We start from the raw sequence: 288,358 nt of genomic DNA on the forward strand, positions 1-288,358 counted from the left end.
GGTATGGTTGCTCCGAAAGATCAGGAGGAAGATGCAAGTGCAGTGTAATGTTATTCTGGCAGCACCATAACACCAATCACAGCAGGTAGGTGCGTTGGTACTCCACATTTCGAAATTATTGCAGTACTGTTTCTTAGATGGCAGCAAGGAATTCTTTGGTGGAGGCCCTAGTGCTTTCCGCAAGGATGTGCTTTGTTTTGATAACATTTTTTTTATTTCTTTACTATTGTTGTCTGCGCGTCAAGAAATATCGTACGTGCTCAAAGCTTGTCTGTTGCGATGAGGAGCTTCGTTAGCACAGGTTAATGACATCAGGCAGGCGTCATATTCGGTAAATTTAAAAATGCTGAATACTAAAAGCGGGAAGAAATTATGCGCGCTTTTCATAACATTGCCTTAAGGGTATAATGGTGTAAGAAAAGCTAAAAGGACAATGGCTCGACGGTAATGGCTTGTGAAGCACAACAGCAACTCAGGGACATGCGTTTTTATTTTTGTGTTTTTTTTTCGTGAAAAATCCCGCCTTTTAGATGTGTGCAACCACTTAACACCCTTCTGAGCCGGGTTCAGGGGTGCGAGTTATAGACACTTTAAAACGCCAGTAAGAGCTTCTGAAGCTAAAAGATTTTCACTACGCTAGGTATAGCTGTCGTCGCGTAGGCCGGAGAATGGCCTTGAACGACCTTCTGCCCAACTTCGTTAGCCGTGTATCAGCATTCTTGGTACAGTTATGGTATCGAACCCTTGACCTTGACCCATGACCTTTAGTTGACAGTTGACCGGCGACTTTGGACATTGGGTGACCTTTGGGTTTACCTTTGACCTTAAGAGCATCCGATGAGGTGATGTGAAGCCATGCGATGACATCCCATGGGGGTGTCGTAAGACCATGTGATATGACGTCTTGGCTGCGTGGTCGAGTGAGTATATAATGTAGAACGGCTGTCGCGAGCGTGTAGCGTAGCTGCCATGGACGAACCTCAGACGCTTAGCAAGCGTGCTTGCCTTGCGCTAATTCCAGTGTTCACTCATTCAGCATGTGCCTTCCTTCGCGGGTATTACCTAAGGGGGGGGGGGGAGTGTAAAAATATGTACAAGAAATATCGTTAAGAAGCAAACGAACAATAAAAAGGATAGGTACAGCATAGAAAAATAATTATGCGCCAGAAAGTAAATAAAGAAGCAGACGATAAAAAACAATATAAGACAAATCATAGGTTTAAAGAAAACTATTAGGCATTAGAGAAATTAAAAATGCTACAGCGTACGTATAAGGCACGAAGAGAGCAGAAGTAATCGCATAAGTAAAGCAACTGGAAAAAAATTCAAATATTTCGAAGCTTTCAAATGCCATCGTCCCTGCAGATGAAAGCAAGAAATGCGGATGCGTTATAATGAATGGCTATGTGCACTGGTAAATTGTTCCACTCTATGACAGTGTGTGGTATGAATGACTTCGCAAATGCAGGAGAACAACACGCGATGCTTTTAACTTTGTGCGGATATTCGAGCCGCGGAAAGAAGGCTGATGGGGACTGAAAAGCGATGAAGCGATGGATGGTAATACAGTTTATGGCAAAGTGCTACTCGTGATAGTTTACGGCGGCAAGACAAGTCTTCTAATTCGGCGTGACTTTTTAAGGCAGTCACGCTGGTAGTATGTGATAATTCTGAAAAATCAAACGCGCAGCATGGTTCTGCAAGGACTGAATGTTAGCTATGAGATAGGCTTCAACAGGATCCCAGATGGCTGATGCATATTAAATCACTTCGGACGAATGAGCGTGATGAACGCGAGTTTTTTAAGATGCTGGGGAGCCAGTCTGAGGTTACGATTTAGTAGGCTGAGTGAGCGGTCGGCGGAGGCTAAAATTAGATTAAAGTGGTTAAGTCATGTTAAGTGTAATCGCAGGTAAACTCCGAGGTGCTTGTAAGTTCGGCATAATCGTTATTTTGGAAATAAGTTGTGGGCATGTGAGAACTGTGAGTGAAAGACGTAAGCTTAGTTTTAGCAGTATTAAGTGGCATAAGCCAAGATGTGCACAATGCGCGGTTACTGCATCCAGGGCAATTTGCAAACATTTTTGGTCAGTGATATAAACAATATTACGGTAGCCAAGTTCAGTCGCTGCCAATTTTCTTTTGCATTGTCCCGAGCTGAAATCCAACGACAAGAGCGCACTGCTGAAAAACAACTTGGCCACCAGGTAATAAGCGAGCGTAATGGCGGACCTTAGGTCAAGTGTTTGGCACGCATCTGAGAAGAGCTTGTCCAAGATGGGCTGCCGAACAGCGTCTGTGGCCAGAGACAAAGTAGTTCGCGCATAACTGTTCTCTTACAAAATGCAATTGAGCAAACCGCTGAAATAAACTTCCGCGTTAAAAATGCTTAGAAATTCTGTAGCGTTCTTGGTGCCTGCTAGGAATTGTGGAGTTTCTCTAGTTCAGTAAATGAGTACTTGCGCGCTTCTAGGCAGTCTCAGCAGCACTTCAGGTGCGCTCTTTATAACATATTGCCGCATCTGCTGTTCGTTGTGAAAGATTCGTGTCTTCGGTCGGTCTACTGTTATAGCAAGCTCCTATTTATGAGCTTCTCAGTCATTTCTGGCGTCATCGTTTAAGGTGAGTCAACCCACAGTTTAAGAAATCAGACGTTTCGGCCATAAAGTGGTGCCCTGGCATGAGAGCCCTGTGCGCTCCCGGGTGCTTAAGAATCAGGCGCACGGTGTGTGCCACAGGGTAGAATTTGGCAGCACTAGACCAGTTTGCTACGCCGCGAAAAAACACGCTGCTGGATCGATGCATTCTTCGTTTTGTACGGCAATGCAAACACGGCTTAGAGCCACCTAAGCCTAAATCACTGTCAACATGCGCTCCGTGTAGCACGGCTAGGACGAGGTCGCACTAAGCCGAAATGCCTGAATTACAGACAGCCAAAATTACTGGACGAACGGCCGCCTTATGATGCTTCCTTGGAACATTTCGTCTTTCGATAAACATTATTCAACTTCAGTGAAGTGATAACAATAAAAAGATGAAGCTAGGAAAAAACAGGGCAGAGTGAGAGACGGGGCCAAGAAAGCCAAGGAAGTGCTGGAAAAAAGCAAAGTGCTTGGCCTGAAGCGCTAACGGATGGCAGCTCAGTACAGAGAACTGTACCATCTTAGTACCTTCATAGTAGAAACTTCTCTAATCATTGGCTTTGGCACGTCTTCGCTCTTTCAAGCCAATTACTCCAAAACGCCGCCTTAGACAATGATAGTTGCAGTTTTTCAAAGAGCGCAGACGCCTAGTTTTGCTTGCATGTCTTGTTAATTGCAGTGATTCATACGGCATTGCTAAACAAAGGTCAGGAAGTGCTGATCGCCTATGACCCCTAAAAAATGCATAACTGAATTTTGCCCCACACTGTTTCGGTTTCAATCCGGGTATGAGGCAAAAGTGCATGTATGTAACGTAAATTTTAAAAAAGTGCGATATAATCGCTCTTTTTTCATTCACGGTCATTCCGCCTCTTGAGGAAGGCTGTCTTTAGAGGTTTGGTGACTAAATTGGCGAAGCAGTGAATATATCACTTCTTTTAATGTCTCACGTTGTCTATACCCACTTTTGACGTTGCAGGCCTTGTTTAGGCAGTTGAAGCGGAAATAGTGTGCGAGAAAAACTTGAATACAAATTACGTATCAATCGTGGGCGAATACCACTTGGTGATCCATGTATATTAATGTCTTACGCACAATTAGGAAAGTAACACGCACGCAATTAAAAACCACTTGTCTGTGCTCTTTTTAAAAATTCTGCTCTTTTTAAAAATGGCTACAGCGGCTCGCTGCAGGTCTATGGGTGCTGCGTTATGTGTGCCTGGGATGAAAAACTGGTGAGATACAAAGAAAATATGAGCTCATAGGCACCTCTCGTGCCTCGCAATTTTTAACGCATTATTCACCGCCTGCTGCATTTTTACATCTGACACAGCTTCTGCGACTTAAGCACATGCCTATCCAAGAATATTAGGAATATTTTTTGCAGTTGCAGTTTCAGCAGCGCAAATTGGGTACAGTTTGCCTCAGAATTCATAGCAATGGCAAATGCAAGGCCATCTCATATAGTCCTTGCATTCCTGATTGGCGCATCGATTGCTGATTGGGCTGCTGTCACGGATCTCCCCGGAGGACACTCGGACCGAAAGAATGGACTAGGCGACAGGTGTACCCACACAGACGCACATATAATACACCCTACATGACACACATACCTGAACACCAGAGTAACAACCAGAGTAAGCACATATCTATTGCCGTTGGCGGATACTGGAGAGATTGGCTCCAGAATGCCAATAGCCACTCGCTGAAACGGTAGGTCGATGGCTGGCATCTTGCCCAGAAATACGGGACCAACACTTTCCTTCGGAACTGTGCGCTGGCACACGTAACATTGGCGAACAAAGCGTTTAACGTCACTCTGGACACCTGGCCAGAAGAAGTCCTCGGTGATCCTAGACACCGTTTTTTGAACACCCTGGTGTCCGGCCATAATGGCGTCATGTCCTAAGCGTAACACGGTCTCTCTCATATCTTTCGGTAACACCAGCTTTTGGACCCGCCTTTCTGAGCTAAATATACACTTCCTGTATAGAAGACCGTTTACCAATTGATATTGGAATGAAGTACGACTCCTCTTTCTATTCACATTTTCCCCGATTCTTTCAAAGCAGGCCTTGAAGCTCGTGTCTTCTATTTTACCTAATCGCAATTTCGGCCGGTATTACGCTCAGGTACATCATAACAAGAATAGAGAGTGGACGCTGCGTGGCTCAGGCTGTCGCCTGAGCTCTTGTCTCCCCTGCCAACGAGAAACGAACTGCACCCGCCTGAGCTGTCGCGGGTCTTTCCTCTTTTGGATGTGCTTCAACGTCGAGCATCCACCACTCAGGGTCGGGGTCTTCGAAACTTCTTGCAGCCGTAATGTTTCCCAAGATGAATCGTAGATGGGTTGGTCTACGCATTTTGCCGCTACCTGCCCAGTATAATATGAATAATATGGCGTGGACACTAGAATCGTGGCTTCAGGAAGGTACCTTACTGTGCTATCTACAAGAGTGACGGCCGAAGCTTCCCCTGTAAGATCCTCGTCCTTCACCAGGCTTCTCCAAACAAAACTTTGTTGGCTCCGCTGTCTCCAAGCACCAATATAGGACGGTCCTCTACTTGCCCAACCACCACCGGCATTGCTGCTTTCGACTTGGATGTTCCACTCACCACCTTATTTTCCAGCGGCGTTTGCTTCCTTTCAGCTGTGGAACTTCAGGTGGCGTGACAAGTTCTACTCTAGAGTCGACCACGCATGCAGCTCGGCCCTGCGTTCTGTATCGGCACTGATCCAGAGTATGACCACTCCTCTTACAACCTGGACACACAACCTGTGTTTTTTGGGCAGCGCTACTAGTCCGACAGTCAACTGCCCGTTGTCCCACCTTGCCGCAGAGAAAACACCTTACTGGCGCCTTAGATGCACCGCCATATGCTCTTGGCTTTGTCGCATCTGTGGCTAGGACCTTTTGTGTTTCCTCCATTCCCATACTCATATTTCTCAGGCTTTGAGCCTCGAGGAATTGGTCCGCAGTGTCGGCAAACTCTTCTAGTGAAAACAACTTTCTTTTAGGAATAGCGCTGGCTTTGAGCTGCAACACGCTAAAAATTGCTGTGTGACCAGCTTGTCACTCACCCCTTCAAAACTCTTTTCTGTGTTTGACATATCAAGCCACCTATCATAATAGTTGTTCAGCCTGCAGGAAAACTGCTTAGCGGTTTTCGAATCCTCAGGTTTCGCGGTGCGAAATCTCTCACAAAAACCCTCTCCTCTAAGCCTGAATCTTTGGAGGAGCGCTTTTATGACTTTCTCGTAGTCCATGGAATCAGCAGCAGGCATCCTTCCAAACACATTCAGCGCCTCTCCGACTAAGCACATGCTCAATGCTGTGGCCTATTCACTGCGCTCCCAACTTGGCCCCAGAGCTATCCGCTCGAATCGTTGCAGATATACGTCCAGATCATCTCTCCTCATCGAAGGGCGCCACCAGCTTCCTTGGACAAATTCTGGCCTGTCTAGAAGATTATCTACCCGCTAAGGAACGCTGATCACTGCCCGTGATCTCTACATATCCTCTCGTGACATGCGCCTGTTTCCACAAAAGAAACTGCTTCTCCCTTTCTAACCTTCTTTTCTCCTGTTCTTCTGCCTCACGAGCGTCTGCGCGTGCCTGGGCTCTTTCCTCTCTGTGCCTCTTTGCCTCCTCCTCATAGAAACACATCGCCTCTTCCTTGCTTAACCCTAGCTGGAGCCAGTTTTAACGTTTTTGCCAAAATCCCACTTTCTGCCGTCGAGAGTTCGGAAAGATATGAGACAAAGCAAAAATAAAAAAGGTGTCAAGGCGTTTATTTGAAGCACAGGTCGGTTGGTCTTGGTTGACCGGCGACACGACGGGCACACTCACAGGCGTCGTTCGAAAAACCCAGCTGCACTTCGTCTGCTTCTTCGTTGTCCCGCTTGAACTCGTCCGCTTCTTCGCTGCGCTGCGCCTGTCGGTCCCATACTGACGTATGTAGCGGTACATTCCTCGCCAGTAGAATCGCTGACGAAGGCGAGCATATGTTTTCAGTACACCGGCGTGGGCGCATTGTTGAGCGGCGTGAAAAGAGGCACAGATTGTAGCACGGAGGTGTCGAGGGATGACCAAGAGCCACTTCCGGCCGTCGGTGAGGTAATTACGGCGGTATAAGAGGCCATCACGAACGGCGAAGTGGTGGGCTTGGCGGCTAAGGGTCCGGGTCGAATGATGCGGCGAGGGAGTGTTCAGGACGTTTAGCAGCGAGGTGATCCAAGGATCCTTCAGTTGTTCGGAGAGCATATCAGGGATGTTGAAGGAAGAGAATTCGTAGGCACAGACGAGGGCAGAGGTTGACTCGCATGGGAGTAGTGAACGAGAAAGGGCGTCGGCGTCCGAGTGCTTGCGGCCGGAGCGATAAATGACGTGTATATCGAACTCCTGGAGACGTAAAGCCCAGCGGGCGAGTCGGCCAGAAGGATCTTTGAGGGAGGATAGCCAGCACAGGGCGTGGTGGTCTGTGACGACATAGAAGGGCCGGCCGTAAATGTAAGGGCGGAACTTGGCAATTGCCCAAATGATGGCGAGACATTCTTTTTCTGTGACAGAATAGTTTGATTCCGCCTTGGTGAGGACGCGGCTGGCGTAAGCGACGACGTATTCCGGATACCCAGGCTTTCGCTGGGCAAGAACTGCGCCCAAGCCCACACCTCTCGCGTCAGTGTGAACTTCTGTCGGACAGGCGGGATCAAAATGGCGAAGGATGGGGGGAGAGACCAGCAGGCGGCGTAAAGTGCTGAACGTGGTATCGCAGGCGGGGGACCAAGACGAAAGGTTCGGGCTGCCGGCAAGAAGCTGCGTTAAAGGGGCGATGATACTGGCGAAATTTCGGATGAAGCGGCGAAAATATGAGCATAAGCCTATAAAACTGCGAAGTTCATTTAAAGTGGTTGATTTGGGGAAGTCAGTGACGGCGCGAAGTTTGGCAGGGTCAGGAAGAACGCCGTCTTTGGAGATGACATGGCCTAATATTGTGAGCTGCGTTGCACCGAAGTAACATTTTTTCAAGTTTAGTTGGAGGCCGGCGTCAGTAAGGCTAGTGAGTACGCGCTGAAGGCGGTGCAGATGGGAAGGAAAATCTTTGGAAAAAACGACGTCATCTAGGTAACACAGACAAGTTTCCCATTTGAGGCCACTGAGAATAGTGTCCATCATCCTTTCGAATGTGGCTGGAGCATTGCAGAGGCCGAATGACATCACATTGAACTCATACAAGCCGTCTGGGGTGACGAAAGCGGTTTTCGGCCTGTCGTTCGCTGCCATCGGGACCTGCCAGTAGCCGGAGAGTAAGTCGAGGGATGAAAAATACTCCGCTCCCTGCAAGCAATCCGGTGCTTCGTCGATTCGGGGTAGAGGATAAACATCCTTGCGTGTGATCTTGTTGAGACGGCGGTAGTCCACACAGAACCTGATGGAGCCATCTTTTTTCGTCACCAAGACAACAGGAGAGGCCCAAGGGCTGTGAGAAGGCTGTATTATGCCGCGCCGAAGCATGTCGTCAACATTGTCACGGATGACGCGGCGCTCGCTCGGCGAGACTCGGTACGGTCGCTGACGCAAGGGAGCGTGGGTACCAGTGTCAATTGTGTGAGAGACGGCCAATGCGCGCCCCAAGGAGGGCTGGGAAAGGTCGAAAGAGTTGCGGAAACGGCAGAGAAGTTCCAAGATTTGGTCACGGTAAGCGGACGGAAGGTCGGGAGCGATGTTACGACGAAAGACGTCGATGGAAATCGGATCGGGCGCTGTCGCACAACAGGCTAAGGCAGTAACTGGGGAACAGGCACGGGTATCGGAGAACTCGGAAGCAAGAGCAGGGTCCAGTTCTTCAATAGAGCCGAGGCATTCGCCGCGAAGAACAAACGACGGGCAAGAAAATGGGTTGGTGACATAGATGGCGCAGTGGCCATCGGAAATCGAGACAACGGCGAATGCAATGAGGAGGCGCTGATGGCGAGTGGCTGCTGCGGTAGGTGTGAAAAGAACAGGGCCGCTGTGGAAAGAGTCGGGGCGGAGCGGAACGAGGGCTGAAGAGGAGGGAGGTATGTCGGTGTCGGCAGCTACAAGAAGCATAGCGGAGCGCACAGGTAGGTCACAAAACGAAACATCACACAGGGGAGAGAGCTCAAGTTCCGCATGGGCACAATCAATCACTGCACGGTGGGTCGAGAGGAAATCGCAGCAGAGGATGACATCGTGAGAGCAGGCGGTCAGCACAACAAACTCGATGGTATAGGCGACGTCGTTGATAAAAACGCGGACCGTGCAGGCTGCGATGGGGTGGATGCGCTGAGAGGTGGCCGTACGTATTGAAAAGTCAGACAGCGGCGTTGTCACCTTACGAAGTTTGCGGCGAAGAGCATCACTAATTACAGACACTGCAGCACCCGTGTCGACGAGCGCGAGAACGGGGACGCCTTCAACAGACACCTCAATCACGTTAGCAGGAGAACACGGAGGACTTAAAAAGTTGGAAAAACACGCAGTTCTTGCCTCCGGAACTGCGGCAGTCAGTTTTCCTCTGGGAGAGGGTCCGGGCGGTGGAGCATCGGAGAAATGGAACGTCGACGAGGGGAAGGCGAGCGGCTAGTAGGGTACTGGGAGCGATGTGTAGAGGAGGCAGAAGAGACATTAGGCAAGGGCGGCCCGGAATCGTAGCAAAAATTGCGCATGAAATCGCCAGAACGAGGAGATCGCTGACGGCAAAAGCGTGCGACATGGCCCGGAAGACCGCAGGAATAGCATATCGGTCGATTGTCCTCGGTACGCCAGGGGTTCGTAGGGTTTCGGCGGGGTCGACGAACCGGGACCTGCGGCGGGGGTATAGACGGCGGTGGAGAATAAAAGGCCGGGCTGCTAGGGTAGGCGGCAGAGGTGGGCGAGCGCCGTGTACCGGTGACTGCTTCAGCATAGGTGAGCGGCGCTGCCACAGGAGGAGGTGGGGGACTGGATGGCAGAACTGCAGCGACCTGCTACTGAATAGCACGACGGATAGTGGACGTGAGAGATGGCGCCAGGTCGTGCAGAGGGCAGACGGAGTCGGGAATGTGATGCAGCACAGAAAGCTGGCGAGCGATCTCTTCGCGGATGAAGTCTTTAACCTGCTGCATGAACAGGGACTGCTCAGCAGATGAGCCACCAAGGGCCAAGCCAGCAAGACCCCCCGCAGGCGCGCCGGACTGCCGCGTAGATGCGCGTTGCTTGCGAAGTTCGTCGAAGCTTTGGCACAGCTGGATGACGGTAGCGACGGAGGTGGGGATCTTCGCCAGCAGCATCTGGAAAGCGTCATCGGCTATGCCTTTAAGTATGTGGTTGACTTTATCCCCTTCGGACATGGAGGGGTTGACACGCTTGCACAGGTCAACGATGTCCTCGATGTAGCTTGTGAACGTCTCGGAAGGGAGCTGAGATTGAGCACGAAGACGTTGCTCGGCGCGAAGCTTCCGGACGGCGGGGCGGCCGAAAACGTCGGCGAAGCTCGTTTTAAAGGACGATCAGGTGGGAAGATCGGCCTCATGGTTGCGAAACCATAGGTTGGCAACGTCCGTTAGGTAGAAGAGGACGTTGCTAAGTTTCACGGAATCGTCCCACCGATTGTAAGTGCTGATGCGCTCATAGGAGGCCAGCCAATCGTCGACGTCTTGGTCATCGGTGCCACTAAATGGAGAAGGGTCACGCTGGCGCTGCACCCCGTGACAGAGTACGGTGGCAGGGATGGGCTGCGATGGTTCACTCGGACCTTCCGGCATGGTGGTGGAGACGAGAAGCGTTCCACTTCGAAGTTCCAGGATGAGGACAGGGACGGGAACCGAGGCACCTCCACCAAGTGTCAAGGCGTTTATTTGAAGCACAGGTCGGTTGGTCTTGGTTGACCGGCGACACGACGGGCACACTCACAGGCGTCGTTCGAAAAACCCAGCTGCACTTCGTCTGCTTCTTCGTTGTCCCGCTTGAACTCGTCCGCTTCTTCGCTGCGCTGCGCCTGTCGGTCCCATTACAAGAAAATGAATCCTGGCACAAGCTCGCCACTTATTCTTGTCACGGATCTCCCAGGAGAACACTCGGACCGAAAGAATGGACTAGGCGACAGGTGTACCCACACGGACGCAATTTTAATACACCCTACGTGACACACATATTTTAACACAAAACTAAGAAAATTAACACAAAACACAATGAATTAAAATACGCACGACCTCGGAACACTGCTACCAGCGTCTACTATTAGCGTACTACTGTTAATGGTCGGCGTTCGTGCTCAGGGTTGGTTCGGTGCGGCTGCGGCGTTGTATGGATCCAGTAGCCGGCGTCGAGGCGGCGTTCGACGTGCTTGGGCTGGCGTCGCTAGCTGCGTCGAATAAGCTACCGGTCCAAGCGCCCGTCGAGATGATGCCGGTGTTGGCGTTGGGGGCACCACCCGGATGGGTGGCAACAGCGATGGAGACACCCCTGGCCGTAGCAAGTGGTAGCGTCCTCAGTTAACTCGCCGGAACGGGCTCAGGAACGGCAGGAAATCCACGAAGCGAAGTCGTAGAACGTGAGCTCACCGGAGCAGTAGCCGGCGTCGCTCTCTTCCAGCCGAAGCGTCCCTGGCCCGTTGGTTCCTCCGGTTCTCTGTTCTTTCCCAACGGGCCTCGCTCTCCCTCGCCCTTTTATAGCATTGGCGTTAGTCCACATAAGCCTTGTCGTCGTCGTCTTCTTCTTCTCTTCTACCAATCATCTCTCATGATAGGCTAACAACAACAACAACAACCTCACCGAATGCTTCCACCAATCATCTCTCACAACTTCACCGAATGATTCTTCATTCAGCAAGGCGGAAATTATGGCCAGTTGGTAAGTTGGCAGAAAGGAGAACTAAAAGGGACCCCCTTGCCCAGGCGTCTTTCCAGTGCAAAAAGTGCCAATGTGTTCCCGATTACAAGAACATGTGCACCCTGTTCCGACGTAACAATAAAATAACACGCGAGGTAATGGAAGCTTTTTATATTCACTACAACGGCACAAAATGTATCAGCAGCCCTTCCATAACGTTATCCAAGAGGGAATTGAGCTATCTGACCTCCCACGTGCCTTCCAGATAACTTTTGTTGATTGATAAGTAGTTCATCGTTTGTATTTACACTCTTTTCGTTCTTCAATAAAAAACCAGTTGATAGTCGGCGCCTGCTTGTGCTAGTCCTTCGTCTTGTGTCCCGCTCGTGTTGCGCTGAGAGCGAAAATGAAAATTCTTCATCTTCTTTATTCTTAGGTTAATCCACATCGTCGTCTTCACACCTCTTTCCTTCATAATTTTATTTTAGGCTCTTAATTGTATGTGACAGCCGCACATTGGTGTACCGATATTCATGTGCTCATCTGACGACATGTTCGCTGCTGTTTTTATGTAAACAGTACCTTTTTCGAAAAGCAAAACAAATAAGCTGCCCAAGACATAAGCGTTACAAAACCCTCCTTTGCCCTACCTAGATAGGTTTCTGTAACTGGCATATTCTTCTTTCGCATATTTTTGCGTTGAGCTGAGTTTCTTTTTAGCAAACAAAAAAGGGAACTATGACAAAAGACGGCTACGCCTCATCAGATCACAGTGCCATAGTGCAGTGTACGTCAGTGCTCAACACAGACAACAAACCTTGACAGGCCATTAGAGCAAACGGCATATACACCACATACAACGCATGCCCGGGTATAAGGAAGCCACTTTTGTGGTTTGGTAATATAATGAACCCTTAATAATGCACTAAAGTTTTCGAGCCTCTCGCACAGTGCAACCAGTCCCCTAGAGCATTTCTCGAATTCGAATTAGCATCTAGAACTTCGAGTTATTTCGTGTGCATGCGTTTGTTTCTACATATGGCTTCTAACACTCTTAATTCAGGCGCAACATAAAGGCTCGTCCAAACGACACAAGCCAGCGTTCAATCTGCCGCGTAAAGGCAACTTACAATCGCCGGTACCTCGAACATGCTGGTGAAAACAGGCTTTATATTTTTAATCCTGATTGATTTGTTGTTTGTGCGCCTCAGTTTCCTTATCGTTGGAGAAAAAAAAATGACATTTTTTTAAATGTGTCATTTGCTCTCGGTTGACACTTACGGTTTTTGCCAAGTTTTCAGCTGGGTGACATTGCTGGCACCGGAATAGCGAACTCTGGCGGCCTATAGTGTTCACCGTAAGCCAACATTGGACAGCAAATGCCTAAACTGCATGCTAAAGAAGTGCTAGAAGAAACCTTCGACATCGTAGTTGCGGCAAAAAGGATAGAACAAACCTTTGACACCTTGCTTTGCATGCTAGAAAAGTGCTAGAACACAACTCGGACAAAATGTTTCTCCAAAAACACAATAAATACTAATTGAGTGCAAGGACCATAGTCATTTGCACCTTCGTGGTCCAAGGTGTGTTCATTGTTAGCAGTATGTTTGGCCTCCCTTCGCTTGGCCAATTGTAGGCTTGTCATCACTTTCAAGCAAAAGCCTGGATTAAGCCTGGATTCGTTCCCAATAACGCGCAAATGATGCACATCTTGGCCACTGGCGAGTTACCAAGATTGTTTTTAGCGATCTCTGCTTTTTGAATTTCTTCTCTCATCTGGTACGGAAAATCCCAACGATGGCCAGAAATCAGGGTGACGTCATAAGACGGCAGTACGACCGACCCAGCAAGCCGAGCACCGTCAATTCAGACAATTCTATAGGTGTCATTCGTCTATATATAGTCTACAATGGCGGACGTCCATGTTGCTCTAGTTTTCCCAACATTCGTGCAGAAACTGTGAAGCAACCGCTTGTCGTACATCGTTCAGGTAGGGGTCATAACATTGCTCGTTGCATATAGATGCGCATTTCAAGTTGGAGTCTAGCTGCTGACAGGGAATCGATCTGACGATCCCTGCACCTTCAATTTTATGCGCTCCCAGACATTGGTATCAAGACTGTGATGCAAACATTGTTCGTCGTAGAGCATTTAGGGTGGTGTCATACATGCGCGCGTGTGCGTCTGTAGGCGTCCCAAACAAACAAACAAACAAACAAACAAACACCTACCATAAAATGCATGCTCTACCAACCTCATCGCCGAGCACCGAGAGGGTTCGAACATTTGCCGTCTGGTGCTGAAAAAATCCGGAAACGCATGAACTTGTTGAAAAGAACTTCAATGCATGTATAAACATTATGCGTAAGCAATGCAACCAGCGACAGTAATGCTTTCTTATTCCCTCAAGCAAACCGTCTTAAGCGATTTCAATTGCATACAAATCCATGCTTCATTAATTATAGTATTTTTCTACTTTTCAATAATTAACAGTCTGAAACTCTTTGTTGGTGTCAGGCACTAGCGGCCAGAGAAAACCCTTTCTGTTTTGAACTTTATTTTTGTGACTAACAGATTTTACCAACACTGCCAGCAAGCCATTACGGTAAAGCATTTAGTTATTAAAGGTCGCACAGCGGAAAAAGCTTACAGGAAAGTCAACTATACGTGAATAAATAAATCTGTGCACAATTTGGGAACGGCGTCAAAAGAGATACCCGCCGCGGTGGCTCAGTGACAACAGCAAAAAATTAACTGGTGATTACGACAGTCCGAAACGTAAAATTTTATTGCAACTCTTCACACGTCACCTACAACATATATAGGGACATATATTATTGTTAGGCTTAGAAAAAAGAATAAGAAAAAATGCCTATGCCTGTGTCACTTTCGTGTAAGAGGCTTAATCTAATCTGAAGGTAAATGAAAAGGCCCCAAGGCAATGATATAATAGCTGCCATGTGGCGTGTAACGCTGCTAGCCACCCTCCGGGATTTCCTTCGGCAGCCACCTTCCGGTTGTACATACCACCACTCTCGCCATGGGAGGTGGCTTTTCATTCTGCTACTGCCTGCCAGCACGTCTCCTGTTAAAGGCTATAGCACGCCACTTGTCAGGTGGCGTGTCACGCCGAAGACGACAGCCGCAGGCTATTACCATTGGCAGGTGCCGTATTACGCTACTAGCCACCCTCAAGGATCTTTCCACGGAAGCCGCCTTCCATGTGGTACTTCACTCTGATGCTTAGACAAACGCTTGCGACGACTACGTCGACGCTGACTACGACGCGGAATGCAAGAACGGGTACCTGAGGGCTGCGTACTAAAGAAACGAAAACCGCTACATCGACTAACACCTCAGCGAAGGACAGCTTTATCAAAAATTCTATCGACGAATCGAAGTAAAAAGCGAGCGATATCCAAACGATGCGAAAATATTTTAATCATATTTTGCAATTCAGGCGCGATCGGTTTAGCACACAGCTCATAACAGTCGTTACTTGTGTGAGGAAAAAGACCGATGCTGAAGTATTAAAGACATTGCTGCTGCTGTTGTATTGCTGCGTTTTAGATACAAACAGGCGAAAGGACACACGCATCAGGGAAGCGCGTGCCAGCGGAGCTTCTACGGCCGCTGAGCCCACTACCAGTCCTGGTATTCGTCGTTTCCGGGCTCCAGGCCGCGATGCCAAACATCCTCTTCAACGACGCTGCAGGTGGCGGCCATGGGCAGCCGCGCCATTGCGGATCCATCCGGGCACTCGAAGGCGTCCCAGAACTCGAGCACGTGTCGAAGGGCCACGTTCACGCGGTACGCTGCCGGCAGGCGGTGGCCCAGCTGCTCCGCGTACACCACGTCGCCGGATTCGCAATTGTCCAGCGCGTAGTAGATGAAGAAGAGCTGCGTCGAAGAAAGCTCCGGCAGGTCCTGGTAACGGAAGTCGCCCCGTTGCTGGGAGTCGCTGGGCAGAAGCTTCTGCGAGTGGTTCACCGGTACAGTGTATGTATGTTGGAAGTTAATTGGCTTGTTCATAGAAGGTTGTGGCAACGTACTACACCAGGGTGGCCAACCCCTGTTCTTCTCAGGGAACAGAGTTTGGTCCACACTAAATTCAAAATATATAGTCCAGTCTGGCGACAACTGCAGACAGACAGACCACACCTTCCTTTACCTTCTCCATCGCTATCATACCACCTTCATCATCCCACTCTGCTCAACATGTGGGGCGGCAGAGGACACCCTTATACACTACCTGTGGGAATGTCCCCAACCCATGGCAGCCCACACATTCCCAACTTGTCCCCCAACCCATGGGAGGCCGCTCTGCCAGTTGCTCAACCAGCTGGCCAAATATGGCTAGTGGAGAAAGCTCTGCGGGAAGCCGAGGACCGTGAACTCTTGCAAAGGTAGGACCATACCCTTCAGGAGTTGTTAGCCCCACCACCGAGTGGTGGGAAAGTGAATGGGAAAGTGCGTAAGACAAGTGCAGACGCAAAGAGAACCTTACACGAAAGGACGGAGCCTCTGATTCAGTCTGGTGAGCCTCTGATGCTGAGCAAGCCACCCCCACATGATTGAGGCTGGTGCCCTTTCCCAGGCCGGCCGAGTCTTTTCTGGAGCATATTTATTTGCACTCCTAGCCGCCAAAATAGCTGGAAAGTGAAGACACAAAGACCCGTACCCTTAATCGGGATGGACGCCATGCTGCATCTCCCTCCCCAGCTTTTCGCGACGCCTGATTAAATTTTATTTTGCTCTCAGTGCGGCGGGACAGCCCAAAGCACCTTGCGTCAAATCGAACTTTCTAAATTTCGCAAATATTCCTCATAAAAACACGGATAGAAAGCTTCACTTTTGTCACCAACGTACTTTTGCTGAGGTTATGTCATAACGTCTTTCTGAGTGGTTGTTGTAATTGGGTCCGTAGAAGCGCCTTAATTGCTGAAATTTATGTGCTGGCTTCTGTTTGTTGGTTATATGAAAACGATTGCTAGGGCGCCTCGATACAGTTTCCGTTGGGAAGCAGTATGATGGCAAAGTAATGATTTTAGTGTAGCAGAGCCACCCTTTCGCCGTCGAGGTGGTGACATTCACGAAGAGCATCTGCTTCGCTTTCGGAAGGGACTTCAGAACACAGGAAAAGTAGTTTTTCAGATGCAAGTACGTGGAAGACTGCAGAACAAGGGTTCTGAAGTACCTGTTACACTTAGTTTATTGAATCTATAATATCAGAAAAGATAGTCCGGTTATTACTAGCTGGGGCTTGAAGTTCTTGTTATAGGCTGCTACTGCGAATTCAAACGGAATGCGCTAGTAGTGTATAGCTAGAAGCTAACATTATCACGCAAAGGAATATATATTATATAAAAATCCTTTGCACCAGTCTTGTTCGCGTTAGAAAAAATAAGTGACAATTGCAATTCAATGTACTTTATGTCAAATGGAACCGATTAGAGTTAATTAAAATGACAGCCCCACTAAGGTAAACAAACAACTCAACTAATGTAACCTATTACACTTAGGTTATTTTCCTTCCAGCTTTAGAAGTCATAACACTACTTACTCAGAGTAGTTCCGACAAATGTTGATTGCTTGATATCATGTTACAGGTCGGTAATTTTCAAGAGTTGATTTTCGGAGTTGTAGTCGCTAATTTTCTCATGTTCTCTCCTGAAAAGATCAGCAGATGCCCTGACGACTCTCTTAACGCACGCGCTGGAGTTAAGGTAGGTATTAGAACCGAAGAACAGCTTGCGAATTAGCTTGCAGTTGTGCATAAAAGCTAGCCTCTGGGGTTTAAGTTCGCGACAGCCTTTACTACGACACAGAGTGACTTGCTCGTAAAACCGTGCCGGTTTTGCTTCTTGTTAGTAGTTTTTTAGTTCGCCTAACTCAGCTGCCGGCACTGACGCTGCAAGAAGCCCCACAGCGTCGCGATACTGTCTGCTGCCGCCCCTTTGCACCTGTGTTCACATGGGTTTGGTTGATTGTAGTAGGTTGCTCACGATGTGGCGCGGTGCGGCTACAGACCCGCGTCACACAAACCTGGCAACTCTACTAACAGCGCTCGTTATAGCCTCCGTTGCACATCGAAGTCCAGCGGGTCTCTGTTTGATCACCGCGAGCATGAATATTGGGCAGGAGAAAAAAGGAAGGAAACGGGTTGGCTCAACCGTTTCGCGTGATATGACAGGCATTGGTAATGCACGAGACGCGGCTTCTTTTCTATTCGTGGCACTGCTCCTTGGTGTAAACGCCAGGAGCTGCCGCACGAACAGCGAAACAGTGTGGCATCCGACAGACCTAGAAACACAAATGGCCGTCGTTTAGCTCTGGTTGAACCTGGAGTGACGCGATAGCCACAACTGGCCGACTAGAACACGCTAAGTCGAATTGCGAAGTCAGGCTTTCGCCGCTCCATTTCGGTGGGCGTTCCGTCTTCATCATCCCTGGACGTGAATTCGCTCTCTCCTTTCCCCGTCTCCACTCCCCCCCTCCCCCAGTCGGTTTCACTGGCAGCGCTCCGCACCACGTGACCGACCACGTGACCAGCCACAGTGCCGCCACGGAGCTCAGGGGCGGCCACGCAAGGGGTGCCACGCTGAATGCTCGAAGTGCTAGCGTAATGTAGCCATCACTACGAAAAACCTTTTCTACCTAATGCTTTCGCTAATATGTCAGTGTTCTGGCCGCAGCCAACCCACACGCGCTCTATTAAGTGACACAAGAGAGTAGATGACACCTCAACGTGTGTGGTCCAAGAGTGGGTCGCACCTGGAAGGCGCGGAAGGCCATCTGGAGAGCAACGGTCTGCTGCAGCGCGGCGCCCCGTGAAGCTTCCGAGTCCGGCGCGGCGGCGGGTGCCCTGAGAGCCATAGGCAGCTGACGCATGTCCCACTCGAAGCAGCCCAGCAGGGCCTCGAGGGCACGGCCGCGGGTCCGGCGCCACTCGCCCGCGTCCCGCTCGTCCGGGTCGGCGCGGAACAGCAGCAGCTGCGACAAGGCGCGGTAGAGGCGCACCGAGTAGCGGGACGCGTGAAACGCCCACGCGGCCCCCTCGAGCAGCGAATCGTTGAACAGCGCGGTTGGCACGTGCACCGTGCTCTCGGACCAGTCGAATGAGGGCCACGTGGACAGCTCGGAGCCCCGCCGCAAACCGTCGGCGCCCTGCGCGGATGATCATCGCCGCTACAACAGAAAAGCTTGTCGTGCGCCTAGCAGATATTCCAAATATGGGCTTTGTCGGTTGCGAACTCTGTGTACAGCCCTCACTAGTACGGAGTACCTTGCACGGAGGAAAACATCAACGGAGTGGTCCTACATCTCGCTGCGTATGTACATGTACAACACAACTTCAAAACAGGGTGCAGTTGGAGACCCGTTAGTAGCTCATACCCGCAAAATACAATTCACCGCAAAAGGCACAGTATGCTGACTTAGCCTGGCTAATGAAACCATATTAAAAGATTATAAAATATATCAAATGCATCATTGTTTTTGAAGTTTACTTATTTAAATTTTTGAATCAAGTCGCTGATGCGATTTTTCTCTTTTTTGCAGCCGGAGCACAGCTGCAGAGACAGAACTGGAGCACATTGTTTGCATTCAAACTTACATTTAAGGTACACTTTCACTACGTTGAATGTGCTTGTTGCGCCATTCAGCAGGTCAAATAAAATGACAAGTCATATTCTGCAAGAGCAAGGTTTGAATGCGCTACACTAACGACTGCTTGGCTGTTTGCAAACAGTTTTTGTTGGGCATTGGAAACATTTCTTTTTATTCACTCTTGACTACAGCCGAACCACTACCAGTACTGCCATCATCATTCTTTTCGTGCTTGTATTGTTTTTACTCTGATTCAGTTTCTGATATTGATTTTTAATATTTTGCAGTTTTTTTCGTTTGCGCTGCTGCCTTGACGGACAGACTATGTTCACCTCTATGGATCAAGTAACACGGCACTCGTCGTGGCAGCGGTGTTCCGTACTCGCATTCCACGAGAAATTCGCATTCTACCCCTACGGCTTCTTTTATCGGATTTCTTTTTCTTTGTGTGTAGCGGAAGCACCACACAGACATCGCTGGTATCGCTCACCGCGGCAAGTAATGCTAGCGCATTGATGATGCGCTGCTATACGACACAGATATGCGCGGAAAAGTGTAAGGAAGACGTGTACCAATCCGCGTAGCGTACACTGAAATTTAATGAATATGTGGAATGGTGCCATTGGTGGCGCAAATAAATCAAAAGACATGACCTAGAACAATAGAACTGAATTAAAAACGCTAGAATTATATATACTTACCTAGGGCCGCTGATTGAGCAAGACGACCAAACAGCTACAGATATACTGAAAAATGGGGGGGGGGGGCACTTTAGTTCCACCTTAAGTGTATGACGCGAGAGCGTTAACGGTTTAATGCGCCAATTTAAAGTTAGTAAAAGAGGCAGTTGTGCACAGCAATTGGACGTCCCGCCAGTGAAGAAAGTGGAAGTAAAGAAAGTATTAGGAGCAATGCAAAGGAGATAAGCAGCTGGGGAGAATCAGGTAATAACAAATCGCTTGAAGGATGGAGGGGAGATTGTGCTAGAAAAACTAGCCACTCTGTACACGCAATGCTTTATGACCGAGAGCGTACCATCGGCTTGGGAGGGCGCGAAACTTATCTAAATCCATAAGAAAGGAGATCACAAGGACATGAAAAAAAAACAGACAGATCAGATTACTGTCGGTTGATTATAAGGTAAAAATGAGCCTTGAATTTATGTTGACGCAATGTTGAGCATGTGTTGAGCCAACAGAAATTCAATGGAAATTCAACTCGTGTTGAGTTTACACAACACTCACCCAACAGAATTTCTGTGCCCAAAACCTCAACACAAATACGGTGCATAATTTCTGTTGAATTTCTGATGTTTTTTCTTTGAGCACCCACCAGAAAAATGTTCAACAGTAAGTGCCTTGCAACCACCCGTAGCACTGTGTGCCACGTCATGAGCTGTTCTGACAGGAGAATCTACTGCTATGTTAGAAATCGGCTGCTACTCTTGATTCATGCACAAACAAAACGGCGCGAAATGCGGGGACAAAAGAGAAACATACACGACAGACCAGAGCCACGGTGTCTCCGCGACGACGCCTCCCCTCTCGCGAGCACACACCGTCGCCTGCAGTTCTTTTGAAAGAATTAACGCACACACCTCTCGCTGAACATTGATCCGTTGGCTACAAATGGACTTCTACAGTGGACTTAGGGTTGCTTATTGACGGCGGAATTTATCTCTGATCTATCAAGGCGACTATTTGGTCCGAGACCCTTTTCTCAAGCATCACACCTTAGAAGACCCAAGGACCAAGGCAGGTGAAATCTTGTACCCATTAAAAACCGGTGGGTACCCGGGGGCACAGGGGATCCAACCTGGCACCTCCCAAATGCGTTGAGTAAAAGAAAAATCTACCACATCATTAGCACTAATGAACTTCACAAGAACCACTTGAAAGCATGCACAGTGTCTGCATGCTGGCAGGTAATGCCGCTCTTTCTTGTTTTGGTAAAGTTATCTTATACCCAACCACACTTGCCTTACGAGCAATTGCAGTGGATCGACAAGATGGCATCCATCAAATGCTCTAAGAGATATGATAGAAAATGACATAAAAACTGAAATGTATGAAATGCTTATTCATTGCCTGTAACATTCCTATACTTCTCCTTTCTCAAAATGTCAAGGTAAGGACTATGAAAAGCAGAAGCTGGTTTTTTGAATAATACTGCGGTGTTATCAGTAGCTATAGACGGATAAAACTCATGATCAAAGCAGCAAATGCCCTTCATACGAGGCATGGCCCCTACCGATCGTCATGATGTCCTGGTTTATCCAGGATTAATGCCTGTGCACCTGCCATTTGCCTGTGATGTCACGCTAAAGCATGCAAGGGGATTAATATCGTGATGTCATAACAATTGGTTGACACTATTGGCTATAGGGCCTGCTTTAATGAGTACTTGTTACATCATTCTTTTGTTTCATCACACTGTAGTAATTTATGCATGCTTTACACAATAGTCATTAATAACAATATTACTGCAGAGTAGGCAGAACACAAGAATGATTGTAATGTGCAGCAGTGTTGTGCCTTTGTATTGATATTTAGAGGCAGGAATTCAGTTCAGCAGAGTGAAGATGGCATTCCGACAAAAAATGGTACCAAATTACAAGGTTGAAAAGCGAGCAGTTTATTGCACACAAGCTAATTTTTCAAATACAATATTCAGATCTGAACACATTTCTCAACAACATTCAAGGCCAGACTTACTTCAACACATAACGTCTGCACAACACTACGCCTTTAGTCACTATTTACACAACTGTACAGGCAATATCAATGAGCTATTTACAAGCACAGCAGAACACTTGCAAAATAAAAGTGCATGTACAATGTGTAACCCCCTCCCCCTTTCCCTTATATTTATACCTCACATTTGTAAGAAATGCTCACATGACACTTTTCTGCTAAGTGCTCCTAATATATTTACACTCTTAGGGCAGCATTTAAATGGCAATTTCCACATGTATATTTCACATTCTGCTAACACTAGCTCTGTTTCATTCAAGTACACTCGCTGCACCAGTTCCTTAAATTTCTTCAGCAGAGCTATAAGCGTGCAGTGCAACTTCTGGTAGTTGAAATGCAACTTTGCACTGGCTGTTCAAAAAAAGAATGGTCAAGTGCAGGCCAGGTCAACAACAAACTGCAGCCAGGTGCATGACACCCACGTAAACGGTTGGCAATATCTTGAACCATATGAATTTTGCCATAAACCAGCCTCAATGCACGTGCACATCATGGCAGCTGGAGCAAAACGCCCGTTTTCTTTTACTGTTTACTGCACATGACCCAAGCGTCAACGTGCACAGTGCTGAAGCGAAGGACCGCTCAGGCGACTTGATGAATATGGACTGACCAGACTGTAGTGATGATGATCGCAACTTTGAAGAAGTTGACCCATCTACAAATGGAGATGATCGGCTCCAACAACAGGCATCGCCTCAGACAGACAGCACTTTGGTACTGGGCACCCAGTGAGGCTGGTAAACAAGTATGCACATTCAAAGTCAAAGGAATATAATGGCTATCGCATAGCGAAGCAAAGTTGGAAAGATCCTGAAGAAGTGCATGAACCACTACCTGCATCACGTGAAGAGAAAGCAGCAGCCTTGAAGAATGAATTTAACGTCCTAAATGTTTCGAAAACAGAGCAGCTTGTGCCACAACCAATGGTCTCACAGGTTTTCATATGAAAATTACCCCCAAAGGGGATACATAATTGCTAATTACATGTGACAAAATGATAGCATAGCAATTCCCCATGGACACCCGTACTACAGATGTCCTTGCATGTGTTGGTTGACAGTTCGACGGCCGACCGATGGCTGGTGCAAGCTATGATTAGTAGTTCTGTGCTAGATGTCACACAAATTTTAACACGGTCAGTCCTGCACTGGTGCAACATATGGGGGCCCACAGTCTTTTCTCCAGAAACTGCCGTCTCACTGAGTGTGACAGCAACACAACACCGCCAATAAGACGCATCAATGGGATCCTTATGCTATCACATAAAATGGGCAGTGCTTATTACATACATTGCAAACTGTGACTTGACGTGACATGCCTGGTAGCCAACTAATACTGTGGGCCCCTTCACCAAGGCTCTCAAAGATATGAAAACTTCGGCATCAAGATAATGGACAAGGTCTTATGTCTATCAAGGAGAGGTGTCAGTGGTGTGGCACCTCTACAACAGCTGCTACTTATGACAGAACAAAAGGTACATATGGACTCATGCAGACTCTAGCATTTCATTTTCATTCACTACACACAAGTAGAGAGATTCTGTGTCATTCAGACATATGCACTTTTTTAAAGACTCTGCGTCAACGATGCAACTTTGTGATGTACACTCTGTCTTCACAAACTGCAAATTCTTATCCAGGGGGACATTACTGAACACTGCTTGCTTTACACTCAGGACATCAACATGCACATCAACATGATCACTTCTGCTTGAAGAATGACTGCAAGGTAAAAGGATTTTGACAATGCGACCAAAAAGCCCGTTCGTGAATACATAGGAATTTCTTCTGCGAGATTTGTCGAGGCCTGCAGTGCAGAACTTGAAAGCCCCAGCACCATTTTTCGGAACACTGTACCACCCTCCACACGTTCACCTTTGCCCAAAAAGCAGAACGCACCCCACTTTAGTGAAGTTCTTTCTCAAAGTATACCCTTTCATCAGACATCTGAAGTCGGATTCTAGAATGTGGCGCCCTTTTCGGTTTAGTGAGTGTGCTGACCATAGTGTTGAAAGTGCCTGCAGAATACAGAACTTCTGAACAATTTGGAAATGAGGTTATCGGGTTCCTTTCACAAATCTACATAGTGTCCCGTTCATTGCCTCAAAAGGAAAAAGGGAATAACCCCACAATGGCCCCCAGTTTTTCACACTTTCCACGAGGTGAAGCAGGAGATGGGAGTTATATGTCATATACTCTGTGCCGTATAAGGTTTCATAATCCATAAGAAAATTTACCATTTCTTTCTGAATTCGGAGAAGCTCTTCTATGTGTACTGACGGACCAAGCAGATAGTGCATCATGGCAACAAACCTTAACCAGGGCTTGTAGTGCTTTTCTGGAACAAAGTCCTTGAGCACAACAGGCGAATAGAACAACATCCAGTTCTTCCACTCTGACGCCTTCCATTCTTTGATCTGTGATAGTGACCTTGGGAGTCTCGATATCTCCCATATAGGAGTCAGGCTTAGTAGCAACTTGTTTGCATCTTCAAGGTGCTTGCGCAGTCTGAACTTCCGACAGCGATGTAATTTGAGCCACATGAACAAGGTGCTAAGAACGAAGCCTAAGCACACCGCGTGCATATGGTCAACTGCAAACCCTCCTCCAAATGTAAAAAAATGCAAGCATTGTCAAAACACTTGCGCCCTTAATGCCACAGTTTGCCTGCTGACTGACCCTTGCCTTACTGACATGCTCAGCAAAAGAATCTTGTGTCCTCGGCTTGGGCAATGGTGTGGCTGGTGGATACACACGGCAAAAGCCATTACCTTTAGCTACAACTTGGCCAGGGTGCTCACACCAAGCACAACCATTTGCCCTATTAAATTGGGTCATATTCATTACATCGCACCTTGCGACGCGGTCCACTGAACAGGGTCCAGGAAATGCCTTCGGCAAGTGCGTATTTCCATCTCTGTCCTGCCACGTGACTCCCTCAGCAGACAACTCATTTATTGCCTTCACAAATGGAATAAAAAATGTATTCATTACTGGCTTCCCAGACCCTACCCACAAGCCTGCCAAAAGAAGCTTCTCTCTCCGGTGCTTGTAAGGCAGTTCATTCACCATTACCAGCAGTGGCCACATACTCAGATTTGAACTCTCAAAGAGAGGCACACCATCAGTGTTGAAGGTGAGTGTGACATCATCGGCAGACAAAGGCAATTTATGATAATGAATGCTTTGTGTAATGTCTGCCACTTCGTATTGAGCCGAGGTTCCCTCTCTTTTAGCCACTGTAGACTCTAGCACCTCTCGGAGCTGGCTTTTGAGGTCCATGACAAGAAAAAAGGAAGAAGATTTGATAAGACTCTCATGTGTGTGCACTAAATTACATTTAGGACATGAAATATCTTCTCCTACCATCGCCTCACCTATGTACTCAGTGCAAGCAGTACAGTAAAAGTGTTTTTTGTATTGCTTTTCACAGGCAATAAAATGCCTAAATAAGGCATATTTCGATCCTGGGTATGTCACCTCTGAGGGCAAGTGGGCACCAATAAGTCGTACTAGGCTCTCTGTCGCCTCCTTGGAGCAGCCGTGTCGCAAACTGTGAGCCATCACCACGAGCAAGCTTTCTGCTTGCGTTATATTTGCTCCTGGAAACAGCAAGTCATCCTAAGAAAAGAAAAAAAACAGTAACCAACATTTGAAGTGCAATGCGAGCGTGTTCTGAGCAAACGAGCAAGGTTTCATGAAAAACGCTGTGCGTGGAAGATGCTTTTATAACTGTACATTACTGCATTACCAATAATCTTCATGACATTACAATGCATCTCGTTGCTAGACTGTATGCGTCTTAGGGAACAAAAGATAAAATTGCACTCAGAATGACTAGAAATTAAATGACATCACTTTCAAGCATTTCAACTACTAGTTTGTAGAAAAAAAGTGGTACACATTTCTGGCAATGACTATGTGAAGAGACCTCAAGTGTGCTCATCAAGTGTGCTGTGCGGCCATACCGCAGTCCTCTCGACATAAAAAACACCTGCATTAGGACTGCAAATTATGTCAGAAAGTATTGTAAGGCAGCTTACTGATGGAAGAGGCTCAAAAGCTTTTGAATTTTTCTCCGTCTTAATGGGATATGATGAACGGTGCACATGCACTTGTAAATGCAGATAACGAATGGTGCCTATTAGTGACGGATAGAAACATGCTAAGTGATGTTTTGTTGTTTGGTAGCTTTCAGCATGCAAAAATGTGGTACAAGCAATCTAGTCACACAGGAGCCTCTTATGACTGCCACATCATTTAAATACTGTATATAAGAGCATGTAAGCCAGACTTCAACATCTAGAAGTGCGGCCTCAAGCAACCGGACAATAATAATTTTTCCATTTCTGTTGTCACTCGCTGGTCCTGCAGACTTTTCTTCCCGACAGTACATAGGTGCACAGTTGTCCATTTGCTGACACTTGAAGCAAGTGCAACACATGTTAAGCTCTCTTACAAAGGGATAAGAACTCTGTGGGCTCTTCATCTCTTAAACAAGGAACAGCATTTAAATTGAAAAATACTATATACTCCTGTCAACATTGCATGGCGGCTCTTAAAAAGAAACAGCACTTAAACTGAAAATAACCTAACTATAAGGTTCTGCTATAAGCTCCTGTCAAACAACATATAATCCATTATCCCTTTTTATACTGCAGTACAGTACGGCCTACTGATAAATGATCTCGTCTATAGTCTATGGGGGTATAACATCCCAAAATGACTCTGGCTATGAGGGACGCCATAGTGAAGGGCTCCGGAAATTTTGACCACCTGCGGTTCTTTAACGTGCACTTGCATCGCGCAGTACACGGGCCTCTAGAACTTCGCCTCCATCGAAATTCGACCGCCGCGGCAGGGATCTAACTCGCGTATTTCGGGTTAGGAGCCGAGCGTCACAACCATTGAGCCACCACGGCGGCTAAAGAATACACACGACTGAGTGGCCTCCACGCTTCGTGAAACTCTACAACCGACTGACGGCGAAAGCAGCACCAGGCGCATGCCCGGAAAAAGCCACCAAGCGTACTAACGGCGCATGCTTCTTATCATGAAGTCTTTTCTCGCCAGCTTTCGCGGCAGCGCTTCGCGAAACTCGGAGGCCACGCGATCGCGTGTTCCCTTAATTCAGCAGTTCACCGCACATGCAGAAACAAATGGCAAGGGCTGTTACCAATTCACCAGTCCGCTCATCCGGTGAGGCCTCGTGACTTTCGGGTTCATGCGGTTCAGGTTCGCTTTCTTCGGACGAGACGTCGTCAACTTCGTCCGATGAGACATCTTCGGGAAAAGCGCCTTCAGAAGATTCACAAGAACGTGAGCGGCTGTGCGCAGTCTCCCCAGCACAGGCACCAGAGCTGGAATCTGTAACGCCGGCTGTGTTCTGTTCTTCATTACTTGCATAGGAGCTTTCATCACCCGATTCATCCGAGTCACTATCAGCTCGAGAAGCTGATGGCGCGCCAAGTAATTCCCGCTGCTTGAACCTGCACTTTGAACGATGCGGAACCTCGGCCGACGAGTCCCATAAGTATTTACTGTACTGCCTTTTCGGAGGCATGGTGGCAGCAGGCACAGTGCCAGGTTAACTGGAGATTATATGGGACAGGAAGCTATATATATCTTCCGTGTTATGGTCACCCGTGCTTTCCAAGAAGCTTTCAAAGGATCGTCGGTCGCTTCTACCAGTAACAAAGGAAGGGCGCTCGCATGGGCGCTCGGATGTTGTTGTCATCGTCTGCTATTTATGACGGCGCTACTGGCATTCGCGTATGCAATTTTCGAACGCGGTTTGAAGTGCATGTGCTAGGATAAATGATTACTCTCCTCTCACTGCCTACCGGTGCATTTTTCCTGTCTTATTATTTTGAAATCGAGTAATGAAGCGTGCTTGAAGTAAAGTAATGGCAAATGCAATCTTGCCCAACAGGTTGACTGTAGCGCCACACCAACCGTAGGTGCCCTTCCCTAGCGGCAAAAGGCATGAGTGCAGCCAAATACCGCACCTGTAATTCCAACCATCCAAGCCAAGCCACCAAGCCCTGTTTGCGGTCCAGTCGGTTCAGCAGGTGCTACAGGAAGGCCTCGTTTTTCTACCCAGTCCGTGACAATGAGCCACATTTTGAGAAAATGGGTGGAGGAATCTAAGTGGGATGTTTATCCTATTAAATCCCTCGCGGACCCTGCCATCGGCATCCGACTTTTAACTGAAGAAGGCGCCATAAAACAATTGAAAGGCTCAGTTGTAAGCGTTTTCTGGAAGGAGGGCGAGCAGCTGGCGAAAGCTGAATTGCTGTACCTAGGTGAGTACTTGTATTTCTTTTGCGTGTTTAGTCAATTTTACGCCTTTTCAGGTAGTGGAGTTCATTTGCATTGTTTCTGTCAGGTAAACAAGCCTCACTGGAAAAAAAAAGGGCGAAACTTGCCGCGGAAGCGCCAGAATGCGTGGACAGGCGGAGGGAGGACAGCCAACCGTCAGCCGGGATGGCCACGTGCAATGTGCGTATCAATGATGCTGTTACGTGTGTTCTTTGCACTGTCGTTCATTTCAAAGCGATTTCAGTTCAAGGGGGGCCGTTTGAATATTTGTGCGTGCGCGGTGGCGAACGCAATATCAAGGATAACTGGGCATTTCACCACAGATGCTGTTATTGTAACATGCTTTTAATGCGGGGCAATTTACTGTATCAGGTATACTAATAACTTTGTTCCTGTGCCTCGTGACGAGCAAGGAAACAAAAATGTGTTCCGCGTGCATTCGCAACCTGCACGCAGAAGTTGCATATGTAAACCCTTTACTGCCTAGGCCATCGCTTATTTTCTCTGTGTGGTATTTAAATAGTGTGACTTATAAATTTTTGCCGCAAAAGACGGAAAGGCGGCAAACCAAATACTTTAGAGGACATCCAGGCCTGGGCTGTTTGTACACGCCTGAGAAAAAGTAGAGACCACAAGAACGGTCACACAACTGCATGCAAGGGCTATAAAGTAACGAACTGCTCAGGACTTTGTTAAGGTCTGTTGCCAATTATTGCATTGGTGCAGATGGTAGTTCGTTGCATGTGCTTAGCAGCCCAAACCTAGCTGATGCATAGGTGCCCCTGCGCTTGCTGCTATGACGATGAGTTGCTAATCATTTGTAATAGCATGATCTACAATGCTGCATTTTGCTGCTGATGGTAGGGCTTTTTGTGTGTGCGGGTGTGCATTGATAAAATTATCATCAGACTAACTATGCTACGTCCACTGCAAAACAAAGGCCTCTCCTGCTTCGCTTAAACTGACCCTGTCGGGTTCCATGCATAGTTAACAATGTCTCCTTAGAATCTTTCAAACATCTCCTCATAATGTCTGGGTATAGCTGTGTAAACCTGTGCAGCCATGAAATTTATGAGCATGAGCACTGAAGTGTGTGCCGAGCAGCCTCGAACTCTGCTTGTGGTGATAATAATAATAATAATAACAGCTTTATTTCCATCAAAACGATGGAGGGGCCGTGGGTAAAAGCTGCTGAACAGCTTGACTAGAGCCCACGGTCCCCTCTACAAGGCAGTACAGGAGCATACATGAAACATACAGGAATACAAACATGCAGAAACGCAAAATTGATTCGATTTAATGTATCACAAGGAAATCAATATTAGAATTGTTCAAAAACATCACATATCACGTGGCGCAGTTCACGAACTGTAGTGCAACCTAAATCAATTCCACATTTATTCAGATCATTAAGAAGTTTAGGCAAAATGTACGATAGTGTACCCATAGAATAGTTAGCGCGGGGAGTGACCACCTTCCAGTATTCAGACTGACGTATAGTGTAGGATGTAGGCTTTATTTCTAGCTTGGCTAGGTTGCGAAAGAAATTTCGATTTTCTTTTAATTCGTACTTAAAGGCAACAATTAGTCTATAGCTAAACAATTTCCAGACAGGCATTATATCTGCTTTAATGAACAGAGCATGTGTATGAGAATTGTAGGGGACATCAAAAATAAGCCTAATTATCTTTTTTTGTAGGACGTACACCTTTGTTAAGTTTGTTACTGTGGTAGATCCCCATACCAAAAAGCAGTAAGAGAGGTGAGAGTAAAAAAGAGAATTATATATCAGCTTTTTTACGCTGAAAGGTAATATAGACCTACATCTGGATAAAATACCAACGACACTTGACAATTTAGTGCAAACAGAATCTACATGAATATCCCACAGCATGCTTTGCGAAAACGTGACCCCAAGAATTTTAATACTACTTACTATTTCTATTTTTCTGGTGCCATAGATAAGATCTACGTTCATATTTACCTGCTTTGATTTCGGTCTAAATAGCACAGCCTTAGTTTTGTTGGTGTTAACTTCTAACTGATTTGCTACAGACCATTCCAGAAGTTGTACAAGGGCGGAGTTTGCTATATAGCTGATTTGCGCACAGTCTGTAGCGGAAAAAAATATGCTGGCATCGTCGGCGTACAATATATATTTGGCTTCAGCGCATGTATTTACCAGATCATTTATGTAGATATTAAAAAGAAAAGGTCCAAGAATGCTGCCTTGAGGCACTCCTCTTGCAATCGGTTTTTGGTCGGAACAGTGCTCACCTATTTGAACATACTGCCGCCGATAGCCAAGGTAAGATTTTATAAGATTCCAGCAATGCCCACGCACTCCATACAATTCAAGTTTTTTGAGTAAAATGGAATGAACAATGCAGTCAAATGCTTTCGTGAAATCAATGTACAGGCCCAGTACAACCATCTTACTTGAAAACTGTGATAAAATAAACTCTTTTTGTTCTATCAAGGCTAGTTCCGTGGACCTATGCTTTCTAAATCCAAATTGAGCTGGGGTTAAAAGGTCATATTTCTGAAAAAAAATTGAAAGGCGCTCATGAATAATCTTTTCTAAACCCTTTGAAAATATTGGCAACACTGAGATAGGGCGATAATTCTTGATGTCATTTCGATCACCTTTCTTGAACAATACCGTAACCTTAGCCACCTGCATTCTTTGTGGGAAAACGGCACTTGAAAAACAAAGATTAAATATATGGGTAAGAGTCGGTGCGATAAGATCCATAATATGTTTAAGCGGTCGAATTTGCATACCTTCAACGTCACAACTAGAGCTGTTTTGAAGAGACATAAAAACAGACCGAACTTGTTCTTCGCTAACGGCCTCAAGAAAGAAAGTAGATTGGTTACTAGGGGGCATGAATCTTGAAAATTCAGACACTGGAAAATAATCACTACACTGCACAAAATAGTTATTAAATAAGTTTGCCAGGGCGCAACCGGATATCTCGACTTCACCGATTTTAAGTTTATCTGTTTTTGGGGACGAGTTACTGCGATTTAAAACAGTGTTCAACTTTTTCCACAAAAGATCAGGCTTACGAGAGCAGGCGTCAAGTTCCGCATGAAAATAGTTTTGTCTGCTTAACTTTATTTCTTTATTTAGCTGATTTCGGTATATCTTAAACTCCTTAAGTTTTTGGGGATTTTTAGTTTTTATAAACTGATGGTACATAGTATTCTTCTCATTGATCTTTTTAATGAGCTCTGGCGTGATCCAAGGCTTGCGTATTTTCCTACCAAGTTTCAGTTGCTTAAGCGGAAAATGCCGTTTATATATTACAGCGATGTGATCAACGAACATGTTATATGCCTTGTCAGCGCAATTAATCGCAAGAAGATATTCGAAATCAGAATTTAGCACGTCATTCCTGAAGGCATCTAGGCGAGTAGGATTTATTATTTGAACATTTATAAATTGTTTTTTACTATGATGATTGTGTCTATCTAATATTATGAAGGTGGGAAGGTGGTCACTCAAGTCGCAGGTCATCACACCCGCAATGTTATTTTCACTGACCGAGTTAGTAATAATTAGGTCTAACAAAGTTTCGCTATGTTCTGTGATCCTAGTAGGCAAACTGATTTGGTTTGAGCACCCGTTTGAAGTAATGAGCATATTCATAGTGGCTTTGGCTGCTGAATCTCCTAACAAATCAATATTAAAGTCGCCAGCAGATAGAACAAAGTAACCAGCCTCAGAAATAAACGATAAGAACTCTTCGTAGAACGCAAAAAAGTTTTCAACATTTCCATCGGGCGGGCGATAACATACAGAGAAAACAGAATTGTTCACTTTCGCAGTCAAAACCTCGTAATCACAGCAAGAAACAGAGAAACGAGAAAGCAGTTCACATTGCATCCCTTTCTTTAGTAGCATCATTACGCCTCCGCCACGACGATTTGGGCGATTTAAGGAGAATGACTGATAAGGTGTAAACCCGAAGTGACAATGATCATTTTTACACCACGTTTCAGTGAGCATTATCACATCAAACTGAAATGAAAAACTCGAAATAAAATGCTCGATAGAATCTTCTTTGTTACAAAGGGAACGAACATTTAAGTGAAGGCATTTCAAAGCGCTTATTTGATAGCCCGAGACAACAGCATTCAATTCATGTGGCAGGAGAAAGTTGTGACGTGTTGATTCACACAAAATATTAAAAGAAGCAATATGATCAAGATTGACTGTTCAGATAGATCATGTCGGAAGGTCACGTTCACTGCGCACAATGACAGAAGAATCACCGTCTGCCTTACGCAGATAAATCTTGCCATTTCTGAACCATACATATTTGTAGCCCTTTTTCTTTGCCAACTCTTTCGCTGTTAGAAACAGTTGCCGGCATCGGGTTGTCATATTCTCTAGTATAAAAGTACTGCTCTCATTGTTTCTAAGTTTCCGCCTATTTTCCAACCATTTATCCCTGGTGGCTTGTCGGGCATATCGAACGATTATTCCTGGGACCTTGCCTGCTTTCGCCGGTAGGCGATGAATAGCATCGACATCCAGTTTGCTCAGTTCGGGGACTTCTAACAAACCTGCCACGCTGTTCACTTTCATCAACAAGTCTTCGTTCGGAGTAACCTGAATTCCATGAAATTCCAAGTTTAACTGACGGCTTCTCCATTCAAGTTCATTGATTTCAGTGACTAGCTTTTCAGTCTCCGTCTCGCTACATCGAGCCTTTTGCTCAAGCTTCTCTACCCTTTCTTTCACATTTTTTGTGTCGCTTTCTTGTACAGCAAGACGTTTCAGCAGTTCATCATACTTGTCAGACATTACTTCAATACTTTTTTCGATGTTAGAAACCGTCTCTTTTAGGGGCACCAGCCCATCGAGCTTTTCATTCATGCTGATCAATAGGGACCGCAATCCAGCAAACTCTTCCCGAGTTACTCTATCACTCTGATTTTCGTCTTTCTGCTTAGCTGCTTTACAACTGGGACATGTCCATTTTTGCTTTGATGACGCGCTTCGGTTTTTAAATTGCTTTTCTGTGAGACCAGCACAGTTTCCAATATGGTAAGAATGGGTACATTCCACACAAGACATAAACGCCTCTTTGGGGTCAACAGCCTCATTACAGGAAAGGCAAGTATTGTTTCCCGACATTGGGACTTCAAGAAGCAGCAACGACCAATTCAAGAAGCAAGCAACAACCAAAATACACAGGTTTTGCAAGTTGGCAGCAGGGCAGCGACAGCAAATTTACAGCTACAAAGGCGTAAAAGAAACGCTACTAACCTGCGAAAAGCAGTGTTGCGTTTAGAAAAGCGTCCACATGCTGCCACTGCTGCCGAGTGCCGTGTGGTTCACGAGTCCAGCTTTTATCCTTGCAGCCGGTAGCCTGCAGCGCCGCTCTGGTTGCAGTTTATCGCTGGTTTCCGCAAACACGTGCCACTGCTACGATGACTGAAGCCCAAGTAGACGCCCACTTCAGGCCAGGCAACAGGATTGCGGGAGAAACGGAGCTGCGAAAAGCAGTGTTGCGTTTAGAAAAGCGTCCACATGCTGCCACTGCTGCCGAGTGCCGTGTGGTTCACGAGTCCAGCTTTTATCCTTGCAGCCGGTAGCCTGCAGCGCCGCTCTGGTTGCAGTTTATCGCTGGTTTCCGCAAACACGTGCCACTGCTACGATGACTGAAGCCCAAGTAGACGCCCACTTCAGGCCAGGCAACAGGATTGCGGGAGAAACGGAGCTGCGAAAAGCAGTGTTGCGTTTAGAAAAGCGTCCACATGCTGCCACTGCTGCCGAGTGCCGTGTGGTTCACGAGTCCAGCTTTTATCCTTGCAGCCGGTAGCCTGCAGCGCCGCTCTGGTTGCAGTTTATCGCTGGTTTCCGCAAACACGTGCCACTGCTACGATGACTGAAGCCCAAGTAGACGCCCACTTCAGGCCAGGCAACAGGATTGCGGGAGAAACGGAGCTGCGAAAAGCAGTGTTGCGTTTAGAAAAGCGTCCACATGCTGCCACTGCTGCCGAGTGCCGTGTGGTTCACGAGTCCAGCTTTTATCCTTGCAGCCGGTAGCCTGCAGCGCCGCTCTGGTTGCAGTTTATCGCTGGTTTCCGCAAACACGTGCCACTGCTACGATGACTGAAGCCCAAGTAGACGCCCACTTCAGGCCAGGCAACAGGATTGCGGGAGAAACGGAGCTGCGAAAAGCAGTGTTGCGTTTAGAAAAGCGTCCACATGCTGCCACTGCTGCCGAGTGCCGTGTGGTTCACGAGTCCAGCTTTTATCCTTGCAGCCGGTAGCCTGCAGCGCCGCTCTGGTTGCAGTTTATCGCTGGTTTCCGCAAACACGTGCCACTGCTACGATGACTGAAGCCCAAGTAGACGCCCACTTCAGGCCAGGCAACAGGATTGCGGGAGAAACGGAGCTGCGAAAAGCAGTGTTGCGTTTAGAAAAGCGTCCACATGCTGCCACTGCTGCGATTGCTTTAAAAAACAGTAGAAAGGGAGGTGCGTTTCTCCGTTTGCCAGAAGCAGGCAAGGCAGCAGAACCCTTTTTGCCACATTGTGAAAAGTAGCCACCGCGCATTGCCACAACTAGGGTTTGTAGCTATCTGCCATAGGTTTCTATGTTCACGACCATAAGTTCATTGACTGCACTGCTGTCGGCACACTTAACACGAATGCTTGACAGCATGGCTTGGACTGACGCCAGTTCCATTGAGCGTTGGCCACTGGTGCTGAGATAATATCTCAGTATGTTTACGGCAGCTAACCACAGCCGGAGTTCAGCTCGATTTGACTGGTCGACTTGTCTTTCTCCTGTGTCTGACCGGCGGGGGAAGAGCACCCACTTGACAGGCTTGTTTTGCCACTTTTTGGTCGTGGCTGCAGTCTCATGTGCACCCGGAAAAAGTTGCGGTTTGCTTATCTCAGCAAAGCAACATGGTGTGCGATGTCTTGCATGCCTTTCGAGCTTGGCCTCAAAGTGTGCATCGAAGGGTTCTTTGCAGGGCGGCTTCCTGCATAGTCCATGCTGCTCTGGAGATCTAGTGTCGGGGCATAGGAACTGCACGTACATGTCTTGAGCTAGAAAGACTCGTCGATGCGATTCAAACTAAGCTTTTAATAAAGTGGAGTTTTAGGCCAGTTGGTGATTCATGATATCCAGGTTGCCTTAGCATGAGACAAACGAGGACAAGAGAGGGACACAGGACGAGCGCTCGTCCTGTGTCCCTTTCAACACAGACTGCTGTACAGGGCAACACTCATCACTGACGTCTCGTCTGGAGTCTCCAAATCTGCAGTGTCGTTTCCGCGATGTTCTAGGTTATCCGCAGTTTCCTTTTCGCACTCAGCGCGGTTCCTTAATATTTGGGTACCATTCTTTCCATTCAGCATGTAGAAAGTGCAAAATATGCTGGACCTCAACCCTAGCATTACCACTTGTATAAGTATCATATTATTGAACAAAAACCTGCAATGGACTAAAGGCTCCACTACGGTACCTGTTTCTTCCTTTCTTCTTTTAGTCCCTCCTTTATCCCTTCCCTTATGGCAGGGTTTAGGTGTCCTGTTCAGGTGTCTGCTGATATGTGAGATTGACACTGGGCCATTTCCTTTCCCCAAGAAATCAATTTTCAATTTTCTGTAAAGGGTGTGATTGCCCTAGCCTTGCAAACATTGTGCAAAGCCTGCCATTTTCTAGCCTGCAAGACAGCAGGAAAATAAATAATTTCGGGCATATGGCAATAAAAATTGTAGGGTTTTCATGGGACTATGCAATAAATTAAATGAGATTACATAAAGCAGACGAGAGATAGGCATTTCATCACTCGTCACCCCAATGCAAGAATTTTTGAGCTAGCATCAATAACACCGAAGATATAGACGATTTAAAATTACGCTCCTCCTCTCCCCCCTCAACTCGTACACGCGGGGCACCAGACAAAAATAAAGAAAACAGCTCTGGGACTGGGCCCCGCCCATGAATACGTCATCCGCTGACGTTCCTTTTGCAACTTCCGGTTGTCGCTCCTAGCACCCCAGCAGCAGCGTCGGCGGCGTGATTGCGGCGCGCGTCGGGTTTCTTTGCTTGTCGTCTGTTGTAGTTAGCAGTAATAGACCGGAACCTCAAGGCGCGACTGCTCGCTCTTACGGCCGCGATGGGCATCGAGCCCTATGCGTTCACGCCATACCGACTGAACGCCAGTGACGACAGTAGCGACTCGGCGAGCCACTGCGAGTGGTTCCGGAACTCCATACAGAAGGAGGCGGCAGAGGAAAATTGAAACCATATGCCCGAAGGCAATGCCCTGGCTCGCGCTTGCCCGAGAGAGTCGTTTTTGCCCAGAGAGTCGCTTGCCCGAGAGAGTCGTTGCCCGAGAGCAGACGATTTTCACGGCTACCGGAAGTGTGCCTGTGACTTCGTGGCTGCCGTGGCTCCAGCGAATGAGAGCGTGTGGTGGCCTGGCGACGTCATGGGTACAGTGACGTCTTCTTTCACGATATAAGTTTAAAAATCGGTCACTACGAGGACATCAATCAGCCCGCAAATTTTAAAAAACACGGTTTTTAAAAATTCATAATAAATTGCCGGTTCAGTTTCGGAGACTCATACTTGGTGTGAATGCTTCTTAGCATCATTTCTAAGCATTGAAAACATTTACAAGTGACTTATTATTCATTGCATAGTCCCATAGTCTCTTTAGCGCAGTAAAACTGAGTAGAGGTCATGATTTTGCTTTGCTGGGCCGTCGACACATCTGGGGACAAAATTACACTCCTGTTAAGCTTGTCTGATCTGTTTGCATTGCAACAGCCGCCGCGGTGGCTTAGTGGTTATGGCGCTCGGCTGCCGGCCTGAAAGACGCGGGTTCGATCTCGACCGCGGCGGTCAAATTTCGGTGGAGGTGAAATTCTAGAGGCCCGTGTACTGTACGATGTCAGTGCACGTTAAAGAACCCCAGGTGGTCGAAATTTCCGGAGCCCTTCACTACGGCGTCTCTGATAGCCTGAGTTGCTTTGGGACGTTAAACCCCTATAAGCCTATTTGCACTGCAGATGTGCAATTCACGGCATAACTGTGTTCTGCAGTTTAACACGAGGCGTGTTTGGCTGCGGTGATAGCCTAGTGCTCTCGCGCAGCGGCCTGCAAATATGATCAGTTAACCTCGCCGCGGGTTCGACTCCCAGTGGTGGATGTTATCTTGATTTCTTTTTAACTTACCTGATGTATCATCGCTATTGCTAGGAAACTGCACAAGATCCAATGATCACAAAATTCCTGGTTGATGTTAGTGAGCAATACAGTGCTCTTGCACTAAATGCTTATGGGTTGTATGTGTACTCGCAGGTGGTATCGAAAATCACAGATAGGAAGTGAAAAGGGTGATGTCATCAAGCGTCCTTATAGTACAGCAAGTCGAGCACTGCCACTTCAGACAATCGTATACATGTCGCTCCTCTATACAAACCTACCACTGGCCGACCTCCATGTGGCGTCATTCATGACCTGGCAGTCGTACCAAAATTGTGACGCGTCGCAGCGCTGACATCAGTCCAAGCCAGCCCAAGCCATGCTGCCGAGCGTTCATGTTAAGCATGCTGATGGCGGTACAATCTCATCGTTAAGCTCAATTACAATAGTTGCCAACATCTCATTAAGGCTGCAGAATTCCTTTTTGTTTCCAGGGATGTCACATCTAGCTCTCTCCTTGACATTAATCAGCAACATAGTACGGTGTCACCCGTTAACATTTTATATGCTTCATCTGCCCTCCTAACATCACTAAACCCTAGACATCCAATACCTGGAAATTCTTCTAACACTGCCAGGCTAGCCTCACTCTTAAGGTTTTTGCGTTACATGTTGCCAGGTTTAGTTTCCAATGGCAGCCTGTCTGGATCGAGCGATTGTTAGGACTCTCCACTGCATTGTTGTTTAGAGTGCCGCCTTGGTTACTTGCTCTGCGGCTGCTGGGGATTGAGAGCTAGAGGTTGATTGACTGCAATTAGCCATGGATTAACCATAATGGCATAAAGATCGGTTGATGCCAATAGATGAAGGTCCTCCTTTGGGGCATTTTGCCACTTCTTTCTTGAGCTGTATCTGACTGTAGTAGATGCATAGTTTATAGCCAGAAACTCAACTGTGAGAGCTTTAAAAATTTCAAAACCGCCTTCACTGCTTTCCTCTTATATTAATGTTAGGTGCAGTGCACTACAAACCTTGCTTATGGGGGTGGAGGACAAGGGTCCAAGTGGTCGGGAGGGTGCACTCACACTCAAACCGTAGGCAGTCGCTAAGTAGGTGCCCGATCCGCTCATCAAACCCGTAGTTCTCACGTGCAGGAGAGTCTGCCATTGTGATGAGGTCCGAATAGGCATTTGTAAATGCCACTCTGAGCCACTGGTGACAAACAGCGTAGAATCGCAGTGGGAGAGGTCATACGGTATATATAGTCTTTAGGGTTAGGAGCCGAGCACCATAACTACCGAGCCACCCTGGCAGAGTAGATGGCAGTTGTATTGTATAATGGCATAAAACCACAAGCAGGTTTTCGCTTCATCCTTAAACTCCCATTTGATGGAAAAATAAGGGCTGGGTATGCAGTACCTCCAGAGTAAACCAAATCAATTTGTTCTTTTTTAGTTTCACATTACATATGACTGAATTGCTTAATAATCAACAAGAAAACTGTCACTAAGCATGGACTCGCAAGTTATTTGCTGCCATTGTATTAACTGGTAATGGGTGCTGCCAGGGGTCACAACCTCTAAGAGTGCCAGTCAAATGGCTGAAATAGTCCTTACATTTTGGTTGGTATATTTGCCCTTTGTTTTGGTGGAGTCAAGGGGTGGTTCCATATGTGTGCACAAACATGGCTGAACTTTAGGTTTCCCACTGCCAAAGCATGCCTTTGCCTACAAATTGCACAGTGTGTGCTCCTCTTTTCTTCTCAAACCAAATCAGGGGCAAACCTGAAGCGCTAATTACTTGTGGCTGTTCATATTATGAACTAACGGATGGTGCATTATGTTAATCCATTGGTGTCTTGGTTGAAGTTAGTGTTTTTCATTTAATGCATGTGGTACTTGATGAGAATATGCAACAGCAGTAAAGTGGCTTCTAAACTATAAAGGTAGTTTTTTTGCACATGGTGCTTGTTCATTTGTGACAAGTGCACACGTAAGCAGATTGTTCATATTCGCCTGTGTCCTTGATAGTGGTTGTTTTTTTCTTGTGGATTCAGTTTTTCTACCTCAGTAATGAAATGCAATCTGAAATACTCATACTTTTCAGTGCTGGATGTTTCATTATGTTAGAAATGTGTAGCCCTTGCTAGTAGCGCATATCATGTGGACATTAGGACAGCTGAAGTGCGTGCTATTCAGTTTTAAGTGGTCATGCAGTAAACTACTGTAATCATTACAAAAACCAAACCTTTTTTTTTAATACTGAAGACATCTGGCATGTATACTACAGCCAGAAGTGGTTGAAGCTGCACAAGGATATGCTTCAATTTTTAAAATATTTTACATTTCAATAATTGTCATGCCACTTCTTCAGGAACACCCATGCTGTAGATCAGCTGCACAGCAGCTTAAGGAGCAGCAGGATGAGATTTCCTGCCTGAAAAATGAAAATCAAAGTTTGAAGAGGCAGCTGGAAGCAGCCGAGAAAATACCTGGTGAGAATTCTGGGATGGCTTCACATTACTTGCACTTGAAATTTTAGTTTTGGCATGAAACCTGTTCTTGCAATAAATCATTAAGTGCGTGCATTTTGTGCTTGGAGGCATTACGTCATACATGTCTGAATACTTAGCATAACTGTGTGCAGTCTGCTGGTTCTTGATCACCACTTCACAGATACAACTGTTCTATGCCCGAAGCATACATTTGTACTGTGTTCGTGCTCAGCGGGTGTAATGTTTCCTCTTCTACAGCACTGTTTATTCTTTGCCTTTAACTGTCAACACTTTCAGATCAAGATGGTCTCTTTATAAGCACGCACTGTTGGGCATTGTTAGTATTGCCATATCTATTGCTTAACGAAAATATTTGCCTGCCTGAGTTTTCAAACTTATGTCTGTGCTGACATTGTTTACTGATTTCATATTCCTCTTGCTTCTTTTTCTGCTTCACCATTGCCCCGACACTCCTTTCTCACAGTGCAGCACAGCAAAATGGTTTGTTCTGATTAACCTTCCATGTCTTTCCTTTTCCTTCTCCTTGCTGGTAAGCACAAGTCATAACAATCTCTTTCTTGGTGTTCATTTCAGATATGAGTGTTTTAATCAGGCTGGTTAACAATGCAATATTTATTTTTAATGTAAGACGTCTGTGTTTGTTTTTAAGCAGAGCGACATCTCGGACATATCTTGCAATTTGAGATTTTGTTTATGCGCAATATACTCTAGGGCATCTCATGGACTCAAGCAAGGCCCATTATATGAACTGTGTGAAAATGTTTGCAAAAAGTTCTTCAGTTGATAGCTTGTGGATAGGCTTTGCACTTGGAGATGTTTCTTCATTTTTAAAAAAATGTGTTTGTCAGCCACTTGTGTAGATGACAGATAGTGTTCAACCTAACACCCTGTTTCTGGAGAATCTTTGAGAGAGCCTTGATACAGTACACTCCACTGAGATGGCTCATCATTTTGTACATGAACTAGGTTGAATTCCAGCTTTATTCTAAGTAGCTATAAACCTTTGGTTCCACACATTGCCGAGCAATATTCACTACTAATGATAATAAACTTTCCTAGAATCTATGCGGCTGCTACAGCTTAGATGCTAGGCCCCTTGCGCTTTTTGAAGGAGGAAACGAAACCTTGTGGCAGTATTTTTATTTATGTAAATTTAAAATATAGGCCAGCGATAGGAATGCCTCTTGAATATTTGTGTATTTTGGAAAGGAAAATGTACGAAGCCTGCTCTGCGAAACAGGCATTGGCTACCCTTAACATGCCCAGAAACCGGTGTTTTTGTTTTAAAGGGTCCCTGATATCATTTTGATGGGCTCATTCTAGTGGACCACATTTGTAGAGGTGGTCTTTGTGGGCAGTCGAGTCATATTTGGAAGCTCTGCATGGACCCCATCATTTGGAAATAATTTTAAAAAAACTGCTCGCAGTAGCTTGCGACCGGTTACGGAGACACGCCTCACCGCCTCTGCCCACTGATGTCATTGGGGTGGGGGACGCACGATGAGGTGTGTCTCCTTAATCGATTGCGAGGTACTGCGAGCAGAGATTTAAAAATTATTTCAAATTATAGGGTTCATGCACAGCTTTCAAATATGAATTGAATACTTACAAAGACCACCTCTGCAGATATGTTGCACTAGAATAAGCTCATCGAATTCATTTCAGGGCCCTTTTAACTGATTCCATACTTTTTTATAATGGTAGATGTTTATAGGTGTGTTTTGTTTACAACTGGAAAATAGACTACTTACTTGCGGGTTGCTGCCTGGGCTTTGAGTGGTGTGCTCACATTCTTCCTGTTTTAATAGAATGCTAACAATTTTCTTTCCCTGTCCATTGCAGTGCCAGCCAAAATAGTGAAACGGCTGGAGAGGATGCTGGAGTCCAAAAAGGAGCCAGATCAGCCTGTTGTGCCATGTGCAAAGGTTTGTGAGCTAAAATATGATCGTTGCACATACTCTTGTATATACAAGTGAGGTACTCTTCTGCGTTTGAAATTTTCTCTGGCATTCGATAGAGAAGTTATCACGGCTTCTTGAATTCATGCAGGAGAACATTAGAGGCATGTCCTAAAATGTATATCTGCATGTCTGCAGACCGTCGCCCCACCGGACAGTGAAAGGGAGAATCGCCAGAAAGAGGGCACTGCGGTTGATCGGCAGCACATGCATGTTTTTCGCTTAGCCAGCCACGTGCAATCATCCTTGTTGCTTCCTCAAGGCATGGAGACGAAATGCTAAATCAGACACGCATTGGTGCCTTAGTATACCAACTGAGCCGTCTACAACCATAAATTCCTCAAATCTTTGCCGCGAGGTGCTGAGCACGAACACGTTATGAAACACGTATCGAAGAAATCACCAAATTAAGTTATGACTGGCTGTGCACTGATCAGTTGCAGTGTGATCAGTCCTAAAAAAATTGGCAATTGAAAAGGTTATTGTAGAGGCATGCATGTAAATAGATGCTCAGGAAACCCCAAAAAGCCCTCCATCATACCTCGGTGTACCATAGATCCAATTTGAGGACCCCTGAAGTAGATGGTCATACAGTGAAATATGCTCAGGTAACGTGAAAGAGCCCATGCTTTCCTTGCAGGCACTTCATCTAGTACCTAGGCTATTACAGGACTACAATTCGCATTGAACCCATTAATGCAGGATCTCTTTCTAAACATTTTTGCAGTTGCAGTACAGTTAAGTTTTTTCCTCGCATTAAACAACTGCTGACATCCCAGCTGCACAGAGGATAACGGGCAATCTAGCATTTCCATTGAAACAGCTGAATTCGCTTGCTTGCCTTTATCTTTGATTGCTGTGCTTTTGCAGGTTGACATTGGGAATGGTGTACTTGTTGACCGCACCATTCTTCAACTGTTGGAGCGGCAGTGTCAAAGCAGCCCTGGGAAATTCGCCAGGGCGCTCCTTCGGAATGTTTTTACGGAGGAGGAGCTGAGGGGAAAGTCCCTCTATGGGATGAAAAATAACGTGCAAAAGGGCCTTCCTGTGAAGGAGGCCCTAGACCCTGTTCGGCTGTCTGCTGTGATAGGTGAGTGTTCCATCTCTTCTCTGCTTGCTTGCTTAAAAATTAAGGGCCAAACTATAGCAAAGCATTGAAGAAGGAAAAGTATAGGCCATGTAGTTAAGTTTGAGTTTTAAGTTATGAGAGAGACCCGGCTGCTTGCAAGACTTTAGAGCAGTCCCTTCCAACACTCCACTGCCTCGCTGCTCAGAAATTTGGTGCACTTCTATTATGGGCTGTACTGTCATGGCTTCAGCCTAGAAGGCTAATTTTTCTAGCGCCAGATTAACATAACATTCCACAGCACGACAGCACTTGCAAGTGTGTGTGTATTGGCTGCGCCCATGGCGACAGCACTGCTTTTGTGCCATATTATGGCCCTTGGCACCCCCCTTTTCTATGTCTACATAAACTTTTCCATAGGTGAAGACTACAAGGTCCACAGACCGCAAACTGCCTTGTGCTCACATTTCTCATGGTTGTTTATTATATTATTTCTACCAGAAATGTGTGCTGGCAGATATCTTAGCCCACATGGTATGCTGAAAACACCAAACCTGGCATGTGCAGTCATGTGCGAAGGTGGAGGGACCACATGAGTGGGGATGTTTGCGTGGCTGGCAGAAGTGTGTGGGCAAATAGGCTGCCATATTTTATCAGTCACCCAATGCATACCTTAAAAACAGACGCTGCACCATGAGAAAGTGCTGGCACGTGCCGCATTTGCTCGCGTATAACCTGCACCGAAATTTGAAAAAACGCCTTTAATAAGTGAGGGTGCGAGTTACCTGCTAATTTTTTCTTTTGGGGGGGTCAGCTTCACAGCAGTGCGCGATGGCGGCCTTCCACGCGTAGTCTGCCATTCTCATTGCCGTCAACGCTTGTCAAGTCGACGAGGGGCCAACGAAACGTGTAGCGGAATCCATATTCATAGTCTGTTTATACTTCCCCCGCCATTGGCCATGTTTTCTTCAGCCAGTGTTGTTGAGCCTAGTGTCGGGCACTCTTTCATGTACTGCACCCCAGTTTGCACTATTTCCCTGCTTTGTTTTGGCGTCATGAGTGCGACTCGGTGGCAGTGTTTCGCAGCGAAAGAGAAGTTAAGCGGAAAATTTCTCTTGCTACCGACGATATGTGCCAAAGTTGTGCTTTCTCTGTCTACGCTAGACAGCAAGGTCACGGCGTTTAGCTTAATACTTCCCGCGCTTCCTTGACGGACCTGGCGGGGCCATGTTATCCACAACCCAAGTGTGCACTACACCGCCTGTCAAACACACTCAAAGACAAGGCACTTTTCGTTCAAAGCAATCACAAAATGGCGAATGGATGTAACTTCATGAAGACGGAGCGTCACTCTGTCGACACGGTCGGAGAAATCCAAGTGACCAAACGGCGAATGACTGTATGAGACCCGCTGTGGTGGCTCAGTGGTTAGGGAGCTCGGCTACTAATCCGGATTCCCCGGGTTCGTACCCGACCGCAGCGGCCGCATTTCAATGGAGGCGAAATGCACAGGCGCCCCTTTGCTATGCGATGTCAGTGCACGTTTAAAGATCCCCAGGTAGTGGAAAATACTCCGGAGCCCTCCACTATGGCACCTCATTGTTCTCTTAATCCCTTCTTTATCCCTTCTCTTAATGCACGGTTCAGGTGTCCACCGAGGTGTGAGACAGATATTGCGCCACTTCCTTCCCCCAACAACCAGTTTTTAATTTTTAACGTATGAGACAAGCGATAACTGCCCCCGAGAATTTTGGCAACAAAAGCAAGTTGACGGCGATAACTATCCGACTGCCACCTCGAAGTGTCAGAGATCGCAGGGACCTCTACTGGCAAAAATGAGGTACCAAAAGTATTTCAAGCCAATCCAACTGCAGAGTAAATCCACCTCAATCCAAGATGGCGCCTTTTGCGCCAGCAAAAAGCCAATAAGATGGCCGATTCTGGCCCGCATGGGACTGAAATTAGTCTGAAAAATCAAACTTTCGGACTTTGAAAGTCCAAAATATCCGTCGTGAATATGTATGCGCTTCTATGGGGTAACTGACAGTGCCTCATCGAACTCCGAATTACTCGTCGGTTACTGCACTTTATTACTTGCTAAGGAGGCACAAGATAAACTGTGCGTTCATGAAATTTAGCGTTCTGTAAGCTCAATCCTCATGACTCATTTCTGGTGCAAATAGCTGAAGCAAGCATGGCACATTCAGTTGGGTGAGGTATGCGAGATCTGCCTTACCACTATGAAGGTTACCATAGGCCAAAACAGGCTACTGTATGAATAATAGGACTCTTTAGCAGACTGTTTTGTTTGAAGCAGAGTAAAACATCTGTGCTGACATGCTTTCTTTGTGGAGTGCCATGGAAATCAGAGCTATAAAACTGAATGCTCTATACACAACTTTAATTAATGCACAAGTAGCATGGCAGTGGTTCTTTAGGAAGGTAGTTTTATCTGCTTGTGCAGTTTATTTGCTTTTGCTGCTTTTGTGTACTTAGCATTTATCTTAGTATAACCCAGCCTGCCCAACATTGTAGTTTATTTTTTTGCAGTTACTGTTTCTCAGTGGTTGTGGATGTCGAATTTTCTTTTACATTTCCTGAACAATTAATATTGCTGAAACTGTTCAAGACGGACAGTATTGAAGTGCACATTCTGTGTGTAACCCGATGCTTTAGTGTACTCTCTTCTGTTTCATGTACAAGGAGAAAGTAAGCATAGTATGGTAATGTTCACCGAGTTGAGGCAGCTAGTTGTGGCAATAGTTTCAGTTGATATCATGCAAGCAGTGACAGGCATATTGACTCATTTTTGACGGCACATGTAATTTCATGCATGCCCCAGTGCAGTGGCTCAGTGGTTATGCACTCGGCGGCCATATTTCAGTGCACAGAACGCCATGTGGTTCAAATCTGGAGCCTTCCACTGCGGCGCCCCTTATAGCCTTGTGTTGTTCTGGGATGGTAAACCCTATATACCATACCAGTATGATGAGGTGATCAAGGGCAGTGCACACAAATAATATTGACTTTGTGTTTCAGTTGATATGTAGCACACTGTAATTGTGATTTGTTTTATATCCTTGCAGGGTACACGTGTGACCATTTTCCTGGAGTCAATGTTGCGTATTTAAAAAACAGCCTGGCAGCCCTCCTTGCACGGGAACTCAAATAAACTGAAATGAGTTCAACTATTATTTCCTGCCTTCTGTTAAAAAATGAATATCCAACTATATTTGTTGTCGGTCAGTAACAACGCACAGAATATGCTCATAATCTACAGCTGACAGAACTACTCGTCTCTAAGCTAAGCAGATATCTGAAATATCACTTCTTGAAAGATGAGAGTTGAATGAGTGTGATGCAGTAAAATGGTTGTTTCATCCAAAATAGTTCAAACCAGCTGTGCACGAAAAAATTTCTAATGCATGCCCACTTTATCCAAGGTACACACTGGCTTCATCACCTAGAAAGTGCACTAGCCTGTCTGGAGGTGAATTGTGATATGACGCAGCTAAATTAACATGACGTACATACTACAGCTTTAAGCTGTACAAAACTCATGGAAATGGGGATGAGTCAGGCAAGCTTGTGCTTATCTGCCAGGCGGTAGTAAATTTAGAAGGACAAGTTGATTACTATGGTGCATAGTAGGAGATGAAGCATTGCATTGGGGAGGTGTACCTGCCTGCCACCAGCTCTGACTGTAGGTCCTGGCTGCCGATAGCTAGAAAGGCACGAGGTGGTAGTGAGCGCTGTACAGTATGCACTGTACTGCGGCCTGGAAGTTTTCTGGACCAGGAATCATTCGCCCAGCTTATTCATTGTGGCACTACTTTCACCCCTCAAGCTCATCACCATTTTATACTCTTCAATGATCCGGAACGATCGCTCATGGCCCCAGATAGTGTTACAAAGACGACGAGGCTGGCAGTGGCATGGTGCTCGTGCCTAACTGCCATTAAATCATATCTCTGCCGTTGCTCATCGCGCCTCATTCTTTGGCTGGCCGCCACGTGCCAAGTTAGCTGCTGGCTAACTTGGCATCATACACATTTTTTGTTGTTTATTGGTCGAAATTCAACAGATAATCAACTTTTAGCTTTTCAACATCACTTCAACAGAAAATCAACAGCAGTTAGTGTTGAATTAAGTCAACATATGCACAACAGAAACTCATGTGCCAATTTTCAACATGGGCTCAACATGCTGTCAAAACTGAATCACCCAAAACTCTCCACCTTTTCAACACAATTTCAACAGTGTGTGTTGACATGGGTTGCTGGAATTTCAACACAAAGTCAACATGGATTTTTGTAAGGGTTTGCTCAAGTAATTGCTAACACAACAGGACAACCTTGGACTTCAAACAACCAAATGATCAGGCAGGCTTTCGTAAAAGATATTCTACAATAGACCATTATCACACTACCAATCAGGTGATAGAAAAATGCGCAAAACATAACCAACCCCTATATATAGCCTAGAATGATTACGAGAGACCATTCGACTAAGTGGAAACTTCAGCAGTCATACACGCATTGCGCAATCAGGATGTAGAAGGGTCTAGTGTGAAAATAGTGGAAGATCTCCGTAACAACTGCACAGCTACCATAGTGCTACGTAAAGTCAGCTAAAAATTACCAAAAGGAAGGGAGCCACGCAGGGAGGCACTATCTGGTCAATGCTATTCCCCGCTTGTTTACTGGAAGTATTCCGAGGTTTGGATTGGAAACTGTAGGTGATAAGAATTAATTGAGAATACCTAAGTAATCTGAAATTCGCTGAAAATATTGCCTTGCTATGTCACTCAGGAGATGAACTGCAAAAGGTGATCAATGAGATAGAGCGTCAGAGGAGGGCGGTGGGTGTAAACGGTGGGTCTAAAACCAAACTAATGTTCAATAGTCTCGGAAGGGAACAGCCGTTCACGATTTTTAGCGAGGTGTTGGAAGTGGTAAGGGAATACGTCTACTTGGGGCAGGCAGTGAAGAATGTGAAGGGAAGCCAATGCGAGTCCGTTCAAATTCTGTGCAGTTACACTGATTGAAGTTTGGAGGAATTGCCCTCTCGTCACTTGCCGCCTGCCAACCGTCTCCTCTCTCACTCTACGTGTAGGGAAGAGGATGGAGACGCTGGATGAAGAATGATTCAGCAAACCTGCAAATGACAGAAAAAAAAATGGATTGGACAACTCCAGGTCTACGTACGGAGTAGATAGCCTCACAAAAATCTACCTGTGCAAACATCAGTCTTACGGTGGGCTTATGAAGAGCAACCTGGTACTCACAAGCACCGCAGTGGTTGTGTGTGCAAAATCTTTATGTTAATCGATGCTCCATTCCACCGGTACAGGTATAAGGACTCGCAGCCATCTTACAATGGGGTACACTTGGCGTAGCTGGGCAGTCTGATTTGGAAGATAATCAGAATTTGAATAGATTGGGAGTGAAATGCAATGAATGGACTGAATCGGAATATCAACAAAACTTGAATGGATTGGCGAGGGTAAAAAAAAGTCACATTTCCTCTGCATCAATGCAATTTATAACCCCTGATCGCATATGTCATTTTCCCTGTTGTTGTGAATTGCGCACTTGAATACCCTTTAGCGTAAACTTTATATGAACAGAACAACCTACACCGCCGGCAGCGGCACCAAAATTTTGGGTGCAGTGGGGGCGGTAAATAATTTTGCCGCGGCTAAAAAGTAACCTTATTCGGCTCTAACTTCTGGTGCATGGAGACATGCAACTTGAGTGTTCGCAGTTTGTACATTACATTCGGCCATAACCCTTCTTTTGAACAGAGGTTTGTTCCCAATTTCGTTGAAGAAAAAGAAAGATTTTCTCTGAAATGTGGCATAGAAACATCTTGCTGGACCCCTTTGAATTGTGCGGCTTTAGACTGCCTTCGAAGGTGGCAAAAAACAATGCTCGATTCCCTCCCGGTTTCGGGCTCAAATTGGAACTTCGTTTCAGCTAGGTAATAACATACAACTACTCTAAAGAACTCCTCTACGCTGCCAGATATGACCTCATTAATCAGGAATCCCACACGTAGTTCTCGTCTATCCCCTAATCGGCGATAACACAGTATGAGCCCGCCCCTTAGTAGTGCGTACGCCTCACCTGTCCTAACTCTTTTAGCCCTATATGACATCAAGATTTATGCCCACTAGTTCCTCGACCAGCACCGCGACGTGGCCAAGTGGTTGAGCATCCGCCTCGCATGCGGGAGGTGCTGGGTTCGATCCCCAGTACCGCCGGGTACCCACCGCTGATGCGATGGGTACCCTGGCTTAGTTTTCGCTTTATCTGGGGTGAAAAGCTTGGAAAACTGGTCTTTGACCCCAACTTGAGTAGTCGAAAAAACATTGTTGCATGGCGCTCTTTCGTCATAGGTGGTTGCGCCATAAAAGTTCATTATCATCCTTCAACAATCTCATCACGAGCCCCAGCTGGGCGGACGTCACACCGCTGCAAGAAAGGTTTCAATCTTTTACTGAAAACCCTTAACGCCTTAGAGCTGCCTACACAAGTGAAACGGTTAAAAGCAGCTCAAGCGTAGTGGTCTATCATCTGACAGCGGCGAATTTGTAGACAGCCTGCATTTCACATTTTCCATGAATGCCTGGTTTGCTGCTGGGTCGCCTGTGAGAGGCTTAGTTGCCCGCACCTCAGCGCGTGCGCACGCGGTGAGGAAAAGACTGATCAAGCTTAGGCGCTGCGATACCAAATACTCTGCAAAGTCAAACGGCTAAGCATGATAAGTCTTCATGAGGACATAACTGCGGCACGACATCGTCTGTGGGTGCCCCATCGGATCAAACGCAAGCCTCAACGGAAGATTTTGTTGAGCAGCTTTCAATAAAGGGAAGAGCACTACAAACAGTGAACTGTTTGCGAAACTCACGGGCTTCAGCTGCCTGGCCTGCTGTCGGCTGGCCACATCGCGGTAAAAGGCAATGGGCGTGGCACCCTTTTCCACGCCAGCTGGTGCGCAGTCGTCGCCCAAGAACCCATATTTGAGCACGGGCCGCCGCTTCAGCTGGTATCGCGCCAGTACGGCCCGCACGTCGTCCACCCAGCTGACGTAGCCTAGGTTATGGTGATAGATGTCCTCAAGCTGGCGCAGGCGTTCGAAGATGCGGTCCGCCGCACGCTAGAAGCAGAAACCACCACGAACGCCGAAGGTATCGCTGTTGTAAACGGACTAATCGTCACATATACCACTAACAGTTCAAAACGAAAACGCGACACATTTTCATAACACGTAATCGTCACACGACGTATAATGTCATATAGTGGTGTATAGAGAGCTATTGCTATTACTGATAATATGTGATGATGTTGTGGTTTTGTAAAACACTTTTGTTCAGTGGTAACTCCAGATATGCTGGAAACATTGTTTGAACGTTATGACAGTTTCTGAAACCTTCATTTAGCGTATAGCAGCAGGAGAGCCCTCTCATTCAAGAATGACGCTTTCAGACAGTTATGAATGGCAAAATTAGGCCTATAGCAGCGTGAGGAAGAGCCAGATCAATAGATATAACAACAGGTGGTGTGGGTTGTCCGGTATTTATGAAAAAATGGGCCATGCGCGAATGGCGGAGGCTGTCATTACATTTCGTACCTTTACTTGTTTTTCTGCTTTCACCGTTGTCACGTTTACGCATTCGTGCCGCCCGCCTCGCTATACCCTATCTTTGTACGGTTTTACAATGCGATGGCATCAAGACGCGTTTACACTTTTACATTCGGCGGCGACAGCAAGCGGCATCCGATGCCGCGACAGAGACTCCGCCGAAATGCCCAGCGAAAAGCCCGTTCTGTCCAAGAGCAGTTTCTGCCGCCGGAAAAAATTCCGCCGATTCTCATCGGCCAATGGGACCGTGACTACAAAGTTGCATTGCCGCGTCGACAAACATTGCGGGGCTTTCGATGCAGGTGCCTCGCTTCGGACTGGATTGCTCGTTGTTACGGCATTTTTCAGCGCTTTCACTGGCCATGAATAAGGCAGCGGTCTTTCGCTTCGTCTCATCTCGTGCATAAGAAAACGTGGGAGTGATAAACTCGCTTTATTTTTTATTTTGAGTGACGATTTTGCCCCTTTTAGGCTTATGATGAGTTCAAGAGCGCAGACGTATTGAGAGAGTCGGTGCATTGTAATCATGTACAAGCGCAGAAATTAGGGACAAAGAAAGACAGGACAACAAGAGCGCTTACTTCCAACTAAAGATTTTATTGACAAACAAGCACATTAAACAAACCTTGCTGCATGACGTCAAACTGACAGCACTGCCGACATCAAGTGGTCGCACACAAAAACATTGTTTCCTTTTTAGTCCCGCTTTTCTAATCAAGTCTGCCTCTATAATCTTTCTAACATCTTGATATCTATGCTTGGCCACTACCTTGCATACGATGAAGAAAGGTTTACATGGCTTCTTATTCTTTTCAGAGCAGTCATGATAATGTTCACAAACATTACCATCTCTATAATTACCTACCTTCCTCCGGTGCTCCAGCAATCTTTCATTTAGACATCGACCAGTTTGACCGACGTACCTGGAGCCACACGACAGAGGAATATCATATACTACTTCAGAAGCACATTCTACAAAAGGATCTCGGTGCTTGATACCGCATGGCTCTTTTGGCTTCTGAAAAGGATTGGTAATTTTCACTGGTTTTTCCAGCTTCTCGGGCGCCGAGAGCACTACTCTGACGTCCAGTTGCCCAGCCTTTCTTTGTCCATTTTTTGCGCTTGTACATGACTGTTATGAGGAGCGTTGGTTTGTTGACAACAACGGTTCCCCTCCTAACCACTAGATGGCGCCACTAGGCTAAACTTAACGTTGTTAAAGTGAGAATGTTAGAAACGACGTAACGGCAGGCAACATAGCTGCATTTCGCGTACGTAAACGTGTATACGGTTATGGTACGTAGACGGCGTCGATTAACATATTTGTGTACGCCGTGAGCAGGCGACAAACAGACGACGAGCGGCGGCGTGGTAGCCGGGAAGTGTGAAAGAAGAAATATTTCGAAAGCCGCGGAATTTGCTGGCTCTCGTCGCCGAATGCCCAAGTATGAACGAGCTTTAGAGTTCCCATCAGGAGCAAAATCCGCCGCTCGATGCAGTGAAGTGATCTGGTTGGTCGAGGGAGTTCACGTGACTGCGACGTCTTTTGTGAGTGACCTTCCACTAAGGAAGGTGTTAATTAAATCAGCGATTGGTCGCGAGAGGTAGCGGTATAATATGGGCGCCGTCATAACCTGTCCATCGTGTTATTAGCAACTAATTTTATAAATACCAGCCTAGTTAGAACTGCATTTGACGTCAGCAGCAACCCGCAACCGTCCAGTGTTACGAAATGTGCGAATTGGTCCTGAGAGGTACCATGTCACAACGTCACGTCACCCAATGTAGGCGAATGCGCAGAGGAGGCGAATTCAAAAATGGACCCATATAGTTTAAAAGTTAGATGTTGGGCTAGTTGGATTTGTGACAAATTATACATATTTTTAGCGCAACCACGACAGGTACGCAGAGAAGAGACAAACACGAGCGCTAACTTGCAACTGATTTATTGAGGGAACCACGACGGCATATATAAAACCACAGGCCTGCGCAGGTGCAGCGTAACAAGACACTTGGAAACTGCCAAGGAGAGAGTCATCGCACTAGGCGAGATAGGAAATTGACTTCAGCGTTATACAAGGCAACTGAGGTGTCACTCACGCAATCTGATGCAGAGTTCCTTATAAAAAATGCCTCCAAAGTTTCAGGAGCGGTTTTTTGCTTACTTCTGCCTAGGACAGACACGCAACGGAAACGTGGTTCACAAGCTCTGCAAGCAATGCAGTGGTCAACAAGATGCGTGCACTCCCTATTTGTGCAACATCTTTTTCTGCAACATCTTTTTATCATGCATTGATCGTTCTTTACGCGATCGTTTTAATCGTTTTAACAGTGACAAAGTCCTAAATGTCTTTCGTTATATGGACGACTTTTTAATTGTATCAAACAAACATTGTTCCATTTCAAATGAGCAAACACAGATGTCTGTTCACCATGATTTTAAACTTCTGGGAAAAGGACTTTTACTTATGAGCTCCGCAGGAAGGCATTCTTCAGTTCTTAGACCTACGGTTAATACTCAAGGAGGGGCATGTTTGCTGGGCGTATTCCCCTCGGGCACGAAAAGAGCTTTTGTCATACAGTCCTGCCCATTCTAAATTAGTTATGAGAAGCATTGTAACTCTCTGCCTGGAATTCGCGTTGCGGAGATCGTGTGTTCATGAGATGCAAGCAAGTTTCGATCATCATTTGGGTAGGCTGTTTTCAGCTGGCTACCCTGGGTCGGTCGTGGCGTCGGTGGCGGAAACGCTGATGAAGAAAATAAAGCCCGGAACGCCCTCGAAGCCCCTGAACAGTCAACCGGAACCGGAAGTGGTTCCCCACATCCACAAGATCACCCACAACTTAAAAAAGGAGGCAAATCGGTTTGATGTGCCGGTGGTTTTTTCAGCACCCAGGAAACTCGCTCAACTTTGCGGCCGCATCACATGCGAAGACAGAAAAGGGGGATGTCAAAAGAACCACAAAAAACGTTTTGTTTAATGCGCTATGAACGTTGTTTATAAGATTCCCCCGTCTTGTGGCAAAGTATACATCGGCCAGACGGGGCGATGCGTTAACGACCGACTCCGGGAGCATAAAAGAGACCTGGCTAATATGGAGTGCACGAATCCTGTTAACCACTGCATTGCTTGCAGAGCATGTGAATCACGTTTCCGTTGCGTGTCAGTCCTAGGCAGAAGTAAGCAAAAAACCGCTCGTGAAACCCTGGAGGCATTTTTTATAAGGAAATCTGGATCAGATTGTGTGAGTGACACTTCAGTTGCCTTGTATAACGCTGAAGTCAATTTCCTTTCTCGCCTAGTGCGATGACTTTTTCCTTGGCAGTTTCCAAGTGTCTTGTTAGTCTGCGCCTGCACAGCCCTGTGATATTATATATGCCGTCGTGCTTCCCTCAATAAATCAGTTGCAAGTTAGCGCTCGTGTTTGTCTCTTCTCTTTGTCCCTGTCGTGGTTGCGCTAAACATATGTATAATCTGACGCACATAGGTGATGTTATTTATTCTTTACTTCGCCTGTTTATTCTAACGGAAAATTAATTAAGTCTTTATTTGGTAAAAAACGATAGATACAGATATTCAGCAACCGTTATTGCAGGTGTTTGCGTTTCTCCCCTCTCAGTGACGGCAGACCTTAAGCAGGAACGCACATGCGTCTCGGCTAAAATGCTGCCTCACATCTCTCAGGGCTGTATTACACGATTTCGCACAATTTAAGGACAGACTTATTTGATGTATGGGTGCTGTCTCGATTGTAGAAACTGTGCAAACTTTTTATCGGATTATTTTTTTTTTTGCCGTGCTGCTTCCGCTGATTTTCGGAATATTCGTTATGAAGCAGCAACTTACCATACCGCAGGATTTTAGCAAAGCATTTCTCGATATTTTTTCTTTTCTACGGCGGCATGCTTATTCTTTGGAACATCAGACAGCCGAAAGCGTTTAAAAGATGCAGAATGCCGTGATAAAGTCTTCAAAAGGTTCGCGGCATTCTGAAAGATGGACACCTGAGTGGACCATTTCTAGAAAATAATTGAGGTTAAGTTTTTCGTTGCAAATTAATTTGGAGCCACCATTTAAAACCCCCGCATTTACGTACATGCACGAATGGTGCTTCGTACTAAAAAGTACCATCTGACACTTCCTTGAACTCTTATGGGTGCCTTTTTTTTTAAACTTGGAAGGGTGAGATATTGGTATGATGCTTTCACGCTTTGGCTCTTCGCGAAGACTTCTGCCACTATCCGGACGTTTTTTGAGAGTAATTCTAGATTGACTTTAAACTTTCTAATCGGATGTCTCGCACCTGGGCATGCTTCTACGAATCTATGAGGTAGAATGCTGAGGCAGTAACTTAAATATTGCATTTGATTTCAGGTAATTTACTAAATTGAGCTCATGAAGAAAAGATGCCGCGATAAAAATAGGACGCTGAAGCAGGAACACTACGCAGGCGCGTGTTATTCTTCCAACGTTGTTTTTGCAGTGCCCTTAATTCCGGTGAAACTATGTAAGTACTAACGACCAAAGCAGCCACTGTTCTCAAGCATCGCAATTATCTTCTGAATTTGTCTCTATAAGGCAACAACATTATTTTACAGCATCTGTCATGGGCTTGTCTTGCTTGTTTATGAAAAGCGTGAATTCACATTCTGCTCACGATTTGAAAAAAAAATTTCAGCACGTCACGTGCAATGACAGGTTTAAAGCAGATCAACATTCTGAGGTGGCCACTGGAATCGGTACGGTGAAAAAGTGATAAAAGATTACGCTTCACACATATGATTTCTTCTCTCCCAGTTTGTTCCAGCAAGGCGCTTTCGATATGTATAGAGATTAACAAAAACAACACGCAAATTTCCACATGAAAATGCCAGCTTACCGAGTCGCTGCTGGACGCCAACCGTGCAAAGCAGGCTGGAAGCACTCGGTCTACGGCTACCAGGCAGAGAGAGGTGGATCCAGGAGCATCGTCGATAGTCCTGCCAAGGGTGTTCTTCGCGAAGAGCTGGCGCAGTGATCGAAACTTCTCGGGCAGGAAGGGCGCCAACTTTACCAACACCAAGAACCCGAGGTAGTTCAGGGTAGCTCTGGCCGGGAGCTCCCGCACGGCCGTGGCCACGTAGTGCCGGACGTAATCGGAAGACTTGACCACCACTGTTGCGTCAATGTCGTCAAAATAGCTCACGTTGGCGCTAAGCACCGCACCGAGAAATCTGCGGTATCCGTGATCAAGATTCGTGAGTCTGGCCACATATACGGCGCTCAAGTCAGTGTCTGGGACAGCGGGAAGCAGAGGCGCAGAGCCGAGTCGAGTGAACACGGTCATTACTTCTTCCAGCAGGTCGGCCCGCTGGGATATTTCCGAAGCCACATCTCTGAGAGTCATGCGAAATAATCTGGTGACGCTCTGGCGGGAAGCGTCTTTGCAGGAAAAGATAAATCGGGGCTTGTCAAGTTCAGCTATAGTTTCTGGAGGGCCACCGGGATTAGGAACCACGGAAACCTTCACGAGTGCATCCAAGCCGATATCGCGGACAAGCTGTCCAGCGAAAATCCACACATCACTCGCGTTCGCTGTCTTTTCCCTCGGCCACTGACCGATCTGCCATTTCTTGTAGAAGTCTCGCACTTCTGCCAGCGCCTTGTTGGCCTGGTCACGGTCGAGGCAGGCACTGTAGAGAGCTCTAGCTACGTCTACCTGGGTGTCATTGGTCATCGAGAGCAACGACTCAAAATGCTCTAGAACCCGGTCCTGTATGAGTGTATCGGTGGAGACTACGTCTCCTGTGCCTGAGCCTTTGACGGGGCGATTGGTCACCCACGTCTCGCAGACGTAGTCGTAGAAATTATCGCAAGGGCCTTTTTTCGTGCTCAGCAGAGATTTCAGATAACTGGCCTCAAGGCTGCAGAACTCGCTGTTACAGTACGTGATGTTCTCGCCTGGCTCTGGAGCTTTAGTTTCAGTAGAAGGAGGTACTGTGGCTTCGGGGTTGGATGTGACCAAGATCTCAAGGTCCAGAAGAACATACAAGAGATAAAGGAAAGCGACAAGCGCAATAAACAAAAAGCCTGCTATAATCATGCCTTTAGTTTTCTTGGATTTCTTCGACGCTTCACTGTTTTCACCCGCGTCCGCATCATTGTTTGCGGCGCCTGCAACATCTGCTGGCTCTGGCGTAGTTTTCTCTTTTTTTCGGCGAGGCGTACCGGATCCGGGTAACTCTGATTTCCTTGTGTTCATTGCGACTGGCGTCGATTGTTGCACTACGGCCACTTGATAGCTCAAAACATCATGTCTCATAGCGAAGAGTACTGGTACCAGCGGTGGAAACGTTGTCAGCCTCTCCGCGATGCCACTTCCCATCAGCGTTTCCAGCGGCGGCTTCCCTGTCTCTAATACGTGAGAAGCTAGCCGGCTGCGATCCTGATTAGAAGTGCTTGCGCAGGCGGTGGTATGGGCGTGCACGAGATGGCGCTGGCCAGGAATATCAAGATATCCGGATTCGTCAGCAGCGGCGGTTGGCGTTCGTGCGCAATTCGTTTTGGCGTCGCGTATCAGGCTTGGTGCTCCTTTTTCATGCGACTTTTGCCGTGCCCTGGGATCTGTTTTAAAATCCGCTGCGTGGAGGCTTTTGGCGGTTTCGGCAGTTTTTGCCTCCGCTGTATTTTGCGCCACCATCATGCCGTCGCAAAAAAGTTCAGATTTGGGTGTAGGTGGAGTGTGCGTCACTGGCGAATTGGTTGGTACTGCGTCCGAAGAAGCATTTCTAAAGGCGAACTGTCTCTGTGAAATCATGAGCTTGTCAGCATTGGTTTCGCGTCCAGATACCTTCGAAAACCACGTGATCACTTTGCCAATACGGCGTTTTAAAGGATGGAAGTGTTGTGGCATAACGCGTGCTTGTGGCACTCGGCCGTCCATAGAATGACGACCGGTCTTGCAATTCGTAGCATGGGGCTCCCTCTTCACGTCAACACAAAGTGATTTGCTTCGTACACGACTCCTGCTTTTATTACTTGCTGTTTGCGGCTTAAATGATCTATTAGTACCGCGCGGCGAAGGTTCTTTTCTTGCCATGGAGCCCGAACTTGTTCTTAATGTAACGTCTGCCCGCACAGAGCACGACAGAGTTCTTGCGGCATTCGCTAAATCTTGGGTGTTTTCTCGGAAAACACTTTCTGAAAGGGAGCCGTCTGGGTCACTGAGAGAGGTGTGAGATGGCTCTATTAGAGCGACCTCAGGCTTCCGCGACTGTGCCTCACTTTGTGATGAAACGGATTTTAGGCTCTCTGACCGTGTGTGCAACTCCAACGAATTAGAAAACGACCTCGCGAGTGCGCTCTCCAGCTGAGGCCAAGAACCGAAATTTGTTGCCTCTTCGTTGTCCCATTGTGACACAGGAACAGAGAATAGAACTGGCTGCTGGTCATGGTTGCTCACGACGTGGCTTGCACTGCGGCTCTGGTGCGAAGCTTCGATCGACGAACCTTGAGAGGAAAATCTCGTTCGTGTCACGTTTACTGAAGTGCCCCGTGCCTCGATGCTATCAAAGTGCTCCACAGAAACAGAATAAGTGACTGCCGGAGGTAATGCAACGCAGCTGGAAGAGTTTAGAATGTGGGATGCGAGAGTCTGTGCAATCGAAGTGGTCTCGATGTGGTCGACTGTATTCGCTTCCAGGGAACATGCGGACCAGCTTTCTTCAAGTGGGCTTTGTGTAATATTCCCTACCATAAGGTTTTCATTCCCAGTTGCAGTCGCTGAACCTAAGGGAGAGTCCATTCCAAGCGCATTGTGATTATAGGGATTCAATGATGGATTTGGCGATATCTCAATTAGGGAACGAGCTTCATCTGTAGTGAGCATATCACCTGCCAGACTACCGCTGTAGAGAGGCTTCGCCGACATCCTATTGCTGCCTCTGTACTGACAGCTAGCGTTTAGCTCTGCAGTATCGGAAGCTTCATTTGAGGGAAGAAAGCCCGAATTCGCCTTTGGACATTCACTTCGAGGATCTCGATTAGTGGTTCTTTGTGGTATCGTAATCGTTTTCTCCACAATGCTCTGAGTCAAGTCGAGACTACCCAAGTGTCGAGGGCGGAGAGACAACTCGCGCACCGTTTGCACGCCAACGTTTCTTGTCTCCGTGCTGTGGTCGCATCTTGGACACTTCCGAGACGAGGTGTCACTGCTGACCGCAGCTAGTGCAAGCAATGGAGCGCGGGGAATCGACGTCACACTCTCAGGGAGGTGGCAAACAGAAACGTCGTAGATCTTACTTCCTGGTGAGACGAGTCGACTGCAATTGTTGTTAAAGGTTGCCTCAACTCTCTCGTTTGTGCCCAACGAAGCGACGACGCCGCGCGATACGCACGTGGTGCTCACGTGGGAGGCCGGCGCCCCGCCCATGCTGATCAGAATTTCACTTCGGGCCTTGCTGTCGAGATTCCGTTGCGGCATCCTGTTCACTGTCAGACCTTGACACTGGTTGTGGCTTGCAGCAGGCATTGCATTCAACTGTCGACAATAAACAACAACAAGGCAGAGATTTCAGACAGCGGCTTTTGGACGAAATGTGCATTTCTCACTAATATAGACCAATATCGCGTTCGCAAGCATAGGGTGCGCTTGCGAATGTCGGAGCCGACTAGGGGTGTAAAATAAAGTTACCTCCCTTAGGAATACACAAAGTTTTGAAAGCACATTTTTGATTTCACAATGAGACTGCGCTGTCTTCCCTCCACGTAGAATAACAAAGTACGTTGTAGAGCAGATGGCGAAAGTATGAGGCGTCATTCCAAAGGTGATCTATTTTGAAAACACTCGAACACGTGCGCGTGGGAGTACAACCCGGCTACCGGGTCGGATCGCGGCCCGTAGAAGCGCATCTAAGTAAAGCTTTCCAAAATATCACTCTCATCTGTAGTACTCTTTGAGGTGGCGATTACTTCAATTTAAACCGATAGCTTCAAAGTAACGACGCATACTTAGTAACGACGCATCTTCAAAGTAACGACGCATCTTCTGCAAAAAACTTGTCCACTGTTAACAAATCGCCGCATTCATGGGTCCTCTTCGAAGACTGAAAAATATTTCGGAAACCTTTCCTGGCTTGTGTTTTCACGCGTGACGCTCAAACGCTGACAGAGAGGCATGACATCACACACGCGGAGTATAGTGGTTGAAGGATGCGAACTGGTTAACAGTAGGAACGTGTTGGAAGTTTCCGCTGCTCGGTGCTTGGCTCATCGAGGGATGGGACGGGGTTCATGACGTGGCCCTGATTCTAGAGGGAGCGGCCAAGGAGCGCTTTTCAATAAGAAATGCTTCGATACTGATGCATGCGTACCGTAACGGCGCTTGGGAAGTTGCGTAGCAGGGCTAAGGGGCTTCTAAGCTTTTGTGTGCGGCTTCCAAAGGGTTGGTTAGGAGTTGACAGTCTTTGTGAAGACAGGATATTTAGCTTTGTAGCCATGTGGCTGCGCTTCAGTGCTTGCGGATAATAACAACTCAGTTACTTTTCATATACATTTACGGTTGTCTTTCCGCTAGGAGCAAGTACTGCGGTGTATCTAGTGACGCGTTTTTCACGATTCTGCAGGATGAGCCATATGAGGTAAGCCTTGCCGGACAAATTATTTTCGTGATGGCGTCTAATGGATCTTGTCGGGTGGACTGTGCAATTTTACAACGATATTTATTTTTACAGTGTCATCTTTTAAACATAACCGGAAAATTGCTAAGTAAATATGGTACTGAAGTTGTGCGGACACTAGCGTCAACTGTAAAAGTCACGAGCGATAATAGACGTCAAGCTAGGAATTTTTCTGCTTTTGTGTTGTCTTTCTTTTAAATCTGCAACATCTTTTGTTATAATAATGCTTAAAAGCGGAGTCCCGATACCCTTTACTTTTAACTCGTGGCATAGGCTTTCGTGGCTAGAAAATATCTGCACTGACCAGCTCTGCTTGAAACAAGCGCTGGAGCGAGCATCAGCGATGACGGTCAAGAGCAAGACATATATATTTTAATGCCTGCACATTCCCCCGCGCTAATCATGATGAATAAAGCTCGTCAAAAAAGAAATGCTATCAAATAACATAGATAAATATGCAGAGATTTTTCAAAGTGCTGCAGAGAAAATATGCCTGAAAAAAAGTGTCTTCATGTTTAAGCAAGAGAATTTTTTTATTGCACAAAACATCACTGCCGTTAGATAAACACTAGCGCCCAAATGTGCTCCCAAATGTTTCAATATGTGGTGTCCTGGACGTTGAACCCCTGTTACCAAAGTGCAGAGGTCAGAGGGCGTTAATCTACTGCAAAAAGGGCTTTTGCGCTGCGCCAGCTCATGAAAAGATATTAAGATGCTAACCTCCATTGTATTTGTTTTTAATTTTCTTACTTCGTGAGTTTTGAAGTATCACTTTTCCATGACACAAATTGCAATACATTTTGCAAGGTAGAAGTGGTGAGATAATTTGAAGCCCAAAGACTGAACTCACAAACTGTCAGACAACGCTGGCCGCTTGCTCTTTAGCTGGTATATTCAGGAAGGCAAATAGGTTTAAAAATCGGAACCTTATTTACGGTCCCTAGGACACTACTGTACAGCTAATTATCACGGCCTTGTGGATTTCACACGAGAGGCAGGAAAGCGGAAGCAAGGACGAGGAGGTGGAAGTGTGTTGACCCCGTTCGAGAGTCCTGCAGTTCTTGGGCCGCCCCTGTCATTCTGGCCAAGCAGAAATATAATAGAGACGGGCTAGTTGGTGACTATTAGTAGAAATCATCTTCAAACTACACAAAAAAGACAAGGGATGAGAAAGAAACTAACAGGACAGAGCGCGGAGCTTCAACTGGTTTCTTACAACAGAGCGTCACATTTATGCAGTCATTGTAATCACATTGTAACATGACAAACGATCATCACGCAACCATTGTGCGCAGGCGTGTACGGGACATCATGCAATCTAGATATAAATACTTTTTATCAGACAGGTTTACCGAGGTCTTGTAGACACACGAGCCGGATTCCTTCTTGATACAGTTGGCCTCGTACACTTCTCTGCTTAGTTTAGACCCGAACTTTTTCAGGATAGTGGTATCGCGGAACCGAGGCCTGAAACCACGGCAGTGGCAACTATGGTCGGCCGCATGCCCTCCCAATGCCAATGCGCCTACTCCTGCGTGGTGCTCCAGAAGTCTGACGTTTATACAACCTCCAGTTTGACCGATGCAGCTTTAGACACAGGACAGGGGTGTACGGTAAACGACCCTCCTTTTTGCACGGGACAAACCTTGCTGCGTGCTTGATACCGCATTCTTCCTTGTGCTTTCCCTGCACCTTGTTGCATAGGCCGGCCAGTTTATGGGGGACGGTGAAGACCACCGGTTCTTGCATAGCCCCTTTTTTTCGTAATATTTTTATCTTACTGTGACAAGCGAATTGCTGAACGCCTTGACACAGCCTACTCGGCTAAGGTTTTTAGATACGTGGATGATTACCCTATTTTCCTGAAAGGGGTCACGCATGAGGGGCGTATGACTGCGGTGCACCGGGTTCTAGAAATCTTCTCCGAGTGCTCTTTTGGTCTTAGCTTCACCCATGAGGTGCCAGCGCAAGGATCCTTGCAATTCCTAGATATCTGTATTGTTGTCCGCGAAACCAAAGCGTGCTGGAGGTATCAGCCTCGCTCAAATAAAGCTATTTTAAGCCACCAATCAGCTCATTCCAAGCTTGTTAAAAGGGGTATCGCAAAAAAGTTCCTGCGTGCCGCTCTAGACAAGTCCTCCAACCATGAACTGGCATAAAGCGTGGGTTTCCAGCTAAAAAGGCTGACGAGTGCTGGTTTCCCTGAGGAGTTAATCATCTCTGTGCTAGAGGCTCTTGCCAGTGAAGCCAGGGGCGTACCTGAGCACCGCCGCACGAAGAAGCGCAACGCAAGAGACCCGTTGCCATCCCATACTACCACCAGATCTCGTATCGCTTGAAAAAAGTTGCTCAGACGTGCGACGTGCCGGCGATCTCCGCACCCCAAAAACTGGCCGGCCTATGGAACAAGGTGCACGAAAAGCACAAGGAAGAATGCAGTATCAAACACGCAGAAAGATTTGCCCCGTGCACAAGGGGGGTCATTCACCGTATACCCCTGCCCTGTGGCAAAAGCTACATCGGACAAACTGGACGTCGTATAAACACAGACTTCAGGAGCACCACGCAGGAGTAGGTGCATTGGCGGGGGGAAGGCATGTCGCCGACCATTGTCGCCACTGCCGTGGTTGCACGCCTCGGCTCCGCGATACCACAATCCTGAACAAGTTCGGGTCTAAACTAAGCAGAGAAGTGTGCGAGGCTTGCTGTATCAAGAAGGAATCCGGCTCGTGTGTCAGCAAAACCTCGGTAAACCTGTCTGATAAGGAGTATTCATAACTAGATTGCATGACGTCCCGTACACGCCTGCGCACAATGGTTACGTGACGATCGTTTGTCATGTTACAATGTGATTACGATGACTATAAATGTGATACATTGTTGTAATAAACCAGTTGAAGTTCCGTGCTCTGTCAAGTTAGTTTCTTGTGCCTTGTCTTTTTTCCGTGGTTTCAAGATGCATTCTACCAAGCAGAAAGATGGTACATAGCGTTTTTGCGTAGACTTCCGCCGCCTGAATTCTGTAACGCATAAGACGTGCACAACCTTACCCGTATTAATGACGCCATCGATTGCCTGTTCTACGCCTCAGGCTTCTTATCATTCGGTCAGCGCTTGGGTTACTGGCAGATCCACATGCTGGTGCATAGGGGGGGGGGGGGGTGCATGTGGACTGGCAGTAAACTGATTTTATCACGCCCGACTGCCTTTTTTAAATTAATTTCATACCTTTTGGGCTCTGCAATGCTCTTGCAACTTTCGAGAGCTTTATGGACGCTATCCTCTGTGGAATGAAAGGGCAAGTGTGCTACCTCGATGTTATTTTTTTCTTGACTTTCATTGAGCACAACGAATGCCTCACCTTTGTACTCGACTGCCCGGAGCATGCTGGTCTGGTACTTAATTCAAAAAAGGGTCGCTTCGGTGAACGTCCGACATTATTGCTCGGGCATCTCATCGACAGTGAAAGTGTCCCACCTGACCCTAGAAGACTGCGCTTGTATCTTTTTCCACCCTTCAGACTAAAAGGACTGATGTTTTTTCGGAATCTTAATATTTTTGCCGCTTCATTGCCCGTTTTGCAGACAGCGCTCACCCACTCAATTCTCGCCAGTACAAAGACGCTCCCTGCGAGTAGAGCTCCGAGTGTGACTCCCATTTTCGCCAGCTTAAGTTGCTCCTAACATCGAATGCAATAATACGCACTTCAATCCTTCGGCTTCAACGGAAGTGCATACTGACGCCAGTGGTATTGACATTTGTGCTATTTTGATTCAGTGTTATAGCCAGAAGGAGCACGTTGCTTACGCCAGTCTGTCCTCAAGCAAACCTGAACGGAATTACCTACACCCTTACTGAGCAGGAGTGCCTTGCGGCAGTTATCGCGGTTTGGCGGTTTCGCTGCTACCTACACGGGCGACCTTTCAAGTGGTTACCGCCCACCATTCCCTGCGTTTGGTGGTCAAACTCCGTGACCTGCCTGGCCGTCGTCACGCTGTGCAATCCGTTTGCAAGACATTGATTACACAATTTAGTAAAAAAGTGGAGGCCAACACGGTGATGCGGACTGTCTGATATTTTACTCGTCATTCCTAATTTCTTTCTCGGTTGCCGCTTGCCACGATAGAATGTGACACCGATAACTTTGAACATTAAATCATTCGTGTGATGCCCCGATTCCCTGATGCCCCCACGTTCCGCGAGGAACAATAGAAGCACCAGCACCTCAAGACATTTTTTACCGCTGTGCAGGCCCCTTCAGCTTCCAGTACATTTTCTTTACGAGCTGGCGTTTTTTGTAAGAAGGTCTGTTCTGCCACTGACATCCACTTTATTCTGGCGGTGCCTGTCAGCCTACGCTCCTCAATTTGGCGCGTCACGCATGACGACCCCACTTCGGGACATCTGAGATCTGGTTGGAGACTGTACTGCATCAAAAACATTTCTAATGGCTGCGTATGTACGATACGACTTGGAAGGATGTGGCTAGCTGTGTCCGGTGTGCGAGCCACAAGCTTCCCAACGGTACCGCTCTTGGTCTCCTTCATCCTGTGACGCCTCCAAGATCTCCTTTCTAGAAGGTCTTATTAGACCTTTTGGGTCCTTTTCCCGAGTCTCATAAGTGAATCCGCTGGATCGTTCTCTGCACTGGTTACGATACTAGTTACTGTGAGCCAGCTGCTCTCCCCTGGGCTACTGAAGGTCAGGTCTCCGTCTTTCTGCTGCACTCTGTTATTCTACGCGATTGGCCTCCGTGAATTTAGTCATCGACGGAAGCCGACAATTTACCGCCTATGTCGTCGAAGAACTTCTACGGTTGTACACCTCGCAGTTCCGACATTCTACCTCTTATCATAGACAAACTAATGGTTTGACATTGTGTACCAACCGGACACTCACCAACATCCTCTCCATGTAAGTCGCCTCCGACCACAAAGACTGCGACTCTGTTGTAGCTTCTATCACATGTGCATACAACGCCGCTAGACTCGAAACAATCGCCTATAGTTCATTTTTCATTCCACTCTGTCCGCACTCGATAGCAACCTCCGTTTCTTCACTGACGACCGTCCTGAGGTTCCTGAGATTCTTTGCCATGCTGAAGAAGACCGCCGAATACACCGCCTTATAACTTGCTCCTTAGAAGAGCGCTCCTAAGTGTGCTACGATGACCACCCACCATCGCCAAGTCACGTACTGTCAGTGAGAAAAGCTTGCGTTCTTTGAAAAACGTTTGTTGTAGCGCCACCTCGCTGCCCAACTCGCTTGATATTGCTATCAGAGGAAGGATCATTTAGGCATTCAATGCCTTCATATAATATCAGCCGACTGGATAGCGAGGTGCAGCTAAAATAAACGTTTTTCTAAAAACTCTCGGCTCGCACTTTTGTCCCCAATAGTACCTCCCTAGCGAACTGGTGTGGTTTTACCGTTCAGCCAGGAAGCGTGGCTTAAGCGAGAAAATGCTCGCAAACTATACTGGTCCCTATGTTATTTTGTAGAAAATCAGTTACCTCACCTGTCGGATTGCGCGCGTCACCAAAAGCGGCCGACACATCTACTCCTACCGAACTCAGTAATGTTGCGCAGCTAGAACTGTGCCAACCTCGCGTTGATGCCCGACTCGCCTAGAAGGCTTCGCCTGCGATGAGGGAAGTGTTACGGTTTTGTGGAAGTCTCACGACAGGCAGGAAAGCAGAAACAAGCAGGTGAAGGTTGTTTGCTGGCCTCGTTCGACCCTGTTTTGCGGCACGTGGGTTGATTCCCGCTCGCCATGCGTTCCAGCTAGGCCTCTTGGATCAGCTAGGATGTCTGAGTTGTGACTTTAGTATTCAAGGGAAACAATAAAAGGACGATAGAGGAGACAGAGGAACCGCACAACAAACTAGAGAGATTGGTTTTCGCGCTCACGAATGCGTGTGGCTGTGTTAGTGTGTGCTTGCGCGCGCAACCGCGTGCATGTGAGTGTGTACGAATGAAAATCTTGCAATCAGAGCGAATCGCTTTAACGAGCAGACGAATACGTGTCGCGAAATGGTTGCCATTACTTTCTACAGCCGACACTAAGGCCTCAATCAAGATAGTAGACCAAGTAATGCGCAGTGGTTTTCTCTCATGGTATTGCGTAGATGTGGTTTCGGAAAATTCTCCAATATGTGAATGAAACAGAACAGTGCATAGAAGCTTCAAAAGGCAGAACGATGCAATCCCACAGAAATAAGCAGGTATCCCATTTTAAATCCTACTCAGGCCACTGGAGTAAGAGGCACGCCTTGCTACGCCAGCGGAGTGGAGGGTGAGATCTGCATTCCTGTCGAAACAGTTCAACGCCAAATGCCAACTAATCAGAAAGAATGAACGCAACGCATCGTAGTTATTCGCTCTTTATCATTGCACCGGCGCGCTTTTTCATCGCCATGTATGAGAAACTAGAGATGCTGTACACAGGCTTTGAAGAGATGGAACTCAAACTAGCTTTGGTCAAAATTTCTATTATTTTTCACGGGTGATCGGAAATGGAAGATATACCAACCCTGCTCCCTTATTTTAAAGGTCCCAACTGGACAGGGGGCGTTCATTCCGCTGCTCCACGGACATCCGTGGCGAAAATTAAAAAAAAATTAAAACTGCTTTCAAAGAAATGGATTGATATTTCTCGGGGGCCTCCGTAAATACGCCCCTGAGTGACGGGACGAGGGGAAAGTAAAAGAAGAAAGACAAAGTTGAGGTTCATAGAGGATGGTTAAGTTCGACTACGTGGGTTTCTCTTGCGCACAGCAGGCGGCCATGCTTTACATTTCACTTCAAGCAGTAGGCTCCTGCGGTGTCCGGCATTTAAGCCTGCAGGAGAAGGCTATGAGGTAGGGAAGAGCACATCAGTGCACAAAAGTACGCTAAAATTTTCATGCAGCCATCAATATCTGGACGATATTGAGTTCACTGTGAATTATGGATGCGGTTATAATAAATCCTGTTATTTACACCCGAAGGAGTTGTTCCCACGGCAAAAGCTGTCTCATTGCCTAGATTAAGTGCGTCTAATATTCCTGTCACACGCCCAGTTTCAATGGCCATTGAGTCTAGGGCCTTCGAAATTCTCAATCGCCATCGAACTCGAAGGAGTTGTGTCGCTGCTACAGGGTAAATCTGAAAGGCCACTCAAATGATCCTCGTGTCTTACGCTAAGCTTGTGTGGTGCCACAATCGCTACTTTGAATTTTGCGCAAATAACAAACAAAAATATTTTAAGAACATATACATTTAAACGGGCATGTCGTTTAAAACCCTTTTAGTTGCACTGTAGTTGCACGTACGCGACAGACGCCGCGCGTTGTTCCTAGCGCCATCTACTGACAGATGCAGACACTACTGTAGCCACTCTAACACAAGGCGAGTCAAAACCAAGCCAGTGGAACTGCGTCAGAGCGCTGCTTCGTCAGGCTTAACACCTCAAAAATCGCCCTTATATCTGAAAAACAAAAGCTATTCGTCTCTTGAAACTTTATGCGAAGGTAAGATTGGGGAAATCGAAGGCGAATACATTTTAGAACACGATATTGCTTTGAGAGATCAGCGACGAAGCTGTTATCGCTGTGAAGCCGGTTTGCAGGGCGCGTCCTTTTCAACGTACGCAAGCAGCGCAATACCCGCAACGTAAAATTTAATGAGCTTAATGTGCTTAAAACAAGACAGATAACAATTTAAAATTATTGTACAGATTGCTCCCATTTATGTCCAGGCGAATAATGTTTGTTTGCGCTTTTATACCGTGAATGTATCGTGTACGAAAGTGCGCTTGGGGCCGTTCGAAGCAACGCTAGCAACCTTGGGCAGCGCTCGAAGGCGCTCAAAATCTCGTTAGAGTTCCGCGCTGCTCGGTTGACTCGATAGACTTCTGACTCGATGACCATTGAAATTGCTCGCGTAGCAGCGCTCGATCGCCTTTGAGTTGATAGACAGTCGGTTTGATGGCGTTCGAAATACTTATGTGACAGGGTTATAAAACCAGAAGCGCGGATTTATTACCTTCCTATGAGAGCTGTTGCACATGAAGCGCTTCCTGGAAAGCGCCCAAGAGCGAAATCTTCTTGAATAGGAATAATTGTCATGAATGTGTACTGGTCACGAGGCGTAATGAGCCCCGCGTTGTGAGCTGTTTTGAAATCAGCCCATTAGGCAGAATCTGCGTTAAAGGAGGAGCCACGTGGCCGATGTTCCTTTTGAGGCCCCATTTTTGTCGCGCGCACCCCTAGGTGATTGCAACATGTTCGTGCCCCTAAACTCCTCCAAGCCTCTTTGAGGCAGCGAAGTTGCAAAGCCATCAAGGGAGGGCGCTCACCTGGCCGGGGTTTTCTTTCGGTCGTGAGCTCACTGGGGCCGCAGGCAGCTGCGTGCCGGGCTGTTGACACGAGTGCACTGTCGCACCTGCAAAGTTAATGAACATATGGCAAAGTCGAGCAGAAAAGCAGCCCTGTTCAAAATCAATATCAGTTGATTTCCAACATAGGAGGAGGCAATTTCTGCTGCCCTTTCTGCTAGAAAGGTGTCAGCGCAGTTTATGTAGGCCACGGAACTATTATCACCGCGGCAACTTTGCAGACACAATACAATGCGCTATGGTGATATTAATTTCAATTTTGTCAAATAATTTACACCGAGTTTCAAAGAAAAACTTACGGTCATACATTTGTATCGAATTCTCAATAATATAATTTATTTTACAGCTGCAAAAAAGGCAGATTTCATAAAAACACAGTAGAATTTCAGGTCGTTCGTTTCTTCGGGGAAGGTTTACGAACCCTTCCTCTAGTTTCGTTCGGCTTGGAAGATGGACAGGAGGCGTGCTTGTATATAATGACAGCAGAGCATGTATTTACAACATACATATACAGAGAGTAAAGCCGTAAGAAGCAGAAATGAATTTACAAAAGAAATTACTTTGCGCTACTTTACTCATCGACCCGCCGGGTTAGAGCCTAAGTAGCACCACGTTGCATGCTAAGCATGGAGACCCAGCTTAGACTGGACTGGACTGCCCTCCATCCGTTCACATGCGCTTTTAAACACTTAATTAACAAAGAATTAGGGGCGGTCATTTTCAGTGGCCCGCCCTAAGCATCAATTCTCCAATCAAAAATAACATGCGAGATGGCGATTACCCGGTGGGTAGGGCTCAGCCTCGAACCCAGGGTCTCGTTAACAACACAAACTGAATCAATAACAAATACGCCACGATTCTCTCTCCAGTAAGGGTATCCCCACGCTCTCCCTTCAGAGCTATTCTTCCGCCTTTCCTCAGGCACACCGCCACCTCCCCCTTTCCGCTCATGTTGCTTGTCAAGTTCTTGACACTGATGTGCTTCCACCCATCATCAGTTCGTGTCGCCACGGTGGCCTTACAGATACCTTAGCCACAAAGATGTAACGTGCCGTTCGTGTCATTCTAAAAGGAATCAGTGAAAAATTGATTTGCTCTTTGTATTAGGTTTTGCATTTCACACCACTGTAAAAAAAGAACATAATTAGTCCGCGGCCGCGGCAGAGAGCGTGTTTGACATCCTGGGTTCTACCGCCGTGGCTATGGAACGCCAGAGAGGCGGAAATTTTAGAACTCTGAACAATGTGTGCTTCGCAAAGGTATGGGCTCGAAGGCCGAATGAGAGAGGGAAAGGAGCGCGTGGATAATTTAGCGCAGAGACCAGGAAAAAGTTAAATACTGAGGCGCAATAAACATTCTGTGGATTTCTGCGAATTAACACATCGTCTAGGAGGGCAGGCACCGTAGCTCCTATATCGCATTGAGAGAATTGACGAGCACGTTGAAGCAAAAAAACTGCCGACTTTGTCGCCACGTAATTTCGCATTACAAAAATCTCCTCCAGGTGGAAATAATAACCAAATAGAAAAAACAACAATAGAAGGCACTATGTTATAAAGCCGTAAGTGTTACTTGCCCCATTAAGCGAAATCCCGTCTGTGTGCGTTTGTGTGTGTGCATTAACACTTGTTGGCGCCCCTAAAAGATGGTGCCCTCATGCAACATGGCAGGCGGCGCTTAAATAACGATTGGTCGTGCGAGGTTGCTCGGGAAAAGCTACCAGGATCGCGTAAGCACGACCGATGGCAGGACATACCACTGCGGGGTAATGACACACCGCTTAACCGCTGCCCCATTGCGCCAAGATTGGCATGAGGATTTCCAGGGATCTATAAATGTAAAGTTAAGACTGACCTCATGCAGACGGCCGCCGCATCCGAATGCAATCTGCTGGGCAGTTGTTGGGAGAGGGGGCGCGAGGCGGCGGGAACTACATAAAGTCATGCACATGTAGGATTGCCAGCTGTGCCGCACCGGGTTACAGCACGCCGCTGCGCGTGTGACTACGTTGACGAAATGAACAGATGGGCTTACTACGCCTTTTCCTATGTAGGCATTCTTGTCTTTGTTTTTCCCCAAGCTGTGGTATGTCATACAAGCACTACATTGCTCCAGGGTAAATGGGGAAAAGCTACCTCCTCTTATTTCTGCTAATATTTACGACCTCAATTTTCGTGCTCAGAATTGCTTATTTAAGGCCTGTCTGCTGAAGCCTCTCATCTCTACATCTTGACTGATCATTGGGTTCAGGGATTGAATTGTACAGCTTTGGACTCAATGTTCGCATAAAAAGCGTTTAGGTGAACAAATGAGAAGATTTTCGAGAGTTTAAAATGGTTGTGTTTTCTAAAAACATCTTGGACATCGAAGCCGCTGCAGCGCTAGCTTAAAACACGCAGTCGTGTATCAAAAGCAATTTTTTCCTGCGATTCCGGAAGCCTGTTTCGAAATGGCACGGCGCATAACCGCATTTGCGCACTTTAGCACTTTCTTTATATCCGCATGCGTTCTCCTTGCGCTTCCCATTTCAGGTCACGTGTACAAACGTGCACGCAAGGCCTGCAGCTGTTATGAAGGCCTTTAGAAAAACGGAACGTTTTGTTAAGCCACGCTATTTTCGTACGTGACTCTGCTACGGTTTACTCAAAGAAAACTTGCAGAAACTAAGAGCCTGTTCTTTTTTCATTAATAATGAGGCTGGAGACATGGACGCTTATTTAAAAAAAAATACGCTTGACGAACAACCGATATCTTTCAACTGAACGCACATCATTAATGTAGGCTACGCCTATTTGGTACTTTCACTAACAAATGCTGGAAAAATTACAGAAAGATGCGGACAATGCTACTTCTACACTCGTGTTTCCCAAACAGATCGGTTGCCCCTCTTGATGAAACTGCTGCCCGCTTGTTACAGTGTTATTGCGCAGATTGTAATGCGGGGGTGCTTCTTAAGCAGAGAGTTACTGATGTTATGTGCATAGCCGCTAGGTCGTGCAACTTATTTGGCGTATTAATGTATTATAATTTACTCTCCCTCTTGCCCGTGCAGCGCCTGGTTTAACTCAGTCTCAACAGATGGCCAACGGATCTAACCGGAGCGAGCGCTTCTTATCACTGGGATTAGTACTGGCTCCGAATACACAGCAGTGAAGAAAAGTGGGATTTTAAGTTGTTTCCAGGAACTTCAAAATATCACAGATATTAAACACCTATTCGCTTTCTCTGAATGTATTACGGCGCAGATATGCTCTATTCTTTCGCGAGGTGTTGTTGGGGCCATAACTGTTCGCCTTCTGTTCGTTTTTTTGTCTACTAATGAGCGCTTCCATTCGCGTACTTTTTCCGTCTTTTAGAAATTATTGTGAACTTGCTCTCAGTTTCAGGTGACATATTCTGCGGTTACATGTATTACTGTATATTTTTATGGGGTGTGCAAGGGTTGTGATGTTAACATAAAATAATCAACTCTGCTCAAATGGCAACTGTTCTCTGCCACAAATATTTGATGGCGCACGGCACTTTTTGTGGTGATGTTTGCGTCAAGTTTTGCAGCCATATAGGTTAGAAAAGGTTTGGTTTTTGGATCTTCGCAGGAGACACGCGAGAACCAATGGAGTGGTGGAGAAGGACATTCTTTGCAGCAAGCTGATAAACTCAGACTGTTATCGCCATTTTCGACAATTTCACCCATTTATCAGGCTTTGCAGTATCTACATGAACTTTGAGACGTCATGTGCAATGAGCTTAACTAAATGACAGGAGCCCATCTTAAACCACGCAAATCTGTGAAAGGAATTGGCTTTCCAGGATGATATGGGTAAATGAACACCTGGAATGGATCGTTCCCTTACGGAAAAGAGTGATTTCATTAAACGAATCGAAGTTCTTGCTGTGCACGAATGAAGGGATTCACTGCATGCGTATATGGATCTCGTTATGAACTGCGCAGGCTAAACCACAGAGGCGGGGACGTATTGGCGCGGGACAGATTCTCCGCTCGTGAGCGTCTCCTTGACCTAATTCAAGGTGCAAAGGGCTAAGAAGTTGATCAGGGTTTTCTTGAAAATGCTATGCTTTCATAGTCATGCAAGAATCTCGGATCTCAATAAGTATTTCGGACGAATTACGACCAGCAGCACTTTTCTAAGCTTGTGAAAAATTGGGTAAATAGGAGGACGGTAAACCTCATGAAGTAGCTAAACCAAACTACTGAGGTTATTTAAGTTGAATATATTTGGATAAGCGTCGCGCATCATCCGAGGGACCAAAAAGCCAGCAGCGCCAACCAGAAAGTCTTGAAGCTGCTGCAAAATCGGGAAAACAGACTATAGCTTCCATGACAACTTAGTGGACTCCATGCTTCAGCTGAGTCAAGCAATGATCGCCTGAAAATTGTGTGTGAAGTGCTAACGAATTAGGTTATCATGAAAAGGCATTCTTAAAACTTTGGCCTCAATTTTACAGTTAAATAACGCAACAACCGACACGTTCACAAATTGGCAACAAATTGTCGCTTAGTATATTGATAAGCATTTTGTTGCTTTTGTGCTAAAAGTGATATTTTCGCACCAAAATCTGATGCAAAAAACTTAGTCGGTAGAAAAGTTAATTCCAAAAAAGGAGTTGTATATTTTTAGTCACTACTGTAGTTTTTCCTCCTCCTACACCGCATCTGCCGGCACTAAACGTAACGTAATTGCAAGTGTGTCATTTGTACTGCATTCATATGGGTTAGCGCTTGGCGGTTTGCATAGTTCTGCGCCTACATCAAAGAGGAGTTGCTATCCGGGACCAAGTGGAAGAAATGCTTCGCGACGACGTCATCCTGCCTTCAAACAACCCATGGGCGGCACCGGTCGTTCTGCTGAGAAAGAAAGACGGCGCACTTCGATTCTGCGTTGATTATCGCCGCTTTAACAACATAACAAAGGAGGACGTCTACCGCCTCCCCCGCATCGACGACACACTGGACCGCCTCAGCAACGACAAGTATTTCTCATTGATAGACCTCAAGAGCTGTTACTGGCAAATTGAGGTCGACGAAAGAGATCGCGATTGAGATCGCATTCATCACTCCGGACTTAAATCGCTTCATCTAGTACTTGGAAGGCAAGGTTCCCCCCCCCCCCCCCCCCCCCTGCGCTTCATTCAAGCGAGGCCTGTCTTCCTTCTGTGTACAGAACGATGTCCTCCTGAAGAACTTCGCACCGAGCAAAACAGCCTACCTCCTTGTTGTACCTGCTTGTCTCCGCTAAGAAGTTCTAGATGCTTCACACTACGAGCCAACTCGGCATCTAGGGTTTACTAGCAACCTCCGCCGCATTCAAGACAAATATTACTAGCCCCGACTGTCTACCGATGTCGCTCATTATGTGAGAACCTGTTGAGTTTGTCAACGATGAAAGACTCCTCCCACCCGACCAGGATTTCTGAACTCCATTGAACCTCGCTCAAGACTCTTTCAGCAGGGCATAGACTTGCTTGGCCCTTTCCGGAAGTCATCGTCTGGAAATAAGGGTATCATCATAGCGACCGACCACTTGACCCGCTACGCTGAGGCAAAAGCCCTACCTAACGGAACAGCAGCAGAAGTCGCCAAATTTTGTGTGGAGTGTAGTCTTCTGCGACACGGCACCCCCGGTGTGATTATCACGGAGAGAGTAACAGCATTCACGGCGGAACTATTGCAAACCATGCTGCGTTATAGCCACACCAGGTACCGGAGGATAACTGCATACTATCCGCAGAGCAATCGACTGACCGAGCGCCTGAACAAAACCGTCGCTGATATACTCGTCATGTATGTCGATGCCGAACACAAAACTGCGGATGTCATCCTGCCTTACGTCGGCTTCGCCTACAACACCGCAGTGCAGGAGACCACCCAAATGACGTGTTTTAGGCTCGTACATGGCAGGGAGGCCACGACCACTCTAGACGTCATGCTGCTCAACGTTTCCGAAGAAGGCAAAATCGACGTCGCCGGCTATCTTCAACGCGCCGAAGAAGCCCGAAGAGTTTCCCCGTTAAGGATCAAAGGCCAGCCGCAGACCGACGTCAGACGCTACAATTTACGAAGAGGCTGCGCGGAATACAAGCCTTGAGACCAAATCAGGGTTTGGACGCCCATTCGCCGCCATGGATTGAGTGAGAAGCTTTTTAGCCGCTATTTCGGCCCTTACATAGTGCTTCGTCGGCTAGGTGAACTGGATTATGAAGTCATCCCTGACGCAATGACTGCATCCCAGCGACGCCGCGTACGACCAGAAGTTTTGCATTTCGTCCGTCTAAAGCCCTATTATGTGCGCTAAAAGAGGGTGTGCTTCCACACACTGTGTTGATTTTCACACGATCTGTTTTAGTTGTTGCTAGTCGTCTTATTTGTATTAATGCATCAGGTCGATGCTTCTTTGAGAGGGGAGTAATGCCGCGAATCTTTACAGTGTTCGTTCATTCTTCAAATGTGGCGCCACGCCGCTTTATCGCTTTGTTTGCAATGAAGGACGTGACTAGATTTATCTCGATTGATCGTAGCCAGGCAGAGCTGATTCGACGTTGTTTCAGAATGTTCTAGTAACTTTGCGCGCTTTGTCTAGAAACTTCGCTATCAGCTTTAAATTGAGCACGACCGACAGCGGCGGGCATTCTGTTCGACGACCGCCGAGCACGCTTCTCGCTTCGCCGCAGCCGAGTGTTTCAGTCCATTGTGGGCGCAAGTCAGCCCAATAGACAGTTTTCTTTTAGAAGAACTTTTGTCCGACTTCATTCCTCCTGACTGCTGTCCCCACTAAGTGACAATATTTTTTGTTCATCTTTTCTACCTGCTTGCCCTTTTTGTGAGATTTCATACTGCTGCCGAATAAAAGCTTCATATGCTAATGCTCCATTTGTGGAAGAATCAAGGCAAAACACAACAAAACTCCGCTGCTTACGCAGGACAGTCTCATCAGGTTGTCTGATCGCTCTTTCAATTTTTTGCCATATTCTTTCTCCCGAAGAGGAGACAGTATCCGAGCTGCAATCTCTCTGCCTTGGCAATAATGCTAAATTTAATGAACCATTCCTCGCATCACCTGATATGAGAACGTCAAGGGCTGGCGCTCAGAGTTGCCAAAGAGCAGCCAGGAGAAATTTCTTAAAAACAATTAAGGCGACAGCTTTAATTACTCCATTGAGATAAAATCAGTATTTGTGGGTGATTACACTCGATGGCACACTTAAAACATGGCGCCCTCACACAGATGGTTGGCGCAACCGAATGCAACCTGATGCGACCGTTTGTGGGGGAGAGATGCGCGGTACGGCTGCGACTGCGTTCAGGAGTTTAGCGCACGTCGCGGCCACGGATTAATAATAGATAGCATTGCAAGCTGCGTGGCATCGGGTTACATCACGCCACCGCGCGCGCTGCATAAGGGGTGCAGCGGCGCCCCGGCGGGCGGCGGCTTCGAATAGCAATGTAGAGGTACGACGTTGCCGGTTGAGTGGGAACGCGATTACCTCTGCCACGACAGTTCACCGTAAGTATTCATAGCGGCCGGTTGTGCGTGGTCGTCTGTTGTGGACGGTGAACGAATGCGTTGAAGAAGTGAGTGGGCGGGCTTTCGGCTTCTTGCATGTAAGCAGTCCTAATTGTCTCTACCGAATTTTTTCCTTTTTTATTTCATGCAGTGAAACTACGTGCCACATAACGGCCTGGACTTTATTTGCAGAAGTAGAAAATGTCAAATTAGTAGAGTATACAGATATAAAAAAGACTGGAGTATGAAAAAAAATATATTGAGTGCGGAGAGTATTATGAAAAAAATAAAAATAAAAAAGGCTTTCTCAGCATTCAACCCGATTGTAGTGGCCGCATTAACAACAATGGCATATGTCGGTAGAAACTAAAGCAGCGAAAGGCGACCATGTTGCACATTTCAGGAAACGAAAATATGAATCTCTTGCGAATCACGCGAGGGTGACTATTTCGACGAAATTGACGACTGCCTGGTTGCGGCAAGTAAAGAGAAATGGCGCAAGCTAGAAGGCTGTACCGGAACACTGAGGATAAACCGGTGAACACTGTTCGTGAGCAAAAAAAACTTCAAGAATTTTTTGTGCGAAAGATCTGCCCTAAAGTTCTGTTAAGCTTGGGAAAATCGATGTCGCTTTGTCGCAACAAAGCGGTTGTGTGCCGCGGGGAGCACGGGCGAAAGATGTACCTAGCTTATGCCTGATTTACCCCTGAGCCTTGACGTCCTCATTGAGGATGTGCTAAAACGTTTCCTAACACCCGCGCATGCTCTCGGTATACTTACTTCTCTGAGATTGCTGGCAAACAACTAATAAGCAAATAAAATTTCCTGTATTACCAAAAAGGGCTTCTGGGAACACATAAGCTCCGTCTTGTGAGTTTGACGCGACAGCTAATAGGTTAATGCCTATATTTGCAGAATCCGTCATCCTCTACTTAACATTCTCAGATCCCTCACAGTCACAGATGATTCATAGGCATGGACTATGCCACGCCTTGCTGCGTGTGGATGAAGTACAGATCGGTGATCGACCTAGCACGGCTTCATAGCGTCCTAAAATAGACATTAGTTTGTACGCCGTAGTGGTATGTCTACATAGTTTAGGTTGAGACTCCGAAGGAAGTCATTGGGGACTTTACTCAACCACTGCTGCGTACTGCATCCACGAATGACTAGGAGCGGCATGCAGCTGTACTAACGGTTCTGCAGAGCATCTCATGAAAACTCGGAGATGGCGCAGCTCTGCGCTGATAATTCTTGCTAATGATGAGCTGGTTGATACTGGCCAGGAGAGCACAGAAATAAACCATGCTTAGCGGTACGCCATGGCAATTCCCCCGATTGCGCCGATGCAGCAGGCGATGAACCTCGCCTATGGTTGTCGCTCCGCCTGCGCCACATTCTCGGGGCGCCTCCGGAAGACGCTGTCCGCTGAGCGCCGCTGGGCCCACCTGCCCTTTAAACGCCGACAGCGTATGAACGAGTGCGCACAAATGTTGCGTGTGTTTTATGAAGACTGACACAAATACACTGATTTGCATGCGTTTTTGAGAGACTGAGCGGCTGCAAAGCGTGAGGCGTCAGTCAGATATACTCGGAATGCTTTGCGGTCAAATTAAAGAATACAAGCTACTCCTCGCGGAAAAAGTGCAGTCAAAAGTTTCGTCGAAGTAATCAGAGTAGCTGGTCGAGTTACTTTTAAAGCGTTCATGGAATGACACTGACCGCGCGACAGAAGGAGTGGTTCTTGTTTCGTGCAGTACGGTCTTACTCGTCCAAAACCTATCGCCGCCAGGGTGCTCTACTCTTTAAGGCTGCTGATCGCCTTGTGGTTACAGGAAGCAAAGATTTTGGTGTGAAATCTTTCAACCCAATATTACTGGAGCCGGCAATGTTTTTGAAGCACCGTATTGAAGATCTGTGCACCGTATTTCGTCGTGTACGTACTGTAAAAAGTGCCTGGGTCATTAGGCACAGTTATTAACGTTGCTTCTCACTAGTCGGTTCAAAGCGGCCCGAGTCAACCGCAGGCCAAAATGAGGCCTTGCGCAAAAGTCGCTGACAGTACGCGAATGCCCAGAAATGGTAAGAAATGGCTCGGCTGAGCTGATCGGTGGAGGGCTGTCCGCAATACGTCGGTCGTGGCTTGCCTTCGAGAAAGGTGTCACTTCGTGGTCGACAGCGCAACTCTCCCTGGACCTCGGCTCCATTTGAGGTCGTCTCGCGGCTGCTGCTCGTCCTCGCCTCACCTGCGGGCGCGTAGGCCATGAAGCTCAGGTCACGTGGGTCCCTGGCTCTACTGAAGCCAGTATGCAGAGGAACATCCCTCTTGGAGCTCTGCACAACGTCCTTGTAGTCCGCCATCCTTCTTCTTCTTCTTGTTCTTCTCTTGCTCCAGAAGGGCACGTGCGCACAGACCACGATCGTCGGGTGGGGCTAGTTAATGAACGTGTGGGCTTCAATTACAACAACGAGTTTTGGCACAGAATGACATCAATAACCCGCTGACCCCAATGAACGACTTGACTGAAATAAATGTTTGCACCTAACTAACCGAAAACAATGTCAGCCTGAGCCAATACGACATGCGCTTCCTTGTGCATCAGCTGAACGACATTAGTATCCTTCATAGCATACCGGAAAAGAAATCTCTAAAAAATGATGAGAGCAATGATGCGTGAAGAACGGTCGGCGAGCGCTAGGTGCTGCGATCGTATCTTATGCAAAAATAAATGTGGGAGGCCATTTTGTTGCGTTTAAATTATGTATACTACCAGTATACTCAGTGATTCTGACTACGTGGTGCCCTGCAAGAATACTATAATGATTATCTCTGGAGTTTAGATAACAAATCGTAAACGTGCCCAAAAATTGCATGCTTTATTAGCGGGCTTAACTTTGATCATAAAAGAGTAAAAAGTGCTTTGCCTCGAGTGAGAAACGATGAATAAATCACGACTTCCTCATCGTGCACACCAAACCCGCTCTTGTTGTTACAGTACACTTAAAGGGAGGCTAAAATGTTTTTTTTTTTTAGAATTTGAGGTTATCCAAAAATTCGAATCGATAATACCTAGAGGTAAAGCACGAAAATCAGTTTTGCGCTAGCGGTTAAAATGGTGATCTAGTTACCGATTAAAACCGCGACGATATTCAGGCGTCTCCTTGCTGCACTTGAGGAGTGCGCGGAGGTGTACGGAACGACATCACTGTTGTCGAATTTTTAGATGTACGCTGCCTTCGCTTTCATGCTGCATTGCGTTGTCCCTTGCCGCAGAGCAATAGTTCACGAGGGTGACCTTCGATGGCGCTCGTTCTCTTCGTTGAAACCACCCGCTTTGCGCTGGAAACGTAGCACCGCCGTACGTGACGTCATCATTGCGACCCCTGCAGTCGCTGTGCACTGCAGAGAAGACTGAACGCCGGCGCTGCTTTACTCGGCGATTAAGCCACCATTTCAAATCCTCCCCCAGAAAGGTTTCGTCCGGTTCACGTGCGAGTTGACACATTCGGGGCCTTCAAAATCATCTAAGACCTTTTCGGTTGCCCTTTAATGGCAGCTTTACTTCGCTAATGTGGTTCCGCTCTGTGATTTCTGGTTCTCTGTTTTTTACGACGTCCTTACCTTGTCAAGCGACGGCAGACGACGGCCACCGTGTTTTCTGCCCGCTGTGAATACACGTTCTGACGTTACATGTAAACAGTACATAAATATAGGTGTCACTTCGGTGGTCCCAGTTTCGCATTGCTTCACTAAATCAGAATGCTTCAACGAGACTATGAGGCAACTGTTGAAAAGAATGAGTTCCGTCCTTCAGATGTCAATCTGAAGAAGGAGAGGGCGGATCTCTGGACAAATAACTTGTGGCGTCCTTTGCAACTGACGACTTCGCACGCCTTGAAGGTCTTCCTCAGGTGGCTTAATAAGAAACGTTTTATAGATACATTTTTATCTGTAATATAAGAAAAATTGAGTTACAGAAGCATAAAACCGCTTCAAATTTGCTGCCTTTATTATTACTTCGACTATTTCTAGCCTGTTCTTAACTTCCGTTTCACCAACACCGCGGGGTTCATACAACCGACGTGCCTGGCAGACGGCAACCACACACCAGTGTTTTCGCTTGTGGACACCTATCCCACTGTATCCCTGCCAAAGTCGTTGCCCCAGTCAATAGGCAATTGCCCGCCTTCGGTCTGGTATGCGGAACAAAATTGGGTGGTGGTATTGCACTGGTTAAACCTCGAGTGACGCGATAGCTACAGCTACAGCTGGCCGAATGGAACTTGCTCAGTTGAAGTGCAAAGTTAGTTTCTCGCCGCTCCGTTTCGCTGGGCGTTCCTTCTTCAGCTTCGTCCCACTTGACACGGCGCATGCGCACAGCTGTTGCAGCTCGGTTTCGCTGGAAGCAGCAGCTCCGCACCACGTGGCTGGCCTGACCAACCATGTGACGAACCACGTGATCAGCGACGGCATCACGCCGCCGAGAGCTGTTCCGCACCATGTGACCAACCAGGTGACAGCGTGGTGGTGCAGCCACGGGGTGGCGGCGCCACCACCACCACGCTGAAGGCTCGAATTGCTTCAGTAATGTAGCTATCGCTACAAAAATACGGCTGACAAAATAGTGCACAACATGCGCCTACGGGTGATGCATTGTTCAGCTGCCTTGCCTAGTTTTAATCAGATAGCATAAGTCCTGTTCAAGAGAAAATCGTTTTTTTTTGTCTCTCCTCGCCACGAAAAAGCAGGTGGCCCATCAGCCAAGGATGACAGGTGGAAGCCTACCCACCAGCTGCTCGGCAACCTGTCTACATTAGCGGGCGGCAAGCAAATTAACATAAATTCAATTCCCACTTGCTCCCCGTGGCTATATGCATTAGCTCAGTGGGCGATAGACTGCCTCCCCAAAAACTACCTGTGTACAGTGAGTCTTACAGAAGTGCTAGACAAGCAACCTTGATCTCACAAGCCCAACCATTAGCTATGTTTTAAAGAGCCACATGTCGGGGCAGTAGTGCACCGGTTAACCGCTTCACCACTCCGACAGTATTTGTATGAGGATTCCCCGCAGTCTATGAATCTGAAAGTTTGCTTCCACGGGAGGGATCTCTAAAGCTACCGCATCGTATTCTTAAGGTTAGGCTAGGCGTCATGCATACTTTATTTCTTTTGTTTAGCGCAGTGCGAAATGTACTTTTATTAGCAAATGCTCTGGTCATGTGTACGTGCATTCAACTGCTGCTTGATCCACAAATCGGCTGGCAGTACCTGTTACCTAAATAAAATAAATTGCACAGTGGAATATGATAGCATCTGAAGTGGCTGTGCAGAGCGTAATCAGTTCATGCCCAGACCTGTGACTGTTTGCGGTGCCCAGAAGTCCCAGCGGAGCTTCCCCTAGACACACGACTATACATTACCACATTATATTTAAGAAGACATCTAATGCCTATTATAAAATTTAGGGCCAATCACATACTTGTGAGCGAGGTTCCGAGCTTCTAGCGTTTTCTCTCGATGGATGTAATGGGACCACAAGATAACGGTAGCATTACCTACCTCCGAATCATGTCAAAACCCAGCAGTACGGACGTGGCCTTCGTTACAAGTTCAGTTGCTCAAAATTTTGGCTGTTTGGAAGCACTTGAAAGTGACCATTACTCTATTCTTGTGTCAACTCTCCGCTCGCAGATTCCACAAAGAAAGTCCTTATAAAATCTTGAGTTCGGGACACATATAAAAGAGCTGCAAGTGAGAGAATTACCGTTTGAATCCGAAAAGCGAAATTACTATCGACAATAGCTGAGAGCTCCCTCTTCAGCGCTAGCTGATCGCTCAGGACTGGAGGGCCGTATTTGCCAATGATTTCCCGGACCTGGGTGAACATTTTGCGCAATCACTTTATATTAATAAAGTTTATTCTTTCTTTATCTCTGAAAGCATGTGCACACATTTCAGGTAAAAATTATGGCTTGCTCTCAGGTAAACAAAAACAAAAACCACACTGAAAAACAGGCCAGTTGAAAAGAAACATCTGCGCCCAGGAAGCTTTAAATATATTTGCCCGAGCGAAATGATACGACGGCACATGCGGCGCTACTTGCATAGCGAGCATTTGGTTCCTCGTTGGATGTACGCCAACCGGTTGCAATACTTGGCGCCTCACTGTCTCTACATGAACGAAAATACATAAAGAAGCTTGAAAAGAATACTGCAGATTACTGTCAGTGGCTTCAAGGCCTTTGAAATTGTTCAAAGATGATAAACGAGCCTCCCACAGGCGGCTGCGCCTGCATTGAACATGCACTCTCACAACTGCAGTGTTCACAACAGCTGTCGCCGAATGCAGCAGGCGCAAATCATCGCACCATGACGAAGTAAGTTATGAAGCTATCGCTAAGATAACTCGCTAATCCAGCCTTTCTCCCCTCGAGAATTACTATTCTTTCTGGTTGAGTGTTGAGGTCCCAAGAAGAGGAAGTTGGCGAATATTGTCCCCGTTCTATGACATATGGTATGCAGCCAGAAAGCTACGCATCTTTCCGGCCCATTGTGCTACAAACATTGTGCTACATTGTGCGCAGATTAGCTTATAGAGCGAACGATCACAAACACACAACGTGGTGCCACGAGACCCTATATAGGTATCCTCAAGAGGTATACGGGCTTTTCCAAAACAGATCTGGACACTGATGACGTCATCGCCCGTTTTTTTTCACTTAGAGGAACCTCATTCTAGACGTATCCAAACAGCCGTTTTTCTACACAAAATCACCATTATCACCATCATAATAAATTATTTATTTACCCTTATAGGCCTCTAGGTTAGAGCATTACCTAATTGGGGGGGGGGGGGGGGCATTACATTAAGACCGCCTTCGAGTCAGTAATCTGCATGCCGTTCTCGCAGCCTTGAGCTGAGTCGGCCTCGGGGAGGGGGGAGGGGGGGGGGGCAAGCTATAAAGATTTGATCGAAAACTATTTCGGAGAGCGGCGAAATTTTGCGAGCACTCCTTGTGGTCCTATGTTTCACGCAGTGGAGGAAGGCATAACTCGGAGAGCTCTGCTCAGCCTTCTCCTATTTAATATTGTCCGGACACACTAACAAGAAACCTGCCGCGGAGAGTACTCATAACGATTTATCCAGATGATATCTGCATTTGACACGCGTCACTCTTTAGTTACATCACGACATCTTCAGAGAGCGTTCCTCAACATCTCCACGTATTTGGCTCCCTGAGCCCTTCATAACTTCTGAGGGAAAAATTTTGCCTCTGCTTTTACAAGTAAAACAATGACCAGCGGCCGTATTCTGTAAGCTGTCCATTTTAAAACAGCCATTTCACATCCGTCTGGTCGTCTTACATTGGTGACTCAGGTATACCTGCGGCTAGCAAGTGTCTTTAGAAACCGAACATTAGCCATTTAGCACAAGGTGACGGGACCGCATCGCTGGCTGCACATCCAGCCAATGGCAGCCAGTTTGGCAGGTCCGTTCGCCTGCTGTGTACAGAGCGCTGCGCTGCCCCTAGCCAGTGGCTGCATAGCTCAGTCAGTGCGAGCTGAGGGTGAGATCCGGTTGCCAACCACCCAATGGCCAGGCTGCTTTCCACAGGCACTTGAAGGCCGCGGGAATATTAAACTGACCAATAAATGAGAGCGAGAGGAACGCGAAATGGCCATTTTAAAATAGAGGGTTGTGGAATGCGAGATCTGTTATCCGCTCTTCGTAAATAGACGGGTGCTAGCTTTCGTACGGTTCCTGCGATTTATATTTATTGTTATGAACTGAAATGTCTCTCGGACACGTCACGTAAAAAGCTCGGCTAGAAAATTACCACATCAAAACGAAATGTTAGGCTCATGGCGGAAACACCATTGGCTAGGAACTGCTGTGGGATGGTTCTGCTTCAAAGAGCCTATGTTAAAGAAACATTACGATGTTGTTAACCGGCACTTAAACGTTATTGACAATTACTAACAAATTATTGACATAGTATGACGACTATAGAACCCGAGCAGCAAAACTGCTTCGGGATCAGTTTTGGCCTTCTTTATCGGCTTCGCGAACAGTAGCGGAAGCAGGGTGTCTCCCTGCTAGGTGTCTTCCAAGTAAACTATGCCTATAGATCTCCGGCTTGCACACAGTGCGAAGAAATACTTCGTACACCACGGCCACATACCCCACAGTAAATCTGCTTTCGGCAAAGCTGAGAAAATCGCGCACCTCCCGGCTATTACACAGCCACAGAAATGAATGCCTTCGGAATTTTTTCCGTGAACAATCACGCATCTAAAATCAAACTGTTTACACGGGGTGTGAATAAAAAGCCGCAGACTGCGTCACTGCAAGGAGCTCTGACATTCTGTTGTGAAAAGAAATGTTCTTCGGGCGCCCACATCTTCACCGATGGCTGAACTTTTACTATGGCCTTTACGTGCCATCAAGAAGACAAATGCTTCCTTATCGCGTGCAGCGGTGGATATCCTCAGACTGCAGAGCTGCACAGTAAAGAACCTTTCTCTAATATCCTATGCTGAACCTCTGGCCAATCGGTAATTTTCAGTGGCTCCAAAGCAGTTCCACAAACAGTGTCCAACGCCTTTACGAAAACCAGTAAAAAGACAGTTTCTCTTTACATGAATGCCTACATCGCGTGGCTACTGCCAGAGGCCATTGCATAACATTTCGGTGGACACCACCTGCACGTAGCATTTAGTGGAGATGCAATAGGGGGATATATCCATTTTTTCCTCTTAACCACCGACCCCACCCAGTGATGGGAAGCGCTGCCGAGTGCACGCCGACGACGATGGTCGGTTTGCACTCTGGACACGACACTCTGGCTGGCTGCAAAAGGCACTTATAGCTACAAAAACTATAACGCTAATTAACTGAAAGATACACTCAAGAATAGATGTAGTCCGATTCTTCAGCAAGGTTACGAGCGACTGTTCACCCACACTAGGGCAAGGCAGACGCTCCGAGATCGGTTGGAACAACCTTGCGGGGAGTGTTCACGCGGAGCTTCGCCTTTCTGGCGGAGAGTGGCGCGCCGCGACGGAATGTCTGCGCACATGGAGCTGTTCGCGAAATGGAAGAGAGAGAGAGAGATAAAACATTTATTACTTCATTGAAGTGTTCTGCGAGTCAGGTAGGCGGACTGCCCAGTTCAGGACTCCGGTGGCTTGGGCGGATGCCTGGACAAGTCTGATGATGCGACACTGGTCCTCCAGACCATTGCTGGTCAGGGCTGCCTCCCACTGCTCGTATGATGTCTGTAATGTTTTTAGATGAGGTGGTTTTTGGAGACAATTCCAGGAAATGTGAAACAGCGTAGGCTTTTCGCCGCACCATGGACAGAAGGGGCGGCGTTTGGAAGGGTGAATGAAGCTGTAGAAGTACAGGTTAGGGAAGGTATTCGTTAGTAGCAAGATTTTCATTTGAGCTAGTTGGTTGTAGCTTGACATGGTTTACGCAAAAAACGTACAGGCGCTAAAAGACGAAGACAAGCACACTCAAGACAGGACAGGCGCCTGTCCTGTCTTGAGTGTGCTTGTCTTCGTCTTTTAGCGCCTGTACGTTTTTTGCGTAAACCATGTATTCGTTTGTATTCGCCTCCAAAATGTGGCTTATTCTGTGGTGAGTTTAATATTTTGAGAGGGATATATTCTACGATCTAATCTAAGCATCTCCAGTCGTTCCCCATAGTTTGATGGTAGAGGGGTGAGGTACGGGCAATAATCCGCTCGGTTTGTTAGCTCACGAGCTAGATCGTTTGCCGCCTCGTTGCCTTCAAGACCTGAATGGCCCGGGGTCCAAGTAATGTTATCGGGGCGTTGAAGTGTAGGTGAGAGGCCCGACGGTATGAGTAGAGCCGCTGTCATTTTTGGGACTCTCCCTATATTGTAATATTGACAGGCTCGCTTCGAGTCAGTTATTATGTGAGCTTATTTGTCCGCCAGATCACAATGCCTTATGGCAAGGGCGATGGCGGAGGCTTCCGCCGCGGCGGGATCCTCAGCCCGGAGAGAAACACTCGTCAGTAGTTGAAAATTTGGTCAAGGGCGACTGCAACAAAGATTCTCGGTTCAGTGTACACCGCCACGTCTACATAGACTGCTTTGTGATCTGACTCTAGACACCGGCGTAGATGAGTGACCCTAGCCTCCCGTCTGCCTTTGTGGATTTCTGGATGCATATGTTTTGGGAGCGGAGCCACCGAGATCTGTCTTCCTATGTTTGCAGGTAGGGAAGTGTGTCGCCAGAGCTCTTGTAGATCTCGTGGTGTACCAATGCACTGCCTCCTGCGCCCGCTTTAATCACGCGGTTTGATTCGAGGCGCAAGTCGCGCTGCGACGCAGGCGCCCTCATTATTTAAGGAAACTAGAAATGACACATCACGTGGAACAATTCCAATTACATTCTGACCAAAGGAAAAGCAGATGAAGCGTCCTGCACAGGTCTATGGCATCAGAAGTGCAAGGGCATTTTCTTCACAAAACCAGATGCTTCCGAAACCTCTAAAGGTGTGCCAGTAAAAAAAAGGCGCTGGATGTTGCCGGCACCCAGTTACCCATTTGTGCACTAATATGACCCACATCTTAAACCTACACTACGACTTAGGCCATCTGGGAACTTTACCATCGTCAATGTAATAACGCAGCAATTAAAAACAGTTTGCGCTACTGATTTGGACATGTCAACATTCCGCGTTCCGACAGCTGCGGTTCAATAGAAACAATACAACGCATTCTGTCTGAATGCCCAGCGTATGCCCATGAGCATGCGTGATATGAAAATTGAGCTGGGCCGCATACCAAGGCGCCTAGCACTGAACTCTGTATTACGTTCCTTAACCTGCTTTACTCAACAGAGAAATAAAATAAAGATTTAATTTTCATATTTACATGACATTAGTCCACCCGACAACCTCTAATATTGCCTTAAACCTCATCATGCACTGTTCATGTATTGAACTGTGTCATTTAACTTAGATTTTTCAGACGAAATCACGTTTTCAGGGTAACACATTAAAATGAGCAGTGTCTAGAGTGCAACCCGACGGCGCTTGGGTACAGCCTTCGAGTGCAGTCTCATGGAAGAACTAGAGCGTACTGCGGCTCCGTCTCTTGATGATTAATGTTAGCTTGCTAGCGGAACATCAAAAAGGAGAGTTGTCTGGCGTAGCCAATTATGATGTCCGGTCGCCAGCCACCAATTGCTCGAGTCACTTTCCACAGCCGCTTGAGTCGCGGGTATATAAGCGTTGACAAATGACCGTGACAGTGAAGAGACGCGCAGGTATGAGCAGTGCAGAGTTAGAGAATACGGCTCATACGTGCACTGACATTAATCTCTTTTTTTAAGTCTCTGCATGCTGGCCTAGACTTGTTTGGTTTTGTTTCAAGGGGCTTAACGTCCCAACAGGACTGGGGCTATGAGTACGCCGTTGGGGAGGGCTGTGGATAATTTCAACCACCTGGGGTTCATTAACGTGCACTCATATCGCACGGTACACGGGGCCTCTTGCATTTTGCCTCGATCGAAGTGCAACCACCGCAGCCGGGATTGAATCCGCGTCTTTTGGGTCAGTAGCCGATCGCCATAATCATACGGAACCCGGAATAATCACACGTATCACACGTCCTTCGCAAAGTTCAAACGAACACTCTCCTGACTCTAGTAATGGTCTTAGAACTTGAGGTCGCGTGGCGCTCCTCACTGTCCCAACTGGCCAGAGATCAAGGCTGATGCAGAACACATTCTCTGCTCTTGTAACACTTTCATTGCCACTCCATAGTTTCCTTGCCCTCCCCCTCCTTCCTGGAGTGCTTGGCTTCACTCGGGCTCGCACGTCATCAGCAAGCATGCGCTTTTATTTTATTGGGAATTAGTGCGGCCCCAAATAAATTTTTTTTCCTCCTCCATAACCACTGAGCCACCGCGGCGGCTCTGCCAGACCTTTGGTGCAGGGTAAAACCCAGAGCATAGAGGGTATACAATCAAGAGACTATGTCTATTTCTGCATAAGAGTGCAAGCATGTTTCTGTGAAGTCTATGCAGTCATCGTCCAAGGAGACGGCTGCAGGGATAATCGGTACTGTTGCCGCGGTCTGGCCTCCTTGCTACAAGAAAAGTGCCCATCAAGCTGCGACTAAATGGGTTTGTGCCTAATGTTGTGAATACATGAAATCACATCGCCCAGCAACACAGTTTATGTTACCCAATTTGTTTGTTGCCACACAATTGCTATTTATGTCAAGTTCTCTCATGGCCCATGCAGAGGGCATTAGAGAGGTGAGTGAGCAATTGCAATGTGGTTTTTCCAGTACTGGTTTCCAGTACAGTACAGAACAGGTTTTTCCAGTAATAATGAACGCGTGTAGAATACAATACCGCGACATCATTATGTAGCATTACGGGGCGAAGAAAATGTATATTACACATCGCTATAAAAATGTGCATTTAAAAAATATATTCGGATAACAAACAAAAGCATGCAAGCTGTGGTATCACAGGGTTTAAGTTTTTTTAAAAACAGTCGCAATAGCCGCAATAAACAAGATTTTAATTGCAAAGAATAGTGCATAATGGTTTCAAGAACAATAAAACATCTTAAAGGTGAAGAATCGGCTCCTCACTATGCAGGATTACAGTGTGAAGGAAAACAAAAAATTATTCTGATCAACTTCAAAGCGTTCCCTTTACGGCTTTTTGTATTCCTCAATGTTGTAGTAGTAATTAAAGTTGCCGGTAGGTGGTTCCACTTCGATGTCGTTCTGGGGATCAAAAATGCTGAGCAAGCAGTACAACGGCAATGTGGGATGCCGGCTTTATGTGAACGATCAATACGTGATGAAATGTAGGTAGTCGGAATGAACAGCGCTTTTTTTTAGACCTCATTCAAATGATCGATTTTAAAGAAAAGGGTCAGTCGTGACACCTTTCTCCGCACCTCAAGGGGCGCTAATGACAACGTATGCTTCTGGTGTTTCAGGCTTGATGTACGGTTATAGCTAGAAAAAATAAAACGGGATGCTCAATTTTGCGCTCTTTGAATAGCTGCTGCCAGTAACTCATTTTGGTGTTCCGATATTTTATTTATTTATTTATTTATTTCAAATACCCTCATGGCCAAGCGGCCATTATTGAGGGGAGTGGAAAAAGAAACACAGATAACAGGAAATTAAAATACGTTCATGGGTTACAGCATACACACAGCACTGCACTGCACTGCACTGAGTTGTACATATTTCAGGAATTGTGCACATCCATGGAAAGCTGCAGAAAAAAAAGAAACGAAGAAAGAAGACAAGAACTAACAAATCACAAAACTACAAATCAACAGAGTTCATGTGGGACTGCGAACCGAAGGGCACACATATCATGAACAAGAAATGCAGGCGCTTAAGTTTTTCTTGGAATTCTCGAGATCGTTGGTGAGTGCCACATCTGCTGGCAAGTGATTCCACTCGGATGATGCAGTTGGGATGAAGGAATTTAAGCGAGCGGTAGTGTGACAAGGTGGAATTCCCACTTTGCGTGAATGGTCAATGCGCGATGAAACATAGGTGGGCGGAAGGAGCAAAGCGTTTTTCAAAACAGGATTCAGATTGTAGATCTTAAAAAAAAGACAGAGTCGAGAAATTTTTCTGCGCAATGAAAGTAATGGCAGTGACAAAGTGTTCTTCATTAGTGTGACACTTGATGTGCGGTCATAGTTGTGGAGGATAAAAGATCGGCATGGTTCTGAACAGCTTCCAAAACAGATATAAAGGACTTAGCTTGAGGGTCCGATATCGACGCGGCGTATTCAACCTTTGAACGGACCAGTGTTTTATAAAGAAGGAGTTTGACTGAAATGGGTTGAAGAACAATATTTTAGCTTAGAACGTACCAAAGGCTTATAAAGTGTTAGCTTGGCGGAAGAAGAAATTATGGAAAACTTTCTTTATAAGGACCCCAGCATGCGATTGGCATTGACGATACTGTGGCTGACATGATCATTCCAAGTGATATTCGAGGTTAGAAAAACAACAAGATATTTATAGGATCTAACTGGCAGTAGAGATGCATTGTTAATGAAATAGTCTAGTGGATATGCGCTCTCACAACATGCGAAGTGCATCGCATTCCATTTGAATTTATTAAGGGTCATTTGCCATCTAGAACACCAGCCGGACATTGCCTCACGTTAGTTTACAGAAAAGAAACGTCGTTGTTTTTTTTTATTTACGGGATAAACTGCGCAATCATCAGCAAACAGTTTCATTGAACATAGAAGGTTGGTAGGAAGATCGTTAATATATACAAGAAAAAGTAAGGGATCAAGAACCGATCCTTGCGGTATGCCAGATAATACTGACATTAGCGAACAGTTACAGCTGTTAGCGTGCACGAATTGTGAACTATTTGTTAGCAACGGTTCAATCCACGCCAATACGTTAGGTTCAATATTAAATTTTCTTAGTTTGTAAAGAAGCAAGTTGTGGGGAACATTGTCGAATGCTTTACGAAAATTAAAAAAAATAGAACCAACTTCGGAACCATGATCAAGAAAAAAATGGATGTCCTTAGTCAGAGTCAGAAGCTGCGTTCCGCAAGAAAAAATTTTGCTGCATTTACGTTTCATTGGGGTGAAAAAGGAGTTCGATATATGAAACCTTACTAGGCAAGAATTTATGGCATGCTCCATGATTTTGCGGCATATGCTGGTTAGTGATATTGGCCTATAATTAGCGCATGAGTTTTTCTCACCAGATTTATGGAGTGGAACCACCTTAGCTAATTTCCAGTCATCTGGTAGTATACCAAGCTCAAGAGATTGTTCAAATATTATGGATGATATGATAATGGCGTAAACATTAGTGTTTTTTAATATTCTCGAACAATTTTATCAGGCCCAAAAGATAAACTGAGCTTTAGGTTGTGAGCAATTTTAATGATTCCAGAATAATCAAATCTTATTGCGTACATCGGGAGCTCTACGTGATAGCCATAATCAAGGGGAGTTGGGATAGAAGGGTGTGAAAAGGCCTTACTAAAAATTTCATTTACAATATTTGCGCAGCCAAAAGTTCGAACTATATTTTATTCAGAATCGAGAAGTGATATATCTGATTGTTCTAGCTTATTTATGATGCTCCAAAACTTTTTAGGGCTGCTTGTAAACATTGTAAGCCATTGAAAGGCATGAAAACTTCTTTTCCGTTTCTTTGAGTGTTTTTTTTTTGTTGGAATCTGCTAATTTCTTTTAACTGCAACCACAGTTCTGGATTACCCAATGAGTTCGCTTTGCGAAATATTCGTCTGTTTTTATTACCAATAGTTTTAATTGCCGGTTATACCATGGGGAATAAGGGTTAACGGTAATGTTTGATTCGGGGATATATAATTCAATAAGTGCATGTAGTTTATCTCTAAATAAACACCAATGAGCGCTGACTGAACGTTGATCAAAGCCGGTTAGAAAGCTGCCAAGAAAATGCTCAAGGACTTTATTTATAGCTGAAATATTAGCCTTGTCATAATTGCGTATAATTTTCTTTTCTTTAGGTGATTTAGGGGATGGTAAAGTCAACGCGATTACAAGTAGAGGATGGTCTCTTAATCTCAGCAGGCATCTAATGTTGGAAATAAAATTCGGTACTTTTGTTAGCAATAGGTCTAATGTATTGGAAGTGGAGTCGTCATTCTTGTTGGCTGGGTAACTACTACCTGTGACAAAGAAAAGTCGGAGCAGGCAGATATAAAATTCGATGATTCTTATGTTCTGCCACTTGCGGTAAAAGTGGTCCATGACGAGTTAACATCAAGAAAGTTGAAGTTGCCAAATTGAAATACAGGGAGGTTAGGAAATATAAGGATAATGATATTTAAAGCGCCATTAAGATATGTCAAGAACTCGGGGTGAGTTGGCGGGAGTCGTTAACCAGCGCAAAATACAAGCTTTTGATGACGAGTTGATTTGAACATAGATGAATTCGAGCGAACTGGCAACATCGAACTGCAAGCATTGCACATTATAGAGACGGCAATCAAAACCCCACTTCTGCGCCGGAAGGAATGATCACAGCGAAATAAAGATAAGCAATTTTTTGTGCGAAATATTTCTTCGTTTCGAACAGAATCATTCAGCCACGTTTCTTTTAGAGTGACGATATTGGCACAGGTAGTGTCACTAGCGCAGGACAATTCATCGCTATTTCGATTAGCACTGCGTAGGTTTGTGAAGAGGGCTTTGACATTGTTAGGCAATTGCGGCCGCTTGTGCGATTATCCGTTAGCTATGAAGAATCAGTCGGGAACGTCACATGCTCGCTCGAATAATGTGAGCTGTCTTGTTCTCGGATGATGTCGGTTACAGGACAGTACACGTAGCATATGCTGTTTAAGTGAAGCTTATTCTACCGATGTTTACACGAATGTTTGGGCGCTGTTTGCTTGGCGAATGTATGAGTTTTATCCTGACGTGTAAAGTTTTTGGACAGTAGTCTTCAGAGACAGAAATTTTGGACTGTGTCAACTTTGGTTTAAGGCTGAGCACTTTTTCCTTCAATTTATTGTCTGCGAACTTGACAACAATCGGTCCAGTTTTCTCTGAGGGAGCTATTCCGATTCGATTTGTGCGTCAAGTATCAGTGCTAGCAGTTTCTACCGACGCTTCTTGGAGAAGCGAATTCCTAATTTTATCTTCTGACTGCTTCCATGTTTCAGCCAGCAAATCGGGAACGCCAAAAAATACCAAATTGTCTCTTAAGGACCTATCCCCAAGGTCATTCACTGTAGCGTTCAGCGTCTCATTTCCTCATTTTAGCGCTTCCGCAGAGACTACCAATGAGGATATCTCATTCCGAAATGAGTTGAAGCTCACGAGTCTAGATTCAACTGAAATTAGCCGAGTGGAAATTTTGGCAACTATTTCATTCAGATGCCGCTGATTAGACTTTAGGCTATTCTTGGAGTCAAGGATATCAGACTGGTATTGCTCAATTTTGGTCGAGCGGTCCTAGGTCTCGCAGGATATTAAGAATTCAAGCATAGTCAACTTGATGCGACATCCCGCTTTTCTGTGACAAATATTTGTTGTCATCACTCTTTTTCGGCAAAGGATTCAACAGGATTCAAAGCAACAGCCTCAGCACACAGTACACTTGTACGCATTTCGCATAAGACGTTGCTGGCATGGAAGGAAAACAAGACAAATATGGTGAGAACGTTTCCAAAGCCCATAACTCGCCTAAAAAGGTGGAAACAGCGTGTTTTTCAGATGCATTGTTGCGTCACTCTCAGGCACACTGAAGTCCTTTGAAGGGCGGCAGGCGTTTATATGTAGACTGGTGACTGTTGTCGGTGTTCCACGCAAGCGGTAAAAACTTCAATCATGAATGCTTTTCACGGGGAATTGGGGAACTTGCAAATTTCCTTCGTTCTGACTAAAATTCCGTCCGGCGATTAATTGGCAAGGCTTTCATATTGCGGTGAGGTTGCGCCTGCACCCAGGAAGGTCGCAAACTGAAAAACTGCACTCACACGCCCACTCTTGGATTAATAATAATAGTCGATTAATAAATGAAGAACTGTGCAGTATACCGTCACGAAGCTTTGCGAGAGAAGCCGCACTTAGAGCTCCGGATTATTTCAGACCACTTCGCATTCTTTAATATGCGCTGACATCGCACAGCACACTAGCCCCTTTTGCATTTAGACTCCACCAAAATGCTGTCGCCGCTACCGGGATTGAACTCGTGTCCTATGGCACAGCAGCCAAACGCTCTGACCTCCGAGCTACCCCGAGTTCAAAAGTATGGAGACCACGATGTCAGCAAACAAAACAAATTGGTGCTACTAACGGCGGTCTGCACACTGCGTAGTCTGTTGGTATCACTCTTGACTTTCCAAAGAACCTCGTACGCAGGCACACTAGATGCGGGAAGGCACGGTAGCGCAGCAAGTTTCGGCCGGCGATCTCATGGCTTCCAGCAGTTTGCATCCGCTGTGCACTTTAGTGCCACAACGTACGGTGTTATGAAAGGCAAGAAATAGTCGTGCAACGTTTATAAGAAATATGCAGATGAATAATTTGCACACAACTTTCGAAAGATCGGCGGAAAATTTTGTGTAAGAACATTGTTAAGGGCAGCACAGCCGGTTTAGCAGGCGCACTGCAGTTCTTCGATTCTGACGTCCGGCTGGCGCAGTTTACAGCCTCTCCTAAGACAAACGTTGAGAAAGGTGAGCGCGCACTTGGCAGGCTGCTACGAATAAGTCATAGAAACTTTGGCACGCACCAGGACACGCTTTTACTTCTTTACAAAGCCTAGGTCAGACCCACTTTGGAATTTGGCCGCAAGCTATTTTCTGGCTCCCCTAAATATAAGCTTCAACCCTTGCTGCATCATTTTGGGACACAAGTCTACTTCAACCGCTGCAGAGCTTGTGGGCCTTCGGGAATCGATTCGCCACATCTGCGAAGAACCGCCTCAGGAGTGGTGCATTTTCACCGACTGTAAACCTGCGCTACACATTTTAGGATGCTTCCTACGCCACACAGCCTACCAAGCTCTGGCTCTTGATATCATTAGTCTCGTATCATTTGCTCAGGGAAACGGCCACCGTATAGTGTTTCAGTGGATCCCCGGACACTGCGGACTCGATGGAAATGAGACCGCCGGCGCTGAAGCAAGGAGCGCCTTCAGCAGTGGCCTGCGTACAGCTGTACCGTTCTCTATAGTGGACACAACTTGTCTCCTTTCCGAATTGATGAGGAGGGCGACGGCTAAGTACTGAGCCCTGCCAGACACCCGCCACATCCGCCTTAAACGGCTAGATCCGACGATGACCTTTTCAGTTCCTCGCGGAATACCTCGCCCTATTGCATGCGTTATCCGTCGACTACGTTTAAACGTGGCATTCACGCGCAAATACTTGCACTTAATAGGACAAGCGGACTCCCCGGAATGTACCACATGTGGCGTGCTAGAGACTATAGAACCTGTTTTAGTGGCGTGTCCCGCGTATGCACGTGAAAAACTCATACTCGCATCTGCTCTGAAGCCTATGGACACATCGCTCCTCTCAGAGGATTTGAGCCTCGGCGCTTGGCCAGATAGTTTTAGAACTGTAAAGGCAACGCGAGCGCTCTCACGCTTTTTGAGCGACACGGACCTTGTCTCGCGTTTGTGATGTCAGAAAGTGTGCCTTGTTTTTTTTTAAAGTAGTTTTTCATCTTCCTCCTCCCATCATCATCGTCCCCTATCGTGACCTTCTTTTGTCTCCTCTTCCCGTCCCCGAGAGCAGAGTAGCAGGCCAGATATTTATTTTTCAGGCCAACCTCTCTGCCTTTCCTATCAATAAACCCTCTTTCTCTCTCTCTCTCTCTCAACCCTTGCTGCCGTTAGAAAGGCGCGCACTGCGCCTGTGCCTAAATCTCTCTGAATCAGTTTCACCGCAGTTCTGTACCTGGAGGCTCGTATTCCCGACCTTGACTCCCGTTTCCACATTTTAACAGTCAGGACTCGTTTCCGGGTAATTGAATCTGCTTCCACTCTGGCTATAGCTATTTTTGTCTCCCACTCAGCCCTCTTTCTCACTCCTCATTTGGACAAGGTTCCGCGTCCCTCAAGTTGTTTTTGCTCAGGACCTTTTATGGAACACTAAAGTGGATCTCAATTTTGTATGTAGAGTTGTTTACACAAAGTCCCCGGTGGGTATTGCTTTTGATTATATTTTCCCACCTAATGAGAACAATCTGCCTACCAAGGCACTAAATGATCACCTCTCTCATCACCTTCAGCTTTTCCTGCACTGCACTGTGATTGCTACAGATGTGTCTGGAACCGGCCAGAGGGCAGCGGTTGGTATTTTTTCAGAGCCTCTCACTTGAAGTTTTCAGTCATACTCCCCAATTACACACCCTTATTTATAGCGGCCTTTACAACTTTTAGGCTGGCTGCTTTGAAAATTCCCACAAATGTTTCACACGTGATATTCCTCTTAGACTGCCTCTCTGTTTTGTTTGGCGCTGGAGTCCACACGGGACGCTTTTTGAGCCTCTCACTAAAGTTTTTTGTTCCTGGATGGGTGAAAGAGGCGCGCTTCGTTTGGATTCCAGGTCACTGCGGTATTTTACGAAATGATGCAGCAGACTCTTTCGCAAAATCAGCTCTCAATGCTCCTGTCGCCCGTAGCTTCCTTAACCTTATTCTTTTTCGCAATGTCTAGATTTCATTGCTAGTATATACTTTCCACGTGCAACAATCCCTTGCTCTCAATCCTTGACTACCAATATCTCATGTACCCATGGAAGGCTCGTGCATGCTAATCCCCACAGTATGAGGTAGCGATGACTCTCATGCGGTGCAGGATTCCGCGCTTAAATCTTTACTTATGTAGATGCAGGATCAGTTCCGCAAACCTTTGCGCGGCTTGTGTAAAAGTTGAAACACTGGAGCATTTCCTACTCCTTTGCCGGAACTTTACACAACAGAGAAGGACGCACCTAGCAATGCGCATTACAAATTTGGGACTCACTTTGTCGGTACCGCTTTTCGGCGCCAGAGGTTTTGCATTGCGTCAAGTTTGCGATTACCTCCACAATTACATAACAGCTACCGGCATGTTCCCCAGCTAACTGTATCCAAAATTTCTGTATTTAAATGATCTTTTTAGAAATTTTCGTGTATTCAGATCTCTGATATGCACTCTCGTTATTTTGTTTTCTTTTCCATCTTAAATTGTTCTGGCACAATTAGCTTGGCACAAGTTTGCCTTTCTTTGGCTCTCCTCACTGAACCCTGGCCTATCTAGCGTCGTGGCTATGTGTCATGCCACTAAGGCAGACACAACAACAAAAGCACATGCAGCGCGCATCCCGTTAGAGGTCAAATGTAAGAGCCAGTTGACTTTCAGGCTCATCATGGGAGGAGTAGATCTTATCGCTCTCAAAGTGAGACCTGGCGATGCTGTTGTACCGCAGTCGTGTCGGCCGAAAAAAGTGCGCGTATTTTGAGGAGTCCTCTGCAGCACCGATGTCCTGTCTAGTGTGGTTTTTCGTGCGTTTGAATTTATTTTCAAGCAAGTAGTCGTATGTTTGCCACAGCCAAAGCGTGAACATAGGAAACTGCCTCCGGGATTCACATTTGCCATTAAACTTACACCGATATCGTGCTTCTGTTTCACGGAAATTGACATTCAGTTTTCTTAATTTGCCGAGATGGCCAGCTGTCTCTGTGACACTGGGAGACTGGTCTGAAAGCAAGAAGGCTAATGCGATCGTGCTATTACGTTTTCATTAAGGCGCAAAGAAAGGCACATGCTATTTTTGCTATTTCTATGAAAAAAGATTGCGGACGCCGCAGGTTTTTCGCGTTCTGTCTTCGTTAATTCCTCACATTTGCATTCACAGCAAGGTCTTCGTTTTCATGAAACCAAGAGTGTTATCAAGCCGCGATATTAAGCTCATACCAGATAAACTTACGCTCTTAGTGTATGATCCTACCTGTTAATTTATATCGCTTATAAGGAGAAGTTAATCAGAAGGCACAAAGTTAACCACGTGGCGTAATCTGCAAATGCGATCCAGAGATATTTTTATATACTTGGAACCAGAAGGCCGACAATTTAGTCTTTACTCGATTCATACTTTGTCTCCTTGATTTATTTATTAAAGATATTTTATTTATTGAGCCTTTTATCTTTCACGGCGTCGTGCTAGGAGAGGTTTTGTACCGGTTTAAACGTCTTCGTATTCTGTTGGGAGCGATAACTCCGGCGCGCTCTTGCTGAGCAAAGGTAAATGTTTTGGAAATGAAATATTTTGTCATGTTGGCTTTCATCATATGGGACATGCGGGTCAAGCGGTCGGCTCTTTTGAGTATGTGCCACCCATGTTCACATGGTGCAGATGAGCTTTGGAGCGGGCGCAGTCTCACGAAGGGGGGGCAGGATGCTAAGCTGTCGGCGCGTATTAGCCCCGGAGAAGGCGAACTACCAGTCAGTTTCTTTCATGAAACGTATATACCTGTTTCAGAGTAAATAATCTGTTGCGAACATAAAGCTTAAATTATGGTCTAATAGATGCCAGTTTATTGATATCCGTTGTGTTGTCATTACAAGCCGCTGCTGTATTGCAGGCACAGTTGTGCCTATTTGTATTTTCTCTTGCGAATTTGCAGAAATAGCAGCATCAGAGGCTCCTGCTGTTCCTGGATGACAACGTCTTAACGTAAAAAGTGATTCACTTCTTAGTGCACTTCAGAGGAACAGCGACGAGCTGACTTCGCAGGACATACCTAATACCTGAACAGAAACCGTTGTTTTTGTCTTCTTTTTATATGGAACTCTTTACGTTGAAGGAAGATGAAAACATACCAGGCACTCAAGAATGTATTGGTCTCAGGAAAACAAGCTGCAAGAGTTTTGATTTGAAACTAAAAATGTTACCATATTTGACTGTACTGCTAAATTGTTTTTGTTTGTTTATGTAGTCGCCAGAGATGGGCCAGTAACCTTCAAGCTGAATGCATTGCGTTTGTATATGAAGACAATATGTCTGGATTACTTCTGCGTTTTCATGCTGCCTGAGATAGCAATGCAGGTGGTGTACAACACCGTGTTGAGGCTAGGGAGGATTTTTTGGCACGTGGAAGCTTTACTGCTACGTTTATTGCCAAGTTAATTGCCGTTATTGTCATTATTGCCTTTATTGCCTTTAATGCCACGTGGAGGATTTATTGTTTTGCAAATGTGATTTTTACCATCACATTTTCTGATGGCCAGATACCGCGCAATAGTTTTATTAAAGTGTGCTGTTGCGCTTCAGAATGCTTTTGAGATGGATTTTCAAAGCATTCAATTTTTTTCTCCTTTTCATTCCTTTATTCATTTCTGTGTAGCCAGGTTAACGGCTCTATTTCGTTACACCCTTTGATTTTTATTCCTTTCCGGTTGCTTTAGTGCTTCCCACATATTAGAAGCGTGTTTTAAAGTCCTGTCCATCTTGGCCATACTTCCAAGCATCACTTCAAACAAACCGGCATCTTTTGAAACTACCTTCATCATGCACTCATAAGACAGATATTTACTGAAGGCTGGAATGCTTCCGATTCTTCACAACTTCACTTCCATACATGTACATCAGCGAGAGAAGTAACATTTCGCTTCAGAATATATGGGGTGCTTTCTGAGAATGCTTATACAATCTTGGTACAGAAGTTAAATGGCAGACACAGCATTAAATCATATTTAATATAGATGCGCCTAAGAAAATGTCCACAAGTTTGCCAGTAGGTTAAGAAAAGTAAAGTGTTTCGACATTGACGGGTTTCCTTAGCGAAATGCAGCTTACAGCATATTGAAGCATGATATATTTAAAGAAGACTTCTCTGTTTCATATGGTAAACACTGAGAAATATTTTGGTATGGTTAAATCACACTGTTTTTGTTTTAATTGACGCGGTAATGTCCGTGCATACAGTCTTTTTTTTAGGCATCGTGGCCAATGAAATGTAGAACATTACCATTCGGTATATACAGTGAACTATAACAGCCGCAGAACTGTGAGTGCATGCCGTGATGTATACGCATCATTTTGTCTATGTATAACTGGATGCAGGATCGGTGTGCCTGGATATCTTTGTGCAGCCAATGAGAGAGAGAGAAAGGAATTTTAATGAGCACGTCAATCATGAAAGGTTATTTCCCTACAGGACGATGGAGCGATTTGTTGGCTCTCGCTGGTAAGCGTGAGTACCACCAATACGACAGTTGAACACTCACTTGAAGCAACTGACGAAGTAAAATAGGAGTTCGAAAACTCTGCTCTTGATATTCGCAAAGAAAATCAACTGGTTCAGGCACAAATTCATGAATTAGAAGACCAGAGTTGTAGAAATAACTTAGTTTTCTTGGTATCGCCGTTGAGAATGACCATGAAACATGGAATGAAATGGAAAAAAATTTCTAAACGTCCTGTCAAAATACCTTGACCCCGAACTCTCGCCGAATGACATAGATAGAGCCCATTGATTAGAGCGGTATACTGATTCTGGATGCCGTCCTGTGATTGTGAAGTAAAACAACTTCAAAACCAGAGAAAAAATTCAGTTTAAAAAAGACTTCAAAGAAGAAGATTACTCGAAGAATATTAATCTGGGACCCTGGTGTTAAGAGTTTGAGCGACCAGCTGGGTATGGTACAACACAAATCAGTGCGGTTTATTCTCTCTGACTTTCAGCGTACATCAAGCGTAACCGCTATGAAAACTACCCTGGGCCTAACATCACTTGCATCATGGCGCAAAATTGCAAGCCTGTGCCTTTTTCACAAAATATTTCGTCATAAGTATATTCGCTACGAGTTCCTTCTTCCCCCTTCATTATTTCATGCCGCACAGATCACATACATAAGGTAGGCATATCTACATGAAAAATTAAAACATTCTCGGGTTCTTTTATTCCTCACACGTCATAGGACTGGAACCACCTTCCTTCCTCAGTTGACCCAATTCCTGACCCTGTATTGTTTCGGTCTGCTGTTACCGCTTCAATTAAATGATATATTGTGTTGATCACTTATTCTAACATATCTATGTTTTGGTAAATTATTGTTCACTGCTGTTGTTTGTATTTTAAGTGTTATTATGTACCACCCATAATGTATTTATGTATTATGTATTCCTCTCTGTAATTCTTTGCCGTTAGGGTACAATAAATAAATAATAAATAAATAAATCTAATCGTTGTCGCCTTGCGATTAAGGGAAAAATGCTTGACTTCTTCAAGGAAATTTATCAGTATGTTCCGAATGTCAGTCACCATACACATTGAAATGGACATGAGCATTCTTCCATGCACGACCTAATTTTAACGGAATTCGCATAGTAGAGGGTTCGAAATTACTTCCTCGACTTTTTTCTCACATAATAAAACATTAGCATATAAATCTTTTTTCTTGTACTCCCGTTCAAACTTCTACAAGCCGCCTCGACCACACCTGTTTAACTCTTGCTCAGTTGTAGAACGCCGCCGCCACTGAGCTACCTTGGAGGGCGCATTGACCTCCTAAGAGAACTGTACAAGACGGGGATGCGTTTCTTTTTCGCTTACGCTGCAGCGCTTGTGCCAATTTAGAGCTCAAGTCCCGCTGCGCATCATTATACAACGAAGTCGTCTTAAGACGCTCTTTTAATGAAAGCCTGATTGCGACATTACTTAAGGCGCTTGAGGCATTGCAAACCATTAGTCCCAGCGTTGGTTCAGTCACTTTTCTAAAGCAGGCGTCATTCAAAGTTTTCCTTCCAAAACGAACACGGTTTGTGCACAGTGAACACGCGACACATGTTCTAATAATTAGTTTTATTGCTACAGAATATGTATACTCAGATTAATTAAAGTGAGCTCACTATAGCTCCCTTGACTATCGCAGTGGACTGGTCTATAAATACAAGATGTGAATAGTGCCGTTCACTGCTGAAGCGGAGGGAGGCAAGAGCGATTGCGTCAAAAAAATTGTGATCCGTGTTGTTATGGCAACTCGGGTGAGAAATACGCATTGTGTACGATTGGAGTTTTCATTTTATTTGTGCGTCCATATGCATTGCTGAAATCGGCTTGTTATTATAATTGGTCACTGTAGAATGGTTTGAATACCAGCCTGACGAAAAACAAAGGGTCGCGTCAACATAGCCCATTTATAAAGTCAAATATTCCGATTGGTGGCACCCTATCTGATGCGCAACCTATAACGTCATTGGCGTAATGACAAGCGTGCTGCCGCGGGAAAGAAGCTCAGATCTTTCCATTTCAGGCTCTAGTGTCATTGTTTGGCTCCAGCTTGCTTATTGAAGACAATAACCTCCTCCTTAAGAGCGTGGCGGTTGTGGTGCAGTGGTTAGTGCGTTGGCTCCTCAACATGTGGCGCGGTTTCGAGTACAACTTCAGTCCGCTGATGTGTTTGATGCCCTTGGTGTTCTTTTTATGTGTTGTGTCTGTAAGCAGTGATAGTGGCCTGCAGGATGTGCCGTAAATGCAAAAAACCACTTTTTCTTTTAGAAAACATTTACGCCGCAACCGTCTGTAAGACGTTGAAGTAACGAGCGTTAGCTATTTAGTAGCGCAATCGATGTATAACATGCACATGCGATGTATTACCACGTGATTAGGCTACTTTTGGGCGATTAGGGTACTTTATAATTAGTGCGAGCGGGCGCAAACCGCCTTCTGAGCTGCCTAGTGCTGACGTCATGGCCGCCGTGGTAAGCTTAACCATAAGTAAATATTAACCTAATTAGACGATATTGGTGTCTGCCATGTTCTACTCACCGAGCCCCTCCTAATGTGCCATTGGTTAGATCATTACGTCATTGCTTAATGAATTATATGCAAACAATAGCAGCCTAACTATAAATAAATGTTAATTGCATTAGTTATTTTTCATGTCTAACGTGTTACACGCATCTAGAGGATTCCAAATATCGAACTTGTTTTATTATGACCACAATACTTACTGATTTATAAGCGATTAAACATATCACTTGACAAGTTAATTTGGCGTCACAAAATCAGTGACCTCGCAAATTAATGACCAATTCTATGTAGTAATGACGTCACAAATCAATCGCCAATTGGATCGCTATCTTCACTATGGGGGACGCCATGTTGAATTCTTCGGACTTAGTAAATTTCACGTCCAAGGGAGGTGGTAGCAGACCCCAAGCAATCAAGAGACGTGATGAATAAGAGGTAACGCTTTCAAAATTCCCCAGTGGGCTGCTTGAAAGTGGTGCAGCTGAGCGTGCGAGCCGCTTAGTAGGGAGAAAAACTGACGTTTTTCCATCGCATAAAAATGTGGCGCTTACTTACGTGGCCAGTTGGATTGTCAGCCGCATAGCAATTGCCACCTAACGCTACGCACGACTCGCACGAGCTGCTTAGAGACGTCCGAATTTTGGCCCAAAACCCAGCGTCAACGGTGGACACAGTGGAGCAGTCCATCATTTTGGGGGAGTGTCGCTTGTGGAAAATGCGCCGGTGCAATTTTTTTTGTGTTCTGTACGGGAACTGGCCGCAAGAACTCAAGCGCTGCCCAATCCTCTTTTTTCCGGTTTCCCGATGACAGTGCCATCGCTGCGTTGAGGCTCCCTCTACCGTGTCACCCCACTGCGGCAAGCAGTGTCTGTGGGGTTGCTTCACTGTGCGGTAAAACCCGACTCCCCTGCCAGCCTTGCCACGAGCGGTCCCTGATGATGGACCTCCGACACTTCTTCAAGCATCAGCGGGTGTCGGACGGAGTTTTATAGAGACGCCCGGCCAAAGATTCTAGTGTGCCAAGTGGCAACGCTGCATCATTTGATCGGAATGATCCAAGGTTTCATCCGCGTAAAGCACCTGAGGCGAGGGACTCAATCAAAAGTGAGCTCCCGTAGTGTAGTGAGCCATGATGATTCCCTTTCTTCATTACTCGGGGCTAAATTGCGGTGACAACTACGAGAAAGAAATAAATCTGTCTCAAGAATGTCTCCTGAAAAAGTTTCTAGGCAAAGCTAAACTCACAGGCATCCTGGACTGTTTGAAGATGCGGCTTGTTACCATCTCATGGTCGCCAAATGTTACATGCGAATTTAAGGAAGTTTAAACACCTGACAAGAGAACTTTTCTCTGCCAGTGGCTGGAAGATCACGTTCCTTGGCTTTAGTACTCAGCGACAGGTGCGATTTGTGGTTTTTACATTGCTTTTTCTCCGTATACCTTCAGTGTGGTACTGAAGGAAGTTTTATCATGCGCACATTTAGTTAGTGCAAAAAATGCACTCGCTGTGCAGGTATGAAGTAAAATTCCAATGGCACAAGGAGGCAATGGCTGCTTCGCAGATTTTTTTTTATGTGATGACTGGAAAGCACTACCCGTTGTACAGCAGCTGAGCAGAGCACTACATGAGCAAGTTGTAAGGATCCGCCAGAAACTATTTCCTGTTGTTTCTACCATTATCTTTTGCGGAATGCATGACTTCACAATTTGCGGGAAGCATTCTGGCAGTGTGGTCTTCAATAATCTCCTTCACTTTCAGACAGAAGCTCTAGATACTCGACTTCAGAAACACTAGGCATCTTGCTTCATGCCGGGCTGATTCTTTGTTACTTCTTTGGACAGGGATTTCATGAATGCTCTACAATGGCTCGAAAAGAAGTTGGAGTGAACAGAATAATAAACAAGCCGCTTCAAAAGGCAATATTATTCCACTGCGCAAGTCACAAACTGAGTCTCGTGATCAACGATTTGAACGAGGTCTCTGAAATTCGAAACGCAATAGGGCTCATCAAACAAACAATAAAACTTCTACCGTGAGAGTGTGTGCCGAAGGAAGTTGCTGCCCGACATTCCGATGCTGTTTGAAACAAGATGGTCGCAAAATACAACTCAGTTAGGATGTTGTCTCAGCATTACGTGGCCATAGTCGAAGCACTCGAGGAGCTCGCCTCGATGGAATCAAGGTCGAACGCTCCAACTAGGCAACGAGATCACACCCTCTATTGTGAAAAAACAAGCTTATCTTTCGTCGTTTGCTTGCACATTGTAGGGAAGTACAGCGGACGACTTGAACCAATTACAGATTTTCTGCACAGTGCATCCATGGATTTCCATTCTGTACACGACCACATCAATGAGTTGCAGAATATTTTTCGCAGCTACACGCTAACACTGAAGAGCAGTTCTCCGTCATCATGAACACAACAAGTGAAGCAGCCAGCCACTGAGAAGTGTTTATTTATGTGCCAAGACAAGATTTTCGTCTGGCCCACCGAGTCAATCGCGTGATTCAGTCACCAGAGGCCTATTATCGTGTGGCAATATATATGCCCTAATTGGACTCTCTCACCGCCTTTCCGGCTTGCCACTTTTCTGAAAACAATGCGAAGAGGCTCAAAAGTTTCCAGCTGCATCCAGCAAAAAGAAGGTATTTGAGATGTGTTGAGTTCGTTGCCGTCCCTGAAGAACTCCAAGGCTTTTACTCTATCGAATACTTCAAGGAAAAGGGTATCTCGTTGTACGAGATGCGGAGAAGCAAAACTGGATACTTTTCAGTAATAACGCAGCCTCAACTAATGCGTGAGGCCAAGGCATTCTTACCCGCGGTTGCAGAAGCCATTTGGTGGCTTTAGTCTTATCAGTTACCACTTGCACTGTCGAACGCTCATTCAGTAAAACAAGGAGAGTGAAAACCTGGCTGCGCTCAACAATGAAAGATCACAGTCTGGGCGGCTTTTGTGTGATGAGTGTGCATCGAGAGCTTGCAGTGAAGCACATGGATGACTATCACCCGTGTCATCACACAATATTCTCAGAAAAACCCGAGAAGTGTGCAGCTCTTATTGAAGGAAGAGTGACAGACTGCAGTTACGTGTTAACATATCGTATTGTGTGCTCAGTTCACGTGAGTTGAGAACCCGCACGCAGCAACACTTATCATTCTTCTTCACGAAGTGATAACTTTTCCCATTGTGCTTATTAAGTTTAATTCTTTGTTCATTATTAAATTCCAAGGTATGTTCTCCAAGCCCAGACGTAATTTCTTCTTTCTATTTTTTTCTTCATGTGCGTAGTTTAGACCACTAGAGTGTCATTTTGCAGCTAACCTACGACTTCCCCCATCCCGGCCATCGGTTCCCCCCCTCTGCAAAAACTCTGCAGATACCCTTACATGTGAATAAAGTGATAATTCGCTTCTTTTTCATTTTTTTATTTCACAGCGCTGAAGACGGTTACGGCTAAGTTGAAAATTTAATTTTTACGATAACAGAGAAGGGTGTGGTACACTGCTTTGTTGCGTACCGCAGAGTTTAGTAATTCAAGACGGCGTTATCCGATTGGCATCAGGACAGTTAACTGCTCTGCGCCATAGCATTGTCCCTTTACATATAGCGGCATCATGCCGGGAATATAGAAGAGCAATAGCAAAACCCAACATTTAGAACCTTAAAAGATAAACGAGTGACAGCACCCTCTGCCCTCTGCTCCTCAAGTTTTAAGAGCTAAATCTGCTCCACTGTGCTTGCAAAAGCTGAACGCCCTGATCGCGTGCACAGCGACCGCCAGCGCAACGTTTTGATGTGTTCTTTGGCCACGGTTGCTGTCATTTATCCATGCATTAGACCCACATAACCTCCTGCAACGGCTTGTGTTCAACGTAGAGGAGTATATTGTCATTCTGTTATACATTCTGTTTCCAATGAAGCCGCTGATCGACATAACCGCACTCCAAATCAAATGCGTTCCATCTGCTAACGCTGCCTTTGCCATAGCGCGCACTACTTCCGGTCGCATGTATGTTGTAGAATAATGAGCACATCGACTATCTGACCAACGTTTTAAGCGTCAAATAAAACGCATGAGGCGTCTCAAGGCAACCTGCAGACAAGTTTATTATATGATTTATAGAAAATTCGGCAAATCACAAGTAAAGAGCTAGCCATGCAACAGCCTGTCGCTTTCTTCCTACGATAAAGAAACTGTAAAGTAGACAATACATTTTAAGGCCGCCGCTCTTTGCCAGCTGCTTCCCTGTGCAGGAGGCGAACGCCCGCGGAAGCAGTTTTCCATTGTTAACAACAGCCCCCACAAGCACACTGCAGTGGTGAAGTGGAGAGGGTCTTTTGCCGCACCTGCGTAGTCTTCACGGGACTCCCTTATGCCGCAGGCTATCGGCGGAGAGGCGCTTGTCTCCCACTGCTTCCCGCACTGCCGCGTAACGTCCCAAAGGAGTCTCTGTCGAGGGTGGTCGATGGGAGTGCCGGTTAAAGCAATTAAGCCATATATTTGACACACTCCCCCAATGCTTGAGGAACAGGAACTTTTCTTATCTGGTTTGCTCAGTCAGCAAAGAGTATCCGAAAAACAATTACGGCGTTTTTTTCTGCAATGCGAGGGAACTAGGTCCGTTGCTCAATCATATACACCGACTTTGGTGTAGGGGCTTTGTGGCCATTTCTGTTTTGTTGCTGACGGAAGACACGCACTTATGACAGGTAGGAGTGCATCAGTGTCGAGAACTTGACTTCCAGTGTAAGATGATAAAGGCAAGATGGCGTGCGTGAGGCACATGGGAAGAAAAACCCGGACGAGAGAGGTACGGACACCCTTGCCGGAGAGAGAGAGTGGTGTCGTACTTGTATTTGATTTGGTTTGTGCCTGAGTTCCAGGCTGATTACAGCCTACGGGGTATTTTCCATCTTACATGACATTTTTTTATTGCATAGTTGATGCTCGGGACGGACCCCGAAAATTATCGCCCTTTTTTCTTTGTTAATTAAGAGTTTAAAAACGGAGGTGAACGAATGGAGTCTAGTCGAGTCAGAGCTGAGAGTCTATACTTAGCATGTAACGCGGTTCTACTTAGCCTTTCACCAGTTAGGTCTATGAATAAAGTAGTGTAAAATCCGTTGTTTTTGTAACTTCTTTTGTGCTTCTTCCCGTTTTAATTTCTGTACATGTATGCTGTAAATATGTGCTCTGCTCTCATCATCTACAAGCACGCCTCGTGGTCTTCTTCCACGCCGAAATGCACTAGAGGAAGGGTTTGAAAACCTTCTTTGCAGAAACGAACATATATGAAATTTTATCACAATTTCAGCAGCCCCAGCACATTCGAGGAATTTTATTTATTTATTTATTTATTTATTTATTTATTTATTTATTTATTTATTTATTTATTTATTTATTTATTTATTTATTTATTTATTTATTTATTTATTTATTTATTTATTTATTTATTTATTTATTTATTTATACATACTGCAGCGCAATTATATGCGCTATGGCAGGAGTGGGAAAACACAAAAATGCAAGGAAACAAAATGCAGCAAAATGTACAAAGTGAGCACTACAAAAAGTTAAAATCACAAATGAAATATCAAACAAGAAAGGAACTGTTAACGACAGGGTAAGAATACACAGCTATTATGCGTCTTCAATGGCAGTAACAAAGTTTTGAAATGGACAAGAACGAATGGACCCGGGTAGAGAATTCCAGGCTTCTATTGAACGGGGAAAAAAACTGAATTTGAACAAATTAGCATGCGCAAAATACGGTAACAAATTAAGCTCGTGATGACTTCTTGTAGATGATAATGGTGCAAAGTTAATGTAGTGGTTAGCTGACAGCCTTACTGAGGAATTGACGACACAATGTAAGAATTTTAATGATTCAGTGTGGCGACGGACAGACAGCGTGGTTAAATTCAATGAGAGAAGTGTTGAAGAGGGTGATAAATCGCGATCATAACGAAGGCATATAAAACGCACAGCTTTCTTCTGGACTGCTTCTAACATGTTAATTTCGAATTGCTTGTACGGGTTCCACACTACAGCTGCGTAATCAAGAACAGGGCGGATTAGAGATTTATACAACAGTAGCTTTGTGTCTTTTGGTGAATTGGGTAGCGTGCGTCGTAGATAACCTAGTTTTTTTAGTGCTTTATTACATACGTAATCAATGTGTTTAGACCAAGACATGTTATGCGTGAATATGACACCAAGATATTTGTACTGCGAGACCCTATCCACCACACAGCCATTGAAAGAGTAACTAAAATGGGAAACGGAAGATTTGTTACAAAAGGGCATGAGGACGGTTTTGTCGAAATTAATTCTCATTTGCCAGGTACTACACCAACTACAAAACATAGCAAATGACTCTTGGAGGTGACGATGATCATTAGGGCCATTAATTACTTCGTATAAAACGCAGTCATCAGCGTAAAGACGAATGTTAGAAGAAATGTTATGTGGCAAGTCATTTATATATATTAAAAAGAGTAGTAGTCCAAGGACGGAGCCTTGAGGCACACCTGACGTTACATCAACAGCAGTAGAATGAGAAGAATTATAGGATACGAGCTGGGAACGAGATGAAAGAAAGCTAGAAATCCAATCAACCAAGTGAGGATTGTTTAGTATAGCATTTAGTTTAGCAAGAAGCTTGGAATGTAGAACAGTATCGAATGCTTTCAAGAAGTCTATAAAAATGGCATCAACTTGGTTACCGACATCGAGGTTATGTAATATATCATGACCAAATTCTGTTAATTGTGTTACCGTACTAAAACCGCGCCTAAACCCATGCTGAAAGTTAGATAGCAAATTATTGGATTAAAGAAAAATCATGATGTGTTTATGAATGATGTGTTCCATGAAGCGACATGTACGAAAAAGCGCTGACTACGTCGGTTTCAATTCTAGAAATTATTGAAAATGCAAAATTAGAGCATGGGCGTGGAAGAAAGCTTTATCTTGCAAGCACACCGTAGTCCCCCAGCGCGGTGTACCGTTTGCGGCTCTAGGATCGGCGGTGGCGACCCTGGGCCCACCTTTCTTCTCGAACCGAACTTCTGCGTGAATTCCACGGCCATTAGGTGTGTCGAACGGCCATGGCTACAGGTTGAACGTCACTCTCACGCTGTGTAAACTTTTTAAATTCCTGCGTTCCCCGCACAGCTGTAGACTGGCAGCGCCAACCTAGTGACATTGCAGTCATTACCTGCTCAGCCAAGACAATCGAAAGCGTAAAAATAAGTAATATCCTAATACTATATTCCTAATACTTCCCACAGCTTATTTAATACTCCTTCTGAGGAGTTTTGGGACAGAAAATGAAAAATGCTACTTGACACGTATCCACTCGTAGGAAGCACACTGGTCTGGTCTCACGCACATGAAGTCATATTACACTTTTCCACAGGGAAGCAATAGTGTGGTGGCTTGTGCACGCGCCCAGTGCCAAAACATCGGTCAGTGAGGTTTTCTAGAGGCTGGCGACCACGCCATCCTGCCATCGGGAACTCGAGTAGGGATTGCTATATCTGGACATGGAGACGAGCCGTCTTAGCACATATGTTAGCCACCGATGACTCTATCAGAAAGGAAAAGGGGTCGATAAAGGCAGCAGCCAGCGGCCGCAGACAGTTTAAGCAGCAGCCAGCGCCAGTGGCGGGGAGGGGGGGGTGCGGTGTTACAAAGAAACCGAGGTTTGATAACAAAGGGTCGACGGGAAGAACGGAGACAGCGACCGCGCTAGCGGAGGAGACGGACAAAACGATCGTAGAAGAGCAAGGCCAAAGACCGGACCGGCGCCACCACTTGTGAGTGCGGGTATGGCCGTTGTTTGGGTTCGGCCTCGGCTAAAGCGTATGCGCCTGCCAGCTCAGCGCAGGGCGACGAGCCGAAGACGAAGGCAGCGCAGCTGCATGGAATCCCCAGCCTGCCCGCGGCAGGCAGCCACCCCTTGGTCCAGCCCTTAATCGAGCCAGTGCAGCGCCACGCCGACGCAGACCAAATGAGGACGAACCCAAGTCCCATAAATGACATCATGCAATCATTTATTGAAATCCATCAAAACTTAATTTCTTGACTCTACGCTTCTATCTCCTAGTTGCCGCTCTCCAGCGCTTGTATTGTCGTCTGATGTACCTGTCTTTAGGGCCATTTCCTTCACTTTTTACATTTTACTTCATAGACCAACTAGCCTGCCAAGGAGCCCTATTGCATCTCCTGAAGACTGATGTGGACTGAGGACCATTTAAAAAACCGGTTCATCACCTTGCTGTCACAAGTGGTATCCACTTTGAGATCATTGGTCAAACTCTTGGCTTTACCCCCGGCGAGAGGAGGTTGACGCACTGACTGCCTAGTCTACAGTGGAAGTAACCCAATCGAATGCACAGCCCTCTGGGGCAAAAAAATTTCTACTCAGCTGGCTAAGGCAAATAAGCCACAGCCAGCATGGAAGAACTCACTGACGACGGTCAAGGGCTGTCAATCACATATTTTGATATGTTATAGCAGGTAGCAAAGATGTGTGCAGTAACTAAAGAACGAAAGCTGGGAATGGCGAAATGCCGCACGTGCGGGGCGGCACACAACTCTCCATGTATATCTGCGAAAGCGAAAACTCGGGAACACTCGCCAAATTAAAATAAAAAAGCGCGTTCATTTCCTTCGACAAGTATCCTGTGGCTTCGTGCTAGGTACAATCCGGTAGCAGCCGCACGCACGTTTTCCTCCAGCCTTCGCCTCCTTGAGGACGACATCCTATAGCGCGAGAGGCGGGTCATGAGAGCGCTAACTTAAAGCACTCCCAACAGCTGCTCCTTGAGCCAGTGAAGTACCAGGTTGCCACCGGTGTGAGAGTCGCAGCGCGCAGGCATTCTCATGACCGGGATCATTGAAGAGGGCATAAAAGCAGTCGCTGACGAAGAGCGCATTGAGTTGCTGGCCGCCAGCGAAAAAAAAAAAATATGAGGCTTAACTATAACCGAGCACAAAGTGCAACCGCCTGTGCAATCGCAGCCCAATTAGCTGATATTCTAGATTCACTTGGAGCGTTTTGCGCGGAAACAATTCACCTGAATGATATGTGCGATTTCCGGAAAAGGAAAGGTAGTTGGTTCAGTGTTATGCACGCAGGGGTTTCGAGCGCTCTGCCTGAAATCGTCGCAAGCTGAACTGCGAATCTGGCAAGAAAATTGAGCCGCATCTTGTGCCCACCAATGCTGGGATGGAAAAAATAACTTCACTGGGACAAAAAAACCCCACTATCGCCCGCATCCGAGCTGCTTGAGGGAGCGAGCTTGAATGGCGGTGCTTCAGCAAGAGTATTTGGAGAGTATTGACCAAACGGTAAATTAGTAGTGAACAGGGACACTTGAAATCTGTTGGACGACAGCGGCTCGAGAATAACGCTTCGGAAGCAAAACTTTTCTGATCTGCTTGCAAGGAGGGAAGGCAGGCAGGTGCGTGAAGTCCGAGAATCTCATAAAGTAAGATTCGTGTGGATCAGAGAAGAGAATCTCGGCAGAGTGATCCTGTATCTTTCCACTTCACCATTGAGAGGAAAAACTTTGACCATTCTTTCCACATTCGTTCCGATGCTATGTCATTGCTAGAGGAGATATTGTGCCTCGTAGGTCAAGAGCTGTTATTGCAACGTGGCACCAATCTTATACTAATCCAGAACCGCTTTTATGGGCCGGGGATTTGGTCCCATTTGCAAACTTAGAGGCTGAGTACGTTGCGAGAAGGAATCATAGGAATCGGAAGGCTGAGCAAGACCTCCTATCACATGAAGGCGTCTGTTTCGTACCACTAGAGCGACGGTAGGGCAACTTAAGTCAGAGATAATCTGTGTGGGAGCGATGTCAATTCTGATTAATAAAGGACTGTCCTCGAGCCTGCAGACGCGCTCGCAATGGGACCGAGTATGGCGTGCTGCTTAGTCATGGTTGATTTAAAGGAAAAGGTCCCGGTCCACTTGTGTAACAGCACGCAAGAAAAGGTCCGCCGGCCGAAAAACGAAAACGTAGATAAATTTACCACGGCTGAGGTAGGTGAGCAGAGAACCACGCGTCGTTCAACAAGACTCGTCAGCGAAGGAAGAGAAAAGGAAGCGAATCTCCGGCTTGATCATATCAAGAGTAAAGATTGAAGTGAAGGTGAGATTTTTGTACAGTGCAACGTACATATTTTCGCTGCACCGAAGCTAGAAATGAAAAAGTGTGGAGTGATTAAGCACCGCATTTCGAACGGAAACTCTCGCCACTGTCTCAACCAGCCTATTGAATTCCTTACAGACAAAGAGAAGAAATGCAGAGGCAGGTCCTAGATATGGTCGACAAAGGCATTCCCGAGCAGTCTAAATTCCTATGGGGGGCATTTGCACTCCTGGTTGAGAAACCGGGAGGTTTATTTTGATTGGTGATAGATGAGAAACCGGGAGGTTTATTTTGATTGGTGATAGATGAACAGCGATTAAATTCCGTCGCAGTAATAGATCACAACACATTGCCGCAGGTACAGGAAACTCTCGCTCACCTTTGGGCTTCCCAATATTTTAAAGTCGCCAACCTCATTTCAGGGTTCGTTTCAGCCCTCATCTGGAATGTTGGGAAATTCTGCTCATATTTATACGGCCGCCCATTTAAAGTTGTCACTGACCACCATGCGTTGTGTTGGCTATCTTCCTTGAAAGAGCCTTCATGACGGCTTGGTCGCTGGGCATTGAGCATGCAGCAGTACCATTACTCTGTACTCTTCAAGTCTGGCCGACTGCACGCCGATGCCGACTGCCTTTCTCGTTACTGTGACAATACTGGCACTGATAGGACGCTCTGTGCTCTCTCTCTGCCCTCACTAACATGGCCGAAGAACAGCTCCAAGATGCCGAGTTGCGCTCAATTATGGACCGCCTCCACACCGCCCCATTCGACCCTCCGATGCGCCGCTTTGTGCTTCGTGATGGAGTTTTATACCTCAGGAGCCTTACCCAAGCTGGCCCCGACCTCCTCCTCGTTGTGCCCAAACACCTTCGCAATGCTGTCCTCCAAGAGTTGCACGATCTCCCCACTGCTGGTCGCTTGGGTGTCTCCCGCACTTACTACCGCGTGCACCGTCGATTATTTTGGCACCGCCTCTACCGCTCTGTACGCCACTATGTTGCTGCCTGCGACGAGTGCCAGCGCCGGAAACGCCCCACCACTCTGTCAGCCGGTCTCCTTCAGCCCATAGACGTCCAACCCGAACCCTTTCATCGCGTCGGCTTAGACCTTTCGGGACCGTTTCCGGAATCCACCTCGGGAAACAAATGGGTCGCTGTTGCCACAGACTGCGTTACTCGTTATGCGATCACGCGGACACTTCCACCAGTACTGCTACTGATGTTGCCGATTTTCTTTTGATCGACCTCATCTTACATCATGGTGCCCCCGTCAGCGTGTTACCGACCGAGGCCGATGCTTTCTCTCCAGAGTAGTCGCTGACATTCTTCGGTCATGCTTTACAAAACATACGCTCACCACCGCCTACCACCCGCAGACAAACGGCCTCACAGAACGCCTCAACAGCACTCTCGCCAAAATGCTGGCTATGTACGTTCCTCCAGACCATCGCAACTGGGATATCGCACTCCCCTATGTGACCTTCGCCTACAAATCCTCCCGCCATGACACTGCCGGTTACTCTCCTTTTTATCTTCTGTACGGCCGAGAGACCCTCCTGCCTGTGGACACGCTGCTTCCCACTTCGACTACTCCGCCTTATCTAAAGCTGGCGATCTCCCAGATAATTATTTATACACCGCCCTATTTGGCCGATGTAAACTTTCTCATAAGTCAACAGCGATTTCATATATAACCGTAGCCGAACATGTAACGAACTGAGAACTTTTTTGGTTCATGCTGTCTCGCCCGCTCCATCCACCGAAGATTCTCCTGGGCAACGATGAAGCAAATGTGCGTGGTGCTGGAATGTAGCAGCAGCACACCATAAAGATTGGCTACTGTCCTTGTCTTTTGCACGTCAATGTTTGCGTTGTGGTGCCTCTTACAACACAATCAATGACGTCAAGAGAACAAGGACCGTAGCCAATCTTTACGATACGCCGCTACTATCTTCTGCACCACGAAACAACCCCCTTGCCCAACAATGAGCACTCTCGATCTGTTTTCATTGTCATGGGTGTTGGGCGTCTTATGTTTCATGAATCACGCTTTACTGCAGTGCTTTTATATGTTTGGTAAGCCATGTTTTTTTATGCAGTCACTCATATCGCATACTCGCGAAGACGTGAAGTTGTTTGAGCGTTTTCTTCTGGTGCGCAGTTGCAGTAAACATTTAATACATGGCAGCAGTAAACTACAAACCAACAAGGCTCAAGTCTGGCGCCTGGCTTGCGTCATGCTTTACCGTCGCCACCGCATTAGAGTCACTCCAAAGGTAGTTTTCGTAGCCTACTGAACAACCATAAGGCTATGTGTTGTGTACTAATGCAGCATAACAAGCTGTTTATCAGCCTTGCTAAATTTTGGCGATGTGCTTTAGAAAAACATGAAATAAACAAGATTCAAACACTGTGGCTGGCTTTGACCCACAGCAGTGTTGCCGCATTGGCCTGCTGGTTTTTCCCAGTTGTCTGCTCAAAATTTCCCATTTTTCCCACAATTTTGTTTCAAAATATAGTAATCCAGAGTTAATACAGCCAAGGTAATATATATAAGAATGAGTAAAACAAAAAGATAGAAATCCCATAAATAATAAAAAACAGGATTGGATTGTTCTTGATCGCATCATAGTCAATCACCACTTCGTTTTTATTAGTTTTTCGTTTGGAGGATTGAATTAAAAGGCATATGCATCCACCTGCTGGAAAAAATCTCTCGCAGGAGGCTCTCATGACTGTCGTACTGCCTGGACGGTCCAGGTAGGCCACTCTTTATGGAACGGGGACCAGCTCGGGTACTTCCGTTTCATTTCTAGCCTCTCCTGCATAGACCGTCGAAATTTTCGGGAATTCCTTTACAAAAACATGCGTACATAGAGGCACCTGTGACTAAAGAGCTAGGAGTGGTTGCAAGCAATTATTGGTTGGTCACTGCCACTATAGCTGGACGAAATCTAAGGGCGCAGCACTAAAAGCCTGATTGAACCTGAATGGGCCAGGGCTCTGTATCAAAGCCCAGGCAACAAATTAAATATAAACATCAAGGCAAATTTCTTCTCTTGACTCAAGTCAGGCCGCCATGATAACAGCATTTTCTCTTCATCTGTGCACATTTTTTTCGAGAAAGCACATTTAGAACACCGGTCTTTAGTGAAACCAAAATTTCCCACGTGTTCAATCGGTTATTGAAAAAGATCCCTTTTTCCCTCACTGGCTTGATTTTTCCACGATTCGGCAACACTGACCCAAAGTAGCATTGTGTTGTTCCACCAGTCCCTGTTTGCAGTTTTGCTCATCAGACAGCAGAGTCTCGCAAGAAAAAAACGCGTTTGACCAAAGTAAGCAATTGTTTACATATGTTCTTATCAATATTTCTATTTATTTATACAAGTGCTTGCTGAACCTCAATGGCAATAACCGAAAAACATGATTTCAGTGGGATGAGTATAACGTATTTAATCAACCATGTATTTAAACTCGTTTCTTGATAGTGTTGCTAAAAATGCTCTCATTGTATTTACCTTTCAAAAATTTAGGATATGCGTTGCTTTTGAAAAAAAATACAGGTTCGCGCAAAAATCAACAAAATAATAAATGCGTTAAGCAAGAAAACACAAGAACAATATATCTAGACGTTCATTTTTTGGGTCGTTATGCCAGCGCTGTTTTGGAAAGTTAGACATCTTTGTGCTATTCCTTCTGGTCAATGAAAAACGATTTCATGCGCGAAGCATTTTGGCCGACCCCAGAGTACAGTGCCAAAGTGAATCCCGGACGGTATTGTTGAAAACCTGTGAAAACAGAGATGCTTGGCAAACAGCGAAAACGTTAAGCAACCGCGAAAACAAAAGTTACAGACAGGAACTTGTCGATGATCCGGGTTAGGTCGAGCAGTGACTTCTGATTCAAATAACATCGAGTTGCTGCACTGACTGAGGTTGTTGGTGCTCGGCACTTATTCGAAAGACACGCGATCGATGCCAGCCGCGCCAGTCGCATTCCAATGGACGCGAAATGCTTGAGGCCGTTGTACCGTGCAATGGGCGTACACCTGAACGAAAACGAGGTGATCTGAGTTATCCAAAGACCTCCAAGACATATCTCATAGCATAAGCTACTTTCGAACAATAAACCCCACAAAATCGAACCCAACTTTAGCTGTCCCACACCTTTGTTTCCTCCTTTTACTGTTCGCCCACACCGTTTCTCTCGCCTTACCGTCATAACTCCTGAAAAACTATCGAGAAGCTGCGTACCATTTTCGGAACTTTTGGGCTGCCAGAATTAGTGGTAGCATATAATGGGCCACAATTCAAATCAACATAATTTGTGACGGTTCCAACTACAAATGTGCTGAGCCACAAAACAACACCACCTTGTCAACCAGATTCAAACGACACTGCAGGTTGCGTTGCTCAGACAGTTAACAGAGACATGCAAAAGCAGTTGTCGGATGAAGGAAGAGGGTGCCCGGAGACCTATTCAGCATCGCGTTGTTCAGTTCATTTTCCGCTACAGGAACGCGCCGTATCCAGCAAAGGGAAAGACAAAAGTAGAGCTGCCATTTTCATGGGCCCCAATAAGAGGTCTAGTACTGCTCCATACTCAGCACAGCCACCCCTGTAGAGGGAATTGTCGGAGAAGCCGCACTCAGTTTCACGGCGTTGCGAGTTCAAATACGAAGATAGAGTGATGTTTAGTAGAATCAAACTAGGTGATCCTGCGTGGCTTCTCAGCAACGTATTCAACAGAATTGCTAAATTAAGGCACCGCCTGGGGAAACCTTAACTGATCCCCCCCTCATCAAGTTCAGGCCCTTCCCACTCTGTTTGGGGGCGCCACCTGACAAAACACTTATCATGTCAAGACTGGAGCACTGGGCCAGTTTTGACACATGAAGTGTTTTGTCAGGTATCACCCCTACGGTGAGTGGCAAGGGTTGGAACATGGATGGCTTGTCTGTACCTTTTTCCCTTATGGTACGCCATGAGCATCAACAAAAAAAAAGAATCTTTTGTGCGCGGTGGTAAAGGATACGGCTCGTGTTCCACAAAAACGGAGTACTTCGGCATCCTCTTGCCTTTTGCAGGCGTCAGCCCTCTCAGTTCACAGATCAACCATTTGGCGTCCAAAAGGCAGTTTACGTGCTCGACATGATTTCGAGAAGCGCAGCGCGGTTAGATAGAGACCAGAAAGAGCTCACAGTGCCCCAAGAGGAAGCCTTTAATAAACCATCCAGGATTTTCTGCGATTTGCCTCGACCCCATTAGCGGGCCGAACGCAGAACAGCCAGAGCCATCTTCTCCCGTTCCTGTATGACGAAGTACGAGAGTCACATGGCAACGAGGAAGCTGGAGCAGCACTTAAGGCAATAAGACAAAAATTGCAGAGGAGAGAAAAGTGTTGCGCCTAGGCGCTGACGAACTTATTCTCAGTGCGCATGCGTTTCGTTTCTATAAAAGCAGTGCGCTCTGATGAATAAAGCAAGTTCATTTTCCGTGCACTTAGCGAACATGTAGTGCGATATTGTTATGTGAAGGCAAGCTGATGAAGATAAAACAGCCGCCGCGATGGTCAGTGCTTATGGCGCTCGGCTCTTTACCCTAAACACAAGGGTTTGATTCCGGCCGTGGCGGTTGAATTTCCTAGAGGCGAAATTCTAGAGGGCCGTGTACTGTGCGATGTCAGTGCACGTTAAAGAACCCCAGGTGGACGAAATTTCCTAAGCCCTTCACTACGGCATCCCTCATAGACCGCGTCGCTTTAGGGCGCTAAATACCCATAAACCCATAAACTGAACATGCTAAGTGAACGATGGGGACTACATAATTTTAATCGCTGTGGACGTAGCACGAGCGCCCCTGCTCGCGCCACTGCCAGCTTCATAATGTTCTAGTGAGTCACATGACTTAGGTAACCGAGCGATCTTGTCGACAACGCAAACTACACGAATGGCAGTGATGACGAAACGCAGGATGCAACGACGGGCGCGACGCAAGGGATGAACAGAGAAGACAAGATGAAAGCCTTGCTGTCACGAAGGCCGAGATTAGCAGATGATGAGCGGGTGAAGGGAGGTCCACGAAGGCTGAGGAGCCACCGGTCGTCGGAAGCCAAAGCCGAGGTCTGTGGACGAACCCAACGGCACAGACTGGGGTGCTGTGTTCTCATTTGTGTGTCTCGTGGGGGGGGGGGGGGGGGGGGGTGTAAGGATTGTCAGTGGAGTTTCTAGTCAGTGGCGGTGGTATTAGCTCAAAGGGGTCGTATGACGTTGTGCCTTCTAGGTTCTCATGTGTGGGTGGTCAGTGGGGTCTGAAGTCAGTGGCGGCGGTCGTAGTGTCTTCTGGTCGGGACTTGGAGTGGGGCGAAAGAGGGCGCCGGCATCGGGGCACACCTTTCAGGCAGAGGAAACGCCTGAAAGTACGAAGCCACGAGCACTGCACAGAATACCTCAGCCGACATCAGGCTTCTAAAATCCGGAACCGGGATGATGAAGGTAGCCAGCACCTTACACCAAATTTACGTGACGGCTAGCCGATGAAGACGGAACAGGAAGGATAGTGATTGCGCGATTTTATTGGCTGCGAGCCTAACATGAGTGCCCCTGTCCGCTTCATTGACTTCTAGTCCGTCACAATATCAATTGTTATGAGTTTATTACTACAAAATTTTCGGGTGATTCACACTCGGCTGATAGTCTTGATTGAGTGTACTTCGCATAAACAATGTTACAAGAAAATAGGCTGATAACAACGTGAATCTACACTTTTCAGATTTATCTAGGATTGATTTCATAACGAGTTTGCAATGACGCTTCTAAACTAAAGTTCTTGCCACGCAGCGATTATGGGCGCTTATTCGGCGTATAACGAGGACGTCTGCATTCATTAAATCTGAAGCTCGAGAGAGTAACAGTAAAAATATACCAAGGAAAGCTTGGCAATGTAGCTCTGCGGTAACCGCGTTTGTTTATTGAATGTTTTTAGGCGGCTGCACGTGAAATCATTCACACCCAGCCACTGCGGACGAGCGCATTTCGTCAACGGGAAATTGTTTATGAGCGAAACTTATTCACATGTAGCAAACAGTATCATAACAATCACTTTAAACGCAGACCGGTCTACGGGACGCTGTCAATTTTCTACCATTTGTTGCCAAAATCGGCCCGATGGGTTATAAATGGCAGCATTTACTCGCTGTAAGCAGTGGAGGAACTTTAATACCAAGATTCCGCTATGCATCAAAAGGTTAAAACATTCCCATCAGCATGTTCACAACGTTATCATACAGTGGACACCTACTGCCCAATACGACCACATTGTTTGGTCTATGCCGCACAAGGTGCGAGTGCATGCAAGATTTAAGAGAAAGATTTTGCTTCAGAGTCAAAGATCGGACCATGTTCACGATTTATTCAAAACAGTAACTTTAAATAATCCACTGTTGCCTCAGACTAAAAAATATGACCAAGAAAATTAGGCTGAGCTATAAAGGCAAACGTTAAGGACTTTAGAAACTTGATTAACTGAAAAAGGGCAATGAAAAACACATCGATAATGAATCGCGTGTGTCCTCTGCGCATTAAGATTCTCGTGTGAAGGCCTGGTTCATGTCCTGCGTTCATTATTACAATTCTACGCGAAGCACGGCTGCACAGGCAAGTGTACAGAATCTATCTCCGCCAAGAAAAAAAGCTCATCACAATACATTCAATCTGCCCACTGATTATCATACGTCGAAGTTTTTCATGCGACTGGCGACTAGCTCTCAGGTGCTAAAATGAGTAGTGATTAACATTTCTTACGACTTGGCTCACCTTTCTCACATTGCACCTGCCTCTTCATTTTGTGTGAAAAAGCCGTTGTGATTGAACCCGTCACGTACAAATACTAGCGCACAAAGGTTTCATGGCACCCTTCCTTCTCTTCTGAACATTACTACAGAGAACGACCTGACCAGTTTCTACTGCAAAAATTCTGGTTATGGATTTTTTTTTTAATTCCTAATTCTTATGTTGTTAATGTAGTATTCAAAGATGGTCTTTCCTGGTTAAGCAAAGGACGCGGAAGACAACACGGACGTCATGAGCACAAGGACCGGTGCAGACCCGCGGCAGTTTTGTTCAGAAGAACATGCACATTTTTATATTGCTCTTTGCGAAAGCATTGACTAAGTGCATGCCACAAACCTGCTTTCTTCCTTCTGCAATCTGATGAAAGTAAAACTTTCACAACAATTTCTTCTGTTGCTTCAAAAATCAGCCGGGGTTTCACTCCCCTTAAACCGATGTGTGACGTGTTAAAGCGTGGTGAGGTGAATGGTGAGACCATAAGCAATACCATACCAACGAGATTACGCAAATCTCAAAGCCGTGAACTACTTTTTTCGGAGGTGGCCCGCGACAAATTATGGCAATGTACCGTGCCTAATTTAGACCTTGCTATCGTGTCTCACATGGTCAATTATGGTTGGACATCACCAACGGGAAATCTGGGGTGTGGTCCGGGCCAAGTTCTCGAGCTGGACGTCACAGTTTCTACGGCAGTGAGTAATGCACATGCAAGGTACAGTCGCGAGGAAAAAAAATTAGCACACATGACGGAACACCGGAGCTCCGGAATGACAACGCGTGGCTCTGCGGGTGACGAATAGGCTCATAACAAAAGTGCAGGGCCGTTCCCATTCTACAGTATTAGGGGGGCTCAGCGGACTATCACGGCCCAGCAAAATTTATTTTCCTGTCACGCCATCTCTCTTTTTTAACGCAGCCTTGCTCCCGCAGGCAACTGGTGAAGAATAGGGTAGCTGTTTTTTTGTTGCTTGTTTGGCAGCCATTTTTGCGAGCAGCTTCAGGCGCGCTGCGCGTGGCAACTGCTTGAACAGCTGTGTATCCAGGAGTTACCCTAGCCTTCCAAGGAAGCATATCCGAATATAATTGAAAATATATAAATATATGGGGGTTAATAAAATAGCAGCTAGATACGAGTCATCGCCTGATATTCCTTGGGCGGCGGTTCCAGAGGAATGGAGCAGGCTCCATGCTATTCCTGACCTTGCAAGCAGCCGGTTTGACTCCTTCCCTGAGCGCCTTCAAAGCGTTGTGAGGGTCGGTGGGCTCTATGTACGCCATTAGTGCAACGACAAGTTTGCTCTCTCATCACGAAAGCGAGCTGGCTATCCTCCTTACTTCTTTTCCTGAATTGATGGGACAGGGCTCCTGTTAATATTGTTACCATACTTTCCCAACAAAGTGACTTGTTTGATTTAGTTGCATGGGGAAAATAAACTCTGTTTTTCAAGCTTATGGAATACTGACCAAAAACAGCGCTATCATTTATTGTTCCCGGGAGTTCCTTTTGAGAAATCATCCCAAAAATAAAAAACAGTAATAAAAACGAATCCATCTTTGCTCACGATAACCGAGCCAAAATAAATGCCGCATGCACAGTCACGTAGGGTCGGCACTTCGACGTTCGGGCGATGGCACGCTTGATAAAGCTTACTTCCTGGCGTCGCCCCCCCCCCCCCCCCCCCTCCGTATGCTGCAAATATGGAAACGGCCCGATAGGCAGGTCTGCAAACCGCAGCGCCGCGTGCTGAGATGTACTACTCCTGATCGCCAGAGATTTGTGCTAATATTTTTTACTCGTGACTGTACACGCATTGGCTATACACGCTTAACATTGCTGTTTCAGTTGTCATGGCAACAAGCGATGCAAAAGCAACAGTTTTGCTCTGCTCTTATGATTGCACGAGTGCTTTCACTCTAAAAGTCGCAGTAAGCGCATGTGCTGTTTGGTCACGACTTCGACTAGTGTAAACATAGTGAAACCGTAAATTACACCTATTTCGCTCTTTTATGGAAAGCTGGTGATCTCCTAGCTAACTGTTTATACACCGGCCAAACAGGGCGGTGTAAACTTTCTCATGTCGGGATGCGATTTCATATATAATCGTAGCCGAACACGTAACGAACTGGGAACTTTTACGGCTCATGCTGTCTCACCCGCTCCATCCTCCCAAGATGCTCCAGGGGCACGATGAAGCAAACTTGCGTGGTGCGGGAAAGTAGCGGCAGCACACCATAAAGATTGGCTACTGTCCTCGTCCTTTTCACGTCAATGTTTCCGTTTCGGTGTCTCTTACAACGCAATCAATGACGTCAAGAGCACAAGGACAGTAGCCAATCTTTACGATCTGCCGCTGCTATCTTCTATATCACGCAAACGACCCCTAGGCCCAACAATGTGCACTCTCGACCTGTTTTCATTGTCAAGGGTGTTGAACGTCTTTTTTCATGGATGTCGCTTTACTGCACTGTTTTTGTTTTATGTTTTTAAACTGCGTTTTTTTTCGTTTTGCACTTAGTCATATTGCATGCCTCGCGAGGTCGCCAAGATTGTTAGAGCATTTTCTGCTCTGGCGCAGTTGAAGTATACATTTAAAAAGGAGAGCAGTCAACTAAAAACACACAAGACTGAATTCCGGTGCCTGGCTTGCCCCATGCTTTGCCGTCGCCACCAAATTATAATCACTCCAAAAGTTGTTACCATACCGTGGTGACCAACCACAATACTATGTGTTTGGTAGCAATGCAGCAAAACAAGCTGTTTCAGCCCCTCTAAATTTAGGCGATGTGGTTTCAAGGAAATATGAAAAATCCAAGATTAAAACAGCGTGCATAACTGCGGGTTTGGGATTTGATTGACACTGTCTTTAGGCTGCCTTTGAACGGAACTAGCCTCGTGTTCCAACAGTCACTGCTTGAAGTTTTTCTGAAGAGACAGTAGAAATTAACAAAAAAAAACGCGTCGATGAAAATAAGCGGTTGTTTACATACGTCCTTATCAATCGTTCTATTTATTTATAGCAGCGCTTGCGTAACCGAAATGGCACTAACTTTACTCTTACCGACGGAAAAAAGACAATTCCGCTGGAATGAGATAACATATTTAATCAACCATAAATTTAAACTCATTTCTTGATCGTGTTGCTAAAAAAACTGGCATTGCAGTGATTCAAAGTCAAAGTAGAATAGGCATTGTCTCATGAAGAGCAAAATCGCAAGACAGGACGGGACGGAGGCAGGCGACAACACAGGGCGGGGTGTTGTCGACCGGGCGTTGTCGCCTGCCTCTGTCCCGTCCTGTCTTGCGGTTTTGCTCTTCATGATGTCATACCAACTGGCCTACACCAAAGTCCTTCTAAGGCATTGTCTATGTAAAAAAAATATTTCAGATGCTTGTGCAAAATGAACAAAATTTTTAACTATGTTCTGTCAGAAGATACAAAAATAAAACTTCTAGAATATGGAGTCTGGGCTTTTAGGCCAGAAATAGTATTGAAATTTTGATATCTTTGAGCTAAACTCTCCGGTCAGTGAATTAAGCCATGCGCGAAACGTTTTCGGGGACTCCACAGTACAGTGACAAATTGAATCCATTACCGTTTTCGTAAAAACTCGTTCCACTACAATGCCGACTGCAGGGAATATTTAAAAACACGACCGGTAGCTTCAGAGATGCTTGGCTAACAGCGAATACATTAGGCAACCCCGAAAACAAAAGTTTCAGACGAGAACTTGTCGAAACACTGGATTAGGTCGAGCAGTCACGTCTAATCCAAATAACATTCAGCTGCTGCTGTTGCTCAGCGGTACTGTCGCTCGGTTGCTTACTCGAAAGACGCGGGTTCGATCCCGGCCACGGCGGTCGCATTCCGATGAAGGCTAAATCCTTGAAGTCCTTGAGTTGAAATGACCTTAGCAGTTTCTATTGTAACAAAAAATTCCTGTAATTAATATGTTTTTAATGTAATACGCAATGATGTGCATTCCTGGTTAAGCAAGGAGCTACTCAACACAAAATGAACCTGAAGAGTACAACGACCGGCGCTGACACGCGACCATTTTATTCACAAGAACATGCCCAGTTTATTTCAGTGTCTGCCAAACCATTCACTGAGCGCTTGACACAAACCTGCTTTCTTCGTTATGGAAATTGGTGGAAGTATCACTGGCACAATCATTTCTTTCCGGCTTAAAAAAAAATTGGCTGGGTTTAACTCCTCTTCAACCGATGCCTGCCGTGTCAAAGAGCGGATACGCCGCAATGCTGACGCCACAGCGAGGTGGCGAAAATTTCAACGCCTGGAACTACTTTATCGGTGGTGGTGCGGGCCAAATGTTTGGAAATGACCCGTGTAACATTTGGAGACCGTCATCGTGTAGGGTATGGTTTAATATACTTGGACATCTATTTCTGTCCAAATCGGCCAAGGTCAAATGTTGGGGGGACCGGGGCAAAATCTTGCCACTTGGCAAAAGCTCAACAAGCGCATGTGCCATCTTGTCACGACTTCGCTTCAAAATTTTTGCTCCTGCCAGCAATAACTGGCAAATATTTTCACACGCAGCCACAGGTCCTGCACAATAGTGTAAAGGTAAAGTAACCTGTTTTGCTCCTTTATCGAAAGCTTGTGCTCTCTTAGTCGTTCATTTGTACATCGCCCTGTTTGACCGGTGTAAACTTTCTCATAGGCCAAAGTGGATTTCATATACAACCCTAGCCTAACACCCGACAAACTGAGAGGTTTTACGTTTCATGCTGCCTCATACGCTCCATCCTACGAAGATGATCCAAGGGCATGACCAGGCAAACGCATTATGCAGGAAACAGCAGCGGCACATCGTAAATATTGGCCACTGTTCGTGTCCCTTTCACGTCAATGTTTGCGTTGTGCAGACTCCTGCTGAAAAATACAGGATCCCACAGGCTCCGCAGACTCAACACGATTGACAGAAAGCCTGGCTTAGACTGCCACCAGCGCTGCGAAACTTTAGTCATCGTGTTCGACATAATGCCCTCGGCACGTTTACGGCGGCCGACGATTGCTTTGCTGTTTCGCCTGTGGCCGTTGGCCGCGCAGACATAGCACACTCATCCGTGCACTCGTTACGTGGTGTTTCTCTGCGAATTCCTCGCCGATGCAGCGTCGCAAGCCCGGGCAACGCGTTGCAGTTTCCTTATCGCGGGAACCCGTAATGGAGCGCTAAGCGTCCCCAGCCAACACCACCTAGACTTTTTAAAGCCTCTCCACGTTTGCGTGACGTCACCGCACTGCGACGGCCCAGTAGGTTCGGCTTCCGCGCTCGCACGCATTTCGCGCATTTCAAAGTGCTGATTAGGTCTCTTGAAAAGGAAATTACTTTTTTTTAAATCGTGTTTTGCTTGCCCACACCCTAACCGAATGTTTTTTTGTTCTTGTTTCTTTTAAAGTATAAGCAGTTACATTTTAGCAGACTTTTACTGACTTTATATCAAAGCGCGCATGTGTGAAGATACGTTCGTAATATTTTTTTTATTGAAAATGAACAACGCAGAGGACTTTCACAAGTCGTATTTTATTTTCAGATGAGAAACACGATCAGTAGGAGTAGGAGGTAAGAAAACTGTTACAGCACTGAATCATAAAATGCAGTATGTGAAGCCAACAACAGAAAAGCTGTAAACAGAAAGCAAACAAAAGAAAATATGCAGAATATATAATAATACAACGCAAAAACTGGTTTCGAAACTAAAAAAAAACTAACAAAAACAGTCACAAGCACACAGAGTAGTCAATTCTTCAATGTCTTCAATTTTCTCTCTTTTTCTTTTGCAGCCTTTTCAACTATAGGTTGATCATTTTTTGTTTTACAAAGGTTATTTAGAAGCGTTTTTGCTGCTGCACTTAGGACATAGTGCATTACCAACTGTAACGTGTGCCAATTCTCACACACATCAAAGTCAATGCCGTCGTTTAACACATCATGTGTGAGTGCCAAGAGAGCCTCCTTTTGATTTCGTAGTGCATGAAACTGTGTCGCATGCTGTTCGCTTCTCAGCTTGTCAAGAACTATCTCAGCAGTAAGAACAGCATTTACTATGGAAGGCTGTGGAAACTTGAGACTACCACGAGTCATGGCCTTGACTAACTCCCCACCTTCTACTTCAATTTCATCTTCTAGCATTAAATTTTCTTTGCAAGTCATGCATGACAGCTTTTTGAACGCAGCGTGGGCACAATAGCCTGCAACGTAAGTGGTTGCTGGGAGATTTGGCGCCTTCGCATAATCGTCGTCCGTTACCTCAATGTCAAACACTTCAAGTACTGCATCGTTTACTGCCACCGTATCTGTTGCAGCCTCAAACTCTGGGAGCTCCAGAATGTTCTGCAGACGAATCGTTCGCTCCGACTCATAGACTTGTCTTATGGAAATGTGGTATTGCGCACCGGAGAGTTGGCGGTATTTGCCAAACCTCTCTTCCAAGCAATCAGTCTGAAACTTTCCTAAAAGTACATACTCGAAGTTCATTTCATCTAGGCAATACCTAGTCACCTTTACCAAGGTGTCTGTCGTGAGTCGGAGCGCACTGTGAGTCTCTCTTGTAAGTATGCCTGTGTCAAATTTGAGAGACTTCCACAGATCTAGCCACTCCACTATACTTAACAGAAACTGGATCTGTGGACTTGACGCTGATGTAATCGGTGATTGCAGCTCATCACGAAGTCGAGTACCCTTGTTGCATGTCTTTACATTTACAATGTTCCACCACTTTGTTATTGTTTCAAGGAACTGTGCAGTACCAGACACATGATCTAGCTCAAGTCTGGGCCCACATGCTCGCAGAGCTGCTGCCGTAGACGGGCTGAAAATCCTTAGCGCAAGCTTGACATTCTGTCGCTCAATATTCGATGGGTTCAGAGATTTAGACGAAAGTGTTGGTGCTGATTTAATCAGCTGACCCTATTCTTTCGAGTGAAGTTCTCGAAGTGTTTTAAATGAAGCTGTAAGTATAGGTGGCTTTATATTAAGTCCTGTGGGGCTAGGAAAGAACATGCATGTTCCAGCATTTCGCAGATTGATCCAGTTATTCCTGACGCATTTTATTAAGTGTACAGGATCAATCAGAAAAAAGAGAGGACGTTTAGAGTCTGCAGGGTGTGGATACACACTCTGAAGTTTGTAGGGGGCCCCAAAAAGTGACATTGTTTTCCGGTTGATTGAGTTATTGTCAGCTAAGACTGCGATTATACGCAACCCAACATGCTCAAGCTGAGTAATGATGCTATGCAGAATAGTGTGAAGCTGCTGTGCGTTGATGCGCTCTACTGGCAGTATGTGCACAACATTCTTCTGACGCGAAAGCAAGCTTTGCATCATAAAAACATGGGCTGTTTTTGCTGCATTAGGACTATTTGTAGCCGCACCAACAATTACTTCTCCCTTATAATCAAAATACGGCTGCAGGTGAATTTCGTCCATCATGAGTACAACAATTTTTTCATGCTCCGTCATTGCTGCGACAAGCTTCTTTGCATACGATAGGAAAGAAGTGCCTTGCTGTTGAGCTGCCGGGCTTCCGCTGTAGGAGTTACATATACGACGTATTGTAGATTGATGGGTAATCTAAGGTTTCCGGAACTGTGAAGGAACCTATAAGCATGCTGAGAAACTGTAAATAAAATGCTTGAGAATACCAGCAACTCTGCAGAATACCGGGATGACCTGCTATGCTTGACAAGAAGAAGAGAAACTTGCTCTTTCAAAAAACTAACTGCATTGGGTTGTTCAACATCTGCCAGTTTACAATTTAAGGCATCTTCAAGCAGGGAAAGTGCCAACTTAAGCAAACCATCAATTTTTTCTTCATGCTTAGACAACAATTTTCCGTGAAACGACTCTACAGCATCCAGCAGACCTATCATGCAACGGATATCATGTACTGTGTGAGGGATGGTATCTATGCCATCAATTGTAGTCAGCTGCACATTTCGGTAATGAACTTTCACCGTGAGGTTCTCTAAGACCGTGACTGACGACAAAACACGAGGGACGTCAACAGCAAGATTGAGAAAAAGGTCGCAGGCAGGTCTAGAAATAACATTCCAAAAATCAGAAAGCTTGATTTGAGGAAGGCACTCCAGTAGAACTTGGAAAGTGTTGTTCTTGTTGTTTGCTTCTTCCTCCTCGTGTGTCTGGAGTGACATGGCGATGGCATCTCGTAAAGAAGCTGCTTCAAGACGCATTCTCTTTTCAGTCGGTGCTTCTCGGGACGTAGTGGCGGGCGCAGAAAGGTACGCGGGACAGTTCGGGAATACACTGGGAATGGCGTCGGAGCTGAGAAGCGATCTTCAATTTTGCCTCGACGACTTTGCCCGTTTTTGAGTCCACATACTTAGAAGAAGTCCGAATGTCTGATTCTTTAAAGTGCCGCTCGCAGACCTGCAAAGCCCAGCGCAGATAAGGTTAGCATATTTAAGATGATTAATTCCATGGGTGCAATAGCAATTAGCGCAGTGAAATATTTCAAATTTAGAATATTTCCAGCTCACCCACTAGGCCATGTTGTAGCGCATTATGTACACACAGCTACGTCGCGGAATAAATATCACGCTTTTTCGACTTACCACTGAGCGCTTTCCGGGTTCGAAATCAGCACGTGGAATGGCTTTCAACCATTGCCTCCTTCTGTCAGCATCAGCTGGGAAAGTGAAGACGCGCACAGTCTTTTCTCCATCGTAATTCCCGCGGCAGCCGGGAACACAACAGTGTCCTGGCATTTTAACAAATGGCTCAGGAACTGTCACACGCGCACAGCACTTTCACAGACGTTTCCCAGGATTGCACTTCGAGTATTCACAGCCCGCAAGGAAGCTTCAGCAAATGACACAGAAAGAAAGAACGGCGGAGGAACAGCATGTAACACACGACACGTGCAGCACATGTTCAAACACGACGGTAGTGATGTTTACAGAAATCGCGATGTCTCCTTTCAAATGATTGCTTTTAACAATTTACTAGAAAAACTGCACAAAGTAAGCTTTTAAAAAATTGAACAGTTTCCAGAAATGCGAACGAAGATTGTTACATTGAACCAGATAACTTTCATGTCTTTTAAAACAGTGAAATAAATTATCTTCAATTTGCTATACGCAAATACGCCTCGGAGTACTACGCATTTCAAAAATTTGAAACAGCGCGGGAGGAGAACGGCGGCAGCGGCCGCCAGGAGGTGCTGCCCCAGCGGTCGGCGGTGGCTGCTCCCGCGTCGTAGTGCGGTGACGTCACGCGTCGGAGGAGAAATCGTGGAGAGGCCTTAAAAGTCTAGGTGGTGTTGCCCCAGCTCGCGCGCCTTGCGAATTTGTTCCTAAAGACGCTGATCTAGCAAAATGAATGTTATGAGTAGTCTATAGTGCGCTTTCAAGGTCAGCCATATATGCCAGAATTTCAGCTAGCGCGCCACACTACTCATAACTTTCAATTTGCTAGATCTACAGGCTTCGGAACAAACTCGCAAGGCGCGAGAGCTCAAGCAGCATAGCGCAGAATTTCGGGTTCCTGCGATAAGAAAAGTGCAACAAGAGCTGCAGGCCGCGTGAGGCCGCATCTGGAAGCGAAAAGCGGAGAAACATCCCCATCACGAGCGAGCTTCCAGAGCCTGTCTTCCAGTGCCTGTCCAGTGCCTGTCTTCTGTCTTGTACCACGTTTTACCGTCGCCATTACATTAGAGTCAAACCAAAAGTTGTTTGCAGACCCTGATGACCAACAATAACGCGCAGTGATTTGTACCAATGCAACAGAACAATATGTTTTTCAGCCCCCATTAAATTTAGGCGGTATGCTTTGAGCGAAATATGTAAGAATAGAAAGTTAAAGCAGTTTGTGCATCAATACGTGCTTTGTCTTTCATAAACACTGGTTTTAGCTGGCTTTTACTAAAGGTTTCTTTGTGTTCCACCGGTCCCTGTTCGCAGTGTTGCTGATGAGGGAGTAGGGTTTCACCAGAAACGTCTCTATCAAAATAAGTATTTGTTTAAATATGCACTTATCTTGCTTTCTATATATTTATGCAAGTTCTTCCGGAACCTCAATGGCATTAACTTTTCTCTTACCGCTGGAAAACAGCCGATTTCAGGGTGGTGAGTATAACACTTCTAATGAACCATAAATTTAATCTCGTTTCCTTATCGTGTTTCTAAAAAAGCTCTCTTTGTAATGTAATGGCGTACTGAGAGAAATAGGATAAATATTGCGTACCAAGAACAAAGCCCGCGCAAAATAAACAAAATAAATACGTTCAGTCAGAAGACACAAAAACAAAATATCTACATTATGCATTCTGGGCTATTATGCCATAAATAGTACGGAAATTTAGAGATATTTGAGCTAAACGTTCCGGCCAGTAAAGAAAAAAGCCACGCGCGGAGCATTTTCGGGGACTCAACACTGCAGTGACTAAATGAGTCCCGGACCGTCTTGGTGAAAACTCGTTCCCCTACAATGTTAACTGCACGGAATTGTTGAAAGCATTACCGGTAGCTTCAGTGATACTTGGAAAAACAGCGGATACCATTATCAACTGAGAAAGCATAAGTTACAGACGAGAACAGGGCGATGCTCAAGGTTAGATCCCAGATAAAATCTAGCCGCAGCGTTGGCTAAGGTGTATGGCGCTCTGGTGCTGATCCGAAAGACGGGGGTTCTATTCATGCCGCGTCGGTGTATTTCAGGTGGAGGCGAAATGCTTGAGGCCCTTGTACCGTGCGTGTTAGTGCACGTTAAAGAACTCGAGGTGGAAGGAATTACCCGAAGCCGTTCTAAGGCATCTTTGAGAGCCTAAGGCACTTTGGGAAATAAAACCTCATAAACCAGCCAGCCTTTACTGCCAGCATAACAAATGACACTCGTTTCCTAGCAGCTTTGGGGCATAGTTGCCTGTTTTTGCTATTTCCCTTATCTCGGATCTGATACCACATTCGGATAGACATATAAAGGCCTTTGGGCCCTTTTATCTCTGTGAGAACGTGCCAGCGTGGCAAGGAGACAAAATTTTCAGACGCGATTTCTGTGGGACGCGGTCGTGGACATTCGCTTCTTTGAGCAGGAAAGCGATACAAGAACTTCGTAAGTGACTTACATGCACTAGTTACGGTTCATTCATGAAGGACCCTGTGGTTAGGCATTCGTTGTCATCTTTGATTGCAGTAAATTGGACGCTTTTTCGTGTTTCAGGTGTGTATCCAGCTGCAAGATGTCCCTTTGCGAGTACTCTGGTAGGAAATACTGGACGCATCGGTGGGCCAACAACATCATTCCTTTTCACAGGCACTCCCTGCATCCGTGAGTTCACGACTGCAAATTAACCGACGCAAAAGGAGCCCACTTTAAATTGAACTTATCAGGTGCGTTGCGTGTTGGGCAGTTAAGTACCCCTTATCGTCGAGGTCTGTGTGTAAGAAATGAAGGATTATCAATTTCTTTGCCGCGGCGGTGGCTGAGTGGTTATGGCACTCGGCTTCTGGCTCGAAAGACGCGGGTTCGATCCGGGCCGCGGCGGTCGGATTTCGAAGGAGGCGAGATTCTAGAGGCCCATGTACTGTGCGATGTCAGTACAGGTTAAAGAACACCAGGTAGTCGAAATTCCCGGAGCCCTTCACTACGGCGTCTCTCATAGCCTGAGTCGCTTTGGGCCGTTAAACCCCCTAAATGATATGCCATTTCCTTGATCGAAAGTTGGTAACAGGCAAATAACAAAGCCACGCTTAGTGCAGGTCGTATAAAGCAGTGCTTTAGTTATTCTCCTCAGCAAGCTTCCACTGACAAGGCCGAACTATGCACTTCTCCTCCCAAATATTCCTGTTCATTTTCAGGGGCGATGTCATGTCGCCTATCTTTCAGTTATGTTTAAAGAAGTTATTGCGGTAAAATCGTAAATTGCCTGTCGAAAGAACCACATGAAACTACAAAAAACTTGCAGGCTTATTACTTGAATTGTTCTATCGCCACAAAGTACCAAGCGGTAAAACTGGATTTTGTTTTAGCAAAAAGGTTGACAGTTTTCGTCCCTCAACTTTTTAGTATTATTCCTCTCAGCCGACAAGGAAAGCGGTGAATAGCGTAAACTAAGACCCGAGGTTCTGCACCCGCTCTAGGAGAGAAGAAAAAAATACCTTTTTGCTGGCACAGTGGAAATTCCTAATCAAAGTCCACCGTGGGAACCACCTCAGTAGCATTAATATCAAAGCCTCCTTTTCTGCTGCGTCCCGCATTGTTACATGTAGCTTTACAAGCGAATATAATGATTTCTCTATTCCCAATGTCCTGTTCCCAAGTTTTCTTCGCACTGTTTCTTGGTGACTTCATAATTTGCTGGATTTTAAAATTATTGCTGTATTCAAAAATGGCAGCTTTCTTCAGCGTCTTCTGGATTTTTTTTTAGTAAGAAAAAAGTGTGACTAGTTGGTAACGATCCATATAAAAACGCCGCACAAAAAGACACGAAAAAGACAGGGAGAACAGAACGGACCAGAGCGCTCCGTCCAGTTCTCCCAGTGCTTTTCTTGTTTTTTTTTGTGCGCCACTTTTAGTTGGATCGTTACCAACTAGCCCAACTTTCTACATTACTGGAAAATAAATCGAGAATGCGCTGGGGAAAGAGCCCATTCTCGAATACAGCACTAATTTAAAAATCTTGCAAATTCTAGAAACGTCACACACAAAAAAACACGAACAACACAGGGAGAACAGGAAGGAGCGCTCTTGTACGTCCTGTTCTCTCAATGTTTTTAGTGTTTTTTGTGCGCCGTTTTTCGATGGATTTCCTTTCCTTTGCTAATTACCTTTTTCACCTGGCTCACTCTTTCCTTCGCAAAATGCACTGGCGGCGTTTAAATCTTTTACACTGTACGATAAACTTACCCTAATGTATTCCATGTTTTGTTTGCTTGTCATAGTTCCTCCTCAATAATAACCCCTGTAGGGGCCACTGCAGGAAATTTATGAATTATAAGAAATGCCAACTGCACCCTCGGCAGTGTCCAGTGCACCGAACAATTAACACACATAGTAATTGGCCGGCGGCTGAATACTGTGATTTACTGCACCAGTAAATAATTCAGGGCGAGCCCCTATAACTTTTTTAAGGCGTTTTGAAATCTAATTAAAATACCCCAGATAGTTTACATTCGTATGATACTTCAACAGGCAGGATATATTGTTACGTGGCGCCCTGCCGAGTAATGAGGGGCAATGAACGATGGACCACAGATGATTTAATGGCAGCTAGCCTAGCGCGAGCGTTCCGTCCGGCGCCACTGACCACTTCTTCTTCGTCACAATATTGGTCTGAGTTATTGACAGAGCTTTTCGCCAATTTTTACTCCTAATCACAGGAAGTGGTGAATGGCGGCCAGTTTCAGCTGTCAGTAAAGAGATACCATGTCATGGTAGATAGCAATGAAAGCGTTTGAGATAAAAGCGCCAAATACACAGTCGTAAACGCCTGCGCAGAGCGCGTAAGCGCTTTGGCTGTTTTTTTTTCCATTAACGTTGTATGAAAAACACAAGGCGCGAAAATGCGTAGCATATTCAACAAGGAAATTACAACAGCTATTGAAGACAGAAGGAAGCAAAACTGCAGTACTGGTCAAAAAATCATTTATTGAAAAATTCTTGCAGCATTTATGCAAAGGGTAGTGAAATTGAATAGTCATTATTTTTAACGCAAAAAAAAGTACAATTTCTAGAAGTGCGATAATTCGGCCTGGCTTTCTGTACACCTTGACGCTTTGTAACCGTGACGACAAATGCATGCCACTGTTTAAAATTCCGTTGTATCACCACCTTCAAGCAATAAAAAAGAAATGGATATAGTCGAATAATTCGAAATGACGTCTGCAGAAGCTGGCAGCTACATCAATAAGGTGTCGTTGTCACTGTCAGCAACAGAAATGGAAGTAGACTTTGTTTCGTGGTGTTGTGTAGACCTGCTTGTATACACAACATTGCTTGCCATTTTGTGAGGCAAACAACAACCTTCATGTGTTGATTGTTGTTTCGGTTTTTCTTTTTTTTGTTCTGTTTCCTTTCTCCTTTGATCTGCCTTGTGACCTACAGGTAGAAATTGTGTACAATCGGCAAGAAAAAAATATTAGTACCAGGGACGTGCCATCAGAGCCGCAGATAGCAAAGCTCGGCTCTGCGGTTACCAACATGCCGTTAACATAAGTGTCACGTGTGTTCCCAAAGCAAGGTATCGTGCCAGCCGCACCTTGAAATTATTCCCGCTACAGTGACGTCATTGTCCTTATCTTTATTTTTTTACTCGCGACTGTACCACTTGTATACAAAGAATGCTATTCTATCAAAAAATCAGTAGTCACTTTGCACTCTTTGTTGTGTCTTCGTTCTGTTTTGTTGCCCATAAAAAGTTTAGCGCGCTTCCTCAAGAGCGAAAATATGTTTTCAGCATAGTTTCAGTTATGCTATTAAAGGCTTATCACACCAGGGGCAGATCGCAGGCCAATCTATCAGCAAGCCAAACCATTCCATGTAATGGTAATAAGTAATCAGACCGTTTGAATAATAGTAAAATTTAAAAAGGATAACGCAGAGCAAAAGAAAAAAAGAGACAAAAACAAAACGGCGTTTCAGCTCCCGTAAGGGAGCCTTGTTCATAATGAGAAGAATTAGGAAGTGTATCGGGATTAAATACGTTTGAAAAAAAGGCCATAGGGAGCGCGCGTGTACAGGGGTTATATTTAAAGTTGTGCGATTGAGGGTGTTATTATGTCATTTCAATGAATAATGATTCGAGGTGAAGGCGACGGAACATTCTTTTCAGTTTCCAGCACGTGTGCTCTACCTCGGTCGATGTGGTGGCTGGTTGAAACTGAGTGTACGGCGATTGCATTAGAGATCACTTTTTTGTTTTTTACCTCGTTACAATGTTCTTTCAGGCGTCTTTTAAAATCACCAGTCTCGCCGATATAAACGCTGTCACAACCGTAACACGAAACGCTGTAAGCAACTACAGGGTACTTTTCCTTGGCGTGAACGGCTTTGACGCTAGCGCATGCCGTATATCTCTTATCGGAACATGGACAACATCAACTTGTAATGCGCGCCAAGGCTTCGCTTATTCCTGGTGTGTACGGAACAGCGGCACGTTTCAGACAAGACGGCACAGAAGCTTCACGTGTCGGGCAAGATAACTGCTTTTTTACGGATTCCACAGAAGCTGTTGGGTAATCGTTCCGCGCGAGCTCTCGACGCACAGTACCAAAGTCCACTGCCTTGTCTTCACGAAAACTCCATATGCGTCCAGCTCGTTTGAACAAGGTTCTGGCAACAGATTTCTTTTGAGAGGACGGGTGAACAGATTTTAAGTTGTCTTATGGTGTGGGTGGGCTTTCCTGTAAACGCTTAATGATAGATTTCTTGTGTTTCGTTCTATCAAAACGCCCGGGAAGCGCAACGCACCATTCGCTTTTTCTTCAACGGCGAAATCAATCGCTTATTCTATGGAATACAAATGGGCCGAAAAGGCAATCAAATCATCTTTCCTAATGAGCAGTCGTCGACATATCAAAAGAGAGTTCTTGGCGGAGGTGGGAATGTTTCAAGAGCACGGCGTTCGACAAATTCTATAGTCAGATTCACGACAGTACTTGAGATAGAGGCGCCCATTGGCTTTCCCATGACTTCACACAACTTCCCCTTTTAGCAATCAATGCGGAACAAGCTGCGCCCCAGCAGCTGGCGCATCCACACTAACTGCGCAATCTGTGACTCCTGCTGGCTGGGCCAGTGGGATGAGCCTTCATTTCTCGCAATGAAATGTACTTCGCGGAAAAAAAAAATATCTGGACTCGACGTTGTCACGAACCAAAGGACTGCAACGTGGAACAGCAGCAGGGTAGGAAGAACTTAAACAGTTTGTACAATTTGCAAATTAAAAAATTCTTACCACGATTGAGATACTCGCTAATGCAAAATTTGAGCAGAGTTCTGCAGGTGTCTCAGGCTCTGTAGGCTCGTTGTTTTTTGCTGGGTCGTCGACATGTCTGGCGACAATATTAGTTCGATAGCAGTATTAGGTGATTAAAACGACGATTTGCACAGCACAGCGCTGAGAATGTGTACATTAGTTCGATAGCAGTATTAGACGAAGACGACGATGAGCAATTCACAGCACGAGAGTATGTTGCAGTTTAACACGAGGCGTGATCGTCTGCAGCGATAGCCTGCAGGGCTGCGATTGCGTCCCTTTCGGTAGCGTTCCTCGATGTTCTCCACAACAAAGGTTTAATCGATCGCTGGCAGAGTTACTGCTCAGGTTAACGCCCACAGCAATGATTAGCGCATTGTGGTCCCTTATCTTCCAACTTATAAGCTCATCGTAGAGTCCGTTTTCCTGCATGCCGACCTCGCCGGACGCCGGACGCACAAGACCTCAGGGATGCTTTGCGGACTGTTGTGAATTTATTTCATTACATTTTTTCCCGGAGGCTGCTGCATTAAATTTTAGGTGGTTTAATTTTACAATAATTTTCCAATGGAATGAAAGCTGGAGTTCCTAAGATGACTGAAACCGCATCATTTTTGCACGGAAGCCAGCGGAAAGCCCCTTTTCCCCTCATTTTTTACTTTAACGGGTGCACTTTGCGGCGGCGCCCCAAAGTACTGTGACGTCCCGCGTCTTCCTGCCCACGTGCCCGGCCAGCCCGGCCGCTTCGGCGGTACGGCGTGCGCCTGCTGCTTGCTGCTTGGTGCGTGAATGCTACGCGCCACGCAGGGGACGCGCTGCGAGTGCCGCCGCTTGTGCCCGAATTTGATCCACGCGGCTGCCAGACAGGCAAAGGGTGGGGGTGCCACAGAATTATTCCGCTAAAGGTTGTAACGGCAGTGCGGCGGAGGAAGGGATACGCCATGTCATGCCTTCCCAAAGGATGCTAAGCTCGGAAGAGTGGATCTGCGTGGAGCAGCTAGCCTTCGCGGCAAACTTCCTAGGTATCAATTTTTATGGCTGCAATTTAATATACAGCGAGTAATATATAAATACTTCTCAGTTTCGAAACCACATGACTGAAATGACAGAGCCTCGAACCTGACATATTACTGTACATAATGTCACGTATATTTGCGAGGGAAATGTTATTGAAGACCTAGAGCCAGGCAGGTGAAAGCGGTTGTTGTCCTCGATTTAGCGGTAATGGCGGTCAATAAGCGATAGCGCAAGCATTACATCGTTCTCTTCCAGGTGAGCTGTGCGCCACCTCGCAACCCAAGGTGGGAGTATTCCCTCGAAAGCGCAAGCCCGAAAGCCTGGCGGCACAATAACAGTGCTCCAGTCAAAAAATTGCGTGCTGCATACTTTTCCGCTACGCAGTGCAATTAAGTTGGCTGCTTTTACATGCCGAGCACTCACTCCGCTGTTCGCACTGCCTCCTTGATGTACAAGTACCATTTCAAATCCCCCCCCTCCCCGCCCAATCACGACGCCGCGTCTGCTCTTTGGTGTGGCTGCAGCAATGAATGAAGGCGATGCCTGCATTTGCCTCCTACGGCAAGGGAAATGTTTTAATACTTAATCCAGGAAAACTTGTCTGGATGATATCAAATTAGATAATATTGTCAAAGGCCAGACGGAGAACAGTCGTAGACGTAGAGGGGGACCGCAGAACGGCCGAGGTTTTTAATCGCCCAGAACAGAGCCAGCTCGAGTGCGCCTCACGCAAACGCGTCCACTTCGTCCTCGTCACGGCTTAGCGCGCAGGTAGCTCGAGCCAGGTCCGTGGCATTAGTCCCCCGAAAAAGAAGAGCATCGTCCCGATGCGAGGGTATGTACAAAGCAGGAAAAGCAGGTAGACAATTTTTAAAAAAGAAACGAACAAAAAGAAACAAATTAAAACGCAGAACCCGAGCACAGTTTAAAGTGGAGCGTCATCGCTCTCACGCGAGAAGTATGGCTTAAGTCGCATTACATGCACAATGTCAGTCCGTGGTTGCCGACGACCGGTAGCCACAGTTCCACGTGGAACAACCTCATAATCCACGTTTCCAACACGACGGAGCACCTCATAAGGTCCGAAATATCGGTGCAGCACTTTTTCGGACAATCCCTTTTGGCGGACAGGGGTCCACACCCACACACCGTCACCGATGTTGTAGGTAACCTCCCTGTGGCGCCGGTTGTAACGTCTGGAGTCCGTGTCTTGTTGAGCTGTGATGTGCAAACGAGCAAGCTGGCGAGCTTGCTCGGCTTGTTCGACAAAGGAGCCCGCATCTGGTGTCAAGTCATCATCCACGCACGGGAGCATGGCGTTCAGCATCATCCGCACTTCTTCTGCCGTAGACCAGACGGAATGGTGTAAAGCGGGTTGTTTCTTGAGTCGCAGTGTTGTACGCGAATGTGATGTAAGGGAGCATTTGGTCCCAGGTTCTGTGCTCCACATCCTCGTACATGAAAATCATGTCGGCCAGTGTTATATTCAGGCGTTCTGTGAGCCCATTTGTTTGGGGATGGTATGCTGTCGTTGTTCGATGGCTGGTGTGACTCAGCTCAAAGATGTCGTGGACAAGCTGAGCTGTAAATGCCTTCCCTCGGTCTGTGATGACGACGGACGGAGCGCCGTGTCGAAGCACTATTGCACGCATAAAGAAGTGCGCAACTTCGAACCCTGTGCCTTGAGGGAGAGCCTGCGTTTCGGCGTAACGCGTCAGGTAATCGGTTGCAACAGCTATCCATCTGTTTCCTCCCGACGACAAGGGAAATGGTCCGAGGAGGTCCATGCCGACTTGTTCAAAGGGTATGTTAGGAGGCATGATAGGTTGCAACATGCCAGGCGGTTTCAGAGGCGGCGTCTTCCTACGCTGGCACTCACGGCAGGTCCGAATATATCGCTTCACACATGAGGCAAGGTTGGGCCAATAGTAGTTCTGCCGCACTCTCGCAAGTGTGCGCGTGAATCCAAGGTGCCCAGTGGTCGGCTCGTCGTGGCAGGCGAGGAGGATCTCGTGGCGGAGGGCGGCTGGTATAACCAGAAGGTAACTCTTACCACTGGAGGCGGAGTTTTTCTTATACAACATTCCGCCTCGAAGACATAGGGATGGCAGCCTACGAGCCAGGTGGGAGGGTATCGAGGGATGGTGACCTTCTAGATGCTCCATGAGCAGCTTCAACTCGTCGTCCGCACGTTGTGCGACGATGTCGGACGACGTGACTGCACCAAGGAATGCATCGTCTTCTGCGTTACTTTCGTAAGGTTGCACGGGTGAACGCGACAAGCTGTCAGCGTCGGTGTGCTTGCGACCAGACTTGTAGATGATCGTGAAGTCAAATTCCTGTAAGCGTAATGCCCAACGTGCTAGGCGGCCACATGGGTCCTTCAAGTTTGTCAACCAGCACAATGAGTGGTGGTCAGTAATAACCTTGAACTGCCTGCCATACAGATAGTGGCGGAACTGTGTGATGGCCCATACTACGGCCAAACATTCCTTCTCAGTTGTAGAGTAGTTACACTCTGCACGGGAATGTGCACGGCTAGCATAAGCGATTACTTTTTCGACACCGTTCGGACGCTGGACGAGAACCGCTCCAAGACCGACGTTGCTGGCGTCCGTGTGAATTTCAGTGGCGGCATCATCGTCAAAATGGGCTAGTACTGGTGGTGATTGTAGCCGACGTCGTAGATCGTCAAAAGCAGTTTGCTGCTCGGCGCCCCACAAAAATGGCTCCTCATCTCGTGTCAAGCGCGTCAGAGGACTGGCCAGCTTAGCAAAGTTTTTTATGAAACGTCGGTAGTACGAACAAAGGCCTAGAAATCGTCGGATGGCTTTTTTATCAGTGGGAACCGGGAAGTCCGCGACGGCAGAAATTTTGTCAGGGTCTGGCCGGATGCCCTCGGAGCTGACGACATGCCCGAGAAACTTCAATTCAGTAAATCCAAAATGGCATTTTTGCGGCTTTAGAGTAAGATGAGCTGATCGGACGGCTTCTAACACCACTCTGAGCCGCTGCAAATGTTCCGAAAACGTTGTTGAAAAAATGATTACATCATCCAGGTATACTAGACATGTTTGCCATTTAAGGCCGGTGAGCACGGTATCCATCATTCGCTGGAACGTTGCTGGAGCACAGCAGAGTCCGAAGGGGAGCACACGAAATTCATAGAGGCCGTCCGGGGTGACAAAGGCGGTTTTCTCCCGGTCCCTCTCCTCAACTTGTATTTGCCAATATCCGCTGCGCAGATCTACCGAAGAAAAGTATTTTGCTTGGCGCAGTCTGTCGAGGGAATCATCTATACGAGGTAGCGGATAGACATCTTTTTTTGTTACGCTGTTAAGTTTTCTGTAATCCACACAGAAGCGAAGCGTGCCATCCTTCTTTTTTACGAGAACGACAGGAGACGAGCAGGGACTATTCGATGGCTGGATTATGCCGTCATTGAGCATCTCCTTCACTTGCGTTTGGATTGCCTCCCGCTCTCGGGGAGATACGCGATAAGGCTGTTGATGTATTGGGCGCGCGCCATCGTGCGTGACTATCCGATGCTTAGTGATGGGCGTCTGACGTACTTTAGACGACGAGGTAAAGCAGTCCTTAAACTGCAGCAACAATTCTTGCAATTGCTGCCTTTCTGCGGGCGGGAGGCCCTCGTTTATGTGAACGGCGCGTACTGCCTCTTCGTCAACTTCACCAGGCGTGTCTTCTAGGCATGCGAAACACTCAGCCACCTCTTGGACGGGGTCGACGTGGGCGATGGCTGTGCCACCAAATAAATGGCGGTGTTCATTACTGAAATCGGTCACGAGGACTTCAGTGCGACCGTCAGATAGAAAGGCGAGCCCTCTTGCTACGCAAACACCCATGGTGAGCAAAAGAGAGACATTTGGCTCAACAACACGTTGTCCGCAATGTGGCGCGTCGCAAGTGACCCTAGCCAGAATACTCGCCCGTGGAGGCACCGTTACGGCATCGTCGGATATACGCAGTGCGGCTCTGCAATTCTCGGGGGCGGGTTTGGTGGCAGCGAGTTCAGTTGAAAATGTAACCAATCGATTTCGAAGGTCTATAGTCGCACCATTTTCTCGAAGAAAGTCGAGACCGAGAATGACGTCTCGTGAGCATTCAGGCAAAATGAGGAACGTTGCCACGAACGTGCATCCACGCACCGTAATTCTTGCCGTACACATTCCGAGTGGCGTAACCACGTGGCCACCAGCCGTACGTATCTGTGACCCTGCCCACGGCATCATAAATTTCTTCAGCACCTTAGCCATCCTACCGCTCATTATCGAGTAGTCCGCACCCGTATCCACTAGTGCGCTAACCTCCTTAGAGTCAATCAGCACGGGTATGTCAAGGGAGACCTTGGTCTTACCAGACCCAGTCGTCGGCGCCGTCTTCGTCGTCGTCGTCGTCGTCATCGGTATCGTGGTCGTCGATTCGGGAAGGGTCAGTCGGCGCGTCGGTGGAAGCTTTTCGGCAATACGGCGTTCGGCGGCCTCGCCTCCAAAGGTCGCCTGTTCTAGTTTTCCCGGTGCGGGCTCGAGGATCCACGCTGTGCACCAGGTTCATAACCGGACTGATGAGGCGACGGATGGCGAGGTGAGGGCGATCGGGACGTTCGGCGCGGAGGAGGTGGTGAACCACGCCGGCGGGTGACGTATTCGTCAAACCCCTGAGGCTGTTCGGCATGCCGCGGACGGGGACTACCTCCAGACAAGCCTCGCAATCCCAGAGGCCGATATGGACACCGCCGGAAGTTGTGACCGGCCTCGCCACAATGGTAACACAGGGGACGTCGGTCTGGCGCACGCCAAATATCGGTCTTTCTCGGCGCCTGTCCTCGAGCTTGCCAGTAGGGAACCGGCTGCTCGGCGTGTACTGCGACTACCGAAGGTGCATACGGTGGCGCGCAGGGAACCGGCGCAGGACGTCGCTGGCGGCCAAGCAGCTGGCTGTGGTGGCGGCTCTACTGGAGCGACGGGCGATCTGAGCGCCTGCTGAACTTCCTCCCGAATGGCGCTAGTCAGAGAGTCCACAGGAAAAATCCCCTGAAGTTTCTGCAGCTCCTCACGGACCACAGAACGCACGATGTCCCGAAGGCAGCTTGTATTGGCCCCCGAAGCAGCATCCAGGGGGTGTAGAGCCGAGATAGGGTTTAGCTGCCGGTCGTAGAAATTGTACCGTTGCTGGAGCGCCCTCTCCATGAGCACAGCCTCGGAGAGGAACTCGGCGACTGTTCTGGGCGGGCTTCGCACAAGACCGCAGAACAATTGCTCTTTCACGCCTCTCATCAGGTGTCTGAGCTTTTTCTCTTCCGTCATGGTCGGGTCCGCTCGGTTGCAGAGGCGCGTCACTTCCTCCACGTACATCGCTACGTTCTCGTTTGGTAGCTGAATGCGAGCGGTCAATTCACGCTCGGCCTGTTCACGGCGATCGCTGCTGGTGTAAGTCTCCAACAGCTGGCGACGAAAGTCCTGCCACGTCGTTAGACTCGTCTCGCGGTTTTCGTACCAGATCCGAGCGGCGTCTTCTAAGCTGAAATAAACGTTCCGGATCTTAGCACTGTCGTCCCAGCCGTTGAAACGCGCAACGCGCTCGGACTTATCAAGCCAGTCTTGGGCGTCCTCCGGGTATCCGCCGTGAAAGGGCTTCGGGATCCGGGGATTTTGCAGGCTCACAAAAGAAGCAGGTATGAACGCGGCGCTGTCTGACCTTGCTGCCGTGGTCGTAGCCATGGGTGCGCACTCTTGAGGCTGGAGTCCGAATTCTGGAGACAAGCCGCGGAGCCTGCGGCTGACACGATGGACGGGGGTTCGCACAAGAGGCACCGGGCTTGTGCTTCGGCTCTCCGAGGAAGGATGGAGCATCAGCCGAGAATACCCAAGCGACCTCCACCAGATGTCACAGGCCAGACGGAGAACAGTCGTAGACGTAGAGGGGGACCGCAGAACGGCCGAGGTTTTTAATCGCCCAGAACAGAGCCAGCTCGAGCGCGCCTCACGCAAACGCGACCACTTCGTCCTCGTCACGGCTTAGCGCGCAGGTAGCTCGAGCCAGGTCCGTGGCAATATTATGCACAGACACCACAACAATGAGCACGCCTGTGCAAGTTGTCATCCTCCAGGCTCGTTTTACTCGTCGTCGCTCAATGAGGCTGCGCGCTTGTAGCCGTATTTCTAGTCCATGGTTATTTCAATATCTGACTGGTATAATCGCTACTACCACTACCACTTTCCAGGCTGTAACTGTCGATTAGTTTCACGTTTTCATGCTGCCAACTCTGAACTTCCTGGCGCGACAGCTGAACCGATACCAGCACTGTGCGACGGGAGCAGGCCGCCTCGAGACGTGTGGCGACACGCGCGTCTCCCGCCTGGGCGAGCGGAAATAGCGCGCACACAAACCCTACAAAATAACGCTATCCACGAAAAAATAACTGATAAAAAGACTGAAACTTAAAATAATCGCACCTTCTGAATCTGATTTCCGCGATTTTACAGAAAGTCGCAATTTTTTGCAGTATCCCATCAAAGGCGATGAGGCATCACTTGAAGGGGGGGGGGGGGGGCGCGTGGATTTAGATTGATGGTTATACGGCGGAACAAAAGGAAAATACACAGGGTACAAAGGGAGCACAATAAAATACAAAATTAACAAAAAGAGACACCAGAACAAGCAGAAAATATCCATATACAGACTATAAATACCTAGGAACAGGAACACATGGAACAGTTGGAACTCCAGTGCTTTAGTTTCAATGACGTTAAGAAAAGTTATTAGCCAGTTTCTCGCGGAATAGATGGCGATCGGAGAATGTGATTTATGTTATCCGGAAGGCGATTCCATGGTCCTATAACCTCAGAAAAAAATAAACTTCTCATGGTAGAGGTTCGTGTCTTAATGCGTGTGACTGGGTTAATCTGGATTAAGCGGGATGACGTTCTTGATGGTGGTTTCAGCGAGAAATGTCTTGGTGAGCGAGAAAAGAACTGTGAAAAAGGCACAGATTGGAGATTAAGCGACGCGTTGATATTGTTTGAAAGCCGAGGGAATATTTTAGGAAAGTACACTGGTATTTCTTGAGTATTGCGATGTATTCAAACGAGCGGCGCCGTTTTGAAAGACTTCAAGGCCTGAGGTGAGGTATGCTTGAGAAGGATGCCAGAAAAAGGACGCATATTACAATTTAGCACTTACGAATGTTTCGTATGCCAACTTTTTTACTTCAGGTGGCGGAGATTTGAGATTTCGACGAAAAAACCAAGAGTGAGCTGTGGTTTGGAAGAGATGGCATGAATATGTGTTGTCCATGATAGTGATGACGTAATATATACTGCAAGGTATTTATAACATGACATTCTAGTTACGGTGACCAGTTTGATATTGTAAACGCTGTCAATGATTGTGCTTTTGCGAGAGATTATGGATTGGCATTTGTTTAGATTAATAAGCACACGCCCTTTGTAATATCACTCTGATAATGAGGTTAGATAATGTTGGAGAGCGGTGATGTCGCTATCACTGTGGATGGAGTTGTAAATAACGCAGTCGTCTGAAAATAAACGCTGGGCGGATATTATACTGGTCGGCAGGTTATTGACGTAAATGAGGAATAAGACAGGTGAAAAGCCAGCGCCTTGAGGTACGCCGGATGTTACACTGGTTTGTGGAATACCGGGCAATGAAAATTTAAAAACAAGATGGCGGTTGTGAGAAACACTATTAGATGCTTTTGAAAACTCTAGAAAGATGGCGTCGCGTCGATCTGGGCAGGGTCATCCAGATGCTCTAGGATGTCGTGAGTGAACTCGGCGAGCTGTCTCTCGCATGATAACTGCCTTCGGAAGCCGTGTTGATTCGGATAGAAAACATTAATAGGTTCTAGGTGCTCATTGGATTGGAATAAATAACGTGCTCTAGTATTTCAGATGGTATACCTGTGAGAGAAATGGGACGATAGTTGTTAGGGCACGTGCGGTCATCTGCTTCAAATACGGTTGTAAATTGAGCTTTTTTCCACTTGTGAAAGAAAGCTCAATTTTTGCGCTAATTGCGGGCCAATTTTTAGGCTGTAATATTGCAAATAATTTCTGATGGCGAGGTTGAAAAATGCTGAGTGCGGCGTCGGTGCATCACAACTTACTAAGTCGATTCTTCAGCTGTTAAGAAATGGCGATTAAATTTATCGGCCCGAGCCTGACCGCTAACTGTTCCTCCATCTATATTCGTTTTGATGAGAATACAAGTTTGGTAAATCGTAATAAACCTTTCCATACACGTAGTATTGTGGAGAGCAGTAGAAAATATCAGCCAATTTCTTTCTAGGATACCAAATTCGTGATTGTTTCATATCGATTATTAATTTATTTCTAAAGTATTATAATCCTCCTTCAGTCTCATATACATCAGAATCATGATTTCACAAATATGGCAATGACACCGCCGCGGGAAAAAAACGATTGAAATATACGGAAACACCCCATTTTAAATTGCAGCTTGTGTGGCTGAGAATGGAAAGTGTCTAGATTATCATCAAGCTTAAGAACAGTGCGTATATTAAGTGTATCAATGGTTATACTGATGATTTTCTTTTAAAAGTGTTCGTGTGTGATGGCAACAGAATACAATCTACAGCGCAACTTGTCTGAAAAAAAAAGCTACAAAAACAAGAAGAAGGAAAACAGAACCTTCCATGTGATGACAGCGACATCATACTTCCTTGCTATCCGAAAAAAACATGTCTAACGTCTCACGGGAATTGATAAGGCAGTTATCTACCGCAATAAATATACATCCATTTTATTTACCTCAAAGACATTGCCAAACAAGCGTTCTTCTCAGGCATCAGACGGTCCTTAATCAACTGCGAATTTTGCCGTTTGCAGAAAAACGCTTCGGTAGTTGACAGCCCTGCCTCTTAGCCTTTGCAGTCTTGTATTCTAGCCTTTATATTGGCCCTCTGTTGGAATTGAGACGTCATGTCCGGAGAATAAGAAGACGACATGCCTGTTTTCTTGGGAGTCTCGTCAAACACACTTCTCATAGAGCCTCGCTGTCCACGAGTAACGGCGTCCGCCCACCCGCTCTCTGAGCACTGCCGCGCAGCAGGCGCCAAGGGCCCAGCGCACTAATTCGATTGGAGGTCCTCAGTGCAGCAGTTTCCCAAAACGTCCCAAGCAGATGCGAGCGCGAGTCTTTCACGTGCATATGGGGGACACGCCACTAAAGCATGTTCTATAGTCTCTTAAACGCAACACGTGGTACAGTTCGGGGAGGCCGCTTGTCCTATTAAGAGTAAGTATTTGCGCGTGAAGGCGACGTTTATACGTAATCCATGGAATATGCATGCAACAGGACGTGGTATTCCGCGAGGAACAGAAAATGTCGTCATCGGATCTAGCCGTTTAAGGCAGATGCGCGGAGTGTTTGGCGCAATACCTAGCTGTCGCACTGCTCATTGATTCCGAAAGGAGACAACTGGTGTCCGGTCTAGAGAACGGCACAGCTGTACGCAGGCCACTGCTGAAGGTGCGCCTTGTTTCAGCGCCGGTGGCCTCGTTTCCGTCGAGTCCGCAGTGTCCAGAGATCCACTGGAACACTATATGGTGGCTTTTTTTCTGAGAAAATGACAGGAGTCTAATGATATCAAGAGTCAGATCTTGGTAGACGGTGTGGCGTAGGAAGCATCACAAAATTTGTAGCGCAGGTCTACAGGCAGTGAAAATGCACCACTCCTGAGGCGGTTCTCCGCAGATGTGCGAATCGGTTCCCGAAGGCCCTCAAGCTGTGCAGCGGTTGAAGTAGACTTGTGTCCTAATTTGAATCTGCGGATCGTCTGCTGTGCGGGGATTACGAAAGCTTCTGTTGATGCCTTTGGTGACGCAGATCCATCCGTGTAGACGTGCACACAATTTTGTTGTTCTGACCAGATGTAGACAAGAGCAAGTTGCTTCAAAAAAAGGGCGATGGTTTCGGTGTAGTTATACTGATCAGACTTGCGAAAGCATGTGGTCAAACAAGTTGGTTCATGGTTTTGCAGTAATAACTGCATTACGGTAGCATTTCGAGTCTTCAGCGTGGCAGCTTCATCGCGGTGCCCGCGCCGCCACGCTGTCAGTTGGATGTTCACGTGGTGCAGAGTAGCTGCCGACGGCTCGGCGCCGTGGCTGATAACGTGGTTCGACACGAAGTTGGTCACGTGACCAAGTTCCACCTGCGAGCTGTAGCTATCGCGTCACTCCAGGGTTATCCAGCTAAACCACCGCCATTTTTTTTTGTTTTCTTGGGTCATCGCCACATCTATTGACGCCATTGATTCAATAGTATTGAAGGCTGGTTTAGTGGGATGTGGGAAGCGCTGGCGACGCAGACTCTTGCACAAGTAATCTAGGAAGCAACGGGCCGAGAACCAAGGTCACAAGGAGCAGTTCTCCAGCGCGGGCGTCAGCCGGCCGCCCCAACAGCTTCGCCGACGTTGGCGTCCGTGCACGATGATCTTCTTTATTGCAGTGGAACTAGTTGACAAGACGATGATGTGCCATGCACAACACCAGAGTGATTATATTAGTTCCACACTAATATTAGTTGAAGAGGATGTTGTGCAATGCGCAACGCTAGATTGCGCTGCAGTGTGCACGGGGCGTGATCAGTTGCGGCAATAAAATAGTTCTCTCGTGCAGGGGCCAGGATAGCTGATATGTTCGCGCCGCCGCGGGTTCGAATTCCTGCTTCTGCGCTATTTATTTCATTTATTTATTTACGGTTTGGAGAAGGGCACCCTCAAGGTCAAGCCTCACGAAAACTCGTTGAGCCGGTTTGACCTCGTGATGTAGTGTTACCGCGCTTAAAGCATAGCAGATTGCACATTTCGCGTGCGTCCCCGATGTAGCAAGATGCAAGGTTGTGCTTGTAGAGACAGAAAAGCGGGTGACCCACATCAGAATTAAAAACTGGTCAAGAGCACACCACGGCAATTCAGTGGGACCTGTTTAGGCCACTCAAGTAGAACTCTTGTATGGGATAGTTGGTAAATGACAGTTAAAGACGAAGACCGCGCGGCAGACGAAGACAAAGGAGGCGCACAAAACGACATTAGCTCTGAATGGTGCCAGTCCTCTCGTTTAGTGGGCCTATTTTGTCTTCGTCTTTCACGCCGCCTTTGTTGTAGGCTAGTCAGCACGGGGTGTGTGGAGAAACAGGCGGAAATACAAATGTTGCAAATATTATCCACAGCAGACTGCCGAAATCGATTCTTGAAACCAGCGAGGGAAACATTTGGTTGTGTTGTGATTTAGTTGGACCAATGAGATGTGCGAAGGCATGAATTGGGCCTGGTCGGCTCATGGTTTTGCTTCGCTGGGTTGACAGAACATCTGGCGACGGTATCAACCTCAGTTTAAGCGTTATGGTCGAGGTTAAGCTGATCTGACTGATGTGTTAGCGCCGCTGATGGAAGTAGATGAAGACAACCACGTGCAATGCACAGCACGAGTGTGTGCTGCTGTTTAACACGTGACGTGATCGTCTGCGGCGATAGCATATAGTGCTCTCGTGCAGTGGCCAGTGGAGCTGATCTGTTCGCACCGCCACGGGTTCGAAATCCAGTTACGGCAATATTTATATTGTTTCTGCAGGTTGTCCAAAGCCACCCTCAATGTCTGGCTTTGGACAAACTTAGTGGTTGGGTTTGGCCGTGTAAACTAGGGCTTTGGCACTAACATGGCTGCTTCAGAAGCTTCGAACGGTGCAAGCATATCCGGGCTGCAAGGTATTGAGTTTGACGGTCGTTTGTTTTTTGACCGCATTGAAATTGACGAGTGTTTGGGTATGCTTCTAAATTTTTTTTTGTTGCATAGCCTTATCAATATCATGGCCAATGCTCGAGGAAATAATTGTGATGGTGAGCACTTGAGTAAGGCGCAATTTGGAATGAGACCAAAGAAAGTGTGCGTGAAGAGAGGCTGCTGCTTCTTTAACACTATACTTTGCTCTTCATAGCCTGCGCTGATTACGAGAAAGTATTTGCTTCAGTAGAAACATCAGCAGCCATGCAGGTATTGCGGAATCAGGGCGTAGAAGAGCCTTATGTGGAAATATTGAAAGATTTCTATAACGACTGCATAGCTGCCATAGTCCTCCATGGAGTCAGCAATAAAATTCTATTAAGGAAGGCCGTCAGGCAGGGAGACACGATCTCACATATGCTATTCACCGCCTGTTTAAAAAAAGATACTCCGAGGCCGAGGTTGGGAACAGTTGGGAATGAGAGTTCATGGAGAATACCTAAGCAGTCCGCGATTCGATGTTGGCATTGCCTTTTGAAGCCACCAAGGAGATGAACTGCAAAGCATGATCAGTGAGTTAAACAGGCTGAGGAGAAAGATTGTTCTTAAAATTAGCATGCAGAAAAGCAAAGTAATGTTCAACAGGGTCACGAGGGAACAGCAGTTCCCAATTGGTAGCGAGGCGTTGGAAGTGATAAGGGAATACGTCTGCTTAGGGCAGATACTGTCCGCTGATCCGGTTCACGAGACATAAAGAGAATAAGAATGATTGGATGGAGCGAATATGACAGATTCTGTCAAATCATTAATGATTCAATAGCGAAATCATTAATGGCAGTTTAGGAATATTTCGTAAGACAAAAGTATAAAACAGTTGTATTTTAAGGTTACTCACCTACTGTGCAGAAACATGGAGGCTAACAAAAAGGGTTCAGCTTTAGTTGAGGGCAACGCAGGGAGCTCTCAAAACAAAAAAGTAATAGGTGTAACATTAAAACTCCGGGAGCGCGTAGAGTGCGCGAGGAAAAAAACACGGGTTAATGACATCTTAGTCGAAAATAACATTGAAAATTGGTTATTGGGGAACGGAAATGGCGCAGTATCTGTCTCACATATCGGCGGACACCTGAACCGCGCCGTAAGGGGATGGATAAACGAGGAACTGAGAAAACAAAGGAAGAGAGAAGTGCCGTAGTGGAGAGCTCCAGAAAAAGTTCGACCATATGGGGATCTTAACGGCACTAACATCGCAGAGAACACGGGCACCTTAGCGTTTCGCCTCCATCGAAACGCGGCCGCCGCGGTCTAGTTCGAACCTATGAACTCCGGATCAGTAGCCGTGCGCCCTAACTACTGAGCCACCACGGCGGGTCCTAGTCGAAATCAAGAGTGAGAAGTTGGCTTGCTTAGGGCATGTAATGCGAAGGCAAGATAACCGCTGGTTTTTACGCGTAACGGAGCGGATTTCAAGAGAACGCAAGCGCAGCAGAAGACTGCAGATAGTTGGGCGCATGAGATTAAGAAGCTTGCGGGGATACTGTGGCCAGAGCAAAGGAAAGCGTTAATTGAAGATGCATGGGAGTAGCCTTCGCCATGCAGTGGGCGTAGTCAGGCTGATTATGATCGTAAATTAATGAATTGTTGTTTAATGCCTTTGTATATTCGGATGAATAATCGTTACTGTAATTAAATAACAGGTGCACGTTTGTTATGTAAGTAATTTTACAATATATGTTGCAGTCCCGGTTGCCTCTTTGGCTCACGGTTGCGCAAAAACCACTCACCTTTCTGGCTGCCTGGGTGTGGGGCTTGCGCGTGGTGATTTATAAATACTGATGAGTGGATCAAGCTCTTCTTGGCCCCAAGTTCCTTTTCCAACTAACAAAACAAAACCATGTTGTAGCAACCGAGAAGGCTTCCTGTTAATGCGATTGCGTTAGGGCTCCCGTTCTGCAGTAAATACGGCGTCGTCGGCGTAGTGAGCGAAACTTTGGTAGGGGTAGGGTTGATCTTCATCCCGCTCCCCCATTCCCCCAGGGTGACCAGATTATGGCGAAGCTGGGGCACAAGACTCTACTCGGCCTCGCGCAACTCCCCATCGTCGAAAAATTGGCCAGGATAAAGTGCCGCGAGACAGAGCAATCTGGCTCTCACAAGCGCCGCCGTTGGCAGCCCCTGCCTTCGACTGGTAGTGACGCATTGCTTTGCCACTGCAGTACTGCACTAAGAGTTGTATGTGGACTGCCAGCTATTAATGATCGTAAAATATAGAATGACGAATTCAGCATATACAGCCATTAACCATGAACGCTATTGCGCTACACCCTTAAGAAAGATCTTAAGTGACCTCTCCCCTCCCCCCCCCCCCCCCTTGCAGTTTTTTGTCCTCAGGGAAAGGATTTATATTCGCACATTCGTTGCCTTGAATCCTGTACCGGGAGCTCGGAGAAGGATGTTTGTTTTGGTGCAGTATACGACTGAAATGAAGAATTTTAGAAAGTTCCGAGGCCATTCTTATGCTGCGTTCATCTTGGTTTTTAGAGTTGTTCGCCTGAGAGTACGAAGTGATGCTCGTCTTGATAAAAACTAACCTGGAAGTATAATAACAAAGAAAAATTAACGAATATATTATTTTGAATCTTTGGCTAAATTTTAGAGAGCGTTCTTGCACGCCAGTTGGTTGATTTCAATGAAAAGTAGAACTCCGCCGTTGTTTCCGTTTCTCTACCTCTGTCCTGTTCTATTCGGGCAGTCGAACGTTTCATTAAATTTAGGAAGTGTGAGCAACACAATAAAACGTCTTTTTAACTTCAGATTCTTCCGCACTACCTTCTACAGGGTTTTTAAGGCATTTATAAATCGTATTCATAGCCATTTCTAAAACTAAGAGAAACATCAGCGTAAAGTCTAGCTCACCGTTGTGATTTAACAGAAAAACATCCAAAATACTGCGCTGAGCTCGAGCAAACGCACATCCCAATCTTGGGCTTAGAGTTTCTGACGAAAATGAATAGCTGCAAAATTGAGGCTAAAACTTTGCAGCGCAAAAAAAAACACGAATTTGAATGCACGCCAGAAAAGATCTGGAGAAAAATCGTGCTGCAAGGATAGCGTGCTCAATGATGGCAAAGCAAAGAATAAACTAGCCTTTCCACAGGAACAGGCAGTACGAAATTAACAGTTACGCCCCCAGCCATAAATGTTTCTGCGAAGCATTCGGAGCCGCAACTTCGAATGCATCGTCTGGTCATGTGGCTTTAGTTTACATTTGTCAAGAAACCTTCTTCAGCTTCAGTTTTCTACTATGGTTATGCTGAATTGGCTTTAATCTATTTATATGGTTGTGCGCTGTCGATAAATAAGTATTTTATTCAGCATAGCTTGATTAGACGTTGAGTGGTTCAGGCTAATGTACCAAAGTACCCATCACAGCTACTTTTGATAATTAGGGGATGTGTTATGCTTGAAAGATTTTTTTGTACAGCTCTCGAGTTTTACTTTGACCATCACATCATCCTGCAAGGAATTGCATGTTCACAAGAAAAATAGTGTCCCTTTCGGGTTGCACGCGCGCCACTACTTTCTGGAATCTTTGCTCTTTTTTTTAATTTCACTTTTTGGGAAACAATCTGATACATGGGTAGTGTGCTAATATTTATAAAGCACAACTTACAACGTCTTAGTTGCATTAGCAGATGCGATTTTAGAGTGTTTTTTGACATGCTTGTAGGTTCTTCATGCTGGAGAAAGTGGATTTCAATTCTAATTCAAATACTTGTTGCCATATTTTTGCTAAACAACTTTGGGAATAAAAAGGACACGTCCCTGGCAAGTACAGTGTCGATATCGTTTTTACTTCACACTGTCAACTTCCTCATGTCTCATCCCTTTCGCGCTGTTAGCTTAGACCAAAGCGTCACAAAATGTCGAAGCCATACCGTCATAATTTTAGATCATCTTGTTTAGGTCAGCTCTGAATATTTAATGTAGGTACAGCTCAGTTACAGAATGCTGGTAAGGTTTGTAACGATCTGTGTACGGTTAGACAACCATCGGTTATGAATTTGCTCCTTTTTTCGTCATTTATGTTGACAAAGGCTACAGTTCAATTTCAATCACTTCCAGTGAAAGCGAAACATTGCCCAACATTCTAGACTTTCACCATTTTTTCCTATAAAATATTTGCAGGTATCTACACAAGATCGAGAATCACTTTATGAACGTTGGAAAGCAGCTGCGTGTCTTTTTTCCGTTCTGTGGAAAGATGAAAGAGATGAAATGGTAGGAAAGCACTTTCAAATTTCACTCCCTATGTGAACCACTGCACCGCGAGGGTTTGACTGCGAGACGCGTTTATCGTTTGCAGGTTCTACGACCACGGCCACCAAGTTGTTGGAGTTGAAATCGCTGAAAAACCTGTCCGCGATTTCTTCCACGAGAACAACCTCCCTGTGGTAGAAAGCCACTGTTCGGCCACCGAAAGCAAGAATTTCCAGGTAATTCCATTTTTTTTTTGCTTTTTCAGACAGTGGAGGTTGCTCTTTTTGCAGTGTGACACGTGTCATAGCCAGATGAAAAGGTGAGGGAGCAGGTTTGAGTAGCTCCTAGCTTGATGTTGCTAAGCGAAGCGAATCAGCGTTACAGTTTGATCGCCATTACAAAAGCAATACAAATAAAAACTGCCGTTGACCACAACAAAATGTAGGTTTTCAAAGTTTATTCTCAATGTCCATCGGTAGAACTGTGCATTTCGTAGAAGCTCCCGCAGAAGTCCGGCGAAATTTGACCTTTCTTGTGACACGTGAAAACAACCTAGCACCAACGTTCATTCCAAACTGGAAGAAGCTGGCTGCAAATGTTCGTGGCGTGCGTTTTCCCCTTGTTTGTTCTTAGCGTTACTGTTAAATCGTCGATAGAGTCATAATATGAATGCACGTACTTCGAAGGATTTTGATATACGCAATAATTCAGGTGGTAATGCCTCTATAACTGAGGAATCATTGGCATAATTGACCGCAGCAGTATTACTTGCAAAAAAGCGGGTACAAACATTTTCAGTAGCATTTTGGGCGCTGCGCTTTTTGAAAGGAAGCTGTTCATTGACACATGAAAAAAAAATTTATGCGTTGAATGATAAAAGTCTCTGTCTCTGTAATGGCCAAAATTTCTTTTTCATCGGCGCATTTATGTTGGGTTCTTTCATGTTCCTGATGAAAAAATAGCGCGAGAGGAACACGAGTTCTGTCCCTCGTGTTCCTTTTGCGCTATTTTTTCATCATGAAGGTTATCCAACTCGCTCATCTTTCGGCTTGGCATTTTCATACGCTGGAAAGAATAGACTAAAAAGGTAAGCACTGTGCCAGTCGTGGACAGAGTGTTTGCACGATATACAAGCCAACTGCTCTTTAAAATCTCAAAAGAATAATTTCGATGCATGATCACGCAACAAAATTCGATGCTACGAAAGCGTCCTCCATTTTCTCATCCCACTTTTAAAAGTTTTGTGAAAACCTATAAACACCCTGTTTACACATTTTCTGGCGACGCTAGAAAAGTAACAGCCGGGAAAAAGGGAAAGCAAGAGAACTTGCCCTGTCCAGATGGCGGGCGCTCCCGCGTTCACATATTATAGCAGCACTAGAAGCGCACAGCCAAGTTAGGCAGTACTTTTTGAAACATTATTTGAGACTGCGCAGTAGCAGAACGCGGAGTTCGAACCCCAATTTTTTAAAGCAGCTGCAAGATATTTGGCTAAACCAAACTGAGAGGTGCTCGGGCAGTAACTGCTCTTTCGTTAAGCAATTCACGCGCACTTAGCGGTAGTTTTCAGCATTACTACATTGCGGAGAGCACAGAGAGCACCAAGATCTTGACGCAGTCGCCAATCTTTTCACAGAGTCTGGACGGCCGGCTCATTGTGTACTGCACCGACATATTTGCTTTCCTCAGGTGAGATATCGGATGTCGTCTTAGCAGCTCATGCAATGATAGCGGGTGATGTATAGGTTGTAGTGGTGGTAAAGAGACAGTCTACTTACTTTCACTGCTTATATTTGGACGCTTCAATACACACCCAGCAAACACAACAGCTCCTCATAATATCACGAAAATAACCAATCGGAATTTTGGTAATCTGCGCAGGAGGTGGTCACTTTCCCCGGCCACATACAGAAAACGTTCCCACTACCAACAGTGTCCAAATGTGTGTCCCAGAAAAGGGCCCAAGACATTACTTCTTAATTTCTCGCGTTTCGTTTAGCGCAGTTTCTTTCTTTTTGGTGCACAGCCTGACGTCACCATATTGTTCATGTGTGTAATATTTGATCCTCCGTGGAAAACTGCACCGCTAGTTTTCTAGCTTTTCTCAAAGGATGTAGTATGTTCAAATAAAACAAGCAGTGGACTCTTGTATAAACCGTTTAATACGCAATTTACGTGCAACTATACCACTGGCATATAAGGATCGCCACTTCTTTCTCCATGTCTGAAACAAATTAAAATTGAATACATAAAAACAACGCATACTGAATGTTCAGGCATTTCAGCAAACGCTCTAACGACTACAAAACCGTATCTTAGCCCGGCCGATTCTTTAAAAGAACCGCGCGAGCGTCGTTCACACCGCTTGTTAGCGACTTATCACGGAGCGGAGCGGCGAAGCCAGCGAGAATAACCAAGTTTCCCCTCGCGATTGTCGTCTGTGTCCAAACATATGTGCACACGGTTATTATCGCCGGCTTCTCCACTCCGCTCCGTGATAGGGTGCTGACAAGTAGTTTGGTCTACGCTCGCACGGTAGAGTTAAAGAATTGGCCGCGTGTAAACAAGAGCAAACGAAGCAACCTGGGAGACCAAAAAAAAAAACACAGAATGGACGCACGCTGCGCATCAGTGGGTTCAGGTCAATTATTTCCTGCAAGCTAAACCCGCCTCTAGCCTATTTTATAGCCCAGTCTCGGAAGAAGCTTCAGCGATGTGATCGAAACAGAAAAAACAACAGAGTTCTGATCGGCTGACTGAAAATAGAAATAAAATGTGCTGCTTAAAGCAACATACGTTCCCGATTTCGTAAGCTGAAACCCAGGGATAAAGCCGCCATGGTGGCTCAGTGGTTGCTGACCCGAAAGATGCGGGTTCGATCTCGGCCTCAGCAGTGGCATTTCGATGGAGGCAGAATACTAGAGGCCCGTATACTGTACTATGTGAGTGCACGTTAAGAACGCCAGGTGGCCAATATTTCCACAGCCCTTGACTGTCTCGTCCCTAATAGCATGTGTCGCTCGAAGATGTCAAACCTCCATGAAAAAAACATATACAGGGATGAAATAGGACACTCTAACTGCTGCAACCGTGAATTCTACACAGCCGTGTGTCCTGCGCTTTCTTGCATCACAGCGTGCTCTCCAACATTCACCTTACACATTCCTAACGATCCTGCGTGTTTTATTTCCTTATGTCCGGTTGGGATGATGAGGTTGTGTTTAGAGCCTGATGGGGGAGAGGCGGCCTGAAGGTACGGGTCGTGGCGCTCAGCCAGCAGACCGCGCTCACGGCAGAGTCCGGCGTGCCCAGCGAGGTCAAGGCACGACTAATCCTGGGTATTGAGGTTAATCTGGTGGGCCATCGTTAACCTAGGAAGCATGTGGAGTGATGAGGGGGGACGGTCAGGAGCAATGCGGACAAAACACAAATTATACAGCTGCGATGGGATGGCAGCAACAACAACGAAGCTGGCATGAGTATGACATGGACACTCGGAACAAGAATGGGGTGGCTCTGCGAACGTCCCTCCCAATGATGACAGCAGTGCATGGTTGCAAGCAGCAGTATGTTGTCATCGTATGACGCGCTGAGGAACGCCAAGGTGAGCGCTGTGAGTCGCCATGTGTGACAAGGGTCTCAAAAGGTACCAAGCCACTTTGCTGCACCGCGTTCGCACGGATTCTGCTCGTACGCCGGCGTGGATGTATAAGACTAGCCTAGCGTTGTCACCATTGTGTTCAACGTGTGGTGTGTGTGATGACATAGAACATTACCTCTTGTGCTGTACTTTGTACAACGCGGAACGGGCTGTGTTATTCGGATCCCTCAAGAAGGCAGGAGTTCCTCACAGTTCTCTTCAGGACATTGTTTGTCCCGCGTGGGAGCCAGTCGAGTAGAAGGGATGCTTCTCGCCTTCTTTTACTTTACCTGCAGGACACGAATTTGGCCTCCATATGGTGACCTCAGGAGTGTCTATTTGGGTTTTTGCGGAGAGTGTTTCTGTGATTTCTATTTAAGTGTCACTACGGTGGAGCAATTGCCGGCCGCAACTGCAAGGCTAATTCCACCGGTAGTTTACAACCACTCAACTCAACTCAACTCGCCTATTGCCATGAGGTCCTCCGCCGCAAATGCCGCCAGAAACAGCCGCATCACCGAGTAGGGCCTTGAAGCTACGGAAATAAGCTGTGATGTGCCGCCACTGCGTCAGTTTTTATAAGAAAGATGTGGATACGTTGATGTGCACTGGAAAGCTGCCATGAATGCTGCGAAGTGCACTAGAGCCTAGTAATGAGAGGAAGAGCCGCCATACTCTGGGACTTGAGCGCGAAGTTCGGGGGGATGTGCATCAGGGTGCGCAAGATGGCTTCCGTCCAGAGAGGAAGCCGGGCTTGAGGGGAGCCACAAATCTACAGAGGATGTTTAATACGTTCGAATCAGCGCGAAAGCACGGCTTTTGGTAAGTAGAAGATGACGATGAGCGGACAGTGCCATGGGAGGGAGCTCTCGCGCTAGGCCTGCTATGGACACTCAAGAGACAATTTTGCTCGGGTCAGAACCACCGGATTATGTCCAAGTTAATGATATCCAAGTCCAAATCCAATAAAGAAATGGGCTTAGGCAGGACATGTAATATGAAGCTAGATGCCCGCTCGTTCTTAAGGGTAACAGAGTGGATTCCAAGAGAAGGCATGTATAGCAGGTGGTGGCAGAAAATTAGGTGGATTGATGAGATTAAAAAGTTTGCGGGGATGCGGTGGGCTTTGCTGGCAAAGGACAGGGTTAATTTGAGACAAAAGAGAGGCATTTGCCGTGCAGTAGAAGCAGTCGGGCTGTTGCTGCTGCTGATGCTGCTACTGCTGCTTCTGCTGCTGATGATGATGTTGATAAGGCGATGAAGAGTGGGCAGTGCAACGGGGTTATCTAGGGCCAACCTTTGTGAGTCTTGTGTTGAAATTGAATCCAAAGATCATTTTTTCCTCTTCTGCTGGAGGTTTGCTTCTCTCCGTAGAATTTACTTCAAGATCACCCTAGATCCAGGGCTTTCTCTATATTTTCCGATTATCCTCTCCTTCGAGGCAAGCGCCACGGCATATGCTCTGAAACCACTTTGCGGATACATTCACTACTATATAATTACATCAGGTAGATTTATGTCTTAGAATGAAAATTCAAAGCTTCTTCTTTTCCATTTTTTTCTGTATTTTACTTTGTGCACAAAATCTAGTCTAAGAGACAAAAGTGTCCAACTACTCCACTCTTTGTCTGTGAGTGCATTTGTTTCCGCAATGCATCCTGGCCAATCCCCCGCCGCGGGTATGTGCCATTAAGCCTTAGGACATCATGATCATCATTATCATCATCATCATCACGGGACGGAGCCTTCACGCTAGGTGAGCAGGCAACGCGAGCAGACAAGGAATGATTTCGCTCGGGTCCAGGGCGAACGTAGCCTCAGGCTCTTCATTCAGAACAATAAGCGAAAGATTAGGCGCAAGTGTTCCGTTTGCAATGCAGATCACCGAGCCGTATGAGCAGAAGCTCAGCGCTCTAGACGTGAGAATCCTGCGTTGCGCGCCGCTGAGGCTCAGGTAAACAACACCGACGAGAGGAACAACAAGTGCGTGCCGCAGAGGCTGAAGTGGAGCACCAACGATGAGAGGACCGGGGAGTGCGTGCTGTCGAAACAAACTCAGCGCCAGCTGCCCATTTTCCTATCAAGCGCAATAATAATTATTAAATCGCAGGGTGGCATATACCAATGAGTCGTGTACTCTTACGCAAAATACTCATCCGCAAAAGTTTGTATATGTGGCAATCATTCGCGCCACAGATATCTGCGGCCTCTACCTCACCAATGTGGACAAAGATTCTACTTTCACCTACGTAAAAGTCAATCCAGACAGGGCGCTGGTGGACGAATTTCGTCAACTGTAATTACACAAACTCGAAACAATCACCCCGAAGTGTTATGCCATGGATCAGCATTAACCCCACTTGTACATCTCCGCGCTTAACTTTAGTTCCCTTACGGCTCATGCCCAGGGCATACAACACGACCACATCCTACAGTGCTTCTCTCTGCGCTGCCTTGTCGAAACATGAATGGATCCCACAGAGCCGCGCGAAATTGTAGGCTACAAGTTCTGCTGTGGCGCTCGCAGGAACCAAAAAACAGCTGCGAGGCTCGCCATGAACCTGAGAGGCGTTCTGTGCGTAATTCATTCAACTGTTTAGCACATCAGAGAACCTTGGTGATATGTGTGCCGTGAAGTTGGAGAAGCCAGTGGTGGCTGCGTACCTTTAACCTAACACAAACACAAACACAAAAAATCGTGTATATCCTGCGCCTCCCATCAACCACACATCAATGCGCACTATTGTTAGTTGTGTTATAGACTTTAACATAGCCATAAAAACAAACAACACATAGCACTCAAGCAGGAAAACATCCTGTTCCTCTCTCTTGTCACACCAAAGACTGCTGTAACCTCATGTAACTCATGCATAGACGTCACCTTTGAAAAGCATTCCTCGTTCCAGCACCCTTGAAACATCTGTTATGCACAGATAAGAAGGCCTGCTTTATAGCAATGCACAATTAGGAAAGGAATCTCACTTCCCGCACGAATATTTCTTGAAAAATAAAAAAATAGGCTCCAAAGAGGCATGTTTAGAAACATGCTTCTTTAAAGCTCTTTACGTAAAAGTATCGCAGACCTAAAACACTATATATTTAACATATTTAAAATTACAGAGTGCCGTATTAATTTGTAAATTTTTTCTGCTTATTCATAGATGCATCCGTTCCCGAGAAAACTGTCCATATCCCTACTGGGACCACTATCTTTTTCCTTGTGTTTGTATGTTGTGCCGATTCGGTGCAAGGCACAGAAAAGGCGAAACAGACCACAGCACAAAAAACGATGGTAAATGGCTGCCAGAATTTGTGAAATCTACATCACCGTCTGCTCTGAATCATTTAGAAACATACCATTTTCTACGTTGAGTACAACTATGCTAAAATCAAATTTTGTAGCTGTCTAAGACAAGATGCAAAAAGGGCTTTAGTCGGGAAGATAGAGTTGTAATCCTTGTTCTTAACTTAAGAAGGGTCATTCCTAATCCGAGCTAGTTTTCGAAAAGTTAATAAGTTTTCATAGATTACTTAGTGGTTGGGTGGTTACGAGCAAAAGCAGTCCTTTCACTTTGGCCTGCATATTTTTTTCAAAATCCATCACACTGGCGCAGCTTCTGCTGTACCTTCTAACACACCACTTCTTGCAAGCGGTGCGAAATTGCAACGAGCAACTTTCTAGTAGTCATACCTCAGTCTCCATTATGTCCAATTTCAGTTCTCAGCCGCCCCCAATGGATGTGGTGTGGGACCGTGCTTCACTGTGCATTATGGCATCGCAGAAAGAGCGCCTGAGGTGAGTCCCTCTGTTATTATTACGCTCGCAAAAAAAAAAAACGCGCTAGCGATCAGGTTTAAACCAAGAAAAAGCCTAGCTTAGAGTTTTCCAAAGAAGCGGGAACAAGTGGTGCAGTCGGTTCTTTTTCTTGGGCAGGGCCCTCAGTCCACGGCTTCGTTGCCGGTCAGGATCCGACCAGTAAGCTCGATCAGCCGTATTCGGTCGACCTGCTAAGGGCCAGCTAAGCCAGGCTCCCAAGACGAGAACGGGAGGGTAAGATATGGTGGAGTGGGCGCCGAATGGAGCTGGTCACACCCAGTCAGTGATGAAGGGTGTGTTACGGGCGTGGCCGGAAAAACTGCGGGATACCGGAGGGAAAGAATAGTTACCTCTTATAGAGGCTAAACTAGGCGCTCTTTTGTAATTACCACCACAACGTGGCTCCGGCGTTGGTCCAAATCTAACGTCGAAAAAATCGGCAGCAATGTTGGCGAAACGTTCGCATAGGAGAACATACTACATGCTTATATACTGGGTAGTCCCATAAGCTGACATTAAACCAACTTTTACCCGATCGAGCATCCAACACCAGACCGGCATTGTGCAGCCAGCGTAGGTGATGTTTGCCGGACTGAGCGCACAAAAATGAAGCACAATAACAAGGACGACAGGACGAAGCGCTGAACTAACATTTATTTTGAAAACGACGCGGCTCAGTATTTAATAACTGCCCTGTCAGGCCATGCGACCACGAAAATCATAAACGGGAATCCTCAAGAACCAAGCGAAAACATCAGTTAGGGCAAGAAATCGCGTGTCTAACGAAAGGAAAAACAAATTCGGAACTAGGCAAAAAATGATATCTTCATACAGCCGAAACCAACGCAGGTAACATTTTTGTAAAGCCTAAACGTACATCAAGGTCAACCAAAGGACGGGAAAGAAATCTGAAACATCCCGAAACGCCTGTTAATACTACAGGACCACATCATTTCTAAAATAAAAGTTGTTACTTCAGCGCCCAGTCTTGTCGTCCTTCTTGTTCTTGTGCTTCGTTTTTTTTTTGCGGTGAGTCCTGCAAGCATGGAATAAGACCAATTAGCCCAAAAGTATAGGCGATGTACCGGCTCTGCCGCTGATATCAAATATTGGCATTCAGCCCTATTTAATAGCACACGCAGCATTGGCTCGAACAATGTTAAGCCATTAGCCACGCAAAACAAATTTACCTCGCGCTTTATGGTTTTATTATTGAAATCAATTTCTGACTAGCATCTTGCATGTCCTCCTCTACATAAGGAGCCGCCAAAAAGCTTGCAATTAGAGGCAAGAAAAATATATTTAGAAAAACTATTGAGAGCTCACGTGTGCCACAAGAAAATGAAAGGTGGGGAGCAGGTCACTACTGGTTTAGAGGACTAAGGAGGTGATTGGGGGTGTGGTGCATTGTCCAGATGGAAGGGGCCAAGAGTAAGGTCTCAAGGGGTGCGGAAAATTCATTTACTTTCACTTTTGCCGTCATGCAGATGATTCAAGTTTAATAACGCAGCTTGGCAAGCTGCTGTGGCACGGCTAAGGCATCCGTAAGTTGGTGAATGGATCTGCCCTGCACTGAACTGATGAGTTATATCGGAACTAATTTCTTGCCGCCCTCTTGCTAGAGGCATGTTGCACTGCACTCAAAAAATTTAGTACATCTCTTCTTCGACGACCTCGCGATGCGTCGAATGTGCAGAGAAATGCAGAAGACACAAAGTGCATTACATAATACGGCATTTTGTGAGCCACAGTATGAGTGTATATGCTTGCAAACCATTTTACCTCGTAATTTTTAATTGCTTCTTAAGAACTAGCACCACGTTTTTGCAAAAAGTGAACTTTAATAAATTTGCCTTGTACCAAATGATTTATTTCTCGATTACTGTGCCGTGTCGCATCCTCCAATAAATGTATTCAGTGTAACAAACGCAAATGAATGCGGTATTTAACACAAATAAACACAACAATTTTTTTAATATCATAACTCGGTGTCTCTAAACAGCGAGATTTTTTTGTCTCTTTTGTTCGAGTAAATTTAAGGCACAGGCTCTAGCATCTCCTCGGCATGGACGTCACAATGTTTTGTAATATAATAATATTTAATAATAATATTTAATAATAAAGGAAATGGTGCAGTACCTGTCTCGTATATCGTTGGACACATGGAATTTAGCAAAAAGCGATTATAAAATTGGTGGCTGAAAAGCAGACAGCTGACATAAGGTTAGAGTAGGAAAACGTATTTAAAGAAATTGGCGAATCTTAATAAAAATTTACAACATAGTTAAACAAAAATAAAGAAAAAATCTGAGTACGGTAGAAACTGCTACCACGCGTTTCAAAAAAGGTACTCCTAGCTTCCATCCATCTATTATAGCTCCATGCCGGGGAAACAGGCTCGACTAAGTCGGTAAGTAAAACCACAAATAATAAATATTAGCCCTTCGCAGGGTGGGCCCAAGCCTGCTAGAACCCTGGCGAGAGCGTGCGGACGCGTTTCGCATGAGCTCCGAGGATTACGGCTACCACCCGCGGAATAGCCCTCGACCGGCTGCTGAAACCTTTACTAACGCCTTCAGGACCTCGTCCGGATCACGAGGACGACCGGTGTTTGCGTGCAAGTGCTCGTGTGCCTATTTTTTGGCGCATTTTGCGTCGATCACGTTTTTTCCGCCGCTAGGCCTAATAGGCCTAGCACGAGTACGGCCGCCTGGCGGTAACCACTCCCGACGACCTCGCCTCCCCGGAGGGAGCTGACACGCCTGCAACATGGAAGTCACCGTCGAGGGTGAACCGATCACAGAACATGATTTGAACGACGGAACATGGACCTCCATGGCACTCAAGAACCAGCAACTATTCCGGCGGCGCGGCGTCGGCAAAGAAGACGGACGCTCGGCGCCGGGCCGAGCCGCCATCGGGACGCCCGGCGTTGGGGACGAGGCCGCCGTCATTACTGGCGCCCAAGGCTACGCGAAGACAGGCAAGCCCCTTGACTCTACCCATAGGAAGCCTAGGCCTCCCCATAGAAGAAGAAGACCCCCGATCCCGAGGCTACCGGAAGAGCATTACAAAATTGTAATCAGACCGCAGTCTCCCCTTGACCTTCCCACCCATGGCGGAGTGCTACTGCTCGAAGCGTTTCGTCAAGCCGCCAAGATTACCGACGACAACACCCTTACCGAAGATATTCTTCAGAAACACCCAGTAAACCACACCTTCACGATAAGCACGCCAAACGAGAAACGTGCGAACGCTTACCTCAACCTGCAAGCGTTCGTCATGGGGGAAAAGCAGTACCCCATCAAAGCTTACGCGCCTTCCCCGGATCTCTCGGTAAAAGGCCCCATCCACAACGAGTATTGTGGCGAAACGGACGCGCAGCTTGTTCATAACTACAACACCTACAACCCCGACTGGACTATCCTATCGGCAAGACGGTATGGGAGAACAAATCATATAATCATTACGGTAGCCGGAACGGAGCTCCCCCGACTACTCCGATACCCCGGCACAAGGCATAAAGTGGTCCTCTTTCTCAACCGAGTAGAGGCCTGCTTCAACTGCCGCAAGACAGGGCACCGACAAGACGTCTGCCCACAACCAAAACGAACCCGCTGCGTCAGGTGCGGAGAAGAGCACCCCCCACCACATGAGGGACAACCACCAGCCTGCGTCCCCGTTTGCATCGTCTGCACGGGGGCGCACAGAACCGGGAGCACCAGCTGCAAGTTCAAATTCGTCAAGCAGCAAGCCACCCAGAAACCCGACCTGGCCAGGAACGCCGACCAAAACGCCGCGCAGAGCGACACCTTCGGACGCCAATCGAGGGACAGAACCCGACAAAAAGAGACGCTGACCCTAGGCGACGAGAGGGAGGAGTCCTTCCCGCCGCTGCCACGAAGTAGAAGCAAGTCTGCTACACGACGCAGCCAGTCGCAAGACCTTCGACAGGACCTACCATCGTCCAGCCGGAAGCGGGACCCCAGAAACCCCTGGACAAAGCCAGAAGAAAAGGCTCTCAAGTGGCAGGAAGATCCGGAGAAGCAGGCACTTCGTAATCAGGTGAGGGAGCAAGCCATTTTAATAGAACGCATGCAGTCCCAGATCAGTGAGCTAGGCAGTTAACTCGCGAGCCTCACGCAAACCCAACGCCACATTGAAAGCGCGACAACCGCTAATGACAGGTCTCAATCCCTCCCTCCTTCCGAAGGTGCGGGTATGGACATAGAACAACCGAAGGCTCAAAAAAGACAGGCCCCAAAAGACCAGCAAGAGGCCCAGAATCCCAAGAAGCGAATTGAAACAGACGCGGCGTCCCAACCGACGTCAACTATCGCTGTTAAAGCCAAGCTAGCTCTCCCGCAGAATGAGAGGGTCAACAGACTGGAAGCCCGAGCAGATAGGCTAGACGCGACATGCACAGATATCGCCGAGAACCTACAACAGACCAGAGAAGAAATGATGGACGCCATCAAGACATTGCAATCCCAAGTGAGCGCAATAGCGAGCGCCGTTACGCAGCTGACAGTGCCCCAACATGGCAGCTCGTAATCAAGATATCATCATCTGGCAATGAAACTGTAGAGGTTTTCGAGGCAAAAAATCCAATCTGCAGCTTTATAGTCAAAACTTAGAAGTCAAACCGGACATTATTACGATCCAAGAACCTATGGGACTCGTTAGTTTACCAGGATACAAAACCATATCACAAAAAACATACCACACAAAGCAGCAATGACAGCCACGCTAGTGGGTAACCAACTCACGGCCATTGAACATGAGTTCGACGATTCTCAAGCAGACTACACGCTCACCGAAATTATTCCCGCCAGAAAGAGGCTGGGGAGCCTATACGTTCTTAACCTATACAGCTCCCCAAAAGATCAATCCAGAGAAATCCCGGCATTACTAGAGTCCACCACGAAATTAGCCAAGAATAGGCAGCTAGTGATTACGGGCGACTTCAACGCGCCACACGTAGAATGGGGATACCAGAAGTCAAGCAAGAAAGGCAACATCCTCTGGAACAAAATCCAAGGATTAGGACTCTCGCTACTTAACGATCTTAGCACAGCGACCAGAACTGCCAACAGCGTTAGCCGAGACACCACCCCGGACCTCACGCTAGCCAGGAATGTGCAGAACCCCGCCTGGCGAAACACAGGCACGGATCTAAACAGCGACCACTACATCCTGGCCATTACCCTTCGCACCGAGATTCGGAAGAAGGGCTGGAAGGTAACGAAATTTACAGACTGGGAAAAATGTCGGAAAGAACGGGATCAAACGGTCCCGACTGAAATCGAAGACATCCAAGATTGGGTTAAATCAATATGTAAGGATGTAGAGTCGCACACAAGGGAAATAACAACAGACGCCGCACAAGCTAACCTCGATTCAAGATTGGCACACATGTGGGAGGCAAAAAATAGTCTTATGAAGAGGTGGAAGAGACAGCGACTCAACAGAAGGCTACGAATTCGAATCGCCCAACTCGAAAGAGAAATTGAACAATATGCGATAGAACTTACCCGGCAACAATGGTATGAAACCTGTGACAGCCTGAACGGACAACTGGGTAGTAAGAGGGCGTGGCACCTGCTCCGCCACCTTCTCGACCCCACACAGTCCAAGTCGGCTGCGCAAGGACAGCTGGCTAAAGTCATCCATCAACACCCCGGGGACGAACGCTACTTCTTGGACCTCCTCAGGGACAAATACCTAAATACCGCATACGACGGAGAAACGAGCCCACAGTAATCGGGACCACCAAATCCGCAGCTGGACGAGCCGTTCAGTGATGCAGAAGTCTGGGCAGCGCTGGGCCAACTTAGAACAACCTCAGCGGCAGGACCAGATCTGATTACGAATAAGGTCCTCCGTAACCTGGACCTGAAATCTGTCACTGCAGTCACAGATTACTTCAACGTATGCTGGGAGACAGGAATCATTTCCAGCAGCTGGAAACATGCCCGAGTGACATTTATTCCAAAACCCAACAAGAAACTCAACGTGGACAACCTAAGACCCATTTCCCTCACATCCTGTCTCGGGAAACTCATGGAGCACGTGGTTCTGAACAGACTACGGGACTACACTTAAGACCACAACCTCATGTCACACTCCATGGTGGGCTTCAGAAGAGGACTCTCCACCCAAGACGTCATGCTCCAGCTATCACGTGACATACTCGACCCCTTCATTAAGAACACAAGAGCAATATTGAGCCTCGATCTCAAAAAGGCATTCGACAACGTGTCACATCATACCATTCTGAAACACCTAGCCGACCTCAACCCAGGCGAACGGGCGTACAATTATGTTAAAGCCTTCCAAGGAAATAGAACGGTGGAGATCACCGTTGGACCACTGAAATCCACCCCAATCAGGCTCGGTAACAGAGGGACACCACAAGGAGCAGTCTTGTCGCCCTTCCTCTTTAATCTGGCTTTAATCAAGCTTCCAGACAGGCTCAACGCAATTCAAAACATCCATCACACTCTGTACGCAGACGACATAACTATCTGGACGAACCGCGGCTCCGATGGGCAAATTGAAGAAGCTCTCCAAGCAGCGGCTGAAACGGTTGAGTTGGAGGCAAGGAGAGCCGGCCTCGAGTGTTCCCAACCAAAATCAGAACTCCTAATCGTACGGCGGAGCAAGAAACCTGAAGACAGGATCCCCATCAACATTACGATTCAAGGCAAGAACATAGATGAAGTGGAGAACAGACGGGTCTTAGGACTCCACATCTCCAACACCTCCCGCAACACTGTAGCACTGGGGAGACTCGAAAGCTCAGCACACCGGGTGGCGCGCCTGATCAGGCGCATCGCCAACAAGAGACGAGGCATGAAGGAGCACGACCTATACAAACTCCTTCAAGCATTCGTCATCAGCAAAATTACATATGCCTTCCCATATCTCCATCTCAAGAAAGGAGAAGAACAAAAGATCGATACCCTAATACGGCATGCATACAAAACGGCGTTGGGCCTTCCTAAATTCACAGCCAACGAGAAACTCCTCGCCCTGGGAGTACGCAATACCTTTTCTGAACTTAAGAAAGCCCACCTAACAACACAGACGGCTCGACTCTCCAGCACTGCAGCGGGCAGAATCATCCTGGACAGACTTGGCATCGAAGGGGAGCCTATGGCGGACCATCCAGGCCCCGTTCCTAGCTATATCCGAAAAAAGATAAAAATATTACCTCTACCCAAGAACATAAACCCGCAAACCCAACAGGGTCGTCGGGAAGCAAGAGCCAGAGCTCTGCATAGACGCTTGCAGAGTCTTCCAGACGTCATCTACGTCGATGCAGCCAACTACCAAGACAGCCCCCACAGATTCGCCATCTGTGGGGTATCTCATCCTCAGGACCCGGACCCGGCCACTCCACTCATGGCCGCTACAGTATTTACCAAGAACGCGGAAACCGCGGAAGAAGCTGCAATTGCAGCTGCTATCGCCTTTACGGACGCTACAACCATCGTTAGCGATTCCAAATATGTCATTGCGAACTTTGCCAAAGGCCGCACCTCACTCACGGCCAGAAATATCCTGGAAAATGTTAAAGACACATCCCCCCTCCGAGACATTGACCTGGTATGGGTCCCGGCGCACGCCGGAAACCCCTGAAACGAGGCCGCCAACGCACAAGCTCGAGTTAAAGCCGGCCGAGCAGTAGACGGTCCGAACCCGGAGGCAACCGGTGAAGCTCTAACCTCCTATCACGACCACACCACCCATTTTAGACTCGCACGTAGGCAGTCCCGCCGCCGCACCCCTCCCTGTCAAGGGAGCAGCAGGTGGCGTGGAGAAGACTACAAACCGACTCTTTCCCCAACCCAAATGTGTACTCGCACATATTTATTACAACCTCCAGCCCTAACTGCCGCTTCTGCGGTGCAAAAGCTACTTTAGACCACATAATCTGGGACTGTAAAGTACATCCCCCACCCCCAGATCTCATGGCTGCTCCCTCACCTGACGCGTGGCGTTCAGTAAAGGTCAGCGACGACCGAGGCACTCAAGTCAAGGCTTGCAAGAGTGGCAGATCGGGCTAGTTGGTAATTTTCCATAATGCGATACAGCGCGAATAAAGACGGGGACGAAGCGAGACAAGACTTGTCTCGCTTCGTCCCCGTCTTTATTCGCGCTGTATCGCATTATGGAAAGTCAAGGCTGTCGAATGGGCCTGTGCGGTACGAGACCTACATGGTCTGGACCTCACTTACTGACCACGAATCTACACTTTCTGTCAATAAAGTTTTTACTCACTCACTCACTGCTAGCACCCTACTTTGAGAAGGTCACTGCCAGGAAAGGAGGAGAAAGATTGGCACTTGAAAGAGAAAGGAAAGGGGCGATACCTGTGAAAGGGTCTGGCATTCTCGGAGAATGCGTCATGGGTAGTTCTGAAGGAGGGGGAGGAGAAAGGCTTCAAAGATGAAACAGGAGTGGTCTGCCTTGTTGTTGTCCTGGCATGCTACTCCAGAGTTGAGATGGCAGTGGCAATAAAGGACAAGTCAAGGGAAAAAGCGAGAGCGTCAGATATGGTCGCAGGGCGAGAGGAAAAGCAATATTTAAGTGCGAGACTCATGTTGCGCGCCCGAAACGTTTGAAGCGAAAAACTTGGAGCGTGGAGATTGATTTCGCCAGAACCGCTTCAAACACTCGCGTAAAGTGTGGAGCCGTGTTATGTGGCACCTGGCTGGTCCAGTTCGCTCAGAAGATTACCATAAAAGGGACAAAATATAAAACAAATTATCCAAGCTGATGGCGTGATTTTTCGTTGTTTCGCACTGAATACATAGGAAAAATAATCTTAGGTACACACCTTTAACTAACGCCAGCTGTGAGTACATTCATTTGCTAGTGAATCAAAGAATCCTCTAATTTATATTGGCTTGGTAGATTCACGCAATGAAAACGCAAAAACAAACTTAGACGTGTGTACTTATGATTGACAACTACTACCGATGTTTTTCTTTAATAAAAGCGGTGTTTTAAAGCAAAACAAAAATCATCGCGAAATTAAGCAAACAGATACGCTACAGCTACAGTGCTCAATATGAGTTATGAAAGAGCAAAATAAAATGAACAAAAACAAAAATTTGAAACATTACGATTGCCAGAAAAGGAAGGAAATCTAAAATCGAAAAACAGGAAAATGCGTAATCACAAGGCACGCCATACAAGGCGTAGGAATCTCTTGGCACGTGGACGCGTGCTTTTATGTCGGCGGGCTAATGTTTCGCACGTGTGCAACGTATAATTCTAAATTACGAGGCCATTGAGCATCAATCGAGGTGGCCAGCGAACAAAAGCCCTTTGTTGCTGAACGTACCGGGATTTTATAGCCGAAAGGGGCGTGACAAGCAAGACGCGTACTTTCTCTGGACGAACACCATGAACAGCCGCTCCAAGCATGGCACGTGCGTCATTCCCGATATGCCTTCCCTCCTGTAGAGAAGAGATGCAAAGTACTTGGTCGAAATTGCGGTCGTACCGCACGCGCTGCGGTGGTCTCCTATCTCTGGCAGATCGGCGCAATGTAAGAGCCTGTGGAGCAGTTGAGCTCACAGGAGGTCCTGTCGTAGTCGCGGGCGGGGGCGCCTGCGGAATGTTCTCGGAGCTCACAGGCGACACTCCAGTTGGAGCGGGTGCCGTGGTATGCAGTGTTCACTCGCTCATTCGCTCTCCGGGTCGTCACATTCGCCAGCTCCTTGCTGGAACAGCTCACCAGTTGGAAGCAGATGCTGTCTGTTACGACGTAGCACTCTGTTGTCCTCGGTAGCTACTCGATAAGACCTCGGTGCAACTGCTCCGGTAGCTTGAGCTCGGCGACTCCATGTCTTTTCTTTTACTCTCACGACATCGCAAGTTTTGAGAGGTGGCAGCCTTTACACCCGAGAGTCTCCCGGAGCTCGCTTGAATACCGGTATGCTTGGCTGTTGCCTGAAGTCTGGGAGTATAGTGTGAAGCCTTTGCCTACAAGAGTTCACCAAGGGAGCGGCTATCATTGAGCGGAATAGATTCTTCCTTTGTTTCTTCAGTTTCAATTAGAATTATTTTCGCAATCTGAACCCCCTTCTCGGCGAGCCCATTCGATCGCGAGAACTCTGGGCTCGACGTGACGTGGTTGAAGTCGTACTTGGATGCAAAGGGAGCAGATTCATAAGGCGAAAACTGATGCCTATTGTCCATGCGGACTTCCATTGGAATCACGTAACTTGAAAAGATCGTGCTTAGCTTCTCAATTTCGGCACTGGTTGTTGTACGAGTGAGCTTTTCTACTTCCAGGAAGTTCGAATGGGCATCAAAAAGCGATAGGAACGAGCTCCCTCCGTTTTGAAAAATGTCGACGCCTACGCGGTACCATGCAAGGGCCAGTGTCGGTATGATCATAAAGGGCTCGCTTTGCTGTTTCTACGAATATTTGCGGCAGCCCCGGCCAGGGCACTAGGCACCCGATTCTTGCTTGACACTTGTTCAAGCCCATGTGTCCATCATGAATGCGTTCAAGAACTTCCTTTCTCATTGACTTCTTGACTACAATTTTGCTGGCTTTAAGTAAAATTCCTTTCATCAATGACAGCACGGACGCGAATGACTTCATTATTCCCACAATGTCGCCTTGGCCATTAATGTGGCGCATCACCGACGGCATGTCCGGACCATTCGTTTTTGCTTCGGCCAGACGGACAAGTGTTTTTGCACTTACCAAGGTTTACATGACTGCAACCGCGTGGACTTCAACATCTTCCGTGCCGTCCGTGTAGTTATTAGACTCTACCATTAGAGCCCTTGATAGCATGTCTGCGAGAAAAAAATTTCTTCGTGGTACATACTGAAGTTCAAAATCATAAGCTAGTAGCCCCAAGAAAAAAGTTGAAGCTTCATCCTTAAGCAACGCGAAACACAGGACGTAGTAGAAGAAACACGAGACGACATGAGCGCTAACAACTGAACTTTTATTTCTTGAAGGGTTACTTATATATAGGCACCTAAAAACAACAACCGAAAAAAACACAAAATCCCAAATTATAAAATCGCGATAGTCCGTAAAAACCGTACGTGCATGCAGCAGGATGTTAATCGCCTCATTCTAACAAAGCCAACCAGCAACCAGACACATGACATGCATCTGCTATCAGCCTATCGCCACACATTCCCCGAGAGGGTGAATCTCACTTTGAACGAGATTGATAGAAGGCGAAGCGACACATGTTTCTGACTCCTGCCTTATCAGAAACGCCTCAACTAACTCCCTGCAGGTCCGATCTGGGTGACTAAACAAGATATTTGTCCTGTCCAAATGGGGGAAACAACCTTTAAATTTTCGGCAGTGCACAGCAAGGTTCGACGAAACTGTCCCTTTAACTGATCTTCTATGTTCAAACAGCCGCTCGTTTATACAGCGGCCTGTCTGGCCGATGTATGTTTTGCCGCAGGAGAGCGGGATACAATAAACCACTCTGGTGTCGCAGTTGACGAGTGGCTTTTTATGTGAAACTGTGCATCTGTTCCTTCCTCGGTCATCCCGGCCCTCGAGCTTCTTCCTTACTGCACCGCAGACTCTGCGCAGCTTATTCTTAGCTGTGAAAACTACTTTCACCCCGTATCTCGCCCCTACCTTCTTCAACTGGTGTGACATTCTATGTACGTACGGAATCTCGACTATTATTGTTTTCGCGCAATCTTTTTCTTTTGCGAGACTATCGCCCCGAGTCAAAATTCTCTCCTATATTTGAGCCAGGGCGACATCTTGAAAACCAGCCTCCCTAAGCCTCGGAACCTGCCCCTGGAAGCTAGTCTCCACCCTGCGAGACACGATTTTCGCAATGAAGCCTTGAGACATAAAGTCGCTATCCCCGCCTTGACTAATTTTGAGTGCTCCGGTTTGTAACTGAGCAGCGGCTTAACTGTTCTAGGGTTATATTCCCAACACACTTCTGTCTCATGGCGAATGATTTTCAGATCAAAGAACCGAATAGAACCAGGGTCTGGTAATTCAAACGTGAAACCCAGACTGGCTCCTCTCTTTGAAAATCTTAATGACATTTGTAACACTTCTGGGGCACCCAGCTTGAGTGGCATATCACTGATTCCTTTTGCTGCAACACCAACCAGTGGGCGGTGGTCAGTCTCGACAACAATCTTACGTCCGTATACGAAGTGATGAAATTTTTCACAGCCGAACGTTATTCTCATCGCTTCCTTTTCAATTTGCGAGTACCTCTGCTCTGAGCTGGTCATTACACGGAGGCATAAGCGACTTGCCGCCAGTTTTCAACGTGGGGCTGTAAGATTGGAGTCCCCAAGCCATTCTTTGATGCATCTGCCACAATTTTAGTTTCTCTGGCTGGGTTAAAAATAGCTAGGAGAGGCACGCTGCTATGCATATCGTAGACCATCCTACACTCACTAGCCTGAATTTCGGTCTACTCGAAGACCGAGTCCTTTTTTATCAGGCTGCGAAGAAGCGTAGTACGTTCGCAGAGATTGGGCAAGTACAGTCGGGGACAAAATTCTCTGGACCACACATTCCTCAAATGAAGCCAATAGCTCTGCTATTCGCCAGCGGCTTTAGACCACACTTGTGAAGATGAAAGCCAATATTTTGTTCTTTCATCTCCACAAGTGTGGTCTCCAGCCGGCAGGTAATAGCAGAGCTATGAGCTTCCTTTGAAGAACGCGTGGTTCAGAGACTTTTGTCCCCGACTGTACTTGCGGAAATAATTTACTGCACCTAGAATTTTGTTGAACGCGGCTTTATCCGTTGAGCATGGAGTCTCACTCAATGACTGCGTCAACGCTGGGTTAGGTTTTATTCCATCCTGGCTAAATACATCACTCAGGAATTTAATTTCAGTCACTTCAACCTTGCACTTTAGGTATTAAAATTTAAGCCGGCTATTTCGGCCACTTGCAGCACTTTCCGCAGGGGCGCATCGTGTCCTTCCTTAGAAGAGCCCCATATTAAAATGTCATCAATGTACACTCTCACGCCTTGCCAGCGGTCAAATATTTTGCTCTGGATTTGCTGGAATACTTCCGGGGCTGATGAGATGCTGAACGGGAGCTTCAAAAACCGGTAACGCCCGAACGGAGTACCGAACGTGCATATAGTTGCTGTGGAGTCATGCAAAGGTACCTGATTAAAACCCGCCCTTGCGTCGAGGAGCGCGAAGTACTTAGCTCCGGCCAGCTCAGCTTCTATGTCCTCGTGTCTTGGCATCTGCTAATGCTCTCGCTATATGTGCTCATTTATACTTCTAGGTTCCATGTAAACGCGTGTTTTCCCGTCTTTTTTCCACATGATAACCAAAGGGCTCACCCAGTCTGTCGGTTGCAGGACTCTCTCAATGATGTCACTTGGCTCCATGCGCTCCAGCTCCTCCCTTGAAGGTTCCTTCAGTGCCAAAGGCACCCGCCGAGCTGGCTGGACAACTGGCGTCAGACCATTTTGTACTGGCGACTCACGCAGCCGGTTCGCTGAAAAAGCTCGCGGAATTCGGTCAGAACGTCCTCACTGCTGCCGGCTGCGGTGCTTCCTTCATTTACAGCGTCTACTGCGCGTGACACAGGACCGAGGGACTCGCATGCTAGTAGTCTCAGTATAGCTTGGTGACCCTTTTTGACGACATAGAAGTTGATCACCTTAGACCGGCCGTTCATGGTCACTACGAAAATGCCGAATGACACCACCGCTGTACGATCGAAGCACCGAAGAGCTCGGTTTCAAATCTGCTGTTGTCTTGCATCTTCTGTAGGTAGAGTAGGGAGCAAGTCGGCCTGAGATCTCGTGTCCACTTTGAAGTTAATCATCTTGTCAGCCACTTTCGCATGCACTACCAAGTCCACTCTGGTGTCGATGCTTTATACTGTTACATCGAGAATGTCAAAGCTGTGTTGCTCCTCGCCAAATTCTCTGATTTGCGTGCCCCTTTTGCAACAGGCTGCGAAATGGTGAACACCTTGGCATATGAAACACGTTTCGCCGAACGCTGGACATCTGCCGGGTGTCGAGCGTAAAGGATTGCAACTGGCGAATTACCGAGATTGCTGTTTGCCTAGCGTCGCTTGCTTATCGGGCTGTGCCCAGGGCTCTGTTTGTACCGCGTGCTCTACTTTGCGAATCTGCCCAGACCGCTTCATCACTAGTGCCACGTGCTTATCGGGCTGCGCCCGGGCATCGTTTTGTAGCGAAGGTGCTCCTCCGCTTTCCAAATCTGCTCAGCCTTGGCAAGTGCCATGTCTTTCTTTGAGAAGCTTTTCACGCAGTCGTGGGTTACTGGTGCCAAACACTATTTGGTCGCGAATTAAAAAATCGGCTAGTCCCAAAAAAATGCAGCTTCTGTCTTGTTTTCTGAGGTCTTGATCGGAACATGCACCGCACATAGACTTAATTTTGTTGTTCTTGGCAGTACTCCTTGAACTTCTTTACAACGGTAGCGTAATGTTGCTTGCTCTCGCCCTCGAGAAAAAGAAAATTGTTAAATACCTCCAATGCGTCGTCTCCGGCAGTGCTGAGCAGCAGTTCTGTTTAGGCGGCCGTCGTTCGGGGCTCTTTTGGAGATTCCGTTGCTTGCCGAAAAAGCTGCAATTTCTGATGGAACAATTCCCAGTTCTTGGCGATATTCCCAAACAACAGTAGTGGTTCAGGAAACTTAAGCAGTTCCTGCACCGTGTCTCGGTCGCTGCAGTCTTATCCTCAGACGGCAGTCCCCCGACGTGAGCTTGCCGCACTTCTGACACTATGCATCAGTCTAGGTGGCCAGCGAACCTAAGCCCTTTACTACTGCATGTACAGGGTCGTCCACTCTTAGTTGGAATGTCGCTCCGTGCTGCCGGCGCTCCGTGGGGCGCCTCTCGCGGGCGCCAGAGACTATTGCGCAGGAGCAGTGAGAGCTGTAGGCGGGGCTTCACGCGTCGTCTGCTACAGAGCGCTCCGCGTTTTTATGGAGGAAAAACGCTAAGGCGCCCGTGAGCTGTGCGATGTCAGTGCACGTTAAAGATCCCCAGGTGGTCGAAATTATTCCGGAGCCCTCCACTACGGCACCTCTTTCTTCCTTTCTTCTTTCACTTCCTCCTTTATCCCTTCCCTCACGGCGCGCTTCAGGTGTCCAACGATATATGAGACAGATACTGCGCCATTTCCTTTCCACAAAAACCAATTATTATTATTATTATTACAGTGCGCTCTGTATAGCGGTGAAGTGGGCTTCAATTTTGCACTGCGTGCGCAAAGCGCCGATCGGAGAAATGTTTTTGACTAAACAAAAGACTGCTAAGAAGCCCATTAGCTGCTTTTATTTTGTTGGAGAAACAGTACCAATGTGTTCTGCTTGCACGGTTAATTTGAAACCTACAAATAATGACACTCAGGAGAAAGTGCGCGCCACGCAATAGTTAAAGCTTTGCTACTGTTGTCGCAACGGGATAGAAGCGGCTGATAGGCTTCTCAGCAGTGTTTTGTTTCTCACGTTTCTCCGATGGGCGTTATGCGGATGCAGTTCAAAATTGAAACCCACTTCACCGCAATACAGAGCGCACTGTAGCAGACGACGCGTGAAGCCCCGCCTGCAGCTCTCACTGCGCCTGCGCAATAGTTTCTACGGCGTCCACCAGAGGCGCCCCGTGGAGCGCCGGCAGCACGGAACGACATTCTAAGAGTGGACGACCCTGTACAGTGCTTTTATAGCCGAAGGGGGTGTGGCTAATAGGGCGCGCATCTAATCTGGACGAGCAGGATGAACGGCAGCACCGGGCATGGCATGTGCTTCATTCGCGATACATATTGCTTTGCTTATGGACATTGCTAAAAGTGCGCACAAAGCCGGTGCAGCGAATTCAGTTGCACTGAGCTATTACGCTTCATTCAGGATCTCCTTCAACCAGACGCCCGATGGGCAGTGCGGCAGTGAATTCTCCATAATGACGTAAATAAGGGCTTTTTGACTGAATATTGGAACTAAATGATCCCAGAGGCGCCTCTGGGATCAATGCCATATACTGGCGCGAGCAGAGTGCGCAAAAACGCTTGAAAGGCAGGAAGTTCCATTCCAAAACCTCAGAGTTTTTATGCCCCAATATTGGACAATGGCAAGAGCGTGAATACTTTGTCTCTGCACTTCTCAAGGAAAGAATATATTTCTTGAATAGCATCTTGGCTAGGCCATATATGATTACACCAATCTTACCAGTGTATTGTGCCAGCGCGCATTCGTTAATTCCAAAAATAGCTGGAGGTTTTAAAACTAACTTTTAGTGGTTAGTTACCGCAGCTACCAGTTGCGTAGTATGAATGATAGAATTGTCGACATTATGGTTGTTAGTCGGGATGGTGCCGTAGTCATTTCCTCTGCGACGAAATCTGTCAACAGCCCATCGACCACCCAGGCAGATGTCACAGCGTTGTACTACTCAAAATCACGAAAGGACAAAAACAACTCGACGGCAGCAGTCCCATTGCCATAAAGCTAGCGAATGCGTTTGGAAAGCTTCCGAATGCTTTAGGAAATTGTTGTGAAGCACCACGAAACTGCGTAGAGTCCGAATACGATTCGAAGTGTCGAGCGCCTTCTGATTTAAATGCTATTTAATAGTTCTTGCGTACGGGTTCGATGATAGAGTTGCAGTAGCGGGAGTAAAGTAGTCGGACAGTGCTAGCACTCTAACCTACTGTTAATATGTTATAACGCAAATCCAGGAGCATATATTTTGGTCTGAAAAATGAACGCAGAATTACTACTTTGGCAACTTAAAAATGCCAATAATGCTTAAACTCAGGTCTCACACCTTAATTAGAGAGCTCTTGTCAGGTTTTAGGAGTTCAAAAATTCTAAACTGTTAAAGCGATTCCCGTGAAACAAATGTTGATTTCTCTGCCTAGTCGCAATAATGAATGTTCGCATGCCGTTTGAAGATAACGCACAATGTTGACCATGATTTTCCAGTATACTTTTAACATCGGATGAGTGCTACCAAAGAGAGGTCATTATAGCCAGCTTTTTAGAATGGCACAGCCAATTGCGGCGAAGAATGGGATTACTCTAGGTAATATGGCCCGTGAATGCCAGGAATATAAGATAGCAGAGCCAATAGTGCCAATGTGTCTGACTTCAACCATGATTGCCACGTTTTCATGATTGCAAAATCAATACTGTGCAAGCATCGAACAACCAGGCCCGTCATTGAACGTGGTAGCGCCTGGAATAGGCAATATCAGGATCACATCCGCAACTGTGGGCCCACTCACGGCCACGCTTTGCCAGCAGATTTCTAATATTAGTCCGATGCTTTGTGCTACATGGGGCAGTGATCTGTGCGTACTGTAGGGTAATGTTGATGGATGCAGGTGCAGAGAGCTGCGCTGCTGCTGTCTTCGCACTTTTGTGGCCATTGTGTTGGTTGGTAGAAAATTCACTAACGAAGGATAATTTTTTAATTAGGAAAGGCGTCAGGTAGTCAGACACAACCTCTACAGTCTTATTCATTTCCTGTTTACAGGAGGCATTTTCCAGACATCGACACTTATTTTGTGCAAGTAATGTGATCGAAAAGCCGAAGAATGAGCGTGAAATAACTACAAGAATGAGAATGGGGTGGAACGAATTTTGCAGGTACTCCCATATGGTAAAATGCAGGTTGCCGACATCCTTCAGGAAAAATGTATTTTAGCGGTACATAAAATGAACTGACTTATGGCACGTACTCCCATATGGTCAAATGCAGGTTACCGATATCCTTCAGGTAAAATATATAATAGCGGTACATAAACTCTACCGACCTATGAGGAAGAAAGGTAAGGGATATCAAGTGTTCTACTTAATTGAGGACACCGCAGCATGCTATGGAAATGAAAATCATTGGTGTAGCGTTAAAAGATAGGAAAAGAGCAGAGTGGCTGAGGGCACAAATGCGAGTTATTGACGTTCAAGTCGAAATCAATAAGAAATGGGCTTACACAGGGCATGCAATGCCAAGGCAGGATAAGTGGTAGTGCTAAAGTGTAATAGACTGGAATCCAAGAGAAGTCAAGTGAATTCTAGAGAAGTCAAGTTAGGTGGGCGGATGAAGTTAAGACGTCACTGGACATAAGGTGTCTTTCGCTGACAAAGGAGAGTGTTTCGATATGGGAGAGACCTTTGCTCTGCAGTGGGCGCCGTCAGGCTAATGATGATAATAATTGGTGGGGTCGCCTTCAACGGCGTTGTCTGAATATTGAGCTGTCGTGGAGAGTTGATGTTGAAAAAAAGTGCCGCAAAAAACAGAGACTAGAAGACCAGGGACCGGAGTGGTTCGTCCGTCGCTTTCGTACCCACTGGCAATGCGCCGGGGGTGGCCCTTCGGGGTAAGCGCGTTATAAACAGAGCTAAAATTTATTTTGAAAGGTTAGGTTGTGTCCGAAAACATTTTACGAGGGTTTCACCACTAAATGTGCCCGAATGAAGAAGTACAATGACATATCATGAAAATGTAATGGAAAATCAATTCTACACAATACTGGGACGCTTCTCATAACGGCAGCAGCTATTACGAACGCTGGCTTATTATGAACGAGGGAGGTTTTACTTTAAACGTATGCATTAGGGCAATGACGATGCATCGCAGACATGGCAAACAGCTCCAGTCATACCTCTATGTTGAAGCGAATGAGGAAAATTTATTGGCTCGTCCGTGATGAAATGAACGTCGGCGCAAACAAGGACACTGACAAGAAAGAAAGGGACACCACATGCGCACACTACCAACTGTTTATTGCGCGGAAAGGTGGCATATTTAAACATTCAGCTCAAGCATGTGACATCGCTTTATCGCTCCGAACCGAACACGTGGAAAAAAGCATCAACATCTGGAAAACTTACAAGAAAATATAACCTCTGTAAAAAAATGTAAGAGATTTTTATAAAAGGAACTAAAAAACTTAAAGGATCTTTTGCAGTGTCACACAATCGTAGCAATAGCAGAGTCATACATGAGAAGCAAAAGCAGTCAGACAGTAAAAAACAAATAACACATAACAATCGTAGCAAAAGCAGTCAAACAAAAGAAGCAAAAGCAGCCAGAAACCGAAAAAACAACAAACACTAAAAAGATAAACCCAATAAAAAGATAAACAGAGAGCCGCTAGAAAAGGAGAGCTGAAAAGTCGCACTGAGCTGGATGCCACAAAATCTATCAAGAAATGAAACTTCATTTCTACGGAGGAATATTGAAGAGTTGCTAACACAAGTGCTTCCCTTCTTTTTAATCAATAAAGCGTCAAGAATTTCGCCTGCCACCTGATCGCGACTACTAAACAGAATCCTTATTTCGTTAAGCCTTGGCTCACACTTGCATTCTTTACGATGACCAGGCAAGTTCGAACCGCCTCGGTTTTCTAGTGATTTCTCATGCTCCCGTGCCCTGCAGTTAACGCAGCGGATCGAATTTGCCTCCTCATTGTAAAGAATGCAAGTGTGAGCCAATGCCTAACGGAATAAGGAATCTGGGCAGGATTCGCGATCAGGTGGCGTGTGAAGTTCTTGAGGCTTTTATGATTATAAAGAAGGGAAGCACTTGTGTTGGCGACTCTTCGATATCCCTCCGTAGAAATGAAAGTTCATTTCATGATAGTTTTTTGTGAGTGCGACTTTTGAGCTCTCCTTTTCTAGCGGCTGTCTGTTTATATTTTTATTGGGTTTATCTTTTTCAGTGTTTGTTCTTTTTTTGGTTTCTGACTGCTTTTTCTTCCTTTGTTTGACTCTGCTTTTGCTAAGATTGTCATTTGTTATTGTTTTTTACTCTCTGACTGCTTTTGCTTGTCATGTATGACTCTGCTATTGCTACGATTGTGTGAAAATGCTTTTGCTAAGAGATGGCCCCCTCCTTGAAGTTTTTTAATTCCTTTTATCAGAATCTGCTACTTTTTTCTATAGGGGTTAAAATTTCTTGTTAGTTTTCCTGATGTTGATGATTTTTCCACGTGTTGCGTTCGGAGCGATAATGCGATGTCACATGCTTGAGCTGAATGTTTGAGTTTTCCACCTTTCCGCGCAATAAACAGTTTGTAGCGTGCGCATGTAGTGTCTCTTTCTTTCTTGTTAGTGTCCTCCTTTGCGCCGCCGTTCATTTCATCATGCACCAACTCACCCCTCAGGCCGTTATTCTTCTCGTCCGTGAGGTTGCAAAACTTCATGGGCGATATAGGGGCAAGTTCCGAAAAGGCACTCAAGGAAGAGGGGATTTCGCCCCCATTTTTTGTTTCCCTTCAATTTCTTTTTCCCCTTATTTTGCCTCCGGCATTCCGTTCCGCCACCCTGTACAGTTTTTTTTTCCCGAATAATACTCTTACCACCAATGTACGTCAGACGTAACAAGAGCAAACCGAGAGAATACGAGGCCATCAAGATCGTGAGGAGGAAGAGCCAAGTGATCCCGGAGGTCGACAAAATCCGGGTGCTCGGCATGATAATGGGCAAGCGACAGGGAAACGGTGTGACCATTTCCCGCCTTACAGCCAAGATTACCAACGCAATACGTCTCGTCAGACGGGTCGCCAACCGTAAGGCCAGGATGAAGGAGGAAAGCTTGATTCGGCTTGTGCACTCCTTCGTGGTTAGCGACATCACGTACGTTGCAGCCTTCCACAACTGGATGCAGTGTGAAAACAATAAGATCAACGCCCTGATTCGCCGAGCTTACAAGGCGGCGCTCGGACTATTCGAGTGTACGAACACCAACAAGCTGCTGAGCCTGGCGGTCCACAATACCCTTGAGGAACTTGCAGAAGTGCAACAGACCGCCCAGCTGGAGCGGCTCTCTATGGCTGAGGCCGGCAGGCGCATACTTCAATACTTGGGCTTCAAGCCCAAGGCGAAAAAGGCGAGTAGCGACGTTCCTGTCCCGGACGGGACCCGGAGCCAGATTCGGGTAGACCTCATCCCGAGAAACATGAACCCGGAGTTTAATAAAGAGAGAAGAGCGGCGAGGGCCAAGTTCCTCATCGGCTTTCCGCCAAGGACGAGCATTCCAGTTCCGTGGATGCGGCAGACTACCAGGGAGACCGCGCGTCGTTCGTAGCTACCGTCATCAATGCGCCGTCAGGCTCCACGAGCGCAACGGGTAGCTTAGTGGTTCGAGAGGCCTGTCAGGCGGAGGAAGTGGCCATTGACTTGGCCATTGCCGACCCCGGGTGCCAAACGGTGTTGTGTGAGTTACGAAGTGCAGTGCGAATATATACCAAGGGCAAAGTGTGTGCTGAGGCTATCCGCGTTCTGTGCTCGGCTGACCTGCAACGAGAGAATGGGTATGTTAAAATCAAGTGGTTCCTGGTGCATGCGGGCAGCGATGCGTCGGAGAAGCACGATAACCACAACGAGACGGCACACGCAGTGGCGCGAGCGCTAACCAACCGCGCCGCTGCAACCGACCGTTCAACGCGGTGTAGAGCCAAGGACCGCATGACGACGTTCAACGAACTTACACAGTTTCACCGCCTGGCTCGAAGGACTTTCCCACCCCCGCACCCGGGGCTGCGCCGAGCGGAGGCGGTGCTGTTCAGACAATTACAAACTGGTTCCTTACCCACCCCAGTGTTAATGGATCGTCTGTACCAGAAGGTATATGGGAGTGATGTGTGCCGCGTGTGCCAGCGGGAGAGGGCCACCCTGACGCACATCCTGACGCACCAAGTTCCCCGACGAAGCTTCGACAAGTACAACGATTCCACTACGACTCGCAGCAGCGCCGGAATCCAAACCACGACCACGAAATCCAAACCTGGGCCGTCCAGCAGGTCTCGGCGGCTCTTGAAAGACAAAGGCTGAGCGAAACCGACGGGACGTTGCCCCTCAGCGTGACCGACCGCGGAAGTAACACGCGCTGGAGTTGAGTAGAGACCACCCGCTGAGAAGACGTCAGGGCCCGCGTGGCGGCGCCATTTAGTCATGGTGTCGTTCTGTAGGCGACTAAATAGTTGTTTCCTCCTCCTCCTCTTATCAGGCCAGCGAAGCCACCTGTCGCACCTAGACACACAGCCTTCCAAGGCGACGTTTGCTATCTCCCCAGGCTCCATACCCCTGGATTTCTTTCAGCTGAGCTTTCCCCTTTTTCTTCAAGTTTTCGCTGGTCAACCGGTTCAACCTGTTTAGCACACTTCTTGCCACGACAAGAATAACCCTAAAACCATTCCCACACGGCCCTATTCCTCACCGGGTCTTTCTCCTCGGAGAGATGACCCTATTTAAACCTTAACAATGATTAACGCTTTCTCCAGACGAATACAAGTCCTCCCGACGAAACATTGGCCAGCATCCTCGGGTTTTACTCTCCCTTGTTCGCATTGTGATTATCCACACACCTTAAGGCATTCAAAGCATCTGACTTGCGTGACTGCTTCAAACCGTATTTTTCCCGCGCACCTTCATGTCGTAAATTTGTGTAGCCAATAGTGTGCAATTAGGCGCTATGTTCTGTCTGTTCAACGCCTTTCTTGCCCAGCAGGTACGTCGAACTAATGAAATCGGTCCTGGCACCGGGATACATGTACATCCTCACGACCTTTAGGCATGATAACAGCAGCTTCACAGGTAAGCCCAGCCATTATTTTAGCCAGGCAGGTACTATGTAAAGGAAAAGAGCTCACTTGGCAGACCAGACATAGCAATCATATTCCGCTGCGCTGGGTGTCACCGTCCTTAATTTTTCCCGCCACATTACCTTCCTTCATCGATGACCGTAGAAACGTCGACACATTGTTTTAATAAAGTTAATAATATTATTAATAATAATAATATTAAATATTTATTCTAGTCATAGCGTAAGAAAAGGAAGGAGGTCGAGAGGAAAAAAGCGAAAGCACTTGACTTGGTTCTCGCCAACTTTAGGGCAGTGGCATACAGGAAATGCAGCAAAAAGCAAATGCAACAATGAATAAATCATAATACAAGGCTTCACACACAAGTGGTGGCAGTGTTCTCATGAAAGTTTGAACGGTCGAAAATGAAGCACGAAGGACATCACAATTTGAATCTATGGCATAGCCAACAATTGCACCCAAAAGCATTTCTGGGCAGGAAACCGCTTATTAACACTATTTTTTTCATATAATATAAGACTTCACTATAACAATCACTATATCCGCATGTCACCCGATGGCAGTTTAACATTTTGTTTGTATTAACGTTTTTTCTATCATCAAAAGCATTCCTCCTTTGGATTATTTATTTATTTATTTATCCAGAATACCCCTAAAGGCCCTCGAGAGGGTATTACATGGGGGGAGGGGGCACAGGCAAATGAACAGAATAAAACAAAACCACAAATATAAAAAAACAAAAGCAAAAATAAGACACTTCGCATGACATAAGTAAGCAAAAGAATCAAAACAATGGCAGCGCGGCAAAGAACGAAGATTACTGCAGTATTAAAATTATACAAACAGAACACTAATTTGCAAGAGTGGCAGATCGGGCTAGTTGGTATTTTTCCATAATGCGATACAGCGCGAATAAAGACGGGGACGAAGCGAGACAAGAGACCACAGCGCTGACTTCAACTGAATTTTTATTGCGGAATGGGGATATTTATACAGGAAATGGAAGAGAACGCATGATGCCGCTACTGCTGGAATTGATACGCGGGATAAGTTATTTAAAGGTGGGGAGTCACCCTTGTGCGCTTTTGCAGCCTCTTCTTTTCGCCTTTAAATATCTTATCCCGCGTATCAATTCCAACAGTAGCGGCATCTATGTTCCCTTCCATTTCCTGTATAAATATCCCCTTTCCGCAATAAAAATTCAGTTGAAGTCAGCGCTGTGGTGTCTTGTCTCGCTTCGTCCCCGTCTTTATTCGCGCTGTATCGCATTATAGAACACTAATGCAATGAATCATTTAATAACATACCCTGCAATAACATACCCTGTAAAGGAAGCCATGAAAAAATAACAATGTATGCGAAGAGTTAAGCAGTAGTTATTGAAGATATAAGATTAAAATATTTATCAGGATCAGTGGTGGTTGCAATATGTGAAGGCAGAGTGTTCCAGTCAGGTATTGTGCGTGGTAAGAATGAATGCGCATAGTTAAATGTTCTGCACGTGAAACGCCTAACTTTAAAGGGATGATCGCGGCGGTCAAAAATCGAAAGAGGCAAAGAAAAAAAGTCGTTATGAAGTGATGGATGATGATAAAGTTTATGAAAAAGTGATAGTCGTGCAATTTTGCGGCGGAGACATAAATCCTGGAGACCTGCGCGTTTCTTTAAGGCTGTGATGCTGGTGTTACGTGAATAATCGGGGTAAATAAAACGAACGGCGCGGTTCTGCAATGATTCAATGTTATTTATTAGGTAAGATTGGTAAGGGTCCCAAATAGCCGAGGTATATTCGATTTTAGGTCGAATTAGAGTGGTATGGGCATGGGCACGGAGGTGAGGAGGAGCATGCTTTAGGTTATGTTTTAAGAGACCTAATGACCGATTAGCAGATGCAAGCTTAAGGTTAGTATGGTGGTTCCATGCTAAGTCTGAATGAAGGTGATGTCCTAAGTACTTATACGTGGTGACTAGCTCGAGTGAGCTATTATTTAAGGAGTATGCTGTTTGAATTCGAGACATTCAGTTAGTAAAAACATAAATTTAGTTTTTGAATGATTAAGTTGCATAAGCCAGGTTGAGCACCATGCTGTTACTTCACTTTTCGATGTGATAGATGGAAACATTTTGAAAGACTTTGCTACATATCACAACAATAGACCATTACCTTCAATGTTTCCAAAAGAGTATCTTACAATTTTTTAGTTCTCAAAATTTTTGCCCAAGAGAGCTGGACATGATCTGTTCAAAACTAGTGGAAGTCTGTAACTAGGCATTTGGCGGTCGTACTTAGTCCGCGCGGCAAGTAAAGTCCAATTTGATGTTTTCGCCTGTTTTCGCCAGCTCTAGCTTGCAGATCAGCTTCTTTCAAAGGTGTTTTATATTAAGAGAACGAGCCAAACGGGTGCAATGTACAATATTGTATTTAAAATTTTCTTCAAAATCATAACTTGAGTATGCTTAGAATTTACGTCTTATGCCTATAAGTTCGTTTAAGGAGAGGTTTTGTCAAAGATTCGTCACTACAATAGGATTGTCTAGATTCTCAAAAGCAGTAAGAATCACGTTTGGCGGGCTCTCGGTCCCTGCAGATGATAATGCAAGCGTCCGTCACTCTAGCGTTAAAGTTCGTGAACGGCTTTAAAATTGTGCTAAGCTGAAGCGAAAATCAAGACGAAGTCGTCCACAAGAACTGTGGTGTCGTTGGTTCAGGAGTTATAATGTCGCAAAATCACTCTAGCTATCATGGACGCGCGAACTTAGTTGTGCCTGCGTGCCCATATACGTTACGATTCTTTCAATCAAACTGCAGCCTTCCTGTGAACGAGGCTTTAAACAATGCTTTTTCATACAAATAGGTTTGTAGTTTTTTTCTCTGCGAGCTTCACGGGACTGTAATGTTTAGAGAAAAGCAACATTTTTACTGATAAACTGTCTTTTACGCTGTTCAAGGGTATGCTTCTACTATGCTGTGCCATCGGCTTAATGAAAAGACTTAAAAACCTAAAACCAGATGATTTTCCCGTACGAGGACCAGATGGAAAGGCTCGTTCACAGGAATAAAAAAAATAATGAAGGCAGAAAGTTACGCTGCAATGGCCGAGTGGAAAACAGAAGGCACGAATACACAGGATACACACGCAAATATGTCTCTGTGGTGGCATCTTTGAGCAGAAGATGAGCGGAAAAAGCATAAAGCCCACAAATAAAGTTAACGACATTGCCAGAGTATTAGACAGGGTGCCAAAAAAAAAAAGAATTTCATCCCAGGGACAGTTCATACCAAGAAGACAACAATGACAGTGCAAGCGAAACCACACAAGGGTACAACGAAATCCATATACAGCACACGACTATGAAAAAATTGTGCTAAAAAGAGCCTTTACCCAATTAGATAGTGTTTACTACGACACAAAAGAATTTCAATACCTCAACGAGATATGATTGTGTTGAGCATGGAAGAATACCTATAAAACATGCGCCATATTAGATTGAAGGAACCACCTTTTTGGTGCGAAATAGTTTAAAAGAAAAAAATTTGCAGGAGGATTTACCTGTAAAGGCAGGGGAATTTGCCAGCGCTCTCGTTAATGCCAGTAGACGAAATGTTAAATATTAGGTATGACTCACAGGCTGTTGTGATGTGTCTGTAGGCCAGATTGCAGTAAGGTGGCCTTAAAGCTTCCAAATGGATGGTTTTTCTGTGGTTACGTGTCTTGAAAGAGGAAGCAATGGTAGTGATCGTATGTGTGCTCTGCGGTTATTTATTCTCAATAGGGAAGGAGTTTCAGTTTGCCCAATGCACTGCGCTCGGCACACACCACACCAAAAAAGGTAGACAACGTTGCTCGTGCAACAGTTGAAGTCTCCTCGAATTTTGAATGCGAAACACGACGCTGTGCTACGCACTTCTGTTACCTTTTTGTACACTGACAGAGCTTACAGCGCAGTTTATTGCATAGGGTACACCTTGAGACTTCAACGTTGTCTAGTTTTATGGAGGCTACGGCGTCTTTGATATTTCTTTATTCCCGATATACGACATGGGGTGGTTCGGAAAGCAGGGGCTTTATTTTGGCACTCTCAAGGAGAATGTTGTCATGCATTTTCAGAACAGCATTAACATTCCGTGTTGACGAGTATGTTAATATCACGTTAGTTGGGAAACTTACCTGTGCAGGCTCAGTGTGGTTTATGATTGTACGGCGGCCTTGTGCTGCAGCTTTTTGCAAGGCATCGTCGATGATCGCCCACAAGACGTTGTCATTGATGAAGTCATCCAAAAGGGCTAATGCCCTGTATATGACCATGAAAAGAAAAGACATCCGAGTTCTAAAGAAAAATTAAAACCTTCAGCGCTATGAAGTTGCTTCCTCGCCAGCACTGCTGCGGAAAGCACATGATTGTAGCGTTGCATTGATAGCTGATACTGTCAAAAAACCTGACCCCCTAAATCCGCTACTATCGTCGATTTATGAAATGTTATTTTATCTAGTGCAGAAATGAGTCTTCTTTCGAATGGGCTAAACTTTCTTTCCGCATCAGGTGCATACAATGAATTTAATCTTGTAAAATGCCTCTACAATTTTGCGCGCAGCATTAGACTGCGGCAGCGTTTCCATGACCGTCCTAAAGCCAATGATAGCAAAAATACGGTGCTCACACTCAAACAATGGACCCCTTCAGCGCAACGTGATAAATATGTGGAAATGTGTATTAAAGCGGCGCAGGACGACATCATAAAACATATAATGTTCCTTTTAGGTACACTTTATCCGGGTACCAATCTGAACCAGTAAAAAACTTGCCGACATCATCCGAAATTATTATAAAGTCGGCAGAGTAAGGCGGCGCTATAGCTAATACCAATACGTCTGATTACAACCGCGAGGGCCTCAGACAACTAGATGACGGTGCTATTTATAAGCGCCTTGATTAGGATCCGAAGTCACACTATAAATCAGAAGTCATTGCCATGCTATAAAGAACCTTGACAGCTAAAAAAAATTGCAGATAAACTGCGCCGATCTTTCATTCCACTTAATCCAGTTCACGGAAGATTTCATTTGTTACCAAAAATACATAATACGAATAACCTCAGCCGCCCAATTGTCGGCGGTGTTGGAATGGTTACTGAGAATATTTCATGTTATGTGGATTCTCTGATTGACAATATTCCTACTATTCTCTTCTTTCGTTAAAGATACCACTGACATCATTTCTGATGTCAACGACCTTAATATCCCGCCGAGCGCGTTCTTCAAACATTAAATTTGACTTCACTGTGTACAAATATACCTTATATAGATAATGTTCATTCCGTTGTCCGCATATAATGAGCACTGCCATCAAAACTTCGTTAATAGCTCCATTTTAAGCACTCTTTTGCAACTCATACTTGAGCTTAACAATGTTGAATAAAGCAGAACTCAGCACGTTCAGGTTAGCGGAACTTCAAAGGGAACCAAAATAATTTATAATAATGTTAAGAGTGTCTTCATGGGGTGCATGGAAACCAAATTCTTTGAGAGCCCTGCTTTTTCATCGTTCTTTTACAGACGAATATTGCTGATATTTTTATAATATCGCACAACGGTGAAAAAGGTCTACTTACGTTTGTTGCCGAATTTAATACTTTCCGTCCTTCAATTTAATTTTCTCATGCGTACTCAACTTGAACTATTAACTTTATTGATGTCACAGTGTCTGTTAACAATAGCAAACTAAGAGCCTGCCTTTATCAGAAGCCTACGGACTGCGAACAGTACCTTCACTTTAACAGCAGCCTTTTAAAACACCATAAAACCAGCAATCCCTAAAAAGTCAGGCCGCCTGCGTTGAAAGTATGTGCTCAAGCCGTCGGGCTTTACAAAAGAATTGCGAAGAAATCCGCAGTGTTCTTACGAAACAGGAGTATCCGGGGCAACGGTAATCGACGACGCCGTGAAACGTGCAGACGCACGTGACCGAGAGTCAATACTGTGCGAAACAAAAGAACTTTATCTTGAAAAAAAAAACTAATTAAATTATTCTTAACCTACTAGGCCTCTGCTCCCACATAACAGGCATTCTAAGAAGGCATCGTGATATCATGACGTAGAGTGACCATTTAAAGGTAATCATTGAAGAACCACCGCGAGCTGTATTCCGACGTGCTAAAAACTTGGGAGATTTTTTAACTTCTTCCACCGTCACCCGTCCTGTGTTTTCCGGTTCTGCACCGCGCAACAAACCTCGCTGTAAAATTTGCCTACAGATGACATCACAGATACCTGTTGGCAAGGTTTCCTGCTACATTGTAAGAATTAACGGGACCTTCGCCTGCCACAGTGAAAACGCAATTTGTCTACTATAATGTTCCGTATGTCAGCTGCCATATACACGTCAAACTGCGGCGTCTTTCACATTAGTCTTTACCAACCATTAGGCTTACAATGCAAGACTACCGAACCTACTCTTATGTATGCATGTAAATGTTTCAGGTCCCCCATTGAATAGAGTAAAAAAAAAAACACTAACTTGGAATCTGGGTTTTCAATGCACTACGAGCGAGAAGTTAGTAAATGGTTTTTATATCACATGTCTAAAGCTGTATAGTGTGGGTAAGCTAACGTATCTGTCTTAATGGCCCTGTACGTCACTGGTATTTTTATTATTTTTATAAAGTGCGTTGTATTTGACTAAAACATGCCTGTATTGTGTCAGCCTGCCACTCCGAATCATTGCCCGTTCGGGTTATATCATCGAAGCATTAGCTTGGCATCGTGCCCCCATTTCTTATTTTTATTTAATTTTTTAATTTTGTACCCTACCCTTTTCAGACGTGTGCGCTCCGCATTATTCTGCACCTTGAGTTGTTCGACACGTGTCTATGCTATCTTGGTATTTTAGATTACCACTGAATACCGAAGTTTAGCGCATTTGCGATTGCATAACTTCGCCCTAATTTAGCTTTTTTTTAATTTATCGACATTGGTGAAGATTGTAATAACGGCACCATATAAACTTAAGAGACTGCCCGTAGCTGAGTTTCTTCAGACGAAGGCCGGTTTCCAGCCGTAACGTCACGAAAAGTAAAAGTGCTTCTTCACCACGTGCTTTCGTAATCAATTATCTTTGAGCGATAAAACGCCCACTAAAGGTCTCCATTGATCAACACCACAATTAAAAAAAAATCCCCTACGCTGCTTGGTTTCGGTTGTTGTTTCTTCTCTCTCTCATATATATATGAAGGAAGCCAACAGTCACGAAACCAAGTTGCACACGAATGCTTCATTTTTTTTTTAATGTGTAGTGCCAATGAATTAGTTTAAAGAAAACTACTTATAAATCAGCAGAAAAACTACCATGCCGCCGGTGGGATCCGAACCCACGACCTCCGAATATCGCGTCCTGTGCTCTATATTCGGAGGTGCTCTTTATTCGGAGGTCGTGGGTTCGGATCCCACCGGCGGCATGGTTGTTTTTTTTCTGCTGCTTTAAAAGCAATTTTATTTAAAATAAATCATCGGCACTACACATTAAAAAGAAAGCATTCCCCTGTGCACCTTGGTTTCGTGACTGTTGGCTTCCTTCATATGTTTGTCAAACGAGCCCCTCATCTCATTTGCCTTGTCTGCTATATATATATATATATATATATATATATATATATATATATATATATATATATATATATATATATATATATATATATATATATATATATATATATATATATATATATATATATCGTACTAATTATTTCGCAGCATTGCGCTGAAATAAGATTTATTTGATTTGAGCGCTATGCTGCGAAATACATAGTCTGTTATTTCCTTCTGTCGGATATCGTGATCAATGTGGTCAAAGGCTTGTGAAAAATATTTTAACGCTACAAGTGTGAACAAGCGTTCTTCGATATTTTTGAGGATAAATACTCTTTTTTTTCTAACAGGCCAACCTGACTACAAAAATTTTACAGAATACATCGCTTAAATATAAATCTTTCCACGGCTTTTGATACGACCAAAATTGATATTTATCTGCAGTTTGTGATTACCGTTTTGTCACAACGTTATAAAAGCCTGGTAAATTTTGGAAGTTGCATCTTGTACGGGAAAACTGCTGCATAGAGGAATAAGTTGTCTTTGCGTATATATATATATATATATATATATATATATATATATATATATATATGTATATATATATATATATATATATATATATATATATATATATATATATATATATATATATATATATATATATATATATGAGAAGTGGGCACTTCTACAAAGACAGTTTTATTTATCAACGTTTCGACCGCGGTGCGGTCTTCTTCAGGACTGTAGTGGTCTCGCGTATGATGACGTCCATCTGACACGAGACCACTACAGTCCTGAAGAAGACCGCACGGCGGTCGAAACGTTGATAAATAAAAGTGTCTTTGTAGAAGTGCCCACTTCTCTTAAATCTTTATTCTACGGAGCCAACGCAACCTACGTTCGTAATATATATATATATATATATATATATGTATATATATATATATATATATATGTGTGTGTGTGTGTGTGTGTGTGTGTGTGTGTGTGTGTGTGTGTGTGTGTGTGTGTGTGTGTGTGTGTGTGTGTGTGTGTGTGTGTGTGTGTGTGTGTGTGTGTGTGTGTGTGTGTGTGTGTGTGTGTGTGTGTGTGTGTGTGTGTGTGTGTGTGTGTGTGTGTGTGTGTGTGTGTGTGTGCGCGCGCGTGTGTGTGTGTGTGTGTGTGTGTGTGTGTGTGTGTGTGTGTGTGTGTGTGTGTGTGTGTGTGTGTGTGTGTGTGTGTGCGCGCGGGAAGGAAGCCAACAGTCTCTGAAACCAAGGTGCATAGGGTAGGAGAATGTTTCTATTTTTTCAATTTGTAGTGCCAATCAATGGGGGAATAATTAGATGAATTTGTTGCTTAAAGAAAATTTCTTATAATTTAACGTTGCGTCATTTCGCTCTGTGCATTGCTCCCGCAACGTTTGAGAGATTCATTTCGGCCATACTACGCAGCTTCAAATGGCACATCATTATGTGTTATTTAGACATCTCGTTATCTCTGTCGGGCATTCTAAGAATACAGCGAGCGCTTCGCGCTGGCCATGGACTTTTTTGCAGATGGCCTTATTCTCACTTCTAAAATTGAAGTTTTGGCTAGCATGAAGCATCGATGCCCATTCACATCGTGGGCCGAGAAGGCGACCGGCCTGATCTTCAGAAGACTGCGGTAGTTTCAGCGTTTCGAGAACCACGGAACGTGAACGAGCTTGAATATTTCTTTGCAATGGGCTGATATTTCTGTTGCTTTTTTCCTTGTTTTGCTGAAGTCGCCAACCCGCTCACATACCTACTCCAGAAAAACGCCTCCTACGAGTGGACACAGGACTATGACTCGTCATTCCACGAACTCAAATTCTTCCGAATGTAGCGTCCTATTCTCCGACACTTCAACCCGTCTGCTCCATCGGAACTCCATGCTGCCGCTGGTGGTGGCGGCATCGGTGCAGTGCTCATCCAGCGCTTTAATGAGCGATAACATGTCATTGCTTACGCCTGTCGGTCCATATGCTAGGCTGAAAACAACTACACTATTACTGAGCAAGAATGCCTTGTGGTTATTTTTGCCAAGCAGTGGTTTCACTGTTACCTGTACGGACGACTGTTAAAAGTTGTAACCAGCCACCATGCCATATGTTGGCTACTCCATCTTCGTGATCCATCGGGCCGTCTTGCTCCCTGGGCCCTACGCCTGCACTATGATAACACCATCTGGAATAAGTCTGTACGACAAAAAGCTGACACCGACTGCATCTTCCGGTTGCCTTTTGATACGATGGAATTTGATGCTGATGACACCGACCATTACATTGCTTCTATATCACCGGAATTTTCTCAAGGCCGCATCTTCCACACTGAGCAACACAAGGACCGTCATCTTGAGCCATTCCTGAACGCTATACAGACTCTACCGGCGCCAGCACTTTTTTATTAGTGATGGTCTCCTATACAAGAAGACCAACTCAACCATCGGTCTTCGCTTCCTCCTCATTGTCCACGGGAATATTCGCTCCTCCGCTATGCGCGTTATGCATGATGACCCAACTGCCGGACACTAGCGAACTTCTAGGGCCCTCCATTCAACTCAGGGTCGTTTTTAGTGGACATAGATGCTTTTCAGTTGAGAAGTTGTGACCAGTGTCAGATTCACGAACGTCCGACTGGTGCCGCTCTTGGTATGCTTTACCCGTTGGCGCCTCCAAACATGTTTTGAGAAAATCAGAGCCGGCCTTTTAGTCCCTTTCAAGAAGTCGCACGAATACAACCACTGGATCATCGTCTGCGTTGATTACCACACTCTCTACTGTGGACGGCCGTCCTTCCCGCGGCTACGGCGCACCACTTGACTCTTTCCATGCTGCATTCTATCATTTTGCGACATGGACCTCCACGAGGTGTCATAAGTGGCAGAGACGGTCAGTTCACCGCCGACGTCATCGAGGAACTTGGCAGCTTGTGCGCATCTGATTTCCGACATTCGACACCTTAGCATCCTCAAACAAATAGGTTAACAGAGCGCACCAACAGAACACTCCTCGACATGCTATCTATGTACTTGGCTTCTTACTATAAGAACGACGACTCGGTTTTACCAGTCATCAAATGCGCCAAACATAAAACAGGCTAAATTTCATTTTTCCTCCTTCATGCGCGTTGGCCCCACCACACTTTCGATACCATCGTCCCTTTCTTCGCCGATGACCATCCGTGCTTAGCAGAGACTCTCTGCCTGGCCTAAGAGGCTGGCCGCCTTGCCCGCTTGTGGGCTCTCGCAACCCAAGAACACTCAAAAGCTCGCTACGACGGCCAGCATCACCATTTAACCTACCTTCCAGGCGAATCTGACTGGCTTTGGCAACAAGTCAGCAAGCGCGGGTTATGACAGGAAATTCTGGCACACTACACTGGTTTTTAGGCCATCGCGGACCAACTGAGAGGCCAGGACCACGGCACGCACGGCTTAGCATCATTGGTCACCGTTGCGCACAAACTGAAGCCAAACGAGTTCTCCAGTTGAAGACCTGCCATTATCGTGATAATGCCTGAATCGCGAAAACGGCTTCAACTGTGGAGGAGAAAAGTGGTACAGACGCGACGACGACAACTCCGGAAGCTTTAACGAAAACGAGGTAGTAGCGCGCATGTTGGTTTTTTTATGAGCCAGTGTCTACCAGCTAGCAGCTGCCACTCGCTGTGTGCGTATGTGCCTGATTATGAAGTTTCAGACGCTACATTATGTCAGCACTGGAACAATCATAGCCAGGGACAATCATATCCAGGGTGTTCTTAACTGGTTTTATCTGCAGGCTACACGTGCTTAGGCTCAGGTTCGAAAATAACCTTGTTATTACGGATTCGTTGGTTGTACTCAGAAAAATTGTTTCGGGAAATAGTGTGTGTTTATATAATCACATGCATTCTTGTTTACAGCAATGCCTATATAGCTTATAAGAAATCAAGAAAACATGCGGCAGTGGTGCATCACTAACTCGAACAACGCTATTGAAGAATTGCACAGGCGGCTGGGAACTGTGCACATAATTATGTGCAATATCTAGCTTTTTCGAAGGATACGTTTTCGGTTATTACCTTGACAAGATCATCATCATCATCATTTATTGTCCCTTAAAGGCCCCTGTCGGGGTATTACATAAGGGGGGAGCGTATACAAGGTTGATGTGGAAAAACAAAGGTCACAAAAATATAACAATGCAATATAGGAACATAAAGAGAAGCAAGGAACGCGAATAGTTAGAACGGTGCATGTAAAAAATGCCTTTAGGCCACAAGCACCACACACGTCGGCGAGAGGTTAGGGCAAAAAAAAAAAAACATGTCAACCCAGGTGATCTAACAACATCGACTTAAACCTTGTCGCATCGTGCACATTTGTTAGTGAGTCGGGCAGAAGGTTCCATTCTTCAATTGCGGTCGGAAAGAAGGACTTGTTGAAAGCATTGGTGGAGCCATGAAGTCGTTGGACGCTATTTGACTTAATTGAATGAATTTGAACAAATCACCGTCATGTGTTTTATCCCTGCGTAGTTCTTTTGTAATTTGACTGCTGAAACATTGGAACTCTTTCCAGTAATTAGGATCTTGGGACATGATAAACTGATTACAAATCCTATTTTGCTTTTTGTTTCTTTGAGTAACTTCTTCATAACCCAAGGCTTCCGCATCATGGAAGGCTGCTTTCTTTTCACAAAAAAAAACGGAAGGTGTCTGTCATGGCAAGAGGAAGACATGTGCGAGAAAACTTCATACGCGAGATCAGGACATTTCATTGCATAAACCTCTGTCCTCTCCATATGCTCCTGTTCTTCATGAAAACTGCCCAGCCCGCTTACTGTGATTTCTTGTATGATAGTGCCAGTGGTGGCTGATTGGTGACATTAACAATTTATACTTAAAAACATGGCCACGTGATCACTCAAGCTGAAGGGCATTTCTCAAGGTGGTCTGAATGTTCTGCATCGAAAATTTTTCGGTATTCTTTAAGGCACAAATTTAGCTATTATGTCTGCCCATTGTAAAAAGGGGTGCTTAAATATGTACTGGCTTATTCATGCTGACTGCCTACAACTATGCAGTAGTTCAATCTTCCTAGAGCACTTTGTTGCTTGGCAAAACTTGACCGCAGCACCCAGAAAATGAACCGCCTGCCCTAGACATGAAGAAATATTTTGCGTACTCATTGGTTAAGACTAGTAGATACTCTGTTACGGACTGAATAAAACAGAACACCTAGTTTGTCCTTGTAAGCGGTTTTGCTTTGCAACACCATTTGTCTAATTTGCATCCAGCAGTTATTTTATGTGTATATTATTGCCAGCACGGTAGGCTTCTGCTTTAAAATTTGCTCCATATTTCTCCCCGGTGTTAGAAACTGGTTTTCTTTTTCAGGTCCACCGCACAATGTAGCCGACTCGGACGTGATGGAGCTATTTGGTGAGTTTCTTCTGAGCATTAAATGTTGTGAATCTTCTAACCGATTAAAAGTTCCTTTTGGAGTTCTACGAACCTAACCAAAAAAAGCTCTTCCAATTTTTATAGTAAAGAAAGGAATATAGCTAATGAGTATTAACATTATTTCCATACGTAATCTCTGCTGGCATGAAACGCCTTGTGTCACCTGTCCTGGCGGTAAAAATTGAGGTCCTTGGAAGCAAAATTTTGTGTGCCTTCAACAGTCTGGCTCAGTTCCCAATAATTCCTCTGAAGCAGTTTTTCCAGTGAATTCAAGGTATGATAAACTATTCGCGCAAGATCTGGACCCAGGTCGGTGCATGATATACATGGCCACCTCAATCCCCAGAAGGTATCGCGTTTTTATTAAGCATGAGTACACCCTTGGTATTATGCAATAGTAGTTCCATTTGCTTCAATGCCTCGTGTGCCCGTTTGTACTGCAGCCAGTACAGATCTGCAGCAGAAGTTCTGCCTGTTAGTAGAAGCTCGTAGTGTACCACTACACGACTTGACCACTGAAATTTGCAGTGGAGACAAACGGCGTCGAGACCGTTTGGGGGTGTCTTTGTTTCGTGTCAGCTCTTTGACAGTGTGTAGCATGCCAGCTTGCTTAACGTAAACACCGTCCTTACGCGCTTAGGTGAAGTCAAGTTCTTTAATCAGAAATCTGGAATCATGCAGGGAGCTAAAAGAGTGTGTAGCTGCGATTTGCCTCTACAGCCCTACAGCAGGGTCTGCCCGTCCAACACCTGTTCCGGCCTTTATGGAGTGCGTCAAAAATGGGGAAATCTCCCAATATGAACTTCAATGACCAATATGAGGAGGTTAATTGATTAACAACGCTATTCTCAAAGCTTTCACGTATTCAGAGAGGTCATTCTGCGGCTGACAAGTTTAACAAAAAGTCACACAACCCACAACTACGGTCGGGATGCTTCGACACCTTGAATTAACTTTGTTGGAGACCTGCTGTGTGAGACATGTGACTGCAGTGAGGGCGCAACACGGGGCACGCGCTATTAGCGGGAAGTGTTTTCGGCAAATCTGGACCGCAGTAGCGCGTGACAGAGTTTTTACGGACCTATATTACCTTATATTAAAAGCAATGATAGGAACCGCAAGAACTTTTTTTTGTTACCTTTAAGCAGCATACCTCAGAATAAATGTATTGTTTGTTTTTATCGTCATACCATTCTTCATATCGTTAAAAATATTTTGTTATTCGAGCTCTTTACAATTGTGTCCAAACAAGAAGCCCGGCAGCACGTATTAAGATTACCCGGTAAATACATGCCGTAGTTTCCTGATAAATAGAGTTACCATGGTGGATCAGTTGTAATTCTCTGATTACAATTTTGCGATTCTATGTACCCATGACATCACTACGTGCTCTTTAGTATGCTAGGAAAGTAACGAAACCCTGATCCATGGGCTCAACTACAAGCTTTTTCAGCTTCCCCGATGTGCACTGTGCCCACTTTGACGATTTCACACGAATATATCCAGGAAAGCGCTCCCCTGTCGATGGGATTGCAGTCAGACAGTTAAAACAAAAATGTATTCTGGAGCCTTGAAAAATGTTTTTAGGCAACATTATCTTTCAGCTTCAAGTCTAGAATTATCAACAGTCTTTTTGAACTTTAGAATTGTCTTTTCTCTAATATTTCTGCTCAGGAATAAATAAACCGCATTGTTTCAAGACGCCGTTTATGTTATCTTGCGATAGGTAAGGGTTCAACCTGGATGCAGTTAATGTCAAGGAAAATTGAAATTTAGCGCTTAAATTGCAGCATCACAGCAACGGCTCAATTTGTTAAGCCATACAAGCTTTTTTTCATAGCTCTAATTTATTCCTCAAAGAGGGCTGTTTCTCACATAATATGCTTTACTTTGTACCTACGTTACGTGAATGAGCTTCGAGCTGCCTGAATTTTTCTCATTCTTTGTCAGAACAAAATTTCCTTTCAGTCGTTAATTATCTAAAATTATTAATATTTCAGGTGACATCGCCACGCTAACGAAAGTGTGCGAATTGGTGAATGGCGTCACCGTTACTGGCATCCCAAGCCTCTACGAAGTTACCTGGTGCATCCGAGGATAGTCACAAGGTGTCACTACTCCCAAGCTGTCACGCGGACTGCGCTGCTTGCCGAACGTCTTTTTCAAGAACCTTTCTCATGTTGTGCTTGCATATTGTACTGTTATGCGAGATGTCTTATATTACGCCTTGGTTCCTCTAATTCTGCAGTTTCATTTAGTAAGTGCTTTATGCCTCTATTTCTTCACAACACAATGGCTTTACCATGCACAAAAAAATAGTTCATCATGGCCATTTGAAACGTTACTATCTTCCTGTGCCATGAAGACCGCCGCGCAAACGCTAGAGCGCCTTTGTTTCAATCAATTCAGCTGTGAAACCTCTCTATCACAACACCCGCATTTGTAGCAATGGCCGCCATGAGCGTGAGACCTGACACTATACAAGGACGCTGGACTTCGTTAGTTAATGGCGGGGCGGTACCTTGTTGCAGTCGCTCGCCTCAATGTACAATGCCAAAGAAGGCACCAAGGCAGGAGGTGTGCAGGAGGCAGGAGCTCAGCGTTCTTGGAATAAAGCTTTCTTTGTAGTCTTGCCCTTCGCCTCTGCCGGCTTCAAGACAAAAGCACACCAAACTGGTTATTTTAGAACGAGACCACAAAGAGGCCACGAGATGCGACTGTGCGATGGGGTCGCATTTCAGTGCTTAGAATGGCACGGCCTCATGCCCATATGCTCTTCTTTACGAAAAACTTTGAATATCACGTTGTTGAGACTAGGCGTAATGAAATGTATTTCAGTAAAGCTCACAATGCGTTCTCAAATGTATCAGCAATGGCTGCAGCCGCAATCACGTGCCGGTCATGTCATTGTCTCCTTTTCTTCGAGCCGAGCAGCTCGCTTGGTCTCCCTGGATGTTTTACGGCTTCTAGTGGTGTTGCAATCAGCAGTTTCTATTGCGCGTGAGGATGGTGAAAACTTTATTTCCGACGATGTGGGAGGCCCCCTACTGCCGGCCCCTGATAAGCAGGCCTAGGGGACGGGTGCCGGGACCTCCGTGACTAAAGAATGGCGAAGATACATTGGTTCTTCGCGCCGCCAGGCGGACAGCTCGTTGCTGGTCGGCAGGGCCTCGGTCCGCAGCAGCAGGACCTTCCAGGGTTCTCTACATTCAATATTGTGCCCAGCGCCCGGGGATTCGGGGGATTCCCAAATTATGCGATCGAGGGTCCCCCTCGCTCCACACGTCGTACATTTATAGTTTTTTCTATCATATACGCGGGCGCAAAACAATCAGACTGATTTTGTAAACTTTTCTTGCTGTAGTCTTCGCCAGGCGACGGCTTCTTTTTAATTAACCTTGGGTCCGGTGGGGACACCAGACGTCTCCCTAACCTATAGTAGCCGGCGACCTCCGCGTATGTTCCCGAGTATTCGTCCATCCGTTGGTAGTCGGGCGGCTCTACAGTTACCCGGAAGTAAAGATGTCGGGCTCACGCGTGGGCCACCTCGCTACAGGGTGCCGAATTGTGTGCTGGGACCCAAATTAAAATGATCATGCGACCGATTCCGTCTGCTGACAGGATGCGAGCCGCTTCCGCGTGAGCAGCATGTGTGGCGTCGCTCTCTGCTTTCGATGCTTTCTGTGGTGCCGCGCTTCGCCACCTCTTCTTTTCTGGATGGGAAGCGCGATTAGCACACCTAAAAGTGCATTAAAGAGGAATCTTAACTCATTTTTTTACCGCGATAACTCTATCTACGCGTTCCGAGCATTCTTAGAAACTTCGAATTGTCCTGTGTAGCCGATTTACACTAATTTAAATTGGATTAAGCGTCCTGGCTCCCGGCACCGGCATTTTTTTTAACTTAACGTTGAGGGTAGGACGAGTCAAACAACGCGTGGAGTGCCATTCAGCCAGTGTCGTTGGGGATTGCTTCGTGGCGATCAGCGCAGTCATGCGTAAATCAGAGTCAACGCGTACTTTTATTTTCGTGGGCCTAATTTGAGGCTATGTTGTATGCGACAGAAACTCTTTATTCGCAGAAACCTAAAATTAAAAAAAAGTGAAAGCGAAGCCTCCCCAGGACTGGCTGAAAGGCACTCCACGCGCTGGTGGATACCTAGTAGCTTAAACGTTGAGTTAAAGAAATGGCGGGATCTGAGACGTTTAGTCCGATTTAAATGAAAGAAATCGGTTATACAGGACAATAATTCGCAGATCGTAATTATGCTCGGGACGCGTAGATGGAGTTTCCGCTGTAAAAGCCGAGCTCAGGTTCCTCTCTAGTGCAAATTTAATGCCTAACTTGCTGTAGAGCTGTCGAGATTACAACGCGACAGCGTCATAGCCGACGTTCGGCGGAAGAGCTGTGCGCATTTAAACATCGATGTAAAGTATGACTAAGATGTCGTAGCAAGATCTAAATTACAAGTAGGGATGTAAAGTGAATAAACTACGCTAAAAGTACAATTTTGCTAATTAGTTGGCAGTCGAACTGACGACCGTTCGTTTGCGAGCCAGACACGCTACCCAAAGGCCACTGAGGTACGTTCCCTGGATTGGGTTTGAGGGACCGGTGTGTGTTTTGTGGTGTACTACATGGTTTTGTACACCTGAATAAATATGCTAAAGACTGCGCGAACTCAACTATAGATAATAAGAAAGAAAGCAGCAAAATAAAGGTCTGGTGGTTAAGCAATGCTGAGCACGAAATAATGTGCACAAGCACAGCTTAGTGCCTGTGGGCAGTACCGGCACTTACCCGAAAGCGCGACTCGCGTGTCCATGACACAAGGAGGCATTTATGCGCGTCTTTGAGAAAAGGAGCGCGAAAACGAGACGACGGACGAAGACAGAACACACAGCACGAGCGCTCGTGCTGTGTCCTCGTGCTGTGTGTTCTGTCTTCATCCGTCGTCTCGTTTTTGCGCTCCTTTTCTCATGGATCGATACCGACTCGCCCAACCTTCCACCCTTGTCAATTATGCGCGTCTTCAACTGTTTTATCGTCAACGCCAATTTATCCAATGTACCCCGGCAGCTTGTGCCGCACTACCGCCATTCTGAAGCAATGTTGTCAACGCCAGTGCGTACTGCTCTACCATCGTGTTTGTGCCGCAAAGTCGCCCACGCAACGAACGCAAAGCACAACTGTCACTTCCGTCAAAGCTCCAAGCGCGAATATTAGCTTGGTAGCAGCATTAGTTGGACTAAGAAGTCGATTTGCAATGCACAGCGTGAGAGTGTTTTGCAGTTTAACACCAGGCGTGTCCGGTGGCGGCGATACCGTTGTGGTATCACGCAGTGGCCAGCGAAGGTGATCTATTCTTGCTGCTGTGGAATCGAACCCTAGTCGCATATATATTTTTATTTACTTTCATTTATTCCTCTGGGCACAAACCTTCAAACAATGCGCAAAAATCGCAACATCTTGCTCGGGGTTTACCCATCAGAAGTGCTGTAGCATCATTCATGCTGTCGCTTTATTGTCGCGATTATCACCCGGAGGTGGCTACTACGTGGATATTTGTGAAACAAACCATTGCTAGGAAATTTAAAACTACGAAGCCAAATAATATGGAACTTAAAGCAAGTAATAAATACAAACCAACTAATAAAAAAACACGAAAAGAAACCACAAAATGTAGTCAACCCGCCGCGGTGGCTCAATGGTTATAGCGTTCGGCTACTGATCCGGAGTTCCCGGGTTGCAACCCGACCGCTGCGACTGCGTTTTTATGGAGGAAAAACGCTAAGGCGCCCGTGTGCTGTGCGTTGTCAGTGCTTGTTAAAGACCCCCAGGTGGTCGAAATTATTCAGGAGCACTCCACTACGGCACCTCTCCCTTCCTTTCTTCTTTCACTCCCTCCTTTATCCCTTCCCTTACGGCGCGGTTCAGGCGTCCAACGATATATGAGACAGATACTGCGCCATTTTCTTTCCCCCAAAACCAATTATTATTATTATTAAAATGTAGTCAAGACACGAAAGAAAAGGCACGTGTTTACCCTGCTGTTAGCGTGTTCAGAGCCGTACTAGGAAAAGAGCGAGAGCCAGCTGCACGTGAGGCGCCATGGTAGCATAGTATATAGTCTAGCGTAGGTAAATCGCCTTGCAGGTGAGTCAAGGACGAATCCCGAAGAATTAGGCACCGCAGCGCTCAGCAGTAACGGCTTAGGAGAAAGGACGAGCGGCGCACTTCGTCGGAAATCTTCGTTGCCCTCTGCAGCGCCGGCGGCATAAGACCCCCCCCTCGGTTGGGGAAGCATCTGCCCGATGATAAATTTTCTTTTCATTAATTTTTCCTTAAAGGCCCGAAGGCATTAAATAAGAGGGAGCAAAACAAAGATCAAAACAGAGCAAAATAAATGGATAAAATAGAACAGTAACAAAAAACTGTATGTAAAAGATAAATCATCTTGTGACGCATATACAATGCAAAGTATACAATGCAAAAGAAATAGCACTTGCAGCAGCACATGGTTCCTACGTCCTAGTTTGGTAAGGTATGAGGCGGACCATGGGGACCACTTCGGAGAGCTTGCATCGTCGGGGTTCGGGTATCTCGTGAGGAAATACCTAATAGTTAAGCACAGCGACGCGACCAGGGACTCTATAATATGTTCACTATATTATTTGTTGGCTGCCCGGACAGCGCACTCTTATCAAGCGGAGCATATAAGGCAGATAAGTGGGACATACGCAGAAGCGTCCGAGGGTCACTAGCCCTCGTTTAAAAATCCCACCTAACGGAAGTTACGGGGCCACTCGCGGGGAGAGGACGACTCACGGCGAAAGCGCTGGTTGGGATCATTTGCATGTGAGTGTTTGCCTAGGCCTTCGAGGCCAATTATTTTATGCATTCTGGAACTGGTTGTCGTTTCCTCGCTTAGGCACCTGTTTTGTACACTCGCGCATGCACATCCGTTTGCTCTAGATTTTCATTGGATTCCTGCAATAAATACATCTTTATTGTCGGACCTGCTTCTCTTGTCGGGTGATTTGACGCTCCAGAAGCCATTTGACCAGCGTTCATATTTTCACAGTAAAGAAATTAGTGTCACAATAATCCACTCAAAATAAACTCTTTGGTCATAAGTATAAAAAATTGGCTGTGGTTTAGCACTGGTTAAACCTGGAGTGACGCGAGAGCTACATCGGGCCGAGTGGAACTCGCTCAGTCGATTTTAAGTCAGTCTTTCGCCGCTCCATTTTGCTGGGCGTTCTTTCTTCATCTTCGTCCCTAGACAGGAATTCACTATCTCCCCTTCTCCACTCCGCCGTCTGCCCCCCCCCCCCCCCCCCCCCCCTCGACACGCTCGTTTGCAGATCGGTTTCGCCGGCGCGCCGTCCCGCTGACAGCAGCAGCTGCTCCGCACCCCGGGACCACGGACCACGGCGCCGCCACAGAGCTAAAGGAGTGCCACGCTGAAGGCTCGAAGAGCTGATGCAGTGTAGCTCTCGCTACGAAACATATTCCCTGATCTGGCACACTCAAAACCTGCCAGATTTGGTCTTCGCCTACTTGTCTTACAGTTAGCATACGCATATGTTACAATTCTATTAGGCAAAAAGCACCGATATTTGCACTGCTCAGCTTTCTTGCTGATAAACCACCAAACACTTCATAACTTTTGTTCCCTGCTTAAAAAACTAGTATAATACCGACTAATACCGACTTCGTCATACAATAGTCTTACAATTTGTATGATGTCCAAAATCTGTATGACAAATGTATGATTTTTCAAAAATGAACGACATCTGTACGGCAATTTCGTACGAATTGTTATGATAATTGTACGATATTTGTATGGAAAACTGTATGTGGTTATGCAACTTTTTTGAGCCGGGAGGTTTATTTGCAGAAATAAAATAACTGTGCTCATTCTGAGGAAAGAAGCTTGACGAAAGAGTAGACAACAAACATTTTGGGACAAGGGTCTTAGATGCTTAGGGACACGGGGCAGCAAAAATATACAGGTAAAACTGGATTGCGCACAGACGTGTGCATCGCTACGCATGGAAATATTCTGCAGGCAAAATGGTCAGAAAGGATTTTAAAGCGCGTTTTCACCATCACCTGAACCATATACACACGAAGGTACGCAGCTTGCAAGCTACGCAGGCTGGCGCTGGAGCTCACACTTTCTGTGTGGAATACTGGCCAGATTTGTAACCGAAGCCTGAGGGCACTGGACTTTAGACTACGGCATCGTCTTCTGCCAAAAATGTCGCGTAGCGATGCAGCTTCGTTTTGCCGTCTATGGCTCGGTGTCGCATTTACAAAGCAATGCACGTTGTGGTATTGGATGGCCGACGACCCTGCTTGTGAATGCTATGGCTGCGAAGGGACAACTGCACACCTGCCGTGTAAGTTCCCGGCATTGGCGGAAAAAAGACACACGCTCCGTTGTACCCTGGAGCGCCTAGACCCCCGCTGTCTTCTACACTGTCAAATGTGTCGCACAAGGTAATCAAGATCAGACACATTTTTGTATGAATTAATATGTCGACGTCCCTGCTCGTTCAGGCATCTCCCGGTCTGATCTATATCAGTTTACAGTGCATCTCTTAGAAACGGCTTCTATCCTTGTCCATCGCAATTCTACAGAACAGACAAGACGATATGCTTGCTGTCCTGGTATGGCGTTGCGCACACGACGAGACGAACACAGGAAAGAGTAGGACGACAGAAAGAGAACAAAAAGTGTGCGCGCAACGCCATACTATGAAAGCTATACACCAACTCGCCCAGCAAGAAGTTCTACAATACGATATGCTTAGTGCTAATGATACCGCAGTCACGCCTTTCCGTCATCCATCTTAATCGGGTTATAGGTTTGGTTTGGTTTGGTTTATGGGGGTTTAACGTCCAAAAGCGACTCAGGCTATGAGAGACGCCGTAGTGAAGGGCTCCGGAAATTTCGACCACCTGGGGCTCTTTAACGTGCACTGACATCGCACAGTACACGGCCTCTATATTTTCGCCTCCATCGAAATTCGCCCACCGCGGCCGGGATCGAACCCGCGTCTTTCGGGTCGGCAGCCGAGCGCCAGAACCACTCAGCCACCGCGGCGGCTCATCGTCTCATCGGGTTATATAAGATGCCAAGCAAATAGGGCCCGCACTTGGCTTTCTTCTTTTCCAGGCAATGTTTTTCCACACCCCTGATGTTCTCTTTTTTTATTTTCTTTAGCACTGCACGTAGCAGGTTAGCAGGAATGCCTGCGTCGCGTAGCTAAAGGAGCTGCTGATCAAAACCTAAATTCACTGCAAGATGGCAACCTTTCTGCAAGGTATAGATCAAGTCAAGATTGGCTACACCTCTCTCTATTACATGAGAGTACGGTGAGCGATATGGCAAAAAGTGCACTCGTAGTTCTTGGTGAGTACTCACAACAGATGTGACCTATGTTAAATTTTGGCTTCAATTCTAAAACTGAATCGCATTATAAGTTGGTAGTTCATGGTTAAAATCTACATTGTTTACACTGACGCCGAAGTTTATTAAGCCGAAAGCTTTACTGGCCAAGCGGCACTGCTTTCACCGTAGGCTGCAGTTTGAGCTTCTGTGACCGCACCTGCACCGCCTCCGGCGGCTTCGCGCATGTGCTCTCGGCAGCTTGGTCGCCGCCTGACTACGTGGCTCACCGCGCTGGCCTATAGTGAGTGCGAGCTTGTCCATGCATGAGAGCGAGGCCGGGTCGTCTTTGAGCGTTGCGTAGGAGCGGGGTGCTTTGAGCCGTCGTCGGAAAGAGAAGTCTGAGCTAATCGATGTCTGTCGAGGATTCGCTAATAAGGCCCCCAAGGTGAACGTCCGTCTTCGCGACGGAAAGCTGAAGGCTTGGGAGTTCGTACTGCAAGAGCATAATTCCCTTCCACGCCTAACCTGCGCATTGGCTGCCTGAAGGTTGGGCATGTTTTAGGTTACGTTTCTTGCAATGTTTTTGGTGCCTGATAAGCACGTGTTTTTTGATCACCAGGGCTGTCAATCTTTCGATATATCTTCTGCTTTAAGTCCAGCCCAGTCCTGCCCATTTCGTCGTCTTGTGTTCCTGCATTTATTGCTCGATCGTTTCCAACTCCTCACCGCGCTACCGCACGTGCGCGGCGCTATGCAAAGTGGCTAGGCAGGCAACGTTGGGCTGCATGGTGTGCCAGCCTGTCCTCTACGCAGGACAATCGATATTTTTGGAGAGTGTTTCAAGCCATGGAGCGCCCTTCTCAGGTTGCAGATTAAACAGAGAGCATTCGCCTCGCGCTGAATGTGGATTGGTGCACATTTGCGGAATAAGCGGCCCATGAGCTTTTTCCACACCATGACTGCACCGCTACGTCTTCGCCTGACTTATTGGTTACAGAGCCCTCCGATGGGAATACTTCTGGCCTAACCATGGCAGAACTGCTGGCCTGCATTAAACGCGTAAAAATCCACTACTCCCGGGCACGACGGCATACCTAACTCCTTATTCTGTAACTTGGAAGGGGTGGCTTTGCAAACCCCACTTGATATTTTTAACGAAGTGTGGAATTCTGGCGTCATGCCGGGAGACTAGAAGCATTCTATTGTGGTTCCAATACCAAAGTCAGGTCAGCCTCCAGTATCTCTATTTGGCCCTCGTCCCATTTCCTTTACGCCTACCATATGCAAGCTCTATGAAAACATTCTCGCCACACGCCTGTCGTGGTGGCTGGAATCCCATGATCGTTACCCAGATTCTCATATTGGTTTCTGCCCACAAATTGGAACAGAGGACGGCCTTGCTCCTTTGGCCGCTGACCTGCTTGACCACTCTCCGCAGAGTCACCTTCCACGAACCGTGATCGCTACAGACATAACAAAGGCATATGACAACATCCTTCATTCTGGCAGCCGGGGACAGCGAAGAACGCACCTCTTGACGCATCTTTTCTTGTTGCCACAGATAAAGGCCTCTGAATCTAGCTCATCTTCATCTGTGCACGGCTCCACGTGGCTTCGCCCGGTATCGTGATATCAGCCTTCTCTGACGTCACGGCACTGCAACACCACCAGGGGCTCGGCCTACAAATACGGGACGTTCTCACGGACAAGGCCAGTTGGCAGCAGGGGAGAGCGAAGAACGCATCTCTTGACACACCTTTACTTGTGCCACATGTTGGAGACTTTTTATTTGTTAATTTTTTTCTTTTTTTTTTAATATTTACCTGATGACTAAATCCAACACTCAGCAGTGCTTAGAAACCATACTCCTATCACACTCCTTTCAGTGTATAGCTCCCCGACCGCCGATGGTGTTTATGAAGTTTTTTTGAGATTGTTCATTGATGAATACCGAAGTTCATTTCCAATGAAAACTTGCAAAAGAAGAAGAAAAGTTCGGAAACCTTGGATTGATAACGATTTTTTGCAACTAATTAGAAAAGAAGAAAGGCTATTTACTAGCTTCATGAACACTCGCAATCTGAAAGACTGGCAATTTTTTTAAAAAGCATTGAAACAAAACAAATGGTCGGCTGCGGAAGGCAGAACAGCATTTTTTATGTAACTACTTTGGAGTTGGTAGTGCCCCACAATCTGAACATATATGAAAAAAAAATGAATATACTGCTAAATAGAGTTCATGTGAAGGAAAATATAAATGAAATCATATTGAACAATAGTCATTAAGGGAGCTACGCTAGCAGAGGAATTTAATACCTTTTTTGTAAACTTGGTCGCCAGCACACATTCCTAGGAGGAAATAAATGTAATGATAAGAAATCCACAAAGTCTTTACATTGACCCTATAAGCGAGACTGAGGTCTGTGCCGCGTACCATTCACTGAAAAACAGCTTTGCTTGTGATATTGATAACATAAAAAGCAGACAAGTACAATATGCACTAGACCTCATTGTATCGCCGCTCACATACTTATACAATATCTCCCCCTCAACAGGCACTTTCCCCAGGAAGATGCAAATCGCTAAGGTAGTCGCTATATTTAAAAAAGGAGACAAAAATAATTTGTCAAACTATCGGGAAATTTCCGTCTTGCCAATTTTCTTGAAAGGGCTAGAAAGACTCATTCACACACGAATTGCCATGTTTGCAACTAAAAATACCTTAATAAATCCCACTCAGTTTGGCTTTAGAAACAGAATGTCTACAGAATATGCTCTTTTGGTTCAATAAGAAATAATTTTGAAATCAATCGAAGAAAAATATTTGAATGCAGGTGTCTATAAAGATTTCTCGAAGGCATTCGATAGCATAAACCATGCTACTTTGTTAAAAAAAAACTGGAATTATATGGAATATGTGTTAGACCCCTAGAACTCTCAAAGTCTTACCTCGAAAACAGAATGCAGTGCGTCTGCATGCATGAAATTTTATCCACTTGCCAACCAATAAAAGCAGGTGTGCCCCAAGGGAGCATACTTGGCCCCCTAATATTTAACTTTTACATAAATTATATTACGAGCATTAGTTGCAACTCAGATTACGCAGCATATGCAGACGACACGACAATATTTTTTCGCAGTCGTTCCTATCATTCCCTTCAGTCCGAAATAAACAACACTCTTGAAAAACTGGCCACCTGGAGCGCAATAAATAATTTACAGATTAATGTTAATAAAACAAAGGCAAATATTTTCACTACCAGAAAAGCAGCCAGCTCCCCAGAGATGACGTTCAGCTTAAGCGGCACAGATATAGAAATCGTAGATTCTGTCAAAATGTCTTGGTGTCCACTTTGACAAAAATATGCCCTGGGACACGCACGTTGAACACGTGACCACACAGATAGCAAAACCTGCTGGTGTCATAACTAAATATAAATCGTGCTTACCAATGGCCCTTAAATTACACATTTACAATTCACTTTTCCTTTCACATGTTAACTTCTGTCTCTTAGCGTGGGGTAAAACAACAATTGGTAATTCAAATAGCATACATGTCCTACAGAAAAGAGCGGTCCGCGGCATAGAAAATGTTCATTATCGTGAACACACTCCAGAACATTTCATTAAATTTGACATTCTTTCTATCTATCATATGTACTCATTCTACCTTGCAAAGCGATATAAGCATGACTCGCATGAAATTCTCCATACACTTGCTAACTTGACCACTCAAACACGACAATACAATACACGCGCCAATCTAATTTGGAAAATTCCTTACTCACGTTTAAAACTACTGAACAAATGCTCCGTCATGCCCTACCGACCCTACTAAACCACCTACATTGTCAAGGAATTACCCTAAGGACCATTAACAACAATATGCTTAAGAAGGTTCACCAGTGACAGTGTCCTTAGGAAATACATGGGAAATTTCAGAACCTGTAGCGTGTCTAAAAATGGCTCGATTTTCATGAGGTCTGTGGCAGCGTTTTCTTCTTTAAGGAATGGAGGAAATGTTGCAGGCAGATATTATTTTATATTTTTAATTTTTTTATAAATCAGAGGTAAATATACAGGAAAATTGCACTTTTAGATATGTCGGTGTTTGATGTCATCTCGTTAAAAAACTAAGCCAAATATCAAAATTTCGTCCGCAAAGTTTCTTCCCTTTTTCTTTCTTGATGTTCAAGCCGCAGTTTTCATTCATATCTAGCGTAGCATTTGCGCTATACAGGCTCTGAAAGTTGTGTATGTACTTTATGCGGGGATTTGGAAATCGCGCCGAATTTAACTAGCGCGACGTGGCTCCATCTGGCGTCAGAATACTTTGTCTCTACTACACTCTACCACCAGCGTCTTTGTTGTCTGTGTTCGTGCGCGCAGGTTTTTACTCAGAACTCATACCCCTGCCACACCGCAAATTTAATGTCATTCCCATCGAATGACATTCGCAACTAATGCCACTAATCTGCTGCTACATGGGAACATTTAATGGCATTCCCATCGAATGAGTTTGGGAAACTCATTCGCATTCGATCTCGAACCGAATGTGTACTCTGGACACCAGATACGCAACAGAAACAAGCGACGCAAAAAAATAGCATGCGCACTGCCAGAGTTAGAAATTGTATTTATTTAGTTCTGCTAAAGAAATATTAATTTTGGTGCGAACCTCTTGACACTTGAAGCTGTCGTATATAGCTGTTACTCTCGGTCCCAGCAGGAGCCAAAGGCAGCGGCCGACCGTGAAGCAGAGCCTTTGTCGCGGCCATCGATCATTTTGGATTGCGTTTTTCTTGCTGGTTGGCATTCCATGTTCGTTTAGCTCGCAGGTACTTAAAGATCTAACTGAGCACTTCACTTTTTCGAAGTTATTTCCACCTCCGCGCGCAGCCATTGTGTTTGTTTACGTATATAGGATTTGTAGTTGACTTTGTACTTGGCTTGGCTTCTTTTGGCTTAAGTGCTGGACAATTGCAGGAAATAATATTTTAAGCTTACATTATTGTACAGAAATGTTCTCATCTGCTTTAGAAACACCCCATAACAATTTCAAACATCTTTTATGCGCGCTGATGTCTTTCAATTGTACTATTTTTTTTTCACTGATCGTCACAGCCATCATTTTCGAATGTCATTATTCTTTACCGTGTAGCACCGAAGACGACCAAATGACATTCGCTGCATCGAATGATATTCTGTTAGAATGACATTAAATTTGCCGTGTGGCCGGGGTATAAGACGGGCCTGACCTCTTTCTTTCCTTTTTTCTTGCTTGGGCTGTATTTGGAAAGGATTTCTGCGTTTCTTTTTTGCTGGAGCTCTTGGTGCGGAAAGGAAGTGGGATGCAAGGCCACACTCAAAAGCGCCCCCTTTCCCCTCCGATCGCCACAGAATAAGGCATTGTTAGTGCTAAAACACAGGAAGGAGGAGTGTGTGGGAGACAGGACAGTGTGGGTTTATGGAGTGATGGACAGTGTGGGAGAACAGAATTGTTCCTTGCCCAGCTCAGGGGCGCAGTGACCCAGGTGTCGATACAAGTCAAGAATGAAGCTGCAAATATTCCTCATAGGAGGGCTTCGAGCCGACAGCGGCCGACGCTTATATAAACCTACACGCCTGGTTGTTTGAAAACCGGTACTGGTACGCACGCCGAGCCGGGAGTCGACGGGTCGGGTCGAGTCAACTCCGCCGCAAGGGGTAGGTGATTCAACTCGGCCCTGAACTGATGTGCTCGTAGACGCTGTTGGGTCAAAAAGTAGGGTTATTGAGAGGGAAGGGGATAGATGCGTCGCACCTCCGATACCGCGATGGCGTGCCTCAACCTGGGAGGCTGCTACTGCTTGCTCGACGCTTGGTGTCGCTACAGCTGAACCGGTCTCGGAACGCTAAAATCGAGTTCCTGTAAACACGCAATGGTTGAGTTGAATTGACCATGCTCAACCCTACCCTAGAATTGACGCGACGCTATCGGGTTCATGTAAACAGGGCTAAAGGCATAGACTGATTGTCATGACGGAGCGATTAACCTCATTTCACTGAGGCACTTGCCTAGTCACCTGCGATTTCACGCTATACTCGTGTAAACTCTTCAAGCATATACTATACTCACATATTGCATCTCACCTCGATCAGAATTCCTTTTTCTTACCCAATCAGCATGGCTTCAGGGCAGGCTTTTCGTGCGAAATACAACTCTGCGAGCTCGCTACTGATCTTCACTTAAATTTAGATTCCTCTTTCCAAACCGATATCATCTACTTAGGTTTTGCCAAAGCCTTCGATCGCGTCCCCCACCAACGCCTGACGTCCAAACTCTCCTGTCTCTCACTCGACCGTGTTAATTTATTCTGGATCCACTGCTTCTTAACTAACAGCCAACAGTTCACTGTCAGTGCCGGTCATACATCCGAGCTCCGCCGCGGTGGCTCAGTGGTTAGGGCGCTCGACTACTGATCCGGAGTTCCCGGGTTCGAACCCGACCACGGCGGCTGCGTTTTTATGGAGGAAAAACGCTAAGGCGCCCGTGTGCTGTGCGATGTCAGTGCAGGTTAAAGATCCCCAGGTGGTCGAAATTATTCCGGAGCCCTCCACTACGGGACCTCATTCTTCCTCTCTTCTTTCACTCCCTCCTTTATCCCTTCCCTTACGGCGCGGTTCAGGTGTCCAACGATATATGAGACAGATACTGCGCCATTTCCTTACCCCAAAAAACCAATTATTATACATCCGAAACCACGAGAGTAATCTCCGGGGTCCTTCAGGGATCGGTGCTTGCTCCGTTACAGTTTTAATATTTATAAATGACCTAACTTCTGGTATCTCATCAACCATCCGTCTTTTCGCTGATGATTGTGTCATCTATCGCCGCATCAGCAACAGCAGAGATCAGACAATATTACAGGATGATCTCAGCAGAATCCAAAAGTAGTGCTCTGACTGGCTAATGCAGCTCAATGCTTCAAAATGCAAATTCATGTACATTTCACGCAAACGCTACAATCTCTATTTTCCATACACCTTGAACTCCATAGCCTTGTCTCAAACTAATTCATACAGGTATCTCGGCATTGAGATAACGACGTCTATCATGGGCAGATCACATAACGAAATTATGCGCTAGTGCTTCCAGGACACTTAGATTCATCAGGAGATCACTCGCCCTGTCTCTCCCAGCCATCAGAGAACTAGCATATGTAATATATATTCGCAGCAACTAGAATACGGCTCAACAATATGGAACCCTCACCAGGCCTACCTGATTGACACGCTAGAGGCCATCCAAAACCGGGCAGCATGTTTCATCACCTTTCCGGGCAGCATGTTTTCGGGCAGCATGTTTCATCATCTTTTGGTCTGAAATCATTAGCGCTTCGCCGAAAAATTGCAATTCTCTGCCTCTTCCCCAAACTGTACTTCAACTTTCCAGCACTTCGGGAAAATCTTCTGCGCACTCCGGTACGATAATCTCGCCGCTTATTTAATTCCTCTAGCATACAAAGCTTGCACGACTCCACCAATGCATTCAACAAATCGTTTCTTCCTTGTGCGATTGAATTCTTTAATAACCCACCCGAAAACATTGTTGTTGAGACTAACCCTTCCAACTTTAGGCTGCTACTCATCGAACATTTCCAAGAATAATAAAACTTTCCTATACCCGGGGTCAGCTACGATTCACTGTAAATCAGCAAAACAGTTTGTTGAACACGTTCTATTACTGTAGTGTGTATTTCTGTGTTTTTCTTCACATTTTCTTTGATTGACTATATTAATTTGTCTCTTTTACTTTGCCTAGTTTCCTCAATTTTGTTTGCATTTTCATATGTATGACCATCGGACACTATGTAACCCCCCTTATGTAGTGTCCCTACGGGACCCTTAAGGGTTGATAAATGATGATGATGATGATGATGATGATGATGATGATGAACTATGTATGCCAGTGCAACAGCCCACATCAACGGCAGAAAGGACCGACTCCTTCCTTTCCCTGCTCAGCCCCTGCTGCACTGCAACTGCGACGTCATGAGAACCGGTCGAAGCCAACGTTCGGCTTTGGCTCCAAGCTAGTGAAACCAGAATCTGTCGGATCGGCATCAAAACTTCGATTCTCTAACGAATTTTCGGTCGAGCGTCGCTCTTATTCCCCAATTCTGCTCGCGACTAGGCATATCTCTGTCACAATGTTCGTGTTATGAGTGCAAGTGCTGTCCACTGTACGCGGGTAAGCATGGTTGCACCTTATCTGCAGAAAGGAGCTCGCATTTCCGAGCCCCCTACTCCAGAATAGACATCTCTGTGAAGCAAATAACGTGATGTGAAAAGTTCATGGCCTGGCTGGAAAAATCATCCTGTTTTCCTTCTGAACCGGTTTCGCATGTGTCAAGCGTTCTCCAACCGTCTTTATTCTCCCAATTAGATACGCCTCGGTATGCGCCCCACATAGTCGCACCTCCTGCCCTACGCTTCCAAAAGTCGCACATTTCCATCACAAAAACGCTCGGAAGGAGCGCTATATAAATACATATATTAAATATATAATGCATAAAAGCATCTAATATATAAAATATATAAAATAACATAAAATAGCAGAGCTCATAATGGGACTTTTTCGGAAATCGTAGTAGGTGTGGAATTTTTGCTTTCAAACCACTGACGTCATGACAATTCAGTTGCGCTGCCGTTTTTGTGTTCAGAAAGAGCGCACGCGGTTGGCGTGGCTGCAGTGGCCATTTTCTATTAAATTGCAATTTTTGTTATCTTTAACAATAAGTCACTACTAGCAACTTTGTCCAGAACAGTTGGTATTCGCTTGTGCAATGACGAAATTTGCGGTCAAAGTCACCACGAATAGCAACAGGACGATCTCAGTGCTTTTGCAAGCCACACATCTCACCTTTTTACCCAAGTTTGATTTGTTCCGCTCTGAAATTATAAGCAGTGAAGCAGACAAGAAACGAAGTATTTCAGCAGTAATTTAGTAACTGAAGTGACTATCGCACATAAACAAACTGAAGAATTCGGCGACGCCGATAGCAACAAACGTGCTCGGTAGTCATCGAAGAGGAACCTTCAAGATAAGGCGCTAAAACAACTACAAAAACCCAGAATAATGTCGAAATAGTTGCGCCTGGCCGCATTCCTTCTAGATAACGCTGATCGCACCTCGCACAACAAAGTGATATTCCCGCGCGCCAATGATTTTGAACTCAAACAAGTAGTACAACAGTTTCGCGGCATTCGTTTTGTCAAAGACGCATTGGCCGGATGCTTAAACAAAAAGTATGGTCAACAACAGCAAGGACAATGCAAAATATTCACTGGCAGCGTAAACAATAAAAGCGCAAAAAGGTTTTCACAGAGGCCGCGTCTTCGAATCGGCGTCCACACTCGTACACGGTCACCAGGCTTGTATTGCGCGTGGCTACGGAGGAATATTCGGAATACTCAATAACCGGCAGAAGTGCGGAAGGGGAGGTGTTCCCAAGGTGTGTCAAAAGATGACTCACACTCATCTGTTCTGGCTAAGCTAAACCAACACTGCTTCTAACTACAGGCTGTATACCCCGCCCTATCACTGTAAATGTATTTTCGCAGAAAAGATACGAGGGAGCTTAGAGGGACCTAAACCGGAAAACGTACTTTTTCTTATGGCAGCTGAGTGGTGCGTTACTGGAAAAAGGCCCATTCTGTGACCACCACCCCATGAGACGGGTTATTCTTTTGTGCTTCGGTCTCCCTGCAGGATATACACAAGGTCCGTTCGATTCGCCTGCACTCCCTGCACCAGTTCTGTAAAGTTCCGCAGCGCTGCCGCAAGCGTGCAGCGCCAGTTCCAGCAGTTCAAGTGCTGCCTACTTCCAAAAACGAATGGTCGAGTGCAGGCCTGGTCGTCTGCTAGCCTTGGCGTCGCCACCAAATTGCAGCCAGCAGCGTGGCGCCCAAATCAACGGCCGCCAACATCCCGAACCGCGTGAAGAATTTTCAAACAGCACATCGCCGCGAAGTGTTGCCATTACTCAGTTTCGATGCAACCTCGCGGCAGCTAAGCGAAACGTAATACGTATACGCACGTGTGTTCTTTTACGGAACACGACTGAGGTGTGCGCGCGCCGACTTTGCATGCTAAGCGGTTGTTGCAACAACGTGCATAATGCGCTGCATACACGTGTTTACTTTTTAGTTAACATAACCGGCTTCGAGCACTCTATTAGTAGGAAGGAAAGACGCCGGTTACGGGTCCGTCGAGAGCACGATGGTCAAGAGATGCAAGGGGCCGACGAGGGCCGCAGTCCCCACCTTCAGGGGTGACCACTCACATTCCATGAAAGTAAGCGGGCCAGAGTGAGGCACTGTTATCATCGACAAGTGGAACAATTTGAGTATATCCGCCATTTATCGCAAAGCGCAAGCCATCGTCGCGCAAGCCGTCGTCTGCTTCCATGGCTGCTGCAGCTGCACCATTCCGGCACCGACCATTGAGGAGGTGCAGAGTTTTTCTGCACTTTTCTGAACTAGACCTGCACAACGTCGGCACTTTTTTGAAACTAATGGCGTCGGGCGGACAGCGCCATCTTGCACCGCTCCAACGAAGGGCGAAGTGCAGCACCGCGAGAACCAGTTCACGTATTGCAGGCGAATCGAACGGACCTACAGAAAGTTCACGGCCCTACTTTTTGTTCGCGGAAAAATTAATACTTTCGTGTCGCGGTCGATGGGACGTCGCGGTAGAATTTACAAACGTGGAGGGGTAATAGAAGTTTCCTCCTTTTTGTGGCACTTAAGTGCTGCCATCTATCGACAGAAAAAGTTCAAATCTGAGTTGTATCGTAGCTGGTGAGCCCTCTTAAAGGGGCTTTGAAGCGCCTCCGAGGAGGGCACATTAACTTAATCACTGATCTGTGTTGCCTTGAAAACTAGAGCCAAATAATACTCTTCTACACCCGGCAGACGACCTACAATCACGCGTCAAAGTTGGCGAGCGCTTCACGGCGACTTTTTCATGCTCGCGCCCTCCTACTTCCCCCGCATCTGCGTAGACAAGGTTAGAGGTGGCCATTGGCTAGATTGTTTCAGACGTCAGGCAGCTACCGTGGCCGCGGCCAATAAGCCGCTTAGCTCCGGCGGGTCGGGAAGCTCCGCTCCCAAAGGGTTGTCGGCGAAAGAGCGCCTTTCCTTCCAGCGTGCAAAAGGTGACGAGAGGAGTGGGAAATTCGCGAAGACGCTGCAATTCAAATTTTAACTACAGACAACTCAGATTCTACAAAGCGCATTTAAAAACTTCTTGCTGGACACTATTCGTGAAGCGGCAGCTTCAATATCCCAGGCATGCCGTAACATTATTAGAGCACCCTTCACAGCCACTTTAAATCCTTCTTTGTAACGCGAGAGTGAGCGTGTATGAAAATGTTTCATGTATTTTGGAAATTCTCTTTTCATTGTAAAATTGGTGTGCTACCATGGCTGTCTTGTATATATTGACCTTTATTTGTGGCTCGAGAATGATTGTATATTATTTAGTATTGCTTATTATATGTACTGGCTTTTACACTTTCTAATGTTTAAAATGTATATTTCTAAATCTTCCGCTGTATATGCCTTGTAAATAGGTAGCTCAAAGCTCAAGTCGAAATCTTTTTCTGAGGAAGAAATAAAATATTGATTGATTGATTGATTGATTCATTGACTGCCATTCTTGCCTCCCTTCAAATTCTTGGTCTCCTTCAGCGGTTCCTCCTCTCTATTGACGTCTTTTTAGCAAATCGAACCTTCAGCGTAAGTGTCCATGGAAAGCTCTTTGGGAACTTCACTTACAATACAGGACTGCCCCAGGACTCCGTTCACGCCCCCACATTATTTATTGTGGCTTTATTGCTCTTTTTCGATCCCTATAGACCATCCCTTCTATCCGTGTGCTTGCGTATGCTGATGATATAACCCTGTGGGCGTGTCATCCAGATGTGTCTATACATCAGTCGTCCCTTCAGCACGCCCTGGATGTATTGACATCTCGCCTCCCACCTGTGGGTCTAACACTCTCTCCTACTAAACCATCTTTCATTCGCATTGAAAATAAAGCCGGCTTACAGAAAGCTCCCCCTTTAAATTTTACGATACAAAATTCTCCTATTCCTCAGGTAGAAACTGTTCGTATTCTTGGTCTTCTCCTCCATACATCTGATACTGGCACCCCGTGGCTGACAGCCAGCCGTAAATCGGCTCACGCTACTCTAAGTCTTATTCGTCGCATAGCTTTGCACTCTGGTGACGCACGTACTCATAAGGCCCGCCAGCTTGTGCGCTCTATCCTTCAGCCACGGATAGTATATCAGGAATAATTTCAATGTCTCACCCGCAGACAGTGGGACTCCCTTGAAGCTATCAATCATGAGGGTATGCGCGCCATAACATATCTTCCTCGTTTAACACCCATACCTGTGCTACAGGAGTTCGCCCAAATTAATACACTCAGCGAACTCATCGACCAACGGGTGGCAGAGCTCGGAAACAGTCTTTCCCACTTCATCGTTTAAAGACACTGCCTCCGTGGTCATAATGCCAGCTCACAGACAATCGCCCCACTGTTTCCCCGTCGGTATCAGCCGCGTACCTGCCTGAAGGGTGCATATTTTACATTGATGCATCACATACTGCAAATAGGGGAGTTACTGCTGTGTTTAGTCCATCTCATCCGCATTTCAACTATCGCGCGACATATACCGCGGATAAGTGCACTCCCCTGGCATTGGAAGTTCCAGCCATTTATAATGCCATTGCTTCCCTTCCGCTCATTGCAATATTCAATAGAGTTCATATTTACACCGATTCCCGCACCGCCCTTAAATAACTTAAGGCTGTTCCACGCACATTTCAGATTTAAAAATCAATTCACGTGCTCTGCGCAAAGTATCCATGTCCTTTGCGTATACACTGGATTCGCGGCCATGCTTAGGATCCACATAACATTCAAGCGGATGCTATGACTCATCTTCACATATCACACGACCCGCCACCTTCCCCTCTTCCCCCAGATAGCTTCCTGTCCCACGTGTCCGAATTCAAAGTTCTGGGCCAGCGAACACGCGCTCTTATTCCTCTATGTTCGCACCCTCTCCCCCGTGGTTTTACTCGGAAGGAGGAGGTATCCGTGCGCCGGATTCGGGCGGAGGCGGCTCTGACACCATCTGTCCTTCATCGGTGGCGTGCCAAAGATCTGCCAGCAACTGACAGGTGCCCTCACTCTAGCATTGCACTGGACATTTGTGATGTGCGGCACTTGTTGTGGACGTGCAGAGCGACGGCTGCTATTAGAAAACGGCTCCTCGGCAAGGTGGGCCTGCGGTGGAAGCGCGAACGTGACTGTGTGCAGTGGACTATTAACAATTGTTTCATAAGCGACCTCTGCGGCTACCTCAGCGCAACGGGTCTTCACTCCTTCTTTTAACTTTCAATCCCCCGCATTCCTTCAACTTTTTCACCTTATGCCACATGGCATACTTTTCGAATAAAAAAAAAGTCTGAGCTAAAGGCAATAATGGCGCAGCACCAAGTGACGAGGACAGCAGGAGAGCACACACTCACACACTTCTGTGTGCGTGTGTGGGCGGAGGGCTTGTGTGTGTGTGTGTGTGTGTGCGTGCGTGCGTGCGTGCGTGCTTGCGTGCGCGTGTGTGTGTGTGTGTGTGTGTGTGTGTGTGTGTGTGTGTGTGTGTGTGTGTGTGTGTGTGTGTGTGTGTGTGTGTGTGTGTGTGTGTGTGTGTGTGTGTGTGTGTGTGTGTGTGTGTGTGTGTGTGTGTGTGTGTGTGTGTGTGTGTGTGTGTGTGTGTGTGTGTGTGTGTTTGCGCGCGCTCTCCTGCTGTCCTTGTCACTTGATGTTGCGCTATTATTCCCTTTAGCATGCCTGACCAACTTGCCCCATCCTATATGCTTCCTAGACGTCTGAGCACCCCGCGGATAAAGGAGCAAAAACAAAGAGAAATACTACAACTCAACGAATGTGTCTCCCTGTGAACAATACTCTTGCAACTGCGATTAATCAAGCCTAACCACAGCATAATCAACGCTTTCGCTTCTATATTCAGGCTAAGCCACATTTAAGCCACAGCCATTTTTTCTGATAAGACACTTTTTGGAGGATTTTTATGTTCGCTTGCCCTGTGGTTCGCAGATCTTCCGCTATTATCCATATACGGCCTGCTACAAGGCCTGCACGTTGTACACCACACGTGTGGCACATCCAACAAACTTGTCGGCAGCTTGACAATGCAGTTTTTAGACACCTACTTTCTTCGCAGTAATAGAGCACGGACCGGATAATTTACTGGGTGTAGAAACTACCGCATTAACGCAGTGCTCTTGCACCACTTTCCTCAGGTTATCAGAGATGCCATGCAAATAGGGAACAACTTCGAGTTCCCTTCCAGTCGAGAATTTAAAAAATCCTTGTTCTCTTTTTTTCATTTTCTGTAGCACGGGCTCGGTTACCGCACAAGCTCATCAGCCGGATTACCTGCGTCACTTAGGCTAATGACCTGCTGATAAAATTTGTCATACACTGCATGAGGGCAACTTGCGGCATAGTAATGTTCAAGCAGACTGGCTGTGCTCCTCTGGACAGCGCCCACGTGACATTGTGACGCCCCCTGCGGCGCATGCCTTCTCTTGGAATCGACTCCGTTACCCATAAGGACCAGCGGTTGTCGCACCTTCGCATTACCTGCCCTGCCCAAGCCCATTTCTTCCTCTAGATTTATTAGGATGTCAATAAGCCACGTTTATTCCCTCACCCACCCTGCCAGCTTCCCGTCCCTGAATGTTGTACCTATCACTATTCTTTTCCATGGCTCGCTACTTTGTTCTTAATTTGAGCTGAACCCTTTTTGTTAGCCTGCACGTTCCTGCCCCGCAGGTTAGTACTGCAAGACAGAGCTTTTGTATACTTTTGCTCTTGAGGGATGTTATTAACCTGCTATTCATGATCTTAGATAATTAGCGATATGCGCTCCACGCAATTCTTATTTTTCTAGTTATTCACTTTTCATGACCGCAATCAGCGGACACTACCTGCCCTAAATAGACATATTTTTTTACCAATTCCAGAACCTCGCTCCCAAATGTGGACTGCTGTTCCCTTACTAAACTGTTGAGCATTATTTGGTTTTCGGCATGTTAGGTTTTAGAGCCACCATTCATCTCTGCCTGTGTAACTCATTGATAATGCTTTGCAATTCATCTGCAGAGCGACTTACCAAGGCAATGTCATCGGTGAATCTCAGATTATAAAGGTATTCTCCATTAACTCTTATCCCTAGCTGTTTCCAATTCAGGTCTCAGAATACCTCCAGTAAAAAGGTGATTAATAGCATTGGCTTGATCTTTTCTCCTTGCCTGACGCTATTCCTCATTATAAATATATTGCTGACATTATGGATGACTGTGGTAGCTGTGCAGTGGCTATATACACCTTCCAGTATTTTCACATAAGGCTCTTGTACACCCTGATTCGGCAATGCCTGCATGACTGCTAAGGTTTCCTCAGAGTCACAGGACTTTTTTTTAGGTGTGTGGAAGACTGCATCACGGTGGACCGGCTTTTCGAGACGATTGCGTAATTTCTGTTGCTACCTTAATGGAGCTGTTGTCCTTTTACCTCAACTTCACATCTGTCATTTGGCAGGGCGGTATTTACCTCCAGAGATCAGGCGTATGCACAGTGTTACAGGTCGCACCCTTGCTCAGCGACCTTTTTATGTCTAAAGCCGATGAGGGATTAGAGCTCCCCTTAGGAAGACCTCGGTATAGAAGCATTTCGTTGTGTATGTGACTACCTAATGTTTTTGGACAAGGAGGGCTCAAATAAGTTAGCACAAGATGATTTAAGAATCTTTAAGGCATGCGGTCAAGGCCTAACGTTTTTTCTAAGTTTTTGTTGTCAGAATTGTTTGCAATATCTTTATTCAGTCCTGCGCATTGCGGACGACCACGTTTGTTGGGGCAACAGCCCAAGATCGGAGAAGCCTCTTCTTAGCTGTGAGTCGGAGCACTCGAGGCTGGTGAAGGCTGGTTTGCAATCTGGTGCATCACGACCGCTTTATGGAAGTCATGCCATCACAGTGTTGGGAACGATTCTTAGAGCAGGTTTCCATGCTAGTGGCACTTCGTTCCCCACTTGCCCATCTCGCGCGCCTGTCAGAGTGTGTTTTCACTCACTTGAGCGAAAAGAGCATTCAATCGCATGATGCTGACGTAGTGGAGCGCCAGAGAAAGGCGGCCTCTATAACTTACCTCCACGCTGTTTCGCACCATCTCAAGAAGGTCGCAGAAAAGTAGAATTCTGTTGTTGTGTGGGCACCTAAGAGCTATGTAGGAGGTCTTTGCGCCGCCAATAACAGGAGGCTTGATAAAACTGCAGATAATCGTCCACATTGCATAGTGTCATATAAAAAAAGGTTCATTACTTGCAAACGTAATGGGGTTAATTGCGTTGCGATACTTTGTGGCTGAAAATAATACGGGCAAAATGCAGATGTCAAAATTTGTGCCTGACTGAGCACTTTATTGGGGGGAAGGTGAATTCTAATGTGGCACTGCACGTTTGACCACGTGAATGCAAATTTGAGGACGACTGTCCCTTTTCACGCCTGATTTCCGCGACAGATCATTGGTTTATGGAAGTGATAAATCTGTCGGCAGATAACTGATGCTTACTACACGGTAAGGCAAAGGACACGGGTGCCGTCGGTGTATGTTCACCGTAAGGAAATCGCTTTTTTGGTTGACTCACTAATATTCCAGTGACTTTCGATTCCTTTTCGTCATTTCACTGCTTAGGGTAACTTTGCACGTGCATCTCTTTGCGGGTCTTTTGCGTCTTTCCTTCAATAAATTTCAGTTGTTAATCCGGCCTCGTCTTATGCTCATCCTTATTCCTGTACATTGTCTTTTGGCAGGTTTTAAGGTGAATCCGTACAAACTCGCCCAGTCGTCAGCCTTGTTCAGTACTACAATATATTTTCTTTTTTTTTTCAGCTGAGACACCACCACTTTTCCTGGCCCATAGGCGGTGCAGCTAGGAACCTGCAGCCAGGACAGCGCTGGACAGCCTGTGTGTGAGCAAGGTTGAAAAAAAGCACGTAACAGTAAATACATTCCTCATTTTCATTGAAATTAATTAAGCTATGTGGTTTTGTGTTACAGGCGACCATTAGTAGTTCAGTTTAGTGCATGGCCTACTCCAGAATACACAAAGCCTGTGTTCACAGGTGACACAGCAACGACTTCGACGCAGCGTACGAGGCACAACTCAAGACAAGACCGGCTACACAAGGCAAGACAAACTACACAATACAAGACAGGCTACAGACGGCAAGACACACTACACTCTAGAATACAGCCTACAAAAGAAAGCACAGACTCCAGTAGACAGACGACACAATACAAGGCACACTACACATGACATGCACAAAATATCGCATCTCTACAGACATTTTTTGTCTTAGAATCCTGTAGTGTGTTTTGACTGGGTGACCAATGCCAACATGTTACGCAGTGTGTGGTTAAACCGCTCTTTGAGGATGTTTGCTTGCGGATGGTAAGCCTAATTCGCAAGGTGAACTGATGTGCACGCTGAGATGTGCTTTTGAATTACCTCGGAGAAAAAGATACAGCCTCTGCCAATCACGAGCTTCCGAGGTGCGCTGTGACGGAGTACGAAGTCACGCAGTGTGTGGTTAAACCGCTCTTTGAGGCTGTTTGCTTGCGGATGGTAAGCCTAATTCGCAAGGTGAACGGATGTGCACGCTGAGATGTGCTTTTGAACTACCTCGGAGAAAAAGATACAGCCTCTGCCAATAAGGAGCTTCCGAGGTGCGCTGTGACGGAGTACGAAGTGATGCAGAATAAGCGATGTCACGGGCTGCCGCCGCGGGAAGTGCGGCTGCCTGCGCATAACTGGTTAGGTGACCGGCTGCGAGGGTTACCCATCGGCTACTGGAGGAAGTGCAGGGAAGCGGGACATAAAGGCCTATGCGGATGCGCTCGAAGACGCGAACAAAGCATGGTAGCATGGTAAAGGCTGGAGCGGGCGGTCCCAGCGTCCAGGTGATGCCTTTCGTTACTGACAGGCGCTGCACGAGCGAAGGAAGCGGCGTACCTAATTATACATGCCACGCTAGTAATAGCGCTGACGAAGCCGATGATAGCTGTTCAGGATGCCAGCATGAGCGCTTTGAGGGTCAGCGTGATGACGGGCACAAAGTTCGAAGCGGAGACGGCGTGGGATGACAAGTATCCATTTTCTACCGTCAGAGGTTTACTTGCGAGGGTAAAGAAATCCGTCCCGGGTGGAGGAATGGGAAGTTTGGTAGCGGAGGGCCCGAGGAGGTTGAGCCATGGTAGGGGAGCAGATGATATTGAGCAGGCCAGAAATCCAAGGATCTTGGTGCTGCTCGGAGGACATATCCGAGATGGTAAAAGCGGTTAGTGCAGGGTGGGGGGCGGGAACATTAGGTGTAGGTGACGGCACAGGCGACCGAGAGAGAGCATCGGCTTCAGAATGCATGCGGCCCGAGTGGTACACGACACGGATGTCATATTCTTGAAGCCTCAGGACCCAACAGCCGAGACGTCCCGGCGGATCATTGAGGGGGGCTATGATTCTAGCGAAATTTCGGGCAAAAGGACGAAAAGAGCAGAGGCTCACGAAGCTGCACAATTCTTTGAGAGAAGTCGGTTTTGGGAAGTGGCAACGGCTCGCAGCTTGTCAAGATCTGGTGGAACTCCATCATTGCACATTTCGTGGCCGAGGTTCGTTAGCTTGCGGGCGCCGTACTGACATTTTTTTAGGTTGGGTTGGAGGCCGGTGCGCGTATAGCAGGTCAAGATTTGGCGGATACTGAGATGAGTGGGAAAATCCGGGCCGAAGGCGACAATGCAATCCAGATAACAGAGATATTCTTTTTGAGGCCACGCAGTAGTGTCCGTCATTCTTTCGTACGTCGCAAGGGCGTTGGAGATGCCGAATGATATAACTTTGAATTCGTAGAGAGCATCAGGGTGAAGTAGGCGGTCTTCAAGCTATGAGCTGTGGCTGAAGGAACCTGGATAAGCGTAGCGTAAATCAAGAGAGGTAAAAATTCTGCGCCTTCAAAACAGTCTAGTGCATCGTACATTCGCGGGAGCGGATACACATCCCGATGCGTATCATTTTCAGACCGCGATGGTCAACACAGCAGCTAATGGACCCATCGTACTTCACAAGGACAATAGAGGACGACCACGGACTGCTGGACTGTTGAACAGAATGGCGGTGGTGCATGTCGTCGACTTGTTCGGCGATGACACGGTGCTCTGTAGGTTACAAACGGGACGTGCGTCGGGGGAGAGGTAGATGAAGACCGGTGTCGATGTGGTGGGAGAGGATCGTCGCCCGGCCAAAGGAACTGACGGCGTGTCGAGCGATAGAAGGAAATGGTGCATCAGGTCAAGAAACTAGTCGCTGATGCGCAGCTCGACGGTGCTGTCAACACAACGGTTGAAGATAACACGCTGAAGCGGCTCGGACGCCACTTGAGTAGGGATCAAAGTGTCAACTTGGTAAGCAGGCGAATGGGCGACAGCGTCAAGGTCAAAGAGTACGTCCCCGGGCTCAATACGGCCAACGCACTCCCTACGAAGCAGTGTGACGGGAGACGAAAGAGTACTGGCCATCAGAAGTTTGCTGGTACCATTGCGCAGCTCAAGCATGGCAAAGAACAGCAACAGCCGGTTGAAAAATACAGCAGGAGGTTCTGGTGTGGTCTGGTGTTCTCTGGTGTGAACACCGGATCGCCTGACGTGTTCTAGGGGGCACATCAGACAGTTTTAGTGTGTTGTACTGATTTCACCAGACTGGTTTATTTAGTGCTGGTGTGCAAATCGTAGTGCATTATTGTGTTGTGATGTGCACGCCAGGGTGGGTTGGTGTGTTCTAGTGGGCGCACCAGACAGTTTGGTGTGGTAAACTGCAAACTGCTGAACACATCCTAGTGTGTTAGTGCGTTGTTATGTGCACGCCAGGGTGGGATGGTGTGGTCTAGTGTGCACACTAGACGAAAGTGCACATCAGAGCGCTTCTGTGTGGTAACATGCCCATCATAGAGATGGTGTGTTCATGAGCACGTAACACATTCCCTCAGAAGCCCATTTATTCGCTCTGTTTGGATCATGAGCAGCTCAGCATAATCATACAATTTATATGTAAACAATTACTTCACACCGTAAAATATTATTTCATTGTATCAAAATAATTATAAGTCGAATATCACGGCGGATTACAAGGCTCCCTCTAGGAAATCTTACGATTGAATATGACGCGTCAATGCAACTTCGAGTGCCTTTGAAGGGCTCATTGTGGTAACTCGAAGACAAGAAGGTGCGAAGCCCTTTAGTCTAACTGCAAATTTATAACAGTTCGCAGCAATTATTGGCCTTGACATGCGCAACGTTAGTAGCCACGCGTCAACGCCTAGCGTGCTTCCCAACGCAGTTCAAATCCAGCACGATTGCTGCCAGATCACGTGGCAAGACGCAGCAAACCCCCTCCGCCCTCTCTCCGTGACATCCGGTTATCCCGGCGTGATATCCGGCTAGGCCTTACGCCGCGCCTTTCCATGCTCCGTGCTGGTCTTGTTCGGGTGCTGTTTGTGTCTTATTTAAAAATCGTTGCTTCAAACTCGCGTTTGGGTTTCTTGCTTATCGTAGCTTGTGCCGCGCGTAAGCATGCAGCTGTTCGCGTTCTTTGTGAAAAAGTGACCACACCGCGAAAGTATGGAGCCATTTAATCTTGACAACACATTCGACTTCAACTAGTGCAGCCGCTGAACCTTTTTCCGTACAGCAGCCGCAACCAAGAGAAGAAAGGGGTTACTGCAAAGCGTCGAGTTTTCGTTTCCAGGTGAGACCCATAGTGTAGCGCCGCAATACCACAATTTGCGACCGCGAAAATAAAGGAGCGATCACAAAGACGACAATGAACGGAGGGGACGAGGCTCAGTCAGATCTGTCCTGTTCGTTTCCCTTCAACATTGCGCGTGGTTCACTGATTGTTTCCGTGGCAGCAATGTGCATTCGACATCGCATCATCAACATGCAGTCTGTAAGAGTTCACAGTGCATGCGTTTTGGCGCGAGCGCCGTGGTGTGCACATAATTGCGATTGCTAAATGCCAGGCACGCACAAGAGTTCTAAAGATAAATGTGGCAATTGGATATCGCCCAGCAAGGCGCTGGTCAGGCGAACCGTGTGACTATGTTTTGGACTTTCGTTAAGGTGGTCGCCCGACTTTCTCTTCATTATTCGACGTGCGACTTGATTGTACCCTGCCTGCCCGCGTGTTTTTTGACGCCACTATCGGCCCGATGCGGACGGCCGATAGCGTGCACCGCTCGGTCGGTTTAGCATTGTGTTATCGACTACGCGTATGTGGCTCTTTTTAGTAATCTGATGTGGCGTCTTAAGGTCACAGCACACCTCTACGAGCCGATTACACAAGCTGTGAAGCTCAATGTGGGAGGGGTGTGACGCGTCAAGACATGCAAACGACTGAGTGAACTGAGCGACGCCTCGCTGGAATACCCCAACACGGAGCTGCCTGCTCGATCACTTGTATAACATTAATTGGTAACGTTGCCAGCAGCTGTAAAGTTCTTTTAGTTGCCGGCGGTCGTGAATAAAAAATATTTCTAAATGTTGACCAAGAACTAGCCCTAGAAAAGGAGCGGTTTGTAGCCCTTTCAAATTAAGTGCTTTTGAATAACCTAAGTAGTGCAGAGCTTATCATATATACTAGTGTGAGAAATTGGCGTTATATGTCCAAAGTTTCGCTGTTTAAACATTTCCTTGTAGTTTCGTAAAATCCCAGTAATATAAATAATTGTCAGCAAGTGCCAGTCATTGTGGGTGCAAGAACACACAGCTGGAAATCATAAAGTTATGCAGGTGAAGTGCCTTCTGTTCTGTTCAGTAGTTAAGAGGTCTGAAAAGAGCTGCACTGTCCAGATTTGGGGCGGTTCTTGTCTGTGACCATTCAGCGTACATTGCAGAGCACAAGCATGTATTGAGTTTTCTAGGATCTGGTTTTTTATCTCTTTGGTGAGATCAGTGTGTTGCAATATCTGCTTTCATCCAGAATGTTGATGGCATGTATTGGTATTCCCCTATTCAAAATAACGTGCGTCTCTTTTTCTTCTTTTAAATAGGTCATCATCATCAGGTAGTGCCACTTTCATGCTCCGTATGAAGCAGTGCTTAAATACAGGGGGGTCTCGGCTGGCCTGAGAACCCCTACCAATAATAACGAGGAATCTGAGATGCCCCGTACTAGAAAGTAGGGAGTGTATAAACCCAAAGCAAACAACCAATTTTTTTTCTTGCTAGTGGTGGTTGGAATAATTTTTCTGTGAGTAGATAAGTTTGGTGGTGATTTTTAGCAAAAATATTAACACGTTCTCTTAATGCCGATATAAAAGAAAAAATAAAGTTGACAGCAGAACACAATGGGCGGAAAAAAAGAGAAACCCGCACCCCCACATCACGAGTGAGTCCATAGCTGGCCGCTCAGCTCCAAGGCTACACAGCAACAACGAGCACACTCGCTGGCATGAAGACTATGCTCGTGACAATTTGATGATCGTGGAAAATTTAAATAAGAGCATTTTACTACTTGAATCTTAACGTGTACTCTCTAGTGTCACTCAAGGTGTAACGGCGGAACTTGTGTCTGATTTTTCTTTCCACTTCAGTTTTGTTTCTAATTTATATTTTGTAATTCTTAACATGAACAGCACAGGTCGTGCACTCCTCTATTGCTTTGTACAAGGAAAAAGTGGCGAGTCCAGGGTGTCTGCGTGTGGGCCCTTCCTTAAAAACTATTCTAAGGCACTAAGTTGTTTGCCTTGGACTACATCCATAGCTTATGCACTTCTAGCTCAAAAAATGTTAAGTAATGTTTCGTTCAATTTTGACTATAAGAATTTTGCTAACTAGGCAGCATGAACACAGGAACGCAGGATCCGACGAACGTCTGCACCACAGCTCAAGATCGCTGACACCTCCGCTTCCTGTTCTTCGGGACGGCGCGTGCTTCAGGTCAGCGCTAAGCGAAAATGCGAATGCACTGTGTCACTGGCCCCCTGAAAAAAAAAGAACATCGTCCCGATGCGTAGCCGGTGTGTTGAAAAAAAAAAGCTCACCAAGGGAAGTTCACGTGTTGTGCGACCGTAAGTCCGGCTCTAGCGCTACCGCTCGTAGTAAGGCTTGAGGCGGACAACGTGTACCACCTCCGGGTGCTGGGAGTGCCGAGTCTTCTGAAAGCCGTCAGGAACGACCTCATAGTTCAGGTCTCCAAATGGCCTGATGACTTTGTAAGGTCCAAAATACCGGCAGAGGAGCTTTTCGTTAAGTCCGCGTCGGCGAATGGGAAACCAGACCCACACACGGTCTCCTGATGAGTACCGAGCATCACGGCGTCGGAGGTTGTAGTGTTGGGCATCTCGGCATTGTTGTTCGAGAATCCTCACCCTGGCCAGCTGACGAGCCTCTTCAGCGAGGTGCAGGAAGGTGGAAGATCCGCATTCGGGTCGATGTCGTCCACATGCGGTAACATGGCGTCTAGCATCGTTTTCACGTCGCGGCTGTAAACGAGACGGAACGGTGGCATGTTTTTTGTTTCTTGAACGGCCGTATTGTATGCAAAGGTGACGTATGGGAGCACTTCGTCCCAAGTTTTGTGCATAACGTCGACTAATCTAAATCGCATACATGTACTGCAGAAAAAGTCCGTTCGTCATATTGTAGGGGCCGATCCACAAGCACATACAGAAGAATATTTTACTCAGCTTAAGATAACAAGTGTGCATTGCTTATACTCACAGATATTGGTAAAAAAATACAAACAACAACTCCGAAATAACCAGCTAGAATTTAATGCAATAGCACAAATAAGCAAGTCAACAAGTTGCCGTGACTTGCGATTTTCACAGCCTTGGGAAATTCCTTTTTCCCGGACAAAGCTAGGGCAACAAATGTTGCGCCACTCACTTCCAACTTTACTAAACACACTTCACTAGAATCAAATTGACATCAACCGCACTAACATTTCCAAGGTAAAGGCTTTTCTCACGAACAATACTGCCCACTTTTAACTGATGTCATCATTCTCATTGCCTTATTGTATTAGGCTTCTGCTGCGGTGCAATAAATACTTTCATCGTTATTTTATTTCCTAACTTGCTTTGTACATATTCTATCTACAATTGTATAATTTCACTGTGTGAATTGTCTTGTCGAGCTTGTTCTGTGTAATTAATACTTCTTTTGCCTTGTTCCCCCATATTATTTTTATATGTACTTATTTCTATGAACCCTGCACTTAGAATTGCATATTGGCATTGTGTAAATTATTTTGTAAGATTTTCTGTGCATAACTAACATTTTTTTTTGTTCTATTCTGCAATCTGTAAATGTATCTGTTGTTTTACTAAAATTTTGTCCTCACCAAATGCCATGTAAAGGGGGCTCGAACGTAGTCAAGTGGACTTGATTCACTTTTTGTTCGAGCCCCCTCCGTTGTTTCGAACGGAAATAAACTCAATTCAATTCAATTCAATTCAATAATGGAGAGCATGTCACCTAGCATTTTGTTTAAGCGTTCCGTTAAACCGTTCGTCTTAGGGTGGTAGGATGTCGTCCTTCGGTGGTCTGTATGACTGTGGAGTAAAATCTGCTCTAGGAGGTCAGCCATGAAAGCGGTACCCCTGTCGGTGATTAGGGTCTCCGGGGCACCGTGACGCAAAACGATCTGATGGATGAAAAATTTTGCTACGTCAAGGGCTGTGGCACTTGGCAGAGCTGATGTTTCTGCGTATCGGGTCAGATAGCCAGTTGCCACGATGACCCACTTGTTTCCCGAATGAGAAAGAGGGAATGGGCCCAGCATGTCCATCCCGATCTGCTGGAAAGGCCGCGATGGTGGTGCTATAGGCTTCGGGAATCCAGCAGGTTTTGTTGAGGGCACTTTGCGACGCTGACAGCCTGGGCACGTTCTGACCTAGTGTGCAACGTCCGACTGAAGGCGGAGCCAGTAATACTTCTCTTTGATTCTTGAAAGCGTGTGGGCTACACCCAAATGTCCAGAAGTCGGTTCATCGTGTGAAGCTTGAAGGATTTTGTCCCTTAGGCTCGTCGGTATAACAATAAGGTATTGCTGATTCTTTGCGGCGAAATTTTTCTTTATGAGGACACCATGGCGAACGCAGAGAGACGCTACCGAGCGCTTGAAAGCCTTTGGGACCATCGGGCGGGTCCCGTTAAGAAACTCAATGAAATCCCGAAGTTCTGGGCCGGCGTATTGTTTGTCAGCAAGGCTCGTGGCACTGATCGCATATAAGGTGATGTCGTCGTCGTAGTTTCCGTCCTCCGTTGGCGATTCGACGGGGGCACGCGAGAGGCAATCGGCATCCGAGTGTTTCCGGACGGACTTGTACGCCACTGTCATGTCGTATTCTTGGAGGCGCAGACTCCATCTGACCAGGCGGTCTGATGGATCTTTGAGGGTCGCAAGCCAACACAAGGCATGATGGTCCGTAACTACAGTAAAACGTTTTCCATAAAGGTAGGGTCGAAATTTCGACGTCGCCCGCACGATCGCTAGACACTCTTTCTCAGTTGCTGAGTAGTTAACTTCAGCGCGAGACAAAGAGCGGCTGGCGTAGGCGATGACTCGCTCTCGACTGCTGTGGATTTGAACCAGAACGGCACCCAGGCCTACGTTGCTTGCGTCAGTATGAAGCTCCGTATCTGCGTTTTCGTCGAAGTGAGCCAGAACTGGAGGTCCTTGCAGGTGGCGTTGAAGAGTTTCAAATGCTTGGGCTTGAGGGGCATCCCACATGAAAGGCGTGTCTGTCCTTGTCAAACGCGTCAGGGGCTCGGCGATTTAAGCGAGATCTTTCGCAAAGCAACGGTAGTAGGCACATAATCCTAGAAAGCGGCGGACTTCCTTTTGGTCCTGCGGTGGAGGGAAATTGGCAATAGCTTTGGTTTTGTCCGGGTCCGGCCGGACTCCCTCGCAACTGACGACGTGACCCAAGAACGTTAGCTCGGTGTAAGCAAAGCGGCATTTCTCATTTTTTAACGTTATCCCAGAAGACATTATGGCTTGCAGCACAACTTCAAGGCGCCGAAGGTGCTCCTCGAACGTTGGGGCGAACACAACAACGTCATCAAGGTAGACGACGCATGTCTGCCACTTCAGGTCTGCCAGAACTGTGTCGATCAGCCGTTGGAACGTCGCGGGTGCAGAGCACAAACCAAATGGCATTGCCTTAAACTCATAGAGCCCGTCCGGAGTAATAAATGCGTTTTTTTTCTCGGTCCCGTTCATCTACCTCAATTTGCCATTATCCTGATTTGAGGTCCACGGATGAGAAATATTTTGCACAGCAGAGGCGATCGAGAGCATCGTCGATTCGAGGAAGGGGATAAACATCTTTTTTAGTTACTTTGTTTAGGCGACGGTAGTCCACACAAAACCGCAGTGTACCATCTTTTTTCTTCACGAGGACGACAGGTGCCGCCCAGGGACTACGAGAGGGCTGAATGACGTCCTCTCGAAGCATCTCCTTAACTTGACGGCTGATTGCGGCGCGTTCCGTGGAAGACACGCGGTAAGATGACTGTCCTAGAGGGTGCTGCACGGCGTCATCTGTAATTATCTGATGCTTGGCCAAGTGTGTTCTGCCGACGCGGGAAGAAGTCGAGAAGGTATCGCCGTAGCGCTGGAGGAGATTTTCTACTTGGCCTCTCTGCTGTGGCGAAAGTGCGGGGTTAATGTCGTACTGGAAGTCGGAAACACCGGTGTGAACTTCTGTTGACGACACCATGGCCAGACTGGGCGCTCGTCGAATGTCGGCGATACCATGAACGTGGGCCACAGTAGTCCCAAGGCTAAGATGTTGGTGCTCACTGCCAAGATTCGTAAGCAGCACTTCGGTTTCTCCGTTTTCGAGGTAAACGACCCCTTTGGCGACAGCAAGGCAGCGGTCGAAAAGCATAATTTGTTTGCTTTCGACGACACCTTCAAACTTTCGCAGCGTCTTCGCGCCGACAGAGGCCACAACGCTCGAACGGGGTGGAATGTTGACGTCATCAAGGATGGAAAGAGCCGCGGGACGTTCGAAAGCACTGTGGATTGCGTTCTCGGTGGAGAACGTCACTGACTTCGATTTAAGGTCAATGACCGCGCCATTTTCTGTCAAAACATCTATTCCGAGGATTACGTCCCGGGAACACTGGTGGAGTACGACGAAGGTGGCCAGGTACGTGTCCTCTTCGATGGTTAATCGTGATGTGCACGTGCCAGCTGGGGTGATCAAATGACCCCCGGCAGTACGAAGCTGTGGGCCCGTCCAAGGTGTGGTCACCTTTTTCAGAGTCGCGGCAAAAGGTCCACTGATTACCGAGTAGTCGGCGCCGGTGTCCACAAGTGCGGTGACGTCGATACCGTCGATTGAAATGTTCAGATCAGCAACGTCGCGGAGTCCGCTCACGGCTGCGGTGCGGCACCAGGCGGTTTCGTTGCGGCGAAGAATTGATGCGGCGAGGCGTGTTATCGGTCTGGTGATAGTCGGTGCGTCGTATAAGCGGTCGGTAATGTTTGGGCAGCAGTGGAGGATCTTGGACATGTCGCAGGTGAGCAACCTTGCCCCCAAATGTTGCCGCTTCTAGTTTTCCCGACGGGGACTAGGAGACCTTCCACGCGAAATGTCGGCGGAAAAACGTCGCGGAGACGAGAAACGACGTAGAGACGGCGACCGGGCATAGCAGTGTGGTGCTTCGGGTGTCGCGGCCAGGTAATCGCTTATTTCTGGAGACCATTGACCACGCTGCGGTCGGGGCGCATCAACACGATATCCCTGCAGAACCATACGTCGGTAACGACAGTTGCGGTAGACGTGACCGGGCCCGCCGCAGTGATAGCACAGAGGGCGATAATCGGCGGCACGCCAGACGTCGCTCTTCCGAGGGAGAACCTGAGAAGGGTGAGGTGGGTGTGGTTGGCGGTGAATGTGGCCAGGTGTATCCGGGCGACTTGGAGGCAGCGGTGGACGGCGAACGGCTGCGGCGTATGTCATCATCTGGGGTGTTGTGTTCGGGTGAAGAGCAGCTGGCGGCGTGAGCGCCTGTTGGACATCTTCACGAATAATGTGCGAAATGGAAGAAACTTGGGGCGACTCCGGGGCTGGAAAGAGCTTTTGAAGCTCTTCGCGTACGACGGTCCGAATGGTTTCCCGAAGGATGTCGTGGCTAGAAGCATCGACACCGCTGGTAGACATCAGCGACGGCGGACGCTCGTACTGTCTGGATGTCATGTCGAGCATCTTTTCCATCGTAGTGGCTTCGGAAACAAATTCGGCGACCGTTTTGGGCGGGCTTCGAGCTAACCTAGCGAAGATCTGCTCCTTGATGCCCTTTATAAGAAAACGCAGCTTCTTCTCTTCGGACACATTGGGATCAGTCCGGCGGAAGAGCTTCGCCATGCCCTCGGAGTAAACGTGCATGGTTTCGTTTGGTAGTTGGACGCGTGTCTGAAGGAGCAACTCGGAACGTTCTTTCCTGAGGACGGTGGTAAAAGCCTGCAAAAACTGAGTCTTGAAGGAGCCCTATGTTGTTATTGTGGCTTCTCGGTTCTCAAACCAAATACGAGCTGCACCCTCCAGTGAAAAAATCACGTGCTGCAGCTTCGAGTCGTCAGCCCACCTGTTGTATTGGGCTACGCGCTCGAACTTCTCGAGCCAGTCCTCCGGGTCCTAACCTAGGAAACCTTGAAAGGTGGGTGGTTCGCGTGGCTGCTGCAGCACGACAGACGGCAAAGGGACGGCATCCGGCATGCTGACGGAGGTGTTTGTGAGCACTGGTGGTCGCGCTGAGGTCAGTTTCCTGGTGGTCGGACGAGACTGCAGAGGCCCGAACTCTGGTTGCAGTCCTTGCAGCCGCCGGCTACTTTGATGGGTGGGCGTAACTTCGACTCTCAAGGTGTCAAGCGGGCTGGACTCCCGTCTTCTTGGAGGGGTCCTGAGCATGGGGTGCACTACCCAGCAAAGCTCCACCAAAATGTCACGCGTGAATGCGGTGATCACTGAGCACAGGAACGCAGGATCCGACGAACGTCTGCACCACAGCTCAAGATCGCTGACACCTCCGCTTCCTCTTCTTCGAGACGGCGCGTGCTTCAGGTCAGCGCTAAGCGAAAAAGCGGAATGCACTGTGTCAATATTAGCTTTACTGTAGGTCAACCGGCATTAGCGCCTTGCTTGACAAGGGCATGGCCAAGAACTTATTATTTAACTGGAAGAAGCCAATGTGTATGCATCGGCACTACACGGTCATCATTTCTGCCTATTACATGCGGTGTCCCACAAGGCAGTGTTTTGGGACCTCTTTTTTAATGTTTACATACATATTTATTGTTACAGTTAATCAAACAAAGAAATTTGTCATTTATGCGGATGACTGCAGCATTCTAATCTCTAGTCACATTGAAGATGAATTGATAAACAATACCAATGAAATACTTGAACAACTGCATATTTGGTCACAGTCAAATAAAATAAAAGTTAACGAAAAAAAAAACCAAGGTAGTAATTTTCAGGGCAGGAAACAAGCCACTCAAATTTAATCACATTGTTAAATATGCTGGACAACAAATTGATATTTTACATGAACATAAGATGCTAGGAGTAATTTTTTCATGTCATCTTAGCTGGGATTCGCAAGTCCATAGCCTCTGTAGAAAACTCTCTACAACAACTGGAGCACTCTCTCAGTTCCGAACACTTCTCCCTACGAAAATAAAGCTGCAAATATATTACGCTCTATTTTCATCTCATTTATTTTCTGTAGTCTTATTTGGCTTACCACAACAAAAAAATCATTCAAAAAATACTTGCACTACAAAAAAGGCCATTCGCTATATTGTCGATGTTTGGTTCCTACACTCGCCCCAAATTCTATTTCCCTCATACAAAATCGTCAGAGCCAATAACATATATGATTTCCGTATTTTCCGTTCTTTCTTCTTCTCAACTACTGAGCAGAAGAATTTTTTCGTACAAATTGCAAGTCTTACACCCAAAAGAACAGTTATACCTACTCGTAGTACTGAATTACGGCATTCTCCGCATTTCCGCACAATCTACAAATTTCAGTCTTTGCAGCACAACATCCCACAAATACTCAATCCACATCAATATGCCAAGATAATTTCATTTAACCAGCTTGAAGAATCCTTTTCCAAACTACAAGTAGTCGCGTTCCTAGTATATGTTTGCTTCACTGACCTATTATTTCTTGTACCTGTATTCTATCTTTATTTCAGTTATGATTGCACAAATCTACAGTTTTATTGAAATATGTGTGTATGATGTATTCTTGGGTTATTTCTGATAATATTTGTAAACTAAGCTTGTTTGTGTTTTCAATACTACTCAAAGTTCTTATTGTATCGTATCTGCTATTCTAGATCTATCCATTGTTGTTCATAACTATTGTTAATAACTATGTCGACACTGTCTTGTAGAAGTTGTCTGGGCTATGTCAAGCTGTGATTCACAGCTTTTAGCCCAGATATCCTTCCAAACTTCTGGTAAAATTAAATGAATTGAATTGAATTGTAATTAGAGAATTGCTCTCGGCAGACAAAGCGTGTTTATTTAAAACCTGGCAGTGCTCCTACTATGTTTATTTCAGTATTTGCTCCTACACATAATAATCTGCGATAATCAAGGATGAAGTCGATTTTTTCTTCAATAATTGTGCAGTTAAAGTGGCAAACTCTAAAAGTGAAAGCATGCAGTTGCCTTTTGTACTTCACACTGCAATCAGAACTCAGCAGTACTGCATGGCACCATCAATGTCAAGTTGTAAGTATTTTGTTAATTACAAACTAAATAAATTTCTTACTTTTGTGCTTCAACAGGCAATAAAGCATACTGCTATATGATGGTGTGAAGTGTACAAATACAATTAGTATCATATTCCTGGCTGCGAATATGGTTAAGAATTTTTAAATGTGTGTTCCTTTCCCTGTAAGTGTATCTGAATTAAAGGTATAGAAGGCTGTGTATGCCACCAAGGAGGGAATCCCAAAAGATGCAGTAATTCACAAGAGGACCCCCACTAATGTCTCGTCAACAGAAGCAGTTTAGTAGCATGTGGTGAGCAGAGTGACTACGGAAGGCAGGGAAAAGGTTTTCCACAAGGCTAAGTTTAGAGGGCTGGGCGTGTTGGTTCTGGGCAGAATTATGAGACATCATTCCAGTGCACAAAATTATGTCCGGTGTTCGTGGTGTCTATTATCTTCACTCGTGTGTTTTTGTGCGCTGGAGTGGTTCCATAGTTCTCTCCGCAAGGCGCTGACTGAAGTTTAAAATGGATGCACTGAGAGGTAGCTGCTAGATTTAGCGGGATTTATCTGTGAGGCATATACTCACTATATCTCTGTATGTGAGAATTACGACTAAGGTTTGTTAGTGGTCTATATCATATAAAAGCGACAAACAAAGTTTAATGACAATCATACAACACGTGACTAAATAATTGTAGATATTGTCGTCATGTGAAAATTTATTTAAAGGACCCTAATTGATGGCTACATTAACTCGTGTTAGGATAAAAGCAGCTTAATGGCCTAGGCTCTAAATGCAGTGCAGCCGTGCAAGATGAGTGAAATTACCCATTATGAACAACTTTTAATGAATACTTCAGTATCATGCCATGGAAAAAGAAGACTGACGGTACTAAGCAGTGATTTGCCTTGAAGCTTGGATTTTAAGGTTGAAGCCTTCATTGGCTCATTGTCAAGGTCATCTTCCATTAGCAGAACTGCCACAGCTTTCCGGCCTCCTGATTGGTCTCCTCTGTTTCGTGACGTCATTGTCGCTTCAGGTGGCCTCGCGATTGGGCACTGTGTGACCTGACGGCACTGTTGCCATGCGCGGCGACCGCGTAGCGCCCGTCTGCTTGGGTGTGGTGTGGCGGCGGCGGTGGCGGCAGTTTAATTTGCTCTCTCGTGTGGGAAGGATGCCTCCCTTCAGTGTCTCCCAACACGCGACGTGCGGCAGCCGCTGAACACAACTAGTGCTCAAGAGAGGCTGAGCTTATACGTCGCATGTATCAGGGCGGCGAGGCGCTTCCGACACAACAGAGTCTTGCGACGGGCCAACGCAAGAGAGGCAATGCGTTTGAAGCGAGATAAAGCAGCCATCCTGAATGTGGGTCCACTAAAGCACAACGAGCTCACCGGCCATAATTTGCATGCCAAAATTCTCCCAGATGACAGCTTAGAAATAAATCACTCAGAAGACATCGAAACGGTAGACAAAGGCGTCAACGACGTTGCAGGCCTTTAACAAATAAAACAAACATTCACGTGCCGCCGCGCTGGCTGAATGGTTATGGCGCTCGACTGCTGGCCCAAAAGACGCGGGTTCGATGCCGGCCGCGGCAGTCGAATTTCGATTGAGGCGAAATTCTAGAGGCCCGTGCCCTGTGCGATGTCAGTGCACGTTAAGGAACCCCAGATTGTCGAAATTTACGGAGCCCTTTACTACAGCGTCTCTCATAGCCTGAGTCGCTTGGGCACGTTAAACCCCAATAAACCAAACCAAACCAAACATTCTCATAACTGTGTACTAGTTGTGTGCCAGGGTGTTTCCGACTCAACAAATTGCCATTGGCAATGGTGTCAGTCTTCTGCCGTTTCTCACTTTATTCTAGACAAAGTGTCTTCCGTAATTATTAGGTGCTGAGGCCTAAGTGTTGCTGATTCAGTATAGGCATTCAGGGGTCCTGTCCCATTTGCCATCGTCCATGAATCCTCTGGTAGTCTCTACTGAATTAATGACAAAATTTGAGTAGTGCTTTGTAGGGGGCTAGTTGGCCGTGCATACTGAGACTGGGGAGCGCTAGAATCAAGACAAGGGAACAACACCACATAAGAGCACCACGAGACACGAGTGCAAACTTCTTACTTTTTAGCAATTTTTTTAGCCTTTGGAACAAGTCATGCACATAATGCAAAACAACACGTCTCTTAGCTCTTTCTTTTGCATTTGCAGGCTTCCTCTTAATGTCTTCAAAACTTTTTCCGCGCCCGATACCAGCAACGGGTTTGGGTATCCAGCAGCATTCAGTCTTGCAGCCTGCAAGTTAACACTGTCATGCATCTTGTGATGGAAAGATTTTTTTAACGATGCTTGAAACAGGCTTCACCTATGTTCTGCTTTATCAGCTTGAAGTGCGCAGAGTCGTAAGGTAGCAAGCCCTTTTCACTCCCTGTTTTGTACCGGCAGCAAACGTGGGGGCCGATTTTGAATAGCTAAATCTAGAAATTGGAGGCGGTTGTCTGGGGTAGTTTCATATGTGAATGAGAGTCCGTGATGAACTAGCTGGAATTCGATCAGCGTTTTTTCCTACAAATCGTTTATGGCACATCCAACTTCGGCACATATCAGAAAACCATCAACGTACCTGCAGCACGCCGTGATGCCAAGTGGAAACAGTGTGTCACGTAGGACATGGTCGCCTCTGGCTAGAAAAATGTTGCACAGCTCTGGCGCGATGCTAGAGCCAAAAGATATTCCGTCCTCCTGCAATTTTTTTTTCACTGCACGTATTTAGTATAGTGCTAATGTATCTCTGGGATTTATCTTGTGGTTGTCGCTGTTGTTGGTGTTATGTGATTATACATGGGAGTGTGTTGTGGACATCAACATGTTTATTAAGGACACCGTGAGGACAACGAAAATGCAGTTTGGTGGACTGTGTTAGTGGTGTACTTTTGGTGTGTGCTGGACATCCGCGGTCTGTTGTGTGCTGGGTCCAGAATCACCACAGATGATAGTCGCTTGGCTGGATGGCTTGAAAAGGAGGATGACGTGAGCAGTTTTTCATGGACAAACTCTTGGGAGAGGGGCCCTTGTCACATATAATAAAGGGTCAAAAACAAATTATGAAGGAAAGAGGTGTGAAGAAGACAACGTGTATAAACCGAATAATAAAGACGATGAAGAAGCATTTGGTGAGGTGGAGAGAGATTATTGGTGGAGAAGCATTCGGTGAGGTGGAGAGCGATAATTGGTGGAGAAGAGAAGACGGAGAAGATGACGACAAGACTTTCGTGGACTAACGCCAAGGTTATAAAATGGCGAAGGAGAGCGGAGCACGGGCGTAAAAAAACAGAGAAGCGGAGGCTCCGGCGGTTCACGGACGCTTCGACTGGAAGAGAGCGACGTCCGCTACTGCTCTGGTGAGATCGCGTTCTACGCCTTCGCATTGTGGACTTCCTGCCGTTCCTAAGCCCGTTCCGGGGAGTTAACTGAGGACGCTACCACCTGCTACGGCCAGGGGTGGCTATAGCGCTGTTGCCACCCATACTGGTGGTCCCCCAACGCCAACAACACTGGCATCATCTCCACAGGCGCTTGAACTAGGAGCTTGTACAACGCTGCCAGCGACGCCGCCAGCGACGCCAGCCGCAGCACGTCGAACGCCATCTCGATACCGGCTACTGGACCCATACAACGCCGAAGCCGCACCACACCAACCGTGAGCCCGAACGCCGACCACTAACAGTAGAACGCTATTAGTAGATGCTGGTAGCGGTGTTCTCAGGTCGTGTGTATTTAAAGTCTTTGTGCTTTGTGTTAGTTTTGTTAGTTTTGTGTGCTAGTGCGTGTGTCACGTAGGGTATATCAATTGTGCGTCTGTGTGGGTACACATTTAACCTAGTCCATTCTTTCGGTCCGTGTGTTCCCCTGGGAGACCTGTGACAAAGAGAAATAGTGAGCCTGTGCCAGAATTCATTTCCTTGTTTCTTTTTCCTTTGTCTCGGATCTTTCCGATCTCTCGACGGCAGAAAGTAAGAATTTGACAAAAACGTTAGAACTGGCGCTCAAGCTAGGGTTAAGCAAGGAAGAGGCGATGCGTCTTTATGACGAGGAGGGAAAGAGGCAGAAAGATGAGGCAGATAGGCAGAGAGAGAGGAAAGGGCGCAAGCACGCGATGACGCTCGCGAAGCAGATGAGAGAGATCGCGAGGCAGAAGAACAGGAGAAAAGAAGGATAGAACGGGAAAAGGAGTTTCTTTTGTGGAAACAGGCGCATGCCGCAGGAGGATATGAGGAGATCACGGACAGTGATCAGCATTCCTTACCGGGTAGAGAATCTCCTAGATCGGCCAGAGTTTGTCCAAGAAAGCTGATTGCTCCTTTCGTGGACAAAAGTGATGATCTGGACGCATATCTGCAAAGATTCGAGCGGATAGCTTTGGGGAAAGGCTGGGAGATCAGTGAATGGGCCACGGCATTGAGCATGTGTTTAGTCGAAGAGGCGCTGAATGTGTTTGGGAGTATGCCATCTGCTGATTTCATGGACCACGAGGAAGTTAAAAAGGCCCTCCTACAAAGATTCAGGCTAACGGCAGAGGGTTTTCGTGAGAGATTTCGCACCGCGAAACCTGAGACTTCAGAAACCACTAAGCAGTTTTCCTGCAGGCTGAACAACTATTTTGATATGTCAAACACAGAAAAGACTATTGAAGGGGTGCGTGACAATCTGGTCACAGAGCAATTTTTAGCGTGTTGCAGCTGAAATCTAGCGCTATTCCTGAAAGAAAGAATGTTCTGTTCATTGGATGTGTTCGACAACACTGCAGACCAATTCTTCGAGGCTCAAGGGCTGAGAAATTTGAGTAAGGCAAAGAGGAAACCCAAAAGGTCCTAGAGATAGATGCGACAAAACAAAGAGCATATGGCGGTGCATCTAAGACGCCAGTAAGCCATTTTCTCTGCGGCAAAGTGGGACACCGTGCAGTTGACTTCCGGACTAGTGGCGTTGCCCAAAATACACACGTTGTGTGTCAAGGTTGTAAGAGGAGGGGTCATACTATGGATGAGTGCCGATACAGTACACAGGACCGAACTGCATGCATTGTCGACTCTCAGGCAGAACTTGTCACACCTGAAGTTCCACAGCTGAAAGGAGAGCAAAAGCAACTGAGAAATGAGGCGGCGAGTGGAACACCCAACTCGAAAGCAGCAATGCCTGTGGTGGTTGGTGGGCAAATAGGGGACTGTTCGATATTGGTTCATAGAGACAGCGGAGCCAACACAGTGTTGGTTCGGAGAAGCCTGTGGAAAGACGAGGATCTTACACGGGAAGAGTCACCCGTCAGTCTTGTAGATGGCACGTTAAGGTACCTTCTCGATGCCAGGATTCTAGTGTTCACGCCATATTATACTGGACTGGTAGTGGCAAAATGCGCAGACCAACCCATCTACGATCTCATCTTGGGAAACATTACGGGTGAAAGAAGTGTCGAATTCCCCGATGCCGAGTGGAGGATGCTCAAAGTTGAAGGAAACCCAAAGGAAGAACGGCCCGCGACTGCTCAGACGGATGCAGTCAGTTTTCGCTCAAGCGACAGCCCGTGCATCGCAGCGTCCGCTCTCTACACCCGTTACGATGTGCCTGTGCGTAACACCGGGCGAAATTGCAATTAGGCAAAAAGAAGACCCGAGCCTCAAGACCTGCTTCGAAAGAGTCGGGGAAAAGTGAAAAGAAAGAAGAGTCGTACGTTATTCGAATATCAATTGGTAAATGGTCTTCTGCACAGGGATTGCTTATTTATTCTCAGCAAGGCGGGTCCAATAGCTGGTGTTACCGATAGATCTGCGAGAGACCGTGCTACGCTTAGAGCATGACGCCATTATGGCCGGACACCAGGGTGTTCAAAAAATGGTGCCTGGGATCACCGAGTTCTTCTGGCCTGGTGTCCAGAGTGACGTTAAGCGCTTTGTACACACATGTGACGTGTGCCTGCGCACAGTTCTGAATGGAAGAGTTGGTGCGGTACCTCTGGGCAAGATGCCAGCGATCGACCTACCGTTTCAACGAGTGGCTATTGACATTGTGGGGCCAATCACTCCAGTATCCGCCAAAGTCAATAGTTTTATGCTTACTCTGGTTGACGTGGCCACTCCTTATCCTGACGCTATTCCACTGAGGACTTTGACAGTATCCAAGTGGCAGAAGGTCTTGTGGAAATGTTTTCGCGTTATTGGTTCCCGAGGGAAGTTTTGAGTGACCGGGGCTCGAACTTCACATCGGAACTAATGAAGGAAGTTAACCGGCTTTTGTCAGTAAGGAAGTTACTGACGGCGCCTTAACATCTGATGTTGAATGGGCTTGTAGAGCGGTTCAACGGCACCCTCAAAATAATGATAAAGAAATTGTGCCAGGAGTCCCCTAATGATTTGGATAGATATCTCCCAGCTCTTTTGTTCGCTTACTGCGAAGTAGCGCAAACGAGGCTTGGTATCTCGCCTTTCGGGATGTTATATGGGAGAACCGTTAGAAGTCCACTTGCATTGCTCAACGAGCTGTGGGATAAAAAAGAGATTGCATCAGATCTCAAGACAACATACACGTACGTTCTTGAGTTGCGGGACAGGTTGAAGGAAACATGTAGGCTTGCACATCAAGGCCTGGAAAGGGCGCGCGAACGCTATAAGGGGGATTATGAAAAGAAAGCCATTCAGGGAAATCTGAATCCGGGCGACAGGGTTCTCGTCCTGGTACCAACGGATCATAATAAGTTACTGATGCATTGGAGGGGCCCATACCTTGTGACGCGGAAGAAAAAGGACATGGATTATCAGTTATTGATAGACGACCGTAAGAACGTTTTCCACATAAATATGATGAAGAAATACGTAGAAAGAGGTCCCGTACGGTACGCCCCCAAGGTAGCATGCTCGGTAGTGGCCGAGGAAACAGATCATGTTGCCGAGGTGCCCACGTGCCGTGGGGACTATATGTAGAAGGGGATGAGGTATTAATGAAGCCCAATGTGAATCAAGACAGATGATTACAGCTCTACGTCAAATCAAAGAGTGAAGTTTTCGATTGGGCCAGGCAAAATGGAGGTCAAATGTTACAAATTAGAGATCTCTACAGATAGAGCCAACTGAGCAGCTCTAGGTATCTCTGGTTTGTATCTTTTTGTTGTTGCTGTGCTAATGTGTATCTGGGAATTATCTTCTTGCTGTTGTTGGTGTCATGTGATTATACAATGGAGTGTATTGTGGACATCAACATGTTCATTAAGGACACCATACGGACAACGGCAGTGGTGTGTTTATGTGCCGAAAATGCATTTTGGTGTGCTGTGTTAGTGTGCTTTTGGTGTGTGCTGGACATCTGCGGTATGTTGTGTGCTGGGTCCAGAATCACCACAGAAGAGAGTCGCTTGGCTGGATGGCTTGAAAATGGGGATAACGTGGGCAGCTTAATTTTTCATGGAAAATCTCTTGTGAGAGGATGCCCTAGGCACATATAATAACAAGTCAAAAATAAAATTATGAAGGAAAGAGGTGTGAAGAAGACGACGTGGATTAACCGAAGAATAAAGAAGATGAAAAAGTATTTGGTGAGGTGGAGAGAGATGATTGATGGAGAAGAGAAGAAGGAGAAGACGACGACAAGGCTTACGTGGACTAATGCCAAGGCTATAAAAGGGCGAGTGACAGCGAAGCACGGCGGTGAAGAACAGGGAAGCGGAAGCTCCGGCGGGTCAGCGACGCTTCGGCTGGTAAAGAGCGACGCCGGGTACTGCTCCGCGGAGCTCGCGTTCTACGGCTTCGCATCGTGGACTTCCTGCCGTTCCTGAGCCCGTTCCAGGGAGTTAACTGAGGACGCTACCATCTGCTACGGCCAGGGGTGTCTCCAGCGCTGTTGCCGCCCATCAGTGTGGTACCCCCAGCGCCAACACCGGCATAAGCTGCACGGGCGCTTGGACCGAGAGCTTGTACGACGCTGCCAGCGACGCCTCCAGCGAAGCCAGCCGCAGCAGGTCGATTGCCATCTCGACGCCGCCTACTGGACCCATACAACGCCGCAGCCACACCGCACCAACCGTGAGCACGAACGCCGACCACTAACTGTAGAACGCAGTAGAACGCTGGTAGCAGTGTTCCCGGGTCGTGTGTATTTATAGTCTTTGTGTTTTCTGTTAGTTTTGTTAGTTTTGTGGGTTGGTGTGTGTGTCACTTAGGGTATATAAATTGTGCGTCTGTGTGGGTACACCTTTTTCTAGTCCATTCTTTCGGTCCGAGTGTTTTCCGGGTAAATCCGTGACACCCGTGTTTTTCCCTCACCTTTCCTGCCCGCTTCTAGTCTCTTTATATTTACCTGTGACGTTACATGTATTCAATAAATTTGTACGACCTCGCTTCAACCATCTGAAATCAAGAACAAATCCATCTCTGCTGCTAACACCTGTTTTAGAGATCGCTTAAGAGCTGATGTAACGTGCGCAGAGTACCTTCGCTATAAACAACTAGACAGACCTTTAAATTCGACTTTTCTTGCCCAGCATTGATCGGCACCTATTCAAAGCCTCTTCATCGGTTGCTGACCAGGCCACCCGCCTGTGCTCTTTTTGTACCTGAAGACGGCAGCACACCTTAAAGCAGACCATCCAACCAGTGTCTTCGACCAATTGTCGTGACGTCATGATTTTGAGGGCGAAATATCCATACCTTCTCTGGCTTCCGGGCAACTCTCATTATGCGCCCTGCTTCGCGATGTATTTTTTGTATCGCTCTGTTTTTATACAGCGCCCCTTCGGAGAGCTTTTCAGTTTGAAATGTGTGACTTTCGTCAGCGTGGTGCAGAAGCGCGAGTATGTTTGAAGCATACTGATGCGGCTCTAACAATGAGCAGAAAGAGGGTGGGTGACGCTTGACACATGCGAAACGGGATGATTTTGCCAGCTAGGCTATGCCCCTTTGGCATCACATTGTTTATACCACGGAAATGTCTTTTCTGTATTTGGGGCTCAGAAACCTGTGAGCTCCTTTCTGCAGAGAGGGTGCACCCACGCCTTATCCGCGTACAGTCGACCGCCGGTGCTGTGATTACAACGTTAACATTTTGGCAGAGATATGTCTGGTCGGGAGGAGAATTTCTACACAGAAGAGATTGGCACTCGAACAAAGATTTGTTTAGAGCACCAAAATTTTGATTCCAATTCGACAAATTCTGATTTAACTAGTTTTGAGCCTAAGGCGCTGTTTTCTACTCACTTGCGAGCCATTCATTTCGGTTCATTTATTTTACCCTCAGGGCTTTAGCATTGTAGAGGGAGTGGGGCTGTGTAAAAAATATTGCCTTACATAGATCAAAAAGAGCGATATATATACCAACCATATCGAAACATGCTGAACACAACGGGTTGTCCGAGGTTCGTCGCCATACAAGTCAAGAAAGTTTGTTTTGTTGGGTTTAATGGCGCCTAATCATTTGAGGCTCTCATGCGCAAAGCCCAATGTGTAGGAAAATTGTTTTCGGCTGAAATTTAAAAGCGTGAAAACGCGTCAGTGGTTTAGAAGGCCTATAACCTTAGTTCGTGTCTGTTAGTAATGCGAAAGTATATAAATTTTAAAAATGGCTATTGTAAAAGTTTTAAATAGAGTCGGGTAACCTCAGCAACCACCTTTGCCCCGGAAAAGATCTCGTGGCTCCCAACCCATCAAAATAAAAAAATTCTCAGCCCTCTTCTCAGGAACCAGAAAGTAGTTAAGGTATACCACCATATGTAGGAAGGCACAGGGTCGTAATGTAGAGCTTTTCAAGGGGAACCGCTTTCCTTAGAAAACTAAACACATTAGGGATATCAATTAATGCACCTTGACCTAAAATCAATGTTGGGTGAAGAGGAATGTGTTCTTTGTAGAATAGAGAAAACAACTTTTTTCCTCAGTGGCACAAGTTCTGTGCATGAGAATAAGATTTGGTGTTCTATAATTTCATCTCGGCATTTTTCGCAGATATATTTGTCTTCTTTTGTGAGTTAGAAGTTTTAGATAAGACGTGTGTGTGTAATACGAGGAGGGCATTAAATTACTTCCACAAAACGTTCCTGGTGACTACAGGTTTTCTGTTACCCCAATACAGGCTTTACCCGATGCAGTTTGATATTTACTTCTCTGTCCCAGGTTTCCGGCAATTTAGCCTTGAGATTACTGTGTATTTATTTCATGCAGTCTTTGCGGGGCACGCTGAAGTTCTCGATTGCACGACTGCGAGCCTGTGCAGCGCATATGTCGGCTCTTTCATTACCATATATTCCAACATGGCTCCGTACCCAGCAGACATTTATTACATGTCCCTGTGTTCTGACTTTTTCTATGTTGTGTAATATGTTTCCTATGAAAGGTTTGACTTTATTTATGCAGTGTAATGTCGTGAGCATGCTAAGTGAACATTTGTTATAGAATATGCTGTTTTGGATGTTATACATTATTATTCTGCCTAATGCTACAGAGACTGCATAACATTCCGCTGTAAAAATGAATGCACAGTTTGGCAGCCTATTTTTTTCCAGTTTTCTTCTACGACTGCACTTATTCTGCTGTTTTTCAGCTATCAGTGTGAAAATCTGTATATTTCGCGTATTTTGCAGCGCCCGGTATTCTTGCAGTAAGAGCTAGTGTGGTGTTTTTTTAGATGTATTAACGTGAAGTCACATTCAGTGGGAAGGGTGTACCATGGGGGCAGTGGGTCGTGCCTTGAGGCGACATCAGGAAGGGTATTTAGTATTTCTAAGTTTTGGCAGATAGCCTCAAAGCGGAGAAGCAAAGGTCTCACTGACTGGGGTTGTTGTTGAACAGTGTCCTGGAGGGGCACCTGGTAACTATGGGATAACAGAGATGTTTTGGGAGTGAACGGATTTTTAGAAAATTTGTCCATGCGAGCACAGTTCTCATGTCTGTAAAGGAGGGTTCATTGATTTCGACATAGAGAATATTTATGGGGATGTTCTATATGCGCCAGTCGCAAGATGTGAAGCAAGGTTATGTACTAGGGAAAGTCGCTTTAGATAAGACGACCTCGCGGATCCATACACAATGCATCCATGGTCTAGGGTAGAACTTACTACAGACCTATAGATTTGTAGAAGACATGTTCTATCAGATCCTCAGTACATTTATTATATTCAGCGATCGGGAGCGTTTCTTTTTGGTGATGTTTGTGTGGCATGAATGTGAGTTCCTTGTCGAATGTTACGCCCAAACATTTATGTTCTTGTTTTGTGGAAGTATAATTAATCTGTAATCCTCCTTTAAACGAAAAGAGAACAGCAACTGTTTTTTTTTTGGGGGGGGGGGGAAACTTAAAACCATTTCTGTCGGCCTAAACCGAAGTCTCTTTAATGTTAGTTGTATCTGTCGCTCACATCTTGATAGCTGGAGGATGCGCATGCTATTTGAAGGTCATCGACATATAGAGAATACATAATGGAGTTCGGAATTATCTTACCTATGTAATTCATTTCCATGGCAGACAGGATAGTACTCAAACTGCACCCCTGCGGTACCCCATTCTCCTGCAGGAATTTTTTGGAAAGGATAGTCCCTAGGCGTATGTGGAAGGAGCGCTCAGACAGAAAATCTTTTACAAAGTACAGCGTCCGTCCACGGATCTCTATGTCTGCAAGGTCGCGAAGAATTCCAAACCTTCAGGTGGTATCAAAGAATACTGCTAGACAGTGTTGTTTATGTATGAATGCTTCTCTAATTGTATTTTCGAGGCGGACGAGATCGTCTGTTCTCGAACAAGATCTTTTAAAAGTACATTGAGGGGTGCAGCGAAGTTCAACGGATTCAAGAGCAAACATCACCGTGATGTTCACAACACTTTCAAACGATTTAGCGAGACAGCTAGTAAGGGCTATTGATCTATAGCTAGGGGTACGTTGGGGGCTTTCCAGGTTTCAGGAATGATAATATTCAGGTTTTTTTCCACTCCTCAGGTATTTTTCTTTGTATGAATATTATCTTTGAAAAATTCAACAGTGTCTCTACAGCAGGCTTGGAAAGATGGGGAAGCATTTCAAAATGTATTTGGTCGCTTCCTGGAGCAGGTTTCTAGCCAGCAAACAGTACAGCATTGATTTCTGGAAGTGTAATAAGGCTATTGTATTTTTAATTTGCACCTCCACTTGTTGGGAGTTTTTGTTTTTCCGCTATGTTTTTGTATCTTAAGAATTACTGGATAAAGTACAAAGAACTTGACACCGCAGCGAAGTTGTCTTCCAATACGTCTGCCTGTTCCCCTATGCTTGTTTGTACACCACACGTTGTTAAAAGAGGAATTGTGAAAGGTGAGTAAGTGCCATTTAATTCTCGAACTTGTTCCCACATTTTTTTGGATGTCGTTGAGCTGTTTATAGAAGACATGTAAGCTATACAGGATAATTTTTCGGCAATGTGCCGAATATATCTGGCTTGTGCCCTCGCCTTTTTGAAACGGATGAGGTTCTCATGTGTTGGGTGTCTGCGAAAGACCCTCCAGGCTTTATTATGTTGTTTTCCTGCCTCCTGCATTCAATGTGTACCACACTTTGTGGTTCTGGCGGACTACTCTTGAGTATTTTAGAATTTAAAATTGTGCGGCAGTAAGAATGCATGTTGTAAAAATTTTATTTATTTCGTTTATGCTGAGATTTTCTGAAGCATTATTCTCTAAACTGGCCTCACCTGTACTCAATTTCCAGTCAGCTAAATGTAATTTCCAGCGCAATGGTTTGGTCGGCATGACAGGTGGTGCGAATGCCGGCTCATCATGACAGGAAATTGATTGCTGCCATGCAGGTTGTGAAGAACATCCCATTTAAAATCGGTAAAAACACTTGCTGAACAAAAAGATAAATCTAAGCAGCTCATGTCCCCACTGCTTGGAGAACAAAAATTGTGTTTGCCTGTGTTCAGGAGGCAGACATTTTTTCAGAGGATAAAATCTACTAAAATCCGGCCTCTGACGGCCGTTTGCTCACTTCCCCAAGATTAAGAGTGAGCATTGAAATCACCAAATAAAAGATGTTGTTCCGCAGTTGTATTGAAGTACTTTCGAAATCATGAAGTGTGATGGCTACGTGAAGTTCAAATGTATATTGAGCAAATTGTTATTGTTTTAAAATCGAGGAGAATAACAGCAACTACTTCATATGAGCTTTTAAGATCGATTTTCCTATTTGCAAGACCCCCTTGAGCACAATAGCTGCACCTCCAGAGAGCCTGCTTGAGTTCGCTCGGTCGCTTCGAAAGGCTTGGTACTTCTTAAGAATATCTTGTTTTTCTGTGGTCCCAGGTTAGTCTCCTGGATACAGAGTGCTACCGGGGAGAATGAAGTGAAAACATCCGTTACATCAGTGTAGTTTAAATGTCAACGATAGTTCTATTGAAAGAAATGCCATCATTGTAGACTAGTTGGGGATAAATTTTAGTAACTAGGTTTGTGGGTCTTTGGACCAGTTACAGGGACTTTATTCCTTTTTCAGCACTCGAGAGAACTTTACCGTCGCTGCACCGGGGGCGAAGGAGGAGTTCTGTCCATCACCTTACTGGAGATGCTGGAGGACCGCGGCTTCGCCGCGGGTGTGTTCGCTTCAGACCTCCCACGACGGGGGGAAGTCGCGCGGGATGCCAACCCATGGGCTGGTGCTCCCTCCTTTGGCAATAGCAAGGAAGCTTTCGCTGTCCCTGCATGGGGCGCGGATTGCCCTGCCATCGGCTCGATGGAAGTCGCTTCGGCTGGAACCGGAGTACTGTATGGTGCTACGCCCCTGCGCACAACCCGCCAGCGAAGTTGGATTTTGCTGTGAAGGCGAATTGGTTGGTGAGGGCAAATCGCCTTATCGCTTCTCTAAATGAAGTGTTTTTCTTGGTCTTTATGGTCATTATCTCATTTTCCTTCTTCCAGGATGGACACGGCCTGGAGTATGCAGCATGGTCTCCTTCACAGTTTGCGCAGCGCAAAGCTGCGTCACAGTTCCCTCATTCCGCACTCTCTTCAGAGTGCGATCGTGTTTGTATAGGAGTTTAGCAATAAAGAGCGAATATTTTTCGGCCACGGTGCCCGCCACCTACCATGGAGCCCTACAAGAGGACGGACCGGAACTTGCAAGCAAGCTGTGCGCAGGCCAGTTGTACACCCCAACTATAACCAAATATGACGCAACTCAGGGTGGTTGGCCCCACTCTTTAACCCTCGCCGCCAGGGAGAAGGAAAAGTTTAGGAAGTGATTAGGAGAGCTGTTAGGAAGAAATAGGAGAGAAAAAGATCGAGGGGAGGACAAGAAAAGGCGACCTCTGATTTTCCCCGATCGGGTGACGTCCTAGGTGCCGTCTACAGAAAGCAGGTTGCCAAAGTGGTGCGTTGCCTCCGCCGAGGGGCCTTAAAGGTACAAACGCTTGGCATCAGCTCAACCACCAGGAATCCCTTTCCCCGGACGCGGCGATGCCACGCAGGGCTAAGCGCGGGTGCTCGGGTCCGAGTTGATGCACTGCTCACCATCATCAATCTGCGGGGATGTTACTGCGGATGCTCGGGAACCCGTGGTGTCGCCACTCACCAACGCAAGCAAGCTGCAGATTCCCCGCGAAGGGGAACGAGTCAAGAAAGCAGTGGCGAATGCTCCAGTGGTCTTCGACCGGTTTTCATGACGTTGTAGTGCAGCAGAGGCTTCACAGGAAACGGAAGAAGACGGTTCTTTCTTCATTTGCTATGGGCACTGGCGTGGTCATTGACAGTTGATGATTGCGAGTTATGATGGAATCGTAGGTGACTGGCAAATGTCCCAGTGAAATGGTGTTCACCTCTACGTCATGGCAATCGGTCTACGCCATTAGCCCTGTTTATATGAACACAATAGCGTCGAGTCGAGTCGGGGGTGGGGCTGAGCAAGGCCAACCCAGCTTGACGACGGCGTGTTTACACGTACTTGATTTTAGCGAGTCGAGACCTTTTATAGGGTGCCTTGGTGCGCGCGCCGGCAGCAGGGCGGGAACAAATACTGCGATACAAAGCGTCCAGCAGCGCATATTTAGCAAGCAGTGGCAGCCTGTTTCGGAGGCGCGAAGGCACAAGCGAAAAATAAGTTCGCAATTTTCGTGTCACCTATCCGATTCTTCGACTCGACAGCGTATACAGCACATCGGGGCAGGGCCGAGTTGGGTCAACCAACTCCTTGCGGCGGAGTTGACTTGTCCCGACCCGTCGACTCCCGACGCAACGTTTTTAGATTACTTCAGTTCGCAAACTCTCCCCGAGCCGCGCGCGAGGAAGCGGCACCTTTTACGTTTCCACTCACAACGCGGCGCAGTGGTCGCTGTCAGCGCGGAGAGCGCGCACGATGGGCATCATTTGCTGCCGGATCTCTACCGCTGAACGTTGTCAACGAACACGCTTGATTCAAACTTGCTGGCTCTTCTTTTAGCTGTCAGTTCGAAACTTCAGCCTCGTGGATAAGGAGCGGTTTTGGCTTCAGCAGTAAGGGCGACATAAAGTGCATGTTGAACGAATATCGCGAATAACTGCTATCGTTTACTTCCTTCGAGGTGTACTCAACGCTTGACGTTTGCGACATGTATCCTGGATATTGTAGCGTTTATTGCCGTACCGCTACGAGTATTTATTAACAGTGCGCGAAATATTAAAAGAGAAGTGAAAAAAAATGGGACAAAATGTTTACAAGATTCTATTCAGAGCGAAAGCAAGGGCTTTTTTTTGTTTTGGCAAGGACTGCTTGTAATCAATTTACATACATGAATAACAACTGAGGCGGACGCGCAAAACACGATTTTTTGCGGGTCAGGACCAGCGGATTAGACGAAGATGAGCTGGCAGTGCCGCGGGACGGCGTGATAGGACAATCCCCAACCGTGTGTCTTGGTCATCGCTTTCGAGGCAACAAGAACGATCAGATACAGCATCGAAGATGATTATGGATATTTATGGCGCAAGGGCATCTGTGTCCAAAGAGCGCCATGGCACAGGGTATTTCCGACTTCTCAAGGTGAGGTCGAAGACCCTTTTTCCCAAGCATTTCACCCCAAATAAGTCGATCACAGACCAGGGGAAATGTTGTACCCATTGTATCAACGGTTGGTACCCGGCTGCACGGGGGATCAAATCCCGCACCTCCCGCATGCGAGGCACAACCTACACGCACGTGGCGGTTTTTCTAGTCTGAAGGTCCGGATTAGAGATTTCGTTCTCAAAAAGGACGATGTTCCATTTTGTTTCTGGAGAAGTCACAAAATTCCGCGCACGCTTAGTACTTACGCACGGAGCACTGCATAGACGGAAGCAGGGCTTTGCATGTTCAGATAAAAAGAAAATATTTTAGGGGATATAAAAAAAACTGTCAGCAGCAACACTTGGCTAGAAAAACAAAAGGAGTAGCTGGGGAACGCCAATTTTTATTTTTGCGTTGAAGACTTTTTTACTGTTTTTCAAATGTTTCAAAGTGACCCTACGCTCCGCACATCCAACGCAAACAATGTTTTCCAGCTCCAATTGTCCGATACTTCCCCCCACTAAGAAATTCAACCGAAAAAAGAAAATTGTTTCAAAAAGGCTGCCAGCGCTCTGTTCACAGTATTCGCAAAATCTAGAATCTTTTTGGTGCGATGCCTTAAGCACAATTGCTTGAAGATGCTTTACACTGTGGGGTACGAGTATTGGCAACAACTGGCCAGGAGACCGCTTGTTCTCGCTGCAGGAACGGTACGTTCTGGCTTTTCAAATTTCGTGCACCACAAGGGCTGACAAGTAACACAGGACGCTGGCAAGCAGTGCCGGCGCACGCGCTGCCATTCCAGGATCATTGGGCGTCCCAAAAAATTCCATTATACCCTCTGTTACGGCTGGGCAAGAAGCAACGCGGCATGTTCTTTGGTCATCAAAACGGTGTAACAAGGCGGAATTATTTGACAAAGCGCGAGCATCCGCACACATCCTACACGTCCTTTCACGTCACGCCACGCTTCGAACAGGTGGCGACAATGGCGATAAAGCCAGGCCGGTCGAGAACAGCAGGAACGAGAGAAAACGACACTCCGCCCGCCGCAATTTTCAAACTGAAGCTAGTCTAAAAACGTTGTCCCGACCCGACTAGGCCAACACCTCCTATGTTGACTATGCGCGCGTTTACTGCAACCCAGTAACTCGATTTCGACCCGAAAACTCTACTTACCCCGCCGTTGGTTCATGTAAACGCTGCTTATTGGCTGGAGGGACTCCTTTGAGGTGTATTTGGCACTGTATTCTTGGCCTTTGGTCACCTGAAATATTGCACCCCAGACTTAGGGAAGGAACAATGCTGTTCTCCCTCATTGTCCTGAAGGGGGGCCATCATCCTGTGAGTCACTCACATGTGTTTTGATGCAAATAATGCCTCAGTGTGTGGCGGCCAGAGGTGAGAAGGGGGGGGGGAGCTTTTGGGTGTGGCATTGCATCCCACTTTCTTTTCTGTGGGCTTTCGAAACGCTTGAAACCCTATCAAATCGCACCAGAAGACCGAGCAAAAAAGACAAGCAGAAATGCTTCAGAAATACAGTCCAAGCAAGAAATAAGGGAAGAAAGAAGTCAAGGTCGTCCAATGTTGTTAATGGCTACATAGTAATGAAATAACAATGAAAGGCAAAAATGTTGCTGGCCGCAACATCTGTCATCGAAACGTGAAGCTCCTGAGCTGCGACTAGCGGGAATAAAAGGAGAGGGAGAGGGAAAGAACTGTGGAGTGATAGTAAGAAAGGATAGGAGTCAAGGTGATACAAATTCTGAGAAAAACCTGCACGCACGAACATACATAAGCAAGAGTTTGGCGGTGGAGCGTAGTAGGGACAAAATTGTCTGACGTCTGATGGAGCCACGGCGCATTAGTTATATTTTGCGCGAATTTCAAATCTTCGCAAAAAATACACAATACACAACTTTCATAGCCTGCAAAACGCAAACACAAGTTTTTATATTGATGACAATGGCGTCTTAACAATTAGGAATTAAAAAAAGGCAGGAATTGGCAGCTGCTTAGCTCAGCTGAGCCAGGATATACATAATGAGAGCTGCAGTTCCCCTCTGGTCTAAAGGCGTGGTCAGTTATACGACGACCCTTTACATCCTCCACTTCAGTTGTTGTTGATTTTGTTGTTGCCGTTGCTTCATCTTGATTTTCTTACGAAGGAACCATGCGACCTGCTATGCGCCGCTTGTTGCGCTCCGCCTCTTGGCGTCTCCGCTTGGCAAGACGTTCTTTTCTTTGCTCATGGCGTCTGCGCCGATCGGTTAGCCCTCTGATGTTCACTCATTCATTGCGGAGCGGCAAAGTCCCAGGCGACGACTTTTGGGTCCCAAAAGTTCATCTTCTCCTGACGATACTTTTTCTATTGATCATATTGTAGTTCCCACTGGGACTGTTGCAGGAGTTGATTGATAAGCAAGATAGAAATTAACAGACAGTAACACAAGCGTCAGCAATAAGGTTTAAAGAAACAAGATATTAAAGCATCAATAAACGGTCTCATCGAGTGCGGCATAGTTGACGGATGATAGTTCGCAAATCTGATCTTCAAAGTATGCGTTTAAACACATCGAAAGGAGTACAGGCAATTTGCCCAGCATTGGAATCCGTATTTGCAAAGGCCAGCGTTACAAAGGAGGAGGATGGAACCATCCTGTTACATTCCTTCATGCAGTAATAAACTAGGTACACATCGAGCGGGCAACAACACAAAACCAATAAAGACTGAACATAATAATCAGGTCAGGCTTGTAGATAGGACCGATGAGGCTGCGAGCTCAGCGAACTTTTCAAATGAAGCCTGCGCAGTTATAGATTCAGCCAGGCCGTTCCATTCTCTTATGGCTCGGGGGAAAAAGGAAAAGTAATATGTGTTGTTAGCACAAGAATATTCATTATTTGAACATTCATGCTTGTGACGTGTTTGTCTAGTATCATTAAAACTAATGTAAGTAGAAGGATCCATGCTGAATGCGTTTTGAATTAACTGATAAAGAAACTTTAGTCTACACAGTGTGACGCGGCTTGATAAGGTGTCTAGGCCTGCGCAGGAAAGCAGCTCTGTGGGAGAATCCGTGCGACGGTACCTGTGGTAGATAAACCGAACAGCTTCTCGTTGACCTGATTCGAGCATGTGTACATCATTTTGCATGTACGGAAACTACACGACGTTCGCATATTCTAAGACTGGACGGATAAGGACTTTATACGCGAGTAACTTCGTATCTGAAGTTGCAAAGCGCAAGGTGCGTTTAAGGAAGTATAAACTGTTCATTCTTTTTTTGGCAATGTTTTGTACTTTGGCATTAGAGCTCAGATCATCAGAAATAGCCACACCAAGGTATTTATTTTCAGTTACTATTTTGAGAACGCCGTTGCCCGTGCCATAAGGGAAGTTAAGTTTTGTTTTCTTATTTGTGACAGACATCACTACAGTTTTTCTATATTGATTACCATTTGCCATGTATTGCACCACTGAATGATGTTGCCCAAAGCTGCGTTAAACCTTACCTCGTCTGCTTGAGCGTTTATTTTTTGATATAGCACTCAATCATCCGCAAAGAGACGCACCTTCACATCAACGTGATATGTGGTCGTTTATGTATAAAATAAACAAAAATGGTGCTAGAACGGAGCCCTGCGCCAAGCCTGAAATGACCGGAACGATATCAGAGGCATGGTTTTTGTATTGCACATATTGTCGGCGTTCCGATAAGTAGCTGGCTATCCACCTAGTAACGGGACCATGGCCAAGTATTTTGTTTAGTTTGAAAATCAGTTTAGCATGTGCCACACGATCGAAAGCCTTTGAGTAATCGAGGAAAATTACATCAGTTTGACTTTCGTCATTGATTCACTGTGCGAGTTCATGAAATATTTCGACCAGTTGGGTAACAGTGGACAAACCTGCTCTGAAGCCATGCTGGTTTTGGCGAATTAAGTTTTGAGTCTCAGTATGTTCTTTAAGAAATTTTAATTAGATGTGCTCGAGAGTGTTGTAACAGGTACATGTGAGGTATGTAGGCCGATAATTGGACGTGGATGTTACGTCGCCTGATTTGTGATTGGGGACAATTTGGGCTATCTTCCGTTCTGTCACTTCAGCTGTCCTGAAGTGACTTAGAAAATTTGAGATAGAGATATTCACTGATTGGTTCGCCATAACGCCTAAGAAAGCAGTTCGGAATTTCTTCAGGACCTCAACTCTTCTTTTCATCAAGGTTCAACAACCGAGAAATAATCCCAGGTACACTTATGACCGGAGCGCAGAAAGTTGTGTTGACTCATTACTATGGCATGCTAATGTTCCTAAAACACCATTGTCGGCGGTGAAGATCGATTGGAAGTAACTGTTAAATGCGTCACCTTGCTGCTTCCCGCCTATAGGTGGGAACTAGCAGTAACATTCTTTCTGTTTACATACCTCCAGAGCTTGGCCGGGGAATTTTGAATGAAGTTGTTAAGTGTAGTGCACAAAATAGTTTTCGAGCTTCGAGTACTCTATTCTTTGTTTTCTTAGCGAAATTATGTAGACCGTTAGTTCTATGTTTGCTCGTTGCCTGTTCCGTTGCCTTAACCTATTAATTTTTCGTTTCATGTGGATTATTTCTCGAGTAATCCACGGACTGTGCTTGCATGTTGCCTTCTTTTTCAAAGGGATGAAACTTGTAACGCAGTGCATCACATGCTCTTCAAATTGTACCCACAGGGCGTAAACAGGGGTAGTACTCTGAACATACAAAATCATAAAAATTATTAAATTCATGCATAAGATAAGTCATAACAGCCGCATCATTCGCTGTGTTAAATGCGCGCACACATTTCGTCGGGCCCCGCTGGCGATCCAAGTTTGGCAAGTTCAGCGTACATGCACCGTTTCATGGTTAGAAATTCTTCTGATACTTCAACTTTGCAATCTCCAATTCTAGAGTAATTACTAACCAACACCAAGTCTAGTATAGAATTGGATGTTCCTTGCGCGAGTAGGCTCACTAACATTTTGTAAACAGGATACGATACATGGCATTACATGTTGCATCAGTTGAACATAAAGTATTCTAGTTAACAAGCGGACAATTGAAGTCACCAGCTAATATGATCATCGAGCCATAGACATATTAATACATGTAATAGAACCAAAGATCCAAATAGACAGTTTCAGCATTTGGTGGCCTCTACACCGTGCCCACGTTAACAGATTTGCATTTCAGGTTAACTTTGCACCAAAGGCTTCTAAACCGGGAATATCGGGCATTTGCGTAAATGGTAGATCACTTTTCAAGACCAAGGCCACTCCCCCGCCCGTAGTTCCTCTGTCTTTGCGAATGATGACATAGCCTAGGGGAACGATTTCATTGTCTTGAATGCCAGAGTGCAGCCAAGTCTCAGTAATCACAATAATATCAGGGTTAAATGCGAAAAAGATAGCTTCCAAGTGGTCGATCTTATTTAGAAGGCTGCGTGCGTTTATATTTTATAGGTTTATCGGCGGCTGCGTGTCCTTTTTGGTAGATTGCTCGCATTTGCGTTTTTTTCTACATTCTGCTCCTCACATTGACCGCACCTTGTAATTAGTAGCATATTTTCTATTTTACAGCAGCAATTAGAACGGACTCCGGACAATGATGCTTCCACACAACAAAGAAGCAAAAATGAAAGCATCCTGAGCAATAACCTTGCCAGCACGGCAACAGCGACCACGCGTCATTCTCAAACCCAGTTCTTTTATTTTTAAGCTCATAAGGCAACACATTCCGCTTCCTTCATATCACTTCGAATAGCGAAATTGCTTAAAGCCTGTGCTAAAAACGAAAATCCGTCGTAACAAGGCAAAAAAGAAAACGCGCCTTTCTCAAGATCCAAACTCAAGGCTAAGAAGAATCCAAAATATCGGCATGAATTAAGCCATCTGGCCTTTCGAGCAATTCTTCCGATGCAGCTAAAGATACCTTTTGTACTGAATAAATAAAAGCTTCCCCAGTAGCACAAATGGGGCTGTGAACTGCGGGCCCTTGTGGGCCCGGCACGAGCTGCCCATAGGGGCCCGACGTGGGATATGTGCGGGATTTGCAACTGGGCATCGTGGGGGACCCTCAAGGGCTGCCCAATGGGCTTACGGCATAGACGCTTTACAGCGGCGTATCATGGGGGCTGCCATCTTTGATCACGTGATCCCGCCGCCATTACACGCCTCCTGACTGCTCGGCGCGCGCCTCGCCGCGACGGCTTCTGCGCCTGATGGTTCGGTTCTGGCCGGCTCTGTTTCGGCTGATACGGTTGTAAACGACTGGGAAGACGACACTATCGTTTGTCCAGAGATTCGAAGGACATGTGAGAACCCTAATTTGATCACAGGCGTGAAATCATGATCGGGCTTCATGTCGCGGACAGCCGCTCGGCTCTCCGCTTCTTCGAGCCAACGAATGGATCGTCTGAATGCTTGTATTTGCATCCGCGGGAAGCTTTGCTGAATGTTTTTTTGTTATTATCTAAAACGCTAAGGTGTAATGCCCCAGCGGCAGCGCAGGTCGTTGTCCTATTTCGTACTTGCATGCAGACACCGCTCTAAAATGCTCACATATGCACATCGTACGCATTTGTTTACAACCTGTTAACGGCGCGTAGGAAACCTATAGAATACTTTCTGCAGGTTTGTTAAACACAGAAAGGCGACAAAAAAGATACACACAAAATGTTAACTACCATGGTAGCAGTACCATGCATCAAGCAGCCTGCACGACCTGGCGTGCAATCGTTTCTAGGTATTCAGCGCTATAATTGTTATAACGCGCGCACGGCAACGCGTTCACACTGCACGAAGCTCACAATTATGTCAGCCTCACATATAAAATTGTGGTACGCTCCACGCTCGATATGCGGACGTGATGCTCCAGGTCTCGTTGGTGATAAGTAATCAGCTTCACTCTGAGCTCTGGCCTTCGGAGTTACTTTTAGTGACTGTGTTGCATGGACCTCGAGCAAGTGACAACAACCCGGCACAGCAGCCGTAACGCAAACGCTTTATTCCGAATATGGTCCACGAGAACCGCGCTACTCGGCGCGAAGTTCATCAGTAGCACACAAGAAGGCATGCAATGCACGGTAAGCGCACGGCTGTACTCTGCACAACCTGTACGCAGTAGCGGTATAGCGTAAGTCTTCCTTTTTTTCCGTTCCTATTTCGGCCTCGGGCGCTCTTGTTATAATGGCCGCACGCCTTAACTTACGGTCACGGGGGTCTCGCTACACACGCAGACGCAACTGCACAGCAACTGAAAGCACGAAGTGGGGGTTTCGGTGGCGGAACAGCCTGTTCGTGCGGTAATGTTTTGCACTTACCCTCGCAGAGTTTCTAAGATCGAAGCCTTTCTTTCTGTATTGGCTATCTAGCGCTGGCGAACGTGTTTGTTGCGTTCGCCCGTTCGGAAAGGGCGCATGGCGAACGCGCGCGCAGGGGAAGCATGTCCTTGTGCAGCTCGGTTCCTTTAAGCTCTCAAACGATCGCATCCCGCCCCTTTAACTCTCTGTCGCAATTCTTGCATTCCACAACACAGCGTGTATTTCGTCGGCCTTTCCCAATAATCGCAGAAAGAAAACTTCGGCAGCCAGCCGCGATATTTGTGTTATTGCGTCCAGGCGCGCACGCTGGCAACTTACGAGGCCCGCAATGGCGCCGTGTTCCAAGTGCATCTGTGGCGCCATCTGGCATCAAAGGGAATAACTGCACGCTGTAAACGGTCTATAGCCCCACAATGCTCCGCGCTGGATCCCCTTGGGCAGGCCCGTGCCGGGCCTCCATGGGCTGGCCCATGCTGGGCCTGCGTGGGCTGGCCCGTGCCGGGCCTCTGTGGGCTAGCCCGTGTCGGGCCTCCGTGGGCTAGCCCGTACTGGGCACCCGTGGGCTAGCCCGTACTGGGCCCCTGTGGTCTAGCCGTTGTGGTCCCAGTGGGCTTCTTAGGCGATACCTTGCGGGAAGTCAACAAAGGTAACCCATATAGAACCAATAGCTGTATGCCTTAAGGCTCACCGACCCAATTAGACTTAAGGACCATCTTGCCAACCCAGAGAGGCTTTCTTCACTTCATCAGTATTTTTTGTGTACATGTTTATACTGAAATTACAACGCACGTAAGAATGTTTCTTAGTTATTTATTTATTTGTTTTTGCAAGACATTTTGGGCATTCTTGCTTACAAAGCCCCAATTACTGCGGTGAAGGGTCCGCCCCCTTCGTCCAAACTTTCCGACCGCCATCCCAGTCTCTCGCCCCCAGCACGAACGCAGCCACTCTTCTGTTGCCTTCCATGGTGGCTGTTGGGATTCTGCGCTGCATAGCAGATGTAAAAGTGAACAAATAAACACACATCAAATTGATATTCAGTATGGTGGATAAAAATCACTTTCAAAAGTATTACAGTCACATCTTTCAGGAAATGCTTCATAGCCGTATGCAATGCTACAATGTGCAATGCTTGAAATATCAACAAATTTTGTTTGCTGTTAATATCCGTAACCATAATAAACATAAATATCCATAATAAGAATAACCGAAAGGTGCACGAGCCATTAAATGACTATAGACACCTAAATTTATTGCGTGTTTTCTTCTGTCAAATGATGCGTTAGATAATAAAATACATGGATTACCAGGTAGTACTTGCCTACAACCACGCGAAATAATTTATAATCGAATGCTGTTTTGGTTTCATAACCGAACGCCGACTGTCGTGAAGTTGATGTTTTAGTCACATGATGCAACTAGAAAAAGTAATACAATCGCTGATATGTAGCTTTACTTGACTACGACATTTAATACAGCCTCTTTTAAGACCTGGAATGACAAAAAATGGCCTGTCAGCAATAATATTACCGATTTTTTATGCCTCATGTGAATTAAACACCAACTACACGTCACAGTCTTCGTTCGACTGATGAAACCAAAACAGCGTCAGGAAGAAATTAAATTGCAGAAATACTGCACATTGCGCTCGTTGGTGTTGATGCATAGTGGTGATTCAAAAACGCAAACACATACGGACCATGTAAGAGACGAGACACACAAACCAGCGCTGAACTTACTACAGATTTTTTATTAGGAAGAAGCGCGTCATATATACACACACGAAAAAACAGCGCACATGCGCAGTGTCAAAAAGACTCCTAGTGCTAGTACAAGGAAAAACTGCTTTAAAAGCACGTGAATATCTGCAGAACCACAACCCACTAAGTAGCATATTGATTTCTCGAAGCGATAATGTAACAGATGGCATACTCACGCACCCATTACATTTTCTGATAATATGAAACGCCTCAGCTACTTCTCTAGTGCACTGGTCAGAATGAGCGAACAAGACATCAGTATCGTCAAAAAAAATGGTGTACATTTGCACGTGAAACAATGCTTAGCTAGGTTAGTTTCTTTCCTAAAGAATTAGCGTGCTCCATGAGCCGCACGTGAACGCAGCGGCCAATTTGACCTATGTAGGTAAGGCCACAGGACTGAGGGATTTGATACGCTACGCCAGTCTTACAGGGAACATATCTATTTTCATGATTTATGTTGCAAGCATTTCTTTTGCGCCCTTCATGCTTTCTTTGAACTGCCGCCCCCACTCTCTAGCTTGTTAGGTGCAGCGAATAGAACCTTTACCCCATGCTTACTTCCCACTCTTTTTAATCCGGTGCGACAGCGTGTTGACATATGGCATAACCCACTACCTTTCTTCTCCCTTCTTCCGAACCCTGCATGAGGGAACATGGACACCACGGGAAGAAAATTATAATGCAGTCAAGTCAAGCAACATGACATTTTACGGTGTGCTCTTCTGTCCACCGGGGATGCTCAGACTACATGCCAGTTTGAGGCAACATGCGTACTCCAAAAATAAAATTCGCATTCAAGCTACATACGCATTTTGAAAACTTCAGCTAGCCCTTGTGCAACCTCTCGCCACATCTACTGAAAGCCATTCGCAGGGGCTTTTATCGATCCGCCACAACCATCCAGAAGTCTGCACAAAATATATATCCGGGAACACTTCGTGTGCCTTAAAGATGCGAAACTAAATTCCCTTAATAAGAAGACTGGAAAAAGAAATTGCAGCACTGTAACATGGAAATCAAAGAGTGGCGAAGAATGCTATGTTCCCATGCTAGACTTTTTCCAGCTTACGGTTAGAGATATAAGGCTTCGCGAACGATACAGCGGTGCGAGAGAGAATGCGTTTTTTTTTCTCCCCGCATGTAACGCCATAGGAATGCTCCTAGCAGGCGCACCAAGACCCCTTGTGCTTCATAGATCAGATGAACCTGAAACTTTAATGCACGCCCATATCGAAGCTTATACATCGCCAGCTGACGCGATCTTCGGCACCCAGCTCCCCGGAGTCAGCTTCACCAGGAGGCTTACAGAAAAGGTGACCAAGCAGCCCTGTGGACATTTGCATCCTGTTTCTGTTGCGTCCAAGCCTAAACTGTAAGGCACCCTTTCAATTATGATCATATAATTAGTTACTATCTCCGCAAACACACACTAATATTCATTAGAACTAAATTCGTTCAACATGTAGTCTCGTCATGCTCCATAGCGTTGCGCAAACCCCCCCCCTTTTTCCCCACCTAAATAAATCAGCTAGAAAATGCCTTATAGAAGTGTCTGCTGCAACAGAACCTTAATAATTACACGTCGTCCTCGCCTGCCAGTTCATAACATCGAAGGCCCCTGTAACACACGACTCCTGTTCCATATATGACGTTTCCATAGATCTACAGACGGAGCCGGCTCTCAGCTGAAGTGAAGCATGCGCGGAGGAAACTCGAAAAAACTGCTAGTAAACATGGCGGCATCAAAACGCTAGCGTGCTCGTTTACATCTGTTACCCGCGGTTCACTTTTCAGAAGCACGTCGTCAAAGTTTGCACTCTGCTTGGAGCCGCGTTAGTTTTGCTCTCGACTTCACAAGCGCGCAACTTCGCGGTAAAGAAAGGGGGACGGGGGGGGGGGACAGGATAAAGGGTTCCGTCTCCCCGAGTAGTATGAAAAAATGACCACGGGGCTTCCCGGACGGATTGAGGAGAGAGCTGGTTTAGCGGCAGAGTGATGGACAGGGCGCCGGCGATTACCCGGGCATCTCGGGAGCGCGCGGATGCGGATAACGTTGCGCTTCTCCTCGCTGGATACGGCAGAGCAAACTAAAATACAACCAGGTTTAAAAAAGAGAAGACCTCTTTATCCGTGTGTTCCGGAACACGAAAATACAGCTAAGGTGCAAGACGTCAAGCTGGCCTTCAAGTAGGATCCGGGCTCCTTTAAACTAGATATTGCATTTTTGTCTCTCTTTTTGTGATGTGGACGGCTTTCCTTTGCGCGCCATGAGGCAGGCATTCTAATGCTGGCAACACCAAAGCCGCGTTCTGCTCCGCGCATTACTTATCTGGAGTCTTCCCGTCTGGAAATACATAATGGTATAGGACGAAAGAAAACAGTATCTTTCGCGAGGGCAATAAGCTCTCGGAAAGCGCGGGAAAGCATGAAGGGAAGGTATACGCGTGCCACAAATATAAAGCGTCACTGGAATATCACCTCTTTTAACCTCTAAGGTGCGTTAGAAATGGTTGACAAGGCATAAATGCAAATAAACGCTCTAATATTTACGCCCACTGACATTTCGCGGGGAATGTCCGGCTGTGGTCTTTCAAATGAAATGTTAGCAAGAGAAAACCAGATGCTGGGAGCATAAAGGCGACAAGCAGAAAAATGGAAACATGCCTTTGATGAGGATAGTTCTGCATTGTCGCAACCATTGTGCTGTATGCAGATTCGAAGAGAAATATTTAAACATTCGTATAGTAAGGCTATAGAACTCATTTCTACAAACAGTCAAGGTAAAGAAAGGCCTGTATAAAGAAAATTTTCAAGTGCGCTATACTTCATGGGGAGGGAAAAAATGACGAAAGCATTATCACAACCCACAGCACAAACCTACATATTTTTATCGTACTGAACGGTGGATCACTGATCTTCTAGACAAATGCCAGATTTTCTCGTAATGCGTTTCAACTTGTTTTGCCAGGTGATCATTTAGCGTATAGAACTGATGTCGCATGCAGTGCGATAGGGAAAGAAAAATTGATGTGCTCCCCTTAAGTTGTTACGTAATAATAATAATAATAATAATAATAATAATAATAATAATAATAATAATAATAATAATAATAATAATAATAATAATAATAATAATAATAATAATAATAATAATAATAATAATAATAATAATAATCCTTTTTCGCCATATGATATGGCACGGAAGACCGGCAATAAAAGCTGGAACGTGGGATCGCTTGACAAGGCCGCCGGCCATAACCCCCCCCCCCCCCCCCCTATACATTTCACAGCAAGGCATGACACATCACATTTAAAAAAGAAAGAAATTGCGGAAACTAAGAAACTGCGCATAAGTAACTACATAAACTAAACGCAAGCTTATACACCAGAAGAATGCATCATTCATTTCATTTTCTGATAATTTTATACGATTAAACTGAGGCTGTGTAAGAAGCAAGAAAGAGGTCACTCATGCAGTTTAAATAACAGCAAACAGGAATTCAATGATATGAGTTAGGTGCCGCATATATTATGCCAATTTTTTATTCGAACACCATTCCAAGGAATAAGTAAATATAGAATGAGAAACGCTAGAAGGAAAACAAAAAATAGCGGAAAATCTTCTTACTGTGTAATAAAATACTTGCGAAGCTCTCTAAATTTCATTTTTTCAAACTCGTTATGTGCATGACGTAAAATGTTTAACAATCTTGGTAACTTGTTTTGTAATCTCTGTCGGGCAAATGCTATTTTAAAGGTTCCCACTTAAAAAAAAAAACTGTGTGGCGTATCTGGCGTGTAGCAGTATATTCTTGTAACCAGACTAGATGATGTTGACGTGAACTATTATTTGTCTTTTCATTCTTAAAAGCCTTACAGAGAAAGTAGTCAAAGTATTTGATAGCAGGAAATATGCTTTATTTGTTGAACAAGTTATATGTATGTGAATTAAAAGGCAGATTTTCCATTACTGTCATTACTTTCCATTATTTTCTATCATTGTTTTCTGTTGTTATTTCCGTTATTATTTTCCATCACTCTCCATTACTTTCATCTATAAAGACTGCATGAAAGAGAAAACAGTTTTTCACGAAAGAGTTGACATCCGCTGTGGCATCTAAAAAATCAAACAGGTATTATTCTTCCAGGAAAATGGTTAATAAAAAAATGTGTTGTTAGTTCTGAACTCAGAGCCATTCTTCTGGAGTAATCATTCGTTGGACGCTAATAACAACTTCCCTTTCGCATTACCACTACATGAACATTTGATAACGAGCTGCGCCTCATGATTCCGATAAACTGCAACCATGCAAGTTACTCCCCATCAAGAGTTAGCGTTCGCATGCAGATAAAAGAATAATGAAGCATGCTGCCCTAAAACGGCCGGAACCAAATCATTCGCCGCATTTTCAGCGCCTCTTTTTATGAGTGGATTTCTTCAAATGATTGGCATTTTGCCTTTCATTCTACACACATGTCTGCAGGGAACATTGACCAGCGTACGAACGTTCTCATCCAGAAGCGAATGAGAGCAAGCTCAAAACTACTCCCCTTTGTTTGAAGAATACATTCAGCATAAAACCCGTATCGATATTCCCTGATTGCAATTTGTTTGATGAATTCGTAACGTTTTTCAGCCGCACGCGCCAGTGGAGTTCTATTGCGGAAAATACCACAGATGTCGAAAGGTACGCTTTAATTTCAAGTTTGTAATATGGTCCATGCACTGATAATTGATACAGGTCATGCATTCATTTCTTGTTGCATCCTTCATTCTTGGTTCTGCGTGGTAGTAAGCCGAGGTTGGGAGGACGGTATCACAAGTTTAGTTCATATCGGCAAACAATCTTTTATTTATCCAGTAAAAAAGGTATCTTTAACTGCATCGGAAGAATTGCTCGAAAGGCCAGATGGCTTAATTCATGCCGATATTTTGGATTCTTCTTAGCCTTGAGTTTGGATTTTGAGAAAGGCGCGTATTCTTTTTTGCCTTGTTACGACGGATTTTCGTTTTGAGCACAGGTTTTGAGCATTTTCGCGATTTGAAGTGATATGAAGGCAGATGAATGTGTTGCCTTATGAGCTGAAAAATAAAAGAACTGGGTTAGAAAATGACGCGTGGTCGTTGTTGCCGTACAGGCTTCTCAGAGCGCGTTCCAACCTTTGGGCGTGTGCGTAAAAAAACAGGCAGTGAGGCCGCTGCGAACTGTCGCATTTCTTTTGAAGACAGTGAATTTCCTCAGTGAACAGTGTAAACAGAATATCACTGATCTTTAGTGCTAGGAGCGCTGAAAACCAAGCTGGTTGAGCAAATAATAAAAAACGACAAAGTCAGACCTGGAAGGACGTTTTGCATATTTTCGAACACTCACAACTTGAGTTAAGAAGACTTCGGCGCTGATGATTGAACCGATCCCGTAGAGGTTCACTCTTCTCGAAATGTAGCTCCTCAGGTCAGCCTTCTTGCGTTAGCAGAAAATAAGCTCTCGTGTTCGATATGTACATTGTGCATGTAAATATTAGTAGGTTTCCCGCTCAAAAAATTGTAAGAAATGCCGCATATTTGCTTTATTTAAAGCAGTTACATATCCAGTGCGCTCCTAGTATACACTATTAGATCCTGCGTTTTCGCGTCATTTTCATGTTACCGCGCTACGAATTTCGCTATGATGACTGATGTCACTTCCGCCTTTCCGAAACATAAAATGCGATTCATGCTTAACACTTTTTCGGCAGTGCAGCACAGTTGTTAGACTGCTCTTCTAGTAGTTTTTACTTGACGTCCTTGCTAAAAAATTTGCCAGCTGGACTTGAGAGAGCAACCCTTGATAGACCTGCAAGATAGTATGCTTTGGAGCGAGCCTGGCATGCTACTGGAATATACCCATGGCGACGTATAAAATGAGACAAATACGCACAATTACAACGGGCAAAAACAGAAGACGTTTTAAATGAACGCAGCAAAAATTTGAGACTTATGTTACTATTAAGCATTTTTCGCAATCGAACAGGAATCATTGCTTCAAATTACTTACAGCAACCGCATTATGTGTCTTCTCGAAATGACCATAAATTGAAGATTCGTCCATACCAATGTCTCGCCGATTTGTTTAAACAATCATTTTTTCTGCGTACCATAAACGATTAGAACGTATTACCAGACGATGCAGTTTTTCCACAAAATCTGTGCATTTGTTTTATGATGTTTTGTGCCCCCCCAGCCGCTGTAATGCCCTAGTAGGGCTGCGGGTATTGTACGAATAAAGATTAACGAATAAAAAACACACAGTATAACAGACACATGAAGAGTGCTCTCAAGACTTCAGTCGTAACTTCCGCAAAGCGTAGCAGTGGCATCAACATTCGATCAAGGCAGTATTAAATGAATGTTAACTCTCCTGCTTTTAATAAGAAACTGGCAAGGTTATTGCTCAGGATGCTTTCATTTTTGCTTCTTTGTTGTGTGGAAGCGTCATTGTCCGGAGTCCATTCGATATGCTGCTGTAAAATAGAAAATATGCTAGTAATTACCACGTGCGGTCAATGTGAGGAGCAGAATGTAGAAAAAAAAACGAAAATGCGAGCAATCTACCAAAAAGGACACGCAGCCGCCGATAAACCTATAAAATATAAACGCACGCAGCCTTCTAAATAAGATCGACCACTTGGAAGCTATCTTTTTCGCATTTAACCCAGATATTATTGTGATTACTGAGACTTGGCTGCACTCTGGCATTCAAGACAATGAAATCGTTCCCCCAGGCTATGTCATCATTCGCAAAGACAGAGAAACTAGGGGCGAGGGAGTGGCCTTGGTCTTGAAAAGTGATCTACCATTTACGCAAATGCCCGATATTCCCGGTTTAGAAGCCTTTGGTGCAAAGTTAACCTGAAATGCAAATCTGTTAACGTGGGCGCGGTGTAGAGGCCACCAAATGCTGAAACTGTCTATTTGGATCTTTGGTTCTATTACATGTATTAATATGTCTATGGCTCGATGATCATATTAGCTGGTGACTTCAATTGTCCGCTTGTTAACTAGAATACTTTATGTTCAACTGATGCAACATGTAATGCCATGTATTGTATCCTGTTTACAAAATGTTAGTGAGCCTACTCGCGCAAGGAACATCCAATTCTATACTAGACTTGGTGTTGGTTAGTAATCACTCTAGAATTGGAGATTGCAAAGTTGAAGTATCAGAAGAATTTCTAACCATGAAACGGTGCATGTACGCTGAACTTGCCAAACTTGGATCGCCAGCGGGGCCCGACGAAATGTGTGCGCGCATTTAACACAGCGAATGATGCGGCTGTTATGACTTATCTTATGCATGAATTTAATAATTTTTATGATTTTGTATGTTCAGAGTACTACCCCTGTTTACGCCCTGTGGGTACAATTTGAAGAGCATGTGATGCACTGCGTTACAAGTTTCATCCCTTTGAAAAAGAAGGCAACATGCAAGCACAATCCGTGGATTACTCGAGAAATAATCCACATGAAACGAAAAATTAATAGGTTAAGGCAACGGAACAGGCAACGAGCAAACATAGAACTAACGGTCTACATAAGTTCGCTAAGAAAACAAAGAATAGAGTACTCGAAGCTCGAAAACTATTTTGTGGCACTACACTTAACAACTTCATTCAAAATTCCCCGGCCAAGCTCTGGAGGTATGTAAACAGAAAGAATGTTACTGCTAGTTCGCCTATAGGTGGGAAGCAGCAAGGTGACGCATTTAACAGTTACTTCCAATCGATCTTCACCGCCGACAATGGTGTTTTAGGAACATTAGCATGCCATAGTAATGAGTCAACACAACTTTCTGCGCTCCGGTCTTAAGTGTACCTGGGATTATTTCTCGGTTGTTGAACCTTGATGAAAAGAAGAGTTGAGGTCCTGAAGAAATTCCGAACTGCTTTCTTAGGCGTTATGCCGAACCAATCAGTGAATATCTCTATCTCATATTTTCTAAGTCACTTCAGGACAGCTGAAGTGACAGAACGGAAGATAGCCCAAATTGTCCCCAATCACAAATCAGGCGACGTAACATCCACGTCCAATTATCGGCCTACATCCCTCACATGTACCTGTTACAAAACTCTCGAGCACATCTAATTAAAATTTCTTAAAGAACATACTCAGACTCAAAACTTAATTCGCCAAAACCAGCTTGGCTTCAGAGCAGGTTTGTCCATTGTTACCCAACTGACCGAAATTTTTCATGACCTCGCACAGGGAATCAATGACGAAAGTCAAACTGATGTAATTTTCTTCCATTACTTAAAGGCTTTCGATCGTGTGGCACATGCTAAACTGATTTTCAAAGTAAACAAAATACTTGGCCATGGTCTCGTTACGAGGTGGGTAGGCAGCTACTTATCGGAACGCCGACAATATGTGCAATACAAAAACCATGCCTCTGATATCGTTCCGGTCATTTCAGGCGTGGCGCAGGGCTCTGTTCTAGCACCATTTTTGTTCATTTTATACATAAACGACATAACATATCACGTTGATGTGAAGGTGCGTCTCTTTGCAGATGATTGCGTGCTATATCAAAAAATAAACACTCAAGCAGACGAGGTAAGGTTAAACGCAGCTTTGGGCAACGTCATACAGTGGTGCAATACATGGCAAATGGTAATCAATATGAAAAAACTGTAGTGATGTCTGTCACAAATAAGAAAACAAAACTTAACTTCCCTTATGACACGGGCAACGGCGTTCTCAAAATAGTAACTGAAAATAAATACCTTGGTGTGACTATTTCTGATGATCTGAGCTCTAATGCCAAAGTATAAAACATTGCCAAAAAAATAACGAACAGTTTATACTTCCTTAAACGCACCTTGCGCTTTGCAACTTCAGATACGAAGTTACTCGCGTATAAAGTCCTTATCTGCCCAGTCTTAGAATATGCGAACGTCGTGTGGTTTCCGTATATGCAAAAAGATGTACACATGCTCGAATCAGGTAAACGAGAAGCTGTTCGGTTTATCTACCACAGGTACCGACGCACGGATTCTCCCACAGAGCTGCTTTCCTGCGCAGGCCTAGACACCTTATCAAGCCGCGTCACACTCCGTAGACTAAAGTTTCGTTATCAGTTAATTCAAAACGCATTCAGCATGGATCCTTCTACTTACATTAGTTTTAATGATACTAGACAAACACGTCACAAGCATGAATTTACAAAATGAATATTCTTGTGCTAACAACACATATTACTTTTCCTTTTTCCCCCGAGCCATAAGAGAATGGAACGGCCTGTCTAAATCTATAACTGCGCAGGCTTCATTTGAAAAGTTCGCTGAGCTCGCAGCCTCATCGGTCCTATCTACAAGCCTGACCTGATTATCATGTTCAGTCTTTATTGGTTTTGTGTTGTTGCCCACTCGTTGTGTACCTAGTTTATTTCTGTATGAAGTAATGTAACAGGATGGTTCCATCCTGCTCCTTTGTAACGCCGGCCTTTGCTAATACGGATTCCAATGCTGGGCCAATTGCCTGTACTCCCTTCGATGTGATTAAACGCATGCCTTGAAGACCAGAATTAAGAGCTATCATCCGTCAACTATGCCGCACTCGATGAGATTGTTTATTGATGCTTTAATATCTTGTTTCTTTACACCTTATTGCTGACGCTTGTGTTACTGTCTGTTAATTTCTATCTTGCTTATCAATCTACTCCTGAAACAGTCCCAGTGGGAACTACAATATGATCAATAAAAAAGTATCGTCAGGAGAAGATCAATTCATTGGACCCAGAAGTCGTCGCCTGGCACTTGGCCGCTCCGCAAGGAAAGAATGAACATCAGAGGGCTAACCGATCGGTGCAGACGCCTGAGCAAAGAAAAGAACGTCTTGCCAAGCGGAGACGCCAAGAGGCCGAGCGCAACAAGCGGCGCATAGCATGTCGTATGGTTCCTTCGTAAGAAAATCAACATAAAGCAACGGCAATAACATAATCAACAACAACTGAAGTGGAGGATGTAAATGCTCGTCGTATGACTGACCACGCCTTTAGGCCAGAGGGGAACTGCAGCTCTCATTACTCATATCCTGGCTCATCTGAGCTAAGCTGCTGCCAATTCCTCCCTTTTTTTTCTTTCTTAATTGTTAAGACGCAATTGCCATCAATATACAAACTAGTGTTTGCGTTTTGCGGGCTATGAAAGTTGTATATTGTGTATTTTTTGCGAAGATTTGAAATTCGCGCAAAATACAACTAATGCGACATGGCTCCATCAGGCGTCAGACAATTTTGTCCCTACTACGCTCTACCGCCAAAACTCTTGCTTATGTATGTTCGTGCGTGCAGGTTTTTCTCAGAATTTGGATCACCTTGACTCCTATCCTTTCTTACTATCACTCCACATTTCTTTCCCTCTCCCTCTCCTTTTATTCCCGCTAGTCGCAGCTCAGGAGCTTCACGTTTCGATGACAGATGTTGCGGCCAGCAACATCTTTGCCTTTCATTGTTATTTCATTACTATGTAGCCATTAACAACATTGGACGACCTTGACTTCTTTCTTTCCTTATTTCTTGCTTGGACTGTATTTCTGAAGCATTTCTGCTTGTCTTTTTTGCTCGGTCTGCTGGTGCGATTTCATAGGGTTTCAAGCGTTTCAAAAGCCCACAGAAAAGAAAGGGGGATGCAAGGCCACACCCAAAAGCTCCCCCTTCTCACCCCTGGCCGCCACACACTGGGGCATTGTTTGCATCAAAACACATGTGAGTGACTCACAGGATGATGGCCCCCCTTCAGGACAATGAGGGAGAGCAGCATTGTTCCTTCCGTAAGTCTGGGGTGCAATAATTCAGGTGACCACAGGTCAAGAATACAGTGCCAAATACACCTCAAAGGAGTCCCTCCAGCCAATAAGCAACGTTTACATGAACCAACGGCGGGATAAGTAGACTTTTCGGGTTGAAATCGAGTTACTGGGTTGAAGTAAACGCGCGCCTAGTCAACATAGGTGTTGGCCTAGTCGGGTCGGGACAACGTTTTTAGACTAGCTTCAGTTTGAAAATTGGGACATTTGCCAGTCACCTTCGATTCCATGATAACTCGCAATCAACTGTCAATGACCACGCCAGTGCCCACAGCAAATGAAGAAAGAAACGTCTTGTTCCGTTTCCTGTGAAGCCTCTGTTGCACTACAACGTCATGAAAACCGGTAGAAGAGAAGTGGAGCATTCGCCACTGCTTTCTTGACTCGTTCCCCTCCGCGGAGAATCTGCAGCTTGCTTGCGTTGGTGAGTGGCGACACCACGGGTTCCCGAGCATCCGCAGGAACATCCCGAAGATTGATGATGGTGAGCAGTGCATCAACACGGACCCGAGCACCCGCGCTTAGCCCTGCGTGGCATCGCCGCGGCCGGGGAAAGGGATTCCTGGTGGTTGAGCTGATGCCAAGCGCTTGTTGCATCAACACGGACCCGAGCACCCGCACTTAGCCCTGCGTGGCATCGCCGCGTCCGGGGAAAGGGATTCCTGGTGGTTGAGCTGATGCCAAGCGTTTGTTGCATCAACACGGACCCGAGCACCCGCGCTTAGCCCTGCGTGGCATCGCCGCGTCCGGGGAAAGGGATTCCTGGTGGTTGAGCTGATGCCAAGATTTTAAATGGGATGTTCTTCACAACCTGCATGGCAGCAATCAATTTCCTGTCATGATAAGCCGGCATTCGCACCACCTGTCATACCGACCAAACCATTGCGCTGGAAATTACATTTAGCTGACTGGAAATTGAGTACAGGTGAGGCCAGTTTCGAGAATAATGCTTTAGAAGATCTCAGCATAAACGAAATAAAAAAAATTTTTACAACATGCATCCTTACTGCCGCACGATAATAAATTCTAAAATAGTCAAGAGTAGTCCGCCAGAACCACTAAGTGTGGTACGCATTGAATGCAGGAGGCAGGAAAACAACATATTAAAGCCTGGAGGATCTTTCGCAGACACCCAACACATGAGAATCTCATCCGTTTCAAAAAGGCGAGGGCACAAGCCAGATATATTCGGCACATTGCCGAAAAATTATCCTGTATAGCTTACATGTCTTCTATAAACAGCTCAACAACATCAAAAAAAATGTGGGAACAAGTTCGAGAATTAAATGGCACTTACTCACCTTTCACAATTCCTCTATTAACAACGTCTGGTGTACAAACAAGCATAGGGGAACAGGCAGAAGTATTAGAAGACAACTTCGCTGCGGTGTCAAGTTCTTTGTACTTTATCCAGTTATTTTTAAGATACAAAAACATAGCAGAAAAACAAAAACTCCCAACAAGTGGAGGTGCAAATTAAAAATACAATAGCCTTATTACACTTCCAGAAATCAATGCTGTACTGTTTGCTGGCTAGAAACCTGCTCCAGGAGGCGACCAAATACATGTTGAAATGCTTCCTCATCTTTTCAAGCCTGCTGTAGAGGCACTTTTGAATTTTTCAAAGATAATATTTATACAAGGAAAAATACCTTAGGAGTGGAAAAAAGCCATTATATTATCATTCCTGAAACCCGGAAAGCCCCCAACGTCCCCCAGTAGCTATAGACCAATAGCCCTTACTAGCTGTCTCGCTAAATCGTTTGAAAGTGTTGTGAACATCACGGTGATGTTTGTTCTGCAATCTCTTGAACTTCTGTACATCCCTAAATGTACGTTTAAAACATCTTGTTCGAGAACTGACGATCTCGTCCGCCTCCAAAATACAATTAGAGAAGCATTCATACATAAACAACACTGTCTAGCAGTATTCTTTGATATGGAGAAGGCTTATGATACCACCTGAAGGTAGGAATTCTTCGCGACCTTGCAGACATAGAGATCCGTGGACGGACGCTGTACTGTGTAAAAGATTTTCTGTCTGAGCGCTCATTCCACGTACACCTGGGTACTATCCATTCCAAAAAATTTCTGCAGGAGAATGGAGTACCGCAGGGGTGCAGTTTGAGTACTATCCTGTCTGCCATGGAAATGAAATACATAGGTAAGATAATTCCGAACTCCATTATGTATTCTCTATATGTTTGATCACCTTCAAATAGCATGCACATCCTCCAGCTGTCAAGATGTGAGCGAAAGATACAACTAACATTAAAGAGACTTGCGGTTTGGGCCGACAGAAATGGTTTTAAGTTTTGCCCCCCAAAAACAGTTGCTGTTCCCTTTTAGTTTAAAGGAGGATTACAGATTAATTATACTTCCAGTAAAACAAGAACATAAATTTTTGGGCGTAACATTCGACAAGAAACTCACATTCATGCCACACAAACATCACCAAAAAGAAAGCCTCCCAATCCCTGAATGTATTAAATGTACTGAGGATCTGATAGAACATGTCTTCTAAAAATCTATAGGTCTGTAGTCAGTTCTACCCTAGACTATGGATGCATTGTGTATGTATCTGCGTGGTCGTCTTATCTAAAGCGACTTTCCCTAGTACATAACCTTGCTTCACATCTTGCGACTGGTGCATAAAGAACATCCCCATAAATATTCTCTATGTCGAAATCAATACAGACATAAGAAATGTGCTCGCATGCACAAATTTCCTAAAAATCCGTTCACTCCCAAAACATCTCTGTTATCCCATAGTTACCAGGTGCCCCTCCAGGACACTGTTCAACAACAAACCCCAGTCAGTCAGACCTTTGCTTCTCCGCTTTGAGGGTATCTGCCAAAACTTGGAAATACTAAATACCCTTCCTGATGTCGCCTCAAGGCCCGACCCACTGCCCCCATGGTACACCCTTCCCACTGAATGTGACTTCACGTTAATACATCTTAAAAAACACCACACTAGCTCTTACTGCAGGAATACCGGGCGCTGCAAAATACGCGAAATATACAGATGTTCACACTGATAGCTGAAAAACAACAGAATAAGTGCAGTCGTAGAAGAAGACTGGCAAAAAATAGGCTGCCAAACTATGCATTCATTTTTACAGCAGAATGCTATGCAGTCTCTGTAGCATTAGGCAGAATAATAAAGTGTAACATCCAAAACAGCATATTCTATAACAAAGGTTCACTTAGCATGCTCACGACATTACACTGCATAAAAGCAGTCAAACCTTTCATAGGAAGCATATTACACAACATAGAAAAAGTCAGAACACAGGGACATGTAATAAAAGCCTGCTGGGTACGGAGCCATGTTGGAATATATGGTAATGAAAGAGACAACAAATTCGCTGCACAGGCTCGCAGTCGTGCAATCGAGAAAGTCAGCGTGCCCCGCAAAGACTGCATGAAATTAATACACAGTAATCTCAAGGCTAAATGGCAACAAACCTGGGACAGAAAAGTAAATATCAAACTGCATCGGGTAAGGCCTGTATTGGTTTAATAGAAAACCTGTAGTCACCAGGAACGTTTTGTGGAAGTAATTTTATGCCCTCTCCGTATATCACGCGCACGTCATACCCAAAACTTCTTACTCACAAAAGAAGACAAATCTATCTGCGAAAAATGCGGAGATGAAATTATAGAACACCAAATGTTATTCTCATGCACAGAATTTGTGCCACTGAGGAAAAAGTTGTTGTCTCTATTCTACAAAGAACACATTCCTCTTCACCCAACATTGATTTTAGGTCAAGGTGCATTAATTGATATGCCTAATGTTTTTAGCTTTTTAAGGGAAGCTGTTCCCCTTGAAAAGCTCTACATTACGACCCTATGCCTTCCTACATATGGTGGTACACCTTAACCACTTTCTGGTTCCTGAGAAGAGGGCTGAGAATATTTTTTATTTTGATGAGTTGGGAGCCACGAGATCCTTTCCGGGGCAAGGATGGTTGCTGAGGTTACCCGACTCTATATAAAGCTTTTACAAATAGCCATTTTTAAAATTTATATACTTTCGCATTACTAACAGACACGAACTAAAGTCTTAGGCCTTCTAATCCACTGACGCGTTTTCACGCTTTTAAAATTGAGCGGAAAACAATTTTCCTACACCTTGGGCTTTGCGCATGAGTGCCTTTAATGATTAGGCGCCATTAAACGTAACAAAACACACTGTATTGACTTGTATGGCGACGAACCTCGGACAACCCGTTGTGTTTGGCATGTTTCGATATGGTTGGTATATATATCGCTCTTTTTGATCTATGTAAGGCAATATTTTTTACACTGCCCCATCCCCTATTCAATGCTAAAGCCCTGAGGGTAAAATAGATGAACCGAAATGAATGGCTCGCAAGTGAGCAGAAAACAGCTCCTTTGGCTCAAAACTAGTGAAATCAGAATTTGTCGGATTGGAATCAAAATTTTGGTGCTCTAAACAAATCTTTGTTCGAGTGTCAATCTCTTCTGTGTAGAAATTCTCTTCCCGACCAGACATGTCTCTGCCAAAATGTTAACGTTGTAATCACAACACCCGCGGTCGACTGTACGCGGATAAGGCGAGGGTGCACCCTCTCTGCAGAAAGGAGCTCACAGGTTTCTGAGCCCCAAATCCAGAATAGACATTTCCGTGGTATAAACAATGTGATGCCAAAGGGGCATAGCCTAGTTGGCAAAATCATCCCGTTTCGCATGTGTCAAGCATCCCCCACCCTCTTTCTGCTCATTGTTAGAGCTGCATCAGTATGCTTCAAACATACTCGCGCTTCTGCACCACGCTGACGAAAGTCACACATTTCAAACTGAAAAGCACTCCGAAGGGGCGCTGTATAAAAGCAGAGCGATACAAAAAAATACATCGGGAAGCAGGGCGCATAATGAGACTTGCCCGGAAGCCAGAGAAGGTATGGATATTTCGCCCTCAAAATCATGACGTCACGACAATTGGTCGAAGACACTAGTTGGATGGTCTGCTTTGAGGTGTGCTGCCGTTTTCAGGTAAAAAAAGAGCACAGGCGGGTGGCGTGGTCAGCAACCGATGAAGAGGCTTTGAATAGGTGCGGATCAATGCTGGGCAAGAAAACTCGAATTTAAAGGTCTGTCAAGTTGTTTATAGCGAAGGTACTCTGCGCACGTTACATCAGCTCTTAAGCGATCTCTAAAACAGGTGTTAGCAGCAGAGATGGATTTGTTCTCGATTTCAGATGGTTGAAGCAAGGCCGTACAAATTTATTGAATATATGTAGCGTCACAGGTAAATATAAAGAGACCAGAAGCGGGAAGGGAAGGTGAGGGAAAAACACGGGTGTCACGGATTTCCCCGGAAAACACTCGGACCGAAAGAATGGACTAGAAAAAGGTGTACCCACACAGAGGCACAATTTATATACCCTAAGTGACACACACACCAACCCACAAAACTAACAAAACTAACAGAAAACACAAGGACTATAAATACACACGACCCGGGAACACATCTACCAGCGTTATACTGCGTTCTACAGTTAGTGGTCGGCGTTCGTGCTCACGGTTGGTGCGGTGTGGCTGCGGCGTTGTATGGGTCCAGTAGGCGGCGTCGAGATGGCAATCGACCTGCTGCGGCTGGCTTCGCTGGCGGCGTCGCTGGCAGCGTCGTACAAGCTCCCGGTCCAAGCGCCCGTGCAGCTAATGCCGGTGTTGGCGTTGGGGGTACCACACTGATGGGCGGCAACAGCGCTGGACACACCACTGGCCGTAGCAGATGGTAGCGTCCTCAGTTAACTCCCCGGAACGGGTTCAGGAACAGCTGGAAGTCCACGATGCGAAGCCGTAGAACGCGAGCTCCCCGGAGCAGTAGCCGGCGTCGTTCTCTACCAGCCTAAGCGTCGCTGACCCGCCGGAGCTGCCGCTTCTCTGTTCTTCCCCCCGTGCCTCGCTGTCGCTCGCCCTTTTATAGCCTTGGCATTAGTCCACGTAAGCTTTGTCGTGGTCTTCTCCTTCTTCTCTTCTCCATCAATCATCTCTCTCCAACTCACCGAATACTTTTTCATCTTTTTTTTTCTTCGCGTAATCCACGTCGTCTTCTTCACACCTCTTTCCTTCATAATTTTATTTTTGACTTGTGATTATATGTGCCAGGGCACCCTTTCACAAGAGATTTTACATGAAAAATTAAGCTGCCTACGTTATCCTCATTTTCAAGCCATCCAGACAAGCGACTATATTCTGTGGTGATTCTGGACCCAGCACACAACATACCGCAGGTGTACAGCACACACTAAAAGCACACTAACACAGCACACCAAACTGCATTTTCGGCACATAAACACACAACTGCCGTTGTCCGTACGGTGTCCTTAATGAACATGTTGATGTCCACAATACACTCCATTGTATAATCACATAACACCAACAACAGCAAGAAGATAATTCCCAAATACACAATAGCACAGCAACAACAACAAGATACAACCCAGAGATACCTAGAGCTGCTCAGTTGGCTCTATCTGTAGAGATCTCTACTTTGTAACATATGACCTCCATTTTGCCTGGCCCAACCGCAAACATCTACTCTTTGATTTGACGTAGAGCTGTAATCATCTCTCTTGATTCACATTGGGCTTCATTAGTACCTCATCCCCTCCTACATATAGCCCCACTGCACGTGGGCACCTCGGCAACATGATCTGTTCCCTCGGCCACTACCGAGCATGCTACCTTGGGGGCGCACCGTACGGGACCTCTTTCTACGTATTTCTTCAACATATTTATGTGGAAAACCTTCTTACTGTCGTCTATCAATAACTGATAATCCATGTCCTTTTTCTTCCGCGTCACAAGGTATGGGCCCCTCCAATGCATCAGTAACTGATTATGATCTGTGGGTACCAGGACGAGAACCCTGTCGCCCGGATTCAGATTTCCCTGAATGGCTTTCTTTTCATAATCCCTCTTATAGCGTTCGCGCGCCCTTTCCAGGCCTTGATGTGCAAGCCTACATGTTTCCTTCAACCTGTCCCGCAACACAAGAACGTACGTGTAGGTTATCTTGAGATCTGATGCAATCGCTTTATTATCCCACAGCTCGTTGAGCAACGCAAGTGGACTTCTAACTGTTCTCCCATATAACATCCCGAAAGGCGAGAAACCAAGCCTCGTTTGCGCTAGTTCGCAGTAAGCGAACAAAAGAGCTGGGAGATATCTATCCAAATCATTAGGGCACTCCTGGCCCAATTTCTTTACCATTATTTGAGGGTGCCGTTGAACCGCTCTACAAGCCCATTACACATGAGATGTTAAGGCGCCGTCAGTAACTTCCTTACTGACAAAAGCCGGTTAACTTCATTAGTTTCGATGTGAAGTTCGAGCCCCGGTCACTCAAAACTTCCCTCGGGAACCCATAACGCGTAAACATTTCCACAAGGCTTCCGCCACTTGGATACTGTCAATAGTCCTCAGTGGAATAGCGTCAGCACACAACAGACCGCGGATGTCCAGCATACACCAAAAGTACACCACTAACACAATCCACCAAAACTGCATTTTCGCCACATAAACACACCACTGCCGTTGTCCTTACGGTGTCCTTAATAAACATGTAGGATGTCCACAACGCACTCCCATGTATAATCACATAACACCAACAACAGCACCAACCACAAGATAAATTGCAGAGATACATTAGCACTAAACTAAATACGTGCAGTGAAAAAAAAAATTGCAGGAGGACGGAATATCTTTTGGCTCTAGCATCGCGCCAGAGCTGTGCAACAATTTTCTAGCCAGAGGCGACCGTGTCCTACGTGACACACTGTTTCCACCTGGCATCACGGCGTGCTGCAGGTACGTTGATGGTTTTCGGATATGTGAAAAAGTTGGATGTGCCATGAACGATTTGGAGGAAAAAACGCTGATCGAATTCCAGCTAGTTCATCACGGACTCTCATTCACATATGAAACTACCCCAGACAACCGCCTCCAATTTCTAGATTTAGCTATTCAAAATCGGCCCCCACGTTTGCTGCCGGTACAAAACAGGGAGTGAAAAGGGCTTGCTATCTTACGACTCTGCGCACTTCAAGCTGATAAAGCAGAACATAGGTGAAGCCTGTTTCAAGCATCGTTAAAAAATCTTTCCATCACAAGATGCATGACAGTGTTAACTTGCAGGCTGCAAGACTGAAGGCTGCTGGATACCCAAACCCGTTGCTGGAATCGGGCGAGGAAAAAGTGTTGAAGACATTAAAAGGAAGCCTGCAAATGCAAAAGAAAGAGCTAAGAGACGTGTTGTTTTGCATTATGTGCATGACTTGTTCCAAAGGCTAAAAAAATTGCTAAAAAGTAAGAAGTTTGCACTCGTGTCTCGTGGTGCTCTTATGTGGTGTTGTTCCCTTGTCTTGATTCAGGCGCTCCCCAGTCTCAGTATGCACGGCCAACTAGCCCCCTACAAAGCACTACTAAAATTGCGTCGTTAATTCAGTAGAGACTACCAGAGGATTCATGGACGATGGCAAATGGGACAGCACCCCCGAATGCCTATACTGAATCAGCAACACTTAGGCCTCAGTACTTAATAATTACGGAAGACACTTTGTCTAGAATAAAGTGAGAAACGGCAGAAGACTGACACCATTGCTAATGGCAATTTGTTGAGTCGGACACACCCTGGCACACAACTGGAACACAGTTATGCGAATGTTTGGTTTGGTTTGGTTTATTGGGTTTTAAGGTGCCCAAGCGACTCAGGCTATGAGAGGCGCTGTAGTGAAGGGCTCCGTAAATTTCGATCATCTGGGGTTCCGTAACGTGCACTGACATCGCACAGGGCACGGGCCTCTAGAAGTTCGATTCAATCGAAATTCGACTGCCGCGGCCGGGATCGAACCCGCGTCTTTCGGGCCAGCAGTCGAGCGCCATAACCATTCAGCCAGCGCGGCGGCACGCGAATGTTTGTTTTGCTTGTTAAAGGCCTGCAACGTCGTTGACGCCTTTGTCTATCGTTTCTATGTCTTCTGAGTCCTTCATTTCTAAGCTGTCATCTGGGAGGATTTTGGCATGCAAATTATGACCGGTGAGCTCTCTGTGCTTTAGTGGATCCACATTCAGGATGGCTTCTTTATCTCGCTTCAAACGCATTGGCTCTCTTGCGTTGGCCCGTCGCAAGACTCTGTGGTGTCGGAAGTGCCTCGCCGCCCTGATACATGCGACGTATATGCTCAGCCTTTCTTGAGCACCACTTGCGTTCAGCGGCTGCCACACGTCGCGTGTTGGGAGACACTGAAGCGTGGCATCCTTCCCACACGAGAGAGCAAATTAAACTGCCGCCACCGCCGCCGCCACACCACACCCAAACAGACGGGCGCCACGCGGTCGCCGCGCAAGGCAACAGTGCCGTCAGGCGACACAGTGCCCAATCGCGAGACCACCTCAAGCGACAATGACGTCACGAAACAGAGGAGACCAATCAGGAGGCCGGAAAGCTGTGGCAGTTCTGCTAATGGAAGATGACCTTGACAATGAGCCAATGAAGGCTTCAACCTTAAAATCCAAGCTTCAAGGCAAATAACTGCTAAGTACCGTCAGTCTTCTTTTTCCATGGCATGATACTGAAGTATTCATTAAAAGTTGTTCATAATGGGTAATTTCATTCATCTTGCACGGCCGCACTGCATATAGAGCCTAGGCCATTAAGCTGCTTTTATCCTAACACGGGCTAATTTTACCCATCAATTAAAGTCCTGTAAATAAATTTTCACATGACGACAATATCTACAATTATTTAGTCACGTGTTGTATGATTGTCATTATACTTTGTTTGGCGGTTTTGTATTATAAACCACTAACAAACCTTATCGTAATTCTCACATACAGAGATATAGTGAGCATATGCCTCACAGATAAATCCCGCTAAAGCTAGCAGCTACCTCTCAGTGCATCCATTTTAAACTTCAGTCAGCGCCTTGCGGAGAGAATTATGAAACCACTCCAGCGCACAAAAACACGCGAGTGAAGATAATAGACACCACGAACACCGAACATATTTTTGTGCACTGGAATGATGTCTCATAATTCTCCCCAGAACCAACACGCCTAGCCCTCTAAACATAGCCTTGTGGAAAACCTTTTCCCTGCCTTCCGCAGTCACTCTGCTCAGCACATGCTACTAAACTGCTTCTGTTGACCAGGCATTAGTGGGGGTCCTCTTATGAATTACTGCATCCTTTGGGATTCCCTCCATGGTGGCATACACAGGCCTTCTATACCTTTAATTCAGATACACTTACAGGGAAATGAACACACATTTAAAAATTCTTAGCCATATTCGCAGCCAGGAATATGATATTAATTGTATTTTTACACTTCACAGCATCATATAGCAGTATGCTTTATTGCCAGTTGAAGCACGAAAGTAAGAAATTTATTTAGTATGTAATCAACACAATACTTACAACTTGACATTGGTGGTGTCATGCAGTACTGCTGAGTTCTGATAGCAGTGTGAAGTACAAAAGGCAGCTGCATGCTTTCACTTTTAGACTTTGCCAATTTAACTGCACAATTATTGAAGAAAAAATCGACTTCATCCTTGAAAATCTCAGATTATTATGTGAAGAAGCAAATACTGAAATAAAAATAGTAGGAGCACTACCAGTGTTTTAATAAACAGGCTTTGCCTGCCAAAAGCAATTTTCTAATTGCAGTTCAATTCAATTCATTTAATTTTACCAGACGTTTGGAAGGATATTTGGGCTAAAATCTGTGAATCACAGCTTGACATGGCCCAGACAACCTCTACAAGACAGTGCCGACATAGTTATTAACAATAGGTATGAACAACAATGGAATGATCTAGAATAGCAGATACGATACAATAAGAACTTTGAGTAGTATTGAAAACACAAACAAGCTTAGTTTACAATTATTATCAGAAGTAACCCAAGAATACATCATACATACATATTTCAATAAAACTGTAGATTTGTACAATCATAACTGAAATCAAGATAGAATACAGGTACACGAAATAATAGGTCAGTGAAGCAAACATATACCAGGAACGCGACTACTTGTAGTTTGGAAAAGTATTCTTCAAGCTGTTTAAATGAAATTATCTTGGCATATTGATATTGATTGAGTATTTGTGGGATGTTGTGCTGCAATGACTGAAATTTGTAAATTGTGTGGAAATGCGGAGTATGCCGTAATTCAGTACTACGAGTGTGGTATAACTGTTCTTTTGGGTGTAAGACTTGCAATTTGTACGAAAAAATTCTTCTGCTCAGTAGTTGAGATGAAGAAAGAACGCAAAATACGGAAATCATATATGTTATTGGCTCTGACGTTTCTGTATGAGGGAAATAGCATTTGGGTTGAGTGTAGGAACGAAACATTAACAATATAGCGAATGGCCTTTTTTGTAGTGCAAGTATTTTTTTAATGATTTTTTGTTGTTGTGGTGAGCCAAATAAAGAGACAGTAAATGAAATGAGATGAAAATAGAGCGTAGTATATTTGCAGCTTTATTTTCGTAGGGAGAAGTGTTCGGAACTGAGAGAGTGCTCCAGTTGTTGCAGAGAGTTTTCTACAGAGGCTATGGACTTGCGAATCCTAGCTAAGATGACATGAAAAAATTACTCCTAGCATCTTATGTTCATGTAAAATATCAATTTGTTGTCCAGCTTATTTTACAATGCGATTAAATTTGAGTGGCTTGTTTCTTGTCCTGAAAATTAGTTCTTTAGTTTTTTTGCGCTAACTTTTAATTTATTTGACTGTGACCAAATATGGAATTGTTCAAGTATTTCATTGGTACTGTTAATCAATTCATCTTCAATGTGACTAGAGATTAGAATGCTGCAGTCATCCGCATAAACGTCAAATTTCGTTCTTGATTAACTGTAACAATATTATTTATGTAAACATTAAAAAGACGAGGTCCCAAAACACTGGCTTGTGGGACACCGCATGTAATAGGCAGAAATGATGATCGTGTAGTGCCGATGCAAACACAATGGGTTCTTCCAGTTAAATAATAAGTTCTTGGCAATGCCCTTGACAAGCTAGGCGCTAATGCCGGTTAACCTGCCGCAAAGCTAATATGTCCTCAACATGCTGCCTAGTTATCAAAATTCTTATAGTCAAAATTGAACGAAACATTACTTAACGTTTTTTGAGCTAGAAGTGCATAAGCTATAGATGTAGTCCAAGGCAAACAACTTAGTGACTTAGAATAGTTTTTAAGGAAGGGCCCACACGCAGAGACCCTGGAGTCGCCACTTTTTACTTGTACAAAGCAATAGAGGAGTGCATGACCTGTGCTGTTCATGTTAAGAATTACAAAATATAAGTTAGAAACCAAACTGAAGTGGAAAGAAAAATCAGACACAAGTTCTGCCGTTACACCTTGAGTGACACTAGAGAGTACACGTTCAGATTCAAGTAGTAAAATGCTCATATTTAAATTTCCCACCATCATCAAATTGTCACGAGCATAGTCTACATGCCAACGAGTGTGCTCGTTGTTGCTGTGTTGTAGCCTTGGAGCTGAGCGGCCAGCTATGGACTCACTCGTGATGTGGGGGTGCGGGTTTCTCTTTTTTTTCCGCCCTTTATGTTCTGCTGTCAACTTTGCATTTTTTCTTATATCTCGGCATTAAGAGAACGTGTTAATACTTTTGCTAAAAATCACCACTAAACTCAGCTACTCACAGAAGAAATGTTCCAACCACCACTTGCAAGAAAAAGAAAATTGGTTGTTTGCTTCGGGTTTATACACTCCCTACTTTCTAGTACGGGGCGTCTCAGATTCCTCGTTATTATTGGTACGGGTTTTCAGGCCAGCCGAGACCCCCCTGTATTTAAGCACTGCTTCATACGGAGCATGAAAGTGGCACTACCTGATGATGATGAGCTATTGAAAAGAAGAAAAGAGACTCACGTTATTTTGAATAGGGGAATACCAATACATGCCATCAACATTCTGGATGAAAGCAGATATTGCAACACACTGATCTCACCAAAGCGGTAACAAACCAAGTCATAGAAAACTCAATACATGCTTGTGCTCTGCAATGTACACTGAATGGCCACAGACAAGAACAGCCCCAAATCTGGACAGTGCAGCTCTTTTCAGACCTCTTAACTACTGAACCGAACCGAAGGCACTTCACCTGCATAACTTTATGATTTCCAGCTGTGTGTTCTTGCACCCACAATGACTGGCACTTGCTGATAATTATTTGTATTACTGGGATTTCACGAAACTACAAGGAAATGTTTAAACAGCGAAACGTTGAACACATAACGCCACTTTCTCACACAAGTATTTATCATAAGCTCTGCACTACTTAGGTTATTCAAAAGCACTTAATTTGAAAGGGCTACAAACCGCTCCTTTTCTAGGGCTAGTACTTGGTCAACATTTAGAAATAGTTTTTATTCACGGCCGCCTGCAACTAAAATAACTTTACAGCTGCAGGCAACGTTACCAATTAATGTTAGACAAGTGATCGAGCAGGCAGCTCCGTGTTGGGGTATCCCAGCGAGGCGTCGCTCAGTTCACTCAGTCGTTTGCATGTCTTGACGCGTCACACCCCTCCCACATTGAGCTTCACAGCTTGTGTAATCGGCTCGTAGAGGTGTGCTGTGACCTTAGGACGCCACGTCAGATTACTATAAAGATCCACATACGCGTAGTGAATAACACAATGCTAAACCGATCGAGTGGTGCACGCTATCGGCCGTCCGCATCGGGCCTATAGTGGCGTCAAAAACACGCGGGCAGGCAGGGTACAATCACGTCGCACGTCGAATAATGAAGAGAAAGTCGGGCAACCACCTTAACGAAAGTCCAAAACATAGTCACATGGTTCGCCTGACCAGCGCCTTGCTGGGCGATATCCAATTGCAACATTTACCTTTAGGACTCCTGTGCGTGCCTGGCATTTAGCAATCGCATCTATGCGCACACCACGTCGCTCGCGCCGCAACGCATGCACTGTGAGCTCTTACAGACAGCATGTTGATGATGCGATGTCGAATGCACATTGCTGCCACGGAAACAATCAGTGAACCACGCGCAATGTTGCAGGGAAACGAACAGGACAGAGCTGACTGAGCCTCGTCCCTTCCGTTCATTCTCGTCTTTGTGATCGCTCGTTTATTTTCGCGGTCGCAATTTGTGGTATTGCGGCGCTACACTATGGGTCTCACCTGGAAACGAAAACTCGACGCTTTGCAGTAACCCCTTTCTTCTCTTGGTTGCGGCTGCTGTACGGAAAAAGGTTCAGCGGCTGCACTAGTTGAAGTCGAATGTGTTGTCAAGATTAAATGGCTCCATACTTTCGCGGTGTGGCCACTTTTTCACAAAGTACGCGAACAGCTTCATGCTTACGAGCGGCACAAGCTACGATAAGCAAGAAACCCAATCGCGAGTTTGGAGCAACGATTTTTAAATGAGTTTGAAGCAACGATTTTTAAATAAGACACAAACAGCACCCGAACAAGACCAGCACGGAGCATGGCAGGGCGCGGCGTAAGGCCTCGCCGGATATCACGCCGGGATAACCGGATGTCACGGATAGAGGGCGGAGGGGGTTTGCTGCGTCTTGCCACGTGACCTGGCAGCAATCGTGCTGGATTAGAACGGCGTTGGGAAGCACGCTAGGCGTTGACGCGTGGCTACTAACGTTGCGCATGTTAAGGCCAATAATTGCTGCGTACTGTTATAAATTTGCAGTTAGACTAAAGGGCTTCGCGCCTTCGTGTCTTCGAGTTACCACAATGAGCCCTTCAAAGGCACTCGAAGTTGCATTGACGCGTCATATTCAATCGTAAGATTTCCTACAGGGAGCTTAGTAATCCGCCGTGATATTCGACTTATAATTATTTTGATACAATCAAATAATATTTTACGGTATGAAGTAATTGTTTACATATCAATTGTATAATTATGCTGAGCTGCTCATGATCCGAACAGAGCGAATAAATTGGCTTCTGAGGGAATGTGTTACGTGCTCATGAACACACCATCTCTATGACGGGCACGTTACCACACAGAAGCGCTCTGATGTGCACTTTCGTCTAGTGTGCACACTAGAACACACTATCCCACCCTGGCGTGCACATAACAACGCACTAACACACTAGGATGTGTTCAGCAGTTTGCAGTTTACCACACCAAACAGTCTGGTGCGCCCACTAGAACACACCAACCCACCCTGGCGTGCACATCACAACACAATAATGCACTAGGATTTGCACACCAGCACACAATAAACCAGTCTGGTGAAAACAGTACAAAACATTAAAACTGTCTGGTGTGCCCACCAGAACACGTCAGGCGATCCGGTGTTCACACCAGAGAACACCAGACCACACCAGAACATCCTGCTGTATTTTTGAACCGGCTATTGCTGCTCTTTGCCAAGCTTGAGCTGCGCAATGGTACCAGGAAACTTCTGATGGCCAGTACTCTTTCGTCTCCCGTCACACTG

The 288,358-nt window shown here is 46.1% G+C and overlaps 2 protein-coding genes and 1 pseudogene across 4 annotated transcripts; 1 reads left to right on the forward strand and 2 right to left on the reverse strand.

The window, feature by feature from the left end:
- Positions 1-14,891: 14,891 nt before the first annotated feature.
- LOC144133801 (uncharacterized) lies at positions 14,892-68,874 on the reverse strand. The gene is made up of 5 exons (XM_077666897.1): positions 68,865-68,874; positions 68,527-68,612; positions 49,796-50,044; positions 18,251-18,643; positions 14,892-15,451 (listed from the first exon to the last, which is right to left on the reverse strand). The coding sequence occupies exons 1-5, from the start codon at positions 68,872-68,874 to the stop codon at positions 15,119-15,121; spliced, it is 1,071 nt and encodes a 356-aa protein (XP_077523023.1). The 3' UTR covers positions 14,892-15,118.
- A 7,212-nt stretch (positions 68,875-76,086) lies between these two features.
- On the forward strand, positions 76,087-199,181 carry LOC144134653 (thiopurine S-methyltransferase-like). 3 transcript variants are annotated; one of them, XM_077667516.1, is made up of 9 exons: positions 76,087-76,186; positions 131,634-131,803; positions 153,384-153,476; positions 153,562-153,691; positions 155,092-155,144; positions 160,814-160,891; positions 183,413-183,498; positions 196,477-196,521; positions 198,543-199,181. In XM_077667516.1, exons 3-9 carry the CDS (start codon positions 153,412-153,414, stop codon positions 198,641-198,643), a joined length of 558 nt encoding a protein of 185 aa, XP_077523642.1. In that variant the 5' UTR covers positions 76,087-76,186; positions 131,634-131,803; positions 153,384-153,411; the 3' UTR covers positions 198,644-199,181. The 3 variants fall into 3 exon arrangements, with proteins under 3 accessions (XP_077523642.1, XP_077523640.1, XP_077523641.1); XM_077667514.1 differs by having other exon boundaries at positions 131,634-131,741; XM_077667515.1 differs by lacking the exon at positions 131,634-131,803.
- LOC144134652 (uncharacterized) lies at positions 126,021-127,457 on the reverse strand (annotated as a pseudogene).
- Positions 199,182-288,358: the final 89,177 nt, after the last annotated feature.

This window comes from Amblyomma americanum, chromosome 5, assembly GCF_052857255.1.
Source record: "Amblyomma americanum isolate KBUSLIRL-KWMA chromosome 5, ASM5285725v1, whole genome shotgun sequence".
NCBI classification, from domain to species: domain Eukaryota; kingdom Metazoa; phylum Arthropoda; class Arachnida; order Ixodida; family Ixodidae; genus Amblyomma; species Amblyomma americanum.

What these genes read in the sequence shown, in the direction of transcription:
- LOC144134653 (XM_077667514.1), top strand. An exon ending in CCGAAAGCAAGAATTTCCAG is followed by an intron (nt 153,692 to 155,091) that starts GTAATTCCATTT and finishes ATCTTTTCACAG; the next exon opens with AGTCTGGACGGCCGGCTCAT. An exon ending in GACATATTTGCTTTCCTCAG is followed by an intron (nt 155,145 to 160,813) that starts GTGAGATATCGG and finishes GTCCAATTTCAG; the next exon opens with TTCTCAGCCGCCCCCAATGG.
- LOC144133801 (XM_077666897.1), bottom strand. An exon ending in CGAAAGAAAACCCCGGCCAG is followed by an intron (nt 50,045 to 68,526) that starts GTGAGCGCCCTC and finishes TTCTGCTTCTAG; the next exon opens with CGTGCGGCGGACCGCATCTT. An exon ending in AGGCCAGGCAGCTGAAGCCC is followed by an intron (nt 18,644 to 49,795) that starts GTGAGTTTCGCA and finishes TCATCCGCGCAG; the next exon opens with GGCGCCGACGGTTTGCGGCG.